The following is a 266,318-nucleotide window of genomic DNA, read 5'->3' as shown; positions in this document are numbered from 1 at the left end:
AAAATGTTTTGTCCTGCGGTGCACTGTTTTTCCCAGTTAAAAGTTATGAGAATGAGTTTCAGTAATGTCTGTCTGTCTCTCACCTTTCTCTGATTGCTATGCTTCTTTCACTTATTGTATGTAAGTTTCTCTGTTCCATCCTGATTCCCACTTGAGCATCATTTCAAGTCTGGAATAGAGAAGCAGTGACATGAGTTCTGTTTCTAAAAGGCTGACAGGACCCCAGCATGGATGTGAAGCATCACCGTGCTGCTTTCCTGCATCTAAAAGTGACAGCTGTGAACCGTGCTTGGATGGATTGGCAGTAAAACAAAATTGTTTGAGAAAATGGATACAGTGTGAGAGAACACAAAGAAAGGTAGAACTAAACTGGTTAGAAAGGTTGTAGTGGGAAAATCACATCACTGACAAAGAACCTGAGATTTGTTCGGGTTTAATTTAGGAAGTAGCTATATGAGCAGGGGGCTGGTATTTGTAAAATGGATGTCTTTTTAAGAAAAAAAAACTAGAAGGATTTTCTCATATTTGGGTATATATTAAATATCTGGAATTGTTTTCTGATTTATAACATCTCTATAATGAAGTAAAGAGTGATTCCTTCTGTGTGCCTTAAGTCTGACTTCTGTAATCTCTCTCTCTCTCTCTCTCTCTCTCTCTCTCTCTCTCTCTCTCTCTCTCTCTCTCTCTCTCTCTCTCTCTCTCTCTCTCTCTCTCCTTTTGCTACCTCCTGCTAATCATCCTACTGCAGGGTTGGAATACTGGGCAGATTCAAAATCAGATCATAATGTTAAGCTGGGCCTTTTTATTTCTGCAGTTATGCAGAAATTTAAGATGGCTGTTAATTTGGAGACATTAGTATTAAATACAATACTAATTTCAATCTTTTCATTCTTTTGACCCCGCTTTAATCTAAACATGAGTGAGGGTGTCTACTAATTAACTTTTATCAAGTAGATAAATAGTAGAAATATTACTATTGTCACGATCCAGCTTAGATCAGCTGTGATTCAGAAGTAGCTTCCAATGATGAGATCCCAGAATTTAAGGTTGTGAAGAAAGAGCTAAGATTTCCCTCCAAACTTGATATAAATTATAATTTGCGGGGAGGATTTTCAAGGTAACAAATCAGCATGGAAGTTACATCTGATCTAATCTATTCTCTGGAAGAATAAGGACTTAAATTTTGTTTCATTTTCTGTGTATCTAACCTATGTCTCTGGTAATTATTGTCTTGCAGCATGCTCAGTCTTTGTGGATTTAATATAGACTGGCATCTCTTTAGATCAAAGTTGCTATGTCATATTGAGATCTGCTCAGAACCTTTGGTTTCCTTGTATATTTTTATATTGGAAATTTATCTAATTCTGTCTAATTTGAGCAGCCTGATATTTTTATTCCCTCAACTATTGATTGTTTTCCATCTAACTATTTAAAATTAAAAGCAATGTTTTAAAATATTTTTCTTTTCTTTTTAAAAATAAAGTTTGTATGAGATTGGTCTTTCTTCGCACAAAGGAGGAGAAAGAAGAGCTAATTTTTCTAGCTCTTAGCTCCTACATTAAAGGGCAAAGAGTAGCTATAAAATTTATTTCCCCTTAATCATTTTTCCCCTTTTATTTTCAGGAAGGTGCACTCATTGTGGGAGCCCTCCCTCTGAAATGATGGGTTATTTATTTAGTATTATTTCAGCTTATATGGCTCTTTTTGAAGATTCTGAATCACTTTAAATTAACAGAAAATTAAAACAGAAAATCAATACTGTAACCACAGTTAAACCCATTGCCCTGGAAGATAAGGAGTGGCAGCAAGAACTGTCAGGCCACTTTGCTAATGTAGCAGATACATATAAGGTTTGTAGACCCACACAATTTCTGTAAGAGGAAGTTTGAAACCTCTAGTCCAGATGTTATGGACGTAGCTATGCTGCTATAGATTGAAGATGCAACATTGGTCATGTAAACTGGAAATTTTGAGAAGTTAGCCTCAACGTATCTGGAGACACTAAATTGGAGAAACCAAATTCTGTAAAGTTACAAGAACAAGGCTGGGGTTTTTTGTTGTTGCTGAGGATTGTCTTTATAACTTAATGAATCAAATTGCCCCAAGATGTTTTACAGGCCATTTTCCCCCTAGCGTGTTTCGATTAATTTTCAAGAGATGACCTTATGTGTATTACAAGCAACTAGATTTTGCTGTATGCAGCAGAGTTCACTTTGCTGAAACAACTGCCTCAGAGAGAGCTTTGATGAGACCCAAGAGGAGGGAACTGGGATGAGGTGGAATTTTTGGTCCCTTGGGAATATCTTTGCCTTGTTTGATTTATAAATAACATTCTCAGTACCTTGGTTGTTAATTGTTCATTAAGTATTTCTAGTAAGAACGATCTAATGTCCAAGAAGATACCTTAATGGCGAGGGAAATAGTTACCTACAGAAGGCCTCTTCAGTTATATGTGTTTATCCTCTTATTATCTCCTCTTTTTTGTTTTTGTTTTTTTTTTCATTTTTTAAAATTTTGAATCATGTGCAAGAGTTTTTCCTTGATTTGGACCCAGAAAAGTCAATAACTTTTGGTAAACTTGAATGAGAGTATGAGAAACATATAACTACGTGTACTAAAATGTTATATATTATGAGCATTGTAGGAAAAAAGTTGTGTCAGTCCATGGTGGCAAAAAATAAGGTGTGTGGTAGCAGCCTTTTCAACTAACACATTTTATTTCAAAGCATAAGCTCCTGTGAGTTTTAGCTCCTCTCATCCGATGCACAGAGTGGTTAGAACAATATTTCTTTTATCACCAAGACCTGGCTGGGCCTGGAAGGAGGGGTTGCTCTCTCAGAAATATGCCCAGCTGATTATCGAGTATGGCACCAGTCTAGACTACAGGGCCAGGGAGGGGGCATGGCTGTTGTCATCAGATAACCTTTGGCAGCCTCCAGGGGCATAGGTACACAAGTACCTGGTTGTGAGACCCTTTTCCTTATGTTGGGCTTGAGGGATCAGTGGCAGCTTCCTACCTGGGCTCACTGCAGAATTGATAGTGAGTTTCCCATGCTTATTGTTCTGTGGGCCTCCAGTCTTCTATCCCTGGGGGTGGGGGGAAGGTAGGTCAGGATTTCATGGAAACCATGACTTCTATGGGCCTGTCCATGATCTGACTAGGAATAGTGGTCACATACCTAATTTGGTGTTCTTGTCAGAGCAGTGACAATGTACATGGAATTGATGAACCTATCTTTGGTGCCCCTATCATGGTCAGATTACAGGAGCAGGTGGCAGTCATGGCCAGGAGGGCCTTTGCACAACTACAGGTTGTGCAACAGTTACACTTTTTCCTGGACCACCAATTCCTGCTCAGATTGTCCTGGACCACCAATTCCTGCTCAGGACCCAGATTGTTGGGGGCAATAAGCTGACTTTGTAATAATGCCACTTGGGGTGTGTGTGAAAGCCCTAATAAGCAGGCATATACATAGAATGAAGGCTACTGCTAAGCTTGTAAGCCACCCTGAGTCTTCGGAGAAGGGCGGGATATAAATGGAATTAAAATAAAATAAAAAAATAAAAAAATACCTACCCACACCCTAGTCAGCTCCCATTTTGATTATTGCAATGCTTTTTACATGGGGCTGTCCTTGAAAAGTAATTGGAGGTGGCTTCCGGTTTTGCGTAGTTAGTGCGACAGCCGAGGGATCACGGGGCTCCATGCCGTAGAGCTGATTTCTGTCTGTTTGGGGACCCTAAATAGGCCAAAAGCCACCCCAGAGAGGTGGCAAAGAAGGAGGGAAGCCCTGCTGATCCTGGGGGGAGACAGCAGTTGATCCGGACATCTGGGGAAAGCTCTCCAGAAACCAACAGAAGAAAGGCTAGTCTCATCCATAAGTTTAGCCCAAGCTACATGCAGCCAAAGCCAAAAAGCACTGAATTAAGCAATTGTAAACAGCTGATTGAACTGGGTAACAATATTGATTCTCTCTCTTCTACCTGACTGATTTCCTGAAAAAAAAAGAAAAAAAACCCAGAAATAAAAATCCTCAGAAAGTGAAAGGGGTGTGTGTCTTTGCTCCACCCTCCTCTAAATGGAAGTGGCGAATTAAATTTATGGGGAATAAAAATACACAGAAATAAAATTAATATAAGATTTAAACTTGGAAAAGGTGAAATTGATGGAATTTATTAAGAGTTTCCTGGCAAAGGATTATTGACGGAGATAAATGGCTTATTTGTTTTGAAAATTGAAAGATGGACTGGAGCTGACATCTAGTGGTGGATGAAAATACTGCCCTAAATATACAGCCCAGAAAAAAAACTTGTTATTGTGACCTTCAAAGCTTTAACCAAACAAGGAAGAGCTGTAATAAAAGAAAAGAAAACATTGTGGATTATCTCTATAAAATTTAGAAAAAAATCCACATTCCTGGACTATAAATATTTTTAAACTGTAACTTTAAAGCGATTGGCAGAGAAAGGATTTTTGGTCATTATGGAGCATCAGAGGTCTACAGAAAGAATATATCAAAAAAAAAATACTTTCCAGGAGGAAATGTATGTTATGTTACAACAAATACAAATGACATTAATTTCAAACCACGAGGAAATTAAAAATGAATTTGAAAATTAAATGAATGCGTTCTCAACTTAATGTCACAATCAATAAATGATCAGAAAAAAAAGAGATCGTGTAAAGCAGACAACTGAATATAAACTAGTGGAAAGAAACTTTGACATGGAATTTAATAATAGAAGGATTCAGATGGACAAAAGCTTCCAGGAAATACTGGACACGGAAAAGACAACCTATACATCAAGAATTCAAGAATTTGAGAGAAAAAAGGTGATGGGAGAAACTAAGAAAAGAAAAAAAAGATTTCTGGGGAATATTTTCACAAAAACATTTTAATTGACTTAGCTTTTGTACTGACAACAACATCTACAAAACCATGGGAAGATCTTGGGGTTCAATGGAACATACTGACTAGGAAAAATGGCAAAAAAAACGGGCTAAAGCAGACATGTCAAACACAAGGCCCGGGGGCCGGATCCGGCCCACAAAGTGGTTTCATGTGGCCTGCAAAGCGATCCTGGAAACAGTGAGGGAACGGCCCCCACTGCCTTGGCCCTGGCCCAGAGACCCTCGTTCTGCCAGAGACCCTCAGATCTGTCCCACTCCTGCCCAGGCCCCCATAGGCACCCTGGATGCGAACGATGTAGAGCTGGCCATGCCCACCCAGTAGGCCATATGCACTCTAGCCACACCCACCCAGTAGGCCACGCCCACCCTGGCCATACCCACCCGGCCCCCTGAGGGCAACCGCAATGCTGATGCGGCCCTCAATGAAATTGAGTTTGACACCCCTGGGCTAAAGAATTAAGAAGTTAGATGATGGGATTCATTTGATGGAATATTTAAAGATTAAACACTTGTTTGAATAGGGTTAGAGAAATAAAATTTTGAATACAAATGAATCTCAGCTTAGGAGGGATAGGCTCCTTAAGCAATATAGTATTTTTTGCCTATGATATGAGAAATATAAAAATGTGTGGGAAGATTTATATGAGGGAAATGTATTAAATATTTAATAATGGATTTTGAAGATTTGAATATGTTTTAAAAAAATGAAACATTGATTATTAAGGTATTTTAGTTTAAGAGGGATATGTTTTTTTAGATAGTATATTATTTCTGTCCTTTCTATTTCAAGATACGAAAAATGTAAATGTTGGGATGGTTCATATCAGGAAAAAGATTTCAATATATAAGTGTAATTAACACTAAGAAAATTTTAACAAGTAAAAATGCTTTCTTTTGAATATTGTGGGGAAAATAAATTTAAATGAGAATTCTAAAAACAGGATCTATGACAAGGTGATCTAGATCAGTGTTTTTCAACCACTGTTCCGCGGCACACTAGTGTGCCGCGAGATGTTGCCTGGTGTGCCGTGGGAAAAATTGAAAAGTAATTATAAAATACTTTCTTTGTGTTTATTTGATTCCTATTCAAGAGAATTACTTTATATATAGTCAATATAGGCACAGAGTTAAATTTTTTAACATTTTCTAATGGTGGAGTGCCTCGTGATTTTTTTCATGAAACAAGTGTGCCTTTGCCCAAAAAAGGTTGAAAAACACTGATCTAGATTATTAATTAGAAAAGAAGCTTAATAATGAAGTAGAAGATATTTGTAGACATTCAGTTGTTATTTTTCAAAAAAAATTACCAAGAAATGTTCTAAATTAAGGTTGATAAAAGAGAATATTATTGGAAGAAGAGAAAATCAAGGAAAATTACTATGTGGAATATGGAACCATAAAAATTAAATATTGATTATTTGTAAATACAGACCTAGACAACACACTGTTTAGCAAATATTAATGGTGATATTAAAAAAAACCAATAAAGTATATTTAAAAAAAGAAAAGTAACTGGAGGCTTCAATTGGTTCAAAATGAGGCAGATGGCTGATTTTGTGGAGACCTAAGTTTGCTGATGTGTTAACTCTCTTGTGGGAATTGCATTGGCTGCTGACTTGCTTCCAGGTCCAATTCAAGGTGCTGGTTATTACTTTCAAAGCCCTTCATTGCTTGGCACCAGGCTATTTGAACGACTGTCTTTTCCTAATTAAACCCAGCCCACAAGAACAGAGAGGCAGGGAATGCTACAGATCCCCTATCCTAAGCAAGAGCAGACAAGTTGATAAGGCTGAGTTAGATGAACCAAACAAGTTGCACTATAGCTAAGCTGGATTGCTGCCTTAGGTTCCATGGAAGACATTGTCTCATAACCTGTAGAAGAGTGGTTTTCATAAGCCCTGGTCCTTGGATGAACCCATACTAGGGTCTAACATAAAACTTTATAAATAAAGCCATTTGAAATAGGAAAAAAAATTAAACCACATTTTTAATGGAAAGGACAAGCTGTTTTATTTCTGCATTTCATTTGAAAGACACCTTATTCATTAAAGTCAGAGGAAAAGAAAAACAGCAAAGGTTGTCCTTTATCTGCTTTTCTTAAACTGCTGCAGCTTGCAAAACTGTAGCAGGCTGCACATATATATTAATTATGCTTTCAGAACTGCAGAAAAATATCTTTAATACCATGAAGAGATTGTGATAACTTCCTTTCATTCAGGGGTTCACTGAAGCATGCAATTTGAGCACGCTAATCTAAACTTTTGCATGAAACTGAATTTACTGATTTGGTTTTGCTTTTTCTGCAAAACTAAAGGGGGTGGAGGAGATAAACCAAGTTTCTAGTTTATATTAATAAACTACCTAGATTACAGTGTATACGAACATGTAACACACATAAAATGTCTGGGATAGGTTGAAAAGTAAGAAAGCTATTAATATGCTGAACTTAGAACTATGGTATGTCATCAATTGGAAGAAAAAATAGAAAATTCTGGTCCCATCAGTCAATTTTACTAAGGCAAAAATCCCTTCCCCTTCCTGCCTATGGAATTGTATCAGACTACAATATGAAAACAAAAATTAACCTCAACTGGCCTCATTACAAATACAGGAAATCTTTAGATGCCCTTAATCCATAACTAACTGAAGACTTCCCAAGCTATTTATTTCACTACTCCCATCTTATATCCTAGGTCAGAAAGCTTCTGGATCTGCATTTCTTAACAATCAGATTGTGACTAATTGCAGTTTCATACTAGTTTGCATTCAGAATGCACACTTTTGGATCTACTTTCTGTTCCCTATATGGGTTTCTTTAACAGGAATATACTTCAGATTATATTTGTGAAGGAAGGCTTTCACAATCAGCATCAATGCAGTGCAATATGGAGTGATGAGCTTCTGGGCTAATAGGCCGCATTCTCTTTATCCTGACATTTTGCCAGGAACTGTGGCTGGCAACTGCTGAAGATTCTACATGGTGTTTTGTTAAGGGTTGTTTTATTTTAATGTCAGATAGAGCTGAAAACTAGGCTTTGTTAACCTTCAGACTATCTTCCTTGTTAAAATTACTAGATTGTTTATAAATATCAGTAGCCTCTTTATGGAGTCATTCCATTTAGAATCTTCAGCAGATGCACTTGAAAAATAATAAACAGCAGTATGCTTCAAAGAAAGACCAGTAAAAAAATCAGCTGTTGAAAGAAAGGATGAAGACTTCTCCTTCTCTTCTTACATGCAGCTCAGGACTCTGCCTGCTGCAGATTCTGGAGACTAGCAGAGAATTAAGGAGTTGAAGTGTGACGTCAAGCAGGCCAAAATAGAGGATTCTATTTATAGGTCTGTTCCAAATAGAAGCTGCACAAAGTGGCTGTCACTTGTGCTTGCAGAATTTACTCTGTTTTTAATGGGGCAAGTAACTGTCTCACCAGTGGACCCAGCTCACCCATTCCCTCAGCTTTTCCCCTAGATATCTTTTCTGAATGGCACACCTTCCTCTGTAAGCCATCCTTGGTACCAATATAGTTTCTTTATTGCATAGTACAGGTACTCCAGAATATTAGAAAGCCCATTATGTAGCTTCATACTATGTTATTAATTTATAAAATGATGTCCAATTCCAAAGCCTTAACCCTCAATTCCAAGTCAGCAAGAAGGGAATGGCACTTTGCTTATGTTCCAGGCTGTGGTACAGGGCTTAAAACAAATTCTGAGTGGGATCTCATCTAGTTTACAGTCAGATCAGGATATGCGCATAAACAGAAAAATACTTTCTGGTTTTGATGTTGTGTGTTCTTTCTGTTACCACAAACTCTGGAAACGTTTTTGGAAACAAAGAAGGATGACACTAGAAACAGTTTCTGTGCATCTATGATCCTTCACTCAAAATTACATAATTTGTGGAAAAGCAAAACTGCCTCTAATATCACATTGCCATTGCTTATCTTAGTTAACAATTCAATCCTTTGAAAGACATCAGCAAATGTCCTTTCAGAATTCTAATTTTCTGTTGGTGTTGATGGTTGTCAGTCATAATATTATCGAGGTGGAACTACAAGGATTATCTAGCTCTTCCCTCTGGAATATGAAGGAAAACTTTTAAATTATCCATGACAGGTGGCTGTCAGTCTTTTCTTAAAAATGTCCAGGAATAGAGAAACCACAGCCTCTATAAGTTGACTGTTGTACTAAGATAGAAAAATATGGGTTAAATAGCATCACCACCAGATGGATTCATAATTAGCTAACCAACCACACACAACATGTAGTCCTTACTGGAACTGCATCTACATGGAGGGAAGTATGCAGTAGAGTACCTTAAGGTTCTGTTTTAGGTCCAATAGTCTTTAATGTCTTCATAATTTATTTAGATGAGGGGATAGAAAGAGTTGGAGACAACACCAAGCTGGCAAGAATAGCCATCAGTCCAGAAGATAGGCTCAAGATCCAGAAGGATATCGGCTTCCGGTTCCGGATCTCAATGTGGCCAGACATGCGAGGGAATCGTTCCTCACATTGCCTGGATTTCTTCATTGGGGAGCCCCTGTAAAGGGGTCGAAAGTCGCCCTGGAGGGGCGACGAGCTGGGGAGAGATCTCTCCAGTCAGCGGTAGAAGGTGTTCTGTTCCAGCTTACAACCGGCCCTTTTTGTGTGTAAGGGACAAGCCCTTTTTCCTTTTTACAGTCAATAGGCTGGAAAAAGCCAACCCAAATTTATTTACAGTTCAAACAAAAAAGCAACAGAATATTTCCTTCAATAAATGAATCAAAATATCAAACAAGAGTCAACAAACAAGAGTTAAACAGAAGTAGCAAGAACAGACCAGGATTCTCTTAGAATGTCTTCAAACGGTTGCCTTCAGCAACCAGCCCTGCCCACACCTTCCCCTTTTATTATCAGTCCCAAGGCGTGGCTTCTCACTGCCTTCTCCTCTCACTGAGTTGCCTCATTGATTTTCTCTGCTTTGCTCTGCTGGATTGCCTTCTGCTTCTAGCATCTCTGAACAGATTCAGCTGTGACTCTTCTGAGTCCGGCACCTCGTACTCACACAGCTGAGCCTCATGAGGAACATGACTGGAGGGGCCAGGCTGAGAGTCCTGCGGTGCATCAGAGCCTCCCTTTGACACCAAAGGCTCTCCCAACCCCTCCTCCTCCTCAGATTCATCGGACTCATCTGCTGGGAGCACAGGCTGACATTGAATCACAACAGAAGGGCGGTGGCCCTCCTGTCAGCTTGGAGCTACTCTCCGAACCGAAGAAGAAGGGATCGGCCACTCCCATGGCCCATCGTTTAGCTGTTTCTTGCCGAAGCCAAAAGCACAACAAAGCACTTGAAAGCACTTGAAAACTTGGTGAGAATTGCCTTCTTCTTTTCCTAATCATCTACCTTTCCTGTCAAAAGCTTTTTGAATTTGCTTCTGATTGAGAGGAGAGAGAGAAGGGATTTTTGTTTTTTTCCCCACCCTCCTTAATGGCGTCCTTTGTCTACATTGGGAGAGAAAAGAAAAAGCCCTGTACTAAATGATACTGATTAATTGGACTTACTGCCTTTTTACTTTTGGTCCAAAGTTTCTATATTTACAGAAATGGACTATTCTACCTATTAGTCTAAAAAGGGAATAAAAAAAGAAACAAATAAAAAGACTCCATCTGAAAAGGATTTGAAGGACTCTGGGGACATCTAGTGGCTAAGTCTGTTACAACAAGTGAATACTACTGGCAAACATGCTTGCTTACATTTTGGACTAACCTTGGCATTGAGATAAAAACCTGAAACAGCTGGGTATGAATTTGGCTTAGACTTGTGTAGGTGGACACTTACTGATTTTTGTTTGAAAAATAGCCTCCACTAAGGACTATTTATAAATACTACAAAATGGAGAAGGATCAGCCACAAACCTTGCTTGATTATAACCTTATACTTGAAACAATCTATAGAGTCACTGAGATGTCTGTCTCCAGATTTAATAATTTACATTTTATGACTGGTGGACTTCAACTCCCAGAATTCCTGAGCCAGCATAGCAATCATTCCTTATATGTTTTAGCCTCCTAATCATCTTTGTTGCTCTTCTCTGTACTCTTTCTAGAGTCTCAATATCTTTTTTACATCATGGTGACAAAAACTGGATGCAGTATTTCAAGTATGGCCTTACCAAGGCATTATAGTGTGGTATTAACGCTTCACATGATCTTGATTCTATCCCTCTGTTAATGCAGCCTAGCACTGTGTTGGCTTTTTTGGCAGCTGCAGTACACTGCTGGCTCATATTTAAGTGATTGTCTACTAGGACTCTGAGTTCCCTCTCACAACTGCTACTATTGAGCAAGGTACCACCTATACTATACCTGTGTATTTGGGTTTTTTTGCCTAAATGCAGAACCTTACTTTTTTCACCATTGAATTTCATTTTATTAGCACCCAATGTTCAAGTCTGTCAAGATCCTTCTTTATCTTAAGTCTATCTTCTGGAGTATTGGCTATTCCTGCCAGCTTGGTGTCATCTGCAAATTTGATGAGTTCCCCATCTATCCTCTCATCCAAATCATTGATGAAGATGTTGAAGAGCATTGGGCCCAGAACAGAGTGCTGGGGCACTCCACTACACACTGCCCTCCATGTAGATGCAGTTCCATTGAGGACCACACGCTGAGTACGGCCAGTCAGTCAGCTACGAATCCATCTGGTGGTGCTGCTATCTAACCCACATTTTTCTATCTTATTAAATAGTAGGTTGTGGTCTACTTTATTAAATGCCTTACTGAGGTCCAAGTAAATTATATCCACAGCATTCCTCTGGTCCACTAATTTTGTTACCTGGTCAAACAACGCAATAAGATTTGTCTGGCATGATCTGTTTTTGACAAACCCATGCTGGCATTTGATAATGACTTTGTTTGCCTCTAGGTGTTCACTGATTCGTTGCTTGATTATCTTTTCCAGAATCTTCCCAGGTATTGAGGTCAGGCTGATAGGTCTGTAGTTTTCTGGATCCATTTTTTTCCTTTTTTGAAGATGGGAACTACATCAGCTCTTTTCCAGTCCTCTGGTAGTTCCCCAGTGCTCCAGAATCTTTGAAAGATATAGTTCAGAGGTTCTGAGATCATATCTGCCAGTTCCTTGAGAAACTTGGGGTGTAATCCATCTGGTCCTGGTGATTTGAACTCATCTAGGCTGGACAGGTGCTCTCTTAACATTTTCTTGCCTATTTTAATTTGTGTTTCTAATCTTTTTTATGGTACTGTTTTTGATAGGTTGGACTGTTTTTTCTCTTTGTTGTAAAGACGGATGCAAAAAAACAAGTTGATTTCTCCCTGTTGCTTGTCACCGTCTTGCCACTTTCTCCCACTAATGGACCAATCATTTTCTTACGTTTTCTTGTTTTTTACATGTTGAAAGAAGCTTTTTTTGTTATTTTTCACTTTTATCTCAAGCCTTAGTTCATTTTGAGCCTTAGCTTTCTTCACTTCATCTTTGCAGGCTCAGGCTATTTGCTGATATTCTGCCTTAGTTATGTGCCCCCTTTTCCACTTTTTAAACTTGTCCTTTTTGTCTTTCAGTTTATCAGAGATTTCTTTATGCAGCCAGGCTGGTTTCTTTTGAGAGCTGTTATTTTTCTTCTTTATTGGTATTGTACTAGATTGGGCTTTTATAATCTCACTTTCCAAAATTTTCAAAGCTTCTTGAGTTGTCTTCCCCTTGAGGAGTCTCATCCATGGAATACTTCCCAAGCTCGCTCTAAGTTTATTAAAATTAGCTCTCTTAAAATCCAAGACTCTAGTTAATTGCTTGCATAATGTTGCATAATGTTATGAAGAACAGTTACAGGAACTGGGTGTATCTAGTCTAATGAAAGAAGAACTAGGGGTGGCATGATAGCAGTCTTCCAATATCTAAGGAGTTGCTGCAAAGAAGAGGGGGTCAACCTATTCTCCAAAGCACTTGAAGGCAAGACAAAAAGCAATGGATGGAAACTAATCAAGGAGAGATCTAACCTAGAAATGAGAAGTTTCCCGACAGAACAATCAAGCAGTGGAATGGCTTGCCTTCAGAAGTTGTGGGGGCTCCATCACTGGAGATTTTTAAGAAGACATTGGACAGCCATTTGTTTGAAATGGAATAGGATCTCCTGCTTGAACAGGGGGTTGGACTAGAAGACCTCCAAGATTCCTTCCAACTCTGTTATTCTGAATCTGGTTAATACTTAGATGGAAAACCACAAGATATTCCAAAGCTTGACTGGCATTTCAAGTCATCTTTCATTTTTATCATAGTTTGTTGAGTATGCTATGTTTGATATACAAGTTAAAAATCAAAAGAATAAATTACAATGACTACGTTCTAACATATGTAAACCCAATCAAGACCTGAAAAGGTCTTCTGTCCAGTCACCACCTATTTTCCTCATAAAGAAAAAAAAAACACTGCAGTTGGCTGACAAATGAAGGAGCATCTTATGGAGGAGACATAAAAATACTATTGTCCTCTGGATTACAAGTAAGAAGTACAAAATAAACCTAATTTGGAGAATAAACAACTTAAAAACATTTTCCCAAATGTTTCCCAAAGCCTGTATATCCCAATATTTGTTTTGTATCATAGTACTTCCTTAATTTTTATCTGCGCTATTTGCACAATTTCCTTTCTGCAAGACACATATTTGTGATAATATAAATATTTGGGGTCATTAGGCTTAAGGCTATTCTTCTACAATGGGCTAAATATCAAATAAAATCCAGCAGTAACATGGTATCTGTCCCATAAAACAGTGATCTAAACACAATTCACTATTTGCATTTAGTAAGATTAACTTAGATATTTGACTAGGCAACTAAGTCAAATGTTTAAGGCTGAAAACATAATTAGTAAAAATGTTATCTACTGGACTTAGGCTACCTCTGCTTAGTGGAGTGAAGCCATGGTGGGGGAGATCATACATAGGTATAATACCAAAGAGGTATTCTTTTCCTTCCTTTCATTTCAATATGCACATAATTAAGGATTTATATATCTATATGTGTGAGCTTGAATATACCTATGCTGAGATATTACTATGTTATATTCAGATATTATAGAATTTATATTGTTTGGATAAGCACATTTTGCACAATGGTTTTGTCACTAACGTCCTTGACGATGAAACACAAACACAGCTAAGGAACGAGTGACGAGGTTTATTCTTCTGACACACAGCAAACCGCAATAAAGTCAGCGTTGGCAGCATCCTGCTCCAACGCTCTTTTATCGTGTGGACACGCCCCAACCCCACCCTTCCAGCACAAACCGGCATCCGCCCGCAACTCCATAAAGACACCGCCCACCTCCCTGCGCACTGGTCTCCCTCTGTGCACAACGCCGGCAACCCGTAGAGCCATCTGCCAGATAACCCTCGACCTACCCCCTCCCTGTGCAACCCCAGCCATCCTCTCCCAGACCCCACCACCCGCACCGTGCAGCCCTTTCACCACGTTCACGCCCCCGCCACCAGCCCGTCCTACCCCCATCGCCCAAAACGTCCCCACCACTGGTCCGCCCGAGGGTCCGGCTGAAGAAGGGGACAGCGCAGGCATGGCCACCAACTGGCTGGCGGCTGCCTGCGGCGGTCCAGTCCATCCGGCTGCCACTCTATCATCCTGTACTGGCCGGAGGGAGGTCTGAGGGCTCTGCAGGACTGCGGTGCCGAAAGGACATGGCGCAGGCACAGCCGACCTCTGGCTGGTGGTCGCCCGCACCGGTCCCAGATGTCCAAGCGCCACACGACCTTCCTGTGCAGGTGCGGCCATCGGCCGGTCGGCGGTCACCTGCAGAAGCTTGTGCCGTTCGGGCGCAGGCAAAGCCGGCGGCACTGGTGCCGGCCGCTCAGGCGCCGCGCAGCCATTCAGTGCAGGCGCGGGTGTCAGCTGGCTGGCGGCAGGCTGCCTCGGCTCCTGATGTTCGGACACTGTACCCCAAAGTTCAGCCCCGACCGGCCGGCAGCGAAGGTGGAGAGCCACTCCTCTGTGCTGCTGCGGGGAACGGCTTCCAGAGACGCAGAGGGGCCACCGGAGTCCGGCTGGCACATCGGAGACAGATGGGCTGGTGTGACGAGGTGTCCCCGACGAGTGGCAAGCCGGTAGGGCTTGACAGGCGGCTTCCCCTACCAAAGACCCACCTGAAAGGGAAGGACAGGAAAATGGATGTCCGCTGACCCAGGCCACTGAGTCTCCGGCGCCACCCCCCGGCTTGTTCGGATGTTTGTGATGGAAAGCCATGACCAAGCGGGCCGCCTGGACGTCCCCTTTCCCTACCCAAGAGGCCTCCGTTATCGGGTATCCCTTCCACAGCACTAGGTACTGTAACCGCCCCCTCCATATCCTCAAGTCGAGGATCGCCTGTATTTCATAATGGTCCCCATGGACAGGGCCCAGTGCTTCTCTACCAACCTCCCCAGGCAGCCCCGGGTGGGCTTCAGCAGGCTGCTGTGGAAGACCAGGTGGACTTTCCCCAGGAACTTTGGTAACCGTAACTGCACCGTCATGGGGTTAACCACCCGGACCACCTGGAACGGGCCAAGAAACTTGGGTCCCAACTTTCTGCTGGGTATCCGCAACTGCAGGTACTTAGCCGAGAGATACACCCAATCCCCCAGCTTGGGGGTTACAAACGGCTCTCGCTTCTTATGTGCTTGTTCCTTTGCTCTTGCCAAGGCCTTTGTCATCGCCTCCTTGGCGACCGCCCAGACCCCCTCCATCTGGCGTACCCACTCCCTGGACCCAGAAGGTACTGACGTCTCCTGACTGCACTCAGGGATAGGTACGAAGTCGTAACCCGCCACCACCCGAAACGGCGTCAAACCCGTGCTGCTATGCACGGCGTTGTTGTGAGTGACTTCAGCGAACACCAGGAGGTCTACCCAGTCTGTCGATACGTTACGTAACTCATGAGGAGCCTCTCCACCATGGCGTTGGCCCTCTCAGCCGCTCCGTTGGTGCTTGGGTGGTAACCGGAGCTCAGCCCTTGGGTGGATCCAATATTTTCACAGGAACTCCCTCCAAAACCGTGCCGTAAACTGTACTCCGCGATCGGAGATTATCCGTCGGGGAACTCCGTGCAGTCAGTACACGTGAGAGAGGAACATCCAAGCCAACCTTTTGGCCAATGGTAGTCCTTTACAGGGGATGAAGTGCGCTTGCCTGGAGAAGAGGTCCATGACCGTCCAGATCACATTATAGCCCCATGCTCTCTGGTAACCCGACGATAAAATCCATGGCAATATCTTACCATGGTCGTACAGGGTCAGACACCATCTGCAGTAATCCCAATGGCATTCCAGTGTGAGGTGGGCATTCGGCATTTGGCAGCCCAGTGTCCTGGCTGATCACACCGAAAGCACCTGATGGCCGGTCTCGATGGTGGGAAGCCGCTCCTCTGTGCTGCTGCGGGGAACGGCTTCCAGAGACGTGGAGGGGACACCGGAGTCCGGCCGGCACGTCGGAGACAGATGGGCTGGCGTGACGAGGTGTCCCGGACGAGTGGCAAGCCGGTAGGGCTTGACAGGTTTAATATGAAAAATGTAAGTCACAGATGGGAGCACCTTTAAGATATGCAGGAAAGTATAGATAGTAACCTTAAGAAATCCATGATGCAGATAACATGCTGTTATAAATTGTACTGAGCTGCATCAATCTGTCCCCATTTGATTATACTACTGAACAGGCAATGGAGACCAATGGTTTTGCTTATTAAGATTGCCACTATTGACAGTATGTATATCTAACATCATGTAAATATTTTCATCTTCAGTGATTTAAGGCCTTCTGCTTCAAAACTATAATAATGATTGAGTTTAACAAAGCTATCTGCTGAAATTATTCTGAAATGCTCTCTATTCCCAAAACAACCATATGCAAGCAACCCCCCCCCCAAACTACCCATTGAGCCAGCCCAGAACTGGTGATGCTACACTCCCATGTTCAAAACTAAGTAGATCAAAACAAAACCTGTTTTAACTGTGTTACATCAATAGTGTAATTAGATGCAAAGTTTCCATGTGTGTTCAGTTTCTCTTCATCCATAACTCTGAAATATTGTAGAACAAATTATTTTAGCCAAAGAATACAATGGTCTGCTTTCCAACTACTCTGATCCTTTTAAAATCAGTGACCTCTGCAGATGAAAAAACAGCATTTTTAGTACTAATACACTAAGTAATCCTAGACCTATGATTAATTGTATATGCCTTATAAATTGTTCTGGGTTTTTTTTGTTAGAACTAATGTTATACAGTTATTACATTCCTACATTATTATAGTAGTGTGGAAAAGACAACTAAAAACATTTTTAATCACTGAATTCTTGAGGCACACCTTTTAATGAGGTGGGGAGAGAATAGCATTCCTGCAAGTCTGCTGATGAAAAGTCAAGATGAGCATGATCCATTTATTATGTATGCTGGAACACAGCTGAAAAAATAGAGCACACAAAAGTACTACACAATGATTTCAGCCTCACTTTTGGCTCATAGTTCTCATTTGTTTTTGTGAACCTGCATTGTAAAAAATATTAAGGAATGAAATAGTAGGAGCAGAACTTTTAAGTGACTGATGCAGGCCAGCCACCTTATATAGGACAGCAAAAAAGAGCAATTAAATATTTCAACCTGCAACCCTGTTGACTAACACTCCCCACACCATACTACTCTGTATCCAATGTAGCAGCAAAGTCCATCCACAAAGATTCAGTGATGCACCTCTTGGAAGCTATTTCTGATTTCAGATATGTTGCATATGCTGTTTTAGAAAGCAAGAAACTGTGATCTGGTATGACTCTCAAGTGATTTTCAGTAGATTGGTAAGGGCTACAGCTTAATATTCTTCTACCTAAAGTAGCTTGCAGAAATAAAAACTTGAGTAATCAGATGTGAATTTGTATGCAGAAAGGCTGAGAGCTCAGCTCAGTTTCCTCAAGATAAATGCTTAATTCAGAAAGTGCAGATAAAACATTTTTTCTCTAATACTAGGTTCATCAGTCTCACACATCTTACTGACTGGGCTTGCACAGCATGTTAGGCTAAAACTTTATTATTTCTTGTTTAGTATGTTACACAAGGCTGATCAGTGCAATAGGTTAATGGTTCAGTGTGTTTTGTGGTAAGGATTATGTGAGTTTAAGTGGAAAGCCCTGTTAGTGTATATGGCAACCCAACACATTTTATTAAAAGGAATAAGGTTATATGAATTATAGTTGTGGCTTAGCATGTGTATGCTTTTTAATAAAATGTGTTGATCTGAAAAAGTCCTATCAGACTCCTTAAGCTTTTATAAATCATGGTTTATTGCTTAGCACTCTATATAGTGTAGACATTGGAGAGATGCTAGTTCAGATATGGGTGACAGAGCACAATACCTAGTTATGTATTTAAGCAAAATAGTAATAAAGATTTTCCTTGGACAATTCCTGAAAACAAATGTTTACATTCTGAAGGACATCATTACTTGCAGTGCTAGTGATGCAACACTGAAAAAATTGGATGTGCTGGAGTCAGATATTGCAAGAGCATTACTTTGTAATATAGAGCCAAACTATATTCAGAAGATAGTTTGAAAGCTAGGACTGAAAAAAATTGAAACTTGATGGTAGGGGAATTGTTCTGTTTTCCCTTATTCTTAAAGTGTAGTCTGTTATGTTTTGTTTGCTAAGATTCAAAAAAGCCACCCCTAATTTTACGCAGTAAGCAAATCCTTTTTTCTCCCTGGGTTTTGTAAGTGTTGGTGGTGGAGTTTTAGCATAGGGGAGAAAACATGCCCAGAGTCAGGTATGAAAGAGTTAATCTAGAGAGAACATACAATGAAGAAAACCCAGAAACTCAAACTCTAAACAGCCATCCCAAGTAGACAGCTTTTCTGACACTTAGAGAAAATTTAAAAAGGCAGCTTGTTTTGCTTTTATTCCGTATCTTCCATCACAGCAGGGGGGGAATTCATTCCTGATTGGTTTCTGCCATGTTAGGACCAAAACCAGCCACCCCACACCTGGAACGTAGATTGGATGGAGTTAAGAGAAATATGAAGCTAGATGAGACTTGTATAAACTGCTCTGTGTCCTTGGGACTCTTTTATTTATTTACATGTATCTCTGTGTGTATGTGTGCACACACATGGAGCAGCTTACTGTGTGGGAGAGATTGCTGTAGAAAATGATTTCAATATAAAAAGCAAGCCTAGATGTTAAGGATTTTTCTTTCTTGCCGGGTAAGTTTTCTAATACCTCTTTCTTTAAAGTTGCAAGTGGGAAGAGTTTTTTCTCCCAAGTAGAATAAAAAAAGAGAAAAGAAAGGACCAGAGCCAGTTCTCCATTTTTTCTTCATTCTTTTAACTTGTGAACAATGGATAGGGTAAAGTTAAGGCAGAAGAAAATGAGCTACACCTTAGAGAAGTTACAGAATGTAGATACTGCAGAAGTCAGAATGTCAACTCAATCTCTGCTCCCCATGAAAGGCATAAAGTCCAGCATAGAAGCCAGAAACTTACTTGTCCAATTATAAACAATGTGAGGGATTTGGTATTTGTTTCCCTATGTGGGAAATGCAACCTCTGCTAAACCTGTTAATTAAAAATTGAAACTGACATTTTCAGCAATCCACCTATTTCAATTATCTGATATTTTTACAGGCTAAATGCTGCCACATCAATCACTTTCCTTTTTTGATTGACTAAAGACACAATGATATTGACTTGATTATATCTATTCCAGTAGCAATCTTTGAAAGTCCTTACTAAGAGCATTCACTGGAATTGATCTCTATACCTTCCATAACCTGTTTTGGGAGAAAGGAATTCCCAAAGCATATTAGAATGTATTTTTGGAGATAATTCAGAAATCACAACTGGTCAAGAGCCAGATTGCTGGTGGGACAACCCTGCCAAATTTCCAGGCTGAATTTAAAATGTGGGTTATTACTTAGAAAGCTCCAGATTATGTAGCATCAGGCTACACCAGGCATCGCTTTGCTGTAGCTGAATCTGCCCAGTCCAGCATCTCCTGCTGATAGTCCTACCTCCCACAGAAATATAGGGGCCTTTCCTTTAGCTACCTCCCAGCTTTTCCTGGCCATATGTAGCACCCTCTTACCTTTTGTTTGCAATATGAACGTATTGTTCCATCATGTATTTGGTCCTGGCTGTTTGAATGTGTTTGAATTTTGTTTTCTTCTATTTTTGTTTGGGACAGTTTACACACACTGTAAACATATCTATAAAATTTGAATAGTATTTGTAATTTCCCTTTTTTTTGTTTTATAAGTAAGTCAAGGCGGTGAACATACATAGTAAACTTCTTGTAGGTTGTGGTTTGGACTAAGAGTGAATGACTGGCCCAAAGTCACCTAGCTGGCTTTCATAAGTCTCCTGGTTTCTAGTCTGGAACTTTAACCTCTAGACCAAACTGGCTGTCAATAATAAAAGTAATAAAATGGAGTAACCAAAGTAGGATAAACTTTAATTGAATACATTTATAATGTATTTCTGTATTGATGTAAAAAATTATATTCCTGCTTCACATTTCAGTTTCATCTCTGCACTAGGCCAACTGCTTGACCATCAAGAGTCTGCTATTAGGAACTAGCATGCCTTCAAATTCTAAGAAATGAAGTTGGTCAATTCTAAGCAATTTCTGAACATTGGAGACTACAAAACTCACATCTAGGATCAAAAGAGTTATCTAGACTCTAAACAATATATAGTAGCTTGTGGCCAGTGCGCAATTTCATTAACTTTTTCTGCCAAAACACAAATTTCAATTAGTAAGAAGACCTATTCAGTAAGTTATGTAACCAGTAAGTACTGAATCTATCCTCTTCAATAACCTGCTGCATGGGAGAAGACTGTCAAGAAGAAAAAAGTATTTGTTAAAGCCAGGAAAGATATCCCCATGTGTTTTGGGCTCTACTCATGCCCACTAGTCATCTCCTAGTGGTCCTCCATAGGAGGGAAAAAAAGCTATACATCCTGACATAGACATAGAATTCAGATTTTCATTCTATTCTCATTACAGTATAGTTTGGCAAGTAAAAATATCACAATTTTATGTGGAGAAATTAAAAAAGAAAAATCTAGTCCAAAGAGCAAAGGTTTCAACAACATAATCAACTCTTTATAAAAGATCACTGTCTCACATGAAAACACACAGATGTGAATTTTTACTCTGATGAACTTGGTGGAAAGTAATTGTATATAAACAAAAACCTGCCCTGTTAAAAACACATATTTGAGACAAATATAGGGTATGTACACAATGTTTGACGTTTAAACTGTGCTATTGCAAAACTTTGAATTGTCATAAATTAGATTCACTTCAGACCAATTGTGGCGTCTCAGGGGGTTGGGAGTGGGAGGCACTGTTTTGCGGTGGTTCTCCTCCTATCTCCTGGGCCGCTCGGTGTTGACGGGAGGGCAGAGGTCCGCCCCGAGGCTTCTCGTTTGTGGAGTTCCTCAGGGGTCGGTTCTCTCGCCCCTCCTGTTCAACATCTATATGAAGCCGCTGGGCGAGATCATTCGTGGTTTCGGGGTGGGGTATCATCAGTACGCTGATGATACCCAACTTTTTTTCTCCACCCCAAACCAACCCAGCGATGCCCTCGCCGTGATGTCCCGTTGCCTGGAAGCGGTCCGGGTCTGGATGGGGAGAAACAGGCTTCGTCTCAATCCTGCCAAGACTGAGTGGCTGTGCATACCGGCATCTCGGGTCAACCAGACTATTCCATCTCTAACAATGGGGGGTGAGGTGTTACCCCCCCGTTGATAGGGCTCGCAACTTGGGCGTCCTCCTGGATTCGCGGCTCAATTTTGAAGATCACATAGGAGCCGTGACCAGGGGGGGCTTTTGCCCAGGTTCACCTGGTGCGCCAGTTGCGACCCTACCTGGACCGAGATGCCCTACGCACAGTCACTCATGTGCTCGTGACCTCCCGTTTAGACTACTGCAACGCTCTCTACATGGGGCTGCCCTTGAGGACCACCCGGAGGCTTCAGCTGGTGCAGAATGCGGCTGCGCGAGTCGTGATGGGGGCCTCCCGATACTCCCATGTAACACCTCTACTCCACGAGCTGCATTGGCTTCCGGTTGCCCTTCGGGTGAGTTTCAAGGTGCTGGTGATGACCTATAAAGCCCTAAATGGCGAAGGTCCGGGATATTTGAGGGAACACCTGCTGCCAGCATCAAGCTCCCTTCGTCCAGTGCGCTCCCACAGGGTCTTCTCAGGGTGCCGCCGGTTAAAGATTGCCGGCGGGTAACACCCAAGGGTAGGGCCTTCTCAGTGGGCATGCCTGCCCTTTGGAACCAGCTGCCCGCGGAGCTTAGGACTGCCCCCAACCTCCATTCATTCCGCCGGGACCTGAAGACCTGGCTCTTCGAGCTCTCTGGCCCAGGCTGAGAATTTTTTAATTTTAACTGGGTTTTTATTTTTCTCAGGCTCTCATTTAATCTTTTTTAATTTGTTTTTAACTTTTGTATTGATTTTCTTTTAAATATCCTGTAAACCGCCCTGAGTCCTTCGGGAAAGGGCGGTATATAAATCTAAATAAATAAATAAATAAATTTTAGCCTAATTAACAGAAATATGTCCAACTTGGGGATATTAAAACTAGACCTCATTTATTCTGGGGAATATCTCAGAAAAAAGAGCCAGGTTTCCCCCCCCCAGCTTCCCACCATCCTGTATACCACAGCACTATGTGGAACCATGTCTATTTTCAAATCCAAAAAGAAATTCTTGTTCTTCATCCTTAAAACATTATGAGCTTGTACAAACAACAGGACAAGAAGCTATTATGTATCATGCTTTTAATACAAACTTAAAAAAATCTGGAACAATAGAAACTGTACAATTTGATCAACCTTTGTTGTTTTTAACTAAATCTTTAGACATGCCAATGTCCTGTTCCAAAATATTGCACAACATTCTGAATACAAAACGCTGATTGTATTCCTCCTTTGCTAGAGAAAAAAAAGAAAAAAGAAACCCACCCCCTCTGAATCCCTACTCAATGGCCCTCTGCCTGTAAAAAACAGAACAAAAACAAGAAAACCAAAGAGACGAACAAGAACAGCATGGACCTCTGCATTAAAAAACATACATAATTATGTCCTCTTTGTGTTCATCCGTCCACTTTAGATCACGTTATTGATTCACTCTTCAAAAAGGGTCAGGAAGGAGGGAAGCAATGGAAAAAGGAGCTTTCACTGCTGCTTTTTTAAAATTTTCCTGAAAAAATATTTTTCTCTCCTCTAAGAAAAATTTTTGAAAAGAAAAGTTTCATTTTTGTACGTTAGAAATATACATATATTATATATACCTCTTACATTTTACAAATGTAGCAAATTATTCAATATAAACAGACAACAAAAAATTAACACAAACCCATAAAAATAAAAGTTAAAAAAAATTATTTTTTTCTTCCTATGAAACCAGGTAAATTAGTGCAGGTCTTAAAAATAAAATTGAAGCCAAACATCCAACTCTTGAGACAAGAAGACCAAAAAAGAGGCCGCGAGTTTCATTGTTGTCAGCACTGGAAATGCTTCTGAAGCACAGTTATGTGTTCCTTTAGGAAATAGAGGTTGGTCCCTCCCGCTTTCTTCCTTTGTGCATGTAGACTTCTTTTCCAAAAGCGAGTATAATAAAGCAGTGTCAAACATTGCAGTGTCAAACATCACAAATTGCAGGTGCTAGTGAGACTTCCTCCCTATTTATTCTAAACCTTAGAAGGGTATGCATATAATCCCTAAAAGCAGGTTTGTGGCATCTTTCTCTGCTACAGGAATAAACAGAGGAGATTACGCTAGGTGGATAGTCTCTACCAGGGAGGAAGATGTGGTTCAAGTCCAGTGTAATAACTAAGCAGTCTACATTACAATACATTCCACAGGGGCAAGTGGGTGGCAGTGGTACTTTTAGGGGAAAGCATGAACAAGCATAAAGCTGAACAATCTGTAATAGTCTTGTTCAGGTTTTAAGTTTCAGCCCTGTGTAGTTTCACCTTTTCATTACTGTGCACTTTCCCTCTTCATCCACTGAGTGCATGAAAAAACAGGCAGAGTGTTCAATATACTTTTAGAGTCCTCTTTCCTTGTCCCACGAAAGGGGAGGAAGCAAAGAAAGGACTCACTTTAGGGGCATGTTAAAATATCTTACAGATCAATCCCACAATATGCCTAGGCAGGAAACATTTCCCATAACTAAACCCATGATATTTACCACATTAAAAATAGTTACCCTTCTCTGGAGGATAGGTGCAACTGGAAGTTAAGGCTCATATGTATTCTAGCAAGGAATCCTTAATGTAGGTTCAGGGAGTGGGGAGGGGAACTTAAAAGGTCAAGCTGTAGAAGAACATATTTTATCTTATCTATTTGACAAGACTTTGCCAGAGAAGTTGCAGAAGCAAGATTTAATGCAACCCAAACTGAGCTGTAGAAGTGAGCACAGAGGATGTAAAGCTGTCTAACTAGGATACACAATCAGTTTCCTCTTCCTATCTTCACTGCTCCCTCAGTTAACTACTTAAAGAGATTGCTTACTTATTACCATAGTTAAGTAAATTCTGGGACTCATAATCATTCCATAAGGCATAGATGGGGAAGGTTTCCTATCTAAGGCAAATTTTGTCAATTGGTTTGCAAAAAAAACTGAACATTAGAAGGCCACTATTGTCTATTTCTTCCTGGAATCCTCTCCAGCTGAAAAAAAGGAGAAACACAGAATACTATTGGGATTCCTAGCTCTCCAACAATAATAAGGAAACGACAGTATATTTCTATCAATGAACACTTTCTTCACATTCAGTTCACTTGGATATTCTATGGCAAGCCCACTTCATCCCTGATGCAGAGCCTTGAGATGGAACAACTTTAAGCTGGAACAGGTATGCAAGGTGCTCTTCCACACAAGAACACCTGATTCCAATGAAAAAATGTAATATTTTTGGTCAAAAGTCCTAGGAAATGTGAAATTCAAAGTGCAAACTCTCTTACCATCCATTCAGAGAGTAGCCTACACACTTAACTCCTTCATCCCTGTCAAAAGTAGTGCTTATAATATTTGAAAGTAGGAGAACCATCTTTTCCATGAGAACTAGTAACCAAATGGTCAGCTATCAATCAGAAGAGCTCAGAACCTGGAAAAATTTCCAACTGATTAATCCAGAGAAACATCAACAGATGTTGCTCAGGCACAAAACACCAGAAAACCAACATTCACACGTACTCTTGAATGAGTGCAATATACAAGGATAATTTTTTTTCACAGGTTCACATAGAGTTCTATTTATGTCATATTATTAGCAAATGGGACTGAGCTTTCCTAAAATCCACCACAGTCTAGCTTTTAAGACTAGAGAAGAAAAGAGGCTTGTAGGAAGCCTGTGGCAAAATACTGTCCCAGATGTTACATTATCCTCTACATAGAGGAATTTCCAGGGAAACAATATTTTCACTTCAAGACCCTGTCATCACCAGTTAGCATAAGATAAACTTTGTTTTCTGTTCTAGGATTATAAAATCTGAGTTCTAAGAAATTTTAACTAATTTATCCCACCATCTATGCCGCTCATATGAAAACAAACGTTAAGTCTCCTCGGGAAGTGCTTGAGATGTTTACATGACCAGAGGTATTCAATCATTTCCCATCCCTACCATAGGCCACTTGAAAAACTGAGAAAATTCAAGACATCTGGGTATGATGAACATGACAGCACCTGAACAAGGCCACCCTTACAGCAAGCATACTTGAGGACCAGTTCCAATGAGCAGCATGGGAGATTAAATAAAGTAACTCTGGTTCCAACCACTGCTGGGCCAAGGATAGCCTCTTTCATTAAACATACAACAATGGGTAGGAAAGAGCATAGAATATAAGTTTTAAAAAGAATCAGTGCTTCAGCAGCGCTCCCTGGCATGACAGAATAGGTTAGGGTTCATCTCTTTCCAAGAAGTTATATTTATAAGATTTCAAATATTTCTTAATTTTTTTTCTCTCAGGGTTTTTTTTTTTTGGAAGTGGTTTTCCCCAGAATACTCGTATGGTGGTCAGTTGGCCAAAACCACTGGCTGGAACGACTGACTGGGATACTGCATGGCATTCAGATTGTAGCTGAGTCCTTCCACAAAGGGTGTCTTCTCCAGAAAAAGGCTGTTGGTGCTTCCACCAAAAACCTGAGCCATGTCAAAGCTGCTGCCATTACTGCCACTGAACTGTGATGCAGGAGGAATGCCACCAGCCTGGTTTTCAGTGGCTACGCTATCAAAGAAGAGGCTGCTGGTTCCTGGTGATCCACCATTGTAAACAAACTCCTTGGCATTGGGGGAGAGTTGAGACTGGGGGGCTGGGCTGCCCCCGATGAAGTTCAGAGAATGCATAGACAGGGAAAGGCCTTTGTGCTTCAGCAGACTATTGGTGGGTGAACGGACCGAACGTTGTGGCTGCTGTGGAACACCTGTACCATTGGTGCTTGCTCCAGCTCCTCCACCTTTCTTCATCTTAGTTGAGCCAAACTTTGTGGCAGCAAATGTAGCAGTGGTAAAAGTAATTGGCTGAGCAGATCGTGGGATGAACGTAGGGCTAGGTGACTGACCAAAAGATGGAGATGGAGAATTAGACAAGGAATTGTCCTGGCTTCCAATAGGTACAAACACCTGTGCATCAGGATTGAAACTGCTCTTGATCTCCTTGTCCAACTCAACTGCACTGCAGCCCTCACTGTCATCCAGATAGAGGACCTTGACTGACCCTTTCTCACCAATTTGGTAAGAGACCTCAAAGGGATCAATCCAAACACTGAGTTCTTCAGGGACATTGGCTCGCACATCCTCTACAGCAAGTCCACTCCTCTTAGCTGCCATTTCCACTACGGGGTCCACAGTTTCTCCAATGTGAACACAACGGTAGCCAGAACCTTTCAGAGGTTTCTCTGGATACCAGTGACCTTCATATTTCTTTTTTAGCAGCCTCTCTAGCTCTTCACCAAACAAGTCAGCTCGCCTCCGTGGAAGCTTGTTGTACAGATATGAGATGATGAAGTTCTGAGCAACTCTGATCTCTAGATGCATACTCCCTTTACAGCAAGCAAATTAGGGCAGTATATTAAAAATAGACAAAGGATACAACCATAAATGGATTTTGGCTCCAAACAATCCTGAAAAAAGAGAAAAGGAAGGAAAGGAATAAATATGGTATATTTAATATTATGGCAGAGCAATAGTTCTGTTTTAAAACAGTTCAAAAATTAACTAAAGCAATTGCTACATATTAAATAGTATGTAATTTCAGAGCGATTGTTATGGTGGACAAATCAAGTTCTACATGGGATTTTAAAATACTAAGGAATTCCACTGTTTATTTTTGAATCAAATGTACAGATTTGTTAAATAAATTTTACAGATTTTCTGATCTGGGACATAAAGTGATTTGGAAACCAGAAAGTACATACTATTGTCTTGAGTGTATAAACTGGCACTACAATTTCTTTTTTCTATTGGGCTGTCTCCAACGTTAAGTTAACAAAAAAATTCAAGTCACATTTTCTCATGTGCCAAGTTTTATTTATTTGAGATTTTGAAAACCAGGGCATCTGTAAAAGAAAATGAGTTGATTATAATATACAATATTGCCATGTCCTCTAATAGAAATTTAACATAGCACAGCATACTGAGTAAAGTTTTAGAGTGCCTACACATTATGTATATGCAAATCTATATATTTATATATGCATGTGTGAATATATAGCATTACTATACTGAAAAGAGCCTTTAAAGTGATTTAGTTCAAATCTACGATCCACACTGGCTATGCATCCGCCATATTTTTGATGACTTGTTTTCCACAACATTAATTGCATTGTTTTACCTCATTTGAACACATTCCAGTTTACTTGTATACTTCTTAAAATGCAGTTCCGAGAAATATATGCAAGTCTTGCAGGTAAGAGTTGATTTGCACAGAAAAGAATTGGGAAATGCTGTTTCTCATGATTTGAAAACTATAGCTCTAGTCATGTAATCACTATTATTTGTAAGCCGCCCAGAGTCACTGAGTGAGTGGGCAGCCATATAAATCTTCTCAATAAATAACTCAATCTGGATTTGAGTACAATATCAAAATCCTTTTCACAACTATTGCTTCCAAGAAATCTCATAACTATTGCTTCCAAGAAATATGTATCTTAGCCTATATACATGCTATATTTGATCTGCATTTATTACACTGTACACTGCCCAGAGCACTTCTGAGAGAGATGAGCAGTTAAGAAATAAGAAATATAAATACTGAATTGCTTAATTTCATTTTGTAAGTTTTTGCCAGATTTCTCTTTTTCTTCAAAATAGCGTAGAAACATCAAGTTTTATATTATAATAACAATAAAATGTTAAACTTGTATGTCACATGACACCCAATGACTCTACTGTGATCTATCTATTTAGATATTTGGTATCTTCAGACACTCACAGTATTTAAGATTGGAACAGTCTGTTCTATACAGATGTAAATGATATAAATAAGCACATTTACCACAACCACCCAATTTATGATGTTGATAGACCTGCCTCCTGAGTTTCTGACACTAAATGTAACAGTCGAAAGTTACATTTAAATTTCATTTTAAGCTACTAGATATAGCAGTTCAATACATTTAAGGAGATAAACTGAGAAACAAATTGTGATATCTTCCATCCCTGTTGTTCTAATAGCAAACAATTAAATATTTGAAACTTTCTTTCCTTAGCATCATTTCATATGAACAAAAAATATTGGAGAGGAATTAACAAGTATCTTCTGGCCCCAGGAATGTTCAATTAAACTGTCATTTTTAAAGATGCAAGTATCTAATGTTTTTAATGGTTTCTGTGTGGCATGCGGACCAGTTTAAAAATTTCTTTAAACCAAACTTCTCCTTTATAGGGGGCTTACACTACCAAATGATTTGCTGTGTCTCTCAATAATACTTCAATCGACATTGTTTTACTCTACCCAATTATACTCTTAAGTGCCTAGAAAAGGTCTGTAAGATTATTTAAATTGAGGATTGTAAGTATCACCAATTTACCTGCAATGTAACAGATCTAGTTTTTAATTGGCATCTTAGTCAGCAGCCTGTTTTGGATCCATAAAATATTCAAAAAATGATATTAGAGTTGAAGTTCAATGATGCGCTACAAAATATGGTGCTTTATGGCAAGTATTTTTTCTGATATACTATTTGATATTCAGAAGCTAGGAGCCCACTGGAAACCTGGGACTAGAATAGCATTCAATTGAGGAATAGGAAGAAAAATTACGGTATAATCTTTTTTCAGTCACAGCCTCATTCTTAGACATCTGTGCCAGCATACCTGCCATTTCTAATTGCAAGTGCATTTGTGTTCCAATACTTGAAAGCATATTGTGTGGCAAAAGGACATAAGGTGATATATTTAATAAACCATCATCTCTTACAGTAATTAAACTATGGAATTTCCCACAAAATAGTAATCTGAGACAGCACCTTTCAAATGTCAGTTCAATTTGTGAAAAATAGATAAGGATGCATGTTCCAGTGTCATTCCTTTCATTTTGACCTTCTGGTATTTATGGAGCAGATATGTATGGGAACTGTACATTTGTTGGAAAGAGATAGAAAGACTGGCAATATATCCTCCTCTTCCAATAATTAAAGGATTAAAACCTAGAGATCATCAAAGGGAATATAAAATGATAAATGGCTATTAAATTGAGGTTACTTTGCTATCTCCAGGTTAACATGAAGCATACCTCTGATTATCAGCTGCTGTGAACCAATGAGAAGAGGGCCGCCCTCATGTCCTGTTTGTGGACTTTCCATAGGTATCTAGTTAAGTCATTGTGGGAAATTAAGATATTAGAAAAAACAGGTCTTTGTTTTAACCCAGCAAATCTCTTAAAATATAAAGCAGAGCTTTGCATCAAAATGTAAATGGGAGCATATATACAAGATTTTAAAAATTCTATTCAAGCGTACAGGTAACCCTTGACTTATGACTACAATTGACCCCAAAATTTCCACTTTTAAGCAAGACAGTTAAGTGAATTTTGCCCCATTTTTTGATCATGTGACCACTGGAGGCTATAACAGTCTAAGTATGAAAAATGGTCATGTCAACTTTTTCAGTGCCGTTGTAATTTTAGTCACTAAGTGGACGGTTGTAAGTTGAGGACTACCTGTATTGTTACTGCAACCAATACAGAAGCTTCTTCTAAAATAATTCCAACTGAATGGGGATAGCCATGAAATTATTTCTGATAGCAGAACCCAAGATCTTAGAGTTTGTACTTCAGGAGCAACTAGACTATGATAAGCTGTACCAAAGCTAATTGAATATGCCTATTAAACTTGGGAGGCAAGATCAACTAACACACCAGCTGAAGTATACAAAATGGTTTGAATCTGTGTCCTGTGAAATTGTTTTGAGAAACCAGAACATTTAGGAAAGTAACTTATGACTGTAAACGTTTTTTTATTTTTAGGCCACAATTTATGACTAAAGATTTATCCTGTCTATCATCCTAAAGAAACATACAAAAAGAAAAAGATTATTCAGAAAATACTATTATTTGCCACTTTCTCAAGGACAGGATGCAAAGCACCGTGAGTTCACATCTGAATAAATAGGTCCTCCATATTCAAAAGGGCTTACTGCTAAATAAATATAATGACACAACAACATTTGGATCTACTGCTAAGCTTGTAAGCCGCCCTGAGTCTTCGGAGAAGGGCGAGATATAAATGTAATAAAAATAAATAATAAATAATAAATAAAATAAAAAAATCTGTTTTATTCTAATGTGGACATGTTATGTGTCTTTTTTAAAAAAGTATATATTCTTTTAAAAACTGTAAACTGCTCAGTCTTTTTCAATCTGACGGTTTTCAAACCCAAGAAATAATAATGACCTACACAATGATCTATTAATAGTAATTAGATCAAGTAACAGAAAGACAGCCAGTCAGATCAGCCCAAGTCACTTGGCATTATGTTTCTATTCAAAAATGTTTTATTTTGCTTTGGATTTTCTTGTATAGAATGTAGTTTCTCATCAGACTAAAAGTACCAAGAAATATTTTAAAGGATCCCCCACATTATATATTTTAGTATATTCAAATTATAGAATCAGAACAAAAAAAATTAAATGCAAAAGAACCCTCCAAATTTGGTACAGCAAGTTGAGAGAGTATTGAAAAATTAGCAAAGTAAATTTGCATTCATTAGAATTCCTTAATTCTTAAAGACTGTTAATTTGGAGACAAGTGAGACTTCAGAGACTAATAAAAGAATTAAATTTTTGGGTTTTTTCTATAGAGCTTCAGTAATAAGATCCAAGTTATTTCAGAATAGCCAATTATCTTGAGAATATAAAAGATAATTGCAATTTATGCTGCATGTGGCAATTATATCCATGAGACAACAAATTAAATAACAATCTCCATGTTATTACTCAATGATTTTGCATATAAACAGTTAAAACTATAGCTATTTCTTTGGGAGGAGTGCATTATTGCCTAGTCATAGAGTATTGACTAAAATACTTTAAACACAGAATATTAGACAACTTTTTAAAAAAGTTCTTAGATGATCAGAAATACTTTCAAAAAATAAAAGCTATACTAACCAATTAAAAAAATCAGAATTTCTGATTAATAACCTGTTACATATACTTACAGGAGACAGACATCTAAACACAACAGAGCATTAGTTCAACCGACTCCTCACACCAATCCGCTGTTTACAGAAACTCAAGTATCCTGCTTTAAAGACTAAGAACAGAGGGGCGAATCCTAGAAACGTTCTCGCCCAACCTAGTATTTCTTTTGCCGAAATTCGTTGCCCCCGTAGGGTTATATAGACAAATCACCTCGTTCCTAAGCCTCCGCACATGTGCAAAGTTGGTACTGTTTTCTCCGGAGGGAGCCTCCTCTCCCGAAAGGTCTCTGGCGGCTTGCCTGCAGACCCTCCCCCGACCTCCTTCAGCGCAGTTGCCAACATTCGCTCATGAAGCCTCCCTAAAGACCCTACCTCTGCGAACAGTTCCTTGGCCTCCTCCCAATTCGGGCGTCTCCGAAGCCGTCCTACCTCATGAATTCAGCATCTGTCACAAAATGGAACGCCCGAGTAAGTGACCTACTTTGTCTTTTAGCTACCCTTCTCCATTTGCTTTGCGCCAAAGCTGGCCCAGACGAGCGCCTGCTCAGCTAAGCCGTGTAAAATTTTCCATGGCGCATGCGCTCTTTGCGCTCTATTGCTCAACCCCCCCCTCCCCCTTTCCGTTTCGCATTTCAGCTAAAATCACCGATTTCTTCTCGCCCTCTTTCTCTACTGTGTGCGGAAAAGCATACGGAGCAGGAGGAGGCCGTCTGAGGAAATATCAAGCACTTGGCAAAGCACTCCCCCGACCCTAACCTTTCATTCCTCCTTTGCTGGAGACCTGTAAGAGATCTACCCAACACCCAGCGTAATCCTGCCTACCTGGAAGTAAGCCTCAGGAGGGACCCTTTTCCTAAGACACCCCTCTCCCCCCAAGCTTTTACATGCGGAGGGAGGGTAAGTCTTGAGATCTAGCCTTCCCAAAATGCCGTCCTCGGGGAAGAGAAGCCACCACAGAGCAAAAGAGCTATTTTTGCCGGGCCCTCTCGGCGGAGGCTTTCATTTCGCCCATGGAAGTGTCGAGGTACACTTGTGGCCCTAATCCCTCTCGTGCTCGTTAAGGAGAATCGTATAAACAGGCCTTCAAAGCCCACCGAAGGGGAAAAAAAGTCTTTAACAGAGAACGAACCTGAGTGAAGGTTATTGAGTCCTGACCTTTGCCTGGAAGAAACCCGGGACATCCCAACTCGTTTCGGAAGACTGGCCGAGTTTTCTTTGCCAGCCTGCTCAACCGGCTACCCTCTAGCTCCCTCCGGGGCTTGAGAAGGTCATCCCCGCTTCTCTCGGGTTGCGCGGCTTCCGAGGCGCTGATTAGGCCGCAGGATCTCTTTGTGGCCCAAAAGAAAATGCCGAGTCTAATTTACCTCACGAACAGGGAATCGATGGAAGCCAGAAAGTGCGTTTTTGATATCCATTAAGTATTGTTGCGGGGACTATTACAGCTATTTCATTTGACTGAGCCTCCCCGGCTCGCCTTTTTGAAAAACTACTGAGAAGGGAGAATTACCCCTCTTAAGCCTTCGGACGGAGGTAGAGGGTGGGGAACCGGCATCTTTATTTTTTTTCCATTAGGTCTGTGTCTGTGACATACGAAATCATGAGGCGGGGGGGGGGGAAGAGAAAATTCGAGTATAAAAGGGATGGAACCACTTTTCAGACAAAGCCGCCTTGGCTACTTGATCCGGATTAAGCTAAATGGAACGAAATAAAACTCCCTACCTCGACCCCCCCCGACTTTCCATTGTACCCCCTTCGCTCTACCCCCTCCATTCTTTGCTACTACCATTTTTATCTCCTTAGAAGAAAAAGCGAAGAATACAGGCTCGTCCGCAGTATTTTCTTTCAACCAAAATCCGTTTTACAGGGATTTCTTTTAATAGTCGGATCACGATTCCAATAAAATGAACGAAGACAAAATGGTGAACTGGAGTATTTTCAATCGTTCAAGCCAAACGGCTTTCAGACTTCGTCCTTCAAACTAATACTATCAGCAATGTTGCCGGTTCTAAGGGAAACAATATTACCAGAAGGAAAGGTTTCCTTGTAAAGGCAGAGCCCGTTCTCCCCCAGGGAAGGGGGGGGCGGAGAAGGAACCCCCGATATGACTTCTCAGAACCCGACTTGGAAGAGCGGCGTTTTCTGAAGGAGGCTCCGATTAAATCGTCCTTTAAAGGAGCAGCAGAGAAAAGCAAGCTTGAATAGGAAAGGGAGACGGCTAACTTGATCAAAAAGGCATTCTTCACACAGAAATGTAAATAGTATAACTAGGGAGACAGTTCCATTATGCCCACCCTGTCCCTGTCTAGCCATAAGCATTTACTTACTTTTTTCCTTTTTCCTTTTTTTTTCTCAGCACCAGGAAAGGTGGTTTGGTGGCTTCTTTTTCTTTCCAGATATTTTTTAGGGAGTTTCTTTTTCACAAAGCGCTGATGTGGTATATTTGATATGTATTTTTAAGCTGTACGGATGCTATTTCGATAACTTCTCCCCCCTCTATAGGCCAAATTAGAAGTGGGGTGAGAGGATATTGATTGGGGAGCCCCCTTCTTCCTTACTTTCCTCCCTCCGCGGGAAGCCTGAAGCCACCCTCTCCCTGGCCCAAAGTGAGCAAAGTAAATGAAAAGTTTCACCCTTAGCAACCCTGCGCAAGGATATTCTTCTCCACACCCATGGTGATGCGTCTTGCAAAGGACAAGGAAGGGGAGGAGAGGGCGGGCAAACCGGAACTACTTCCCCAACGTCGGTTTCTACTTAACTCGCGATGTGCCGTGTTCTTGTGAATGTTTGTAAGTCGATCTATCGCTACAGCAATTTTCTTGTACTATATATGTGTAATTGAATTAACCTCCCTTCATACTATAATTCAGTAGTCATTTTTGGTATTAATTAATAAGAGTATTAATCATTTAATATAGATTAGATTCCATTATTACGGTACTAATAACTTAAGAATAGTTGGACCACCTGTAAGAGCTCTCAACCCTTTACCTATGTTATTTCATCAGAAGTAACCACCATCTTCTGATTCTGTGTTAGTCTCAAATGAAAAGACTTTACCATTCACCTTTAATGAAAACACATTAATTAGCATCACAGAAACTTTCCTTATTTTCCATTTTTCTGTAATGAAACAAATGGACAGTTGGTAGCTTAAAATTTAGTAAATGTGAGAATAGTAGACTCCTGATGGGTTAAGGTAAAGGTTCCCCCACACATGTGTGCTAGTCTTTCCAACTCTAGGGGCTGGTGCTCCTCATCTCCGTTTCAAAGCCGAAGAGCCAGCGCTTGTCCATGATCATGTGGCCGGCATGACTAGACGCCAAAGGCGCAGGGAACACTGTTACCTTCCCACCGTAGTGGTCCCTATTTTTCTACTTGCATTTTTATGTGCTTTCGAACTGCTAGGTTGGCAGAAGCTGGGACGAGTAACAGGCACTCACTCTGTTACCCGGCACTCGGAATTCAACCCGCCAAACTGCCGACCTGATCGACAAGCTCAGCGTCCTAACCCCCTGAGCCACCGCTAGAATCGGTCAAAAAACAACCCTACATCAAACACACAAATACTATAAATGGGTTTATGGTAACTTCCCACTGCCTTGCATATAAAATACAATCCTCTGAAGGCTGATCTTAATATATAAGTGCATTTGAATGAAAACTTTGCAGAAGCCTGCCTCATTAATAAACTGCAGTTTTAAATACAAAACACATATTCTTTCAGCTACTCATTATCCATTCATATTTAGATCCTTCAATCTCAGAACTATAAGCAATAATGCTAAAAGATGCCATGCTAAATATATTCAAGATAGATTACAATGATGTACATACTAGAATTGCAATTACAAATATTACTATTTGCAATTTATTCAACAAGTTCTTAAAACAGGTTATTCCTAAATGTAATTTACTCATGCTAATTTCCAAAAATATTTTTGTCCCATTTCTCTAATATATTAGTATTAAGATTATTTTAAACGGTAAAATAAGACTATGCAAGCAGAAGTAAGTAGCTTAATTCAGTCATAACGAAGGGTCCTTGATGCTGTGTGAGTTTGGCTGTTTTCTTGCAGACCGTTCATTACCCAATGAAATACGGGTCACATGATATTATCTAGTTGGGGTAATGAACGGTCAACAAGAAAACAACCAGGCTCATAGAGCACAAGGTAAAAGGTAAAGTTTCCCCCACACATGTGTGCTAGTCATTTCCGACTCTAGGGGCCGGTGCTCATCTCCGTTTCAAAGCCGAAGAGCCAGCGTTTGTCCGAGGACGTCTCCATGGTCATGTGGCCGGCATGACTAGACACCAAAGGCGCACGGACCGCTGTTACCTTCCCACTGTAGTAGTCCTTATTTTTCTACTTGCATTTTTACATGCTTTCAAACTGCTAGGTTGGCAGAAGCTGGGACGAGTAACAGGCGCTCACTCTGCTACACGGCACTCAGGATTTGACCTGCCAAACTGCCGACCTTCTGATCGACAAGCTCAGCATCCTAACCCACTGAGCCACCGCGTCCCTTTATAGAGCACAAAGGACCCCTCATTTCAATCCTGAGCTACAAATATTCTTTTATCAGTCATAATGGTCAGTGTTCTCATGTATTCCTTTAGGTATCGCTGCCTATTTCTATTAGTTACCTGTCTAAAGGAACATTACATGTATGGTTTTGTTATTTTATGCCTTTTAATAATGTGTAAGTCAGTTTTTGTTACTATAAACTACACATAACTCTCCTCTTACAATTTAGCCAATAGTGTTTAGAATTTCAAACTTTTCCAAAACCTTCCTCAGTTTTTGATATTTGTATGACAAATGCCTATAAACAAACCTTACTTTTACCCTATTTTTGAGAAAGTTCTGCAGAAAAGGACACCTCTTTGAACAATATATACGTACATATCAAACAATGTATAGAGGTAATCTTCTACTTGCAACCATAACCAAGCCCAAAACTTCCATTGGTAAGCAAGACAGTTGTTAAGTGAATTTTGCCCCATTACATGATCTTTTTTGCCACAATTGTTAAGAGAATCAGTGCAATTGTTAAGTCAGTAAAACAGTTGAGTGAATCTGGCTTCCCCATTGACTTTGCTTCTCAGGAGATCACAAAAGGTGTTCACATGACCCCAGAACACTGCAACCATCATAAATACGAATGAGCCAGTTGCCCAACATCTGAATTTTGATGTGACCGTGAGGTTGCTGCAACCAGAGTATGAAAAATGGTCATAAGTCATTGTTTTATCAATTGTCAAATTGTCACTAAACGTAAACCTGTATATATACATATCAGAGAAAAAAATGTCTGTTTTACCCCTGCTTGAAGTCAGTCACAACAGACCTTCCTAAACGCCCATTGTTAATTTCACAAACAGACAAGGCAAAATCCAAGGGTACTATTATAGTAACTACTGGCTGCTAGCTGTTTGATGGTAAAACATCTCTGAAGTCTACTTGTTGTGAGCAGGCCTGAACTTTCTTAGTAAAGACCTGGTGAAGCAGACTTTGAACCTTCCCTTAAAGAGGGGTTGTTGTTGGTGTGTACGTGGGGAGGGTGTTCAACTTTTGCCTCCTCCACGGCTGGAGGGCCATCTCACATGGCACTGAGAGTGGGACTGATCCAGTCTTCGTCCACAAAAACTAGCTGCTTTTGAGGAAGCGTTTCCCACTCGATTTAATTTTAAGGCAGTTAATTATGCGTCTTCGTTTCGATTATGCCTCAACTTCGTCGTTTGCGCTTCTGTCGCTCGCGGACCTGTTAAAAACAATACATTGTCGTAGCATAAAGGTTGCGCTCCGATCTCTCTTACTCCTCCGCTTAAATCATGCAGCCCGCATATTTAACCTCAGCACATATTTCGCTGCTTATTTTCGTCTCTCAAATGCTGAAGGATATGCAAATCAACTCACATCCCCTAAACAAAACCTCACAAGACACGGCTGTCAGATGGCATTTTAACTATTCATAGAGTATGTTCCCCTTGGCTGAACTGTGAATGCGCATGATTAGGGACTATTTTCTCACCAATACGCCGGTGCATCATCCTCGTCAACGTAAGACACAAGGAGGGAACCGGGAAGAACAGCCTGCAAGGCGTAGAAGCTCACGCAGTTCTAAAAATAACAGCACCATGATAGCAACAGCCTTCCGATTGGCCAGAGGCATGAAGGGTTCTGCAGATTGGCCACTTGATTTAACCAGTGGCTAAAAGATTTTCCTATGTGAGCAAGAAAAATTCGGACGGTTCGAAGGAGGTTCATGGGAAGTGTAGTTTTTATTAAAAAGCGGCCTCGGAATTCTCAAAAAGCATCTGGATAAAAAGGTGAAGCTCCGCTGTTCAAAAAGAAGGCAACACGGTGTTTTATCAGCTTGCTGACTGACGTCTATATTTTTCTTCAAAGATATTTTCATATTAGAGCATTTGTGAGATGGTTTCAGAAGTCTTAATTCACATTTTCTAATGCTAAAGAACATGGAGCTCAGTTCAGTTAATCCTATTTGTTGGCATAGTAACATAGTTCATACATTAAGGGCGTTTAGTTGAATAACCTAGCTATTATACCTGGTACAAAATTCTTCAATTATATTGTATTATTTGTGTTAATTACGGGCATGGAATAAAATGACCCAGATATCACATCTGGTATTTAAAGTAAAGTTACCGGTAGGTTGTTTTCCCAAAGTAGGCCTAAATCTAGGGGAAAAAGGTATTTTTGAACATTTACATTTAATTGAAACCTTAAATATTGAAAAGTAATCTCTACTGAAAATTCCAAGATCTACAAAAGCACTTAACATTTTCTCCAATTCCCAAGAATCAATGTCATAGTAATATATTAATCAGTATTCAATTAGGGGGATATGTTTATATGTGTTTGAGGTTTTTTGATGCGCCACTTTTTTAATGTCTTGATTGTTTTGTGCAGGTTTTTGTCCTTTTTTGGATTTTTTGGAGTTTTGGATTTTAGCCTTGTTCTTGAATAAAATAGACACAGTAAAAATATTTTCTCCGATTGCATTAAGAATTGAATCTTTAACCATCCTTCCTTTGAAGCCCAAATCAAAAACAATATAGTAGTATTGTACAATACAGTAGTTAACTGAAAGTTGTAATCCTAAATATACATATTGTTGTTAAACACTGAAATACCTATAGATTGCTGAATACTGGACAACAGGTTAATTAAAATGAATTGAATTCATAACTATAGATAGGGCAGTGTCCAATAGTCTTAAAATGACATTTTAAAGACAATGTGACTGGCCACTAAAAGACATAAAATAATTTTAGTAAAATAAGAGGTCCTCATTGAAGGAGATGGGCAGTTCAGAAATGCAAAAAAGGTAAAATTTATTTTGTTTTTCTGTGCTCAGCAGCTGTATTTGATGAATAGTGAAGTTCAATTGATTAAAAAAGGGCATTTGTTCATGATAAGAATATTTATGTTTCTAGACATAGAAAAGTAATGTAATTAAAATTGCAATCCATAATTACTTTCCTAAATTAATGGAGACCAGATAGCATTTCTTATCCTTAAAGACGCATCCAAATCCCATTTTTAAATCCAGCTATCACAGTATTTGAGACCAAAATTAATCATCTGTTCATGTGAAACAAGCCATAGATTCTTATTTGAAGGAGAATGCAGATCAATCATTTAAGAATGCAGATTTCTTTTTTCCAGGTAGATAACTCATCACTATGTAATAATGCCCCATACGTATTTGTATTTACAGTAGAACTAGTTAAGGATAATTAGGGCAGATAATAAATTCATAAGCAATTGTATATTAATAAATCCACTAATTCTTTTTTATTGGAAGCAAACTGCTAATAAAATTCCAATATAATTAGTCCTGAAATTTCCAGATATTTCAGTATAGTCATTTCTAAATAGTATGAAACAATAGGAATTTATTAATAAGATGTAAACCTTTATTATTTTAATAGTTACTTGTATTTAACAGCAACACAGACTCGCTATTGTTTTCTTAAAAATTCCAGCCCAAAATGGAAGTCTGATAAAAGCAGTCTAGAAAATTCAATAATCACATCAAATGGCATGTACTGAACAATTAGAAGAAAAATGTGAAAGAAAACAATAACAAACACCCTTCCATCATAGTAGTTTTAATACCAGGAAAGATTAGTCAGTCTATAATTAGCTGTAATTAGCACTCATTCATCATCCATCATTCTTCTCATCAGCTGACATTTAAACCCAAAGGAAATGAGTTTTTTCCTGTCTGTCAAATGAAAGGTGCAAGAAGCACATTAAGTCACTTTGAGATGCAAAATACAACATAACAGAAGTATGTTTTTAATTGCAGAAGATCTTGCAATTTATACATTTGTAGTCCTATGGAGGTATGGCCAATTGTAACAGAAGAAGCACCAGTTGTTACCACTAGGACAAGAAATTATTCCAATCAGTACATTAGGTTTTATGTTCATCTAGTTCAGGTGATTCAGTGCTTCATGTCTTCCTTCCCTTGTTAGAAAGATTTAATTGATTAGACAATTGTTGTTCTGAAATGCTTTGTAGGGCAAGATTTCAGAAACAAGTGAGACAAGGCATCTGAATTTAAGCTAACCATATAACCATTATATACAGTATTCAGAAAGATTAGACACATGATTAAGTGATTCAGATAATTACTAATAGGTCTTTTTATGTCTGCTCTCATGATCTAGCCCCAGCTTAATAGTTATGATTCCATCCTGGTTTGGACAAATGCTGCAATTTTCAGGCAGTTGTACACACTTTTATATAGAACCACTATATGTACAAGCATATATTGATAAGGGAACCCAATGTATACAAAATACATCTTGCATATTCCCACTGCAATGAATGAGAACTGCAGAAAAAGCAAACTGTTGTTTTGCAAACACCCATTAATTATAGTAGACACCTGACAAGACTGTTTTTTTACAGATCACTTCTTTCCACATATTTTAACATGTTCCCCTTGGTACTTCCTTTCAAATTATGACTAAAGCCCTACAAAGAAACATGGGGGTCCTTAATGTGTGTTTTATAATACCTAATATCTAAGCTCATTGCACTGTATTCTAGCTGTCTAAACCTTTTGCAGAATTTTTAGGTATTAGTTCACCATAAGATGATAATAGTTTCTAAATACCTCTACTTTTTTAAAAAGGAATCTTTTATCATTTGCCTGATTTAAAGCCCAAAGAAACTGGGGCCATTTCTAAAGGTAGTCCTGGTGCATAAAGTGATGAATGAGAGTTCCAAAATTTCCACACAGTCTGATAACAGGTGCTTGTTTAATATTTTTATGTATTTCTATTTACTGCATGATCACAAAATACATGCAAGAGAAATACAATTTTTTTAGAATAGATCATCTATTTCACAGCTACTCCACAAAATTATTATATTCTAATGTGAACATAAAAAGGAATGAAGATAAACAGATATAAACGGAAGGCAGGGGAAGGAGAGGGAGTTAACAGATACAAATGGGCTTAAGATATCATGGTTCAGGTTGTATAGGGTACAAATTAATTTGGCTTACTTTGTAACGTATTCCTGCTTTTTATAGTTATGTAGTATCACAGAGATTACTGATAATTATTCACTCATTTGGACTGAAACAAAACAGTCCATTAGGGAATATTGTGATAATGATAAAATTTACCCTCTGTAAAGAAGATACACCCCTTGAGAGATCCTTGCACTGTACACGTTCCTCCATTTATATCCCTATGAATAAAATCATATCCAATTATAATGATGAACTTTTTCCTAGAATAATAGTGTTAAAAATACCAAATAGGTTGCAATTGCTTATTTAAGAACCAAAAGATTATTTAAAATAATTTATGATCTCCAAACCCCAACACTCTCTTTACTATTGCCTATACAGTTATCTTAAAATATTTGTTTTGAGGGAGGCTGAAATACTGTGAAGATTCATTGTTACATTACACCGTAATCATGTGGTTGTTAAGCAAATCACATGGCTATATCCTATTCCAAAACACCATTTGAATAACAAGTCTGCAGTATGAGTTTATATGCTTTAAGTCATTAAATACATTGGAAGTGAATAAAATCATTTGAAAATTATGTCTTTCTAAAAACCTTAAAAATGCCTGAGAACAGGATTAGGAGGATGTGAGAAGGTCATTTCCTTTCCTAAACCTGATTTGTGGATATGTGTTTTATTACCCTTGTGTTTAAAGTCTCTATAATTACCATATTCTTTTTTCTAAATGGACTACAACATATGTAAAATTTGACTGTGATTTGGTAGCTGATAATCAGAGATGACATTTTGGATCTGTGGATGATTTTGTAAACAGGATGGCTATTGTACAATAAAAAGATGCACACCCAACTTTTTAAATCCCACTTCTCATGGTTTGCATCAGGAATTTCAGGTACTATATTATTTCCCCATTGCCAAACAATAAGCAAGTAAATAATCGGAGTATGTCTCAAAGGGCACATAGGCTTTCTTAGAAAAAAATATTGCTTTATGGTATAACCATATTGTACTGATGTTAGAAACACAAGTTAGGGCAATACCAAATGTTGTTCTTATTCATTTATTCAGCTTGTATGCTGCCTGAGTCGCTCGGCAATTCTAGATTACTGTTTATAGACCCTTTATTGCTATGGATGTTAAGCTACTACTACCAATTTATGCCTGAATTTATCTCCCCGATAAACTAACTAGTAAGTCACACACACCCAACCCAAGATCAAGAAGTATAGATATGAGTTTCCATTAGAAGACTACTATAAAACTTTATTGGGGCATAATCCACCATAACATTGAAAGAACAGGTAGTCAAATTCTTGAGAAAACCTTGGGTTTGATCTAATATACAGTGAAAGAATTCTGTCAGAAACAAAGGTCTATGTCTGTCAAGATCCATAGTTTAAATTTCAATTTACTTACTTAGTGATTCTAATTAAAATATTTACCTCAATATTTGTTTTCACTGACAAATGACAATATTTTTAGTAAGCAATATTTTCCATCAAATTATTAGAATTGAAACAAAATACATTTAATTGCTTTCCTATAAAAATGAAGTCCAACATTTTTTAGAAGTACTTCCATGGTGGAGATGGGATCATCTTTTCTTGAAGCCATATTTCTTTCGCTCATAAAAGAGATCTGTTTTTGAACTACCCAAATTGACAATCTTGGGACAGCCATCTCGCTGAAATGGTGCAAAAAACAAACAGTTATACAAGCTAAACCTAATAGATTACAAAATGAATAATCATAGTATCTGTATATCACAATTCAAATAGAGAAATATGTGTGACTGTATATTTGTGTGTTTGTGCGAGAGATTTTCTGTAACCCACATACTCCCTATAGATAATTATGACGTCCTATTCCTAATATCACATAAGAGATAGTACTTTACATTCCAGAATGCAGTCTTACACTTACTTAAAAGCAATCTCCCACTAAATTTGATGAGCCTAGCATAGAAATACAAAAGGATAGGATTTGCTTCAATGCAATTTCTCCATAAAATTCTACAATCAGTTGTAATTGCACAAAAGTGCATTATTTGAATAGTACTATCCTGAAACTCAGGAATGCAAAATTTGAAATAACAGCAAACAAATAAAAACAATGAAGCAAGCAGAGTAGACCACAAAAAGGGGGCAAAAATCTAGTAAGGATATAAATGGACGGTTATAATATTCAAAGTACAGCTTTTTTAAAAAAAAAGTAGACACAGTGTATGGCAGATGTATTAAGTTTCTAAAAAATCCCATTCATGATGCTTGTGGAATAATACTGTGCCTTATGAAATACTTTGTTTCATCTGAATGACTTTTCAAAGGCTTTGGCTAAAATGGGAAAGTTTTTTTTTTACAGATTTCTTATCTTTCCAACTTTTTTTTTCCTTCCTAGCATTTCCCCTAAAAGTGCAGGATCTGCTTTTTTTCTTCCAACCAAGTACTGATCCATTAGTCGTGACAGGAACTGACTAACCAGTTTGGTACCTGAGCCAGACATCATGGGCTGAAAAAGAGTGACAGGCTGTCAGTGGTCACCCAGCTAGCTTTTGCAGAATTCAAGTCTTCTGGTTTTCAGCCTGGTGCCTTAATCGCTAAACCAAACTGGCTCTCCAATTATTTTTTCAACTACTGTATACTTATTAAATTGTTACCCTAATGTTCAACTCATCATCATCATCATTTTAGCTATTGTCTATTACAGGATGAAGGTCTCTTCTGTATGTTTTCAACCAATATGGTCCTAAGCTATCTTTTGCCAATTGGGCCCACAATACTTGCTGATGTCGTCGAGCCATCTTGTTTTAGGTCTCTTCTGTGGATGCTTTTTATCAAGTGGAATCCATTCTATGACTGCCTTGGTCCACCTGCCATCAGTGACAGCCATTTCAATTCTTTTACTCTCTTGATGATATTGTATATTATAATACTCGAAGTTTCTTTAAACAATTACCGGTAGTTCTAATCTTCTATAATCTAAATCATAAATAAGATTTAGAATTATGGCCAAAAATTAATTTGCGAAAATCTGAATAAGAGGCATTTTCATTTAGGTAGTTTAACATGAAAAGGGCACATACTGTATTAGTTAAAATATTACAAAAATATTAAAAAATAGATATTTAAATTCAAATGCCCAAAGTTTACATAGTTTATTGAACAATAATTTAAGAATACACTATACACACACACACACATTCAGAAAGTATTCAGTCCCCATTTACTTTTGTCAATTTGTTATGCTTCAGCCTGATTCTACAGTTGTTGAAATTCATTTTTTTCTCATTAATCTACACTCAGTATCCCATAATGACAAAGTGAAAACAGAATTTTAGAAATGTCTATAAATGTATTAAAAAGAAAAAACTGAACTACCACATTGGCATAAATATTCAGACCCTTTGCAACAACACTTGAAATTTAGCTCCAGTGTCCCCCATTTCTCTTGAGTGTTGCTGACATGTTTCTATACCTTGATTGGAATCAACTTGTGGTAAATTGATTGCACATGATTTGGAAATGCACACACCTCCCTACAGAAGGCTTCACAGCTGACAATGCATACTGTAGCAGAGCAAAAGCCATGAGGTCAAAGGAACTGCCTGCAGAGCTCAGAGACAGGGTTATTGTAAGGCACAGATCTGGGGAAGGTTACAATAAAATTTCTGCTGCAATGAAGGTTCTAAGAGCACAGTGGCCTCTGTAATTCTTAAATGGAAGACGTTTGGCACAACCAGGATTCTTTCAAGAGCTGGTTGGCCAGTCAAACTAAGCAATTGGGGGAAAAGGGCCTTAGTAAGAGAGGTGACCAAGAACCTGATGGGTCACTCTGACAGAGCGCCAGAGAACCTGTGTGGAGATGGGACAGAGTTCCAGAAGGACAACCATCACTACAGCCCTCCACCGATCTGGGCTTTATGGCAGATGGAAGCCTTTCCTCAGTGCAAAACACACGAAAGACTGCTTGGAGTTTGTAAAAAAGCACCTGACGGACTCTCAGATTGTGAGAAACAAGATTCTCTGGTCTGATGAAACCAAGATTGAAATGTTTGGCCTCTAAGCGTTATGTCTGGAGAAAAACAGGCACCGCTCACCACCTGCCCAGTATCATCCCAACAATGAAGCTTGATGGCAGCATCATGCTGTGGGAGTGTTTTTCAGCAGGAAGGATTGGGAAACTGGTCAGGGTTGAGGTAAAGTGAATGGAGCAAAGTACAGGGATATCCTTAATGAAAACCTGTTCCACAGTGCTTAGGACCTCAGATTGGGCCAAAGGTTCACTTTCCAACATGACAACAATCCTAAACACACAGCCAAGACAACACGGGAGTGGCTTAGGACAATTCTGTGAATGTCCTAGGGTAGTCCAACCAGAGCCCTGACTTGATCCCTATTGAACATCTCTGGATGGACCTGAAAATGGCTGTCCAGTGACAGTCACCATCCAACCTGAGCTTGAGAGGATTTGCAAGAAAGAATGGCAGAAAATCCTCCAATCCAGGTGTGTAAAGCTTGTGTCATACCCCGAAAGACTTGAGGGTATAATTGCTGCCAAAGGTGTTTCAACAAAGTACTGTGAAGGGTCTGAATATTTATTCCAATGTGATATTTTTTTCTTTTTAATAAATTTACAGACATTTCTAAATGCTGTTTTCACTTTGTCATTATGTGGTATTAAGTGTAGATTAATGAGGAAAAAAAATCAGAAACTGTAGAATCAGGCTGAAGGAGGTCTGAATACTTTCTGAATGCACTGTATGTATTTATGTATATATGTATTTAAAAGGATAAAAATAAAATGTAAAAAACTTACATCCTTTTCTTGAATAGTACATTCCTTGCAATAATAAGCATCAGAGACTCCAGGACCCCCACATATCACACAACGTCCTTGATAAGAGCCATAGTTGCACTCATCACAAATGCGCACCAGTGTACAAGGCCGTACATAAGAGTCGCAGATAACACATTTGCCATCACCTGAAAACAAAAGTTTACATTTCACTTATGATAAGATATACAGAAGATAACATTCAAACAAAACAAAGCGGTAGTCCAATTGATTACATAGGGAATGTATTTGAAAGATAGTCACTGAACCTTTTTCTTACACCTTACATGTTTGCAGTGGATTTTTAACATCCAAAATATATCACCTTACATTATTTGCAGACTGCAGTTAGAAATTGCAAAAGGCAACTGGCATATGAGTGACGTTCACCATATTTTAATCAAACTACCATTTTGTATTGTATGGGGAAAAACCCTTTTCAACCAACTAACCTTTTTCTTTCTTTTAGAAAGTACTATCAAATTTGGGCATAAACAAATGAATCAATCCAAAATAATTTTTTGTCAATAAGGTAAAGGTAAAGGTTCCCCCGCACATGCATGCTAGTCGTTTCCGACTCTAGGGGACGGTGCTCATCTCCTTTTCAAAGCCGAAGAGCCAGCCCTTGTCCGAGGAGGTCTCCGTGGTCATGTGGCCGGCATGACTAGACGCCAAAGGCGCACGGAACGCTGTTACCTTCCCACCATAGTGGTCCCTATTTTTCTACTTGCATTTTTACGTGCTTTCGAACTGCTAGGTTGGCAGAAGCTGGGACCAGTAACGCACTCACTCTGTTACGCGGCACTTGAGATTTGACCCGCCAAACTGCCGACCTTCTGATCGACAAGCTCAGCATCCTAACCCACTGAGCCACAATACAAGCTTACAATTTTTCTTAGGATGGGAAAACTCAAGACTTTATAAATCATTTATTCACTTACACAAAGAAATGCTGAAAAGACAAGTGCTATTTAGGCAGGGCTAACAAAGCAATTTAGAAACAGAGTGTAGGGGGTGGAATCTCACAGAATGAAAAGAAGTCAATGAAATATTGGCAGTGAAGGTATTGAAGTGATAGCTTCTGCCTTTTAGAATCAACAAGTAATTGTAAGGAACAAGCAGTCAAAAAACATACCGCAACTAGCACTTGGTAGAGTAGACATGAAGTCCTTGGAAAAGGGATGCACATGCTATAATATCTCTATAACTATAAAGATCAGTACTGGGCAAGCCATGTAAATAAATTCCAAGTGACTCATTATGGAAGTGAAATGTTGAATGTTGAAGTAGTGGGATAGGAGGGGCACTGACACTTTTGAACTTTGGTGTTGAAAAAGATTCCTGAGAATACTATGGATAGCCAAGAAAACAAATGGATCATGAAACAAATCAACCCAGAGTTCTCACTCAAGGCACAAAACGACCTGGCTCAAATTATCTTACTCTGGCCACATTATGCAAAGACCTAGCTCCCTAGAGAATGACCTGATGTTGAAAAAAGGTGAAAGGAAAGAAGAGCATGACCAACGGCAAGGTGAAGAGACTCAGTTGTAATGGTGATGAGTGCAGTTAGAAAACCTGAAACATCAGGTTAGGAACAGATTGTCATGGAGAAAATCTATATGGTGATAAGGAGTTGAAAATGAACTTGATGACACACATCAATGAATGCAGTAAAATATAAATAAGACAATGACAAGCACTGGGTCTAAATAGATTTAGAAATTTAGAAGACATTCACATTCATTATCTGTGCCCTAATTCTTGTAAGTTTTTCCTACTGAAAGAACAAACAAGTGACTTCTTGCAGTTCAGTTCCATTTTTATTGGATGGAAAAAACTATAATTACTCTCCTCAAAATCTTGCCACCAGCATTCAATTTCTAGTTTCCAGAAGGAATAAAATTATTGGTTTACATTAATATGGCATGAAGCAATTGATCATGAGGAAGTATAACAACTACTGTACATTTCTCTATCCATAGACAAAAAATACTATATTTTCCTAGTCTATACTAACTTGCACTATTGCTTCTGCTTCATAATGGCAAGTATTCAGCATTCTGTATACAGCATGCAGACCTCAGATCCCTTTTTGAAGTCATTTGGTACCCAGAATTTCTCTATCAATATTTGCCAGCAACAACTAAAAAATAAAGATGGTTGAAATAGATATATTACTTTTGAGAATAGTTTAACACCTAAAAACAAACCACCACAGACATAGCAGAGCCATCCGTCAGTGTGTCATGATGATGCCTTTATCTACCAATTTTCCTTTGCAGAGGGGTCTTTCCATGGTTGTTTTCAGGTAAGTATGTTGCATATATTCCGGCTTGGCTGAAGGGACCAGCAATATATTTGATGTTGTATACAGTATTAAGTCTGACACTTGTGGGCTGATTCAGCTAAAAATTCCTAAGCTATCATTTGGTGCTTTAAAATAGCTTTCATAGAAGTTACAGACATTTTTGTTACTTCTCATATTTGTAGACCCAGATTTGCTATTTTTTATCTTTTAGTCATATTATGGTTTTTCAGCAGCCTATCTTTGAAAAAACAATTCAGAAACATCAGCTGATTTAAAATACGATAGGAAGTTATCAACTGGAAATGGCAGACATATTCATTTAATGTTATTGTTTTCTATACCATTTTCAGGCTCAATTCAAAGAGCTACTAAAGCCCTCAATATTTGGTGACAGGTTATCTAAAGAATCATATTCCCCCTTCTAATATTTTATTTTCAAACTATAAAATGTTTTGGCTACTCTCATATTTTAACTATCTAGTTTTTTAGAAACACAATACCAAATCAACAAAGTTTCCTAATTTAGGTCGAAGGAGGAGCTGGTCAGGCACGTTGCAAGGCTATTCAAAGTGTAATAATACAGCTACATATATGAAATTTAGTTCCAAAGAGTATCTACATATAGGACTCTACTTGCACATGAAAATAGAGCTTTAGACAACTGGACCTCTTGCAGATGCCATATGATCCAATAATTGTTTTCAAAATTTGCATAGGTTTTAACTGCACCTCTGCATGCATCAAACAGCTTTTGGAAATGAAATTCAAACCTTTAACAACACTAATAATTTTATCTTAAACTATTCCAACAAATTCATTATATTCACAAAATAAAGATGTAGATATTTTAGTAGTCAATTAGTGAAAGATTCTGGCATGAATTCACAACAAATGTCATATGTATGAAGCTATACTTACATTTTTCACATAGTCTCCCAATAGCTGCAATAGCAAATAAGAAAGTCATATTGATTTCAGAGTTCAAAACAAAACAGCAAGTTAAATATTATTTATTTCCTTTATTATGCTAATATTCATGCATATGTGAAGTGAGATAATCATGGTTTTTAAAGACAATAGCGAAGGTTTATGTTCCACTATGTCAGACATTGGCAGTGAAATACAGGTAATCCTGAATTATGATCACAATTGAGCCCAAAATTTCCCTTGTTAAGAAAGACAAGTGATATTTCAGTTAACGCTCTTTATGATCTTTCTTGCTACAGCTGCAGCTGTTAAGTTAGTTAACATGGTTGTTGAGTGAATCTGGCTTCCTTATTGACTTTGCTGACACAAAAGGTGATCGTGTGACACAGGGACACTGCAGCCATCATAAATACATGCCAATTGCAAAGTTTGTGGTCTGAGACAAACATCTACCTCTACTACCTAAGATTGAACTCTCAAACCTTCCAAGTGGGAGACAAGTGACCACTAGGCCACCACACTGCTCACATGTATATGTTACTGTCAATGTATGAAATTAGGTGTTTTATAGAATTCCTAGGAAAGCTGTAGAATGCTAAAAATGGAATGTCGAAGTATGAAGCACTTAGTACTGTATTCCACACATTTCCTAAGCATTCTATGCAATGCCAAAAGGGGACCCTGCAAAGTATAAAATACTCCCACTAAAATGCCATTCTAGCTTTCATTGGTGCAACAAGTAATTCACACATTCTATAGATTTCCTAGGGATTCTATACAGTGCCAGCTTTTCACACATCGCCAGTAACATATAGACACATAAACCTATTGCTCAGCTTCCAAACAAAAAAGCCAGGATTTCACAGCTGTAGACTGGATGACAAAACAGCAAAGATTTTACTACTTTCTTGCAACCAGTGGTTAGACTTTAATTTTGTTGGATTGACTTGCCAGAAGTTAGAGAATCTCTTGATATATGCTTTTTGGAAAAGAATAAATGTTTAAAAAAGAATGGGCATCTAGCCTAGGTTATTAAGATATAATAATGATATAAAAATAAAAGGGGAACTCTCCATAACCCTCTACTTATTTCAATGTCCAACCCAGTCATTGCTTATCAACCTTCCAGTCCATTCTGAAAAAGGAAAGCAGACAAGGAAGTTTCCCAAGTGCCAGTAAAAAAGAAAAAGTATTTTTCTGGCTCAACTCATTTTCCTGCTCCTCTTGGTTCATTTCAGTGCCTGCCATTCTCTTTCATCACCATTCCTCAAGAAATCCTAGATATTTGATTGCAAAAGACTTCAAGGAGAATTCTAAGGTAATGGAACAATTTCCGAATGCTTTAATTTCAGACATTGTCTTTTATCATTATACTGCAACCTTGCCCAGCCTTACTACTCTCAAATCCTTCACTTTGCCCATTTTGGGCGCTAAACCTTTACTTGATGGAGCAATTATCTTGAAAATGAGTGATGGTTTTTTCATCCCATCTTTATTACTTTATAAGTATCTCAAGGCAGCGAACATACATAATAATTCCTCCTCCTATTTTCCCCACAACCACCACCCTGTGAGGTTGGCTGAGGTGAGAGAGCGATTGGCCTTAAGTCACCCATTTTATCTTAATATTAAACATAATTTTTTATTAATCAATTTTACAGCCGCCCGACTTACAAAAGGCTTTTAGTTATAGCACATGCCATTAAACATAGCAGAATTGCCCAACCAGAAACTACGACGCTGAGAATGCCCAGCATGCTGGTTGGGAATGAGTAGCTAGCTGAAAACTACTTGAATGGCTACCATGCATAGTTTATAAATTAATCTTCTTCGACCCGCCCGCCATCTTTTAAACGAAAATCTCATTCAGGTATGGGCCGCTCTCTCTGTAACCAACTACTTACCCACTCCAGCCTGTTTGCGGCAGAAGATTAAATCTGGATGATGTTTAGCCATCACCTCAGGTTCTCGTCTCGCGCCGTTGTTAACGACGTTTTACCCGTGACCTTTACTCTTTAGGTCCTTGGGACGATAGAAGTCCTGCGAATTAATCAGAGGACTATACCTCTCTTAGCGAAAGAAAAGTACGTCTTCTTGCTTTAACCTTTAAAAAACTGTAGAACTAACAATTTAGATGAAGAAGGAGAATATAAAAATTTGACTTATTATTAAATTGTACGTCTCTCTTCTAGGACCCGAAAAAGCCCGCTCCTTATATCTACGGTCATTGGTCGTATAGGTTACCCTGTATTGGAGATGGATTCATATAAAAGATTCAAAAGAGGTAGTCTAAAGAAAGAGCTTTTTAAAATTTATATGAATTATAAGATGCAGATGATATTAAGTGCAGGTAATTGTGCATCTAAACAAGCATTTTTAAGTGTTTAAATATTTGAAAAGAATAATGTAATTCATAATTTTAGGAGCCAGTGTGCAGTTAAATGCCAGGTTTGCCGTAAAAAGAGTAAGTGAATTACTTATTTAATCGTAAAAACGCTTGGGTGACGAGGGGGAATCGGATTCTGTAGCAGCCCCACGTCTAACGTGCTTAATTGCACCCTTCACATTTTGCTCATTTTGCAGAGGCATTCACAAAAATTGTGCCATTCCAGATTATATTACATACTTTTATGACTTTAACGTCATAACACAAACTGTTGCCAAATTCTGCACAATCACTTTCACTTCCAACTAGAATAATCAGGCTGATCACATCCAACGTGTCCTATTATATTGCTGTTTCTAATCTCCATCTAATTGTATAACCGATATTGTTGCAGCATATAATTTTACTCATCACTCTGAATTTTATTTAAAGGTTAATCTTAGTTAACCTATCACTTTTCCCGTTTTTAGTTTTCTAGCAATTTTATAGCTTTTACTTAACCATCTTATATAGTGTCTGTTCTCACATGTACCACTCTTGATTAATTGCAGTCGATGTATTTTTTACTTAATGCACTTAACATAAATTGCAAATTGTATTTAAATCAGTTGGTCTTTAAGAATACACTTATTAGGGAATACACTGAACCGAAGGCAAGGTATTTCTATGTATAAATTGAAACTACTTTCCTAGTGGTATAATTAAGTAATTCTAGATTTTCATTTATCCTATCCTCTCTCCCACATTACGTGAAAAGGTATTTAATTTCACTTTAGAATCTGGTCAGTATTGCTATGTTTTCGGGGCAGATTTTCATTCTGCTGATCTGCAAATTTTGCTTTGGCTACGCACTTTCAAAGATTAACATATCTGGTCCTTTCATGATAAAGCTGCTTCACCCGTTCATGTGCAATCGGAGGCAAATAGAATGAATTTAAAATAACGCTTGAATGTTTTTATTTTATGTAGGCAACTTCAGCCACCAAAGCAGAAATAAATACAAAATTTTCAAGGTAAAACTCCAGTGTATTAGCCCTGTCCAACCAGGCAGATGAGTTCCTCTACATTTTTCAGGTCTCTATGTTTTGTACGATAATTGACAATTGCGGGATTTTTTTTAACTGTTTCCTGTTGATCTTTCAGTCCTCCGGAACTACATATATTCCAGCGCCAAGGAGACTGTCTCCGAGTTCTTGGAAAGCGTGATGATGGCCCTAAAAAAGCCCCGCCTATAAATACGTTTTTACAAAACGTCGGTGCGTGACGCTATTGTCAGGCGACTTCATCTTTGTCAGTGAACAAAATGGCGCCGTATTATGTCCTAGTCGGTCGGTTACAGGTGAGCAAAGTGGTGGTAGAACGGGTTGATAAGAGATCCGCGGTAAAAACCGAGCGCCTCCCATCTAACTGATGGCGAGGAGGGCAGCCCAAGTGGGTCTACCTGTTCTGTTCTTGGTTCTTGGCATTCTCCTTCCTCGCTGTAGGTCAGCATGTTCCTCCTGCTTATAGTTCTTTGGAGCGCATGGAGTAATATTTGCTCGGTAGCAAGGTGGCAAACCGACTTCTCGGTATATGCATTAATAGATTTTGCTCTCTTTTTTGCACTGCTAGGCTGCCTGGGAGTTCTCTGCCCTTGCAGCCAAGGTGAGGGCAAGGTGATTGGCATCCTGCCCTGCTTTTTGAGGCAATTTAGGTCATTGTCAGAGTGATAGGTATTCCAGACATCAATATACTGAATATTGCTTTGCTATCATGTATTAAGTCCTGAAATAATTAGACCATCTAGATTCATCTCCTTCCCTATTCAGATGATTCTGTTCTGAACTCCTAATAAATTGCAGTTCTTATAGTAAAAGTGCAGATGTTAGTGTGCCATATTGCTTTGTTCTGTGCAACAAAATTCCCATTTTTAAAGCACATTATTTTAGAGCAGGGATCATTAGTATGACTTGATATGCATGGAGTCACAGCCTTTTCAAACATACTTAGGAATACAAGCATAAATTTTCTACTAAGGAGATGCAATAAGAGTATACTTTAGCAGGAATTTCTCAAGAAGTCTAATTCATATAATCATTGAGTCCATCATTTTGCTTATGCAAGCTTTATTAGGTCATCACTGATAATGATCATCTAGCTGTTTTGTGTTTGTTTTTATCCTACCTTTATTTTTATAAATAACTCAAGGTGGTGAACATACCTAATGCTCTTCCCTCCTTCCCCCCCCCCCCACAACAATAGCCCTATGAGGTGGGTTGGGCTGAGAGAGAGTGACAGGCCCAATGTCACTCAGTTGGCTTTCATGCTTAAGGCAGGATTAAAACTCATGGTTTCCTGTTTTCTAGCCTGATACCTTAACCACCAGACCAATCGAGTGTACAATATATAGAGTATATGTAGAATTTGGAACAAATTTGTACAAAATTCTTACATTTTTTAATAATCTCCCACTAAGGCATGCTTATTTAATCATCTTGGGAAACCATGGCTTCAGAATATTTATTATGTAAATATACAACCCTGTACTTTTATATCTCTGTGGGAATAAATACCTCTGAATTATCTCTGAATTTGGCAGAACTTGCTACTAATGGATAAACAGGATTAAAATATTAATGGCATTTTCATATTGGACTTGAATTAAATGGCATCAGAACAATAAACTCTTTTCACTGACATTTTGTTCCTATCTCCTAAGCATAAAAAGAGATTTTTCAAGTTGTACAGTTACCAAAAAAACCCTGAAAAGAGCTACTATCCTATATTAATGTTGCAGTAGAGGGTCAATGTTCTTTTGTCACTTACAAAAATGATATGATAATACTCCTTTCTTCCTTCCTCCCCCGTGTGGGTATATTTATTATTTATTTATAATTAATAATTTATTTAATAAGCAGGCATATACATAGAATGAAGTCTACTGCTAAGTTTGTAAAGCCGCCCTGAGTCTTCGGAGAAGGGCGGGATATAAATGGAATTAAAATAAATAAAATAAATAAAAATATCCTGCCCTTAGAATTTTTTACAAATACCTCAAGGTGGCAAACATACCCAACATACGTTCCTCCTATTTTCCGCACAACAAGAATCCTGTGAGGTAGGTTGGGCTGAAAGAGAGTGATTGGCTCAAAGTCATTCAACTCCCTTTAAAGGCTGAGGTGGGACCTGAACTCAGTTTCCCTCTTTCTACCCTGGTGCCTTAACCACTAGACCAGGGGTAGGCAACCTCGGCTCTTTTATGACTCATGGACTTCAACTCCCACTATTCCTGGAATTGAAGTCCATGAGTCATAAAAGAGCCGAGGTTGCCTACCCCTGCACTAGACCAAACCGGTGCTTTATGTTGCTCTTGTTGTTCTTTTGTCTTGTGCTGTTTTTGTGTATCTGGTTTTTTTTGTTTTGTTTTAAATATTTTAATAATTTTGAGCCATCTAGAATTGTTTGGAGTTGGGCAGCATATACATTTAACAAATTGTTATTGTATGGTTCATCACACAGTCAGCCAGATGTTTGGACTAGATTTTGCATTTTTTCTACTTATTGAGTCCTTCCCAAGGACCTGAGATAGTCAAATATTGTCTAAATTACTATTATTATTAAATAGTGTATTGTGCATCACTAAAAATAGAAATCTGGTGATTTAAATATTAATATTGCTTCCTAAATGTGCCTTATCTGCTATAGTTAATCGAAACTGACATATAGGAAAGTAATCTTTGCAAGCTGTATTAAAATGAGTACAAGGTCATTTTTAGTTGGTTTTAGATAGTCATCTCTGTGCCTATAATCAGAATTACTAGTTCTTAGGTTTTAGGTTTAGGTTTTATTTAATTTGTATACCGCCCTTCTCCCTAGGGACTCAGGGCGGTTCACAGGGCATATATAAATAACAATACAAAAGTTAAAAAAGATTAAACCAATGCCCAGTTAAAAACAATAATACAATTCTAAAACAACAATTTAAAAACCCATAATCCCCCATCAGGCCAGACCAGCTAATTCAAATAAGTGGGTCTTCAGACCGCGACGGAAGGTTCGGAGGTCTGATGCCATCCGGAGCTCCACCGGCAGTTGGTTCCATAATGCCAGAGCTCCCACAGAGAAGGCTCTCCCCCTGGGGGCCACCAGTTGGCATTCCCTGACTGGAGGCACCCTGAGGAGGCCCTCTCTGTGGGAACGCACAGGGCGGAGGGGAGTTGACGCCGGCAGCAGGTGGTCCCTGAGGTAACCCGGACCCATGCCATGTAAGGACTTAAAGATCATAACCAAGACCTTGAACCTCACCCGGAAGACAACTGGTAACCAATGCAGCTCGCGGAGCAAAGGTGTAACATGGGAGTACCGGGAAACTCCCAAGACAACTCTCGCGGCCGCATTCTGTACCAGTTGGAGCCTCCGAGTGGTCTTCAAGGGAAGCCCCATGTAGAGAGCATTACAGTAGTCAAGGCGAGAGGTCACGAGCGCATGAGTGACCGTACACAGGGCATCCCGGTCCAGATAGGGCCGCAACTGGCGCACCAGGCGAACCTGGGCGAAAGCCCCCCTAGTCACGGCCACTATATGATCTTCCAGGGTGAGCCGTGAATCTAGGAGGACTCCCAAGTTGCGAGCCCTATCCACGGGGGGTAAGAGCTCACCCCCCATAGAAAGAGATGGAACATTTTGAATGTCCCGGGATGCCGGAATGTACAGCCACTCAGTCTTGTCAGGGTTGAGTTGAAGTCTGTTCCTCCCCATCCAGACCCGAACCGCCTCCAGGCAACGGGACATCACAGCGAGGGCATCACTGGGGTGGTTTGGGGTCGAAAAGAAAAGTTGGGTATCATCGGCATATTGATGATACCCAACTCCAAAACCACGAATGATCTCACCCAGCGGTTTCATGTAGATGTTGAACAGGAGAGGCGAGAGAACCGACCCCTGAGGAACTCCACAAACGAGAGACCTAGGGGCCGATCTCTGCCCCCCTGCCAACACCGACTGCGAGCGTCCCAGGAGATAGGAGGAGAACCACTGAAGAACTGTGCCTCCCACTCCCAATCCCCTGAGACGCCGCAGCAAGATACCATGGTCGATGGTATCGAAAGCCGCCGAGAGGTCTAATAGGACTAGGACAGAGGAATATCCCCTGTCCCGAGCCCTCCAGAGATCATTCACCAGAGCGACCAATGCCGTCTCTGTGCTGTACCCGGGCCTGAAACCCGATTGGTAGGGGTCCAAATAATCCGCTTCATCCAGGACCAGAGGGAGCTGATGCGCCACCACACTCTCAACAACCTTCGCAAGAAAGCGAAGGTTGGAGACTGGACGAAAGTTGTTCAATACAGCTGGGTCCAAGGCAGGCTTCTTGAGGAGAGGTCTCACCACCGCCTCCTTCAAGACGGTGGGGAAATAACCCTCACTCAAGGAAGCAGATATAACCGCCTGGAGCCAGCCTCGTGTCCTCTCCCTAGCTGCATAAACCAGCCAGGAAGGGCACGGGTCCAACAAACATGTGGAGGAGCTCAGCCTCCCCATAATCCTGTCCACTTCATCAGGGGTCACAGAATCAAACTCTTCCCAGGTAACATTGACAAGACCGCCCGTGTCCTGATCGCCTGACTCTGCCCAGTTGGAGTCCAAACCGGTCCGAATCCGAGCGATTTTATCCGACAGATGTTGACTAAATTCCTCGGCACGACCCTGCAAGGGATCCTCCCTCACCTCCTGATTAAGAAGTGAGCGAGTCACCCTAAACAGGGCGGTCGGGCGATTATCTGCGGACGCGATGAGGGTGGAGAAGTAATTACACCTCGCCACCCTCATCGCTGCGAGATAAGACCTAATATAGGTTCTTAACCGCAACCGGTCGGGTTCGGATCGGCTAGACCTCCAACAGCTCTCTAGGCCCCGTTTCCGACGCTTCATCTCCCGGAGCTCCGCGGAGAACCATTTGGTTTGTGAATTTGGTTTTGCTTTTAATTTTTACTTTCTCTAGTGACTTTGGTGCACAGGTGCACAGATAAGTATACTTAATAAATGTAAAATGGAAGTTAATTTTGTTAATCTAAAATACCAACTGTCAGAGATTGGGAGTGAGTGACTGGCTAAGTCAGACCTGAGGTGGAACTAAAACTCATGGTCTCCCTGTTTTAGTCTGGTGCTTTCACCATTAAATCAAATTGGCTCCAATTTCTCTCAGCTGTTCATTTAATTGTAATTATGTTTCATTGCTTCAGAGCAATAGGAGAAACCCAATCCAGTACATGATTTGATCCAATTTTCCAATGTTTTTGGTGGGAAATAGATCAAGAGTGACATTAGATGACATCAAGAGTCTGATTTTAGATACCCTTCTCTTAGTTATAAATCTCATATTTTAGCATGGGCCCTATCTTTAAATGATTAGGTTAGAATTTTGTTTCAGGTGAGATATTTTAGCAAATGCTAACATTATATTGTTGGATATTGAATGGAAAAATAAACCATCTTAGTGAAGTGTTACAAGCATAAAAAAGTAACATTATAAATACAATGTTCAAAAAAATGGTACTTCCAGTTTTCTGTCCTCTGCAGAGACCTTTTTAATTCATAAAAATGTCCTGATGAAATTTTAATTATATATTTATATACAGAAGGTATAAATTTAATTGTCAGGGATATTACCTAACTGCTTTCTTATCTGTTTTGTTTAGCAACTGTTAAGTAAAGGAGTTCGAAGGTACCATGTATCCACACTCTTATGCCAGCGGTCCAAAGTGGCCATGAGCCAGTTTGAGCCTAATGAATATATACAGTATGGACAGCTTGAAAAAAACATCAACATTGTTCGGAAAAGGTAAGAATGAAGAAGATTTAACTGTTATTACAGTTAAATTATGTGATTTTTTTTAAAGGAGTCATTGTGTAATTTATCTGCTTGACTTCAATTCCAAAGGATTGAAATATGCCAGTTGTTTTCAGGAAAGTACAGGCCAATTTCCTTATCATCATATAAGATAATTTGTGAAAAGTGCTGTTAAAGATTATCGTGTATAGGATAAACCGTATAGCATTGGAATCAAGTTCCTTGCTAAGATTTTACTTTCAGAATGCTTATTATACCAAGCTTATAAATAAAATTAAATTTGAGGAAAAGTTAAAACAAAATGGTTAATGCAGTTTAGAGTAATCAGTTATAAAGTGCATTGATATTTATTGAACAGGCCTAGGAAGTAATAAGTGACCAGGAAAGGGATTCTGGAATTGTGGGCAGTGAAAATAGTAGATCATTCAGTAGTTATTGTGAAAAGGGCAAATATTATTGTGGGATGTTAGACAATCTAAAATAACTGTCAGAATGATAATGTCACCGTACAGCTTTATGATATGACAGTGCTTAGAAAATAATATACTGTTCTGCTTATTGTAGCCCAAAAGGGTATTATAGAATGGAAAGGAAATAGGTGCAGGAAAAGTCTGAAACAATATTTTGTTTAGGAAAAATGCAACCGAAAATAGATATGGTACAAATGTTTATAGTTAGGCAGAAATAAGACTGGTTAATAAAACCCGAGTCATTTAGTGAAGTTGAACAATGGAAGATTCAGAAGAAGTAGAATTCTATAATGTGATAAGAGGCTGAGTGAAGGATTGGGGAATGTTAATAATAGGGTTTTACTGGTATCCTGGTTTGGGGCTTCTCTTAGCTGTGATGAAGGGGGAGAGAAGGAAAGCAACATATAAGCAACTTTCCCTCAAATCTGTACATTTTGCTTGTCTTTCACAATTAACTGGCAGCCATTCCACCCAGCTAAACCAAAGAGAAATGCCGAGCTCAGTGAAATATTAAGAACTGGTATCCCAAGTTTTCTTATTCTTGTCCTAACCCCCTCTTTAATTTATATGTATTTCTTTTCAATTATAACCCTGAGGACAGCCTATTTTTTAAAAAAAAACATGTAAGTTGCACTGGGAAACTTTCCAGCTGAAGTATAGTTCATAAATACTCTAAATAAATACTTATTTGACATAACTGAAACAGAATGCTGAACCTTTAATCTGATCTATCATGGTTTTTTGAGTATTCTTATAATCTAAATTGAAGATACTTCGGGTCAAAACTTTGTAGAGATAATTAGAGAGTGTTGAAAATTTCTTCTGTATGGATAACTGCTTTGTATTTTCTTTAAACTGGCTGTTGTTGATAGCAAATCTGGGCATGAGAATATTTGCATTAACTGGCTTATTTGTAATTCTAAGGGAAAAATAAAAAGTACATCTTACATTTATATGTACTTTAGAGATTTTTTTCTCTGTGGGTCCCTTAATAAAATACTTATTAACATAATAAGAGGCTGCTTATCAGAAATTAAGACATCAGAAAGTCAAATATTTTTAGGAGCCATTACAGACACAACAAGTTTATGATCAGGCAAGCAGGAGTGAAGTGTAGGATTTTGACATTCCTCTCCTGCCATTTCCCATTTGGATAACTACAACTATTATGTTCCCAAGCTATTGTTATGCTGACATAGAACAGCTTGGGTGTTGGGAGTTCATGACAATCTTTTCTTTAAGTAGTGCCTATAGGTGTATGTATACCTAAATAAATATTACAAGAAATAGTAGCTGAAACTGTGAAATAGTATAAACCATATACAGATGTTGAGTTTCCCATTTAATCAGAGTAGAATCTAAGGAATAGTACATAACATTAACAGCAGCTGAAATGAAAAAATAGGCTGACAAATAACATTAGACTGTATCAGTATAAGCACTGTCTATTTGTGCCTTTGTCTCCTGTGGGGATCATTTAGCCAGATATTGCTGTACAGTTACAAGAAGGATTTTTAGGATTCTCATTAAAACTCTTTTATCTGAAATATGTGATATGATTAACATGTATGCATTGAAATATATGTTCCTTGCCTTTTCCTCCCAACAGACTGGACCGTCCCCTTACATTGTCAGAAAAGATTGTATATGGCCATTTAGATGACCCTGTCAATCAGGCTATTGAGAGGGGCAAGACATATCTGCGTCTGCGACCGGATCGTGTAGCTATGCAGGATGCCACCGCCCAGATGGCCATGCTGCAGTTCATCAGTAGTGGGTTGCCTAAGGTGGCAGTTCCCTCAACTATCCACTGTGATCATCTTATTGAAGCTCAACTAGGTGGTGAAAAAGATCTCCAAAGAGCTAAGGTCAATATTATTTAGCCTAGGGTGAAATCATTGGTTCAAATTTAACATGAAATGTAGCCCACCTTACATTTGACTCCTGCACTATAGGATAATAAGTACTCTTACAAGAGTTTTTTTTTTGAGAAGTGTGGCTTGAAAGATGAACTTGTAGCCTATCCTGTCTCAGGCTCTGGGTTCAAGAATTATCTTGTAGAAGGCCAATGAGAGACATACAAAATTGATCCTCTTGTGGGAGTTACCATTAAAGTAAGTAAGATTGGCTCCAAATCTCACCTCGCCTTCAGAGGTATTATCCTTTTTTCCTCTTAATCTTGCATATTAGCTCTTCACTCATTATTTTTGTTTTTCAAATTGGCTTTATACTTAAAGTTTTCTGTGACAAAAGCAAACATTCATGTGTTCTCTCCTATGTTGCAATTGCATCTTAATTGACCATGTGCCTTGAGCATAACCATATGTATCTGAGTGGAAGCTGACTTGAATTGAAGATTGCCCCATCCCAACCCTGAGAGGAGGTGTAGAGGGAGAAAAAGTGCCCAAATTTCAAAATCCTCTCTTAACAGTGGTCTCCAATCTCGCTCTGGACCAGCAGGGGTGGGAAAGGGGATGGTGATATGCTTATGCCTGTTGCTTCCGCAAGTGGAGCTTTGTGTGCTTATGCACTCACCTGCCGCTTCAGCAGCTTGGTTCCCAACAGGCTTGAGGCCCAGTACTGGGCCACATATTGGGGGTTGGGGACCCCTGCTCTATAATGCTTAGTTTTGCCACTTGGAGAACCTAAGGTTACCAAATCCAATGAAACCAATGCTATCAATCCCCCTGATAAATGCATGCATGCATAACACTTGTGCCTTTGTGTATGTATATATATGATGGAGATCACTTCAGAACGAAGACATACCATTCTGGGAGTTGAATGTTTTGGAGAACTGTTGAGCTACTATTTCTTCTATGGATCATATTAATCTGAATTAATTTGATTTTTGGAAAATTACTGGACCATCTCTAGATTTGTTGATTAGTGTGATTTGGAAGAGTAATGGAATGTTCTCGGGTTTTCTGGGATGACAGGTTTTTGCAGATACCTAATAAATAATAACTGATTTGTGGACAGGTTCAGAAGCTTTAAGGAGTTGGTCTTATATGTGTTCTGCAAATACAGAATGGAAAAGAGTGGAAAGAAATTCAGGATCTGGGATGCTGTAGGCTCCATCATGTATATGTATGCAAATAAAAATTAAAGAATTACCTATCTAGTCCTAAATTCTGTGAAGTTAGAATCGAGGGAACAACACTCCAAACCCTGAGCATCAGATATTTTTCCAAGCTATAGTGGGCTACGAATTTTATAGCTTACACAACAACCAGCATAACGTTCTTCAGAGGAAATAGCAAAATAGACAAATGTACTTTAGATTACAAGTCATAAAGTTCAGCCACAATTCCCAATCTTATAAAGATCAGAACTGCTTGAGTGAGGAATTTCATCTTCATTCATTAGCAATAAAATCCTTACCTTGTATTTTCTATTCAATTGCTGTTCAAGAATTGTCTATTTTGCATGGTTTTGGTAGTTAATTTCCATTTTTTTATTATATTCCTCTCTATGAACTTACTCATTGAATTCTAATGCTAGTCATTTGAACTTACTTGAAAGTTTTGAAACTCTTCCCCCTTTTTTGTCTGTTCCATGGCAATAGAATAAAAATTGCAGCTGCACTTTTAAGGTAGCTATTTGGCACCTAATAAATTGAGATGAATGAACAATGACACTGCATCTAATCATACCCTGTGATGTACTCTATTCTGGTTAAGTCCCTTGGGTTGTTGTAAATATCAGTTAAAAACTTCAGCTAGTTTATTGTAGAGGAAAAGCCTTTCATATCCCAATTCTGTCTCAATAGAAGTCCCTTGGGAGAAGGGCGGTATAGAAATCAAATAAACATAAACATTTAACAGATTTGTTTATCTTTGCTTATTCCCTAAGAACACACATCTCCTCCCTTTTATTGTATTTAATAAGAAAATATTTTGATGAGTATTCATCAGTTCATTACAGGAGGAGAAAACTTTATTCTTGGATGGGAAATCTGCACTATGGATTAGGCTGGAAAGTTGAAAAAAAATCATCCTGAAGGAAGTAGTGGCAGACCACTTTTGTAATCAAGAAAACCACACAATCAGTAGACCTTTGCCTTTTGATCAGGTGTTCTGAGAATTTGAAAACCCTTGATGTATCCTCTCCAAAATGCTTGCCAGTGCAGCATTCCAGTATCATTTTGTTGTCTTATTTAAAGAATTCTGACGTGAAACTCTTGAAATACTAATGAAACTGCAAGCAATTGAAACTGTCACTTGGATTTTACTAAATAGTTAAGCCAGTACTGCTCAAATGAATATATTTAATGAACATGCTTTAATTTTGTACACATAAACAGGATATTAATCAAGAAGTATACAACTTCCTAGCCACAGCAGGTGCCAAATATGGAGTGGGTTTCTGGAAACCAGGATCAGGAATTATTCATCAGGTAAACTTTTCTTTGTTAAGGGAAAACTAGGCAAGGTTAGAGACAGGGAGTTAATTTGTGCTAAACTGGATACTCACTGTTCTGAATATTGATTGACAGTAACTGTTGGGACTTCAGCCCCAACTTCAGAAAATTCCCTAGCTGCTGTTCAAAGGGATAAAAAAGTCAGGAAAGTAACTAATTACATAGACTTTCATTATAATTCTGTGAGTGGTACCAATCTCTTAAAATATAGTGCTGTCTTTTTTATCTTTCAAATCTAATTCACTTATCGGGAACTTGCTAATTTCTTTGCATGTTTTCTTCCTACTGAGATGAATTATTGAAAGCCAATATTTTGAAGGATGGTAGTTTTTTCTTCTCCACAAATTAAAATGATATTTTTCTGAATTAGAGCTTGTTATAATAAGTGTTTCTTGGATACAGTGTGATTTTTCTTGTTTTTTTAACAACTCCTTGGTTTTTCAAGGCCCCTAGGGAAATGAAGTGACTTGGAGTGCTAGTGGAAGAAAACCTAAAACTATCTCCATGGTGATAAAGCAGTAGAAGCTTAACTACTTTTCCCCTATTGTATCAGCAGATTGTGCATTGTTTAGAGGGCAAATTCCCTCAATAATAATAATAATAATAATAATAATAATAATAATAATAATAATAATAATAATAAGGAGGAGGAGGAGAAGGAGTTGCTAAACTAATCCACTGGGCATTGTGTAAAAAAATATGATTTGCCTGTGTCTGAAAAGTCGTGGGAACATAGGGTGGAAAAAGTTGTTGAGGATGAGAGGGTGAAGATCTTGTGGGACTTCCGAATACAGACAGATCACCATTTGGAACAGAACACGCCAGATATCGCAGTCATAGAGAACCGAAGCGTACAGTTGATTGATATCGCTGTATCAAGAGATGCCAGAGTCGAAGAAAAAGAACTGAAAAAAATTATGAAATACTGCGACCTGGCCATTGAAACTGCGCAATTATGGATGAAACGTGTAACAGTGATACCCATTGTCACCAGGGCACTGGGAACTATGTCCAAAACTTTGCAAAATGCATCAAGAAATTGCAGCTTTCTGCAATAACTACAGCAAAGCTACAAAAAACTACGCTACTCGGAACATCTTACATTTTAAGGAGATACCTGGTTGATACCTAGGATGCTGGCAACAACCCGTGTCAACCATTAGTGCCAGTCAATTTGAGTGTTCAGTTGACTGAGTTTCATGTTTTATGAATAAAAGTTTTAATACAACAACAAACTGACTACAAGCAGCAGCATGACAAAGTAGCAACAATATTGCATTGGAAGATCTGCAAGAAATATCATTTGCCTGCAAGCAAGAACTGGTAGGACCAAAAGTTAAATTGCTTTGGGACTTTAAAATTCAAACAGAAGCACCTCCCACATAACACATGGACTTATCAATTGTCGATAAGACAGACAAAAAAGTCTGGATAGTGGATGTGGACACAGCAGAATAGAGAAGGAACTGGAGAAGATAACAAAATGCAAAGATCTACAAATAGAAATAGAACAACTGTGGCAAATGCAAGCAAGGGTAGTACCAATAGTAATAGGTGCTTTGGGTGCAATCCCAAAACAACTGGAGCACCACTTGAACACCATTGGCATTGACAAATTCGCCATCAGTCAATTGCAAAAGGTGGCCTTACTAGGAACAGCTTCCATCCTGTGACAATATCTGTAATACTATCAAACATCCACATCTGCCTATGCCAGGTCCTTGGTAAGGACTCGATAGGTAGACAAAAATGCCAAATCCAGTCTGAACATCTGGCTGACTGTGAGATGATCAATTGTTCAGACTGGGTTTGGCATTTTTGTCTACCTATCGAGTCCTTACCAAGGACCTGGGATAGGCAGATATGAATGTTTGCTGTTGTTACAGATATCGTTGCAGGATGGAAGCTGTTCCCAATAAGGCCTCGTTTTGCAATTTGTCATGCCACTGCTTGTAGTCAGTCTGTGCAATCGTCTTGCAGCAGCTTACCAGGTCGTCTCCTTTTTCTTCAGCTTCTTTGCATAGACGGCACTTACTGTCTGTTGCTGTCTTCTCAGTTTGGCTTTGTATACATTTGTCCTTAAGGCGTGGTCTTGTGCAGCAAGAATTAGTCTCTCGGTCTCTTTCTTCAATTTTCCTGCTCTTAGCCATTGTCAGGTCTTGTTATTTGCTTTCCCAGCTATTTTTTTTAATGTACTGGTCATGTAGTGCTTTGCCTTCCCATGCCTCTATTCTGTTCTTCATTTGGTCTTTCTTTTAGGCCAGTTTGATTTCTCCAGTAGTCAGTAAGCCTTCCTGATATACTAATTTCAGTGCATCTTCATCATTGTCCTTCAGATATTCTTCCAAAGCCATTTTTACTTCTTCAACTATCTGATGTACTTGCAGCATTCCACTCCCACCTATTTGCCTTGACAGATAGAGTCTGTCAATGTCACTGCGTGGATGAAGGGCATTGTCGTTATTTTTCGGGTTTTCCTATCCATTGCTTTTAGTTCTGCTGGAGTCCATTCCACTTTCCCAGCTGTGTATCTAATGACTGGAATTGCTCAGGTGTTGATTGCCTTCATGGTATTTCCTCCATTGAGTTTGGACTTTACAATCTTCTTCACTCTCTTGATGTATTCATCTCTAATCTTTTTCTTGACTTCAGTGTGCTTGATGTTGTCAGCTTGAAGGATACGCAAGTATTTGTAGTAATCTTCCTCATCCAGACTCTCTATTTTCCTGGGGCATCTTGATTCCTTCAGTTTTCACTATTTTTCCTTGTTTGATAGTAAGTGTGGCACATTTGTCCAAGCCAAACGCCATTGCAGTATTTTGGCTACATATATGGACAATGTTGAACAGCGATTCTATTTCAGATGATGTTTTTTCCATACAGCTTCAGATCATCCATGTAAAGGAGGTAGGATAGTCTGGCAGATGTTTTTGATGTTTGATAGCCATGTCCTGAGTTATTCAGTATTGTTGACAGAGGAAACAGTACAATAACAAATAGTAGTGGTGATAATGAATCTCCTTGAAATATTCCTCTCTTGATATTAACCTCTCCTAGTCTCTCACCATTGACCTGCAACTGTGTCTTCCATTGTGCCATCGATCTTTGCACAAATTTTCTGATGTTTCTACTGACTCCTGTTATTTCTAGGCACTTGATTATCCAGTCATGTGGCAGAGAGTCATGCCTTTTTGTAGTCAATCCATGCCAAATTCAGGTTGGTCTTCCTTTTCTTGCAGTTTTCCAAGATCATTTTGTCTATTTGGAGTTGATCTTTTGTTCCTTTGCTATTGGGGCGGTTTCCTTTCTGCTCAGGTGGAAAGAGGTTGTTTTCAACTAGATGCTGTTGTACTGCATCAGCTACCACACCAGTTAGCAATTTGAAAGTTGTTGGTAAGCAGGTAATTGGCCTGTAGTTGCCTGGTGTTGCCTCTTTTGCTAGATTTTTCATGATTGGGTAGGTTTTCCCAGTTGTTAGCCACTTTTCAATTTCTCCTCCTTGTAGTATATATTGTTGAGCTGCTTGGCAATGAGTGGGTATATAACAGATGTTTCAACCAAAACCCATGCAGTTCATCTTCACTTGGTGTTGACCAATTTTTGATCTTCCTTGCTCTTTTTTCCACCACTTTTGTTGTTATTACTAGTTCTTTCATTTCAACTTCTGTTTTATTTGCATCCACCTCTGTTAACCAAGCCGCATCCTTGTTGTATTTCTCTGGGTTATCCCATATCTGCTTCCAGAACTGCACTGTTTCTTCCTTGTCAGGTACTGGCTGATTCATTGCAGTTTCTCCATTGATGGATTGGTAGAAACGTTTCTGATTGGATTGAAATTGGAGGCTCTGCCTATAATTTGCCATTCGAGCTTTGTATCTACTGATTTTCCTGGCTATAGCTGTTATTTGCTGCTTTATTATTTCCAGTGCTTCCTTGATCTTCCTTGTTTCTAAGTGGTATTTCTTGATTAGGTATTCTTTGGTCTTGTTCTTCAGCTTCTTTTCTTTCATCTGTTCTAACTTGCTTGCCTGTGATCTTAACTTGCTGATCTTATTTTCCAGTCTAACCTTCCATTTTTGTGGTGCACTGTTTGTTCTTCTTCATCGACTTTGCATCCCAGATTATAACTGCAGCTGTGCTGTACATTAGTTGGTTTGTTTCTTTCAGTGAATTGGTGCTTATACTTGATATTGTAGTATTTGCATCTTTTAATGCTTGTGCTAGCTTTCTCTTTGGAACAAGCTTCAATGCAGGCAACCTTATTCTGTTGTTTTTGTGCTGTTCTAGATTCTCAGTTAAATTCTTTGTTTCAATTCTTTTATTTCTTTAGTTAGAGGGTTTTGCTGTTCCTGGGGAAGAGGTGCATGGTTTCCAAATGAGAACAGTGGTATATCTCTGCCAGATTCCTTCACTGCCAACTCCCCCTGGTTTGCCTCTATATTCTGAATTACTTTTGGCAAGGCTTTGATTTCTTTGCCCTGGGTAAACCTTTGCAGTTTGTCCAATTCTGTTTCTGTGAATACTTTATTTCGTATTATAAATCAGCGTTGACCTGCTAGTCTCTGTTCTGTTATTTCTGATTCTGGATGTTGTTCTTTCCAGAACTGGTGCATTCATTTTAAATATCCTCTTCTTGTTGGACTTGATCTGTAATAACAGATCATTGTTTCTTGTTTTCAATTACTTGTGTATTTGCGATGGGTGAACACCTTTTCTTCCAGTAGTTTTGCAGCTGCTGGCCCTGGTTGCTCAACCAACAGTCCTGAGTCCTGTAACTCATTTTTCACCAGATATCCAGGAACCCCAACATCTAGCATGGAACTTGTTAACCTAGGTGACATCTGAGCCGGTATGGCTTTCTGAAATTTACGTCTCACCATATTTTTTATGGGAGAGACACTCTTTATCTGACTCCTCTGATGAGACCTGTCCAGTATGGTTGAACCTCTGGCATAGCTCTCATTTTCCTCAGAGTACACAAGCCCCACAACCATGTCAAGGTACTGCCTCACTGGGGGATTATCATCATCATCTCCTGGCTGCCTTGACAATGCAACATGGCATTTTGCTGACAAAATTGTTCAGAGTCAGCAAAATCGTGCTTCACGTGGGTTAAGTCCATTGTGGTGTTTGGAGCCATTTCTGGACGTATAGTCTGAAATCAGTTTTGTCTTGTAAACTCTGATTAAATTGATAAGTTCTTGAGATTTTCCCTGGCCATTTGTGGGTTTTATTCCTACCCCTTCTGGCTCTTTAAGAGAACAGGGTGACACATTGTTTCTGAGAGGTAGTTCACACTGTGGAAAAAGGTAACATCGGTATCCATTAGGAAGCAGATTATCTGGATCTTTCCAGTGAGGCCAAGGCATGGGACTGAGATAGTATTAGTTACTCTAATATATATTATCTCTGTTGTGACCTTGATGGGAGGAGGATGAGCACCCCCTGGTCCTATTGGACCTTTCAGCAGCCTTCAGTATCCTCAACATGATACTCTTTTGGACTGCGAGAAGGGGCTGTCACTCTGAGGAGCCATGTTGTAGTAGTTCTGCTCCTTCCTCAATAGATAAGTTATTTGGTTGTGGGGATGAGAGTTCTGCCAAGCAGCCTCTCCTTTATGGGGTACTACAAAGATTAATACCCTTTCTCCCTGACTTCTGTATGAAGTCATTGGGAGAGGTCATCGAATGACTTGGAGTTTGGTATCATCAATATGCTGATGGTGCTCAATCATATAAAGCCACCCTGGATGTACAAGTAATGCTATGTATGTGTTGACCCAGTGTCTCTGTTGCAAGAGTATGAATGGGGTAGAACAGGCTGAGACTGAATGTTAGCAAGATGAAGTTACTGTTCATTGTGTCTTCGGTGGTATCTCTTGCTTGTTTGGCATTACTCTGTAGGAACAGATTTGTGATCAGCAAAATGTCAGGTAAATAAATCTTTACTGAAATCCACTTTTAAATTAGTTATTTTTTTTACCATACTGGTTTTTTTTGAAGATCATTATAATTAAAGAATAATTTAAGATTGCAAGAAATTAGGAAAAGTAGAGTCCTTCCAATGACTGGATGCCTTCCAGATACATGACCTTTAATTCCCAAGCTTTCATCATGCTAGGTGGAGAATTTGGAAGTCCCAATATCTGGAGGAAGCCCAGATTGGAAAGAGGTGGTGTAATCTTATTTATTGCAGTGCTAACTTTATCCTGTGATTAACTTAGTTTTAATGTTTTTGAAAGATTATAACAAACTCTGTAGTTTTGGTCCTGCTTTTGTACTAGAAGTTGAAAGCTTTTTTTAAAAGTTGGCTTATCTTTGCTTAAATACATTGTACTGTTTGTCTCAGATTATTCTGGAGAACTACGCCTATCCTGGTGTTATGCTTATTGGCACTGATTCCCATACCCCCAATGGTGGTGGATTGGGTGGAATCTGTATTGGAGTTGGTGGTGCTGATGCAGTGGATGTCATGGCAGGAATTCCCTGGGAGCTTAAATGTCCAAAGGTAAATTAGAGAAGAATAAAAATGTTTCTTCATCCAGCAAATGAGACTATATGAACAAGAAAGTATTTTTTAAAAGTGAAGATGCTACAGTGCTAAATATGCTGCTGTGATGGGGCAATTCTGAAGTTTTGGTCATTTCCCTATTCTTACTGACCACTGTGCTAAACGTATGAGAGCCTTAACAGCAATTGATTTTTTTTTAATCCCAAGAGTAACTTATTTATGCATTTCAAATTACTGTAAAATATTACACAAAAGATTTGAGGCACTTAATATTTACTTAAATCTAAGTGATGTAATCTATTTTCATTGGTGGTCTTCAGGTGATTGGAGTAAAATTAACTGGTAATCTGTCAGGATGGAGTTCTGCAAAAGATGTAATCCTTAAAGTGGCTGGTATACTTACTGTGAAAGGTGGCACAGGAGCCATCATAGAATATCATGGGCCTGGTGTGGATTCCATCTCTTGTACAGGTGAGGAACAACCATTTTATATCTGAAAATGAATGTTTGATCATTGATGATAGACTGTTATGGGTATTACAGTGTTGCTATTTCACTGGACTAAAATACATAATTTTTGTAATCTATAGAAGGAAATACTTGGCAGCCATTAAGCCATGAAGATCAGCATTGTTATTTTTATTTTTTTATTTTTTTTATCGTTATGAGAAGTGCTGCTGTATGCTGGTCCTTTTTTCATGTCTGTTAGAAAATAATTATAAAGCTGAGTTGCATCAAACTTGAATCGCGCAAGAACAGTTCAGTACTGTCATTGAACTACTTACTTGAGAAAATCTAATACGTTCGGAGAACATCAATGGTATTTTGGTTTCATTTGTTAGCAGTTTGGGGCATTCTGTCCAGGAAAATAAATGTTTTATAATACTTAAATATAAATTTAGTCCTGGGGGACCAGTCATGACTAGGGAGAGAAATGGCTATAAAGAATCAGAGATGGAATTCAACTATTTTTGGCCTTAAAGAGTTAATGCTTTTAATTAAAATACATAAAATGCTATTTACCTCCTATCTTTATGTAAAACATTTTTTGCGAGTAAACTAATTTGTGAGTGGAATTTACTTTGTGTTCAAATTTGGACCCAGATTGTTGGGGGCAATAAGCTGACTTTGTAATAATGCCGCTTGGGGGGGGGCGGGCGAAAGCCCTAATAAGCAGGCATATACATAGAATGAAGGCTATTGCTAAGCACATTGATTTGTGCTTAGATTGTAAGCCGCCCTGAGTCTTCGGAGAAGGGCAGGATATAAATGGGATAAAAAAAAATTACTTGTTTGAATTTCTTTCAACTCCAGGCATGGCGACTATCTGTAATATGGGAGCAGAGATTGGTGCAACTACTTCAGTCTTCCCTTACAATCACCGTATGAAGAAATATTTATCCAAGACTGGACGTGCTGGTAAGACCTTTGATGAGTGGTCAGATTTTATTGAAGGTCCTTGTTTGTTTCCACTCTTCTCCCTTCTGGGAAACAGAGATAAAGTTAGATTTAACAATTGCTTCATAGAGACGATGGTGATGAAAACTAAATATTCAGCAGTTTGAATAGTGGTATAATAATGCATACATATAGTCCTCATTTAGCAAGTACTACTGGAAACTGCAACTCAGTTGTTAAGCAGAATGGTTGCCAAGTGAAACAGGGACTATGCTTGTGAGCTTAATTCAGCTTTTCTTTGCTTTACAGACACGCGAAGGTCATAAATGTGAGGTTGCAAAGTTACTGTTTCATTACCATTGTAACTGCAAATGGTCACTTATACAAGGCAGTTGTTAAACAAGAATTACTTATATTTTTGTGTATAAATGTAGAAAGACTGAAAAACATTTGAAGAGTTTGGAAAGTGCTAAGACAGTTCAATTTTCAGACTTGCATTTATTATGTGATTATCCTTTATATTAATTCAATTTATTTAATTCGGTTAAGATTTCGATTACCCCTACAGAGTCCTCAACTTTCAGCTATTCATTTAACAACCCTCTGAAGTTAGAACACCCTTGGAAAGGATGCTTTATGGCTCATAAAGCACTTCTGGCCCTCATAAAATGTCACCTCCCCCAACGGTCCCATGACTGCATTTTGGGTGTTTGGAAACTGTCTCACATTTATGACTGGTTGCAGTGTCACACAGTCAGGTAACCATGGTTTGTGGGGGGGGGGGTTTGCCCATTTTTGGCAAAAAAACACCCATTCGGGAGAATGGACTTGGACTTGTTATCCTGTGATTTGCTAAATGATTTGCTAAATAGTAAAAAAAAATGTATCCAAATATGTTGGTGCCTCAACATTCAACCGTCACAACTTATGATTGAAATCCTGGTCCCAGTTGCTGTTGTAAGTCAAGAACTATCTATATTAGTGTACTTTGTATTAGCTTGCATGTTTTGGTACAAACATATTTTGGGTGAGACAGAGACCTGTCTGGTAATTTTAGAAAAATTAATTGTTCATTCTTCACAGGTGATCGTAATCAATTCTTCTCTTTCTAATCTGTCCTCTTCTTTCTCTGTTTTCAGAAATTGCTAATGTGGCAGATGAATTCCAAGAGCATTTGAAACCTGATCCTGGCTGTTCCTATGATCAGCTAATTGAAATTAATCTCAGTGAGGTAAGTCATTCTTGTAGCTTCTGAGGAAAGCTAGAGAAATAACAGAGGTTTAGAAGGAGATCTCTGCTATGTGTGTTCGTTTTTTCCTTATTTTTGTTGCTGAGAAGGCTGTGTAAGAACATTTTTAAAATATGCCATATCTGATGCAATTCATGCATTGATGTATTACAAAAAACAATTGTGTTCTTATAATGGTCTTTAGAGTGTTCTCAAATATTTGCTTGATTTTTTTCTTTCTTAAAGCTGAAACCCCTTATCAACGGACCTTTTACACCAGATCTGGCACACACAATAGAAGAAATTGGCTCTGTGGCAGAAAAAAAGGGATGGCCAGTGGATATTCGAGTTGGTGAGTAGGATTTATCTGGCTGACTCTTCTGTTTTTAAGGTAGTTTTCTTCTCCACCTTGACAGTCAAATAACATTTCTTTTACATTTAAACATTCTTTGCATATTGTATTTTATTCTGCCATGCCAATATCTGGGAAAAATAATATTGGCTTACTGTAATATGTTGGAAGCAATATTCTCATCTATTTTGCACTATTTATTATAGGGTTAATGGTCCTGTTGTGTTTATATATTCCAAGTGATTTAAAATTATTTAACTAAACTGTTTGGAAAATGAAACTCTTCACTACAAGTTTTCATCCTATTCTTAAGAAGTAGCTTGTGCCATTTAATTCAAATTGACATGATGGAATACTGGCTGTTTCCCCCTAATCTCACTCTAAAATGCTAAAGCCATGCAAAAGTTATGGATTCAGATAACTCTTCTAGTGGAAGAAAAAGAATTTTCAGTAAAGTTTAAAACAGGGGTGTCAAACTCAATTTCATTGAGGGCCGCATTAGCATTGCGGTTGCCCTCAAGGGGCCGGGTGGGTATGGCCAGGGTGGGCGTGGCCTACTGGGTGGGCATGGCTAGAGTGCGTATGGCCTACTGGGTGGGCATGGCCAGCTCTACATTGTTCGCATCAAGGGTGCCTATGGGGGCCTGGGTAGGAGTGGGACAGATCTGAGGGTCTCTGGCAGAAGGAGGGTCTCTGGGCCAGGGCCAAGGCAGTGGGGGCCGTTCCCTCACTGTTTCCAGGATGGCTTCGCGGGCCACATGAAACCACTTTGCGGGCCAGATCCGGCCCCCGGGCCTTGTGTTTGACATGTCTAGTTTAAAAGATTCTGATAGTGATATTCTCTGTTCCGTCTTTACAGGTCTGATTGGCAGCTGCACTAATTCAAGCTATGAGGATATGGGGCGCTCTGCAGCAGTGGCAAAACAAGCACTAAGTCATGGTGTTAAGTGCAAGTCTCAATTTACTATTACACCTGGTTCAGAGCAGATACGGGCCACAATTGAAAGAGACGGATATGTAAGTATTCTTTTTCCTCTTTGCAGTTGGAATATGCTTTTTTTAAAAATCAGGTTGAAGACCAGCACCTCATCTGCTGTTTAATTCTGTTTTCTATCTTCTTCAGTCAAAAATCTTGCGTGATGTTGGTGGAATAGTTCTTGCTAATGCATGCGGGCCATGCATAGGCCAATGGGACAGGTAAGATGTTATATATGTGGGAAAGCTATGTTGATTTCCCATAAGAAAGAAGTATTTTATTTTTTTATTAGACAAACTAAAGAAAATACATAAACAGAAATAAAACAAAGGAATAAATAAAATTGAATAAAAAAGAAACTTATAAAAATTACAGGCAATCCTTGTTTGGCAACTGACTTGTTAAGTGACTATTCACAATTACAACTATAATAAATAGTAGTAAAAAATATTTTCCAATCAATGTACACACTTACAACCAAATGTCTGTGCCTGATAGCAACATATATTGGAATGAGTAATAAGGGTGTTACTGCATAATAGAACTTTATCTAAATGAAGCAGCAGCAACCAGAGATCTTTGCAACCTCCCCTCTCTCTGTCATGTGCTTTGCTTATTGACTGTTTTGCTGGAACCAATTGCAGTTACTAAGTGAGGACAGTTGCTGTTGCTAAACTATAAATTTTCAGTATATCATTAGTTAATTATGAATAACTTTAAAAGTTGCCATTGAGCCAAATATCCTAGTGTAAATAATCAAATAAGATGATATCCTACATTAAATTCAATATCTGTTGTTAAAAATGTATTCTAATTTAGATATCCTGTAAAACTAAAGTACTTTAAGAATAGAGAAACCCAATTTTGGATGTGATAGAAATCCATGTATGAAGTTATATAAGTAATCCTCAATTTAAAACCGTAATGGAGCCTGTCTATTACAATAATGGTGGTCATTAAGTGAATCTGTGGTCATTAAATAAATCCATTGTTCACTATGGGGCATTTTTTCAAAAACGGAGGTAAATGCTGGGTTTTGGCAAAAATGTCATGAATTGCATGGGTGTAAATGCCTACTGCCTGCTGGTTACCAAACACCCAAAAGACATGACCCTGGGTGGAGAGAGTGGGGTGAGCAAAGGAACTTTGGAACTGGTCATAAGTAACTTGGGGGGAGGGGTCAGTAGCAACTTTGAACAATTGCTAAGCAACCAGTCATAAGTTGAGGACTGCTTATAGTTGAGGGATGATTTTTAGCTTGAACTCTATACAGGTAGTCCTCAACTTACAACCATTCATTCAGCAACCATTCAGAGTTACAAAGCACTGAAAAAAATGACTTACAGATGTTCCTCTCACTACGATCATAGCACCCCCATGGTCATGTGATCAAAATTCATGCACTTGGCCTGTATTTATGACAGTTGCATGATCATCACCTGAAACCTTACTAGCTGGCTTCTGACTAGCGAAATCAATGGGGGAAGTCAGACTCTCTTAACAATGACCTGATTCACTTAACAATGGCAGTGATTTGCTTAACTGTGCCAAAAATGGTCGTAAAAACAAGCATGCTTCACTTACCAATCACCTTGGTTAGCAACAGAAATTCTGATCCCAATTATCACATTTATGTCTATAGAGGTTCTCAGTCAATGTATCACATTTACATTTAAGTTATGGAGTTATTCTAGGCATCCAAACATACGCCTACTGCTTAGTCATTTTCCAAGTGAAAAGTTCAAACATCCTTTCCAGTAAAAAGCATATAATGTCTGTGCAGCAGTTAGTATATACCAAGCTAATTCAATATATTTTGAAGGAACATACAGTTTGTAAAGTTCAATAAGAATACAGTATCGCAGGCTGAAATGAGAATTCAATTTTGAAAATGTATTTCATTGTAATATGGATCATTTTCCAAAATGGTTGGGCAATGTTATAATATTACCACAAATATGAAAGAATGATCTGCTTATTACATTTTCAGCAATTTTTAGAGAATAGTTCATTTTAGCAAAAGAAACATGTTTTAAATGATTATACACTATTTAAATATTAGAAATGGTTGTTGTTGTTGTTGTTAGTTGCGAAGTCGTGTCTGACCCATCGCGACCCTATGGACAATGTTCCTCCAGGCCTTCCTGTCCTCTACCATCTTCTGGAGTCCATCTAAGCTCACGCCTACTGCTTCAGTGACTCCATCCAGCCACCTCATTCTCTGTCGTCCCCTTCTTCTAGTGCCCTCAATCTTTCCCAGCATTAGGCTCTTCTCCAGTGAGTCCTTCCTCCTCATTAGGTGGCCAAAGTATTTGAGTTTTAGCTTCAGGATCTGGCCTTCTAAAGAGCAGTCAGGGTTGATCTCCTCTAGGACTGACTGGTTTGATCGCTTTGCAGTCCAAGGGACTCGCAGGAGTCTTCTCCAGCACCAGAGTTCAAAGGCCTCAATTCTTTGGCGCTCAGCCTTTCTTATGGTCCAACTTTCACTGCCATACATTACAATCACTGCCATACATTGCAAATAGAAATGGTTGTAAGGAATAATAATTATTTAGTACAGGTAGTCCTCAGCTTACAACCACAATTAAGCCCAACATTTCCATTATTAAGCAAGACAGTGGTGAGTTTTGCCCTATTTTACAAAATTTTGCCACTGGTGTTAAGTGAATCACTGCAATTACTAAGTGAATCATGGTTGTTGAATGAATCTAATTCCCCTATTGTAAACCCTTCAGAGAGTGCTGTAAAATACTATGGAGCAGTATATAAGTCCAAGTGCTATTGCTATTACTATTGACTTTGCTTGTCAGAAGCTGGTTGGGAAAGTTACAAATGGTGATCACATAACCCTGGGACAGTGCAACTGTCATAAATGTATGCCAGTTGCCAAGTGCCCAAATTTTGATCATGTGACTGTGGGATGCTGCAGTGACCTTAAGTTGAAAACTGGTCAAAAGTCATTTTTTTCAGTGCTGTTGTAACTTCAAACAGTTGCTAAGTGAATTGTTGTTAAGTCAAGAATTACCTGTATTTCAAATTAGTTGGTATTTGTGTGTACATCTGTCTTGTTCCTGAATAGCCACCTTCTCAAAGTCGTTTGCAGCTAACTAAACTCATCATTTCTTTTTTAATTATGGCTGTTACTAATTGATTCTGTATGCAGTTTTGATAGGTACAACCCATACTATGTTGCACTTTCTACTTTATGAATACTTTCATCTCAATTTCATGATACCTTAATTATGAGCAGAAGAGTTTAGATTGCTAACAAAATTATGTATTTTCTAATATAAGCTAACATGAAAAGATATGAGTTGATGACATAACATTCCTTTGATTTTGGATATGAGGATTTCCTATGAGTTTTGTGTGGGGTCTTGTTTATTTACATCATTCTATAGACAACGTGTTATTTGAGTAGATTATTTCTTGTCTTAATTACTCAGCTTTTATATCCAATAGGATTTTTTTCTATGCATCTTTAGGAGCATTAGCTTGATTTGCTCATACCCTTATAGCAGAATAAACTTTTTAATTATGGGACAAACTTTTTTCCTTTGCAGAAAAGATACCAAAAAAGGTGAAAGGAATACAATTGTTACATCCTATAACAGAAATTTCACTGGTCGTAATGATGCCAACCCTGAAACACATGCATTTGTAACGTCTCCAGAGGTATAGTATATGACAGGTGTATGAAAGTAAACACAAATTGCTTAGCCTAGTTTCACACATCATATTAAGCTAAAACCATACAAAGCCATTGTGTATACAAGTAGTCCTTTACTTACGGCAGCAGTTGGGACCAGAATTTCTGTTGATAAGCAATGCAGTCATAAAGCCCAAGTGCATCATTTAGTGATGGCAATCCCTGCAGTCTCAGTTGCTGTAGTTAATTGAATTCCATGGGCATTAGGCAAAACAATTTCCTGCTGGCTTCCACAACCAAAGTCAGTGGGGAAGCCAGCAAGAAGTTGCAAGTCCCAGGCCCACAGAAGCACAGCAAGGGGAAGACGCAAGGGAGGGTTGGAGAGGATGCACAAGAAATGCTGGGAGAGTCAGAATGTCTGTGTTGGTGGGGGTATACAAGGGTGTGAGCGAGTGCATGAGAGGCATTGCGTGGACGGAGAGGCTGCACATGTGCTGTGCAGGTCAGGAGAGTTATGGAGATGCACACGGTTGGGAAAGGTGCATGGTCCTATGCATGTTGGGAAGGATGTGAGTAGATGCTGAAAAGCACCTTCTGGGTTGGGAAGGGAGCAAGGTGCGCACAAGAAATGTTACATGAATTGGGGAGCGTGCAAGTGGGTGCATGTAATAGGCTGTGGCAATGACCTTCAGAGATGGAAGATATGCTGTCCAGGAAAAGGTCAGATAAAAGGTCATAACCTGCAGCTGCAAGATGGTAGGAGAAAGAGGCTCAGAAGGGACCTCGTTCCTTAAGTTCTCAGGCTATAAAAAACAGTGGGAGATTTGTACTTTCAGACTTGCAAGATTCTGAGAATATAGCCTTTCAATAAAGTAGTAGCATCTTATCTGATTATATTTTCTATCTGGCCTGCTTGGGAGGACTGACTGTGTGAGAACTGTCCAATGGGTTAGGAAGGATATGTGAAAAGCTCTGCATGAGTCAGGGAGGATGTGCAAGTGGCTTGTGTGATATTGCACTCATCTCACACCATGGGGTTGGGGCGGATGGATGAAGTGCCGTGTGGGTCAGGGAACCTGTGCCAGGAAGGATGCATGAGGGTATGCAAGTGGCTGGTGTTGGTGCAGAGGGGCTGGTGAGGTGCGCAAAGGAAGTGAGATTTACACCAGTGACTTGCAACCTTTCCTGCTGGCTTTCCCCTTGATTTTCTGGGGAAGCCAGCAGGGAAGGTTGCAGATGGTGATCATACAATCGCAGGGCACTTGACAACTGGCTCTAAGTACGAACTGATTGCTAGGCACACAGATTAAGATCATGTGACCGACCGCCAAGGGTGCTTGGAAAGTTGAATTCTGACAACTGGTCATAACCATGATTTGTTCAGCACTGTTGTAATTTGGAATGATAGTTGACTGAATGGACTACTGAGGATTACCTGTATTAGAGAAAGAATGTATTTCAATTGCCTCATTTTCTCAGAGGCCTTTACTTAATTAAGATTATTTATTCAACTCTGGACCTGTATTCCAATTTTTACTCATCTATACTTGAACTTCATGCTACAAGTAGTTTTTCCCAATCAGGTATTTTTCTTCATACAATGCCAGGGTTTTAGTTGGATTAGTGGATGATGATTACAAAAATACTTAGCATGCTATTAAAACTGAAGTGAAACAACCTTTTTTTTAACTCATAACGGATTGCCTTTTTCAGATAGTAACAGCCCTGGCACTTGCTGGCACTTTGAAGTTTAATCCGGAGCTTGACTCCCTGACAGGAGCAGATGGAAAGAAGTTTAAACTTGAACCACCTGATGCTGATGAGTTGCCAAAACTGGTACTTATCTTTTCTTAATCTTCATTCCTTCTCTTCATCCCAGATTGGTAGGGGTATCATCAATGAAACTGCCCTGGATGAGTTTTTCTGTCACCAGGGGATCACGTGTCATTAATACGAGTTATGATTTCTACTCCAGGCTATCAAATGATGCCCAGGTTACTTGTGGGATCATCTGTTCCAAATTTCTTTGTTTGCCCCACTAGATACGGGTTTCCTTGGTGAAGCAGTATCACCTGGTAGATTCTAGGAAGCATGTCTTCTCTGTCATGGTGCCTCCCTAATGAACAACCTCATTCCAGTGATTTGGATGGCTATGACCCTGTTGGCCTTTGGAAAAGCTTATAAACCTGGCTTTTCTCCCAGGCATAAGGATGAGGACATTAATGGAACTGTGTCTATGTGGGTGGGTGTACACGTACGTGTGTGTGTTGGGGGGGAGGTATTGGCAAGGAACTTTTTTTAACAGCCTCACTTTGATTCTTTTTAATGTAGCTTGATTGTGTATTATGTTTTTACTTTCTGGCTACCCTACAGAGTTCCATTGACTTCATGTGTTGCAATATATAATTTTGTTTGTTTGGTAGATATAGACTAACTATGTAGTAAGTACAGCTGTATAAAACACAAAATACTCCATAGATACCTTATAGGTTGTAATTCCCATGAGCCATGGTATTACATTGAAGTGAGATAGATTAGGAGTAGTAATTTAAGCTTTCAATATAGGGAGGGAGAAAGAAAAATTATTTGAGCCAAACTACTTGAGGATGCTAGAGCAAAATGGTTCAAGTGATTAAAGTCTTATCTTTATTTGGCCCATTGATATACACAAGATGCAGTGTGCAATCCAACGTTTAGTGTTTGCCTTTCCTTTCTAAATAATAGTGAAGTACTAATACCACTTTACAATGCTTTGGTAAGGCCACACCTGGAATACTGCATCCAGTTTTGGTCACCACGATGTAAAAAAGATGTCGAGACTCTAGAAAGGGTACAGAGAAGAGCAACAAAGATGATTAGGGGGCTGGAGGCTAAAACATATAGGGAACGGTTGCTGGGTATGTGTAGTTTAATGAAGAAAAGGGTGAGGGGTGACATGATAGCAGTGTTCCAATATCTCAGGGGCTACCACAAAGAAGAGGGAGTCAAGCTATTCTCCAAAGCACCTGAAAGCAGGACAAGAAGCAACGGATGGAAACTAGTCAAGGAGAGAAGCAACCTAGAACTAAGGAGAAACTTCCTGACAGTTAGAACAATTAACCAGTGGAACAACCTGCCTCCAGAGGTGGTGAATGCTCCAACACTGGAGGTTTTTAAGAAGAGACTGGACAGCCATTTGCCTGAAATGGTATAAGGTTTCCTGCCTGAGCAGGGGGTTGGACTAGATGACCTCCAAGGTCCCTTCCAACTTTTTTATTATTATTATTATTATTATTCCTTTCCTCCTTGCAGTCACTTTTTCCTACTTTCTGTTAGGAATTTGATCCAGGCCAAGATACCTATCAGTATCCCCCAAAGGATGGTAGCAGCCAACATGTGGATGTGAGCCCCACTAGCCAGCGTTTGCAACTACTTGAGCCCTTTGACAAGTGGGATGGAAAGGACCTGGAAGACATGCTGATCCTCATAAAGGTAAGAACTGGCAGCAAACAGATAAATCTGAAAAGTTTTGTGATATTATTTGGTAATACCTAAACATTCTGTTTCATATAGGCTCTTATAAAGCATTTCTAATGCAAGGAACAAAAGTAACTGAAGTGTATTGGTCCAGTTACGTAGTGAACAGCATACATAGGATGCTCTTCTTCCCAATTTTGAATCATATAGTTTCTCTATATTTCTTTCAAACAGTTGCTTCTGTGTCATAACACAAATTCTTTAAGAGGCAGATGAGGTGGCCTGATACAGCCAAGGCCATCCGCAATTTGTTCTGGACTACATATAATCAATGAAGAAAAATCTTTTTTTTTTTAAGTTTCTTGCCTTTTCCATTATCTGCAGAATTTTTGTAATGAGATCTTGAGCGCTCCTTTCTCTTCCGAATCTACCTTGTATATCTGGCACTTCTTATTCCAGTCTGAATTGTAAAATCTTGAGCATTATCTTACTGGGATAAGTATGGTTGTTTGGTAGTTGGAACATGTCTTAGCATTGCACTTTTCTGGGATTGAAATACAAAATTTATCCTTTCCAGTGCCTTGCTGCTGCTATGTTTTCCATATTTACTTGCAGATTGCAGGTAGCACTTGGATTGCAGTATCTTGCAGAGTTTTAAGCAATTCAGCTGGATGCTCAGTAACGATTGAAGTTCTGTGTATAGTGATATTTTCAGAGCCACTTATCTTCATTTTCCACCCTTTTAACTAATTGAAATAAGTCTTTGCGTCATCAATTTGGGGATTTTGTTTACAGTTTTTCCATATATTTGTGCCATCTCTTGTTTTTTCAGCCAAGCTTTGTTTTTCCTAATCACTAATTATTTCATAAAAGGTTCTGTAATTTTCTTAAATCACTTGTCTTTCCCATTTGATTATTATCCTCAGTTTCAGTGCATAACTTCTTGTTTATTGCTGTTTTCTGGAATTTATTTGGACAAATTTTCTTCTATTTCTGTTGTCTTTTGCTTTCTGTCTTTCCTCAGCACTGAAAGTATGTCCTGTTTGCAATATGTCAGCAGACAGCAATTTCACTTTCTTTTATTGCACTATTTTTGTTTGCTTCATCTTTATTGATACCACAATTTCAATCTAGTGTTCTTCAGGGATTTTTATTTATCAAATCTAATCATTTGAATCTATTCTATTTTCACCCTACAATCATATTGGATATTACTTAGGCCTTATCTCATTAGTATGACTACTTTTGTTTTCGTTAATTTAAGTTGTAATTTTGCAAATGGAAGTTTACAGTCTTAAGACACAGCATATCTTTTTTTTCCTGATTGAATACAGTTGTATTTGCAGATTATGTATTTGTTTTTATCCCATTTATTATTTTTATAAATAATACAAGGCAACGAACATACCTAATATTCCTTTCTCCTCCTGTTTCCCCACAACAACAACTCTGTGAGATGGATTTGGCTGAGAGAGAGACTGGCTCAAATTCACTCACCTGGCTTTCACACCTAAGTTGGTACTAGAACTCAGAATCTCGCATTTTCTATAGTCTGGTGCCTTACATAGTCAATTTGATGTAAGCATGTTTCATCCAATGGTATCCATATGTAAAGCTGTATTTTACTTTCTTGAAAGAAGGCCTATGCTATAAATTTCTAATTGTCTTGAAAAATATCTATTAGTACGTTTCCTGCTTCAGTTTGTGTACAAAGACCACATTTTCCCATTATTCCAAGTGCTATTTCATTCCCAACTTTAGTATTCCAGTATACCTGTAATCAATGTCCATTACGATGTTGTTTCAACAAAGCATTGCAAGTTACCGTAAAATCATTCAGCATTTACTTCCTCAGCATATGTGGTCGGAATAGAGATTTGATTCACTATAATGTTGGTTGGCTTGCCTTGGATGTAAACCGATCCTGTTTTGTCATTTTGTGGGGGTTGTATATGAGCACTGACTCTGACAACCTTTTATTAATAACAGTAGCTACTCCATTTCTTCGTTTTTTTTCTTTGTCCATTGTAGAAGAAATGGTGTTCTAATATGAAATGACCCATTCCCATTTACTTCAGTTTGCTGAGTCCCTGAATATCAATGTGGAATCTTGAGTTTCTGCTTTGACATCATGTTTGTTCACAGTTCTACATTCTGCATACCGCATTCCGTGTTATTTATTTATTTATATTTTATTTATATATATTTACACCAAACAACTTTCTTTTTGTCTCTGAGTACATTAGGAACTACACATTCTTTTGGCTTTAATAATTGCTGTTCATACTTGCCCTCTGGTCTTCCTCAGTAGCTTGTTGGATACCATCTGATCTTGGGGACTCATCTTCCATATCATGTTTACATTGTCTTGGTTGTGAATATCCATTTGGTTTTCTTGGCAGAATACTGGAGGGGGTTGCATTTCCTTCTCCAGTGGATCATATTTAGTTTGATCCCTTGTCTATGACCTGGCTGTCATGGATGAATGGATGACCCTTCTGGAAATGTATACTCCCAATAGTATAGCTCAGAGCTTCATTGGGATGCGCAAGCTGCTTCACACTACAAGGTAATGATCCATAGGGTAAATAAATGTTGGGGTACTAAAAATTGCTTGATGCTGTCAAAATACTCTTTTTATGGAGACTGAATGTCTGTAATTATCTTGCATTCAGGTAAAAGGGAAATGTACAACTGACCACATTTCAGCAGCCGGCCCCTGGCTCAAATTCCGTGGGCACCTGGACAACATTTCAAACAATCTATTGATTGGAGCTATAAATATTGAAAATGACAAGGCCAACTCAGTCAGAAATGCATTAACACAGGAGTTTGGACCTGTTCCTGACACAGCCCGTTACTACAAGGTAAGGCTATGAAATTTTATTGTATTTTAGGCATATTGTGTATATGCAGCAGCAAAAAGAGACTTGTTTTTCTTTACAGTCATTAGATGCTGTGGGGAGCCAAAAACCATCAGAAGCCCAGAACTGAAAATTGTGAAAGTTCTAGGTAGATCTGAGATTTTGAAAGTTATTAGAATTTCTCATTTTTAGGTGGCTCTTGAAAACACTGGAAAAGATCTGTGTCAGGAAACCTAGAATAACTGTCACTTAAAATAGAGAATATTAAATTGGGTCTAAGTAACTCAGTATGAGAATCTTTCTGCCCTTTCTTTTTGCTGTGAACACTTTGTTATTGTATTTATATTTTCCTTAGTTAAACTTGTGTTCACCTCAGTAGAGTAATTGACACAAGATAACAGGCCTAAACATTTAAATGCATTCAAACTTGAGGGTGAAAATGTCTTTCCTTGGTGTTTACATTAAATAAATCATTGCCACTACTTATTTATTCTTGGGATGCTAGGAAGCTGAAAACAAAATCTGACATGAGGGCCTTACGGGTTTTTGGAAATTTACGTTACTAGTCTCCCTCCAATATTATACAACTTTATGTTTTTTTCCATTTTCATAGCTCTCAAGTAAGTTTTCAGATGCCACCATTCATTATTCTTACCATTTTTTTTCACAGAACAAGGGAGTAACAGATTTAGCTTTTGCTTTGCTTCCTGACATAATTTATATATTTATTCTATTGAATAAATGGTTTTTTTGTTTTGTTTCAGAAACATAATGTTAAATGGGTTGTTGTTGGAGATGAAAATTACGGGGAAGGCTCAAGTCGAGAACATGCAGCTTTGGAGCCACGACATCTAGGAGGAAGAGCTATTATTGTCAAGAGCTTTGCCAGGATTCATGGTAAGACCTCCACTTTCTGCAAAACTACTGCTGCTAGAAGGCTACTAGATGTATAATATATTTTGCTTACCAAAATAATAGAACTCATAATTAGTTTGACTTTCTTGTATATCTTCAGGCAATTGGTGGAAAGAAAAAGCAATGTTAATAAAACCTAATAAGTAAGGAGTAAGAATCATGTTATCTCTTTATTAATTGCAGTATAAATTTAAAACAGTTTAAATATGGTAAAAATTGTTTAGGAGTAATATTGTTACAATCAATAAGTATTGAATTGCTGTCAATACTTATACCTGCTGTGTAGTTTAGCCCAGTTCATTGCAGCCCCACTGGAGCTGAGCAATCAATTTTATATCTTCCTCCTGGAAGAAAGCATGCAGACGCCTCAAGAAGGGACATCTAGTGTTCCTGTGACAGGTAGGTAGACTTTCCCAAGAAAAAAAAGACAAGTGTTGGAAATAGGAAATTCACTTTTCAGGGAAATGGAATCAGCAGTCTATAGATTTGTCAATTAGTCTAAGGAGGTATGTTGTTTCCTTGGAGCAAAATCAAAAGATGTGGCTGAGAGCCTTACTAAAATAATCAAGCCCACAGATTACTGTCCTTTTCTGCTCTTTCATGTGGGGATGAATTACATGACAATGAATCTGAAAACAATTATCAAAAATGCTAAGATGAATTAAGAGTTAGGAGCAGAGGTGATGTTTTCATCTGTACTTCTAACAAAATTCAACATCCAGTGAGGGAACAAAGGATAAACCACTGGCTTAAGAGATGGTGCCATCAAGAGAACTTCGGATTCTTAGACCACGGTCTGCATTACCTACATGAAGGGCTTCTGGTAAGGGATGGGTTGCACCTCACAAGAACTGGGAAGAATGTATTTGGAAGGGCTTTAAACTAAAACTGAGGGGGGGGGGGATGATCAGTCTTTAGGTTCTAATCCCAAGTGTAATCACCAAGACAACCAATCAAACGATGTAGGAAGAGATGGAAAGGAAGAAAAGCTCAGATATAAAGCAGGAGATGTAGAAAGCATACCTAGGATCAGCCATAAGGGACTCTGGTCACATCATCCAGTTTCATTTGTATATCCAGTATAGTATGTCCTTCTGTATCATTCCAAATGGAGTCTGTCCATAATGTCAGACATTTTTAAAATTAGTTTATGGGTCCATTGTTCACAATTATTCTTCAATACGTTAAAGTATTTTGTTCCACACTATATTAGTAAGTTCAAATGTTCTTCTTTCATTGTGATCTTTAATTCCTTTTGGTTCCCTCAACCATGCAGCCTTTAAAATTTTTAAAAGTACCTCAGTAAAGTACACAGCCCGTTAACAGTTCAGTTGAGGGCAGTCATTTGATAGTGCAAGTGCTGGTTTAAGACAGTTAGGGAACCAAGAATCTATATGTATTGTTCCAAAGCTAGCTGGTGGTAAAATGGGATTTCTGCTTTCATGCCCAAGAATTATAGGTTTGACCAAACACAAATGATTATTTTCCCTAGTTTCTTCTCAGATTCTTCTCACCCCAGAGAACAAACCTGGCATAAGATAAATGTGCACAGGGCACAAAAGTATATCTCAAAATACTTTAGAGGCGTGGAGATTACCTGATTGTGTTTATTGTTACATTTTCCTATGTTTTCTTGCTGGAGGCAAACTCTGTTTATTTTGAATTATGCAATAAAGAAATTGAGCAAAAGTCAGTGCATACAACTGAAAGAATAGTTTTCTGCATATGGCAGGAAAAAGATCTTAAGCACTGCCATTGAAGAGATGGAGTTAGTTTCCTATCCATTTCATCTTTCAGTGACCTAAAAGTACAACTACCATTCCTATCAGCTGCACAAAACTGGATACATATGCAAGGCTGAAGGAATATAGACAAGGTGATAAACAATTGATTTCATAAATATTTGAAAGTACTTATGACGAGGTGCAAGGCATATTGCAAAATGCACAAATAGTATTGAGGTTTTGCTCTTTGCAATAGTCTACTAGAATGTACATTCTAATATATTAAATTCAAATCCTTTTAACAGAAACTAATTTGAAGAAGCAAGGACTCTTGCCACTAACATTTGCAGATCCAGCTGATTACGACAAGATCCATCCTGTGGACAAGCTAAGCATTGTGGATCTAAATGATTTTGCCCCCGGAAAGGTAATGGTCCCAGATCTCAGCCCTACTCCTTCCCTATCTCATTTTCTTATGCCTTCTTTATCATGAACTACTGTAGTTTAGGGTTCTGATATATGCAACAATGTATTTGAAAATACATTAATACATTTTGATGAACTTTACATATTAAAAATACAATGTATATCAAATTAAATTGAGTACTTTATTTGGCCAAGTGTGATTAGACAAACATGGAATTTGTCTCTGGTGCAGAAGCTGTCAGTGTACATGCAAAGCAACAGAATAATGATAAGCATAATACCAATAAGAGGGAGAATATAGAAGATAATAAGGATAAATAATAATATTACAACCAAACTGTCATGGTTCTGATAGATGAAACCTATTAAAGAACTTCAAAGCAAGAATTCTTCCTTACAGAACATTTTATTCAGGTAACAAAGTATCGGCACTATATAATTGAACCCAAAACTAGAGTCCCTTCCCCCAGATACAAAGTAACAAATTGCAAGTCCCAGCGGCACAAAGCACTCATAAATCACATTTTCCAATTAACCAGGAGCGTGGGCTCTCTCCCCAGCTCCTCAGCCCACCAAAAACGTTATTGGTTTGTGTCCTTGAGTTCCCACGGAGCTGCATTGTTATGGCTAGCTGAGCTCAAGCATTCACCCCATCCCCCCTTCAACACCTAATTTCTAAACAAGAAAAATCATCTTAAAACCAAAGTAAAAATGGCTGCAATTTCCATCAGTTGTCAGAGCAGGAACATCCAATGTTACAGCGTTGACACAAACTGCATGGGTAAATACACTTGAATTCTTGGAAATGTTCAAATCTACAGGAAATTAAGAGTGCACAAAACATTTCTAATATAAAATTTTATTGTTTGGAGTAGAAAACTAGTGTTTTGAGTTCAAGACAAGCTATTCCATGCATTTTGGAAGTACTTCAGGCATGGAACAGAGTTTGAGTCATTGGGGCTTGAAACACCTCAGAAGCTGTTTTATATTCAAAATAGAACATTTTGAAATTTCATGAAATTTCATGTTTGAAATTTAAGTGCTTTGTACACTCCTCATATATTTAGAAATAGACAAAATGTACAGGTTGCTTTATCATATATGGTGTCTTATGTTTTTTTCCTCTTTCCTACTACAGAATATTTTGTTGCACATGAATTTAAAGAATACATACTGTATTTTGGGAAGAATTTAAATATGTTTTTCAAATCCAGTGTTAAGAGTAGAAACTGAATACTTGCCAGTGCTTCATGTGCTCAAGAAGCTATAACCACTTGGAGGTGGTACTTCTCTAAGCTTCTCCAGCCTTGATGCAGGAACTTTCCAGAATACTGTTGAGATTTGAAGCATTGCAGGGATGTTAAAATGGGGGAGAGCAGCATTTCTTAGCTGGTGCATCTTAACGTTACTGAGTTAAAGTAAAATATTGAATTTAAGAGACCAATCTAGGGGAAATGCTTATGGTCTGCCAAGTCTAGAACAGCTCCTGGTTCCTTGCATATTTGGGGTTCAATATTTGTTAAGATTTGCTAAATGACCAAATGAGGGAATAAATCATGGCATATTATAGGTAAAGGTAAAGGTTCCCCCGCACATGCGTGCTAGTCGTTTCCGACTCTAGGGGCCGGTGCTCATCTCCGTTTCAAAGCCGAAGAGCCAGCACTTGTCCGAGGACGTCTCCGTGGTCATGTGGCCGGCATGACTAGACGCCAAAGGCGCACGGAACGCTGTTACCTTCCCACCGGAGTGGTCCCTATTTTTCTACTTGCATTTTTACGTGCTTTCGAACTGCTAGGTTGGCAGAAGCTGGGACGAGTAACAGGCGCTCACTCTGTTACGCGGCACTCGGGATTCGACCCGCCAAACTGCCAACCTTCAGATCGACAAGCTCAGCGTCCTAACCCACTGAGCCACCGCGTCCCTGGCATATTATATGGACTCCTAATTTCCAAAACTAAATGTTCCCAAGTTCTTGTGCTAAATGTTTTAGAGGATATTTTTAATTCCTACTCAGTGATTTTCCCTTCCACAAGAATCAGATGTCTAAAAACCATCAGAGTTAATGGTGATTTAACAAAATGCATGCTTATGATAGGAAGTCCAAGTATATATATTTCTCAAATTTCTCCACCAGCCTCTGAAATGCATCATCAAACATCCTAATGGGAGCCAGGAAACAATAATGCTGAACCACACCTTCAATGAGACTCAGATTGAGTGGTTCCAAGCTGGTAGTGCACTCAACAGAATGAAAGAGCTACAGAAGCACTGAATCTACGCACATTATGCATCCAGTGGACTTGATGAATAATCTCCATTAAAGTGCAATTCCACAACAATTCTTGAGAATAAATGTATGTGATCAAATGTAACTTTAGCTTCCTACTCATTTCAATTTTCACTTGCCTACACCAATAAAAGTATTTTCTTTTCTTTTTCCATTATACAGTTTAAACTTTCATGGCTGCCTATTTTTCATGCATTTCAATTGTCTAATATTGCTTCATATTTATTTTTCAATTATTTTCTTGCCCAATAATTTCAGTGATGACAAAAGAATGCAAAATTAGGAGAGTATTGCTCTTGTGGAAAATAAAATTGTAACTGACATATCTGCTTGTGAGTTTTCCTAATAGTACTTTGTTCAGGTTTGTGATGAATGGAGCATGAAGAGTGTGCAAAAATTGAGAACGGATTGTTTGGAAACTTGGAAATACAAGTACCATAAATAATAGGTACACACCTTGAATCATGAAAATTTGAATTTTGATTACAACCTTATTTTTCTTAGAGTTTCAGTAAACATCCTGATCTATAAATAATTTCTGCTGCAATATGAAACTTGACATCATATTGGTATTTCCATATATGAAGTAGATATGTTCCCATTTGACAGAAATTTATACCTGTGACTCAGCTCTAAATACCTCATTTCTCTTTTATAATGTTCCTACCCATTCTATGCCTACTTTTAAAAGAAGTAGGAAAAATTGAAAATAATTTTAGTTGTGAAGTTATGCTCTTATTTATGACACAACTTGGAACTCAGTAATTATATATTTACATAGTATAGCTCTATTGTGGTTAATGCAGTTTTCTGTTCCCTACTGAGAAACAGATTAGTTCACAAAAAGATTTTTTATTGATGCGATGAGCCTGTCAGCTCTCAGTGCTTCCTGATTGTGTTTAAGTAACTGTCTTAAAATACATAGTGTGAATTTTTTCATATTAAAACACTGTCACGTAGTAGTATTCCCTTAGTGTCTTTGGGATATCTTCCAGCCATGATGATATCTGTCTTCATGGTGGATGATAGAGATTATCAATCAAATATAAACAGAGTGTCAAGGTTTCTGACTGATAGAACCATCAAATAAATCAGAACTCCGAGGCATGAGATTTCCTCAAAGAACAAGTTTATGTCGGCATGGTCAAGCTGACAAGCATGATGTCAGCATGGTCAAAGGTGAAACCAAATCTAAAATCCCCGCCAAAGGTTCAGAGTAATTCAGTGTAATAGTTGCCACCCTCCTATTTAGCCATAAATCACATTCTCCAATAGAACTACTTGGTGGACATTTTGGCAGGATGTCCCTCCTTCTCCACTACGATGTGGGAATGACCTGGGTTCCCACGGGATCCCTTCATGTTTAGACTAACAAAAATACCTCGTTCCCCCTCCCCCTCTTGTGGCAACCTAAAATGACAAAGATGGCTGCAGCCAGGTTTGTTGTAGAGTTGACAGTTGTACCCCCTAAGAAGAAAGCAATTCCTGTGAAAGAAACAAACGCAGATTAGGAATACTCCCTAAGCTTTTGGGGGAGTTGTAGAATTGACTTCAGAGTTTATAAGATGATTAGTATATAGTCAGAACTCTAAAAAATATTTCCAAAATATCAGTGGCATTGATTCAGAGTTCAGCTGCTGATCCTTTTTGTATCTTATTTTCTATACGACAAATATTAAATGTTTCGGGGTCATTCTGGAATGACCTATATGTGTCACAGAATAGTTCTAGGGCAGTTATTTTTATTGAATCCGCATGTCTCAGTTGCCAGCACTTTCCTATTTTTACATCAAAATAAGTGTTTTCAGAGAATATTCCCAAAGCTAATTTTTAACATAGAATACCTAATTATGTAATCAAAGCGGCCTATATTTCTCAGTATTGAGCCATGTTATGAATATTAATTAGAATATTCCTGAAATCTCTTGTGTCCTGTTCTATGATCCCGTTCACTGTAGTACTTAGTAAGTTATTGAAAATTACAGCTTTTCAAGTGATCAAAATTATTAAACATAATCATCCCCTAACTTCCTATAGAGGCCTGGAATACCTATCCAAGCTGATGAATTATGGATAAGCTACACAACGTATTTTATTATATTTATGCAGGGAAAGATGACATCACTGTAACTGACAAACCATATGAAAAAGTCAAAGCCAGATTGAAAATAGTTAGGTATTTTTACCCCCCTTTTATTATTTTTATAAATAATTCAAGGCAGCAGACATACCTAATAATCCTTCCTATTTTCTCCATAGCAACAAAGAGATGAGTTGGGTTATGAGAAAGTGATTGACTGAAAATCCCTCAACTGGCTTTGATGCCTAATGCAGGACTAGAACTCACAGTCTCATGGTTTCTAGTCTGCGGCCTTAATAACCAAAATTTGCTCTCATAATACTTGTATCAATGTTATAAATTAGTGCTATTTCCTGCCTCGCAATATTGTGCATGGGACTTTTTTCCCCCCCTGAAAAATTGAGCCTACTGAGATGAGCACTGAATACAAATAAGTTCATCTTAAAAAAACAAATGAAGAGTACCCCTGAACAGAAGTATTTGGGCATTTATGAAACTACTTCCCATTTTCCCCTAAATGTATCTCTGCCTTTGCTTGAAAGATGCTAGTCTTTTTAAGTGGGATATAAGAATTGCAGTCTCTTAACTATGCTTATCAATAAGCTAAGAGCTTGCTATTGGACATGGACCTGCTTCATTAGCTATTGATAATGGGATAAATTAATTTTGAGCAATGTTGAACTGCTTAGTGTAGTAGATTTAGAATCTATCTCTTGCACTAATTCTGTATAAGAAGTATGAATTACAAGTTGTGTAGTGAAAAACTATTCCACACCATATACATCTAATAGCGCTAACTACAGATGCAATACTGTAGTCATAAACCAGATTATAAACAAGATTATTTTTGAAATAGATGTCAGTATTTTGCTTCATTGCTATTTCATATTTGTTCTTTAAAAGGCAAGAAACGCTATTACTTAAAGGCAGATGCAATGTCCAGGGAGGAGGCAAGGTTTCTCTATATAGGCACATAGGAACAGCTGCTTCCAAATACAGAAACTTGTTGAGAAAGCTGGATTTTTAAATATTTATCTAACTCATGGACACTTTGCATTCTGAACCAGACTAAAAATATAGCTGTTATCCGTCGGTAGTTTCCAATAAAACTTGGCCTTTTTTGCACAGTAAAAAAAGGCCACCCACCTAAACAAACTAAATACAATGCTGTAGTCATTTGCTTAGAGGAACATAACAAGACATGAAGACAGGGCAGCTGAATGTATTCTACTTGTACTGTTAACTTTTCCAGCTTCTTTGCAAATTTGTAGTCTGGAAACTATATTGCCAGTAGAAGCTCATTCATTTTTGGTTTTATGCCACTTGCACACTGATGAGACTCAGGCTAGTCCAAAATGAGATTAGCAGCAATACAGGGAACACTCTTCTTGTCATAGCTTTTCTTGCTGAAAGTCCAAGACTAAAAAGCCAGCACATTGGTACCTCATCTGTTAGTCCCCTTAGTGTGTGTCATAATTGCTTTTGATACTTGCTACTGTGAAGAAATGGCTGTTTACTTTCATATTGCTTGCTTCTATATCTCTTCCCTCAAGAAATGTTTTCGTTTTCCTAACAACAAAACAAAATGCATATGCTGTGATGTCAGAAAAGAATTACTATCACTGTCTCTCTTGAGTCAGCAAAAGAAATCCCATTTTTATATGATTTTTACATGCATGACATTACGTTGTGTGCTACATGTGAACATTGACTAGCTGGTCCACTTGACATGGATCTATAGTGAAGACACTGGGATGTTAATTGGACTACATAAGTGTGGCCAGATGACACTCAAGAGAGGGAAGGTAGTTAAGATTGATGGGCTGGAACTACCAGCAGTACTGCTACCAATTCCCAAGGTCTGTATACCAGCCAGAAAGAGGGTAGGCAGAGTCTGGTGAGTGTCAAAGTCACTGTCCTAGACAAAACCCAGAGTATCCAGGAATATATAAGTAAAATGAGCTGCTGAGAGAATGAGGAAGATAAAACAGACAAAGCATCATGGTGAGACAAGACCCTGTATAGCAGGGGTCCCCAATCCCTGGGCTGCAGTCCGCTACCTGGCCACCACCTATTGAGCACCAGGCCACACAAGTGGCAGACGAGCATATGAAGCTTCATTTGCGCATGCACAGGATTAGGTTGAGCACATGAATCCATTCCCTCCCCCCTGCCACCACTATGCACCGCTGCTGGTCCATGCAGCCAAAAAGGTTGGGGATCCCTGCTGTGTGTGCTGTACCATTCATAAGCTAAGGTAGCAGACTGGGAAATTCTATGAGCAGCTGGAAAGAGTTTGACTAATAGACAGCACTGAGGCACTGATCATAGCAGCATAAGAACAGGCACTAAGGACTTGATTCACAGAAGCAGGGTTCTACCGCACTAGACAAGACCCAAGATGCAGATTATGCAGAGGCCTGAGAGGGAGTCTAACACATAATAGGGAATAAGATTCAGGCAAGAACAGCATACACCGAACAGCCAAGTAGCTGGCAATGTGTACAGGAACATCTGCGCAGTGTATGGACTAGACTTTCCCAAGTCAAGATGGGAGATTCCATAGAAGGTTGTGGAGAATAAGAACTAACCTTCTATGGGACTTCCAGATCCATACAGACAGGCAAGTACTGGACAACCAGACATCATGATAGTGGACAATAGACAATGGGGGTGATTGACATAACGGTGCCAGATAATAGCAACATCAGGAAGAAAGAGTATGAGAAGCTGTAGAATACCAGGGTCTTGACACAGGGCCTGAAGGAAGAACTAGAGAGGATGTGGAAAATAAAATTCAAAGTAGTCCCAGTGGAGGTAGGAGCACTGTAACTTTAGGCTGTGACTCTTAAACTGGGAAAGTGGCTCCAAGAGATCCCAGGAATAATATTAGCTCTCTATCCAGAAGTGAACAATGATAGTAACAGCTAAGATACTGCTCAGAACCCTCAAACTCCCAGGCCTCTAGTAGGGAACCCAAGTTTAATGAAGACATATACCCAGTGGTGGGATTCAGCCGGTTCGCACCACTTCAGCAGAACCGGTAGGTGATTTTTTGTTGCCCAGGCCCAGAATGGACTTCCGGAAGCAGCATCCACACAGAGAACCAGTTGTTCACATATTTGAATCCCACCACTGCATATACCACCCACTCACATAAAGGTGAGAAGGGATATAGAGAGAGATATAATCAATGCCATGCTATATCTCTATATTTTTACATCAACAGATTTGCACAGATACAATCCAATCCAAGAATGTCTTCACACTTTCATTCCATGTAAGGCCTCAGTTAAACCACACACCAGTCTCAGGAACAATCCAAGCTCCCTTTGAAATCCAACAGAGTCCATCAAACTGCTTTGAATGGACTAAAATAATGAGATGGGGGGCAGTTGTGAAGATCTCCAAACAGTCTAAGAATGGTCTGACTATGGCAAGGGATTGTTAACACATCTCCCTACCCCCATCCAGATCATATTGCCACTGCTCTGAAACAAAAAAGATAAGTAGAGTGTGATTTCTGCTCTGTGTCAGGCTCTAAGTGACCAGGATCAGGCCCATGATTGATGCTTCATCAGCTGCTGAGTCACCTTCAAGGAAGGCAGGTTGAAATCTCCCAGCATTATAAGTCTGGGAGACCCCACTGTCAACTTGATCAGAGTTAAGCAGCTGATGGGGAGAAGCTCCTATGCAGCATAGAGATAATACCAATAACAGCCTTTGATCCCATCTTCACCAGCAGGGTCTCCATTCGGGTAACTAGAAACTTGTGCCTCTGAAAGCCACAAGAGTCTCCCTTATAGCCAATTGATAGTGTCTACTGGTTTGGGGCTCATGCATAAATTTATGAGAGCAACTCTGTATCCTGTTCTCAATTACCACACGATGAAAAAAATGCATATTTACCCAAATATAACTCTTTTACATCAGTTTTACCTCATTTAAATCTGTTTTTTATACTTTATGCTTTTTGTTTTTCTCGTGTTTTTAATATAGCTTTATATTTTTATATGCTTTCATTATTTTCACTATTACCCAATTTAGGAACCCATTAGGAGTAGAATAAGTAACAAGCAAATGATAAATGTTTTTAAAATTATTTTGTACCATTTCCCTCCCCTGCTTTTTAAATTACACTACTTATCAAAACTGAGATTGTCTGGCTATTTAAATGCTGTGGCACATATTCGTATTTTTCTTTTGTTGGTTATTCTAGTAAAAAAAAACCAGAACAGAGTAAAAATTGTCTAAACAATGAAGCAAATTAGAAATTTTCTGACCTCTCTAGTAATAACACCATTATTAGATAGGATTTGACATTCACCCAGGATAAAAAGATGTTTTTGATTATAATACATAGATTTCTATGAGCATTCATATGTATTTGTTTATGCAATACTTAAAGAACTATTTTGAACAAAAAACTATTTCCATTAGTGGAAGATATTTATATTCAGGTCTCAGATACAATCTGTTGTGAATGAAAGCATCTTGGCACACGGAATAGTCTTCTTTTGTGTATGCAGAGCCCAGCAATCTTCTCTAGCTGAAGCCATGGAAAGAAATGTTAATAACAGATGTGAAAAAAATACTGATCTGTACAAGCAATTGTCTAGATATGCTGAAGCCTAGGAGATCATCAATTTCATTCTGAAAACATTTGTTCTTCTAAGATAATAGAGAACTGACCCCACATGGAATTTTAAAGTTCTAGTCTAGATGTTTCTGTAGTTTGAATGCTTCAAAGATGAACCAAAAGAGTTTCCCACAGTTCTTTCCCCCATTATCTATAGAGGGCATAACAAAAAACATGCTTTGCATGCAGAAAAAGCTAACTTTGCTACTACCAGTATTTCCATTTAGGACAGGTGGCGAACCTGCAATCCTTGGGCTACATGTCATTTTGTACTCATTTGTTGTTCCCTGATCACTCAGGTTTACATACCTGAATTTTGATGGCAAAAGCAATGATTTATAACCTTTTCCTACTTTGGGGGTAAGACTCTGTGCCTGATACTATAAAAATGCAAAACACTGTAGTTCCACTAAGCTTTTGCAAGGTTTAATCACAAATGTATTTCTATGTTAACCGCTGCTGCTAGAAGCCTGTAAAAAGGAAAAAAAATAGGCTGGAAAAGTTTGATATCACCCCTTGCAAAGGTCATTACCTCATCAGACTTGCCTCACCAGGCCCCATCCCCCCCCAAAAGTTAAGGTAGTAAAAGAGAATTGTCCTATTACCTTGGTAGTTATTGCCAAGGTAGCCAGATTCCTTTAAATCTGGGTACTCTACCACAGTACCATCCAGCTAGCATAGTCAGAGGGATGATGCAAATTAGTTTCCCAACAAACCTGGAATGTGCTGTAAGAGGTGAGTTTGGAGAAGATTGCAGAAAATCATACTGGGTTAGACAGGCAAATGCATATGAAGTCCCAATTTTAGAAAGGCCTCATCCTCAATAAATGAGAATAGACTTCAATATTGTAGCAGGTACTTGTTTAACCAGGTTTTTAGTATGTTGGGCAAACAGAGCCACATGATAGCTTTGTGGACATTGTTTTGTTTAGTGTACACTGAACATGCATAATTGCATGCATTAAGAAGAAATCTTAATGTAGAAATAATAAGCAGACATGGCTGGAATTGGGCCTATTGACCAGCCAGAAAAAGCACAGGATCTATGTGCATTTTTAAGTTGTGTAGCAAAGGCAATGTCAGCACCTGGATGGTTCTTACCTTTATATAGTATGTACTTCTTAATAAAGCCATATTCTCTTCTATAGAACTGTTAGCGAATGTGTGAGATGAACTTCCACTTTCCTACCCAGTAAAAAATAGTCCTGAGGCATGGGTTGCTGGTACCGTATATACTGGATGTGTTCACTGTCCCTGACTTGCCTGGAACTCCATCGGTCAGACTCGTCCCAATATACTTTGTTGCCTTAAGGCAAAGGTGATTTCCCTCCCCACACCCCACTAGCTAGGATACTCATTTAACCAGACTGGTAGATGAATCTCATTGCAGAAGAAAGGATGGGAGAATAGTATCTTCCACTACGCCAGGGGTAGGCAACGGCTCTTTTATGACTCATGGACTTCAACTCCCAGAATTCCTGAGTCAGCTATGCTGACTCAGGAATTCTGGGAGTTGAAGTCCATGAGTCATAAAAGAGCCGAGGTTGCCTACCCCTGCACTACGCTAAGGTAAAGCTTCGAGCCCCAGCGAAAGCTGCACACCAGGCTCCTTTTTACAAAATTTGCTTCCTTTTCCGAGCCAGGTTTTCTTTCTACAGACCCTTTTAGAGATTGATCCTTTGCATTTGGTAAGCTCTCGCAAAAAAGGCTTTGTTTCTCTGTTGTTGTTGTTAGTTGCGAAGTCGTGTCCGACCCATCGCGACCCTATGGACAACGTGCCTCCAGGCTTTCCTGTCCTCTACCATCTTCTGGAGTCCATTTAAGCTCACGCCTACTGCTTCAGTGACTCCATCCAGCCACCTCATTCTCTGTCGTCCCCTTCTTCTCTTGCCCTCAATCTTTCCCAGCATTAGGCTCTTCTCCAGTGAGTCCTTCCTTCTCATTAGGTGGCCAAAGTGTTTGAGTTTTAGCTTCAGGATCTGGCCTTCTAAAGAGCCGTCAGGGTTGATCATCTCTAGGACTGACCGGTTTGATCGCTTTGATTGATTGTTTCTCTACGCGACTTAAAGCAACTCGCAGGACGCAGCCTTTCTTTTCCCTTCTCCCCCACGCCGGCAAAGCCAGGTCTCTTTAAAATCTGGAACACAAAATCGCCCTCCAAAGCCCGCCCACCTTCCTTCCCCTCCCACTCTGCCGACGTCGGGAGGAAGGAGGGGAGGAAAATCATAATCAAAACGGGCGAGGAAGCGCAAAGGCGAAGCCCAGAAGTAAAAGCGTCGTGTGAGAGAACCACGGCTCGGGCGAAGGTAATTGATACTTTCTCTGGGAAAGGAGGAAGGATGCTTTGCAAATTGCAGCTAGCCAGCTTTAGGAGGAAAACGGGAGCTGAACTAGGGGAGAAAGGCGCTACATTGAGAGTGAGAGAGAGAGAGAGAGAGAGAGAGAGAGAGAGAGAGAGAGAGAGAGAAAGACCCTCAGAGGTGCTGGAGCTGAATGCGTGGGATTCGTGTTTATTTTAACATTACGCTGGGACGAACAATTCCGCGTGAGGGATAACAGCCGAGTGAGATTTCGGACGTGCTCGAAGGGTCGCATTGGATCCCCCCCCCTCCCCGATTTGTCTGTGTGCACGTATTGTGCCTTTGAACAGCCTGCTGTTTGTCGCTTTTTCTTTGAAGCTAGAATCGGCTGGGACGCCTTTCTTGCCTCTTATTCCGAAGGGAAAGGAGCCTCTGACTCCAGAGTAAAAGCCAGGAGGCATTTTCCCCAATATGTAGTCAGCTTTTGGTAGCCCCCTAATAGAGTATACAATTTGACAGGGGAGCAAGCAACAAGGGGCCAGGATTTGAGGGCGGGGCGGGGCGGGGGCGGAGGAAGTGATGCGAAAACCGTAATTGGAGATTTGTGTGTTTGCCTTAGAAAAAACATAAAAGGCCGCCTGTAGGATTTCTGAGATAATTCAGTCCCCCACCCCTTTTGGTCTTCCTTGCGTCTCCCCTCACTTCCCTCCTAATGCCTGGTTTCCTAGTACTGAGGAGGTTTCCCTTATTCAGTTCATAAAATGGCATTCATCTCTCCTTAGATTAAATAGTGGTTGCAAATGTGCCTGTTTAACTATGGCTCCTCCATAAGGGTGCGACTGATTGTTCTATGTAGGGGAGTGGTAGCCCTTGAAGGAAACCCAGTTATTGGTGGGTGGGTTTTAAACATTGTTTACTTTCAGAGATGCCTTTTGTATAGAAGTTCCCTTTTTTTTTTTGAAGGAGTGCTGAGTCCTGCTACAAATTTATAACATGGAAGTGAAAGTGATTTGTGTTTTCCTTTGCATGACCCTCTACCAGTTTTAGGAAAGGAATGAATAATCTGTAGCTGTTTGGTGGCATTTATATAGTTTCAAACATTTAAAGAAGGAAGTACTGTATAAGTGAGGGACTGTAAGTAATCTATGACCCACAGCAAAATAAAAGTGTGACATTTAATCACATGTTTATGGCTTTTTTCTTTAAAGTTTATTACCTACCATGTTTTATGGCAAGATTTTAGAACAGGTTGGAGATTAAGAGGAGAAATCTAACATATCTGAGGCACTAGATTTGGAGAGGCTGTTTTGTGGCATTCGTAAATTATACACGCAGGTGTGTGTGAGTGTGTATATCTGCATCTAAAATAGGCCACCAAAAGGGTAACTGTTGCAGTAAAAATAAGATGTGTCATTTTTAAGATTGAACATGGCCTTTTACTTCTGTGGACCAAAAGTAATTTTAGCTGATAATGTATGGAACATTACCCGGAACTGGATTTATATTTCAGTCTTTTAATCAGTTTGTTGTACCCACTCTGCCTGTTGTTTAAATTGTCGATCTGCTTGAAGAGGGATCTTGCTGTTTTTAAGCAAGGCAACATTATATGGCTAGATATAGTTGGAACCAAAAATCTGTTTTCTGATTCATTCCTGGCACTCTAAGATGAAGTGGGGGAAGGCTATAGTTAAGTGTGCATCTTTAATTGATGGAGCCATTTGATAAAAGAGGACAGGTTTGTTAGCATTGCATGAATTAAAAATATTTTTTCTCTTCATAAAACTACCAATGTTTCTCTTTCTTGAAATAAATAAATAAAAATAAACCTTTATTGTCAAAGTACAACATGTGTACATTGAGATTAGCTGAGCCTCCCCCCTCCTGCTCTCTCCCCCCAACACACAGTGACAACAAACCCTCCATCCTACCACACCATGTGAACCAACTACACCACACACCGGCCTCCCAAATCAATTCTGCATAAGATTATGTCCCATTTAAAAGCCTAACAGCCCACGGATAAAAGCTATTTTTCAGCCTGTTGGTACGGCTGGCTATATTCCTATATCTCCTACCGGATGGTAGGAGAGTAAAGAGATACCGTCCAGGGTGTGAGTCATCCCTGAGAATCTTCCTCACTCTTCCAAGGCAACGAGCCCTGGCGATGTCATCCAGTGGTGTCAGGGAACAGCCCACAATGTCTTGTGCTGTGCTCACTACCCTCTGCAATACTTTCCTGTCCGCGGCTGTCAGACCAGCATACCAAACCACAATACCATATGAGAGGACGCTCTCTATAGTAGACCGGTAAAAGAGGGTCATTAGCTGTTGTTCTACCCTGTTCTTCCGCAAGACCCTAAGAAAGTGAAGCCTCTGTTGGGCCTTTCTAGCCACCTGGGTTGTGTTGACTTTCCAGGTCAGATCTTCACAGAGGCAGACTCCCAGAAATTTAAAGGAGGAAACTCTCTCTACACAGTCCTCCCCAATGTAAAGTGGGGCAGGTTCCTCCTTTTTTCTCCAGAAGTCTAACACCATCTCTTTCGTCTGTATATATATGTATTATATATATGTATGTATTATATGTATATATAATAATTTGCTTAAAAAATAAGGATCTAATAAAAGGGCCAGACAGTGGAAACCAATTACTACTTGGAAATCCAGTTAAGAGTGACTACTTTTCTTTTTGGGTGAAAGCTTCCATTTAGTATCATATCTATATACTTCCTGCATTGGAAGACCAATGTATTTAATTAAACTTTTTGGGGGGCAGTTTCCCCTTGGTATGACAATATTTAAGGTACATGAAAGAGTGATAGGATTTAAAAATGAAGCAACTGGTTTGTGGGATTGGTTATGGCTATGTGTGCATGTGCACAAAAATGCTATTGAGGGATTTATTTTACCAGCTTAAATGGTGTCGGGTAAAGAATTTGAGACTACAAGGATTTTCACAATATTGAAACAACACTTATACATTATAATCCCTGCTCAATAACTAATGTGATTTCACACGATTCATTGTAAGAAAAATAGAGAAAAACCTTATTAAATTAATATTGCCTATCCAAGCAATTCATCCTGATATAGTTTGACACCAGGAAATTAGAATGAGAAGTTGATGGGCCATAATCTAACTTTGGTTTGAAATTGGAATGTGAATAAGGCAAGCACAGCAAATTGAATTCTGGAGTAAGCTTCATTTACTGATTGTGTTCTGTGAATTATGAATTCAAGTTTCTCAGTCTGGCATAAAATCCATATTTTTTTGTATTGATATACAGCTAAAAATAAGCCTGAATAATCCAAGTACAGGTAGCCTCAACTTTCAATAATTTGTTTAGTGACTGAAGTTACAATGGCATTGAAAAAACTGACTGACATCCTCACACTTATAACCATTGCTGCATACCCATTGTCACATGATCAGAATTTGGGTGCTTAGCAACCAACAGGTATTTAGGATGGTCATGTGATCACCATTTGTAAGCTTCCCAGCTGGCTTCCAACAAACGAAGTTAATGAGGGAAGCCAGAGTCACTTAATGTCTGATTCACTTAACAACTGCAGTGATATGCTTAACCATGGCAAAATTAATAAGATTGGGCACAATTCACTTAACCACCTTCCTTAGACACAGAAATTACAGTTGTAGCTGTAGTTTGATTACCTGTACATACATAGTGTCAAGTTAGAGTTTTTTGTATCATCTGTAATGTCTATATTAAGATTTCTGCAATTGTCTTTGATTTTTATAAAAGATTTCAAATGCGCTTATTTTGTGTGCTATGCATTTTTACATATGCATTTTTACAAAGTGGTCTGCATTATTAAGCTCAGTCAAGCAATTGTTTTATTGTAGTTCTTTACATAAATGGGCAATTTCTTTTTACTACAGAGAAGTAACACAGTACAATTAACCAAAGTAAGCTTACCTGGAACAGTTTGGTCAACTGTATTGACTTTCTTCTTTGTAGACACCCTGCTCTAAATGGTCATTCCTTTCTTAGTTAAGAAAACTTGTTATTGGTGCTCTCAAAAGAAGCTTTAAAAACACCAAAAGCAGCTTATACATGGGTCATCAAATATTCTCCAGAGGGACTGGACGTCAACTCTCATACTGTAAATGTTAGCTAGTATATAGCAAAAGTGAGAGCCAGTTTGATGTAATGGTTAAGGTACTAGGCTAGAAACCAGAGATTGTGAGATCTAGTCCTGCCTAAAGCCAGCTGGGTAAATTTACACCAGTTATAGTACTCTTTTAGTTTAGGAAGAAAGTAATGCAAACTACTTTAGGAAAAAAATGCCAAGAAAACTGCAGAGACTAGTTCAGGCAGTTGCCAGGAGTCAGCTCAAAGACACAAACATATATCACAAAAGATCATGCTGGTTGAGAATAAATTATAATTTACTTAGATTGATGATGCTTAGGACATTGCTACTTTGAAATTTGTTCTATTTTACCCATTGATAATCTCTGTGCTTCATGGAAATTAAATGCTTGGACTCATTAAATTGCATTGAAAAATAAGCTTAACATGATACAAGTGCTATCAATCTCATTCTATAAACTGTTGGGAGGAATACTGAGATTACTATAATCTATTGTGTTCTTGGGAACCTTTTTGGCCTAAAATATAAATTCAGATGGCAATGAGCAACCACTGTTTTCTGTTAAATGGAGTAGAGTTAATATTCATATGCTTATGTAGTCCCTAGCCCAAAGCAATATCTTTCCATTCTTTCAAAATGGCTAACAAGCAGACCCAGGACTACTTTCTGAAACTGGAGATAAAATGCTGCTTCTAAAGTTGACTGGTAGCATTATGTGATGGAAAGTAGGAATTTGAATAGTATTTTATTCTGTGTGCATATTGTCTTATCTCCAGTGGTAGATATTCTTATTTGAGGCCAAATAAGAAAAGGTACCGGTAGTTTGTTTTCAGCTGCATTTCCTCAAGGTTAATGTGCCCAACCCCCAAATGAATGAAAGTTCTCACTCTTTGGTGTAGCTAATACCAGACAAGATCCAGTTCTTGCTTCAGTGGCTGCTCAGCTGAGTGGGGCTATACAGAAGACTGAACAACTACCCTGTAGACCTGCTTGTCAAGAGTCCTTTCCCCCAAAATACTTAATTCACAACTGGGGAAATGGATTAGTTGTACATGATTAGAGAGATTATTTTCTTACCTTTATTTAAAGGAGTAAATCACAATGTATTGCAAATAAAATTATATTTAGTTGGTATATGTAGTATATTCAGTGGTGGGATTCAAATATATGAACAACCGGTTCTCTGTATGGATGCCACTTCCGGAAGTCCATTCTGGGCCAGGGCAACAAAAAATTAGCTACCGCTTCTGCCAAAGTGGTGCGAACTGGCCCAATCCCACCACTGAGTATATTTAATGCAATGGGTGAAGAGAGATCAATATATCTATATCTTAGAGAGAGAGAGAGATAATGGGAGTAATTGCTGGGGGGTTTTCCCTTGAAAAGAGCAAGGTACGGAGTATAGAGCATTGTAAAACAAAAAGGGAAGATGCAATCATCTTTCTTGTCCAAAGAACAATATTTCAGCAGAAAAGTCTCTTGCCGTGCTGCCTAAAGACCTCGTTATTTTCTACTGTAATGAACTATTAGTTTTTACCTTAGTCCAGTGTTTCCAAACCTTGCCAAATTTAGGATGTGTGGATTTCTGGGAGCTGAAGTCTACATATTGTAAAGTCATCAAGGTTGAGAAACACTGCTTTAGTGTATTGTGTGAATCCATTAATTATTATTCGAGTAATATAGTTTATGGCTTAGTGTTATAGTAATTCTGTGACTCATTTCCCCTACTCTGCCAAGGGTTAATTTGGCTTGTTTTCCATGGTAGCCTTGGAGAGAGGCTTACTTTACACTCTGGTTTGTCTGAGATTTTCCCAGTTTTGCACTTCAGACTTTATGTAAAGAATTTCTGAAAAGTAGAATGGCATAGCTTCATAAAAGAGGAGCATGAGCCTAGCTTTTCTGTCACGACTCACTCTCCTTTGTCTGGCAAAAGAACAAGTTGAAACGGTAGGGTCTGTGTCCTCACTTTATCTTGGAAGCCTTGGTTTAACCACTGAAACTCAGCAGGGAAAATACACTCTTAATAGGACAAAGGACAAGTGTTTATCTACCTATAAAATAAAATCATATCAAATATGGCTGAGTTCATACAACAACCAGCCCAAACAAACCAACTAAATCATGGCTTTGCATGATGCCTTGTCTAATTTCCAGACATCAGACTGTGAATGGTGAGGATGAAGATAGTTGCTAGATATGAAAGTAAAAATAATTTAAAAGAACTCATTGCTTTTAATTACTGTGGCTATATCTTAGAATGCAAAGTAAAGATATGCCTAATTGGGAAGGAGATGGTTTAGGATATAAGAGCAACCAGATTAGGGTGAAGGTGTGCTAAGTAATTGAGAGTCAAGCTGCATACAAGTTTAATAAATTATGGCTGGTAGTACAGTCAGCCAGATGTTTAGACTAGATTTGGCATTTTTGTCCACCATCTGAGTCTTTCCCAAGACCTGGGATAGGCAGATGTTTTTTGATAGCATTAAAAGATGTGTTTCAAAGTAAAGCTGCCTTTTGTAGCTGACTAATAGTGGTTTTAGCAATGCCAATGGTGTTCAAGTGGTACAGTAGATGTTTTAGAATTGCACCCAAGGTGCCTATTATTATTATTACAGTATGATTATTCCCTGACAACAGAGAGAGGGGGAAAGATGGAGAAGGGAACTTTAGGGTCTATTGGAACAGTCTTCCCCAGCCTGTTGTCTTTCAGGTGTTTTGGGTCTGGAATTCCCAGAGTTTGTAACCAACATTAAATGGGATACATTGTAAACACACATTGTATAGCTCTCTAGTGTTCTCACAGCCTGGCTCATCCCTTACTGTTTTAGAGTGATTCTTCCTTTGTACTATTAATATAGTAATGATGAATGATAATAAATGTGTGTGTGTATACACTATGAATTATTTCAGGAATTACATTAATGTTGTAGCTTCTTATAAAAATTACCATGCTCTTTAAAAAAAATCCTTAGGCAACTTATTCCTTTGCCTGTGTCTTGCACTGCAAATCAAAGTTAAAAGCTGAGCACTGCTGTTCATTTAATTTTCCACTGACACCAATTCTCTCATTCCAGGAAACAGACCCCCCCACACACACACCATGTCATCTGACCAGACCTCTCAATCTACAGTACCACCTCTCCACTCTCCAAAGTCACCTGTGTGGCCTATTTTCCCATTCAACAGAGAGGGAAGCCGGATTTGTGAGAGGGGAAGTCATCTTCTTCGGGACTTACCCAGCCCTCTTCCCACAAAAAGAACGAGGACTTATTCTGCGTAAGTATTCAAAATTGACCAGAAGTATGGATTTTTACCTTAGAATTTGATGACATGGAGCCTATTAGCTGAGGCCGGAAAAAGTGAGGAATTGCAGTCAGGTCTGCAAGCATCTCTGTCCTTGTTCCCTGGTGAATGTAGTTCTGATCCATTTCTCCCTGATTCTCTACACATTATGATCCTAGAGAAAGAGTTGGACACTGCTTTTTTTGATAACTTTAATTATTCAGTTCCCCACACAGTGACAATACCAAATTTCACCCATATTTCACAAAAGTTATCATAAGAGCCAGGTCATAGTCCTGTTTAATCCATGATTTTGTTTTATACAATTGCCATTTCAGTGTATTTAATCCTGGAAGTTCACATACGGGAGCAGGTTATACATGAGAAATCAGACTACTACATTCCATTAGAGAAGGAAATGGCAACCCACTTCAATATTCTTTCAAGAAAACCAAATGGATATTCCCAATCAAGACAATATCAACATGATACTGGAAGCTGAATGTCTCAGTTTAGAAGGTATCATATACAGTAAGCTATTGGGGAAGAATAGAGGGCAAGTAGTAATAATACTGGTGCAGCTGCTGTAGATTAAGGCTGAAAGAACATCCAGTCACTTAGATGTCCAGAGATACAATGCAAGTTTGATACTATTGTTACATACATCATTAGTATGTGGACCATCAGAACCATAAATCAAGATACACTTGATGTTGTCAACAAAGAATATTAACCTTGTGGGAATCAACAAACTGAAATGTACTGGAATAGATCACTTTCCATCAGAGGAGTATTAGAATGAATGTGGATGAGAAATCACAGAAGTGGGGTAGCCATTATTATTCATATAAAAGTCAATATTGTGGTGATCCAATACCACAGGTGTAGAGGAAGTAGAAGTTGAATAGTTCTATGATAATGTACAGTGCTTTATTGATGTAACATCCTCCAAAATGTCATTCTTTTTATAGGTGATTGCAGGGCTAAAACTGAAATAACATCTGGAATAATGGAAAAGTTGGCTTTAGTATGGAAAGGAAGCAGGAGACAAACTAAAAGAGCTGCTGAAGCAATTTAACATTTATAACAGTTTCCTTCTTTTAGTCACCTAAAAGATTTTAGATTAATTTGTAATCTAAAATATGGCTTTACATATAACTGAATCAGACTGAAAATATATGCTGTAATTTCAGCCAGCAAAAACAAGACCTGGTGTGACTGCAGCTCAGTTCATGAATCCTTTATAAATTACAGTTTAAATTAAAGAAAAAAAACATTCATCATACAATTTCAGCAGCTCTCGGATTATACAATGATGATGAATAAAATATTTTGTGTAGTAGATATGATGAATGAAAATTCTGAACTGATGTTTGTAACATGTGCTATAACATTTGTAAAGCTAGAATAAAATAGAAATATCCTGATATGCAGAAAGAACAAAAGAAGGTGAAACAACTGTCTGTAATATATTGAAAGTAGTTGAAAAGAATGGAAAACAAGAGGCAACAGAAATGTATTTGGCCAACTAAACATCAAGTTCTAGAGAAGAGCAAGAAGACACGAGTTTTTTTTTGAATTGCATATTTAGATATAACAATCAAAAGGGAAAAATAAGAGATTTGTTTAAGGAGATCTTGGAAGTTAAGAAAATCTATTACACAAAGGTAGACTCCATAAAAGACAACAAACACAAAGATGTATTGGTGAAAAATATGATATGAGTAAATGGAATATCTGTCTAATTGAAAAAAAAGGTGATACAGCCAAAGAGGTGACATAGTTGAATGGGTTCTAGAAAATATTGCTAACAAAAATGTGTAAAAGTTTATGAACTACTAGCCATACTATCCAAAACCTTTCAAATTGATGCAATTGAAGTACAAATAGTCCTCAACTTATGACCATTCATTAAACAACCATTCAGAATTACAATGGCTCTGAATAAGAATGACTTACGGTATGATGGGTGCTTGGAGTTTCAGTTATCACAGCATCCAAACAGTCATGTGATTACTAAGTTCTGACATTCCTTACCAGGTTTACACAAGCAATATCAGTGGGGAAACTGGCAGGATGTCAGAAGTTACTGTCACATGAGGTCCTTGCTTAATGGTCCGCATAGTCATGTTTAATTTCAGCAACTGAGACTACCAGGATTGCTATTGCTAAGTGACACAGTCACAGGAAATTCCATTTCACAACTGTCATTTATCTGTTGTAAGCCAATTGCTGTTGTAAGCCAAGGACCACCTGTACCATTAACAGTTTGTAATCGGTAGGAACCAAGGTAGTGAATTAGATCAGTTAAGGAAACTTTTTAATTTTAATTTCCAGTACAATAGTAAAAGCAAATATAAAGAAAACAAAATACAAAGAGAAAAAAAAGTACAAAGAATGAAAAAGAAAACTAGAACAAAAAGAGGGAAGAAGTAGAATCGAAAGAAAAGAAATATGTAAAGAAATGGCTTCCAGTCTTCATCACAAGTAAAAAAAAAGCTAACTCATCCCCTATAAGCTTAGATATCTCTTTTTTCCCCATCCCAGGGGTAGGCAACCTCGGCTCTTTTATTTCCTAATATGATGCTTATCTGAGTTTATTTCCTAATATGATGCTTATTTATTTCCTAATATGCTTACCCTGACAAAATACACAGCCAAACACAACACAAAAACAAGTCCTGCCTTACATCAAAGGAACGTTCGAAATGGCTGCCAGAATACTGCAACCCCTAGGAATAATGATAGCTCACAAACCCACATTTACACTCAGCAAAGAGCTATCTAAATCAGGGGTAGGCAACCTCGGCTCTTTTATGACTCATGGACTTCAACTCCCAGAATTCCTGAGTCAGCTATGCTATGCTGACTCAGGAATTCTGGGAGTTGAAGTCCATGAGTCATAAAAGAGCCAAGGTTGCCTACCCCTGCCCCAGCCTATTCCTTCTATATGCAAAACTATAAATCATCCATTTTTCAGTGCTGATATTAACAAAATGTCTGTAAAGAGTTACCAGAGCTTTACAAAAACATGTCTTATTTTAATATTGATCACACAAACTAATCTTATATTCCTTTTTTTTACTTCTAACAATCTCAATCTTAATTCATTTAGATGTCTTTTTCCATTACAGAGGCTTCTTTTTGGCTTTAGCACAGGGGTCTCCAACCCCCGGGCCATGCAAGTGGCAGGCAAGTGCAAGTGCACAGTGCTCCATTTATGCAACTGCCGGGTATGAGCGCCTGCCCCTTGGACAAATGGAGCTGCTTGTGCATATGTGCATGCTTGCCTGCTGCTCCCACAGAGCCATACCTTCTCCCTTCCCATTGCTGCCGCCACCAATCTGCAAGGCTAGATCTGCTTTAGCAGATCTTTTTTGTAAATTCAGTGGAAAGTCCTTATTCAGGTCAACCGAAGGCTTTGAAGATTAATTTTACTTTTGGGGTTACCTGTTGGCTGCTGTTTGTTTTTTTTAGCAAACAGTAGGTCAATTTGAATGATAAATTTCCACATCAGGGACATATTTTTGAGGATTGTAACATAGTATTAAATATAGATGATAGGAAAGTTATAATTATTTGTGCACCTATTATGTAAGGGGAAAAGAATATATCAGATATTTTTTATGTATTTTTCAGCATTCAACCAGGGTTAAGATTTTATATTTAATGTCAGTGTGAATTATTCATCATTGGTTATTTTTTGTGCACATTTTTTAATTTTGTATTGTTAATGTTAGTTTGATGGGTTTTTTTTCTTTTCTTCATTTTGTATTTTAATATTAGCAATAAGATGAAAAAATGTGAGAAGTGTTAAGTATTGTGGGCAGACCGGTGAGACAGATGACGAGACGTCGAGGTTTCAACTGAGCTTTATTGTGGTTGAACTGAGGAGCCTTGACAACCTGTCTCCTTTAAATACTGTTGCCAACAAACCAATAACCAATCCACATCCTTAAATGGTCCCGCCAGAACGGGCGGTCCAATGAGACGGGAGTTAGGACGCCACCTGTTGTTGCTGGGCACCTCACAGCTGATCTTCAGCTGGCTGTCATCTTAACTAAGCTTTAATTCATCTTAATATATAACATTCCCTTCCCCCCCCAACATGAGAACAAATAACAACAATAAAATCCTTAAACAGATGACCTATGACCTTACAAAACCCTGCAGGTATGCTGGGGGCCTGCGGATCCTGTTGGAACGTCGCAATGGTGGTTCTGCCCTTCCAGGAGATTGGCTTAGGTCTTCCCTGATAGCCACTGGGGTGGGATTGGGGTCCCCCATTTGTTCCCCCTGGTCTTGGGATGCCTGACTAGCGTCATGACTGTCCCAGGTGTGTGTGTTTGGCATGTAGTCGAGAGAGGGCCCTTCAGGTGTTAGAAGGGTTGCTGGGTCAGATGTTGCTTCTCTAGTGTAAGTCTCACCCTCTGGCTGGTTCTCAGGGGCTCTCTTCCGCAACTGATCTAAGTGTCTTCTAAATTGTTGCCCCCCTTCCCCCTCAATAACATAAGATACAGGACCGGTTTTAGCAATCACCACCCCTGGAACCCAAAAGTCCCCTGATGTGTAATTTCTGGCCCAGACAAGGTCCCCCACTGTCAATTCTTTTACGGTGGGGTGATGTTCTGGTTCCGTCGCCACACGATCAGGGTGTAGTCTGTCCAGCTTTGTCTTGAGACGACGGCCCCACCGCAGTTCCGCTGGGCTTTTGCTGGTGGTGGTGGACGGGGTGGTGTGTTGGCTCAGAAGGTATTGTGCCAGCCTTTGATGCCAGTCTCCGGTGATGATGCGTTTTAGGGCGTCTTTTGTTGACCTTACCATGCGTTCTGCAAGGCCGTTAGTCTCCGGGTGGAAGGGGGCTGATGTGATGTGTCTAATCGAGTTGGATCTGTTGAAGGCCTGAAAATCAGCAGACGTAAATTGTGGGCCATTGTCAGACACAATGACATCAGGTAGGCCGTGAGTGGCAAAAAGACCCTGCAGCACCTGTATGGTTTTGGATGAGGTCATGCTGGATACTGGAATTACCTCCAGCCACTTTGAGTAACTGTCCACCACTATGAGGAAAAGGCGGCCTTGAAAGGGGCCTGCATAGTCAATGTGGATTCTTGACCATGGTGTAGAAGTTGGTTCCCATTTATACGCTGGGTGGTGTGGTTGATTGGGCCTGGATTTTTGGCACTGATACCCTGTAACCTGGAGTTCGATGTCTTTGTCCAGGCCAGGCCACCAAACATAACTACGGGCCAGGGCCTTCATCCTGACAATTCCAGGGTGCCCTTCATGTAGTGCTTGTAATACCTTGTTCCTTAGTTTATCGGGGACTATGACCCTGCTACCCCAAAGCAGGCATCCTTTATGTGATGAAATCTCATTTCTACGGTTAAAGTATTGTTGGAAGTCTTTGTCGGGGTTATGTGCCTGCCAACCTGTGGCTACCCAGGCTGATACTCTGCTTAAGATTCTGTCCCTAGCTGTGCTGTTGGCTATGTCTTTGGCTTGGATGGGTGAATCAGGGAGGTCCTGAATGGTCATGATATTACAAGCTGGGGCTGGGTCTGGCTCAATAATAGACAGGGGTAGCCTGCTTAGTGCGTCAGCGTGTCCCATGTCTTTCCCTGGTTTGTATTTTAAGTCATAAGAGTAAGCTGACAGGAAGACAGACCAACGTAAAACCCTGGGGGAGAGTATTTGAGGTGTTATTTTGTTGGTTGTGAATAACCCCAACAGAGGTTTGTGGTCGGTGTAAATGACAAATTTCCTACCATACAGATAGTCGTGGAATTTTTTAACCCCTGCCACGAGAGCTAATGCTTCTTTATCTATCTGTGCATAGTTCCTTTCTGCAGGGGTAAGTGTCCTTGAGTAAAAAGCAATTGGCTTTTGTTCCCCTGTATCTTCTAGGTGACTGAGTACTGCGCCCACACCATATGGGGAGGCATCACACGCTAGGCAGACAGGCTTCCCTTCGATAAAATGAGTGACAGCTGAGTTTCTTGAGAGCAAGTGTTTTAAGGTCTGGAAGCTGTTGTCATGTTTTGTGGACCATTTCCACGGGGCATTTTTGTCCAGCAACCTATGCAGAGGCTCTGCAATGGTTGCTTTGTTGGGTAGGAATGAATGATAAAAATTGATTAACCCCAAGAAAGCCTGTAGTTCTGCCTTATTCCTAGGGGTTGGGGCTAGCTTAATAGCTTTTATTTTAGAGTCAGTGGGGTGGATGCCATGAGCATCAATCCTAAATCCTAGAAAGTCTGTTGATTTTACTCCTATGTGACATTTTTCCCTTTGAAGTTTAAGCCCGGCAGACCTAAATCTGCCTAGCACGGCTCTAAGCCTGTCAGCTAGCTGATCCTCCGATTCCCCGGCGATCAGCACGTCGTCAAAATAAGGGCACACACCAGGGATGCCTTTCAGCGTTTTTTCCATGATTTCCTGGAAAATTCCAGGAGCTGCGGCAATTCCGAATTGCAAACGATTTACGCGAAAGGCTCCCTTGTGTGTGACAATTGTTTGAATTTCAGCTGTTTCGCGGGAAACCGGAAGCTGGTGATACGCCTGCGCCAAGTCAAGCTTGGCAAAGATGGCACCAGACTGTATCGCTGCGAGGACGTGCTTTACCGAGGGGACTGGGTAAGCATGCGGATTCAAGGCCCGGTTAACGGAAGCCTTATAATCCGCGCAAATTCTTATTTTACCATTTGCTTTTAGGGGGGTTACAATAGGCGTTTCCCATTCTCCCCCCTCTATGGGTTCTAGAATTCCCTGCCCCACTAATTTGTCTAATTCTTTTTCTACCTTTTCCTTCAAAGCGAACGGAACCCGTCTCGCTTTGATTCTAACGGGTAGAACTTCTGGGTTAAGTTTTAATTTTACTGGGGCCCCGGTGTATTTTCCCAAACCCCCCCCCCCAAACACGTCTGTAAACTCGTTACAGACGGAGTCTAGGCTATTGGGTTGTACGTTATTTATTCCCCCTAGCCAGATGCCCAGGGCTGGGAACCAGTCTAATCCTATCAAATTTGTTCTTTTGCCCTCGGTTATTAGAATTTTTAAGGGACCCTGGTATTGTTTAAATTTGACTTGAACCGTGGCCTGTCCCTTTAATTTAATTGGGGAACATTGGAAATCTGTTAATTTGATTTTTGTGGGAACTATCCCTATTTTCTGTCTGTTCTTTGAACAGATGAGGGAAAGGGTCTCTGCAGAAATTAAAGAGACCGGTGAGCCTGAATCCACCTCCATTAAACACGGGATTCCCTCTATACTGACAGTAATTTTGATCTTAGGTTCTAGTGGGGGGTGGATTGCTGACTGGCAAACCACTTCCAAATTCTCTATAATCTGAGGTGCCCTGGTCCCTGGGTTTTTTTGGGGGGAAATGGTACCTGCGGATTGCTCTTCAACGTCGTTAATGTTGTCGCGGTTTCGGGCTCGGCAGACAGATTGAATGTGGCTGGTCTTGCCACAGGCATGGCATTTGGCCCCACGGAAGCGGCAGGTCGCCCTGGGGTGATTGCCCCCACAGCTGGCGCAATTTCGGCTATTGCTGCCGGTGTTGCGGTTGGTGGCTGAGGCATATCTGCTGGCCCCGGTCGGTTTCTTTTGGTTTACGTTTTGCTCACGGCGGTTCTTGAACTTCTCCAGCCTTTGTAGAATAGCGTTGATTTCGGCTTCGCTGGCTTGTTCGCCTTCTCCGCTGTCAGTAGCGTTTTCTTGATGCATGGAGCCGTTCGGGTTGCTGTTCGGTTTGAAAGAGTTCTTTTCGTTAATGGCTTCTCGAGCCATTATTTCGTTGATCACTTCGGACAGGCTCAGGGTAGGTTTGGCTATTATTTTCTGCTGGAGGTGTTCGTCGCTCAGGCCGAACACAATTCGATCCCGGATCCGATCTTCCAGGTCCGGGAACCTACACATTCAGGCGGCTTGTCGCACGGCGGCCACGAAGTCCATAGCCGATTCGCCTGGCAGCTGGTTTCTCTGGATGAAACGCAGCCGCCAGTGGATTTCAGACTTCTTTGGCATGAAGTGTTGGCTCAGTTTGCTGACGAGGTCGGCGTATGGTAGTGTTGAGACAGGATCTGGGATACACAGCCCGACAGCTACATCATACACAGCCGGCCCGCTGATGCACAGCAACGCCGCTGCCTTCTCCTTGTCTTCAGTGATTTTATTCACGAAGAGATATCCCTCGACTTGTCCCAAGTGGGACTCCCATTGTCCAGGGTGGCGGACATCGAACTCACGGATGTGTCTGATTTGCGTCATTCTGTCCGGGTCTGGCTGCTGCTTTCCGGGAAGGAATTTATTGGGAGAGTTTTCTCTTCCCTCCTTTCCCGCGAGTGCTAGTGCTTCAGCTCTAGTGACTCAGCTGGTGCTTCAGCTCAGCAGCAGTATCCCATCCTCGTCGCCACTGTTAAGTATTGTGGGCAGACCGGTGAGACAGATGACGAGACGTCGAGGTTTCAACTGAGCTTTATTGTGGTTGAACTGAGGAGCCTTCACAACCTGGCTCCTTTAAATACTGTTGCCAACAAACCAATAACCAATCCACATCCTTAAATGGTCCCGCCAGAACGGGCGGTCCAATGAGACGGGAGTTAGGACGCCACCTGTTGTTGCTGGGCGCCTCACAGCTGATCTTCAGCTGGCTGTCATCTTAACTAAGCTTTAATTCATCTTAATATATAACAAGAAGGAAAGTCCTTATCTAGGTCAATGTTTTACTTGTCTATTATATTTTCCCTTTGATTTTCAAAACCTTAACCAGCTTCTTTTCTGAATGCAGTAAAATGTTCTCAACATTTGTCTCTTCTCTGTTTTGTAATTCACACTTTTCCCTTTCATTTGTTGTTTTCAGTTTGAATGCTTCGTCTGTTTTATAATCCACACATTTTAAAAATTCAGTTTTTCTGATTCCATTATTTTTGTATCAGCAAAATTTGCTTCACCTCTGTCAGTCCTTCATTAGTCCATCCATAGTCTATCCATAAAAGCAGACATTACTATTGTGGCTACTAATTTCAGGCCCCCATTCTTTGAAGATCTCTTTTATACCCACATGGAGAGAAATAAGCAGTGGAGTACCACAAGGCTCCGTCTTAGGCCCGGTACTCTTCAATATCTTCATCAATGACTTAGATGAGGAAATAGAAGGGGAACTCATCAAATATGCAGATGACACTAAACTGGGAGGAATAGCCAACACCCCAGAAGACAAGCTCAGGATTCAAAAAGATCTTGACAAACTTGAACAATGGGCCCTATCCAACAAAATGAGTTTAATGCGGAGAAATTACATTAGGCATGAAAAATCAATGATATAAGTACTGATTAGGTGAGACCTGGCTCAAAAACAGTAACTGTGAGAGGGACCTTGGAGTCCTAGTGGACGATCACTTGACCATGAGCCAGCAATGTGCAACAGCAGCCAAAAAAGCTAATATACAGTCCTGGGTTGTATAAACAGAGGGATAGAATCAAGATCACACGAAGTATTAGTACCGCTTTATAAAACCCTAGTGAGACCATACCTGGAATACAGCAACCAATTTTGGTCACCATGCTATAAAAAAGATGAGACTTTCAGAGAAGAGCAACTAAGATGATCAAAGGCCTGGAGACTAAAACATATGAAGAACAGCTGCAAGACTTGGGTTTGGCTAGTCTAAAGAAAATAAGAAATAGGGGTGACATGATAGCAGTGTTCCAATATCTCAGGGGCTGCCACAAAGAAGAGGGGGTCAAATTATTCTCCAACGCACCAGAGGGCAGGACAAGAAACAATGGTTGGAAACCGATCAAAGAGAGAAGCAACCTGGAATTAAGGAGAAAGTTCCTAACAGTGACGACAATTAACCAGTGGAACAGCTTGCCTTCAGAAATCGTGGGCGCTCCATTACTGGAGGTTTTTAAAAAGAGACTGGACAGTGACTTGTCTGAGATGATATAGGTTCTCCTGCTTGAGCAGGGGGCTGGACTAGAAGACCTCCAAGGTCCCTTCCAGCTCTATACTGTTCTGTTCTATTAATATTTCCGTTGTTACAGTATTTTTGTGTCATTTTGTAAATCCCAGTCCTAAAGGCAAGTGATTTTTTCTTTTTTGCCTGGACGTTAGTCCCCTCTAGTGTCTAATTTAAATTATAAGGTCTCTTATCTGTTTTATGGCTTGCGGTATTCAAAATAATTCTGGTTCTCACCAAAAGCTGTTTATTTTATATAATTAAAAACAAAAACAAAACAGGAATGAAGAAAATTGGATGCCTTTGAATTGTGGTGCTTGAAACAATGGTTAGAATACTTTGGTCTGCAAGAGGAACACGTTATTCAATAGTAGGAGTAAAAATAGAATTAATATTAATAATGAATGAAGCTTACATTTTGGACACAGAATGTGAAAGCATCCATCATTGGATAAATCCTAATGCCTGGAAAAATCAAAGACAATTGAAAAAGAAGACTACTAATATTGAAGATACAAACATTAAAAGAATTCAAAGTAGTAGCTGGCAACACATAATCCTGGTGTAGCCTGCTCTACTGGCAGCGTTTCCTGGTTAGCTGACTGGTTGGGGCCTCTCCTGCCGGAATTGGAACTGGGACAAGAAAGATCCCTGGGAAGGGTGGCTTGGAGATGTAGTCCCCAGCAGGGGAAAAGGACAAAATGGAGGAGCTGAGGAAAAAAGGATTGAGAGGGAGAGAAAAGAATAAACCTGCTATGAGGAAAAGAGGCTGCACTCCTTTGAAAGGAGAGAGATTGCCACCCCAAGGAAGAGAGGACAAGTATATCTTGGCCTAGAGACTGGATCCTGGCTGCCACAAGAGGGAGGCTCCTTAGGCCTCTGGGCCCACAGAGGACATGTTTTTAAGGCAACAGGATTGGTGAGGGAGCATTTGGCCAAAAAGGACAGTCTTTGGGACTTCTTTAGTTGAGCAACATTGTCCACCACAAGGTTTAATATTATTGTGTTATTTTAGCTTGATTTTTATCTTAACTGCTATTATTTTTAATTAAAAGTCAGTAACTCCAAGTGTATTGGTCTACCTGGCCATGTCAGGCTGTCACCTGGGAAAAGGATAATGGCTCTTTTTGGGGAAGCGCTACACTGGCAAAATGATGTCCATCAGCTCATGAAAAATACAAAATGACAATGACAATAGTGAATCCTGGAGAATCTAATGTATACAAAAATATTGCATTGTTGAAATAGTATAAACAGACTGAGATTAGAAACATGTAGACATGTGAATCTCCAGATGTTGAATTCCAGATACATCTCCCATGAGCCATAGACATCATGGCCAATGGTGAAAGGTAGTAATAGCTTAAACTGCACAAAACCTGGAAGGCGCCATGGTTTCTATTCTTGTATATATACTCAATATCAGAAGTAGATAAATAAAAAAATCTAGGGTAACATGTTAGCTGGTCTTATGAGAGGTACAAATGTGTTTTTCAGTGTTTCCTATTATAACACAATTACTCTTTGTTTATATTTTACTCACTTTAAGCATCCTCACAAAGAAGCAGGACTACATATTGTTAATGAAGGTAATACTTCATAAGCAAGAATGGAGGCTTTAAGAAGAGATTGGACAACCATTTGTCTGAAATGGTATAGGCTTTCCTACTTGAGCTGGTGGTTGGACTTGAAGATCCCCAAAGTCCCTTTCAACTTTGTTATTCTGAATACCATAGTAGCTCAGATTGATTTTCATTTTTCTTTTTCCCCCCCTCTCTTTTTCCTAGGACGGCTCGTGCCTCTGCTGGTCCCATCTACAAAGGTGTATGTAAGCAGTTTTCACGCTCCCAGGGCCATGGTTTCATCACCCCAGAGAATGGCAAAGAAGACATATTTGTGCATATTTCTGAGTGAGTTCTATGGGGAATGCAACATAGATGTCTTTAGTGGCTTATGTGTTTGTAAGTCAGGATCCCTATTTTCTCTCTGCATCCCAACTTCCATTATTGACCTTATTGTATTCTTATGCACTACAGTACATGTTATTTCACATATGGATACTTACAGAAAAAAAGATGAACCTGCTTTCTATTCTTCCTGCTTTTCTACATACTCTAATTTATTTATTTATTTATTTATTATTGGGACTTATATGCCGCCCTATCTCCCGAAGGACTCAGGGCGGCTAACAACAATAAAATACAATAATACAAAAGTTAAAAAGAAATTAAATTAATAGACCCAGTAGAATAAATTAAAATTAAAATTAAGTTAAAAATTAAAAACATAATTAAAATCCCTGTCAGTCCAGGCCAGCCTGATGGAAAAGGAGTGTTTTGAGGCCGCAGCGAAAGGACCAGAGATCCGGGGCCATCCGAAGCTCAAGGGCGAGTTGGTTCCATAGGGCTGGCGCTCCCACAGAGAAGGCCCTCCCCCTGGGGGTTGCCAGCCGACATTGTCTAGCCGACGGCACCCTGAGGAGGCCCTCTCTGTGTGAGCGCACTGGGCGATGGGAAGTCGTTCCCGGCAGCAGATGGTCCTGCAAGTATCCTGGGCCTAAGCCATGTAGGGCTTTAAAGGTAAGTACCAGCACCTTAAATCTCATCCGGAAGACAACCGGTAACCAATGTAGCTCACGCAGGAGGGGTGTAATATGGGAGTATATGTATATAATCACTTATATACATCTGTGTTGCAGTCTTTCCATTTCAATTTCTATAAGGTATTACTGTTCTCCAGAAACTTTCTGTTGAGTCAGTTATGGCAGGATAAAGGTCTACAAGCACGTGTACATATTTGTGGTGTGCAGAACAGTCAATTTGTCCCCTTATTTTGAGAATTTGTAAGGAAGTTCAATCACTGCATTAGTAAAGAATACCAGTCGTAGAGCTATTCAAGTGATCCAATGCCCGTCTAGTGGGATAGACTTCCCAAATTAAAAAAAAGTCAGTGCAAGGATCATGATCCCATTGCAAATGGTCCCATTAACATTCTCTATCAATCAACTTGAGGAAATGTATGATTGGTTCTGAAGGCACTTTCACAGCAAATGAATGTGTGGCACCTAGTGGTGTGGACAAACAATATTCTGACCAAAACTTATGTAAATAGATCAAATTGAAAGTACGCTTCAGAAAAAAGCCACATGATTAATAATGTGAATATAGACATTCTTATTTTCTATATCAGCCAAGTACATAAGGGGAACAGCTAACAGGGTGAATTATTAATGCTTTCTCTCAGGAAAGAGCAGAGGTTTCTTGTGATACCTCAGGAAGATGGGGACCCCTGCCCATCAATTGGCCAGTCCATGAGTGTGAACCACATTATGTTCCAGAAGACTGGTTCTTCAAATTTGCCTTAGTGGAGATGAGGAAGAAGCCCTTGTGCCATTTCCTAAAATGCCCAGACATAATCTCTTCTAGCCTCACTGATTACTTGGAATCAGAAGGCTGCAACTTTATGCTTGAAAAATGAATGGTAATATCTCCTGCATTCTAGTTTTCTAGCCGCCATAGTGGAAACCATTTTGGCTTACAGACCTACCATGTCCTTAAACAATAATACAAATTAGTCTTGTGGCATCTGGAAGATTGAGGTTCTTATAAGAGGACTTGGCGAAAAAAGACTTAGCAGCTAATACATAGGCAGCTGATGTTGATGAGCAGCTAGTACATAGGCAGCTGATGTTGATGAGGAACATCTTTATGTGGTCACTCTTACGTATGCTGCTTCTGCAGAGCTGCAAGATTTCTCATTGATCATTCACCATTTTCTTTTATCAGTTTTTTGAACTCGAATAATTGCTCCCTTTAGACTCATCAAATCCCATTAACCTCATCTTAACCAGAAAGACAGCCTTTCTGGTAGTCTTAGCTTCAGCTAGGTGGGTTGGGGAACTAGGTCCTTTTCTGAAACAGGGAAATCTATGTGCATTCCATCAAGATAAGGTGATACTATGAGCAGAGCCCTGCTCCATATCCCAAGTCCCAGGAACACAAAGAAATCATCATTTCCCATTGTTCTGTACCAGCCTGCTACCAGCCCTGCAGAAAAGGCAGGGACAACCCCTTTACAAACGGCAAGAGGCTGGCATTAAGCCTGCCAAATTTATTAAGATAAAACAGAGCAAAACAAGACACCAACCATGAAACAGGAGCTATGAAACAGGAACTAATCAAGCAGTTGCCTTCAGCAAACCAGCCCTCCCATGCATTCCCCTTTTATACAGTTCAGGGCGTGGCTTCTCTCTGCCTCCTTCCAAGGTGCCCCATTGCCTTCCTCTGTTTACTCCTGATTGACTGCCTCCTGCGGCAGGCGTCCTTGAACAGGGCCAGCTGTGGGTCATCTTCATCCACGCTGTCAGGCTCACACAGCTGGGTCTCCGTGGTGACCAGATGGGAGGGGCCTGGCTGAGGGCTCTCATCAGCAAGATCTTCAACCCCCTCACCAAGCTCTTCAACACCCCCCTCCTCCTCTGAGTCATCTGACCCAACTGCCGAACCCACAGGCTGACCCTGAATCACAACACCCATTCTACTGAAAGGAGATAAATTCAGAGTCAGTTCAAGAGACTAAAGGTCAAATTATTAAGTATTGTCCTGTGTTTGCTAACTCATACATTATTCTTTCATTTTTGAGAGTATGTTAGCATCAAGAATTTTTTTGTTGATACAGTGAATTATTAACAAAGAAATTGAATTACACTCAGGTCAGTTAGTATACTCAGAAATCAGTGTACATAATTGAAAATAGAACAGGAAGAAATCTTACTGTAATTTTCTAATTGAAGATAGTTGAATTAACCATTTTGTCTTATCATCTTTGGCTGGCTAAAAGGTGTTTCATAGTAAATGCAATAGAAAATGTTAGTAAAAATAAATTTGGGCTAATATTCCAAACCCTAATGTTTTAATTCTGCTATGATGGCAGAATTCTTCCTAAATTAGAGTGCTACAAAATGCATCGTGTTTGGAGGAATGTAATTCACATCCTGTTATGATGTTAAATTTTACACAGTTTTCTTTGATAGTTCTATATGTTAGATTTTTTTAGCAATTGCTTATTTAGATAATGATGCATTGAAGCTTCCTAAAGTGAATGCAGTTGTTTTAAAATTTGTTGTGCCTTGTCTGATAGTTTAATTACATCAATTACTTTCTCCATATTTTTATTCAGAGCTCTGAAATACTCCTTCCTCTTTTTCTTTTTCAGCATTGAGGGGGAATATGTCCCTGTAGAAGGAGATGAGGTCACATATAAAATCTGTCCCATCCCACCAAAGAATCAGAAGTTCCAGGCTGTGGAGGTGGTGCTCACTCATTTAGCACCACATACAAAACATGAAACATGGTCAGGCCAAATAATTGGCTCATAAACTACTTCTTGAGCCTGCAGGAAGTGGAGTTGAATGATATGGTGGGTGGTGGAACTACTGGAGCAATGAAAGAACCAGGCTGGCAATTTTTGTTTGCTGTGTGACATGTTTGCAAATTTTTCTTGTCTTTTCTAAGATCTAATCTTAGTTTGTAAATGTGCTTTTTTGTTATAGAAGGGCAAGCAAGAAGTGGAAAAGTGTTGCTGGATAGATTTACACTTAAGTCACGAATTCCTGACTGTACCCAATAGGACAAAAGTAATGTACTGTCAAAGTAGTATATATTGGCCACACTGATGTTTACCTGGTTCTATTCTAAATTATTTAGAAATGAAATTGGCTATTATCCTATCCCTTTAACAAAATTTTCCCTTCCATCTTCAGCAGAGGCTGTTGCATTGTTGTTAAGCACCCTTCTCTGGCAGAACTGGCATTCAGTGAGATAGTATTTTTCAGGGCACAATTCTGTATGGTCCAAACATGGTGAAGCTGTCATTCTTCCAGAGTTTTCTAAATCACCTGCAGGAATGCTTGAAGTTTTTTTGGTGGGTATGTGTGTGTGTGTGTGTGTGTGTTGTATTTCTTACATGTATAATCATATGCAAAGAAAGAGCCTATAGGCTTGCTCCTGCATTTGGATTGCACTTCTCTACATTTGTATTTATCTTTGGCTGAGTTTGAGATCAATGGCTTGGTTACCACTGTTGTGTATATAATTATTGCTATAGCTTCAAGTCTTCTTTCAAAAACACCTCATGCGCAGTGTCTCAAGTAATTTTGCAGTAATCCAGTAGAATATAACACTAAGGAAGGAACATTTCTAAACACAAATTAATAACTCACTGTGAAGTTTTGTTCAAATATGTGTAAAATGGGTGGAGGGATTTTTTTGGTCTTATAAAAGATGATATTACCAAAATCAGGATCTTTTGTTTGTTATTATGCAAGGGAGTCAGTAAAATTTTGCAGGTAGTTGAAGAAACTTTTCTAAATGTATTAATCTCAAACTGACTTTATTTTTTTCCATATGCACCACAGTGGTTTGTCCCAGTTAGCCTGAACTGTAGCAGTATCTTGCTTGCAGACTGTTGTGATATACATTCATATTATACTTAACCAATAATTTTTCTTATTTTTTCTCTTAATTGTTAACTAAATTGCATCTGTTTTTTAAAGGGTAGCAAAATATAATACAGGAATGGTAATACATGATCTTCCATTAATTGCAATTAAAAGTATGTGTCCAAGGGTATTCTTAGAATTCAGCCTCTACTGAAATGTGTTATTTTGCTGACATTGTACTTTTCATATACAATGTTAAGTATTGCCCATGATTGCATTTGTGTCTACTAAAAGTAATACATAATAATAAAATCCCCTGCAGATGAAGCTTTGTTATAAGTTTATATTATTATTAACATTCAAATGGACTAGAATGGTCTTCTTAACATAATGTCTCCAATGTTACTGGGAGCTGCAATTCCAACTCATTTGGTCTATATCATGCTAGGAAAAACTGAAATAAAATCACCAGGAAGCATCTGTTTTATCCTTTATATTATGAATTATAGTTTCTGGCCACGAAGATCTGCTTGAAGAATAGCATCTTTGTTTATTACGCTTTCACAGATGTAGGTTTCAGTATTATCTGCATGTAATTGCACTTCTGAATATTTTTCACAACACATTTGCTCAGAATGGATGTTTAGGCTAATTCTCCCATTCTCCCTTCTGTTGTTCAAACTTCAACATTTTAATGATTATCCTCTGTGTGACTAGACATTGAGGATTATGTGGAGAAGAGATAAAGAAAAGTTCAGCAGAGGTAAGATTAATGGGTAGTATTAAATAATGGTATCTAGTAGTATTGTCCTTTAGTTGTTCCAATTCTATCCAGTCTTTTCCCCAACATCTTAATTCCTCAGGATATACAGGGTCTTGTTTAAAAGCACAATATTGATTTAGATGCATTAAGAAGAATTTCCCAGGATGCCATGTACATGCTCAGAACTTGCATGGAATTGTCAGGCAATCTAAACTGTATCATCTGCTGAGTTGAAAGCATAAGGGCAGTGCCACACTGAAGTTGCATGATCTTGAAGAGAAAAGATGTACATGGCTAGTAAGTTTTTAAATTAATGCATGAAAGCAAGCACTATATTTCTAGGAATTAGTGAGTTTGTTTAAATAAATGAAGTAAGAATGTGAGAGCTGAGGATTTAGTGAGGCTTTCTTGAATGAGATGAGGAAGTCTGAAAGTAGAGGTATAGCATAATGGTACTGCAGTATGCTGATGTCTATAAAAGATATGCTTTTTGTATTTGGGATGTATTTCCAGTGTCCTTAATGAGGTGGTATGTGTGTGTGAATGTCTGTCCAGCATACCTTTACTGTTTCTATTTGTGGGATTTCAGCCCCTTTGATCTTTTACAAACTTAGATGTGAGGTGAGACGGAGGGTTCAGGATAGGCTGTTGCTCTGTAGAAATAGACATTTGACAACAGCCTGATTGTCAAAACTCGTCCTGCAACAAGCAGGGCAGGTGCCGAAACAGGAACGAGAGACCGAGGCCCGACACTGATGTTCATATTTAGTTTTCAAGGGGGACACCCCACACATAGTTTAGTCCTACAGTATACTGCCAACCTAGAATCATGGGAAATTTTATGAAAGGTGGCCAGAAGGTGTTGAGTTCCTCTCTGTTTATATTTCAACCCAAAAGATTAAAAAGAAAGCCCTCATAGCTAAAAGGATTTGGGGACTTCCAAATGATACCAGAATTAGCTTTAAAGATGCCAGTCTAATACAGTGTTTTTCAAACTTGGCAACTCTAACATGTAATTCATACCCCAAATTTCCATAGCCAGTCTGAGGAATTCTGGGAGCTGAAGTCCTTATATTAAAATTGTCAAGTTTGAAGAACATTGGTATAACACAACCTTTCCCAACTTAGTTCTCGTCTGATTTGCTAGGACTACAACTGAAAAGCCACATTGTGTGGAAATTCTGGGATTTGCCATTTCAATACACTTGGAATGGTGTATGTATGAAAGGCTTTCATACAATTCTTTCTTGGATGGATGTTACACTACGGCCAGGTTTTTTAAAATATTCCCCCATAAACCAATGTGGGTAGAACTGGAGTACAGCTTTAAGAAATGTTCTAGCCTACTTCTTCCTCATGAGTTTGTTTCTTCATATAGGGAACGAAAAATAGAACGGTCCCTACATTCTCCCTCTGTTCCCAATATACTGTTAATTAACATATTCCAAGAAGCCTCTGTGTGGAATTATTACAGTTGTGTTTGTGATAAGAAATGAGTTCTTTCCAAGCAAAGCTATAAAAAAGTTGGTTAAGCTCATTCAGTGGGACATTACTGTTCCCTTCTTCATGAAATGTCCTCATTATGCCAGTGATGAATGATGTGAGTATTCTGCCTCCTTCAATTAAAATTCCAAATAAAACATTCTCAACTGTCTATTTTGAAAGGAAAGTCCATACATGCAAGAGAAAATGGAGCATAGTGATTTTGAAAGAAATTATCATTCATCTGTGTATAGATATAGAGGGAGAATTGTTTTGGACTTTTCCTTGAGATGCAACAGCTGCTCTTCAGTCCAGTGAAGTGAGGATCTGAAGGCAGCTCTTTTCCTTTTGCTGTGTGAGACAGGCTTCCTGTGACAGCCGGAGGAACCTCCTGCACACATGTAACACCAGCAGCTTATAGCCTATCTCCCTCCTTGATGGTGCAATACCAGTGGGAGTGCCACAAAACTGTGACTTCTCTCTTGAGAATGCTTTTTAATTCTTTCCGAAATAACCTTGTTATCTATAATGTGTCTGTGTTCTGACAACTTTTTGTGTGGCACTTGCCTCTTTAATCCCATGTTGATCTTTGTAACATTGGCAATAAATCATTAAAATAACTTTCCAAGAGTCTTCCCTCTTCTGAAATTTTTTGGTTTGACAATGGTCTTTTGACATGACAGTGTCTTAAGGATATTGGGTAAAGGGAACAGGGTAGCTGTTCCTAGAATTTGTGATGCAGAGATGAAGGACACTTAATTTTATATCAAGTTACAGATGTGAACTACAAAACAGACACTTGACAATAGTAGGTTCTCATGTTTAACTCAATTTTATTAATGTCATACTTTTATAATGATATAAAAGCTGCCTGTCAACAAAGCCCCACAAATCTGTAGCTACAGAAAAATAGTTGGATTTATTTAACATACATGGCATCAAAATAAACACTCCTGCTTAGTAAAGTGTGGGGTCTGTTTTTTGATCCATCTGAGAAATAGACCACTTTGTGGCTTTCACAGTAATAAACAGATCCCTGTATTAAGTACTTCATAACCCACTTGCTGGAAAAGGAATGGAAACTAACCTAAGAAGAGCTGGCAATATTTATTTTAAAGCAAAAGCCACAGCACCTCAGAAAAGAATGGGCCAATTTCATTACATTAATAATACCGTGTTTCCCCAAAAGTAAGACCCAGCCCGATAGTAAGCCCTAGCTTGATTTTTGGGGGGTGGGTCTAATATAAGCCCCACTCCAAAACTAAGCCCTAGTTTTGGGGTGAGACGCATCCCCTCAAAATCAAGCTAGGGCGGGGCTAGGGGTGGTGAAGCTGCCCTTTGCACCCCACATCTGCTTACCTTACCAATAGAAGCACCACAGCCAGGCCTCCCACACCCTGACACTTGTGCTGCTGCTTGACTACTTCTGCAGCCACTTGCTGCCACTTGCCGCTGGACGCCATGTGGCGCATTGTGCCATTGCTGCTGCTCGTGGCAGGATGCCACATGGTGCTTCGGCCACTTCTGCTCCTCGCACGCTTTGGGCAGCTTCTGCTTGCTCACACAGCGCTTCAGGCTGCTTCCACTCCTTGCACACTTTGGGCCGCTTCTGCTTGCTCGTGCAGTGCTTTGGGCTGCTTCTGCTTGCTCACGCAGCACTTCAGGCTGAAGCACGTGTCCTGCTGCGACCAGCAATGGCGCAATGCGCCAAATAGCGTCTGGCAGCAAGCGTCCGCAGAAGAAATCAAGCAGCGGCGCAACAGGTGTTGGGGTGTGGGAAACCTGGCTGTGATGGTCCTAAGGTAAGACACTCCACGAAGACCTGGTGCCTCTTTTGGAGGCAAAAATAAAAGACCAGGTCTTACTTTCAGGGAAACATGGTACCAGTTTCTTCTCATCATCCTTTTATTACTTTATATGCCCTAATTGCTTCCCAGTACAATTTATGAAGAAGGGAGCAAGTGATGAAATGCCTGCTCTCAACCCTCTGAATTGGTGCCATGGCTTTAAGAAAGTACTATAGTTAAAGGCATCCATTTTATAGCTTTATTGCATGACTACCACAAATGAAAAAAATGACTTTTTTAACACCTCCAAAATTTGGAAGAATATTTTTGATATATCCAGTATATGCAGCCTAACAGGAATAAAGTACCGAGAGGGTTATGTTTTGTTTTATTTATCAGCCAATCTATCAAATTTTGATGTCACCTATCTCATGGAAAATGACTCTGGGCATTGTACAATAATCCAATCATCTTCCATTGCATTTCTTGCATTGAAGCCAAATTCTGCCTCTTTCCGTAACTTCTGCCAATTTATTTCCTGTATAGGATTACTAAGATCAAGTACCCCAAGCTTCCTTTAAAATATATAGTGGATCCTCTATTTCTGATTGCAATCACAACCAATAAAATTTTGAAATTGTTTTTTGGTTGTTTTAAATTAAATTCTCAAAATTGGTATAGGGTCATGCTGCTGAATAATATTTCTATTGCCCAAAAGAAATTTAAGTTGATATCAGAAAAGCTTGGTAAGTTGTTACCTATTTGTTACTCAATTTGATCTTTATTGAAAGGTTACCTATTACTATAAAAATCTATAAATACATTTTCTCAAAGATTTCATTTTAGCCAAACCATAATAATCATCCTGATCTATTTATGTTGATAGAAGTGTTTAAAGGGGGAATGAGCTTTATCAAAACTGCATATCTACTCTTTCAAATTAGAAGCATTGTTTTAGTAAAAACATTTTCAATCTGTTTTATTCTAGAAAAATATTTTGCATAAAAAGTCAGTGATTTATAAACTTAGCTGATTCTAACATACCATGTTTCCCCAAAAGCAAGACCCAGTCTTATATTATTTTTGCCTCCAAAAGAGGCATTAGGTCTTACTTTCAGGTGGTGTCTTATATTTTCCATGACACCTGCCTCGCCTTGTGGTGGCAGCACCAACAGCCCCATCCAGCAGGAGCCCGCATGGCTGCAGGCCCACTTCTGCTGTGGCCGCTTGCGGCAGGAGGCTGCATGGCACATCGCAGCACTGCCACCATAAGGTAAGGCAGTTGAAGCTGCCCCACGCATCCTGCACCCGCTTCCTTCAGCCCCACCCCCAGCCAGACCATTCCTTGCTCCCTTTCACTCTCCTTCCGAGCCGAACTGCCATTCTACCGTATGGAGGATGGGCGGAGTAGGCCTGGTCGCCCTCTGCCGTTTCGGAACCAGGCAGAAGTGACAGCGAAAGGCTCTACAGCCGTTGTGTGCTGCTAGAGGGGCTTTCTTTGCGCTTCACAGATTATCTACCCGGCAGCATCCTCTTCCTCCTCCACCAACTCTCCCATGGCTTGCGCCGTAACAGGGCAGTGCAAGCCTCCCCTGCCGCCTCCTTCCGCCAGTCCTCCTTGCAAAAAAAAAAAAAATCTTGCAAAGTTGGAAGGTCTGACTGAACTTTTTTTAGTCTCACAAACTCTGTTTCCCTTCAGCAGAAGAGAAACATGTCAGAGCTGGAAAGCAGGCTAGTGTTGAATTTTTTGCTTTCGGGGAGGAGCTGGAGCTCTATAGCAGCACCAGGAGAAGTGGCAGGAAATGGGGCTGCCATTTCCAGAATAGAGAAGGGAGACATGGGGCGATGCAGGATGGCAAGCAAGTGCTCTTCTGTGCTCTGCATCGCTGTGTAGAGCTGTTCCCCTCCCCATTCTCTCCAGTGGCGACAACAGAGGGCTGACAGAAGGAGGCGGCAGGGGAAAGTTGGTGGAGAAGAAGGTGGTGGCTGCCACCAGGCAGTTAATCTGTGGGGTAAAGTGCAAAGAAAGCCCCTCCACTCCCACCTGGCTCCGAAACGGTGGAAGGCAACTAGGCCTACCCTGCCCATCCTCCGTATAGCAGCATGTCAGTCCGGCTCAGGAGGGGAATGAAAGGGAGCAAGGAATGGCTTGGCTTGGGGGGGGGGGCTGAAGGAAGCAGGTACGGGGCGCGTGGGGCAGCTCCACCCCCTCATCTTCCTCACCTTGTGGCGGCAGCAGCGCGATGTGCCGCATGGCCTCCTGCCCCATTGCAGCAGCCAAGTGGGACGGAGTGGGCGGGGTCCTAACTAGGGCTTATTTTTGGAGTAGGGCTTATATTAGGTCCACCCCACAAATCAGGGTAGGACTTTTTTTTCGGGGTGGGGTTTATTTTCGGGGAAAGACCTAGTTTAAAAATGAATTCATTGTTGAGACAACTTTCCCAGGATAAATAGAATCATATGCCCAATGCTTGATAATGTATTAACAAATTGGGCATGATCCAACCTCCCTGTTTTTGAGATCTATATAAATCCTTTAATTTACTCTGTTTTTGTGCACTGAAATACTATATAGAAGCTTTCTACTTATTTTTTGCCAATACCTTAAAGCCTATTTAGGAGTTACCACTAGGAGGCACTGAAATAAAAAAGCTGTGCAAGAATGTTCATTTTAACCACTGCAATTCATCCTAAAATACTGAAGTGTTTTGAAGCCCAGTTTTTAATTTCTTTATTTCATTTCTTTCAAGTTGTTACATAACTATTTGTAAAGATTTTATTACTATTTTAGTTATAATGCTATTGCCAGTACTTCTACAGTTAGGTTGGATAATTAAAGTGATAAAGTACAACCCTGCTTGAAGATTCAGACTGACTGGGCAATGGGAAGAAAGTGCAAGCAAACAATATTTTAACAACAGAAGCTAAAGCAAGGGCTGCTCCTCACACCTAGTTGTGGGAAGGTGCAGTTGCAATATGCAAGGCTACTAAGATGTGTTGACCTCAACACACAAACTGTACTTTTATTGGACCAAAAATATATTATCTATGATAAAATAAACCTGAGCACCAAAGTCATACTTTAAACAGATGATTTCACATATTAGATCAGAAACCACAGAATAATATTCTAATGGATACTGAAAGCTGAGAATGGTGATGTCTATGATTAATCACTTTCAATAGGATCTGTATTTCAAAATTTACTTTCTACCTCCCTCTGCATTCTGCATGGCTAGTAATGCATTTAGGGGTGTTTTCCCTATTCATTATTAGCTTGAAAAAAGACCTGATTCCAATTTTTTAAAAAAATGGCAGGCCATTTTAGGGGTTCAAGAATATGAAAATACTTTGAAAGATAAGGTTGTTTTCTCTTTAATAGCAATAGCACTTAGACTTATATGCTGCTTCACAGTGCTTTACAGCCCTCTTAAGCGGTTTATAGAGTCAGCATATTGCCCCTAACAAGCTGGGTCCTCATTTTACCGACCTCAGAAGGATGAAGGCTGAGTCAACCTTGAGCCAGTGAAAACTGAACTGCCGGACTGCTGGCAGCCAGCAGAAGTAGCCTACTACTTAACCTACCAATATTAATCTCCGAAATTGATTTGGGTGAATATATGAAGAGATTACCAGCTTTCTATTTATCTCCTACTCTCACACAGTTTTAGAAAAAGGACACAGTTTCCTTAAAACAAATCTTTTTGTTTTAGGGGCTGGGAGGATGAAATATGGCAGTCACAGTTCTGCAGATTCTTACTACTACAAACTGGTGATGGCACTTTAACTCTTTTTCCCTTTTCACACTTCACCTCCATTTCCAAAGTGCATTTCAGCCTTGGGCTTTGGCAAGCCTTGATTATAATTCAAAAGGTGCTTTTATGAAGTGAACAAGAAGAATAGCAGCAGAAGATCCAAGAGTCAAGATCTGTTCACTGTCTCTGAAAAGAATATCTCTCGACATCGCCGAACTGTGTCCTGGGGAGAGTGGATACTATGTCCTACTGTCCGAGGATCATCATAGATTTCATAATCATTCCCACCCTAAAGATATAAAGAATATTATTCCATCTGCTTTATACTTTTGAAGTTCATGAGGCTGGAAGTGCTGTGACAGCAATTATGGAAAAAAACATATATCCAATCCTCCTGCCTCCACTGAAACAGGGTACCTGGCTCCACTTAGATTAGCCCATGCCAATCTGGATGTGCCAGTTCCCTGAGAAATTATAGCCCATTTAAAAATCAATAATTGAGAAAGGATACAAAGGGTCTTAGGAACTGGTTTAGAAAGAATAAAATTTAAACAGAATAAAAGTCTTAATCTTCACAGATGGAAAAAGGGTCTTACTCACATCCAAAAGTTAATGACTCTTTTTAAAAATGCCTACAGATGGTCTTCAATATATGATTGGTCACCTAACATCTGTTTGAAGTTATGACAGACTCCCCCCCCCCAAAAAAAAGCTACATACAGCCCAGTTTTTAAGTTATGGCAGCTGCAGCATCCCCATGTAATTTGCTCTGAGATCAACTAAGGTACACTGCAGTACCTCCCCATCTCCCCCCCCCCCGTGATGCCACCCCACCAGGAGCCTGCAGCAGTTGGGCTTGCTCCCCACGCATCCTGGAAGAGCTGCTATTTTCAGCAAATCAATTCCTTGCAGAAATGGCAGCTGCTTTCAGAACTTTCTGCCCAAACAGCTGGCCGTTAGGAGAGTGCAAATCTCTCTTGGCTCTTGCTAGGCTTTTGGGAAATCAGCTGCCTACATGCAAAGGTAGCAGCTTCAGGACAAACCTTCTGCCCCAGTCAGAAGACTGCAAACCTTTCCTTGCTCCTGCAAGGCTTTAGGGAAGGCAACTGCCTGCACGTGGCTAGCTTCCTCAAAGCGTAGCAAGAGCTAGGAAAGATTTGCTGTCTCCTAATGGGCAGCTCTTCTGTTTCCATTTCATGCAAGCCCATGGAAGAACTGACAAAAATGGGGGGGGGGACTACTGAAGAAGCCTTTTTACAGCAACTAATCCGTTCTCCAAAAAAAGCAGTTTAGTCTCTAAATTCTCCCTTTCATGTGTGGATGAAACAGTCCATGGAAAAGAATGACCCGATTGCCAGAAGATATCATGGGCTGTGGATCTGCATGACTTGCAAAATCTTGATACAAGCTGGCTTTGTTGTACAAACAAGGCCTTCATCACTGGAAATTCTGATGAGAGAAGCATTTGTGAGACCCTTCAATTTGTAAACAGGCAATATTTGAGGCTCCCAGGTATGGCTACTGATATTTTCAAACATTGAAATTACACTTTGAAGATCACAGAGAAGACATTTTTGAGCCATAGTGGTAACTGGGCTCTGAGAAGAACTTATTCTGATAAGAACAAAGGAAGCATTCTCCTTGGTCCTATACATGTTGGGCTCTTGTCAAAAAGAAGGTTTCTTATCATATACTTACAGGGGTCGTCTCATTTCCAAAGAAATGTATGACATCAAATTTCTCATCCTCAAGGATGTTGAGGCAATAGCGTTTGTCCCAGCCCTCCGGAAAAACGTCAAAACTAATCATACCACCTGTCAGATTTAGAGAAAATTAAGTGAAAATGAGATGAGTTGGGTTTTTGTTTTGTTTTTTTTTGGGAGGGGCTGGTGGGAAAATTTTCCTTTGCTATCTATGGCATAATACACTGTGCCTTTGTGCAAATAATTTTTTTACATGACACATGGATCTGCACTGCTGTGTTGTCCTGATTCCAGACACATTAATGTTAGAGTTGATGTTTCCATAGCAATGAGATTAAATGGCATTAGTGGTGGGCCCTCAACTGAAGACACAAACAGGAAACAGTTGGTTTGAGTACACATGATGTACAGAGTTCAAGTAGAAAAATATGTGAAAATGTGCTTAACAATATGCCTAATGGGGGAAAGGATTCTTTTATCATGCTCTCATGTAGCTGGACTACAAGAGACACTCATGTTTATCATAAACCCATGTTTATCATTTATCTGTAAAATTTATTAGCCACCTATCTCACCACATGGTAACTCTGGGTGGCTTGAGGTTAATTAACCTCATGAGGTTAATTAACATGGATGGACTTAGCATATGCCTCATGTAATTCAGTTTAACCCTAATACTGCAGGGGCCTTCTTTATGAGTGCTTAGAATATCATCTCTGCTACATTGGTAGCCCAATACTTCTACCTAAATAAGTCTGCCATGTTGGCAGCATCCATTACCACAAGGAACAGTGTGTCCTGCTAGCACCATAGGAAGAAATTTTGCCAAGTGAAGAACTGATATACAGTGGGTCAGGCTGTGCAAAGCTCCATTTGCATGAGATACCTACCTGAATATAACCTTCCTTCATTCCAAGAATGCCTTGGCATTCTTTTGATATCCTTTCAGCTTTTTGAAGAGTGGTCTCCTTCTCTGCTTAAGGCTATATACTGTATGTCCTACTACTTCAATCTCTCTTCATATGGCTCAATGTCCGTCATCTCATTTATCAATTATCTCCATTGGACTTCAACATCTCCATTGCCCTTCTCTAAAGTATTCTTAAAATGTGTGCCAAAGCAATAGAGAAATGGAGTCTGAACAAAGTAAAAGCATTATTTCCTGTGATTTGGAAACTTCAGTTGATACAAACTAAAATTGTACTTACCTTTCCTGCAGTCACACATCACTTTATATTCACCACAGGCCTCCTTTAAATAGAATTGGATTTTTATTTTCCAAATCCCACTCAAAATGAAATGCACTAAAAAGCATCCAAAATGACTGTGAGAAATTTCTTACAGTATACTCACCTCGGGAAAATCGCAGTCCCTTGCCTGCAAACTCCCTCTGCAGAGCTGCTACAAATTTCTCTCGTATCTTTTCTTTCTATAGTGGAGGCAATCAGAAGTGTGAAAAGAGACATTTCAGTTATTTTTATTTATCAAATTCCACTTTTTTCTCCACAGAAACCAGTGCAAAGAGATCTTCCAGCAACCTGTTAGATTAAGCTTCTTGTACAATTTCAGCAAAAGTGCGTATAGTCAAGGCTATGGTCTTCCCAGTTGCAATGTATGGCAGTGAAAGCTGGACCATAAGAAAGGCTGAGTGCCAAAGAATTGAAGCCTTTGAACTATGGTGCTGGAGAAGACTCCTGCGAGTCCCTTGGACTGCAAGGCGATCAAATCGGTCAGTCCTAGAGGAGATCAACCCTGACTGCTCTTTAGAAGGCCAGATCCTGAAGCTAAAACTCAAATACTTTGGCCACCTAATGAGAAGGAAGGACTTACTGGAGAAGAGCCTAATGCTGGGAAAGATTGAGGGCAAGAGAAGAAGGGGACGACAGAGAATGAGGTGGCTGGATGGAGTCACTGAAGCAGTACGCGTGAGCTTAAATGGACTCCAGAAGATGGTAGAGGACAGGAAGGCCTGGAGGAACATTGTCCATAGGGTCGCGATGGGTTGGACACGACTTTGCAACTAACAACAACAACAATTTCAGCTTCTGCGCATAGTTACATCCTGTTCATAAAAACTAAAAAAAAGATTTACATACACCTTTACCTAAAATATCACAGGAATCCTAAAGCAGTTGTACATCATACTGGTAATAAAAACATCCCCACTGATAATACATTGGGCAGCCTAATACTTGTATTTACCTTGTCCAGTTCAGAAAATTCTATTCGTTCTTCCAAGCTGCAGCTTCGACCAATGGGAGAGATGTTCAACATTCCATTGCGAAATTCTATGAATGTTCCCCTTTGTATATTTGAAGGAGAAAGAAGAATATAAGGTATGAAGGCAGCACTGTACTGTTACAGAGGCTCAAAATCTCTTTGGGTTGAAGCAAAAGTGTGCAACTTCTGTCTTAAAGAAGGCATGCAGCCTCTACAAGCACCCTCAGACAATCCATAGTATTTCAATTTTGGGTTACTGTAATTCAGTGTTAAAACAGTTCCATTTCACTGATACTGAATTTTTGAGTGATGTTATTTCAGTGATACTGAATTTTTAAGACAAATTAAGCATAGGAATAGGAGCAGGAAATTTCTGGAAGGCTAACTATTCCTATTTCTATTGTCATTCCGTGATCTTCCCATGACAAGTAACTATTGGAAAAGTGAGAATGACAGTTAAACTACTTCAAATTTACTCTTAATGACAACTGCCAATCTCAGACACCATTCAAAGGACTCAGGCAAATTGCAGGGTCTTCTGTTCCTATTCCCACACTTAAAAAGCAATTGCCTATCAATGTAGACTGAAATATCTCAACAGCTACCTTTAAGATCATGCCTCCATGTTTCTTAACAGCCTCCTGTAGAAGGCTGAATATGACACTTACACCCCAAATAATTAACTGAAATTGCTTAATTTTGAGAAAATATTCTTTCAAAATAGGGTGGAAGGTTAAAGAATTTCTTCCCAATATATAATCTAATTAGTTACAAATGCTAACAAAATGGTTAAATAATCAGAAAATGGGGAAAAATTATTCTTGGATAAAATTGTTCCTTTTTGGTTTTGGCTGTGGTTTGATCTCCAAGCTTGTTTTAATTTAATTTCTGAACATTTCATTACCAAACTAGGTAACATCAGCAGCAGGATTTTCTTGTCCTATTCTCCTTAGCTTATAAATGTCTTGTGTGCCAGTGTGGTCAGTTGGTCATGCGATTAGTTGTTTGGAGCTCTATTCAATGGCAAAATCTATCAACAAGTACAAGGCACACCTATGGGATCACCTATATCTGGCCTAATAGCAGAAGCAGTAATGCAGACACTTGAACGCAGTCCTGCCAACCATCCAGCCAAAATTTTGGGTATCTTACATGGACAACACTTTTATCATCATCAAACACACCAGACTAGAAGAAACACACCATCTACTCAACAACGTATTCACTGGGATCAGTTTTACACGTGAGGAAGAAAAACAGCAATGACTCCCCTTCCTAGATATTGACAAGCAAACACCCCGCTGCACACAAGAGGAGCTGCATCCAGACTCTTTTCAAAAGAGCCAAAACACATTGCAGCACCAAGTTAAGAAAAGCAGACAAGAAATACCTTTTTGATGTTTTTTCTCCACAATGGCTATCCCCAAAATTTCCTAATATGATGCTTATCATCCAACCCTGACAAAATACACAGCCAAACACAACACAAAAACAAGTCCTGCCTTACATCAAAGGAACGTTCAAAATGGCTGCCAGAATACTGCAACCCCTAGGAATAATGATAGCTCACAAACCCACATTTACACTCAGCAAAGAGCTATCTAAATCAGGGGTAGGCAACCTCGGCTCTTTTATTACTCATGGACTTCAACTCCCAGACTCAGGAATTCTGGGAGTTGAAGTCCATGAGTCATAAAAGAGCCGAGGTTGCCTACCCCTGATCTAAATCAAAGACAAAATTCAGAAGGAAGACAACAGCAACATAGTATACAAAATCAATTGCAACAATTGTAAGCAAACAGGAAGGCAATTGAAAACAAGGGTTCATGAACAGCAACTAGCAGTTAAACGGCATGACCAAAAATCCCTCATCTTAAACCACATTGATGATAAACACCAATTCAATTGGGGAGAAACAAATATTATTGGGCATGCCAACACCCACCACACACGTGAATTTATTGAGGCCTGGTATTCCACCAAAGGAGCAATTAACAAGCATATTGATCTAGACCTAACATATGAATATGTAAGAAACCAGATCATTCAAGTGCCAATCAGGAGAACCAATCAGCTGCTCAGAATTCAAATATACCCCCAAACAAACAACCAATCACATGACCAACTAACTACACTGGCACATAAGACATTGATAAGCTAAGGATAATAGGACAAATGCTGATGATGTTACCAAGTTTGGTAATGAAATGTTCAGAAATTATATTAAAATAAGCTTGGAGTACAAACCACAGCCAAAATCTAAAACCTAAGCTTCAAGTATTTTCTATTATTTCCAAATTGTTCCTTGTCTAGAAAAAGAAAGCTGGGTATTTCTTTCTTTTCCTGTGATCCAAATTCCACATATTATATGGTAAAATGAAATCCTCATATACCCATATAAGAAAAGTGCATTACCGTTTCTTGGGCAACTTTAGAAGAGCCATGTAATTAAGGCAGAAGTTGATCAGCTCTTGCAAAAGTTCCTCTCCAAGATGGTTCTGGATAGCCTATGAACAAAGGATACAATGGATAAAAATATCCTTGATATGGATAGCAGAAGACAGCAGATAGTTTCACTATACATGATGTTAGAAACAAGGGAGGCTTTTGCCAAAAGGAGTAGAAGTCAAGGTAGGTGACATTTTAAAATATTGTTCAGCAACTTTTAAGATGCAAAAAACATTTTCACCTTCTGCAGTAGTACTAAAATCAATGACATTTATAGATTGTCATATCTGGATGAAGAGGATTGGAAGGAAAATAATAATCCTTTGACTTGGTGTCCTCAAAATCCAATTAGGGCTGTAATTTTCAATAAGTCCAGCCATTTCTGAGTGTTATAGCACATTTAGCGGATGATGGATCAGAAAATGTTGTCTTATTAAATATAATTTTAATGTCTCTATTATCTCGCATTTTGTATCAGAAATAAAATAATTTATAACCTTCAAACATATATCTGGTATACTACATTATGAAATAATATTTTTCAGGCATCATTCATTGAGATTTTGCTTTCCCTTTGGAGGTTTATTAAAATGGTATGCAATACTCTTTTAATAGTCATCCAGAGATAACTGAGTTGCAGTTCCCGGCAAACTAAGTCACTATATGCACCAGTGAGGGTTGGTGGAAATAGTAGTTCGGCAACAAAAATTATCCATCCCCTTTTTAAAAATAAGGTTATTCTTTATTTCAGATTCCTATGTGAAGCCAGATGAGTTGAAAGGGTTTTGAATATAATCTCCCTATGAGTGATTTCATGTGAAAAGAAATGGCAGGAAAATATTTGTAATATCAATGGAGAAACAAAGAGGTTAGCCCTACCTGCTTTGAGACTAGTTGCCCATTCTTGTATTGCACAGTGCCATTTTCTGCAAAGACGTAATCAAACTTGTTTATGACTATTGGGAGAGTAAAGATATTGAGGGGAAAAAAATCAATGGAAGAGAAATCAGTCAAATATTAATGCAACTCTTTTCAGCATTCAAATGGCTAGAGGCCAAGATGGAGGAATTAGTTGAATTCTATTTGCACTGCTTTTCTAAAAAAGCTGTGTAAACAGTGATGCTCATTAATAATTTTAGGAGTGCTAAACTGGCAGAGAGCAGTATATCCCTTTAAACTCTGAGTTCTCGCCTTTCCTTTGAAGGAAGGATTCAGAATCTGATATTGTACTGTTTTTGTTACTGACAACATGATAACTAAGTGGAACACAGGAACACATAATAACTGTTCCATTTTTTTTATTCCATTGGATCTAGCTTAAACTGAATGCATATAGTGAAATTCCACTAATTTAATGGTGTATCTGGAAACTTGGACTGGAAAGCAATATAGCCCTTTCATGGAAATGTATGTAAGCATGGAATATTAACATTTTCCAACCGTAGTTAGATTGTTGCAGGCTACAGGTGGGGGACTGATTGCTTGTTACAAAAAATAAAACTCATGATTTCTTTTTCTGTTCTAAAAGTTACTTTAGTCTGTTAAAATTTACATTGTAAGTTTCTGTTGTTTCCTACATCCCTGCATTCTGGAGTGTTTCTATCCTTGATTTTTTTCACCTGAGTTTTCTGGTTAGGTATGCAGAACTGTATATTTAAACTTAAAGTTTACCACATACCGGTAAGTTCAAGAAAAGAGTACAGGAAGACCTCTTGCAAAGCTGCTCCTGTGCCCAATAGCCTTAAAACTCAATTTTGCTGCTTTGTTCTATGACTTTAAAGCATTTGCATAGGAAGGAATGCCCAGTCTCTTGGTTGAAACCCTTAATAATCTTTACATTAAAAGTAATAACTTGTCCAGGATACTTAGAGCAACCTTGCTATAGGAGAATTCGACACAAGTTTACATTTTGTTTGAATTATGGTTCACTAACATGAGTTGACACTAATATGCAGCCACTCTACCAATGTCCAAACAATAATAAAAATTCTGTAATATAAAAATTAAGTGAGATAAAAGAAATATGCCTTACTTACCTTCATCCCCTTCTCCAAGCTGTTCTGCTATTTTGGAGTAGTCTGAGCCTCCAACCACCCCAATCATCACTCTTTTACGCAGCTCTTGAAGAAATTCTGCTATTTCAGGCTCAATTTTCTGATGGAAACAGAAAAAGAGAGATTCTTATGGAAAACCTATGGATAGCAACATGCTGAAATTATGAAACAGACACATGCACAAAATTTTGGATCCTGTGTTAAAATCAAATAAGTCTATCATGTTGGAATAAGCATTCTTAAGCCAGGGCAACTGATGTTTAAAATCACCAGATAAATTGTAATCAGTAGGCTAGAAAACCCTTATCTAGAAATGGTGGAAGAACAATAAAATGTAAGAACTTTGGACAATCTAGGGAAGGGAGATTGGAAATGTATGGCCAATTTTTCCTTCTATCTCATTCTTAACTACTGTTCTTTTATAAACAACAGACACTGCTGTATTACCTAGGTCACATTTTCTATTCTGTCATGGTTTTTGTTGCTTCAGGGCAATGATTTTGGCTTTCTGGACTTTAGAGGGATTAGGGAATAATAAGTTAGTGCTGAGCATACGGTATATTCTTTCTAAATGATGGTTGGGGGTAATGATGTGCTGATCGCCTTGATAAAGGGCAGGATACTACTGTATTTGTCCAAGTGTTTTGTTTTTCAGAATTTGACCTAAATGTAACTGAAAGTTGGAAGGGACCATCAAGACTTATTCTGTGCATGATTCTTCCCTCATCCATTTCTTTGCTGGATTGATATCCTGATTAAAATACCAAGAAGGTCATTTTGTTGTGTGAGAAGTCAGCTCCCCAGAGAGGGAAATATTGAAAGGGCAGAAAAATATATTTCCTCAAAGAGGCAGGAAAACATGCCCAGTTTTTCTTGATAGCCCCAGGTCTCCCTCCCCAAAGCTGAAACCAGTTCTGTACAAATGCAGACGTAAATCCAGGAAGGTTGCAGACCCCCAGCTGGGAGATTAAGAAGACAGACACCTAAAATCTACATACCCCAGCCCCAGGGAAGCAGGACATGACCTTTGGACATAATAGGATTAACCCATCACCATCAGAATACCAGAAGGTCAAAAGTTCATGACACAGGAAATAGCCTCAAACAGGAACAGGAAGCAGCTCCAAACAAAAAGGCCCCAGAGGGTATAAAAACCAACTCCCTACATGTGTTCAGTCCTTTTTTCTGCCAGACCATCTTCCTGTCTGGATCACCTCTTCAATAAACTACAACCTTCTTCCCAAAGCAATTGCCATGTTTATTCCCAGCTTGGATCAACCACAATGAAGATTTTCTTCCAACAGTTGCATTTTGTTGGAAATGCACCGAATAAGGCTTGATAGTCCCTTCCAATTTTCAATCATTATACTAAAATTGGTTGCCGGTACTGCTAGCTCTGCCATACAGGTGAATGGATTAAAATTCTAACTAATATATTTGAAGAAAAAAAGTCACTGCAGGAATGGTATTTGCAATAGCCTCAAAACAGACAAACAGAATTAAACTTTCATACAGTGCAGATTTATATGGTACTCAGCAGTCCAGCCATCAGGAAGTAGAGAAGAACAGAGATGAAGGAATACAAGAGGAGGAAAGGAGGGAATAAAGGAAGAGAGAGAGGAAGGAAAAGGGGAAGGAAGTAAGGAACAGGGAGAGAGGGAGAAGGAAGATTTCCAATGCTCATTGCAAGCTTCCCACAGGAAGCTCAATAGGGAAGCCGACAGGAAGTTGCAATTTGCTCACACTCCCACTGATATTTTGCCTGCATGTTTTGCCATTTGGTTTCTCTGTTTAGGTAAGGAAATATCTGAAACAATGACCCAACAGTTTTGGGTTGTCTAGTAACAGATATAAATCTCCAAGCAATACTTAGAATGAATGTACCTAAGTATTAAATAGTCAGCCCATTATAGTACCTCCAGATGTGCTGCACTTGCACTACAGGTAGTCCTCGACTTACAACCTTTTGTTGAGTGTATGAAATTACAGTGGCACAGAAAAAAGTGACTTATGATCATTTTCACACAACTGTTGCAGCATCCTCACGATCATAATTTGGATGCTTGGCAACTGGTTCATTGCAGTGTTCTGAGGTCATGTGATCACCTTTTCTGACCTTCTGATAAGCAGTCGATGGGGAAGACAGATTCACTAAACAACTGTGTTACTAATTTAACAAATGCAGTAATTCACTTAACAATTGTAGCAAAAAAGGTCGTAAAGTGGGGCAAAACTCACTTAACTGTCCTGCTTAGCAACCAAAATGTTAGGCTCAATTGCAGTTTTAAATTGAGGACTACAATTATATCCTAGATCTAGGCTACGTTGCTCCTAGATAACACTGGATTGATAGGGGCACTTCTGGATACATTTGGTTGATCGTATTAAACCTATATACGCCACTCTCTAGGCTTAGTGGGGGCTTGAGTTCGCTTCAAATGAAAATTACTCTCTACCGTAGTACTGTAAAACATTCCGGATTTAATCTCTCCAATCTGAGTCGCTCACCCTCTTTACATTTCTTACATAATCGGCGCCGAATGGAAATCTTTTGAAAAACCTACCCCGGGCAATCTGCAGCTTCCCCCCCGCATGAAGGCAACTGAGCTCCTACATCGGGTCTCTCGCAACCGCCTCCCATCAGGGCGGGAACGAGACAGAAGAGGAGAAGCGTCACTTTTTCCCGTTGGGCTCGCCTTGTGCTCCCAGGTTCAGGTTCGGATTCAGGCGGCGCCACTGCTCTGCGGTACGCTTCAGGGTCCCGCCCGACCGCCCAGGCTCCCGGGATCCCCCGGTCCCCATTCATTCCGCAAAGATGTTCAAGGACGAGCTGAGGACGATCGCGAAAGTGGGAGGGATGAAGGCGACGGTTCCCGATCGAGTTACCTGCCGAGCCGGGGTAAGGGTCCCATCCACGTCAAAGAGGCAGAGAATGCGCGGCGGACTCCCGGAGCTATCGGCCATTTGCACGTCGACCCCGTTTTCCTTACTCGGCGGCCGTAACTCCTCAGCAGCGAGAAGGCTACGATCCGCCGGAGGTGTCGGCCCTCGAAGGAACCAATTAGGAAGATGAGAGCTGCTCATGTGATCCTTGGAAAGCGGGCTGGCAACACGTCTGGCCCTGCCTGAGGGCTCCGGAGGATTGGCCGCGATTTCTTGCGCTAAAACTCCCACGGCAGCTTGGCTGATCCGGACTCTTACGAAATCTTAGGCCGGATTGTCAAAACCGGAGAGGAATGAGTGATGCAAACCAAGATTCTTCCGGTCTTTGCAGGCGTAGAAAGGGGTTGGCCACTCTCTCCATACGATCTCTCCCTTAACGTGTTCTTGAATGAGTGGCCACATCTATATGCATGGGATAGTCACGTGCGAGTTTACATGAAGGGTTGTTTACAAATATGTACGCCCTCGTGCAAATGAATGAAAGGCCATACCTGAGATTAATGAGGTGCGGGGGGGAGGGGCAACAGCTTGACTACGCCTACTGCGATCTACAGGTCCTGCCCAGTTTCGGCTCTAGCCAAGTCTATTACCGATACCCCACAGCGACATGCAGTTATTCAGTGTAATCTAATATAAATAAATAATGGACTACATAAAAATTGTTGGAATGCGTAGGGCTTTAAGAATTTACAAGAATATTCCATTTATGCTGATTTAATTAATGAACTACTAGAGCATTTCATTTTCAGTTACTAATTAAATCACTGATAAACGTCTATGGAGATTCTCAGTCATCCAGGTCACAGTTGTCCCAAAGATGCTTTTTCATGAGGCAACTGGACTTTCTTGTTTTTCTTTGAAGACCTTTCTATTCTCTGGAGAAGCTCCTTGGATGAGAAGTGAAAGTCTTCAAAGAAAAACAAAGTCCAGTTGCCTCATGAAAAGTATCTTTGGGATCACTGATACTTACAAGCTGCACAACATCATTGTAGATCAAAGCCCTGAAATTGTCAGATAGGAATATTTGGCACAAATGCTGCTCTTGCGGAACCATTGCACATACATCTGCATCTTTCAATATACAAAATAAAAACATAACTTTGTTGATCCATGGAAGAAAAATCCAAACTATACAGAGGGATAATATCTTTGTGTATGATCCACCAAAAAGTGACAAAAATGTGTTACATCCTTATTGGTCCCACTATATATGTTTGGGGGGCGTTCTTCCAATATTTTAATTCTTTTTGGCAAAATGTTACACTGTAGAAGGTAGAAGACAATAAAGGTAAAGGTAAAGGTTCCCCCGCACATGTGTGCTAGTCATTTCCAACTCTAGGGGCCGGTGCTCATCTCCGTTTCAAAGCCGAAGAGCCAGCGCTTGTCCGAGGACGTCTCCGTGGTCATGTGGCCAGCATGACTAGACGCCAAAGGCGCACGGAACACTGTTATCTTCCCACCGTAATGGTCCCTATTTTTCTACTTGCATTTTTACATGCTTTCGAACTGCTAGGTTGGCAGAAGCTGGGACGAGTAACAGGCGCTCACTCTGCTACGCGGCACTCGGGATTCGACCCGTCAAACTGCTGACCTTCTGATCGACAAGCTCAGCATCCTAACCCACTGAGCCACCGCGTCCCTTTGAAGACAATAGTGGTGCCTTAGAATTAAAATTCCAATTTTAAAAAGCATTTGTCAAGGACGTTCATTAATATTCCATATTACAATATGTTCTTTTAAGAACTTTCTCTACATAGTCTTGAGAAATGGTGAACCGCAGGAAGTTTTTTTAAAAAATGAAACAAATTCACGGATAGTATACTGAAACATAGATAAAGCTCAAGACACAAAGTTGAACTCAGATCGTGGTAAATGGATTGTTGATCAATGCAATTGCTTTGCTTTCAATATCAGGCAAGATCGATGACATCTGGAACATAGGAAGTCTTCACATTAAATTTCCTGTTTAATCATATCTCTGAGCAAAGGCAGAAGATCAGCCTATACCACTTAATTATCTTTGATGAAAATAATATTAGGAAGTTCTAACTTTTTATTTAAAATATCAGTTCATCAAGTCTGGAAACATCTTAAAATCTGGAGCTTTAATTTTTTCTGGCTGACCCTTAAAAAACAAGCATAAGCTACTATCTATAGCAAGGATGCATTATAACTATTTTAAACCTTATAGTTAATATTTATTCCACTTTAATAAAGATGTGTTTGATAGTCCCCATGAATCTGATTGCGTGTGGCAACCAGCAGCTTAATGACACACCCTAATCCCTTTGCTCCTCTGTAACCTAGGAGAAACAAACAACACACCACTTTTATCACTTTAATGTGGAAGACCCAAGATTATATAAAGATCTATTTCCTAGCTTTATTCCCAGCTACCATATCTTGGGCTACAGCTATCATTTAATGATGCAAATGAAAGAACAGAATCTGAAAGGTAAGTTTAATATGCGTTCACTAGCTGTGAAAGCAGAAGATGGGATGAAATTATTAAAAGGAACAGTACATTGGGAACTTCAGAGAAGATGTAACACTCTCTGGTTTCTGAAACAAATCTTTAATTTCTAGATACATTTCTATGGAATTTCTGATCCAGTTTTGATATCGAAATTCCCCTTATGTAAGATGGGAAAAACTGACATTGTTTCTGAGACAACTGACTGCAATGTTCTGAGCACAACCTTGCATTTATTGCCCAGTTCCAGATTGAGCAGGAAGATGAGATGAACTTAATTTATTTCTATGCATTAGGGTTCTTGATTAATCCCTGTAGGTTATAAAGCAGGATTATAATTTTATTCATTTATTGCATTAATATCCTACTGCAAATGAATAGGAGGAAAAACAACAGTGGGCTACAAAGCCAGGCATACTAGCATCTCTTTGCCTGAGCTTACAGGTTTGGCTGGTTTCCATAATAAACTTTATCCTTCTTAAATGAGATATCCTTTGAGATCACAATCACAACATGATGAATTGTGATAGGCAGGAGAAATGTGATCTGTTTAAGGAAGAACTGGTTCTGTTCATTGGGATTTATCAATGCTGCTACCTTATACCTAGAGCTCATGTAAGGTGGCTGCCTGCATAGCTGCTGCTGTATTTAGTTTACCTATTGACTGCTAGATTGTCTCTATGCAGCTGCACATAGGTGTGCATGTTTGCAAGCTTACACATGTGGGGCACCTCTGCCTACCAAATGGCAAATGATAAAACCTTTTGCTTGTTCTGAGGGGTTTCTGTTTGAATGATCCAACTACAGAAATTGAGAAATAAAAATAGATTACAAGTAGCTTTGCTTGAAGTTTTGGTCAATGTCCAGATGGATAATCAACTGGAAACTGGACAAATTTATTGCTCCCAAACATTTTCCTGGCAAATGTAGCTGCTGCAGCTACCCAGATTTTAGGTCAGTTGTGGATGAATGGACAAGGTGGTATCTCAGACATTGGTAAAAGAAAGCCTAATTTGACTGAACACATTAGATTTTTAAACCCTGCTTTTCTTACTTTTATAAATAATTTAAGGTGAAAAACATACAAATAATCCTTTCTCCTCTTATTTTCCCACCACTCTGTTGAGTTGAGAGTGACTGTCCCAAAATCATCCTTCCAGCTTTTATGCCTAAAGTGGGACTAGATTTTATAATTTCCTGACCATAAAATACTTTCCAGCTGAGCTATTCCAAGTTAGGAGTACCTTTGATATTCTGGTCTTTAAATGGATTTGCTGATCATGGGAATTATATAGGTATACATGATTCAGTTCTGAGCATTAGATAATTACAGAATTCTGGGTGACTGTAGCTTCCATTTGTTGTATAGCATCGTGAAAATATGTCAAGGTAAATTTAGAAGCCAACCAGCTGATGTAAGATGTATGATCTAATGTTGGGAATGACTCAGCAGGGTCTATGTCCCTTTAAGAGCAAGCAGGGTCTGTATCTCTTTAAGATCCTTAAAGGGAAGGCTCTGCAGATGTGTGCTTTCTCTTTCGTTTCCTGCTGTAACTGGTGTGTGTTGGAGACTGCTGTATTAACACGTATATGTATATTGTTCCTGGTGTATGATATAGTACATAATGTAAGATAAACCACCATTTACATCACTGTTTACCGTGCTTACTCCTGGGTTATCTCAGCGCAATAAGACTGTGCATGCACTGACAAAATATTTTCCCCCACTGAATGTAGTATGTATATTCTGAAACTGCTCTAAATAGTTTCAGTTACTACTGTTCTGGAACATCTCTCCTGATACATGTACTAATATAAATAATATAAACCATATTTATCATTCAGCAGCTAAGCACTGCTGGCATGATCCTAAGGCTTATGTGAAGAGGTGCATCTTGAGTAATTAAAAAGGGAGGCACGGTTCTGCGGTGGTTCTCCTCCTTTCTCCTGGGACGCTCGCAGTCGGTGTTGGCAGGAGGACAGAGGTCGACTCTGAGGCCTCTCGTTTGTGGAGTCCCTCAGGGGTTGGTTCTCTCGCCTCTCCTGTTCAACATCTACATGAAACCACTAGGTGAGATCATTCGTGGTTTTGGAGTAGGGTACCATCAGTATGCTGATGACACCCAGCTTTTCATCTCAACCCCAAACAACATCAGTGATGCCCTCGACGTGATGTCCCGTTGCCTGGAAGCGGTACGTACAGTCACCCATGCACTTGTGACCTCTCGCCTTGACTACTGCAACGCTCTCTACATGGGGCTGCCCTTGAGAGCCACTCGGAAGCTTCAACTGGTGCAGAGTGCAGCTGCACGAACACTTTTGGGGGCCTCCCGATACTCCCATATCACACCTCTCCTCTGTGAGCTGCACTGGCTTCCAGTTGCCTTCCGAGTGAAATTCAAGGTGCTAATGATGACATACAAAGCCCTACATGGCATGGGTCCGGATTACCTACGGGAGCACCTTCTGCCAACGTCAACACCCCTCCGTCCTGTACGCTCCCACAGAGAGGGCCTCCTCAGGGTGCCACCGGTCAAAGAATGCCGGCTGGTGGCCCCCAGGGGGAGGGCATTCTCAGTGGGTGCGCCAACCCTCTGGAACTGCTTGCCTACCGAAATCCGGATGGCCCCCGACCTTCGCACCTTCCGGCGCGACTTAAAAACTTACTTGTTCCAGCAGTCCGGCCTGGCCTGATAGCTCTTGGGCTTTCATTTGTTTTTACTATTGTTTAATTGTATACCTACCTTGCTCTGTACACCGCCCCGAGTCCCTCGGGAGAAGGGCGGTATATAAAAATAAATAAATAAATAAATAAATAAATAAATAAATAAATAAAATAAAAAACTTGTACTGAAGATGCCAAGCATGCTTTCAGAGACAGGAAAATCCAGAGCCAGAGCCATTCATCTGACCTTGGTTTAGGTCGTAACCTTGATTTAGGTCATAACCATCTCACTCATAATGCATAAGGGGCATTTCCCCACCCAACCCCTGCAAGATACCTTAAAGGTGGATTAGTAGTCTAATACAAATTAGAGCCCTGAATAGAAAAGGAAATGCTAGATGTTCAAGCTTGCTTTGAAAAAGCTGAAGAACATGAAACATTATTACTGATGCATACTGGATAATTAAGAAAGCCAAAGACTATCAAAAGAAGTCACTATGTGCTTCACTGATTATAGAAAGGCCTTTTATTGTATCAATATAATACAATAGTTATAATCTAAAATATAACTATCAAGATAAATAGGAAGGCAAAAATGCCAAAATAAAACAAGCAAACTCAAGTGAGTTCTGACAAAGGTTTATTTTAATTATAAAACAAGAACAATAAGGAATTCCTGGAAATGACAGACCCGTTAATTAAGCCAGTTCTTTGCTGTCATATACAGGCTGCTCAGCTTTCCATGCCCTTTGACAGGTTAAAAGTATATCAATTTAAATACATGCACGTTTCATACTTTATGTAGATTTATAAATATAAGGATGGAAAAAATGTTAGATATGAATACAGCTATATTTTTGCACAAATATAAACCAGGTCTACTGTCTCTGAACTGACCTTAGTCAATAGTGTCACCTGTTGTGGAACATAACATACAGTACAAATAATTCATATCCTAGAATTGAGACACCAGTTTGAAATGCAGTCTCTTTTAGGTCTCTGTTCAGTGAAGTTCTAAGTATTATTGCACACCACTGAAAATAGACCCTACAGTGTATTCCAGAAAGCAAAAGAATAATTTCTTTACTGGAAGTAATAGAGAGGACAACATGATCATAATGCAAAAAGTAGAATATTCCTTTTACTGTTAGAGAAGACAACTACCTTGGGTTGCAAACTTGCTTGGGAATAAATCCTGTAGGAAAAAATGGTACCATTTCTGAGTAAACATGAGTTTACTTTGCATTTGCTAAAGTTATAGGAAGGAAAGTTCCGAAAATATGATTAAGTAACTATCAGGAATTTCTCCATTTCCTCATATGCACTAATTAAATGGAGAAATGTACATTAAAATTGACAGAAGGAATGATACAAAATTACACATGAAAAAGCAATCAATTAGATTATTAAAACTACAATTCAAAACAGGTTTACTAGAAAGCATGACATTTTGGAGCTCACAAGGAAGTATGTGTGTTTTGGATGTAGTTTTTAAGAAAACAAGTTATTCTAATCAGCCAATGTTTCCAATATGTTATGGAATAAAATTTTAGAACGGTTATATTTTATATCAGCAGTTCTTCTCTACCACACATCCACAATAACTGTGATAGAGATGTGGTTCTTAAAGCAGGTACAGTTATATAGAAAGAACATTCAGAACTATATTCACTGTCATTCCAATTCTTTCTGTGTTGCAATAATCAATATAGGTAGCAAATACTTGTGTAATAGAAAAATACTTTGTTATCAGAGTGCAATCTGAAAATTCAACACAAAAGTTCTGAGGCATTTCAAAAGCATGCAATTAATGAAGCATTCTTTCTCATTTCTCTACTGTTCTATTCACTCAGAATCTTCTATTTTTCCAAAGGAAGGAAATCTTATTTTCCCTATCAAGAATTTTTCTGAGTTTAAATAGCCTTTCTCATCTGGCACCACCAGTACGGCATCTTTGAGCAACAAATTCCAACAAGCTGTCCTGTAATGTTTATAGATAACGAGGCTTGTGGTCCGTCACATAATCTTTCAAACGTTTGTATTTTAAAAAGGGGACTAAAATATTTGGACTACAATCTACTGTAGTTACTTTATTAGGTTTGTATTTTATAGTCGATATATTGTACAAGTGAATATTATCTCTGAGTATTAGCAGATTTTCTAATGTTCTTACCAAGTATTAGAAGAAAGTAGAGACAAATTAATAGCTTCTCAAAGGAAAAGTTCACAGATCTTCTAGTTTCCTAAAAAAATCCAATTTAATAAAAAATTGATATAATGAAAGCCTGACATTGAGGGAAAGGTATGTGTATGTGTTTTCTCAGAGAGTAGTTGTCATTGCCATATAATGCTTTCTTAAAATGCTCCTCAAACTGGTTCTAGTGTTCTGTTACAAGTATTTAACCTGGTTAAATAAATAATTTTTGTTGTTGTAAAAAACAACAACTAAAAGATGCTCCTCATTCAAACTGGATGTTAGCATATGGAGAAGAAGGTGTTTATAGCAATGGATATAATCAATATAACTATATTTATAGATTTAAATCTCAGACTTAAATAATAGGTCTTAACACTGATTTTGGATGTACTTCCAGAATTGAAAATTACTTCTCTATACTCTTATTTGAAAGTTGTACATTGCATAGGTTTTTTGAAAATTATGTAAGTTATTTGTTGTATTAGCCAAATTCATTTCGCCTTCCTTAAAATATGGTGTTACTGCTTACAGGAAGACTTTCGTTTCTACCCATTGTACATTTTTTTTAACATACAAAAGATTAACATAGCACAAGGGTTAAGGCTATTCTATTTGGTATTGAAAAGATCAGATTTTCAAAAAAAGCAATAGAGGGTTATTTTGGCATCAACAATCCGCACTTAGAAATCTATTACTGTGTATATTTATTTCTACTGCAGACTGGCTTATATTTTCTGTTTAAGAAGTATGACTCAAAATAATTTCTCAGTGAATGTTTTCAGTTTTTTTCTCCTATAAAAAATTTAAAGCATGTTCAAGCTTATTGTTTAATATTGTTAAATTTACAACTTTAAGGTTAGAAAATATTGCAACAATGGTAATGAAATTAGTACATTTGGGAAGAGATGGCTAAGATATCCTTGTTACCTTAGTTTGTGCAGGTGGATTTCCTAATTTGCACTTTTTCAGTGGGGACAGTAGAAAAAGTGAACCAAGACAAAAACAAATTTAATAAGTAAATACATTATTTGATTTTATGACCATATGTCTTCTGATATCACCACATGACATGCAATTCAATAAATATTCTCCCTAACAAGTCCGAAATGCCACTTTTGAACCATGGCATGAAGTTATAAGATAGGTATCTAATACAGTTGAGTTTTAAAAGGAAATGCCCTTGTGAATTGAGATATTTTTCACTGTGTTTGCTAGCTCTGTCCATTATGTCTGCCAAAAGTATTTCCTCCAGGTGGCTGGATCTGGATAGAGTCAAGAAGTGGTCGTAATGCTTGTCCAAATGGTCTGTGACAGTAAGAAGCATAGAAGAGTATGTTTAAGTTTTCAAAATACTCTGTAAGTAAAAATATTAAACTTAAAAATAAGACACCTAAGAACCTTGGCGAGAAACTGACTCTTCATAGTCAGTACAATCCTTAAGAGACATTTGGGGAAATGAACCTATATAAGCAGGATGAAGAAAAGGGAAGCCAACCCAAAACCTTCTCTATAATAGCACAGAACCTAGACATAGAATTTTGTCTTCTTTTTTTCGGAGGGCTTTGTGTTTTTTTGCTTCATAGCTCCACAGCATTAGATACCGAATTGCTCTGCAATTAATTCTATAATTTGACAGTGAACTGCTAAGCACATTGAAGAGGTGTGCCCTAAGAATATAATGTATTAGGGGAAGAGGTGGGCAGTCCACAGATTCTTTTTTTTTGCATACAGGTGGCCTGTGGTTAATAATAATAATTGGGACCAGAATTTGTGAAACTAACCAATATGGTTGTAAAGCATGACATGACATGACCACATTGTTTTGCAATGGAAATTCCGGTGCCATCATGAATTGAATCCCACCAGTTGTTAGATGAGGAGCAGTGGCAGAACTGGTGGTGCTCGTAATGAAGTAGAGGCCCAGGGATGACTGTGATAAGCTAAAACTGTTGGAGCTCCCTAGGCCTCTACTTCAGTGGCTACCGCCATCCTCAAGAAGTGCTGCCAGGCAAGGTGTCCAGAAGGAAGAGTTGGGGAAGCGGCTGATACCTCCCTGTGGTTGTAAGTGTGGGTGGATTGCCAAATGTGACTGCAATGGCACTGCAACAGCTGTACCTTGGGGGACTGGGTGTAGAATTCATTCAGTGCTGCCATAACTTCAAATGGTTGTTAAATGAGGACTATCTGGACCCCGTTTTTTTGCAGATTGCTGATTTTGATGGCACTTCACTGAAAAATGAAACTACACTTTCCTGCAGCTTCTAAACAAAAACAAAACAATTGAAACAAGCCTTCTTTTAAATTTAGTATCAAAGAAGTCAATTTTACTCCTGGAAATTACTATCCTGTCTACGATCTTGGGACTCAAATATTAATGCTGCAACTAGTACTGTACTTCTAGGAATAGTAGGAAGTCATAGACAATGCAAGGTTCCCTCTCCATCTTGGTGAATGGTGATGAACACACATTGTATGCTGCTTTAATAGCAGTTATCTACAGTCCACAGCATGACCCCTATCTACCTGGCAAAGGGTGGAGTTACTACACTTTTATTTCTGTCACAATACAGTGTATAATGACATTAAAATGTTTCTTGCCACTTTACACTGCATGCTATAGCTGATTTAATCTGAGGTGTTTTTTTAACCTCCAAATCATATACTTCAGCTCTTTTTTGTCTGTAAAAGTTATCGTATATTGAATTAGCACCAGTAATTGGAAAAAAAATTCAGAAGGAAGTTAATGTAGTTCCTGATATAAATTGGGAGCATATTCTGTAGTTGGGACTTCTCTGTTTTCTTCAACAAAAGAGTGGCCAATTTAAGAATACTTTTGGTTTTTATTTTTTAATATATTTGATATAGTTTGGACTTGTGTCATTTGCTTGTAGGTGAGCCTATGAGGCAGATCACTGGCCCAAGCTGTCTTGCCCTTAAAAATTCTGAGAAGGCATGGTTGTTAAAGTTAGCATGCAATGTGGCAGTATAAATATGGTATACTATATAAAAAAAGATTGCACTTACGTTGCAAGGACTTCAGATGGAAGATCTGTAATGTAGGAAGGGATCTTTCTCCCTGTCAAGAATTGTGCCACTTCATTGCTGAATGTATTACAATTATGATCAAAAAGATTATAGGAGTCTCCTCTGTGATCCACCAAAAAATCAAAGTGAATGAACATGAGTCAGATGTAATGCAGAAAAAGTCTCGAGAGTTCAAGCATATAAAAACAATTCATAATTACAACATTCAGATCAAAAGCTAACTGAATCAATGACTGAATAAACAGTCTTCTGTATTTCTATTTAACTATATTTTGTTTCATATAAACCTTCTGTTCTACATCAATCCAGAAATGACATCATTACAACCATCAACTGTAATCAGCATAGTATACCGACTCTTCCTAGATTATTCTTATATTCTAATATCTTAGGTGATTTCAAATCTAGAGTGTCTATATAATTTCAGAATTTTACATAAAATTTATACAAAATGTTAAAATAATTCTAATAAATTATTCCCTTCACAGAATATTAGAATAGAAACTAAACACCAGAGTCTCACCGGAATATAGATTCCCCCAATGAGGACAAATATTCTAAGAAGAGGTCTTCTGAAACTTCAGTATATCCCAGATCTACAATAGAATCTGGAGGCCCAAGCAGTGTTCCGCCCTACAAAATTTGCATTCATTGGGTTACTAAGTCATTACAAAAATTTCTCAGTATCTTTTATAGAATAATTTAAGCTGAAAACTTTCTGCAAACTTTCACAATTTGCTCACATCAACTGAAAACTTCCAGAAGTTACTCACGTCTGCTATCACTGCTGGTAGAAAACTGACAGTAATATTTCAAAGGATCCTCATGTAATCTCTTAATCTGGAGACTTGGACTAGCAGGAAAACACATTTGCTTTTGATAGAGATGTGAGTCCCCCCCACATCTTGCTTTACGGAAGAGAAATATAGTGGCTTTAGAAGAGGGACCAGGAATGCAGTTTCTCAGTTAAGGTAAGTCAGATAAGTCTCTTAAATTTTTTCCAGTAGATTAAAAACCCATTGTATATGGCTAAATTAAAATCAGCACTGCCTGACTCATAATTGCATTAAGAAATCAGATTCAGAAAGAAATATCTTTGATTAAAACAAAGTTTTGCAGAGTTGAAAAGATTAATATTCAAAGCAACAATTATTGTATAAAACGCAGAGCCAGGTAACGTGAGACAATCATCCAGACAATAGAAGCTTGGGGAGGGGGGAAGGGTTGGCTGTCTCTAGGTGTTTTTCATGTAGACCTATCCCAGGGTTAGGCAACCTTGGCTCTTTTATGATTCATGGACTTCAACTCCCAGAATTCCTGAGTCAGCAGAAGTCCATGAGTCATAAAAGAGCCGAGGTTGCCTACCCCTGACCTATCTGTTCTTCTCAAGTTTAGGGAGGCAGAACGACTTGACTTGTTTCTGCAAACTAATTTGCTGTCCTCAATTCTGATGGAGGCCCCGTCTCATTGCCATCGTTACTAGCACTGCAAAACTAGTTAATTTGTCTTTTATATCAATCAGCAAGACATTTGGGTAATCCCTAATATTTTTTTATAATATCTTATTGTATTTATTTTTTAAAATGTCCTCTTGATAGAAAGCCAGTATAATAATAATAATCTCCTGTTTTTTGCTTTAAAATTTCATTTATCATCTACTCTTACACATTTTGGTCAAAATGTTGTTCAGTTATTTCATTTCTAAGTTCTTGTGATTTTACAGGTGATGCTAAAGTTTATAATTTCCCTATGTAAGAATGGTAATACTAATTTAAAAAAATACAAAATGAATTGAAATCAACTGAGTAAAAGAAAAAAACCCTGAAATAACTTCTCAAATGCCTGTAAACTTACAGGTGGACAATATCAATCAGCAAGACATTTGGGTAATCCCTAATATTTTTTTTATAATATCTTATTGTATTTATTTTTTTAAAATGTCCTCTTGATAGAAAGCCAGTATAATAATAATAATCTCCTGTTTTTTGCTTTAAAATTTCATTTATCATCTACTCTTACACATTTTGGTCAAAATGTTGTTCAGTTATTTCATTTCTAAGTTCTTGTGATTTTACAGGTGATGCTAAAGTTTATAATTTCCCTATGTAAGAATGGTAATACTAATTTAAAAAAACACAAAATGAATTGAAATCAACTGAGTAAAAGAAAAAAACCCTGAAATAACTTCTCAAATGCCTGTAAACTTACAGGTGGACAACTTGAAATTCCCCCACCACCATAGAAGAATTCATCCCTGTGGGCAACTATGGAGGTGTGCCTGAGAATAAAGAAACATCAGGTTAAAAGAAAGAGTAAATCTCTACCCAGTATGTTGCCTAACAGTATCAAGAGTAATACAAATGCAAACAGAGTATTTAGTCTCATCTGCCTTTAGACAAAATGTTTTGTCTTACCTATATAACACTGCAGAATGTTCAGAATTTCAGACATTCCCAATTCATTCTTCTTCCTTTAACTTTTACCTCTTGCCTCCAGCAGTCAATCAGCATTTTATGACAAATGCTTGCTCCTATTAATGTGTTTGGAGGAGGGGTGTATTTATTTATTTAGCCACCCATCTCATATCAAATTGATTCTGGGCAGGTTACAATATTAAAACCAATTAAAATAATAAAAAATAAATATTTTTAAAACAATAAACATGGAAATGACAATAAAAATATTTATAGTTAAACTTATAGTTAAAAGATGGGGAGGGAGGGAACAGGGTGCACCAAGAGGAGGTGAGATTGCTTCTTAATTCATCAAACACCTCCGGTGTGATGCTCTCCTATTGGGATCCCAAGCCATCTGGCAAAGCCAGGTCTTCAGGCCCTTATGGAAGGTCAGAGGGTTAGGTGGGAGCCAATCTCACCTCAGGGGTAAGATGTTCCAAAGGGCAGGAGCCATGGCACAGAAGGCCCTTCTCCTGGAGCCCACCAGCTAGAATTCCTTGATTGTTGAGGCCCACAGCAGGTGGGATGGGCCAAACCTAAGGGGTGAGACAGTTCCTCAAGTAACATGGACCCATGCTATGCAGGGCTTTAAATGTGATAACACCTTGAACTGTACCCAGAATCAAACTGGCAGCCAGAGCAGCTCATGGAGCAATGGTGTAACATGGGCCATCCTAGGGCCCCAAGAACTGCCTGTACCGCCGCACTCTGCACCAGTTGATGATTCTAAATTGTCTTCAAGGATACACCCATGTGGAGTGCATTACAGTAGCCCAGACGTGAGATGACCAGGGCTTGAATAACTGAGTTCAGGGACTTTTTTTGTTCCCCCACTGGGTCTACATCTTTCTGTTTATTATTTTTTGCATTGACTGTAACTACATCAAAATAATTAGATATCTCTGTTATTTTTTAATCCCTTGACCACACTATTTAAATTATGTAGAGCGTAACAGTAGGGATCCCCCATAGTACAAACATTCCAATTAATTTTGACTAGTAACTTACCAGATGCCCTCTAGTTGCTTACCTGTATACAAAAGAAGAAAGTAGTATCAGCAACTTCTATTGTGACCACTTACTTATCATAATTCACATTTTCTTACATAATTTCATTTAGTCTTAAACTTTCTAAACCAATAAAAGAGAAACTATATTTGCTATCTTCAGTCAAGTTGACATGTGTACTCAAGCTTTATGCTGATAAAGAACTATATATTAAATCTTCATGAAGAATACACCATTTTTGAGTAACACATACCTTTTCTAAATTAGTTTTCTTAGAAAGAGCTCAGAAGATTAACTACCTCATTTTCTTAAAAACCTGTGAGAACACCTTTTTCCTTTTTCTTGAAGATTCTTAAAGTATGGCAGGCATATAAAGAATTTCTGATGTAATATGTAAAGTTGATTCATAATATCTATATTAATAAAATTCAGAGTATTTTTTCTATTAGATCAAATAAAACATATTGATGAATTACTTTTTATTTACATGTGATCTAATGTTAGAAATGATGTATCACCAGTGCAACATATTGCATCAATTCTTAGTATATCTGAACATTTCAATACTATCTCTACAGAACTAGAAGCAGATTTTATTGGATATATTGGTATGTACTTTTGATGAGGTATATATGAAATTGGATTTTACAGATTCTTCATAAATCTAAGCAGTATTTGAATTTTCTGTTTAGTGGCTTTTAAGTGAAGATGATTTTTAAAATTCTACTTTCCCCATTCAACCCCATCTGGAAATTAAAACTCTTGGGATAAACTTGCCAGAGCATGCCCAATAAAAGTAAAACTTAGCTTTAACTAGTACTGTGGAGTCCTTGGTGTACTCTGAGCTTGGTTGTTTTCTTGCAGATGTTTTATTTCCAAACTAGGTAACATCATCAGTGCTAGTAGGGAATGGAGTTTGCTCTCATTTTATAAACTACTGGCTTGCCCTATCTCTATTGGTGGGAATGGTCTTGGTTGTTTATTTATTTATTTATTTATTTTTGGGACTTATATGCCGCCCTATCTCCCAAAGGACTCGGGGCGGCTAACAACAATAAAAATACAATAATATAAAAGTTAAAAAAGAATTAAACTAGCAGCCCCAATAATAAGTTAAAAACATTTTTAAAATCCCTGTCAGTCCAGGTCAGCCTGATGGAAAAGGAATGTTTTAAGGCCGCGGCGAAAGGACCGAAGATCCGGGGCCATTCGGAGCTCAAGGGGAAGTTGGTTCCACAGGGCTTGATTGGACTAATATTTATTGTTAGCTTCTTGACTGTTAGCCTAAAGTTAATCTTGGTGTTAATCTCTGCCCATCTGGGTGCTGATGAGTTGTATTGGACTTTTTGTTTCCTTGTTGGCTTTTTGATTGGCATGCAGAAGTTGTTTATGTGTCTGCTGGTGGTTGATTTGTCTGAGTGTCAGGCTTCCAGGAATTCTCTAGCATTTTTGGACTTGGTTTAGGATATTCAGTTTCCCAGTTGAAACTATGTTTAAGCCTATCCATGTGTTGTGAAATTAAGCAGTTTTAATCATGTCTTCTGACAGTTGTGAATTAGTACAGAGTTCAATGTGGGAGGTACTTGCAATTCTGTTGAAATTCAAATGAGTTGCTTATAGTTACACTTTTCTTCATCACAATGACAGTGCAAGTTCAACACATCATTGATTGAATCTTTCTTTCAAAAACAGAAATACAGCACTTTGATAAACAGTAAATTATTTTGTAGTATTTTTAAGAAAAAATATCCTTTTTGGACTTCAGTATTGTGGAATCCCTCAACGGCTAACCATTTACTTTGCAAATGCACATTTACATGCTGAGGATACATAAAAACTCAACATGAATATCTAAGCTTTGCAGATACAGGGAATGGATATGTATTATGGATTAAAAATAATCTTCAATCAGTAATGTGGAAATAGTATTAATATGATTTAGTTTGCTTCTTCTCAGTTCCATGATTTTATTCTGACAGTGATATAAAATCATTTTATATGATCATATAAAATCATATGCTGCTCTGGTTACCACTTTTACTGATCAGAAATTAATTTTAAGAATAAAAGATCTACTATGCTACATCCAAAAGAAAGTTATTGATTATAGGCCAGTAGTTAAAGTAGCTAGTTTGATTAAATCTTATGTATTTAAAATACATATATGAAATTAAATGATTTAACCCTTCAAAGATCATCACTCTGTAGCAGTAAATGAGGTTGTCCATTCCAGTTATGACATGAACTATACAGTTGGGAGTGGATACTCCCAGAAGGGGACTTGTAACAGTCAGTAGATCACAGCTGAGTGATCAGATTAACACAATCCACTGGAGAAAAAAATGGCAACTCACTCCACTATTCTACTAAGAAAACAAAGTGAAATTCACAACTAGGACAATAGCAGTAGAGGAACAGTAGAGGACAATTATGTGTATAATACAAAAAATGTTAGAATCATGAACAAAAGCATCTGGATGTTATCAGAGCAGAAGCACCAAGTCTATACACAAACATTCTGGGACTTAGAAAACTGTAAAGTTGGAATAAGTCATTTCCCATAAAAAAAACACCAGATATTCTACAGTGAACAAGAACTTCAGACAAGAAATGAAATAGTTATAATTATTAGCAAAAAAGTGTTAAACCCAGTGCAAACAAAATTCAAGTTACAGCTCAAAAAATGAAAGGAGGATTTCAATTCAAGTTCCAATTAAGAAGTTCAATGATTCCTGTATCCCATAGGTGAAGAGGAGGCTGATAATGAATAGTTGTATCCTGACATGCAATAACTTGTCAATACAATAAAAAAGATGTGATCTCTTCAAAGGCTACTGGAATAGTAAAGCCCAGTCATTTGGGAAATTAAAAGGTAAAGGTAAAGGTTCCCCCGCACATGCGTGCTAGTCGTTTCCGACTCTAGGGGCCGGTGCTCATCTCCGTTTCATAGCCGAAGAGCCAGCGTTTGTCCAAGGACGTCTCCGTGGTCATGTGGCCGGCATGACTAGACGCCAAAGGCGCACGGAATGCTGTTACCTTCCCACCGTAGTGGTCCCTATTTTTCTACTTGCATTTTTACGTGCTTTCGAACTGCTAGGTGGGCAGAAGCTGGGACGAGTAACAGGCGCTCACTCTGTTACGCGGCACTCGGGATTCGACCCGCCAAACTGCCGACCTTCTGATCGACAAGCTCAGCGTCCTAACCCACTGAGCCACCGCTTTGGTAAATATAAAATGAGCCAGATGACAGACTAACAGAATTCTGCCATGATAATTTGATGTTCATAAGAAATACTTTTTTTACCAATCTAAACAACTGTACACACAAATGTTACCAAATGGAATAAACTGACTGCATATTTTGCAAGTACAGATGAAGTTCTGTTCAGCCAGTAAAAAGAAGATATGATGCTGACTATGGCTCAGATCATGAACTTCCAACTTCAGCTAAGAAAGGAGACAAATGACCAAGTCAAGAAGATGAATCTCAACAAAAAGCCATTGGAATGGTCTGTGATGATCAAAAAAGAGATTCATATGAGAATCTGTGTATTTACGGATTAAGGTGTTGAATTAGAAATAGAGGCACCCTGGTTTTAGTATACCTGTCACTGAAGCACACTGAGTGACTTAAGGTCACTCACTTTCTCTTAGCCCAATTTATCTCATAAGGTTGTTATAGAAAAAAGATGAGTAAGGTGCATTATATAGGCTGCCTTTGGAAAAGGTGGGTGGGATATAAATTGAGTACATATATATATATTAATGAACTAAATTCAACAGAATCCCTGAAGAATCCTAATAGAAATCTGCCATATTGTTAATTATTCCATTCTGTCAGAAGCAAAAGATGTCTATTTATAGACTGAAAATAGGTGAAAAATGGCAAAAGGAAAAGGCCACAGCAACAGAAAAAAATTACCTACCTAAACACCGAATTCCTGAGAAGGGCAAGAAGTTATATCTAAATAAGTGAAGCAAACAAATGAAGGATAATAATCAAATGAGAAAAAAGAGACTTAAAAAATTAGAGAAATCAAGCAGAGCTTTTACAAAAAGATAGTCATAATAAAAACTAAAAAGGCAAACATCTAGTGAAAAAGGAAGAGATAAAGGTAAGCGTAATTACAGAAAGATCCCCATATCATCAATACATATATGGACATCATCAATGAACGTTACTAGAGCCACATCTTCAAAAATTTAAATAGTAAATGAAAAATGCCAACAACGGGAGTTGATGAAATAGTAGCTTGATTGATGAGTGCAAATGTTAGTTTTTATGTTTGATCTGTTTTATATTGATGTTTTATTTATTGTTATTGTTGAGTCCCCTTTGGGAAGAGATGGACATCTATATATAAATTTGATTAATAAAATAAGTGTCTTATTCAATTGTCACTTTCAATGGTTTAGGGACATCATTATTCAGCAGTGACTATAGTGTTTTATCTGGAGGTAATTGTTTCTGTCATCTCTGTAACTTGCCTATAAAGGCCAAAGTGTGAGGTTTCACTTTCACACCCCTTCTAACCTTGTGTCTGTTAGCTTTTTGAACTCCCACCTTAAGCACCTTAAAATGACTCTGGGAAACGACTGGTTTCGAGTTTCGGCCTTAGCATTTCTCCCTCTCCCTTTGTGTCGGCGGGAAAAGTTGTGACTCTAAGCTAGGCAGAGGCATCTGGCCTCTTAAAGTCGCCCTTTACATAGCCCTGGGCTGGGGGGTGGGGGTGGGAGAGACCGGGCACGGTAAAGACCCGCGCATCTCCTGGATCAGGCGGGCGAAGGGAAGGGAAATAGCAACTCCGCATCTTCTCACCCGCTACTCTCTAAGTCAGGGGTCTTCAAACTTGGCCCTTTTATGACCTGTGGACTTCAACTCCCAGAATTCCTCAGCTCGCGTGCCTGGCTGAGGAATTCTGGGAGCTGAAGTCCACAGGTCATAAAAGGGCCAAGTTTGAAGACCCCTGCTCTAAGTCCTAGGAGTCTAGGAGGCTGGAGAGAGACGGAAGAGCTCGTTTGTTCCCGCAGACCTGCATATCTGGAGTGGCCGCTTCTTCCCCCGTTAAGTTAGTAAGCCATCCGCGTCCACTTTCCCCTCAGCCTATCACACAAATTGAGGAGGCGGCGGGTTTCCGTGTCTTACTTGCTGCTCTTACCGAGCATGATAGGACTGAGGCGACGAGCCATGCCCTTGGACAGGTCGTACACGTAGAGCTTCACCGAGTGCAGCATCGGAGGCGAGTCCATGACATTGGCCGAGGAAACAGGAAGGGGAGCTTGCAAAAAAAAAAAACAGCACTTCGAAACCAATTCGACCTTCTCTGGCGAGGCCGCTGGAGCAAAGAAAAGAGAGAAGCAGAGCTGGCCTAGTCGGTGCGCCTCCCGGCTGCGGCTGCTATTGCGGGACTAACCAAGTGAGAGAAGGTGACTGAAAAGGGGCGGAGGGAGGGCGGCGAGGGGAACGCTCGTTTCACGCACGCGTCGCCCCATCAGGTGAGATAAACTGCTTGTCACTGGGTCTCTTGTGAGGGAGCCGCGCTGAACAGTAGAAAGGCGGGACCAAAGAGTTTACGCAATTGTTCCACGTGAACGGCATCGTTGAGGACAATGCGAGCCTGTCTTTGTCGCATGCTATTGGTTAGAGCGTGCGGAAGGGGTGGGACATCGAGACGTTAACAAGGAATAACGGTTTAGGAAGTTGGTGGGTGGTGTGTACGGGAATTACATTTCTTACGGAGATTAGCGCGCGGTGGAAGGCTTCGGAATGAAATCAATATCAGACTTCCATTACCTTTCAATATAAATAGATAAGAGTAACGCGTTCAGTTTGCTAGGTGAGTTATGTTTCGTTTTAGACCTTGAGTCCTCTTGCCCGCTAAAATCTGCCCGTGCAAAACGATAAAATTTCTTCAAGTCGAATTCGACTCTCGGTATCTTTAGGCTCCGGAATGCATCGATCATATTGGGAAAAGTTCTTTCGATTTTCCTATCTATTATTAGGATTTCCTAGCGGTGTACTTTCCATGTACTAATTGAGCATAACCTTACTCGGCTTTTTAGCTTAGGTGGGCCAGGTGCTTGCTATCTTATAAAGCAGTAAATTGGTAAAAAGGCTTTTTAGAAAAACTATTATTGTATATGTTATTCTCTCAATTTCTCAACAGAGGTTGGCACCAAACATAGCGTATGCTCTTTTAATTAAATATCCCCAAGAAAATGTGTTTTTTGTGTGCAGTGTTTTAAATTCTCGGAATTTAAATACAAGCAGTTGTTTTCGCCCTTAAACCATCTATCCAAGACACTTTCCAGATTGCAGGGGCGAAAAAAAGTACTCTTACAACTGCATCACATCATCTCCCCTCACTGACCTCCTTCAAGACTTCTCGGGCTTCTTTGATTTCTCTGCAGTCGCATCGAGACTTTAAAAATGATTTTGCATTGCTGTACTACTAAATTACAGCAAGTGAGGCAAAAATAAGGATTCAGCTTAAACAACGGAAGGCAAACTCTCTTACAGTACAGGCAATCGGAATTTCGGAATCTGCGATTCTTCATTTTATATCTACGATTAATCGGAATACAAGGATTACTGTACTGAGGCATTTGGAACTTGTCTGTGTACGGCCATTCCTGCTTTTCTCTCGCTACTGGAGTTGCTTTATTATCTTTTTTTCCCAAGGGGCGGAGATCCGTTGTGACTGACAGATTCCAATGCTGGAATCCATCAAAGAGGAACCCAAAGAATAACCCGGATGGGTTGGGGACTTCCTTCAAAGGCCCGTTCGTGAACGCCGGCTTTTTATCGGCTGTAGGTTCGAATCGGGAATGGGGCGGGTGGGGTGTCGTGGGATTGGGACTACAATTGGAAGATATTCGGTGGACTGATTCTGCCCGCCTTGGTAGCAAATGAAGTAGGGACTGAAACGACGGAAGGGAAGTTGTAAATAGTTGAGACGTCGCTGTTTCTGTTTATTCCTTGATGCAGTGTTGTAATAGCGGTTTATAGTTTGAAAATATTAAGACAAAGCAATTCTACCAGCATTGAAGTAAATAAGTAAGAAAATAAAGGCAGGTCTTTCACGTAGAGAAGAAGAGTTCGGGAGCAGCGAATGCCAGCTCTCGTCCCTTGCCGCCTCGGCGCTTCCGTTTTCAGGCACACAAAGATGCGCCCGAGGAATTGTTGAGGGCGCTTGGAAGAACGAGTTAATCTCTTCCACGTGGTCCTTCTCAGAAAGAGAAATTTTGGGAGTTGAAGGATGGCAGGGCATCACGCGCTTCTGGAAGTCACGTTTTTGTGCAGTTTCTTAAGTGGATGGACATACTGAATTCAAGAATTCCTCTTTAGCAAAGATGTACAATACAGGCTCACAATCCTATATACAAAAAAAAGCTTTGCAAATTATTTCAAAATATTCATGCATAAGGTCCCTTCCAACTCTGTTATTCTGTAAGATTGAATCATACAGTTGGAATGTAGTTTCAAACAATGGCTTGGCCCATAATAGTGCTAAGTCATGGTGGCTAAGCCACCAGACTAGAAAGGGGGAGACTGTTAAGTTCTAGTTCTGCTTTATCCAGCTGCATGACCTTGGACTAGTTTCTCTTGGCCTAAGTCACCTCACAAGATTGCTGTTGTGAGGAAAATAGGAGGAAGGTGTGTGGGATATGTTTGCTGCCTTGAGTTATTTGTAATAATAATAATAAAAATATACAAAATAACTTGATATGATAGGAAGATTTAATAGCTTCAAGGGCCTGAGAGCCTCTGACAGATTCAACCTTGTGGAACTACTGTAGTGAAAAAAGAAAGGAAAAAGCTAAGAATAATCCATATTGTGTTGAAAGTAGATGTAAAGATACTTATGAGGAACTTCAAAATCAAATATCAAAAGAATGTCAGATGAATCTTGTACAGTTGTCAAGAAATGTGTGGTTATAGTTGAAACATTTGCTCAAACTAGTATGCTGGATGATGAGAATACTGACAGAAGGCTCTCCTCTACAGCAGGTTTTTTCATACTTTTTCAAGCTGCAGAATCTGTTAATTAATCTTTAAAATTCCTGGCACCCCTAATCATGAGGCAAACTTTTAGTAATAGAAAATTGGTACTGAAACACACACACACACAGACACACACACACACACACACAGAGAGAGAAATATATATATGTATGTTATGGAACCTCATCAGATTCTTACATTGAAGTTTAAAAAAACCCTGCTTAGAGCATGAAATTTTCCCATATAGATCTGTAGTTGATTATGTGACCGTACCAAAGCCACAAAGAAATATTTATTGCTAATGTGTTACTACAGTATTCCTGTTCAAATGCTTTGGAAACAGCTGGATAAAATACCTGCTGTATTATCTAAGATATATACTATTGAATATATTGATTTTGTCAATGTACTTTATCCTTCAGTAGTTCAGTTTTAGATTAGATTAGATTCCAATTTGTTAGTCTCTGTTTTCTTGTCTAATAGTTTTTGCTTTTGAAAGCTCTGCAAGTTAATGTGAAAACAACAACTAATCTTGATTATAGATGAATGTAAAGCAGAATAGTTGCTTCTTCACAGAACATCTTGCCCCTAAGATGAGGTTGGCTCCCATTCCTCTGGCCTTCAAGAAAAGCCTTAAGACCTGATTCTTCCAAATGATATGGGGGTCTAAGAGTGGCATCCAATCCTCTAGGTCAGTGATAGTGAACCTTTTAGAGACCAAGTGCCAACTGCAACCCAAAATTCACTTATGTATCGTTGGGTGCCGGGTGGGTGTGGCCAACTGGCTGGGTGTGGCCAACTGGGTGGGCATGTCCCATTGGGTGGGGGTGGCTGCAGTGGTAACGGCAGACTGGGTAGGACTAAAAAGTTCAGTCAATCAATTCCAACTTTGCAAGATCTTTTTTTTCCTGCAAGAAGTTGAAATTGATTGAACCTTTTTTTTGCACATGGCAGCAGAGGCCTAAAGTGAAAAGGTTTTATAAAACCCAGCTGAAGGCCTAGGACTGGGGCAACAGCGTGCGTACCCACAGAGAGGGCTCTACGTGCCACCTGTGGCAAGCATGCCATAGGTTCGCCACCACGGCTCTAGGTAGCTGGTGGCTTGAAGGAGCTCCCTCTGCTTTTTTAACCTTTTCACTGTTTAATTTTTTAATTTTTGTTTTAATTCCATTTTTAACTCTATTTTTAAGTGTCTTTTTTATATGATTGTTTGTTTTTATATGTAAACCATCCTGAATCATGCAGTTCAGATGGGTGATGTAGAAATTTAATAAAAATAAAATTGGATAAAAATAAAATTAAAAAATAACATAAATAATCCAATTTATTTTTCAAGGCATGCTATCATAAAATTTAACAACAGTTTGCAGACTGGATAAGCATTTAAATTGCTTGAATTTTCTCTATTAAGCTTATTGGTAGATACCGTTAGCTCATTCCAAGTTTGTAAAATACTATTTTACGGTAACCAGTATGGATGCTAGGAATTGTAATTATAACATGTAGTAGTAATATGATAGATTTATTATTGTCTTATTTTACTTATTGTCCCTCTAACAATATTCTATGGGATATTTTGTTTACAGAAATTCAGAGTTTGACAAAGTTATTAATCTCTTTGGTGCAGGAGACTGAGCACCTCTTTTCAAAAGTGAAATTAGAGAGATGACTAAAGATGTTGTCAGACTGTGGCTATTTTATTATTGTTATTTATTTTTAAAACTTGATATTTCAGGGGCCTTGTATATGGTTATTATGTCATCTATTTCTGCTGTCCATGTAATGTGTTTAGAAAATTGTGCAATGTGTTGCTGCTTACTGAAACAATATTGAACTGATGGATAAATTTAAGAGCTGGGAGACTGAACTGAAGCAAAAGTAGGATGTGTGACCATCTTCATGTTTGCATCTGTGGAAAGACTTCTGTCTGTGGAAACCAGTCTGAGTATAGGAACAGTTTCCCCATTTCTCTTTCTTATAAGTTATTTATCTGTATCACTCATTTTTTGTAGTTAATACAAGGGAACCATGTCAGACTGGGTATCTTACTACAGAAATGAGGGAGAGGAGGAAGAAGAGGAAGAAGAAGCAGCTGAAAACGCTGGTAACACTCATTTTCAAGGCGTGCATATGCTGTTAATTTGCCAGATAGAAATTTGCAACTAAATTACAATGGTATGGGGGAACCAGACATCTTTTTATGTGAAATGTAATGTGGCATAAGAAAAATTTTGTCTCTTTTTTATTGAAAAGTTTTGCAATACATTTTTGAATACAACCCCCCCCTCTCCCCAACTCTCCCCAACCCTCCCCTCCCCTCCCCCCACTCCGACTTCCCAGAGCTAAATACAGGGTATAGAAATACAAACAAACATAATCTAAAATATGGAAACAACAATAAAATATTAAATTCTATCGCACTTTAACTCTTAATAAAATAACTACAAGCTAATTATACATCATATAAATCCGCTACTTATTCAAATGCTAAGTGAAACTTTTTAGTCCCATATTTATGCTGAATATAATCAATCCATCTCTTCCACTCCACAGTGTATCTCTGTTGCGATTGATCTTTCAAATACGTTGAAATCTTTGCCATCTCCGCCAAGTTAGAAACTTTTAAAGTCCATTCTTCTATAGTCGGCAGTTCTTCCTTTTTCCAATATTGCAATTTTGTCTCTTTAATGTGAAAATTGGTGCAGTGTCCTGAAAAACTAAAACATACACTGGTGCATTCTGGATAAAACAAGGCTTTTCCACAGTAGGTACCCTAATGCCTACAGGAAGCACACAAGCACATTGTGAATTGTACACTTTCCTGTATAGGTGTGATATAGGTCCTTGGTAACTTTTTACCTACTATAATTATAGTAGATATATAGATCCTCAACCACGTCAACCAAGAAGTGCGTGTCATGGAGAACTTACTGAAACTCAAAGATTACCAGCGGCGTTTGGACCTGTCCAACCTTAAACAAAGCACTGATCCTCTGCTGAGTGAATTTCGGAACACGGATATCACCAAGCGCAACCTTGTGTACGAGGGACCCCTGACGTGGCGTGTTACCAAGGATAAATCAGTTGATGTTCACGTCCTCTTGCTGGATGACATCTTGGTTCTTCTCCAGAAGCAGGAAGAACGCCTGGTGCTCAAGTGTCATAGTCGCACCATCACCCCAGCCCCCGATGGGAAACAAATGCTGTCCCCCATCATCAAGCTCAATTCTGCCATGACCCGTGAAGTGGCCACAGATATCAAGGCTTTCTACGTGATCTTCAGCTGGGAGAACGGGGCTCAGATCTACGAACTGGTGGCTCAGACAGTGTCGGAAAGGAAGAACTGGTGCAACTTAATTAGCGATACTGCTGGTTCACTGAAGCTGCCCACTTCCAATAACAAACCTCGGCTTTCGGTCACAAACCGAACTTCACCACATAGTCCCAGCTACTACTCAGAGACCCTTTCGGGTGGAGCAGAAAATGGCAACCCCCTTAAGGAGGCACTCCAGTCAGAGGAACAAGAAAAAGATGGGATGCTGGAAGGCACAGAGTTTGAGGAACGGAATCCTGCTGGTGGAGCAAAGGTGGACAAGGCGGTGGAGGCCTTCATGGCTGACCTACAGACTTTCTGCAGATCTGAACCTCCTAGCCAGGTCTCTCTAGCTTCTGCTGCCCAGGACCGAGTTTTGGCCCTGAAGAGGCTACTTCAGATACCAGACGAAGGAGAGGCCCTCTTTCCCGCAGAACCTACAGATCTTTCTCCTGAGAATGGAGACCCCCAGGAGGGCGAAGGGGAATGGGACGGGAGTTTCAGGATTGAAGTAGAGAACAAGCGAGGAGGAATAGGTCCTATGTTTAAGGTTGGGTGAGAAGTTGGCGTGGTCCTAGAATTGAAGGCAGTGCCTTTAGAAGTCTTGAGAACTTCCCACTGGGAAAAAGGTAACAACCAACATGCTTCCCAGAAGCCTAGTTTGCTTCATGCTGCCGCTTCCCTTTTTCTGCCTCCCAATTAATTGGGCCTTTAGTTCAATCAGGATTGAGGGATTGGCCTGTTGTTAAGCAATCGCAGAGTGCTTCCTTCTTCTCTTGGGGGGGAAAAAAAGCCTTGCGGTGACCGCCACCACCATCGCCCACTGTGATGGATAGGCATGGGCATACCCGTCCAGATGGTTAATCACCTGCCCTAGAAACATGGCCAGGCGGTCGGGATGCCCGTCATAGGTTGTGGTAAGCGGTGGGGGTCCCCACACCACACCCGGACCCCAATGTCCAACAGGTGGACGGGTCTGAGCCTGGGACACCCCCACCGATCTGGGTGCCGGACGGCCAGGGCCTCGATCAGGCGTTGGCCAGACATCACGCCCTCCTTGTGCTCGTGTGGATGGGGCCCGAACGCCACCCTCCCCAGGCACCTTGAACTTTGGGCTGGCCAGTCGGAAACGGGACGTTGCTGGCTGACTGGGAGCCCCCCCAAGAGACCACTGTCCCGTGTCATCGTCGGGGCCCATGGCCACCCAGGAACCGCCGTCACGAGCCCCGACTTCTCCGAACCTATCGCGCAGCATGTCCATGGTTTGGCTCCCGGGTGCGGTTGAATAACTGTAATCCTCTCCGTCTTCGTCAGTCAGCCGACGCTCCCTCCAGCCCAGTGGAGCCCCACTGGGCCGGCCCGTTCGTCCTTGCTCGACCCCTGTGCGCCCCAGGATCGAGCTCAGCCACCACTCCCCCCCCTGGGACTGGCTACCAGCACCCTGGGATTCCACCACGGGGTCTGCTGGTGGTACATCCCGCACTTTAGGCCTCACAGCAGGCTGGACGTCCTCCACGCCCCTCTCCGCAGGGGCTGTCGCCTCCGCCCCGGCCACGCCAGCCTCCTCCGATACAGTCTCCAAAGCAGCCCCTTGCGTGCCCTCTGCCATGGCGCATTAACGGAACACAGCAGAAGGGCAGTCAGGCCACGATGCTAAGGGGAAAACGCTGGCTTTCTGTCAAAACCCGTCCTGCAGCAAGCAGGGCAGTATGCTGAACACAGGAACGGGAGACAACCGATGCGATCTGCAAACACTTTATTCTTCAAGGCAGCAGCCACAACAGGGAACAAAGCCAGCGTTGGCCGCTACTTGCAGCCAACGCTACTATATACACACCCAAAAACCCCACCCATACTCCACCCAAACACGCCCCCGCCCTCCCACTCTCTATATCTTCCCCACCCCTCCCCTACAAGGCCTTTCGCCCGTCGGCCTGACAGGTAAGCCCCCTCCCGTGTGTTTCCGCCACCGTGCTCCTCCCCCTCACCCACTCCCTGCCGCGCCCAACTCCGTGCCCCCCTGTCGTTGTTCACGCCCGAGGCCCCCAGCCACCCGGTCACCGCAGCGGGGAAGGTCCCATCCCCTAATGGCAGCGCCGGCTCCCAATCCACACAGTCCCGTGCAGGCATGACGTCGGCCAGAGAAGGCGACTGCAACGGCGGAGCCTCTGTAACAATCCGCCGCGAGGCCGAGGCTCCCGAAGCCTCCCAGGCCGCTGGGACGCTGAGCCAGCCCGAGCCTCCACCGGGCAGGCCGCAGGCCAGGGAACCCTGCGCCGACGCGCCGCCGGGCGAGGGCAGCAGCCGCGGCGCGTCCGGAGGCGGTAGATGAGGCGGCGCGGGCCCCGGAGCCTCCGAAGCCGGGGAACCCTGCGCCGACGCGCCGCCGAGCGAAGCCAGCAGCCGCGGCGCGTCCGGAGGCGGCAGAAGAGGCGGCGCGGATCTCGGAGCCCTCCAAGCCGGGGAGCCGTGAGCTGACGCGCCGCCGGGCGAGGCCAGCAGCCGCGGCGCGTCCGGAGGCGGCGGGAGTGGCGGCGTGGATCCCGGGGCCTTCCGAGCCGTTTTGGTGCCGGGTAGGATCGGCGGGAGGGAGGCAGGGTGTGCCGAGGGGGTGGAGGGACCCCCCTTTGAGTGTCGGGCTCCCGAGGCCCGACATATTGCTGAGAAATGAAAACAAATAGAACAGGATGCTTTAAATTACTTTTAAATAAAACGAATGCTGTTAGTCTTATGGTGAGTTGCAACATGAGCAAACTGTTGAGCTAACCCCCCCCAAAAAAAGCTACATTAAATTTCTGTGCTGTATAGGAATGTATATCCTTTGTCCCAGAATCACAATGATGATTATGTGATTGTTATAATTAAAGAATATACAATAGTTGGACTGGATAAATAGGATGACATACATTAAATGCAACATTTTCTACCTTTGTAGGAGTATATAAATATGGAGGTCGAGACGCTTTGCTCTTCTTGGTGGATGGCTCAAGAACCATGTTTGAGTCTTTTGATGATAGTAATTTCACACCTTTTGATATGACAATTCAGGTAAGATGACTTTTTCTACATCCGTAAACTTGAAAGATTCTGAAATGCATTGTAGTGATAGCACTGTAACATGGAGTAAGACAGAATTCTTTATTGAGAGGGCAGAAACGGGGTTTCAGTTCAGTATTTCCTTAATTTCTTGATTAGTGTATTATTCAGAAACGGAGCATATGCTTCATATGCTAAAGGTCTGTGAAAGGTCCTCTAATAACTATGAGGAGCATTCCTGTTTGAAACATTGGGAACCAAAGACATGGAAACTTGTTCACCAATCTGAACTAGATGGAGCAGTAGTTTCTAAGATTTTTTTCAGCTATAAATGTTCTGAAGATCAAGTGTTAGAAAATGTGGCCATACTTAGAAGTATTTATACTATAGAGCTTTATAACCCCACATCTGTCAAAAGGATTAGATATACTTATGTTTTATTCTCCCATCCCTACATATTTGTATTTTCCTACTAGTGCATTCAGAATGTATACAAAAACAAAATCATCAGCCATGAGAGGGACCTTGTTGGTGTTGTGTTTTATGGAACAGAGCAGCATAAAAATTCAGTGAATTGTAAACACATATATGTTCTCCAGGATTTGCACAATCCAGGTAAAACGGGAACTATGTGGAATGTATCTGTGATGAAAGAATGCAGGGATACATAATGCAGGAATCTTCAAATTGCGAGTGAGGATATCTGGGAAGCCATAAGAAACTCAGACTTGCATTAAAAACACTAATTAAAGTGGGAGTACTATCAAAACTCATTCTGGCTTTGCTCCCTATTTTGCCTGCAAAATCCTGCAGTGGGCAATTGGTGTGATATAATTCAGAGTGTGAGAATCTCTGTTATACATAAATTAATTGATTATTAAAAATAAATGGTATATTTATTATTTAGCCAACCATAATATCAATAAAAACTTTTTGTTTATTCATGAGAATGTGTGGTTCACACAAATTTATTATATGGGAGGGTATGGTAATACAAAGTTTGAGAATCATTAACTGGGTTCTCCACCAGAATGCCACAAGGCTTAGTTCTGCGTCTTCTATTCCTTTGCATTTTCTATTAATGATTTGCATGAAAAAGTGAAAGAATACTTATCAGATGACACAAAACTGGATAGAATAGTTGACAGAAATGCAATTCCAGACATTCTTAATAGGTTAAAGAAGGAGGCTGACAACTAAGTTATACAATTTAATGTCAAAATTAATTAAAACAGTATTTAGGTAAGCAGTGTAAATGTAAAACTAATTAGATTACCCAGTTAGATAATGCTATTTTCCTCCCAAATTGCTGTTCTCTATTTAAAGCCTCCTACTTAGGTTATGTTATTAATCCGTAAATAATATTTTCAGCCTTTTTCCTATTTTCAAGTAAACGTATTTAGCAACTAAAAAAATAAAATAATTATTAATGATCTAACAATCCTGCCTTGTTGAGCAATATTATTTTCCTGAATTGGAAATGAAACACAATGGATAAACTATTGAATGATTTGCAAATACTGGGGTATCATTTCTTGAGCCGTAACACTATCAACTAACTCTTTCATTGCTTTGGTTTTATGAGAACTGAGTTTTGTTTTGTTTTCCCTACCAGGGGCAAAACGGATATTAGAGCTGGCCAGCTATGAAGGAGAACAGGGAAAAGCTCTCTTCCAAAAGTCCTTTGGCCATAGTGATAACTATTCCTTAGGAGAGGCACTCTGGGTTTGTTCTAATCTCTTCAGTGTTGTCCATTTCAAGATGAGCCACAAGAGAATCATGCTGTTCACCAACGAAGATGACCCTCATGGTCAAGATAGTACTAGAACCAAATTTGCTAGGACTAAAGCTGCTGACCTACGAGAAACAGGTTAGTATTTTAAATGATAGGTAAAGCATAATTTAGAGTAAATGTGATACCTCTTTTCTGAAAAGCAAACAACATTTCCTCAATTTTATCTCTACGAGGAAGCATATGTGAGTTGAGAGATTATCAGTAACTCAAAATAATTTAGGAAAACTTTTGTGGTTGAAGAGTTGAATGCATGTTACTTAAGTCCTAGAGTAACTTATGTCCATATGATTAGATTACTTTGCTGGTGGACTGAACTTTAGTCACCAAGTCTATTAAATGCTTCTGTTTTCTATAGTCCAAAAATGTGAAGTATTTCAATATGTCCTGGGTATTGCAGCAAAAGGAGGGTAAAACCAACTAACACCTGACTTCCTAAATGTACAGGAAACTACTAGAGAACACCAGTTCTGAACACTAAACTTGAAAGATTTTAATGTTATGATCTGCTCATCTTGCAGCTTTTGGTTTCTGATGCCTCCCCTGCTCTCATTTAGGTGCTTTTTTTAAAAAGCTTCTTTTCTTGTTTAGTTCTTGGAGGTTTCTTTACCTAGTAAATGCTATCTTGCGCATACCTGGAGATCACCATAAGAAATGATATCTATGTTTTCATAAAGGAAACAACCTCTCCCCCCCCCACAATTCTGTTATTTCAGGAATTAACCTTGACTTAATGAACCTAAAGAAGCCTGGAGGGTTTGATATTTCCTTATTCTACAGAGACATCATTAATACAGCAGATGATGAGGACTTAGGAATCCAGTTTGAAGAGTCTTGCAAATTGGAGGATCTTATGAAGAAAGTACGAGCAAAAGAAACAAGGAAGCGAGCTTTAAGTCGGTGAGTATCAAGAAACATCCTCTTCCTCTGGCAGGGTAATCTGGGAGGCTTTGGAGATATCATGATAACAGAGAATTACATTAAATAGTACATAATATTAAATTGTGGAAAGTTTCTTTACTGTCTTTTCAGATGAAAAATTGTAATGTGTGTTCATCTCTTTAAAATGGAAATTGAAATATTGTACAAGGTTTCAAAGACTTAAATTTGTATTTATTGATTTTTTAGGCTGAATTTATATTTGGGAAAAGATGTAATTCTTACTGTTGGCATTTTCAACTTAGTCCAGAAGGCTGTCAAGCAGCCTCCAGTGAAACTTTATAGAGAAACTAATGAGCCACTGAAAACAAAAACACGTACCTTTAATCGAGAGACAGGTAGTTTGCTTCTTCCCAGTGACACCAAGAGGGCTCAGGTAAAGTTTTAAACTTTTTTATTTTCCATGTTAAAAAAATTTGAGGGACAGAAATGTGTAGAAGCCATTATATCATGACTTACGTATCTGAGTTTCCTTGCTTTGCAAAAGGTGATGAATTCATGCCTTAGCATCTCTTGGTTCATAGAGTATCAAATACTGGAATTTGTATTATGTGTTTTTTTCCTTGCACATCATAAAACTGCTAGGAGTCAGATACCTTCTGTCGCTAAGGCAAGTTTACATGTAGGAAGCTAGGGCTAGTATAGATGGATCTTACTAAATAATTGGCAATCATTAATTTTAGTTTAATTGAGATTTTTTTAATGCATTGTTTTTTGTGGCAATATTTTTGTTTATGGCTTAGATGAAAATTGAGTGAATATGATATTTTATTGTTTATCATTATTTCAATGTTGAGACTGCAATTCTAAGTGACTGCAACTTACAAGTAAAAAAAAAAGAAATACATCAAGAGGAAAAAAAAAGACAGCTAATGAAACCATTACCCAAAAAACCAAAAACCAAGTAACCTGTTAAAAGGGTTGGAACCCATTCTAGTTCAGAGTCTATATATTTTAAATAAAAACATTCTTGTATGTGTGGTTCTAAAGGCTGGGACAAAATAGGAATTCTTTAGTATACTCTTGTTGCAGTATTCACTAAGACTGTTCAGTGCTTCAGAAATAATTCAGAAATATGCAGTATGCAGGAAATTTGCAGTATGCAGGAATATGAACATAGCACCTTTCTGCATTGCTTCAGAGTAGTTGCAGCTCTTCCTAGAATTCTGTGGTAGACACCAGCTTAAAAAATTGCAGAGAAATGCTGGGCTTGTACCACTGTATGCTCTAATTAATCCTTTTGAGGGGATGTAATCCCACCCAGAAAATCTGACTGTCCAAAAGTATACATACTCAGTCTGGTTATTGTTGTTGTTTTATTTATTTTATTTATCACATATCATGCTTGTGTGCCTTTGGGTAGTTTACGGAGAAAACAATACCAGTGATATTGATGATCTCCCTCAAATGTAGACAAATTGAAAGTTTTTAAATTGTTATGTAACTGGTGATATTCCCATGTTAGAATTCTTTACAGAAAAGGTAGGATATAAAGAAACTCAAGGAACATAGAAAAATCTGGTAACAATAAATGTATTTATTTTGTTAGAGAATCAGCCCCAGTCCCATTCTGTGCTTAAAGCTAAGGAGAAATGGATGATTTGAATGAATTTGTAACCTTCAGGAGTAGAGTATGAACTCAGGGGAAATATTTGCTCTTCTTTGCTTTATTTCTTAACACAGTCAGTATGGAATTTGATTTTTGTGGTGTTATCTTGTTATGAGGATTCTAATGGGCTTTATTTACAACTAGGATAATTTTTGTTATATTTTTTCAGCAGCTGCTTTTTCCTTATTTCCTCTCTTAGGTTTATGGGAATCGTCAGATTGTGCTAGAGAAAGAAGAGACAGAAGAAATAAAAAGATTTGATTCACCAGGCTTGTATCTGATTGGTTTTAAACCCTTGGTAATGCTGAAACCATATTACTATATCAGGCCTGCACAGTTTATCTATCCTGATGAGTTCTTAATGAATGGTAATTATAACTGAAGATTATATTCTTTTTATCTTGAGTTGCTAACTTCCAGAATATACTAGCAGCAACAATATCAACAGCAATGGAATTCCTGAATGAGATAAATGTTATTGTCAAAATCAGAAAGGATTAATTTCTAGGCTTTGGAAAGGAATCCAGAATAAATTTCATTAGCAAAACAGGTTTTTAATTTTACTTTTTTTCAGTATTACATGCTGCAAAATGATTTAACCTAGGTCATAAGATTAACATACAATGTAATAAAACAGAAGAAACCCATGTTAATAGTAATCATAAACAAAACCAGTCAAATAACAGTGATGTTTAAGTAACATATAACACAGGTATCATGTTTAGCAGAACAATCAATCTCAATAGCATATGAAAAATAAAATAGGGCCATCCAAATGCTGGGGTGTAACTTGTTCCATAATATTGGATTGATGCAGTGATAGAAGAACCTTATTCCTATGGCAGTCCAACCCTCTCCTCCCCATCTTCCTGTTGTGGACCTACTCATTTGGAGTGAGTGGTATCCCATCCCAGCCAGCAGGAGGGCATCAGACATGCAATTGCTGAACAAGCAGCCATTTAGTTCCGCTACATTCATACTGAATTGTTTTGTCCTATCCTGATCCTCATAGCCTTTAGATGCTGGGTAAGGTTCTCTGGAATATTTCTTCTTAAACTCCGAGTACAGATATATCGCTGTGTATCATCACCGTATTGATCATAAATTATTCTGAATCCATTGATGATCTCCCCCACTAGATTCATGTAAATATTAAATAGAATGGGGGAGAGTGACAAATATTGTGGGACTCCATATAAAAAGTGTTTGACCTTTTATCTCTACAATTGTTGACTGATTCTGCCTATAGCAGAAATGATACTACTGCAATGCAGTATTTCAACTAGACCAGAAGGTAACATGACTGATAGTATTAAATACAACTGAGAGATCTAACAGGATGAAAAGAATTGCACTCCCACCATCCGAATTCTGATATAATTCATCAGAAGGCCAGTTTAATATTGGTGATGAAGTTCTACATGATGGAGATTTGTAAAAGGAAGTGTGGGAAAAGACTGTTGACATCCACATGTAAAAAAAAGTCCCAGGTCAAATAAAAAAATTGGGCAACAAATCTCTTGGGAGTTAAAGAGAGATTATCAGATTGCCTAGATGTGCTCCGTAAAACTGCTTTTTTGAGAGCAGACAGCAGGAACTATGTTTTTGTGGTCAGTTTGCATTCAGTTGGGAGTCGTAAGGTTCCATCCTGCTCATAGCTGCTAATAGCTATATGGATTCTAAATTCAACTAGTTTGGACTTTATGTATTTATTTATTTGGTTTTCTTTAAAAACTTTCGGACTAGCAAGTTTTATTAAAATCAGTGAGTGCCCAATCCTTTTTTAAAAAAACAAAACAATTTAATTATAAGTTTAAACATTTGTATTCTTTGGAATATATAGCAAGAGGGATGATTATTTTTTGGTTTTGGAAAATTTTACATGGATTAGTTTAATAGGGAGGAGTGAGGTTTTAGAGATGGGTTTATAGAAAGTGAGGGAAGATGTGGAATGAAGACATGTTGATTTTAAGTGACACATTCTTGATATTGATTGTACTTATTTTTTGACTTTCCTATTTTTTTCTTTTCTACACATTTTTTATTTAATGTATCTCTTTATTTTATAGTTCTATATGCTTTACTTGTATAATATAATCCCTAATAAAATTATTAGGGGGAAATAATAATTTAACCAAAAATGGACTTTTATTTAAAGGAAGTACTACTCTGTTTAATGCCTTGTTAACAAAATGTTTGGAGAAAGGAGTGATGGCCATATGTAGATACATACCACGTCAAAACAACCCTCCCAGGTTTATAGCTCTGGTCCCACAAGAAGAAGAACTGGATGAGCAGAATGTACAGATAGTCCCTGCAGGTAATATTTTTATTGTTTTATTTTAGTTTTGTGATTGGCTTAGTGATGTTGCTCTGATTTTTTTTTTCCAAAACAGTATCAAAATAAGATATTTTGTTTATACCATTATAAGCAGCATGGAGCAAGTATAACGTGAAAGATACTTATTCTTTAATAATACTGGAAAAAAGATATTTGGTATATCCAACAATAATAGGACAGTGTGGTGAAATAATTTATGTGCAGGTATTTCTCCTCCTGAATTTTATTCCTTTCCTGTTTTTGTATTACTGGTAAAAAGATTTGTAAAACCTCCAGAAAAAGTAGGATATTCAAGTTCCATATTTGGCATTATTTGTAATAAAACCAATGAATGTGGCTCATAAATAATTTAATAAAATTATTAAAATACATAATAAACTGTTTTGTGTGTGTGTACATGTGTGTAATATAAAATTATGTGCAGGCACATGTATATGTGTAATCAAGTTAAAGTTTGAATGCTGCCTCCAACTAAATGTTTTTTAAATTCTTGAAAATAAAAGCTAGTATGTTATGTACATTAATTGAATGTGGACATATGTAGGCCACCTCTGATTATAATAAACTGTATATTTCATTAACAATTGTTCTTTGATTGCCTGTCAGTTCTTCTCTACCTCTTTCTGAGCTTATTGCTCCAACTATGGACGGTGTTTACAGTTAGATATATGTTCCCTTCTGAATTATTTCTAATAAAATTAATGAAAACATGAATAAATTATTTCTACTCTGTCTTTTTAATTATGTATCTACATTGATTATCTCTTCAAAAGCAATCACTCTTATTGGCACTTGAACAATTTCAGTAATGAATTGATATTTTAATAATTTAATATTTCAAGCAGTTTAATACAATTGAAGCATTCAGGCAATTTGAATGCTTAGATTATTTATCTTAGATTATTTATCAAAATACTGTGTATTTGGAGATTACATTGACAGAATAAATGTCAAATTGTCCTTTCAAATGACTTGGCTTTCTATTGTATCTTTTTCCTTTCCTTCTGCTTAGGTTTTCATCTCATTTTTCTACCTTATGCTGATGACAAACGGCATATTGACTTTACTGAGAAGATATCAGCTAATCAACAACAAGTGAACAAAATGAAGGAAATAATCCAAAAGCTTCGATTCAAATACAGGTGAATATAAAGATAAAAATTAAGATATATGCCTAGCAAATAATAACTAGAAAACCCTTCAAACTTCAGTGTCTTTTTCAATGTCCTATTTTGCCCATGTACTGTAGAAGTTAACCATACTGTTCATGGTGTGACTTCGGAGCAGTCTGTTTCCTTTCTGTCTGAATATGTCATTTTTGCTCAGTTTTAATGCAGGATGCAGAACTTGGACTGAGCCTAGCTTTCCAAACAAGTCAACTTTTTAATGAATTAAATCTTAATTTGGTATCCAATATATCTAAGATGAATATATACAAGAAATCCTTTTTGCACTATTACAATGTCCTACTTTTGAATAGAAAATCAAATTGCTTCTGCAGAGAAGGGACAAATTTAAGCTTACTCTATAATACTTAAATATTCATCCTAGAGGGGGAAAATATGAATTGAAATATATTATATTTAAAGTAACCTTATATATATTATATTTAAAGTAACCTTCAGGTTTTCATTAAACAATATTTCTTTTGGCAATGTTAACTGATGTCTGTTGTTTCATAAGACAAGGAAAAACCAAATATTTCTCTATAAGAGCACCAAACATTACACAACTATGTGTTATGTTCTGTTGAGTGGTAATAGCAAAACATTCTGCCATTTCTCTTTTTTGAAATCTATATAGCAAAATTATTCTATTTTATGACAGACACATTTACATTCAGAACTGGATAATCTCCCACAGAAAGATATTATGCTTGAAGAATAATTTATTATTCTTTATTAATATAAGTTGGGGGTTTAAATTGTCAATGTGTGTTTGAATCTTCATTTCTGTATTATGATGACATTCTTGGCATTTTTTGCTGGATTTTGACAGAAGTGAGAGCTTTGAAAATCCAGTACTTCAACAACATTATATGAATTTGGAAGCACTGGCACTAGATTTGATGGAGCCTGAAAAAGCTGAGGATCTGACAGGCAAGAATAATTTAGTATAATATAGTTTGCTTTTAATATGGTCTTTGATATGTCATAAGCATTTAAGAATACAATAAGCAATTGTTATAGAACTGTATTTTTTTACAGAAGTAGTAAAAATATTTGATAGAGTTGTACATTTGTAATGCTTAAATGCTTACCTGACAGTTGAAAGTCATCCCTGAATGTAGGGATTGTTTTTAAAATGAATAAAGTATAAATATAAAAATAGAGCTCATTTTTCAGTGTCTCCCTCAGTAGTTGGAATCTTTTTTTTAAAAGATCCTAGATTACAATTTCCAATCTGTACTATGAGGGTTTTTTGAGGCACGTTTGTTTAACAGTTGATGTATTTAAGTTAGCCAAATATTCTTACCTTCTGTTTCCTGCCTAGTATCCATATTATCTTATCATTTCTGTTAGCTAATGAAGGCTGAGGCAAAAAAACCACTGAGTTATAATTACTAGCTATTGTCTAATTCTTTAAAATAGTTATTTCCTTTGTTTTCAATATGTCATTTTACAAAGCAAAATATTTCAGTAATTAGCATTAATAATTGGTGCTTGTTTCTGTTCAGTCAGATTTTATAGATCGGTTCACGGCCTCTGCTGCTTTAAAGCTCAAAAATATATTATGTATATTGAATATCCATTATTTCTGTGTTTTTAAATACCAGTTCTAAAGTAGTCTTCCTTCCTTTCCAGTGCCCAAGGTTGAGCTAATGGATGGCCGACTGGGTAGCCTTGCAGAGGAATTTAAACAACTCGTTTATCCACCAGGCTATGATCCTGATGGGAAAACTATAAAACGAAAACAAGGTGGGATGAAAGAATACAGAGAGAAGAAGATAATTGTGTCCTTAAATGCATATGCCCTTTTTAAATTTGCCAACATTCTAATGTGGGATCCAAGTATATATTTTTCTCAGAATATAAGTATGTTCTTGACCCAGGGTGCAATTAAGCATAGCAATTATCAGGTACATACTTAGCAGCTTACCTGCCATCTAATACTAATTATGAATTAGAATATAGTTTTTTAAATAAATATTTTATTAATTTTCTAGTTTTGCAATTATAAGTACTTAACAAACAACATGTTGTCTGGGTCCATTAGTAATTCAGTGGTACATATTAACTTCCTCAATCTAGATCCAATACTACACCATCCAGTGCTTCCTCTCTTCTGATGGTATACATTTTTCCACACTAGTCAAATATAATTCTTATTGCTGTTAATACATATACAATTGAATATCAACATCTTTATCACATTTTTCTAATATTATACATAATATCAACAGTGTTCGTTTAAAATATCTTTTCTAACCCAGACATACCTCAATTGCATTTGCACTTAAAATCCATTTGTTCAATCAGTATCCTGTTTTTCTTGCTTTTTTTTAAAAAAAAAATTGATTTCCCATCAGTGTTCAAAGTGTCTCTATTACTTATAGTTTTCTCATAATTATATTTGGGTAACCGAAAGCTTCCCTTATTCATACCCTCTTAGCATTTTCATATTTCCCTTCTCATACTAAAATATAGTATTCTAGCTGCAGATCCTATCTTTTTAGTTATAATAATACTTTTATTTCTAACAATGATCTATTCTCTTAGCCATGTTCAAACATCTATTTAATAATATAATATCCCATCTAATGGGTCAAAATCTCATTTTTCTTCAGTCTTACTCTAGCTTTCTTCCTTTGCCAACTAACTTTCCAAGTCAATGCATTTGAATCATCAAGTAGTTCTTCCTCTATTTTTGTGTATATTGTTTGGAATAAGAAAGACAATTTGATTAAAGTAATTTTGAAAGAACACTCAGCCCATTTATATTCATTAAACAGCCTCCCTCCTTCTCCAGTTTTCCACAATTCTCCTAACAGCTTTATCTTCCATTTTATCAGCTCTTCTTCCTTATCCTCAAATGTGTTTTGAGATCTTGACAAGTAAGATATCATTTCCATTTCCGGTATTATCGCTACATCTTCTAATTCTTCATTTGTCTGAGTCTGTTGATTCCTTCCTTTAGGTCCTCCATCTTTGCATCTGCTTCCTCTAATTTTCCTTCTATTTTCTGGGTTACTAGTTCCTTCTTTGTAGTCATTTTCTGAATTTGTAGGTTTAGTTTAGAAAATTGTTCTTTTATCTCCTTTGTGTTATTTTTAGTCTCATCATGAGCTAAGGCAATTGTCTCTTGTATTGATTTCAACATAGAATTTCTTTCGAGATTCATCAACATTTTCTTGTTGGTATATCAAGCTGGGGATAAAGACAACTGTTAGGGATGGTTTTTTACCATTTAAGACTAAGTATGGAACATCCATTTTGTTTTTGTATGTGGTCTTTATAGTCCAATCTATCTAGGGATTTAAATGTTTCAGGCAATTGTCATTTAAACTCCAAATTATCCAGCCAGCCTATCAGTCTGTCCTTAAGCCTCCCCTAAACAAGTATAAGCAAAATTCAAGTTTTTCTGTCCAATGAAAAACATATCCTTTCTGTCCAGAGGGAAAAAAGCAATTAAAAGTCATTCATCAATCAAAGGTTTATAATCCAAAGTATTCCATCATCTCAGTCAGTAATGCATGTTTCTTCTACAGGGAAATAGCTCCACAACACAGCTCTAAAAGCCAGTTTCAAAATAGTTTATTGTCTCTGCCACACAGATAAGCAGCCCTAGAGATTTTTTCCCCCCTTTTCCCAGCTGCAGTCTTCAAAAGTGAAAGTTTCCAAAAATAACAAGTCTTATCTGAGTCTGGGCTTCAAGCCAATTTTCCTTTAAGCATAATAGATTGTAGTGCTGTGGTTCACCACTAGATGTTGTTGACACAGTCTTCCAGCTTTTTAAATCCAAACTTATATTGCAAGCTTTTCAATTCTCTTTTCTAAAAAAGTCTCAAAAGAACTTTTAGTTCCCAAATTTCAAAGCAATATATCTGTATTGATTCCAAATTAATCTTGTAATTTTCTCTGTTTTCCCCAAATCAATTAGTTCGTGCTTTTCTTTTCCTGAGGGGAAATTCCACTTCCCTCTCTCATTGGGGAGGATTCTTTGCTTTGGGCAGTTTTTTCCAGGAAAAAGTTTTAAAGTCATGAAGACAGGATAAAGTCTCACCCAGTTCCATCCACGTTGCTCAAAAGTTGCTCGTTAGTACTTACTTTCTTCGGTTGTCAGCAGCTTCTGACTGGCCATATGAATGTGGCCAGTCTTTCCCCCGCCGGTTTGGAGGGTTTCCTCAGATCAAATGGAAGGGCCATTGCCTCTCTGCAATCAATGAGGGTCCCCTCCTTCGTCGGCTCTCTGGGGCAACTTTCAAGCCTTTTTAAGGTCCCCAGCAGGGCAAAATTGAACGTGGAAAACAGAGCCCTTTCTTCCTGCATCCTTCACGCCATGACGCCGAACCAGAAGCTTGAATTAGAATATAGTTTGATGGTGATCTGAGAACCCATTTTCAGAAACAAATTACAATAGATCAAAACATTTATGGATTTAATTAAATGCAGTTAACAATTTATTGCTTGTGACCAGCATCTGTCTCATAGGTGGCATTTCCTAGTTGACTGTGTTCAGAAGCTAAGCAAAATCAAGCCTGTTTAGTATTTTAATTTATGTCACAAAATTAAAGCAACAACAAATTGGAGACCCGCAGAAATACCAGAGCTGTAGATTAGATTTAAGAAAATGAAATAAAGTAGGTAATCCTCGACTTACATTAACAATTGAGACCAGAATTTCCATCTCTAAATAATTGGTTGATAAAATGCAACTCCATTACTTAGCCAGGGCAATCCCTGCAGTCCTTGTTGCCATAGTTTATTTAATCCCATGGGAGTTAATGAGAGGCAACCTCCTGCTGGCTTCCCACAACCAAAGTCAGTGGGGAAGCTAGCAGGAAGTTGCAAGTTCCAGGCTGGCAGGCAGTTATGAAGGTGCTGAAGATGGGGGAGGAAGGAAAGGTGTGTGTGACAATGTGAAGAGAGGTTGTGTGAGAAGTGTCTTGTGGGTTTTGGTCCAGTTTTAGTCATCACATTACAAAAAAGATGTTGAGACTTTGGAAAAAGTGCAAATTAGAGCAACTAAGATGATTAAAGGCCTGGAGCTGAAGAATGGTTGCAGGATTGGGAATGGGCAGTCTAGAGAAAAGAAGGACTAGGGGGGGACATGATAGCAGTATTCCAATATTTGAGAGGCCACAAGGAAGAGGGGGTCAATTTATTTTCCAAAGCACCAGAAGGCAAGACAAGAAACAGTGGATGGAAATTAATCAAGGAGAGAAACTTCCTAACAGTGAGGACAATCAACCAGTGGAACAGTCACCTTCAGATGTTGTGGGTGCTTCATCACTCAAGATTTTTAAGAAGAGACTGGACAACCACTTGTCTGAAATGATATAGGAGCTCCTGCTTGACCAGGGGGCTGGACTAGAAGACCTCCAAGGTCCCTTCTAGCTCTATTCTGATTGGGATTGGGTTGGAAGGGTGCAGGTGGTTTGTGAGAGGCACTGCATGGTTCAGGGAGTGGAGTGTACAGGGATGCAGTGCAAGTTGGAAAAAGTCCACAAGATGGTGTGAGAAGCACTGTGGGTTTGGGAAAGTATGAGGATATGTGAATGGCTAGTGCAGCACATGCAGAGGGGCTGGATAAGGTGTGCAGGCAGATTTACCCCAGCAACATGACTTTCCCTGACAGCTTCCCCACTGATTTTCTGGGGAAGGTTGCAAATGGCAATGACATGATAGTGCAGTGCTTGGCAACCAGTTATAAGTGCAAATGGATTGTCAAATATCCAGATAGTAATCCTGTGGGGATGCTAAATGACTATAAATGGGAACTGGTCATATCTCCCTTTGTTCAGTGCCATAGTAACTTCAAAAAGCTGCTGAATGAATTGTCATAAATCAATAACAACCTGTATCCTGGAATGAGGTAATGGCAAACCATTTCAAGAAAGCTACATGGACATCTCTATGAAATCACCAACACTTGAGCTTGATTTGAAGGAGACTCAAAATCTTTTAAAGAAATCAAAATGTGAAGCTTTGTAGGATTTTGTGCCATGATGTATATATACATGAAACATTTCAAAGATAGCAAATAAGTGACAAATAACTATGCCCAATTTATTTCTCCAGCAGGTAGTGGTAATGAACAACCAGAAAAGAAAGCAAGGATAGAACTGTCTGAAGAGGAGCTGAGGAGTCATGTTGATAAAGGCACTTTGGGTAAACTTACTGTGCCAGTTCTAAAGGATATATGCAGGGTTTATAAGCTAACAGGTGGTGGAAAGAAGCAAGAACTTTTAGATGTGATAACTGCACATTTCAATAAGCACTGAGTTTACACTCCCAACTGCTTCTAACATTTTAATGTTGAAAATCTCCTAAATGTTGAGATTTTTGACAAGAAAAATTGGGAATATGTTTGCATAGGCATTTGATAAAAGGGAGTGGAATCAGGTTTTTCTCTTTGTGAAATTAATAGTAAAAGCCCCTTTCCACTTCTGGGTCTAGATTTGATTGTGCTACTTTCATCTTGTCTTTAATAAATGAGCTTGGTTTGGCTGTCAGCTTTTTCGTTCCCACTATTTCACATATAACATAATGCACAAAGTATTATTTAGGAAAAATAGCTTATTTTTGGAAGGATAGTACTATATAAATTTGATTTTTACACTTGCCTTAAATATATAGCAAACCTGCCCTGGCTTTTTTTTCCGGTCATGTTACTTCTTCCAAGCATGATAGAAACAATGTACTATTCAGATTTTATAGTAGTTTTTTTCTCTTCAGGAGGCAACCTGTACTTAATTTTTTTTTAAAGCTGAATGCAATTTGCCTACTAATCTGTGATAGACAGTGACCCAAAGGGGATCCACAATGACCCACAGGCCAGCATTCATTACTAGACTGGTGTCCTCTCTTGTGAATTAGAACATTCTTAGCTGCCATCTTCTTTCCATTTGATGGAACAGCTAATTGGAAGCTGGATGAATTGCAGAGTAATGTGGGAAAGCTGGTTTTTTGGGGGGAAGAGAGAAACCTTACTACCATATACTTTAGGACACAGCTCATTCAGTTGCCAGTAAGTTGTTCACTAAACTGATTGAAAAAGTGCTGTCCATATGCAGAAAAGTTGGAATCTTGCAGAAAAGCATGGTTTTAAAGGCACTTTTTTTTACCAAACCATGTTCTTTTATGGCTAGTCTATTTCAACTGAGTGGCTGAAGTTTACTAAATTTACTTCCAATGTAGGTGGGGTAATCTGATCTAAATTGTGAAGAAAAAAGTTTTCTGCATCTTTGTTACCATTTAGCGTCACTAGGATTTTTGTAGCCCAAGCCTGGTGGCACAGGCAGGGATTAAGATAATCTGTGGTAGTCAGCTGAGTTTGCTTTACTGTGGCTTGGCAGCAATGCTGACATATGGCTGAACCTAGCTAGAGATTAAAATATTGGGAAGCTCTGACTCAAATCTATCTTTGATAATGAAAACTCACTAGCTAACTTGACGTTTGGATCACTCATACTTTTTCAGTCCATTATTTCAATTATTACTGTGAGGTAAATTACTAAGGGAAAAGGGATTCCTATACATGTCATCTTTAGCTTCTGGAATAAATTTGCAAGACACATCTTACAAATGAGTTATAAAAATAAAATGCAGAAAAAACTATTAACAGCGCCCAGTCAACCTATTGAGTGTGACAGGCATTCTTGCATAGTTGAGCACATTTAACACATGCAAACTACATATTACTAAAACTTCTATGTACGTTTGTAATCTTCACTGGGGCAAAATGGTACATCAGAAAGCAACAACTTTGGAATCAACATACTTCAAAAGAGTTAACTTACAGAATGCACCCAAATCTGGTAACTATGATTCCTGTAGGAATGAAATTTGGTAAAGGTATAGGTGTTTCAATGCTGCTGCACTGCTGCAGACAAGTCATAGTTTTCAAAAGGCAATAAGAAAGCTGGCAGTCAATCTTAAGTTTATTGGGGAGGGAGGGAGGGAGGGTTTTTCCCCCTCAGTGCTCCCTTGTCAAGCTTTCCACAAGGAAACTCAAGCTGACAGAAAATAAGTCCCACTAATTTTTTTTGCTGTCCATGGTTATTCTGTTTCTTCATTTAGGTAGGGAAATATCTGTGAAATGATGACCCCAAACTGGTTACCTGTTGTCTTGTTCCTTTGTATAATTCCATTTATGCATCTGAAAACTTTATATCATACTAAATGTCTTTGTTCTCTTCTATCTGGAAAAAGACAATGTTTTAAAGTTTTGCTAATAAAATAGTGCCAACAGCTTGCTGTTATCTCATCCTTGTGCAGCTGGTTAGAGGCCAGCATCCCAACACATCTAACTTTCTAGAAAGCAGCATTGATTAGGTAAAATTTGGAAGAGTATGCCTATCAGAATCAGTGGTTTATCTCAGTTTCAGACAAGATACTGGGCATGTTACTTATTTCTGGGGAAAAAGCCTCTGGCTATATAGCAACAAAAAGCAAATGAAAAAAAAATCATATATTGCTGTCCTATCAAACTATCAGATTAGGGAGGAAACGTTGATCTCTTTCTAGGGTAGCTCCATAAACCAAATAACCTTCAACAGGAGATTTGTTATTGAATAGAATAATATGTACTTTGTTTTATTTAAAACCTAACATATACACAAACTCATCTTCAAATGAAGCTAGTTATTATCAAAGAATTAGTTTAAATCCCATTGAAGATTTGTTTTGCAGCAGACAGACTTAAAGCAAGGATATGCAACATTCAAGTAGAGGTGAACAATATGAAGTCCCTATTTGGATCCCAAGCATCCTGAGGTCATGTCACTGAAATTCACTGGTAAACTTGCTGAATTCTGATAGAGCAAGTTCAGCCCATTTCCTGAACATTTGGTGGTTTTAGGATAGAAATTCAGGCAGGTTCTGTGGGAAGCCTCCAATTCCCACCCTCAAAATCCATAAAAAAGGAAGTTGAAAACATTTGACCATGCTACAGGGTTTCCAGGTAGTCCCCATCCTTAAAGTCAGCAAGCTGCTCACCAACTTCAGCAATTTGGGATTAGAACTCTTTCTAACTCAAACTTTCACAAATCTTTACCTCTTGTCATTACTGCCTAGTAACTGCAAATTATTGTCCTAAATATTATGAGCATGAATTTGTCTCGACTTAAAAGAACACAATCTCTAATTATGGTCCTAAACAGCAACCCATGACTGAAGAAAGTAATCCACTAGATTTAAAAACCTAATAAAATTTATTAATCATTTATATGGCCATCCATCTTACAAGAGCATGACTTACATTGTAAAACAATAGCTGTTAAAATATTCATATAAAGTCTTGGTTTTTTGAGTTACTTCTCTCAGATTTAGACCAATAGTCTTTCAATAGATTGTTGGACAGAATTAATTTGAGGTTTGAGTTGTGAGCCTTCTTTGATAGTAATGGAACAGGCAATAACAGGCCGAGAAACACCACATGCCCGTCCTAAGGCTTGCTTGGAACGCACAAACACATAGGGCACATTCTTGTCTTCACAAAGTAGTGGGAGATGAAGGATAATTTCAAGAGGTTCAGCATCTGCAGCCATCACAATGAATTCTGCAATTCCTCTATTCAAAGTTTTAGTGGCTGTGGAAAGGGAAATCAATATTAATTACTATCAGGCACTCATGCAATAGTATTCTATAGTTCATTCTGCTCTTTTGCTCCAAGATTTGTGTTCATCTTAATCAAGTATACTTTCAAGTATCTTTTCACATTGTGGGATTTGCCTAGTGGTTATTATCACTGAAGAAATAGCTTAATGCTTGCAAATCAATAAATTGAATATCTGGCTGCATCTTTCTGAGGGCTTCATTGTATGAGTACAAGTTCTCACCCAAACACATGGCAAGTTAAATGCCTTTGGGGAACTGACCTATCTTAGAAAGGGCATAATACAAACCAGTATATTATGCAGCATTCCAAATATTTCCCATATGGGGACTTCTTTTAACAATGAAAGCAAACACTCAAAAAAGTTTTATTTTTATTCATTTTATTTTTATTTTCAGTGCTATCTGATGCCAATTATTTGTGTTCAGCACATTTGAGGAAATACCAGTAATAGGCTACCACTAAGGAGAAGTATCAATATGTTTAAGGATATATTTAATTAAGGGTCAGGACTTCCTGTAATCATCATCTCGACCATCTGGTAATAACTGGTAGATCTGTTCCTCTTTATTTCCTTTCCACTTACTAAGTGCAATACATTATCTAATGCAGTGGTGGCGAACCTATGGCATGCGTGCCAGAGGGGGGCACTTGGACCCCTCTCTGTAGGCATGCGCACCTTGCTCTTTGGCTAAGTTCGCAGGAAAAAGCCATTTCTCAAGTCCCTTCCTAGCCAAAACAAGCCTCCGGGGCGAGCGCGCTATTTTCAGCTTTGAATTATATCAAATCTGACACCAGAAATAGACTAACCGATGACCTGAGTGCTGCATGTGTTGCTCTCAAACTTACAAAGTATAAGCCAAGATTAGACAAATTATCAGCGTGCATACAACAGCAAAAATCACATTAATTGTTCAAAAGCATGCCAAATGCAAACTTTTACCTTTCAGTAAAAAGTTGTATCATTGAAAGCTTTGTTATTGTGTTTTTCTTTTAAGACAAAAGATGTTAACGTATGAGTTATTTTTTCTAAACTAAAAACTTAGCATTCAGATTAAATTGCCATGTTGGCACTTTGCGATAAATAAGTGGGTTTTGGGTTGCAGTTTGGGCACTCAGTCTCTAAAAGGTTCGCCATCACTGATCTAATCCATCATTTGTCAACTTTTATTTGGTTTAGCTGTTAAATTCTTGTAGTTTGCTGAGTTCTTATGACTATCTTCAAACATACTGAATTCTGAATTAAGTTTCTCTTAGTTTCTTGCCCTTGAGTAATGTATTTAAAATGTTTTTGATTACTTTGGGCAAAGTATTTAAAAGGAGACACCACCCCCCCCCAAACATCCATATAATAACATTTTGATAAAGGCACATTTTTAAAGGCAGATTTCACCTTCGTTGGCTCCTTTGCGTAACTGTTTGTAGTTACAAGACTGCTGTACAAGATCCAGTAGTGTCTTGGTGAGCTGAGCATCTGCAAGAGGATAAGCTTTTGGATTTACTTCTGCCTCAGTCTGTAGAAAAATATCAGAATTTGAGCTACAGAAAACAGCATTTCTTCCTCAACTGCCTATCTTAACTATTCTAAAGAACATAACTGTATTTGTGCCAGGTGAATCTTCCATTATCAGAATTGTTGTATTTGCTAATTCCCTTTCATAAGCAATCTCCAAAAGTCACTTCGAAAAACTTTCTATTTTTTTACTATAACATATTCAAGAGCAGGTAGAGACAATGGCAAGGGTTTTTTTCCTAGACTTTCTGATGAAATGCCAACTGCAGCTTTATCTGAAACAGGATATCCTGAAAATAGTCACTCATGTTTTAGACCACTACTGGTATTCACTGAATATGGGATGCTCTTTAAGATCTCCCCAAACTTCAGCTTGTCAGAATGATATTGGTCAATGATCAGTCATGAGTGTCATGTTACACCTTGGTATAGAAACTGCACTTATTACTAAATGTTTTCAAATGCAATATAAGGCAGCAGTTATGATCCACAAAGTCCTACAGCTTTGGGCTTTAGGGATCACCTTTTCCCACAGATTCTTCTGATTCTATCAGAATCACTAGGGATGACCTAGTAAAAGTCCCTGCCCCCCTCAGGAGAGGGGCCAGCAGCATTTTTCATCACACCTCACCTTGAGAAAGGGAAGACACCTTCCCTCCCCATCTTCATGGTTTTCTGAAAGCAAGTGGAAACAGCTGGTTCAGATCTTCAAGGATTAATTGTACCAGTGGCACTTTTATTTAATGTTTAACATACTACTTTTAACAAAAAAATTAAATCAAGCCTTAATTGGATTGCCATTTTAATATATTGACTTGCATTTATATTTAAGTTCTGCAAGCTCCCTTATTTCAAGCAGTTGACAACTCTCATAAATATGAATAAATACTACCAAAAGGTGCTAGCTCCCATTCTTGAGTACAGAGTTTGATCTAGCATCTACAGATAGACAAAAAAACACGGTTCTGGACTGAAAAAGGCTGAATTTGTATTTATGCAGCCATGAAGGAAACGGATTCATACGAATCCTGCTACAAATACTTGGGTATTTCCAGAGAAAGCTGTTAGGACAGACATGTCAAACACAAGGCCCGGGGGCCGGATCCGGCCCGCGAAGTGGTTTCATGTGGCCCGCGAAGCCATCCTGGAAACAGTGAGGGAACAGCCCCCACTGCCTTGGCCCTGGCCCAGAGACCCTCCTCCTGCCAGAGACCCTCAGATCTGTCCCACTCCTGCTCAGGCCCCCATAGGCACCCTTGATGCGAACGATGTAGAGCTGGCCACGCCCACCCAGTAGGCCATATGCACTCTAGCCACGCCCACCCAGTAGGCCACGCCCACCCTGGCCATACCCACCCGGCCCCCTGAGGGCAACTGCAATGCTGATGTGGCCCTCAATGAAATTGAGTTTGGCACCCCTGTGTTAGGAGAACAAAGTAGGCTATCCCATTATGCATTTCATATTCAATACCACAATGATAAAAATAAAAGGGATCCATCGCAAAAGCACCGATTCTTGTGGCATGAGATTTAATATTCCAACCTCAGCATAATAGTAAAAACAGACTGGGATTATTCCAGTGAGCACGATAATTAAAAAATAACAGAGGAAGGCGCCGGGTGCTGCATGCAAGGAGTCTTGATTAGCACGTGATTTCATTGGTGCATGTATGGAAACGGAGGCTGAGCGTGCCCGGCTAAGCGTCCTCCGCGTGGTCTCCTGGGCTCGCGCTCTCCTCCACGCTGCACAAGTGCTGTCAAGTTTCGGCATTTTCACCCTCAACTAGCGCCTTCGCTTTCCGCAATGTCTGGATTTGGCCCACTCACCATTTCTGCTAAGTAGAAGTTTCACCCGAAGATTCTGCGCTGGATCCCCTCGGCCCGAAAGCTTCACGGAGGAAAAACGTGAAATACGCGGATACATAAGATAGACGCGCTCCAGGAAGTGACGTTGGAAAAGAGCGGCCGTCCGCAGGAAATAGGATGCAGACCTCAAAGATTTCTCAGCTCCTGCAAGTGCGACCTCTACCTTTGGCTGATTGTTTTACAGAAAACTCGCGTAGAGAAGTGGCTTCGACCTAAAATATTGATCGTATTCAGATTCCCTAACGGTGACATTTACAGAACCTAATGGGCCGTGTTTCCACGTTCACTCATTAGCAATTGTCATTTATACACAACTGTTAATTACATTTACAAGTACATGATATGATTGATATAGCATCTAGTTTCAGCAACAATAAAAACATTATGTCGTGTTTTTTTTAATAGGTTAAAGATGACGCGCTTAGCAGTTCTTCCCTGCTGGGGAAGGCTGAACTTAAAAAGTCTATGGAGATTCTCAGTCTCCATTAGAGAATTGAAGCGTCTTCAAAGAAAAATAAAGTCCAGCTGCCTCTTGAAAAACCACCTTTGGGACTGGACTTAAAAAGAAACTGGGTGAATGGGGGCTTGAACAGCGTTTCTGTAGCTTGAATTGAGAGATTAACCACTGTATCAAATGAATCAAAACACTGCTAACAAATAATTGTCCCTTCCATGTCCAAATGTTATCTTGTATAGATGTTAGAATAACTGTCTAGTGCTGAATGCTAGATCTAAATCCATTCATCAAAATTTTGTGTATGTGACAAACTGAGAAATTTTCCATAACAGTGTGATAGCAATTATATTGTTTTTTAATCTCTCAGTTTTTAAGCAACTGGCAGAAATTAAACAGGTACAATGTACTTGGGGTAACTCATTAAATACTTGAAACAATTAAAAAGCATATGTCCCATATTGTGATATCTCTACCATCTGATTATACAAGTAGCATAATCTTTAGTTCTTTGACAACGTAGTTTTGTGCATGGTTTATACAGTACATGAGTCCTGGAGAATGTGGTATTGTTGCCTAAGGGTATATTGGACCACCTGGAAATTGAAGTTCCACATACTTGGAAATTACCAAAGCAATGAAACCTGGCATGAGATTTTAATTTATAGCACACTTTTCTTCCCTCTACAAAGAGTGCTTATTGTTTGAAACAAACAAGAATATTTGATAATAATAATAGTCAAGTTATACAAATGTAAATAACTCGTTATTAGAATGCAGCACAAGGCATTTAGAGATGCTTGTTGAACAAGTGATGCACAATGCATTTCTGAGTAAATATGCTTTAGAGTATGCTATATTATAATCCTTTAGTATTTATTTAATGCATATATTGAACAATAAAAACATGAAACATATATTTCTTAAATGAAATCCTATATATTAGGTTAAAATGAAGCTTTTAATTATAGTCCTGTTGTGTCTTTGTACCTGAAGTACAAATATGCTCTGTTACCATTTTTTTCCTGCTATGGCCCCCATGGTGTTACCTTCATCTTGTCCTCAGCTTATTAGGGAGACATGCTTAAGTCATTAAAGTAGTATTTCCCTGCCTAGTCTAACCCAGGTCAAAAGCATCCTGAATGTGTATTTAGGCTTTATTATCACTCATCTTGAAATCAGGTATGACTGTTGTGACTTGAAACAGAAGCAATAGAAGGATTCGCAATATGACAAAAAAATTCATAATTCATGCTGCATTTTTTTACGGATTCAAGGATTGATGGATAATAGTATCATTTCGTACAGGGGGAAGACCCTTAACATCTAAGAGATCAACACAAACCAGATCAAACATCAGGGTAATCTACTAATGGAGAAACAGCCACCTTAATAAAGAGCTAGTGCTGAAAGCACGATTCCCCTTGTGCGCGAGCCCTTCGGGCGCTGTCATCGCAATCACCATAGCAATTGATGGTGATTTTGAAGCGCGCTTGCGTTAAACTATCCCGCCAAATTTATACCATCTTGTCTACAGTTGCCACTGTGCGTGGAAGAGCGCGTGAGGCGGCGAGATGGCAGGCTTCGCCCCAGAGCCTTTAGTCTGCGAGCGATTCCACTCGCGGCACGACCTTCACTGGCTGCTGGAGTTTTTGCCTTCGCCGCTCTGCTTGGCCTGCGCCATTGAGACGCTGAAGGAGGACGGGATCTCGGTATGTGCGCCAGCGTGCTGGCTTTGAGACTGAACGACATTCCCTATTTTCCTCTTCGTGTTCTCACTCTTCATTGCCCCGCGTTAGTTCACAATTCTTCCTGTTCTAAGCTCAAAGAATCAGCTTCATAAGGAAGCAATGGGAGGGGTGTGTGTTTGTGTGTGTGTATGGTCATTTTTTTTAGTCGGACGTGTGTGTTTTTTAGTTATGAAGTCCGTTAGGGAACAAATACATTGTCTTTAGAATAGCAATATTATAAACTGTAAAAAGAAAATGCATACATAAAACCAGAATTTGTAACTATTTATTTGCTCACTCTACTAACCCTGGACTATAAAATGTTTCTTTTTAAATGGGATGAGAGAAAAAACACTGTAATAGTAACATAAACCTGGCAGGTCCTGGCATATGGAAATCATTCTGCCTCTATGGATTGTTTATTTCTGAGTTCTAGCTCAGGGCCCCTTCATGGATTACTGCCTTGTCGTGGCGAAGGGGCTTGCGTAATTCAATGAAGCTATGAGCTATGCCGTGCAGGGCCACCCAAGATGGACAGGCCATAGCAGAGAGTTCTGACAAAACGTGATCCACTGGAGAAGGAAATGGCAACCCACTCCAGTATCTTTGCCATGAAAACCCCATGGACAGTAATAATAATAATAATAATAATAATAATAATAATAATAATAATAATAATAATAATAATAATAATAATTATAAAGTTTGAAGGGATCTTGGAGGTCATCTAGTCCAACCCCCTGCTCAGGCAGGAAACCTTATACCAAAAGGAAAAAAGATATGAAGCTGAAGATGAGTCCCTCAGGTCGGAAAGCGTCCAATATGTTACTGGGGAAGAGCAGAGGGCTAGTAGTGCCAGAAAGAATGAAGCTACTGGCCAAAGCCGATAGGACGCTCAGCTGTGGATGTATCTGGTGGTGAAAGGAAAGTTCGATGCTGTAAAGATTTTTTCTCCATAGGAACCTGGAATGTAAGACCCATGAATCAAGGCAAGCTGGACGTGGTCAAACAAGAGATGACAAGATTGAATATCAACATCTTAGGAATCAGCGAATTAAAATGGACAGGAATGGGTGAATTTAATTCAGATGACCATCACGTATACTACTGTGGGCAAGAATCCCTCAGAAGAAATGGAGTAGCCTTCATAGTCAATAAAAGAGTAGGAAAAGCAATACTGCGATACAATCCCCAAAATGACAGAATGATCTCAGTTTGAATCAGTCTATGCCCCAACCACCGGTGCTGAAGAGGATGAAATTGACTGGTTCTATGAAGCCCAACAGTACCTTATAGAACTAATAGCAAAAAATGATGTCCTTATCATCATGGGAGATTGGAATGCTAAAGTAGGAAGCCAAAAGATAACCGGAATAACAGGCAAGTTTGGCCTTGGAGTACAAAATGAAGCAGGGCACAGGCTGATAGAATTTTGTCAAGAGAATATGATGGTCATAGCAAACACTCTTTTCCAACAACCCAAGAGATGGCTCTACACATGGACATCACCAGATGGTCAACACAGAAATCAGATTGACTATGTGCTCTGCAGCCAAAGATGGAGAAGCTCTATACAGTCAGTAAAAACAAGACCAGGAGCTGACTGTGGCTCAGACCATGAGCTGCTCGTGCAAAATTTAGGCTTAAACTGAAGAAAGTAGGGAAAAGCACTAGGCCACTCAGGTATGAACTAAATCATATCCCTGATGAATATACAGTAGAGGTGACAAATAGATTTAAGGAATTAGATCTGATAGACAGAGTGCCTGAAGAACTATGGACAGAGGTTCGCAACATTGTACAAGAAGTAGCAACTAAAACCATCCCAAAGAAAAAGAAATGCAAGAAAGCAAAATGGCTGTCTGAGGAAGCTTTGCAAATAGCTGAGGACAGGAGGGAAGCGAAAGGCAAGGGAGAAAAAGAAAGATACACCAATTGAATGCAGAATTCCAGAGAATAGGTAGAAGAGATAATGCCTTCTTAAATGAACAGTGCAAAGAAATAGAAGAAAACAATAGAATAAGGAGGACTAGAGATCTCTTCAAGAAAATTGGAGAGATGAAGGGAACGTTTCATGCAAAAATAGGCATGATAAAGGACCAAAATGGCAGGGACCTAACAGAGGCAGAAGAGATTAAGAAGAGGTGGCATAATTACACAGAAGAACTATACAAGAACGAGCTTAACATCCCAGATAACCACGATGAGGTGGTCACTGACCTCGAGCCAGACATCCTAGAATGTGAAGTGAAATGGGCCTTAGGAAAGCTGAGCAACAACAAAGCTAGTGGAGGTGACAGTATTCCAGCTGAGCTATTCAAAATCTTAAAAGACGGAGTAAAAGTGTTACACTCAATTTGCCAGCAAATTTGGAAAACTCAACAGTGGCCACAGGATTGGAAAAGATCAGTTTACATTCCAATTCCAAAGAAAGGCAGTACCAAAGAATGTTCAAACTATTGCACCATTGCACTCATTTCACATGCTAGGAAAGTTATGCTTAAAATCCTACAAGCTAGACTCCAGCAGTATGTGGATCGAGAACTGCCAGAAGTACAGGCAGGATTTCGAAGAGGCAGAGGAATTAGAGATCAAATTGCCAACATACGCTGGATCATGGAGAAAGCTAGGGAGTTCCAGAAAAACATCTACTTCTGCTTCATTGACTATGCTAAAGCATTTGATTGTGTGGATCACAACAAACTGTGGCAAGCTCTTAAAGAGATGGGAGTGCCAGACCATCTTATTTGTCTCTTAAAAAATCTATATGCTGGTCAAGAAGCAACAGTGAGAACTGGACATGGAACCACTGACTGGTTCAAAATTGGGAAAGGAGTCCGGCAAGGCTGTATACTGTCACCCTGCCTGTTTAACTTATATGCAGAGCACATCATGAGAAAGGCAGGGCTAGATGAATCAAAAGTTGGAATTAAGATTGCCGGGAGAAATATCAACAACCTAAGATATGCAGATGATACCACTCTAATGGCAGAAAGTGAAGAGGAACTAAAGAGCCTCTTGTTGCGAGTGAAGAAGGAGAGTACAAAAGTTGGGTTGAAACTGAACATTAAGAAAACCAAGATCATGGCATCTGGCCCTCTCAATTACTGGCAAATAGATGGGGAAGAAATGGAGGTAGTGACAGATTTTATTTTCCTGGGCTCCAAGATCACGGCAGACGGGGACTGCAGCCAAGAAATTAAATGACGTTTGCTCCTGGGGAGGAAAGCCATGGCAAACCTAGACAGCACACTAAAAAGCAGAGACATCACCCTGCCAACAAAAGTCCGTATAGTCAAAGCTATGGTCTTCCCAGTTGCAATGTATGGCTGTGAAAGTTGGACCATCAGAAAGGTTGAGCGCCAAAGAATTGAGGCCTTTGAACTACGGTGCTGGAGAAGACTCCTGTGAGTGCCTTGGACTGCAAGGCGATCAAACCAGTCAGTCCTAGAGGAGATCAACCCTGACTGCTCTTTAGAAGGCCAGATCCTGAAGTTGAAACTCAAATACTTTGGCCAACTAATGAGAAGGAAGGACTCACTGGAGAAGAGCCTAACGCTGGGAAAGGTTGAGGGCAAGAGAAGAAGGGGACGACAGAGAATGAAGTGGCTGGATGGAGTCACTGAAGCAGTAGGCATGAGCCTAAATGGACTCCAGAAGATGGTAGAGGACAGGAAAGCCTGGAGGAACGTTGTCCATGGGGTCGTGATGAGTCAGACACGACTTCACAACTAACAACAACAAAACTAGCTCAGGGAGAAATAGCAGATAATGATAATATACTTTTCTGTATGAGAAATAAAAAAGGCCAAATTATTCTCAGATATACAGATACATTTTACAGCACAGTCCTAATCATGTTTACTTAAGTACTACTATTTTCCTTGGGATTTACTTCTTGCATTAAATATGAAAATGTGTTATATTTTGCATTATATGTGCCAGCTTTAGGTTTGTATGCTCTGTTCCTTAATAAACTTGCCTGAATCTGCTACTGTGTTTAATACAAATAGTAAACAAAGTTTAATAAATAATAAACAGTTAATAATAACTAACAGTTTATAAATAATAATGTTATTATAGCAATTAATATAGAAGGTTGCAAAAGGAGATCATATGACCTCAGGACACTAATCGTCATAAATATAAGCCAGTTGCCAAGTGTCTGAATTTTGATCATGTGATCATGGGGATGCTGCTACAGTCATAAATGTGAAAATGGTCAAAAGTCATTATTTTCAGTGGCAGAAATATATACACACACACATTCATGACATGAGGAACGGAATTGTGTTATGTTCTTTTATATACTGGTTTATCAAACTGTACTACTGTAATTCTTGATCTAATCTTTATTTCTTTTGAGTTTAATGTACATTTAGTATTCAGGGAAATGGGTTCCTGATACACCCTTAGGATAAGACTATTTGTTTTCAAATGTAACTTTATTTTTTGCTTTTTATGACATTCATTGAGACTTTCCCCAGTTAAAACTATCATGGTACAAATTTGACTTGACAATATCTTTTTTCTGCCATGTCTCCATGACTTTGTCTTCATTTTAGCCCTAGGCCTTGTGAGAGACGTTTAGGACATCCTTTATCAAATGCCCATCTAAAGTATATAAAATCTTTTCAGTTGAGATTACTAGATTATATAATTGATTGTTATGTGCAAGGATATGTTGCTTATAAAATGGATAAGTAAGGGACTTCCGGTGGCGGCGCGGCGCCGAAGATAGCCGTTTCGGGCTGTCCGCTTCGCAGCTGTGTTTTTCCACCGAAAACAGCGCCGATCAGCTGTTTAGGTGGATTGGAAGCCCCCTCCTCGGGAGAAGAGGAGGGGGTGAGGCCCCAGGTAGGGGTTGAGTTCTCCGGGGCCGCCTGAGCTGAAAGCTTGGGCGGCTGAAGGATTGAGCTCCCCCGCAGCCTGGGTTGCTCCGAGCTGCTTAGCGTCTCTGTTCCGGGATTTTTGGAGCAGAGCCAGGCATTTGCGACCACCCCTGACAGAAGGAAAGACTTTGGAGTAAAAAGGAGCAGGCAGAGCGGTACAGGAGGTTAAGGTGAAGAGGATTTTTATTCTTACTCCCTAGCTCAATGGACTTTATAAACTTAAAGTGAAAGTACGCAACAAGTGAAAGTGGGGAAAGATGGCGGCTAAATCTTCCTCTAAAGTTCTTCGGAGTGCGGGAACTTCCCCGGTGCAACAGACATCGCTGCAAGCTTTGCTTCCTCCTGCACCTCCTGTGGCATTGACGCTTAAGGACTTACAAGATGCCTTTGCAAAGCAATCCCAGGTAATGTCAGAAATGATGGGTGATAAGATGGCAAAGTTGGAGGAGAAACTGGAGAAAATGGAGGAGAGGATGGAAGAGAAGTTTAATGTAATGGAGGAGAGGATGGAAGAGAAGTTTAGTGCAATGAGGGTAGACATCTTGTCTACAGTGGAAAGCGTGGCTGAATGTGTGCAACGTTTGGATGAAAAAGTGGAGGATCTTAGTCAAAAGAACTCTATATTAGAAGTAAAGGTACTGGAGAATGAAAATTTAAGGGATAAAATGGACGGAGAATTGAGCCTTGTTCAGTATCACCAGATGCAGTATGCTATTAGAATCAGGGGCTTAAAAGAGAATCCTAAAGAAGACTTAAAGCAGCTGATTTCTGAGGCTTTGGAAGCAGTATTGGGCCAGCCAGCATCTGAAATAGAGGGATGCATGGATAAAGTTTTTCGTGTAAATTCATGGATTGCAAGGCAGAGGAAGCTACCTAGAGATGTGGTGGTTTATTTTACAAAGAGAGCAACTAGAGATGAAGTTATTCAAGCTGCTTATGATACTAAAGTTGTGGTCGCTGAGCAAGAAGTCCTGGTTCTAAAAGAGATTCCTCCAAAGATTTTAAGGAGAAGGAAAGATTTTGCATTTCTCGTACAGGAACTTAAGCAACGTGATATTAAGTTCAGATGGGAGATTCCAGTCGGATTGGTGGTGATGCACGAAGGTAAAAGATATCGTCTGGTTACTGTGACTCAGGCGCGTGATTTCTACAGCAATGTTTTAAAAGCAACCCCTCTATCACTCCTGGAAGTTGCAAAGGGATCTGGAGAGGGAAAACCTCAAGAGGCTGAAGGTGGACAGACAGAGGAGAATGGTGCTGGAGGGGATCAAATTATAGCTTCATCGACTGCTGCTGGAGAGCAGAGGTTGACGCGTGCCGCTTTAAAACGAGCAAGACAAGTACAAGAGCAAGACCAGCAGAAGTTTATGGAACTTTCAAAGCGTACTTACAGTGAAGCTGTGGGAGGAGCGCGGCCCAAAGAAAATACAGGGGCTATTGAAGACGTGCTCCAAAAGCTTTGGGGCGCCACGCATGGTGACTAAATTTCTAACCTGTAATGTTAATGGATTAAACTCACCACAGAAGAGAAAGAAAGTTTTTCAATATTTAAAACAATTTAAGATTGATGTTATATGTTTGCAAGAAACGCATATTAGGGTTATGGACCAAAAGTATTTATTGAACTCAAGGTTGGGCACGCAATTTGTTGCTTCTGCGATGAATAAGAAAAATGGAGTGGTCTACGTTAAAAGTACTCTAACAGCGGAATTAATTGAAGCAGATAAGCAAGGAAGATATGTTATGATAGATTTGCTGTTAGAAGGTAAAAAAACGCTTCTAGTTGGACTGTATGCTCCTAATCAACAACAAGCTGATTTTTTTAGTTTACTTCATACAAAGCTTACTCAATTGGATTACAAATCGTTTATTTTTATGGGGGACTGGAATGGTGTTTTGGACGTACAGATGGATAAGGCTGGTTCTTTTAAGCATGTTCCAAGTCATGCCAGATTGCCTAAATCTTTTTTTGAAATGAAGGACGATTTGGAACTGCGAGATATTTGGCGTGACATACACCTACATGAAAAGGATTATACTTTTTTTTCTGACAGACATCAATCTTTTTTCAGGATTGATTTTATTTTGCTGACTAATGATTTTTTTTCTAGGATTAAGAAGGTAAAGATCTGTGCAAGAACTATTTTGGACCATAGTCCAGTTTGGTTAGAGATCAATAAGGACAATAGGGATAGGTGCTCGTGGCGCGTAAATGAGAATTTGTTTAGAAATCAGAGAAATGTGGAAGAATGTAAACAGCAGATGAAGGATTTTTTTGAAATTAATATGAATAAGGATACCTCTATGGACATGGTTTGGGATGCTAGCAAGGCCTACATGAGAGGGGTGTTGATATATATGAATAATAAATACAGACGTACTTTGGAAGCCAGAAGGAAAGAATTGGAGAATGAAATTAGGGAAAAAGAAAAGGCCTTAATTTTGAACCCATTGGATGTGAAGACTAAGGAGGTTATTAAGCTATTAAGAGGACAATTTGATAAATTGATGGCTGATCAAGTGGCAACCAATTTGCGGTTTGCTAGGCATAATACTTTTTGCAATGCTAATAAGCCAGGTAGATGGCTAGCTTACAGACTAAAGAAAAAGCAAAGGGCTTCTAATATAGATAAAATTGAACATAAGGGAAAGGTTGTGTTTCAACAGGATCTTATTAAGGAAGCCTTTGTGGATTTTTATTCTAAATTATACGCTAAGGAGAAGATTAATGAAAAAGACATTGATGTATATTTGGAGAATGCTAGCATCCCGGTTCTTACGCAAGCACAAAAAGAGGAGATTAACCAATTGATAACAGAAGAAGAAATTCTTATAGCAATTAAGGAATTGAAGATGGATAAAGCGCCAGGTACGGATGGTCTGACTGCGGTTTACTACAAAAATTTACAAATGGAGTTGATAATGCCGTTAAAGGAACTGTTCCAGACAATTCAGAGAGGGGGAAAGGTGCCTCCGTCTTGGAGAACTGCTTTTATCTCTTTGATTCCGAAGGAAGATCAAGATGTTACTCAAGTAAAAAACTATAGACCGATATCACTTTTAAATACAGATTACAAGATATTTGCTAAGGTGTTGGCTAACAGATTGATGAGGGTTTTGCAACAGGTGATTCATGGGGATCAAACTGGGTTTATTAGTGGTAGGCAAATGAAAAATAATGTGAGGCATATAGTTGATGTGTTAGAGTTTTTGGAAAGGAACAACCAGATCCCTGCGGCGCTAATTTTTTTAGATGCTGAAAAAGCTTTTGATCAATTGAATTGGCAATTTTTGATGAAAGTTTTAGATAAAATGAATTTTGGGGATAAATTTTTGCAACCAATTAGGGCATTATATCAAAAACAAACTGCCCGAATAATAGTTAACAATAGTTTGACTGAAGCATGTAATATTGAGAAGGGCACAAGGCAAGGGTGTCCGTTATCGCCTTTACTATTTGTGTTAACATTGGAGATATTACTGGTAAAAATACGGAATTCGGAAAGAATTAAGGGTATTCAAATTAGAGATCAGGATTATAGATTGAGAGCATTCGCAGATGATCTGGTTGTTACGGTGACCCAGCCGGAGAACTCTGTTGTGGACCTGATGGAGATAATAATGCAATATGGGAGGGTTTCTGGATTTAAAGTTAATGCACAAAAAACTAAAATTCTGGCCAAAAATATGACAGTATCGCAAAAGGCTCTTTTAGAAGGATTAACTGGATTTGAGATTGCTAAAAGGGTCAAATATTTGGGGGTGTTTTTGTCACCCTCTAATACAAAGTTATATAAAAATAACTATGAAAAATTATGGGGAAAAATTCAAAAAGAAATGGAGAGTTGGGAAAAATTGCAATTGTCTTTGCTGGGAAGAATCGCAGCAGTGAAAATGAATGTCCTGCCTAAATTTTTATTCTTATTTCAAATGATACCGGTTCTTAAGAAAGATTCTAATTTGGAAGAATGGCAACGGGGTATCAATAAATTTGTTTGGGCAGGGAAAAGGCCACGAGTTAAACTTAAGATTATGCAGGATACTCGTGAAAGAGGTGGTCTCAAAATGCCCAATCTTAAATTATATTATGAAGCTGCTGCGTTAGCAGGAATAAGTGATTGGATTAATTTGACACAAGAGATATTATTAAATCTTGAGGGCCATGACTTGTTATTTGGCTGGCATGCATATTTGTTGTATGATAAGAAGGTAGATAATGTGTTTAAAGTGCATATTTTAAGACAGGCATTGTTGAGAGTTTGGAAGAAGTATAGACATAAGTTAGACTGTAAGATGCCATTGTGGGCAATTCCAAAACACGCAATAGAAAACATAAATGTTGGCTTCAAACATGACGTGACTACGTATAAGGAGATCTTAAGCTTGGAAAGAAGTGTATGGTGTTTAAAATCGTATAACCTCTTGCGAGATGAGAAGATTGTTCAAACCTGGTTTCAATATACTCAGTTACGGGCCAGGTGGAAAGAAGATCAGAAAACTGGTTTTGCAATGACTGATGAAAATTTGATAAAGCAAATTAGAAATCAGGGTCCAGCACATATTAAACGGATATATCTTGCATTGATAGAAATCGACTCAGAAACAGAACTTGTTAAAGATTGTATGATAAAATGGGCCCAGAATATCCAAGAAGTTATTACAATGGACACGTGGGAAAAGATCTGGGTGAGGAACGTAAAATTTACACAAGCTCAAAATCTAAGAGAGAACTTTTATAAAATGTTTTATAGATGGCATTTAGATCCTAAAAAGCTTGCAAGTATGTATCCGAATTATCAGCCAAAATGCTGGAGGTGTGGTGGCGAAGATGCAACATATTTTCACATATGGTGGACCTGTAAAAAGGTCAAGGCTTTTTGGATAAAAATTTGGTGGAATATGCAGAAGATCTTTAAGCAAAGGATAAAGTTTTGTCCGCAATTGTTTTTGTTGGGTATAATTACAGATGCTACTGTTGTGGACACTAAGTTGATGTTGAATTTAATTACAGCAGCAAGACTTTTAATAGGTCAATATTGGAAGAAGGAGGAACTGCCGACTATAGAAGAATGGACTTTAAAGGTTTCTGACCTGGCAGAAATGGCAAAGATCTCGGCTTATTTGAAAGATCATTCGCAAGAACGTTATATTATGGAGTGGAAAAAGTGGATTGAATATATCCAGAACAAATATGGGACTAAAAAGTTTCATTTAGCATTTGAATAAGTCTTCCTTTCTATTTTCTTTTTTTTCTATATGAAATATTAGTATTGCTTGTAGTTATCTTATATGAGCTAGAGAGTGATAGATTTAAGAATTTATTGTTGGTAGCATATGGATGCTTATGATTGTTCTTTGTTTTTTATACCCTGTACTTAGCTCTGGGAAGTCGGGGGGGGGGGGGAGGGGGGAAAGGGGGGGGGAGGGGTAGGGAGGGATAGGTAGGGGAGGGGGAGGGGGGATTGTTAAAGATAAAATGTATTTTAAAACTTTTCAATAAAAAAAAATGGATAAGTAAGGCAGAAGATAGGGGGAAAATTCTGAAGTTTTCACTTCTTCGATCCTTTCAAAGGAAATTAACAGTTTTGGGCTCAAAAAGTATGAATATAGGCTTACAGGAGAATTAAGGTGTTCTTATATTTCCTCTTAACAATTTTTGTACTTTTCCCTTGCTAATATTTAGGTAATACGCAAGAAGCACGTGGTGTCTTGTCTCCGAGATGTTCTGACTCAACATGCAACAAAAGTCATCCCCCTGCTCGTTCAGAATGAAAGAATATGTGCTTATTTTATAGCAACTTTGTTTGGTAAGAGAACATCAAACACATTCAACATGTTCTTCTGCAAAAATATTTTAATTTTTTTCAGCACAATTTATTTTGTGAATCAGAGTGACTAAGATGAGTTTTTCGCCAAAACAGACATATTAAATAGCTAATTTGATATTAAATAATTAGGTTTTTTTTCTTCTTCAATGAAAAATACCACAAGGAAAAGAATAAGGATGTGGCCTTTGAGGAGATTGTATTAATTAAGAGCTGTGGTGGCACAGTGGTTAAAATGCAGTATTGTAAGCTAATTCTACAGTTGCCAGAGTTCGATTTCCACCAGCTCAAGGTTGACTCAGCCTTCAGCCCTTCCTATGTTGGTAAAATGAGGACTCATTGGGGGCAATATGCTGACTGTAAACTGCTTAGAGAGGGCTGTAAATCATTGTGAAGCAGTATATAAAATTAATTGCTATTAATAATGTAGGCTTAATTTTTAGGAACATTATAAATATTTTAAATTTATGTTAAATCATTTGAATCATTAGAATGAACTAAATATATCCTGCTACATGTATATGTATTTACTTTTAGTAAACCACAATCAATGTATTTACTTCTGTTGTGGTGTTATTAAATATTTTAAACATATGAAGTGTGTTTAACATTTGATTTAAAGGACACCTCTCCCACATATTATAATTAGTAGGTTACAGTTCTATAAGAAACAATGCAAGATGTTTCCTGAATCTGGTGTTAAATCATATGTGACAAATCTTTATTTTAGCATGTTGTAAAGATGGTAAATTGGATCTAAGGATCCTCATACCTTCTGCTATTCAAAAACATCCAAGCTAATAGGCCTCTAGTTTCCTTTATTCTTCATTCATCCCTTTCTAAACATTATTATTAGGGTATTCAGCAAGACTTTGTTCTTTAGCAGGTTATTGAAAAATATATAAATGTAGGAAAGAAAGCTAATTGTAAATGTGCTGATTCAGAGAAAGTGTAACATAAAGTGAATAGTCTTGATTTATGGAATGTTAAGACTGCTTGCTAAATGAGATAAAAGTGACATAAGATGGAAGTAATCATGCATGGTGGTTTTTCAATGTGTTTATGGAGATAGAATATATAGCAACATGAATATAACATGATAGTAACTGAGAATGTGAATTACTAACAGCAAAGATTAGATAAATTACATGATGCAATGACGAGAATGGATCTGAAAATTAAAGTACCAAAGAACAGAAAGAAGTAATAAATGATTGTAAATAACAATTTACAATTTAAAATCTCCTAAAAAGTGAGATGTTGACAAGTTTTTTTTAAAAAAGCTATGTTTATTAGTGCATGGCTATGACAGAAGCTGAAGTGGTTTTCATGGATTAAAAGGTATGGAGAGAGATAGTAAATTAGGTTGATGCAATGCAAATTAGATTTAGCTACCTTTCCCTTTTTGGGTGTGTGTGTGTGTGTGTGTGTAGTGTATATATTGATTTACTATTTCTTGCTCCTTTTCTTTATTCTGCATAAAGCTGCTTACCCTAAAACAATAGCATCATGCTATGTATATTTCCTCATTAGTAAGTGCAGTGAAGATTGCAGCCCAAGTATTTGTTTAAAAACATGATCATTATTTTTCCAAAAGATGATTCTCACTCTATATACTTCTACAGGGATCTTACAAATTGTAGAAGACAGCAGTATCCTGGATTTAATTATTGAAGGTATATATAAAATGAGGAGCTTGAATTACTTTATTGTCTGTGTGATGGTAGGAGAAGCAATCAATGTTCAGTGTTGTATCAGGAGGTGCTATGCAAATGCCAGTAAATTTCTTTTGAGGTTTAGATTTGGATTACATTTTGTTTTTCAACACAACATTCAGCTTAAATTATATAAAGACATTTCTAAGGAGTATTCTCAATAACCTATAATCCTAGCATTTTAATCATGCTTTATGAAAGTATCTTATTTTGAAATTCCTCATTTGTAGAATAATTTGTAATTTATAGTATCTAGTACTATAGTATAGGTATTTAGCTTCCTAACAATCTTCTCAGGACTATTTGAGAATGCACTATTAGAATCATACTGTCAGTTTATAAAAGAATATTAATACATTTATCAAGGATCTTTGGCATGTGAGTGTCTGGAGCATACAAGAATCCTGGAATATTGTTGATATAGAGCTTAAAAAGCATTGGGGCTAGAATTCAACCCCCCTGTCTAATACTTTTATGGGTAATACTTGGATGTCTGAAAATAGCCCAGTCTTGTTTTTTGTAACACATACATAGCCTAAAACACTGCTAGCTTTTCCTGAATGATATGTAAAAGGATACATAAAACCAAAATCTTTATCTTGTGAAATGTGATTATTACATTTATACATCAAGGAGGTAAGTTGTGAGCTTGCCATATTTCTTTTGAGGTCTCTAGAAAATTGAATAGAACTGAACCAAATCTAATATGCAAGGAGAAACCAGCAAAACAAAACAAAAGAGTTAAAAATGAGCAACATAATGCTGTGGGCTATGGAGAAAAACTTGCCAGAAAAAATCCTATACTGCATCCCTGTGGGAGACGCAGTTGGGCAGTGGCTAATAAATTCGTGTATAAACCCCTATTCTTATCTCTGGTCATGTAACACAGATTGGAATGTATGCAGATGCTCTGTTCTTCCTAGGGCACAAATGCACACAGATGTGAGGGAAGAACAGAAACACAAAAACAGATTACAGAGATGCATTATATCAAAAAAAAAATTGTCCCTCTCAGACATTGCTGGTAAGGCAGTTAAGAATTCTGAAAGTCATGCTCTATATATATTTTCTGGAAAAACTACAATAAAATTAAATGTTCAATGTAAAATTTAGCAAAATTGATTGTGATATATGTGATATATGTGTCAAAAACAGTGAATAAACAGTATTTTTTTCTTGCTGTGAACAGTATTAGTACAGTTGGTAGTAGAGCTGAAATTGGAGAGGTATCTGCATTATCTATTGGATGAATGTCAGAAAGAGGTTTGTATCTTCCATTTTGGAGTAATGTGCTTTTCGGTAACAAGTAAATTGAAAAATGGTGATTTTTCTAGGTTATAAAAATATTGATTTCTATGAAGGCTGGATGAATGGATGATGAATGACACTGAAGATAAATCAATAGCATTGTGATATTAACTCGTTCATTTATTGATTGAATTTATATGCACCCTTTTCATCGTTCGAGCGAATCTGGGTGGCTTATAATGCAATAAAACATACATATATTAAAAACAATTATAAATATAAAAACAGATTAAAATTACAAAAGATTAAGAATGAAAAAATCACAGATTTGAGGCAGGGAATTGGTGATGTCTTCTCTGTCACTGCACTGCATCAACCACCTCCACCTACAGTTTCTCCTTCAGGGCCCCACACCAACCAACATAGCCAGGTTTTGAAGCTCTTCCTGAAGACCAGAAGAGTGTGGCTGGATCTCTCCTCTCGCAGCAAGATGTTCCAAAGAGTGGGGGTTGTGGCACAAAGTTCCTTGGCTAATGGGGTCCGTAGTAGGCCCCTTCTGCCAGAATAAATGGGGTAGGCCAATTTCATTGGGGCAAGACAGTTCCTCAGATATTCTGGACCCATGCCATACAGAGCTTTAAAGGTAATGACCAACACCTTGAATTGGACTGGGAAGCAAATTTGCAGTTCACATAAAATGTGCTACCCTAAGGGCCTCCAGAACTATCCCTGTTGCTGCATTTATTTATGAATGGAAATACATATAAATGTCATTTATGTAGCTGTCCTGACACCACTTAGGAGTTTGTGCCTTCTGGAACCTGCTGCATCCCAGGATCATGTGACCACAAATTTGCAACTTTTTTGTCATTTGCAAGCAGAACTTTCCTCAATTTGTCTTAAGAGGGATGATCTAGGGCAGTGGTCTCCAAACTTGGCAACTTTAACACTTGTGGACTTCAACTCCCAGAATTGTCCAGCTAGCTTGAAGTCCACAAATCTTAAAGTTGTCAAATTTGGAGACCCTAGTTTAGGGTTAAATGAGCTTAAAAGCTTACTTAGGATTGTGGGAATGTATCTGTGGAACGCTTGTTGACACAATATGTCTTTATATTCTGATCAAAAGAATTGCAACGAGGATGATTGTGTGTGTCAAGTAGCCCTTTAGAAGAATGGCAGCAAAGGAAAATAGTTGATTACAGAGAAAGAAGCAAATTGCAATGATTTCCGTACTGTAGCTAGTCTTCTAAATTGTCTGATTTGCTTCCCTCAACTCAAATAGTTATGCAAGATAGCCACAACAAGAAACAGTTTGCCTGTATTTATTCTTCTTGGAAAGTTGGCAGATGTTATTCCATTGTTTGCTAATACTTTAGTGATGGAACATAGTAAGTATTACAGGTGAATTTCAACTATACAATGATTATATTATGAACTTAATGAATAATAAAAATATTTTTTCTTGATATCCCACAGAATAATTTTAGCAGTAAAAAAAAGAGAATTAAAACAAAATTTCAACCTCTGAGAAACTATTAGCAAGATAACTTGCTCTTGATAACTTGGTAATCAGCTGGTGGTGAATGTCCCCGTAGAAGTGGAATAAATGAAAACATTGGCTGTGGTTTTTCTCATATCCATACGAAAGGGCAGAATTGGGTTTCATACGGGATTTTCCTATATTTCCCTTCCAGCTGTGGGAAGCATATTAAACTGAGCTAAAGATAAGGCTGTCCTAAATTGAGGAACTGTGATATGATATGAATAGGAGGCTAGATTAAATGCTAACATTTGGTTATTTGCAGTTGTGATCGGAACTTTGCCTTAGTATTATTGTAGCTTGATCTGATTCTAAAGTTAAGACTGCATCACTGGAGAAACCGTAGAGGCTCAGTTTCTTTTGGACCAATATTTCCCAAGAAGATTCATTGTCTGCCAATAGATTCAGCTGTATTTCACACTATCTGTATTATTAGTATATTTTCTAAGAAACTTTGTTGAAAGCAACAGGTTCTCATCTTGAAGATCTTTTATCCGCCAAATAATTGTTGAAAGAGAACCAGTGTTCTTTCTTGAGATTAGAGACTTGCACAATATGTGAAATCATGTGACTTTTCAGAACTTGGTTTCAATGATTATTTTTTTCTGAACTTTTCTAACAATACTTCTGTTTTCTCATTACACTTACTTTTCTATTTTCTTTAACATGTAACCTGATTGAGCATCTGGCTGCAGGCTTGATGTACCCCAATGAGAGGATAAAAGCTGCTGTGTGTTATCTTTATGGCAAACTGTATACTGTCCCCAGTGCTGCAGAGCAGTTGTCTATTCATTTCACAGATAAACTTAATAGCCTCGTTCTGACTACTTTGAAGAATGCTCAGACCATGGAACTGCAACTTAACTCTGTGGGTAAGAGTTAGAAGGTTACAAGAAGGATTTTTCATAATTGTTAAGGATGATTTTTATGTACAACAACAATCCTATTTTGGAGAATGCTGAATGTTTTTAAAATACAGCATAAATTATTGTCAGTGTAAGGATTTTGGTTTTTTGAATATTGAGCACATACCAACTATCACCTGAGCTGCAGATAAGGAATTTTACTTGAAAAACTGGGCTAGTGTTACATGCATCCAGATTAAGTTCAGGCATATGACAAAAAGCTACAATAACTTTCACAGAAAGCAGCTTGATTTTAATTTCCCAGATGAAAATATATTTTAAAATAACAATATTATGAAGTATTGTGTTGTTAGCTGCAGAGAATAAATATTAAATTGACTAGCTAAGACAAGAGACTCTAGATGTTTGTTGATGGCCAACTTGAGTGCCAGGCTTCCAAGAATTCTATGTTTTTGTACTTGACTTGGTAGAATACTCAGTTTGCCAGTTGAAACTATGGCTAAATCTTAAGAAAAATTAGTCATCAACAGGCACATAAAGATAAATAACATCTGCATGCCATTCAAAAGAGATCAAAAAGTAAAAAAATAAAAAGAACAAAGCACCTCCTCACGAGCGATCAACATCAAGATGAGCAAAGATTAACATCTTTTAACATTAACATTAGACCAGACATGTCAAACACAAGGCCCGGGGGCCGGATCTGGCCTGTGAAGTGGTTTCATGTGGCCCGCGAAGCCATCCTGGAAACAGTGAGGGAACGGCCCCCACTGCCTTGGCCCTGGCCCAGAGACCCTCCTTCTGCCAGAGACCCTCAGATCTGTCCCACTCCTGCCCAGGCCCCCATAGGCACCCTTGATGTGAACGATGTAGAGCTGGCCACGCCCACCCAGCAGGCCATACGCAGTCTAGCCACGCCCACCCATTAGGCCACGCCTACCCTGGCCATACCCACCCGGCCCCCTGAGGGCAACCGCAATGCTGATGCGGCCCTCAATGAAATTGAGTTTGACACCCCTGCATTAGACCAATAAAGGAAACAAAACTCCCATCTACCAATTCAGAAAAACAAACAGTTAACAATAGCTCAATAAAGGAATCACCAAGATCACTCCCACCAACACTGATAGGCCAAGCTACTAGTATATAAACTGAGTATATAAAATCCCACTCCCTACTAGCATTGCTGTTAACTAGTTTGTAATGAAACATCTGCAAGAAAACAACCATGCTCAGAAACAACCAAAGACCCAACAGTTCAACCTTGAGCTATAAATATTGTCTTATTTTGGTAGAACTTTATTCCCCAGGTGTATTTTTAAAATGTTTTTTATTTTGTTCTAAAATGCACTGAATTGTTTGCTTTCTAAAACTGTCTCAGTTTGGGTTTGCTAAACCTACAGGCCAGATATGTTTAAAATGTCATCAGCCAGATCTTTAATATTAATGTAAAAATGGATTGTGCACCCAGTTGTATTTTGTCACAAGATAAAATCATCTGGGATCTAGGTGAAGATATAGTTCAGCTTCAGTGACAAATTTTTAACATTAACATTTTTATCTCCAGAAGTATGTTTAAGGTCAAAGTAGAAATCTAGTTTTCTTCTGTTTTCCTCTTCCACAATTCTGCTGCAAACATATTCCTACACTTTTATCCTTTGTTTTATATCTGTACACTAAATGATTTACAACTAAGTTAATAAAATCTGAAAACTGATGCATTGTTCACTGTTGCTCGTAGCGATAACCTGGAACAGGACAGCTTGCCTATTCATTTGACATCAAACTCAATCTTTACTCTTCATTGAAACTATTTAGTATAGTCAAAACAGCTCATTTTGATTCATCATATTATCTCCATGCTGTAACATGCTTATGCAGAAGAAATTCAACTTATCAACAGGACCATGACAATTCATACTAAAACACATGGTGATCCATTTTTGGCTAAAACCTACAGGTTAAGAATCAATGGCATAAGTAAAGTAGCATAATGGTTAAAAATGTGAATTATGAAAGAGAAATAGTTTTTTAAATCTCAATTCAGCTATGAATTTGCTGGGGTATCTCAAGCATATTATTTCAAAGGAAATAATAATAGCCAGGGGCACAATCAGCAAACCTGTATTTGAGACCCAAGCAATTTGAAAGTGTGTAATAGCAAGTAGACAGATATGTACCATTTTGGTTGGCACATTAATGGGGATATAAAAGGAGCCCCCAACCAGGCATTCCTTGGGCAACAGTCATGTCACTAGCTAATCCTTTCAACCCAGAAGTAATTTAGATGTTTCCGCCATGAACCCGAGTGAATAATAATAGCTCTTATCACATTATGATAATTATATGAATGTAGAAATATATTATGTAATCTAATGTTGACATAGTTCAATATTGTACAATTTCCTATTATCCATTTTCTTTCTCTTCCGCAGGTTTATTAAAGCAACTGCTGAAATATGATAATTTTGTTTTGGTTATTATGAGTTTTACAGGAAAAGGAGCAAATTCTGCAAGTCCTGAGTTATTTGAAGGAGACAGTCTATTACCTTTAATTCTCAAGAAGGTAACTTTATAAAAATGTACTTAACACTAATATAAGTTGATGAAAGCAACATAAATTTGTCAATATTATAAATGTAATTGTCAAGATTAATAACAACCCTATTTAGTTCATTGATTTTATATCATTTTAGGCTACTTCATTCCCATTAGAAACAATTAAAATTACAGTTAAATAACTAATACAATAAAATTCCAAATGAAGAAAAGTTCGTATCACTTCACCTTTGTTCATCTTGTGCCAAAGACACAATGGAATAATGCAATTTTAAAGTGTTTATCAAAAGCTAGGAGCACTGAAATGTTTCCAGTGGAGGGGAAAGAATTTCATAAAGTGGGAAGTATTACTGAGAAGGCCTAATGCCTTGTCCACATTCCATATATCTCAAAATGAGGGAGTATCAGTTGGATGGGCAGATTATTTTATGATAGGGTACTACCTAATGTATAGAACTTTAAAGGTGATAACAGCACCTTAAGCTGGACTTTTTCTTAAGGAAATCAAGGAACTGCTCATGACTGGCAATTGTACAGAGATCTTGCTGGAACAACCTCATCTGACTCCTTGGCCATCCCTGTATACCAGACCAATGAAAGAAGAGATATAATTGCCTGCCAATGAATTGGGAAGACACCCCAATCCTTCTGGAAACTTGGGTCCGTTTGGTATTAGGGATTGATGGTTCTAATTCGTCCTGTGCTGCATGTCCTCAGTTTAACAAGGAAATGATCTGACCAGAACAAATTGACAAATCCTCCCTCTTCACAACACATCTCATTTTTTCAAAAATAAAGATCAAATCAAATATGTGTCCTACCATGTGAATTGAGGTTGCAGTCATAAAGATCATGAAGTCAAATTTCCCTTTCCAAGGCATTAAGATTAATCTCTGAAGAGTTACAACTTCTGGAATCTAAACAGCAGCCCCAGATGAGATTAAGGAACTTCTGGAGGGCCACTGCTGGGCAACTGGGTGGTCAGTACACTAGCAGCAGCCTAAGCTTGATAAGGTATCTCAGTGTTACATAAGAATATTTGCAGTCCTTCATTTCCAAAGCAATGCTCTGCATCACCATGAGAGTCTTAAGCACAATCACAGCAACTCCTCTTCCCTAATATTGATGTAGCAGCTGATGCAAGACCAGATATCCAACTAAGCCAATTACAGATGGGGCTACATCCACATTTTATCCAGCCAGGTTTTAATAATACACAGTTGGCCACTTTATTCGTACATTTGATTTAGCATTTTCTAACAGCAACTGGATGCCAAGGCACCCAATAGTTTAGATACCGGAAACTAGGACATGACTATCTCAGATGAGGAGATCTGATACAATAAAAGGCAGCCCGCTTTCTGAAATAATCCACCCAGTGTTCTACTTCGGTTTGCTTTTATTTAGGTTTCTAATTTAATTATAGGAATAATTAAATTAATATTTTGGGCTAGAAAAGAAATTAATAGCTTCTGTATTATGTTTACCTATAGCAGTGATGGCAAACCTTTTAGAGACTGAGTGCCCAAACTGCAACCCAAAACCCACTTATTTATTGCTGGGTGCCAGGTGGGCGTGGCCTACTGGGTGGGTGTGGCTGTGGTGGTCATGGAAGATTGGGTGGTTGTGGCCAAGGTGGATGTGGTCACCTCAATGTCACTCGTGTGGAGAGACACCTGTGGGGGGTGGGCAGGGTTGGGGGAGATCAGGGGGTCTCTGGTAGGTGTGGTAGGCAGGAGGCTCATCCTGTGGGATAAGGTGAGGCAGGGTGGGGATGCCATTGCCATGGGGCAAGGCAAGGGCTGGGGCGGGTGCTGCCTGACACCATCGGCTCTCGAAGGTTGTTGAGAGTGTGGTGGCGCATCAGCTCCCTCTGTTCCTGGAGGAAACTGATTATCTGGACCCGTACCAATCGGGCTTCAGGCCCGGACACAGCACGGAGACGGCATTGGTCGCGCTGGTGAATGATCTCTGGAGGGCTAGGGACAGGGGTTGCTCCTCTGTCCTGGTCCTATTAGATCTCTCAGCGGCTTTCGATACCATCGACCATGGTATCCTGCTGCGGCGTCTCAGGGGGTTGGGAGTGGGAGGCACCGTTCTACGGTGGTTCTCCTCCTACCTCCAGGGCCGCTCGCAGTCGGTGTTGACAGGAGGGCAGAGATCCGCCCCGAGGTCTCTCATTTGTGGAGTTCCTCAGGGGTCGGTCCTCTCGCCTCTCCTGTTCAACATCTATATGAAGCCGCTGGGCGAGATCATTCGTGGTTTCGGGGTGGGGTATCACCAGTACGCTGATGATACCCAACTTTTTCTTTCCACCCCGAACCAACCCAGCGATGCCCTCTCCGTGATGTCCCGGTGCCTGGAGGCGGTTCAGGTCTGGATGGGGAGAAACAGGCTTCGTCTCAATCCCGCCAAGACTGAGTGGCTGTGCATATCGGCATCTCGGGTTAACCAACTTATTCCACCTCTAACGATGGGGGGTGAGGTGTTACCCCCCGTTGATAGGGCTCGCAACTTGGGCGTCCTCCTGGACTCACGGCTCAATTTTGAAGACCACATAGGAGCCGTGACCAGGGGGGCTTTTGCACAGGTTCGCCTGGTGCGCCAGTTGCGTCCCTATCTGGACCGAGACGCCCTACGCACAGTTACTCATGCGCTTGTTACCTCCCGTCTGGACTACTGTAACGCTCTCTACATGGGGCTGCCCTTGAAGACCACTCGGAGGCTTCAACTGGTGCAGAATGCGGCCGCGCGAGTTGTAATGGGGGTCTCCCGATACTCCCATGTAACACCTCTACTCCGTGAGCTGCATTGGCTTCCGGTTGCCCTCCGGGTGAAATTCAAGGTGCTGGTTATTACCTATAAAGCCCTACATGGCCTGGGTCCGGGCTATTTGAGGGAACACCTGCTGCCGGCATCAAACGCCCTTCGCCCAGTGCGCTCCCACAGGGAGGGTCTGCTCAGGGTGCCGCCGGTGAGAGATTGCCGGCGGGTGACACCCAGGGATAGGGCCTTCTCAGTGGGAGCGCCTGCCCTCTGGAACCAGCTGCCGGTGGAGCTGAGGACTGCCCCCGACCTCCGATCATTCCGCCGGGGCCTGAAGACCTGGCTCTTTGAGCTCTCGGGCCCAGGCTGAGGAGAAATTTTAATTGGGGTTTTAAGTATACAGGGTCAATTTAATATTTTTTAATTTGGTTTTTTAACTTTTGTATGGTGGATTTTTTAATTTCCTGTAAACCGCCCTGAGTCCTCAGGGAATAGGGCGGTATATAAATGTGAATAAATAAATAAATAAATAAATAAATGGGGGCCGACAGTGTCTGCCAATAGCCACAGCCTGTCAGCCCCTCGACCAGTGCACTCGGGCTCCACAGTCCATCGCCAGCAGTTCAGTGAAGCCGCCTCCGAGATGGATGGTCAGCCGACAGCGGAGGAGGCAATGCATTGGGTCGTGCCTGGGAAAAGGAGAGCATGAGAGGCCAGGAGGGACAGGGTAGGGGGGAAGGAAATCAGCCATGCTGGGATGCATCCGGCCATGTGGGACTTTGGCAAGTTAGCATGCAGCTGGTTGAAGAGGGACAGTTGCCATCTCTGAGGCATGGTGCGGGTGCCCACAGAGAGGGCTCTGAGTGCCGCCTCTGGCACCCATGCCATAAGTTCGCCACCACTGACCTATAGTGTGTCTGTATTAACTAAATATAATGAGAAGAATGATATGAATTTTGTTTTCATATTGTATGTAGTATTTTTTAATGCAGGTAATTATGTCAATGCACTTCCTGTAGTATAGCTTGTTTATAGGTTTAGTGAACTTTTAGTAATATTGCATTGTTCAGCCTTGAAATAAAATTACTATAAACTCCAAACATTTTTTAAAATAGTTAAATATTGTTCTTATTCAATAAATGTATTTCCTAATGAACTCACGGTAATTAGCATAAAAATGATCCTTTAATACAAATTCTGATGTTTTCTGCAGTTGCTATTGTCAAGAGATGAGATATTACAGGTAGCAAGTACACAGTGTATGGCTGCTGTATTGGTGCATTCTCCAGCTAAATATGCTCCTGCTTTTATCCATGCAGATATTCCAGGTAACAAGACATTCTATTTGACTGATACTCTGGAATGCCATGGTATTTGATTTCAAAGCTATATTTCAAAGAACTTTTGCTGCATCACTATTAATGAATGAAATCTTAATGATAGTATAAAGGTTAATATCTAATTTCAGACACCTGAAGATTGACTATAATTCTGAGCTCATAGTGGACTGTACAATAAAAATGTTTAAGGTTATGGCAGTTGTGAAAAAGCAAATTCCATGCAAGGGATCATTTAAAAAGAGATGAAATATAAAACTGAGAACACTGTAATGCTATTAGAAGAATATATGGTGCATCAACATTTGAAATATGTTCAGGTAGTCCTTGACTTAAGACCTTAATTGAGCCTAAAGTTTCTGTTCCTAACTGAGACATTTGTTAAGTGAGTTTTTCCCCATTTATGATCTTTCTTGCCACAGTGTTAAGTGAATTATTGGAGTTGTTAAATTAGTAATATAGTTGTTAAGTAAATTTGGCTTCCTCATTGTCTTTGTCAGAAGGTCGCAAATGGTATCATGTACTCTGGCCTTGTTGGCCAATCCCATCTCTTAGTTTTATTGGTTCATCTGGTAATATTTTTTTTTGCTTGCAGAATTTCTATTTGAGTGTCTCTTCTGCATGAGTGAAAGTCTCATCTGGTCAGTTTATTGCTGCCTATTGCTCCTTACTGAGGAACAGCTTTTCTTCTCCAAATGCCACACTGTTTATGGTAAATAATCACTCTTTGTATAGGATAAAACTGCTGTAATGTTAGGCAGTATTTCCTATGCATATAAACCATCTTCACCAATCTTTTAATATCTTCTTTATCCTAGGCATAGAACCTCTTGTAAAGAGCTTGAAAGAAACTTTGCATCTTAATAATATAGAATTGCAAAAACAAGGACTTCTACTTTTTACTGAAATTTTGAAAAAGTAAGAGATATCGACTTCCATTTGGCTTTAGTTTGGAAAATTAGAGCAGAGGAAGCAGCTTTCATCAAAGTTATATCTGAAGGATAAATATTTCGGGGCAAAATATGTATATATAATCATGATTTAATATAATAGTGTTTTCGCCAGTTTTCTATGAGCCCGAAATCTAAAAAAACTGTTTTTACTTATTTTTTTAAGTCATGAAAAATAATTTATATAATATTTTAGGGGGGATGATGGGGAATCTTGCATATTATATGAAATTCTTCTAGCTTTTTATTTGTCAGTATATGGAATGTTTATATTTTATAGTTACAAATTTATTTTTTCAATAGATTTCCGTGAAGAACCTTAATATTGGTATATTTAGTATATATACATAGGTTTTATAGGTAGATTGCTAATTTTTAATTTAATATAATCACTGTTTAGAGTCCTTCAAGACTGAAGTGGTTTATACATTTCATAAATAAACTGTAAAACCTAAGTAATTATGTTTAATAATTTTAGATTGGGGATTTGTATATTTCAGTTTGAAATAGCTTGAGTCCAAATGGGCTTAAAAAAGAGTTACAATCCATACTGAAAGTGTTTTAAGTTTGGAGAATTTCTGGTTCTGTTGAAACAGCCTGCGTTGAACTTGAATTTGAAAATACCATATTGTACTTTATGAAAATGTTAAGGTGTTAGCTTTTAATTTCTGTTATGCTGAAGTTCAAAGTGATATATACTGTTATAGAAATTCTTCTGTTGGGTAAACATTTTGAATATTTTATTTAATTTCAGGCAACCAGAAGAAATTAAATTATTTACAAATATTGCTACATTTAAAGATGCTGTTAGTGTTCTAATGGAAGCTGTGAAATGCCCTGTAATTGAAGTAGCATCTGAAGCGGTGAAAGCTGTGACTGCAATTTTGAGGTAAATGAAAAATGTTTAGTTTAGTTTAGTTTAATTTAATTTAATTTAATTTAATTTAATTTAATTTAATTTAATTTAATTTAATTTAATTTAATTTAATTATTTAATTTAATTTATTACCTGGAACATATAAATAGTTCCCTTACCTCTGCATCTTTTATAACTTTCTGCCAATTTGTCCCTTACTGGTAAAATTCTTTAAGCATTAGTTTATTAGTATCTGGATATTCTATAACATGCATGCTGTTATAGAGAATATGCCAAAATGTTCATTTGGATAAGAGAAATGATTAAAATGTGATTTTAGTAGAAAACAGGTATGTAAATATCCTCTCTCTATTCATAACTAACTTGTTCTTTTACCACGATATTCACATTGACTCTCATCTATGCTATTATCTTTCCTTAACATTTTCCTGTTTTTCTCAGCACAGAAAGGATCATGTGAGCCTTCCACCTATACAATATGGGGAACTACAGAAATTGATTGAAACTATATTAATGCGATGTAATGATCTCCCACTGGCACCTTTTAGTAAGAGGCTGATGGTTAGTCCCTCATAGCTCCTTTTTTGTTCTGATTTAAGACCAGTAATATGTAATATATATGATAAATACAAACTGTTCTTTTTTTTTAAATTTAACAGAACATTTGCTGAAAGTGCTCCTATCTCCCTATATTGAAGATTGAGTCCTCCTTTCTTTTAAAGACAATTATTTGCCTCTGTTAAATGTGTTTTGGACCATATTTGCATACTATTATTTTATTAAAGTAATTATTAATCTAAATATTGGGCTCTGGCAGCATAAAAATATTCTTACTGATTTCTCTTCTTTCAATATCACAGGATCATCAAGGGGAGAGATGTAAGAGCAGAGCAATTTCGCAACAGGCACAATTCTTGCAGAGTGCCTTAGAAAGTTTCAGAAATGCTTGTAGGTAAGAAAGGTTGTTGCTTAACTTTATTGATGCTAGAAGTGGTTAGAAAAATCCATTGGAAACTGACATATACTAAATATATAAATATAATATTTAATACACAATTCATATTTATATGAATTTACAGCAGAAAAATACTGGGCTCATGTTTATATCTGAACATGACCCTCAATCAAACTTGTTCTTTGATGACATAATGCATGTGGTTTTGTTAGCAACAATACAGAAATGTTTTGCCATTGACTTCTGGGATTTTTGTTTAGATCTTGCCAATCCTCTTTATAGGTGTGGTACTCCCTAGAGGTCTGTTATCCAAGTACTCACTTTTGAAAATTGGCTAAGTACTGCTTTGACTGAGATGAGTAAGAGAGTTACCACAAGAGTTACTTTGTGGCAAGATGGGCGGTCAATAAATTTAATAAAATCAATCAATTAATAAAATGATTGAAGGGATTTCAATTAGAATTACTATTTTATGCACATACTTTAGTTCAGGGGTCCCCAACCCCTGGTCTGTGGACCGGTACTGGGCCACAGCATGCCAGCAACTGGTCCTCACAAACAAACAAAGCCCCATCTGTGGGATACAGGTAGCACACAAAATGATGCACCCTCCAGTCCACAAAAAAACTTTTCTCCACGGAACCGGTCCCTGGTGCCCAAAAGGTTGGGGAACTCTGATTTAGTTGATATAATAGCACTCTATCAAGACCGCCCATCTTGCCACAAAGTAACTCTTTTTTTTTAAAAAAAGAACAATCTGATAATATGATTAGATTTATTTGTGCTATATCTAGTTGTCATATAATACCAAGAAATGAAGCTTATTTTATTTAGCTATCCTTAATCTTGCCAGGTATGAATGAAGTCTTATTCATTTATTTGTCCTGCTATGTTTGTACCCTGCCTTTCTTCCTGGAAGTCCAATTTAGGTCATATTATGCTGACATATACCTTGTAAAATAGACTGGACTAACAGTTTAAATTCTGTCCACATTTTCAAAATAGAAATAGGGTCATACCTCCTGATTTCTGTTGCAGAGAAAGTGAATAGACCTATGTCTATGTATAGCTCTAAGTCTTAGCAAAGTTAGTGTTTGCATGAAAAAGTAATTTTATGTATAAAATTCTATTGACATTTCAGCTGAATATATCTAATTGGATCTGACCTTGTCTCATACTATATAATTAAATATTTTGAAGTGGTAAGTTGATTAATATATGACAATGCAGTTAATTTTTTCATTCCAAAAAATGTGTGGATGCACGTGCGCGTGGACACACACACACACACACACACACACACACACAGACACACACACACCAAATCCTGTGCTCCAGCTACATTAGAATCAGGTTCTTTAGGATTAAGCAGAGCTAGATTTCAGCATGCTGAAGATTAGAAAGCTACATCATAGTTTCTTCATAGTCTGAATGGGCCCCTCAAAACTTCAGAATTTTTATAATATGTTACAGTTTCATTATAATTTTATACGTGAAAGTGTTAATGAATTAAGTCTCCTATATTGCTCATATGAATCTCATTAATTGATTAATATTTAAGTTATTTATTGCTGCATGCATTCACACCAGTTCATAGAAGGTCTTTCCTCACCCCATCCTGTGTTCTTATTCATCTTTCACTATTACCCCTGCCCAATAAAGCCTTGATGGTTTTCCGTAACTTAGGACCTCACAACGTCTAAATATGATACTGGGTTAAGAGAAGATATAGAAACCTGATGTAATAGTATAGGTTGTATCTTATATGTTTTATAACTTTTTAGTTTAGCTGTGCAATACCAGAAGGATCCTCTGGCTCAGAAGAACACTTTTACAGCTCCAAATTCAGACAATATTGATATATTGAAAAGATTTTCGGAATTTCTTCTAAGGATATCTGATTCTCTTTGCATTCCCATGGTCATGGTAATTATTTTCGCTATGTCCTTAGCATCAAACATCAAATAAGTCATATAAATGTACAGGAAAGCAAAAGAGAAAGAAAAAGAAAATAGTTATATCTATATATCATAGACAAGAAATTGTAGCAAAGTTTAGTCAATAGAGGCAAAGTTGCAATGTCCTCTGCTTCTGATTTTTATTAAATGAGTAAAAATGAGGCACCTTTACAAGTTAACTTTATTATACAATATTTGACATCTCAAGTGTTATTAACAAAATAAGTTGTTTTAGGAAAAGAGTTTTTAACTCCAATATATTATATTATGCAGCACAGAGTTATAAGTCTTCTAGGTCCATACTGCTTTGCATTTCTGAATTGCATTTCATTTACTTTTTATAATAGGGAGAATAGTACTGTATATATTTTCTTGCAGAAATATTCTGAAAGGGCTGTCCGCCCAGGCATCATGGAAGTCTTCATCTCAACACTTAGCATCCTGTTCAATGTTATGCCAGATATGCATAAGAGATTATCCATTAAGATGGGTAAGGATAGCTAAAGGAAACTACTTTTGGACGTATGATTAAAATATGTATTTTTATTGCTGAACTTTAATGATGCCAGAAATGCAATAAAAATCCTAAATAAATATGTTCTAATTGATTTAGTACATAAACTGACTTAAAAAAATTGGTGTCACCTATGGCTGCCAAGCTTTGTTTTTCTGCTGTAACTACTGGCAGAACATCAAGTGACTTTCTACAGTTTGGAGAAGATAGCATTTCTTTTTCCAGAGAGTTATGTTTGTTACCACAGTGAACTTAGAAAGAAAGACAACACCAATATATAGGTAGGCTTTATTGATAGCTTGCAAGTTACATCAGGAGTAAATAGTTTCCAACACATGCATAGCCTCCTCATTTTACCACTCCTTATATTCTCCCACAAGTAATACATTACTTTACAACACTTAAGAGTGAGAACATGTTCTGCTTACCAGCCATCCATTTTCAAATGTGTTGCAGAGGTTCATAGGCAAGTCATGGTAATTTACTTGGGCACACCATTTATTTTTTATTATTTAGTAAATATTTTCCTATCATTTATTACATAAATTATTGCATTTGTTCTAAGACACTGTTTACATGCACATTTTTAGAAAAATTAAAACTTTGCTTACCAAAATATTAGGAAAATGGTTTTGAAATGATGACAAGAACAATACTTTATTGATCATAAAAAGATGTGCCAAGAAGTAAGCACAATGATAAGCATAATACACTTATTTTAATTCAAACATTTTGCATGAATAGAATTATCTTTCTCTTTAGCATCTTCTTCTTTCATCCAACTAAACCTTGAATTGAAAGGCAAATTCTGCACTGGACAAAGGTATTACATTTGACACTAAAATTATGTCATGCTTTGTTTTATTCAAACATTATTTTTACTTAAATAGATCTATCTCCATAAATTCCTAGGGATGTTGTTATTTTGTATCCACATTTAGATAACAAAGAAATGTTTATAATTTTTAAAAGCAGCTGGTTAATGTTGAATGTTTTAAAGATGCCAAAACTTTATGAGTTAATGCAATTATGTATTTCAAAATGTAGCTCTTCCTACCTTTATAGAATACCATATGACTAAACATAGACAGAAGCTTTGATCATAGGTGTTCTGACAAATTTTCATTTTGCATGATTTCTTTTTCTTTAAAGTAATGCTGCATTGAATCAAGCTTGTTCTAGTTTTCTTCATAGCATGTGCCTCAGTCTTCATTTGTCTTCTGAGAAAATGGTGGATTTCTCAAAACAAAGTAAGTTTGATAAAAGAACTGTTTGTGAAGTTCTTTGAACTGCAGCATACAATTAAAGTCTGAAAATAAAGATTGTGGCAGAAATTGGAAAAAATACGCCCAATCTGTAGAGATTGATATGAACTTATGGGTTCTGTAAGTAATAAATTTAAAATATAGAGTTTTCTGTTTATGAACTAGGCCCTTCAATGTCTAAATTATATGAATTTGCCATGCTCATTATAAGGGCTTGTGGCATCATACGATTATCTAGCAACTTTAACTAAGAAGAAAAAGAGAAAACTGTTCTCTTTTGTAGGCTAAAACAATAATGTGACCATTGTTACCATATTAGGAGTAAGGATCAGGATTCTAAGCCAGAAATTATGTTTATTTTCGGTCCAGGCTTTTCTGACATTTTTGGTTGTTAATGTTTTTTCCTCATAGAGCAAGAAATATCTGAACTCCTGTGGAAGACTCTGCCCCAGTTAAACTTCAGTGCAGTGGAAAGTCTCAGACTCTTATCTGAAACCCCAGATCCCTTATGTTTAAATGAAACACTTCGTAATCAGCAATATAGCCTTCTGTTTCTTTTCTACCTTGCTTTTAGTCATGAAGACAGGTAGGTGATATGGCATGAATAGGAAGAGCAGTCAATAAGCAAGATGGATCAACTTAAGCATTTTTAAATCTTTTTTTTCAGAATTGTTCCAGAAGCAGAACTATTCTCAGCTATATCAAGTTTTCTTCTATCAGTTGAGGACCAGGGAGATTGTCCACCTGCATATATTGTTAAAGCTATTTTGTATCTTCTGGCAATTTGTCAGCACAAAAGTAAAGCTTTAGACTTGGTAAATACCCGCTTAATCATTATATACTGGCTTAATGATATACAGGAGCAGCTTTTAAAATTTAACACATCACATTGAAGGTCTTTTTTTATTAAAGGAATTGTTCAGCAATTAAGAACCAATATTTTGTTGTTTCAAGCAGCAACTTAGTAACCCATCCTTGTCTGAAAAAGGTTTTGAGAGTATAAGGGTATTCTCCTTTGAACTGGCTTAACATTTGGGATCTTAATGGAAATGCCCATGATGTTTTTATGGAAATTGTGTGAAACAGATGCTATTGTCTTCTGTGATGTTTTTACAACTTTCCAGTCTAGTCTATAGCAATGGCATTTCCTGGTGGCCTTCCATCAAAGCACTTACCGTGCTTAGCTTTTCAAGATCAACCATGGTCATCTAATTAATCTTGCAATCATTTTATTTGGATTTATTTAACTAAGGTTTAATGAATAAATGTTTTATATTTTGCACAGTAGTTCGGTGATCATGTAACAAAGTTCAAACTCCCCAAAAAAGAATTTGAATAGTGAGGTAGTGCAGGACAACAAAATTATAGATGTCGTGTTCAAATAGCATGTTTTGGGAATGGCCAGGCATGCTAAAAATATCCAAATATCTTAACCCCATCCCCAAAGAATGACAGTAACCCTTTGCAAAAGAATACTGACATGAAAAAGAAAAATAATTATTTCCACATTGACTACTTTTAAATTATTCAAAAATAATTGCCATCTTTCCTTCTAGTTTTTTTCTCATTGTAAGAAAAAATATATAGAAGTGATAGAAGGACATGGTGGGACTATGGAAGTTGGTATTACCTGAACCTTTCTTTCATGAAGAGTTTCTTGAATGAGGCAGAACAGTTCCACAATAAAATACTTGTTGGAAAAATCTAGAATTTATTATCATTTGTGATAATCTTGCATACACTATCTAAAAATACTCAAGTGTAGATATATACGTGTACAATAACAAACCACTTTCAGCAGCAAATATGATAGTATGTTGTTTCATGTTACTGAAGCTACTAAAGATGGTTTCATATTACGGTATTTAGTTTTGATATCTAAAAGAAGCCTTTAGAAGCTAACTAGTATAATGAGAATGATTTGAATCTAATGTTACTATTTTTTAATTCAACAAGGAATTACAAATATGATTGCCCCAAAATATGATATTGACTTTATATTGACCTTTTTTTTATTCCCCTCTCCCTCCATTTTCCATACCCAGGCATGCCTTTCTGCTATAAGAAAAATCCTGGATGTTATATCTGATTTCAGTCTAGTATATGTTCATCATCCTCTGCTGCTTAAGTTCTTTTTACAATATCCTGATCTTATGGGAAGATTTGGTTACAGCATCCTTCAACTCTGGTTTTCCTGTGAAGATTTCTCCCAAACTGAATATGAAGATGCTGCCACAAGAGGGCCTGGTGGCTTTTCTGACTCTTCAAACAACTTTAATAGTTTGATTTGCATGCTAAAAGCCAATCCCAGTGCTATACTTGTATTACTGGTAAGTGATTTTACAAAATGAACCAAATCATAATATTATTTAAAGTACATTATAGATAGGTTTCCAGGATATAAAACAAAACATAATTTATATCATACATAAAGCCACTATTCTCTGTTAACCATTTTTTTGTAAAAATCGAAAAACAATAAGAAAGACTTAAAATGAGGGAAATGTTTTTCAATGTTTCTTATTTTGTTACATTTAACAATAGTGTTTTCTATTTTTCCCAGCATTTTGTTTTTGGTTTCTTATTAAATGTTCATATTAATGTCTGTAGCGCAAATGTAAATAATGTTATCCACATAAATGAAATCTGAGTTGTTTTTCCACTTAGGATCTAGTCTGCTTTGGCACCAATGAAGTGGCTCAAAAAGTCTTAATTTCACTGAAAATTTTCTTAAGAATAGCTGAGGATATCCATGTCTGTGACCTTCTTCGAAGCCAGTTTCTACAGATTTTGCAACAACTTTTAGTAGAAAATAATTCCAGTATTTCACAAGGTGAATAAACAGATAAGTAATTAATTAGCAACTACTCTAGGGAAATTTGTTAGTGAAATGCTATTGGATGTATTGATTTATGGAATTCTGCATAGATATGTACTTGAGCAAGATGACGTTTTTAGTGTGCATCTGACTTCTGTAGTTAGCAATGCACTTCTACATTTATGAGTTTCGTTTTCAGCACACATAGAAGAAACAGACTAGTGATTCTTCCCTTCTGCTTAGGAGAGGAATGGTCTGGCACAGCTTGATTATCACTGAGACAGCTTTCATTACACTGATATAACCTACCTCATTGGGTTGTTGTGGGGGAAAATAAAAGGACAAAATGTTATATATATATATACTGCCTTGAGCTTCTGAATGAAAAGATGGGACATAAATCAATAAATCTGGGATCCTATATTAAATAGTACAGCTATATAATATATTGCATAGGCTGCCATTTCAGATATAAAACGAGGCAATACTTTGCATTAATGCAATACAGATTTGATTGCTTTTGAATAACAAACTGAAATATTTAAAATTTAGGGAAACCTACAATATTGCTGTTTTTTGCGTCGAATGATATCAAACCTAAATTGAAAAGATAAATGTATGCCCATTTATAAAAATGATGCTTAATTCAACTAGAGCCACTTTGTAGCTTTTATTTAGCTTTCTGGGTCAATACCTTGTAACAAAGGGGCTTAATGGAGATAATAATCTAGTTGAATTCTGTCCTCAAATGGCTATACACTTATACTAAATTAATTTGAGTGAAAAAAGCTCACCACCATCTGAAAGTTTGGTTCACTATGAATACCTTGTACAAGTTGGATTTTTTTTCAAAAATGCCATTAAAATACAGGTAGTCCTCAAATTACAACAGTTTCTTTAGTGATCGTTTGAAGTTACAATGGCACTGAAAAAAGTGACATGACTATTTTTCACACTGATGACTGTTGCAGCATCTCCATGGTCACATGATCAAAATTCAGACAACTAACTCATATTTATGATGGTTGCAGTGTCCCAGAGTGATGTGATTACTTTTTGTAACCTTTTGACAAGCAAAGTAAATGAGGAAGTCACAGTCACTTAACAGTTGTGTTACTAACTGAACAACTGGAGTGATTCACTTAGCTGTAGCAAGAAAGATTGTAAAATCTCAATTAAAAATGTCTCGCTTAGCAACAGAAATTTTGGACTCAATTGTAGATGTAAGTCAAGAACTAACTGCATGCTTTCCTGCATTTTCCAACTATTGCTTCATGATCTTTTGTTATAGTAAGCCAGAATGTACCGCTTTTGTTAAATCTCCTTTTTCTGGTTCAGCTGAGATATGCAACAGAACGAGAGTTGGATAATACAGATTTCAGACTGCTTCGCTTAGGTGAGTGTTTAAATTTGTTTTGGATGTTTGGATTAGGGATAACAAGAATGTAGGATTTGGAAGGTAAAGTAGAACCAACCTTCCTTCCTTCCTTCCTTCCTTCCTTCCTTCCTTCCTTCCTTCCTTCCTTCCTTCCTTCCTTCCTTCCTTCCTTCCTTCCTTCCTTCCTTCCTTCCTATTCTTGCAAAGTATCTTTGCCTTTTTTCCCTTTAAATTCTTCGTCTATCTCTTTTTCAGGATCTGATTTAGTCCATCTGGCCACTATTCCTTTGCTCTTCCACTTCTTTTGTTGACTATTCACGGTAACACATTTGCACAGATAACTAATTACAGGTAGTCCTTCACTTACAACCATTCATTCAGCAATCTTTCAAAGTTACAATGGCACTGAAAAACTGATTCACAGCCTATCCTTGCTGAAATTTGGATGCTTGGCAACTGGCATATATTTGCAACAGTTGTAGTATCCAATGGTCACATGATTGCCATATGCAGCCTTCCCAACCAGTTTCCAGCAAGCCAAGTCAATGCAGGAGGCTGGATTCGCTTAATGACCACATGATTTACTTAACAACTGCAGGGATTTGCTGCCGGCATCAATCTCCCTGCGCCCTGTGCGTTCCCACAGAGAGGGTCTCCTCAGGGTGCCACCGATCAGAGAGTGTCGATTGGTGGCCCCCAAGGGGAGATCCTTCTCTGTGAGCGCTCCGGAACTATGGAATCAGTTACCGGTAGAGCTCCGGATGGCGCCCGATCTTCGCTCCTTTCGTCGCGATCTCAAGACGTTTTTGTTTGTACAAGCCGGCCTAGCCTGATGGGGGATTGGTGGGGTTTTTTATTCTTGTATTCTTAATATTATCTTTGGGGTTTTATAATTGTAATATATCAATTGTTTTAAAATCGGGCAATTATTTAATTTCTTTTTAATATTTGTAACTTTGTATTTTATTCTTGCCCTGTGAACCGCCCTGAGTCCTCAGGGAGAAGGGCGGTATAGAAATATTATTAAAATTAAAATTAAAAAATTTACATCCATGGTAAAAAAGATCATAAAATCAGCCATTACTTACTTAACAATTGCCATGCTTAGTAATAGAAATTCCGGCCTCAATTGTGATTGCATGTTGATTACCTGTAACTGCAGATACAGATAAAAAACCTGACTTTTTATTGGAAAGTTGAAAGGGGTTGTGAAATTTCTGTCATTTTGAGTGATACACTAGGCTATAGTGATTCAAATCTGTTTTCCAATAGTGGCAGTGTCTTTGGAATGCATTTTCCCTTTGGGATTTGGTGGGCTAGTTTAGCTTATATTCTGGGCAAGAGAGATGCACCTGCATATATCACAAGACAACACACTAAGGTAGTAATGATGAAAATTGTGGTTTCTGAAATAAGTATTTAGGCAACAAGAACAAGTGACAACTTTTTGTTCTAGCTCAGGGGTGTCAAACTCAATTTTATTGAGGGCCGCATCAGCATTGCGGTTGCCCTCAGGGGGCCAGGTGGGTATGGCCAGGGTGGGCGTGGCCTACTGGGTGGGCGTGGCTAGAGTGCGTATGGCCTACTGGGTGGGCGTGGCCAGCTCTACATCGTTCGCATCAAGGGTGCCTATGGGGGCCTGGGCAGGAGTGGGACAGATCTGAGGGTCTCTGGCAGAAGGAGGGTCTCTGGGCCAGGGGGCCGTTCTCTCACTGTTTCCAGGATGGCTTCGTGGGCCACATGAAACCACTTCGCGGGCCGCATCCAGCCCCCAGGCCTTGTGTTTGACATGTCTGTTCTAGCTTGTGTCAGGCTTTTGTTTGTTTAGCTTCAAAGCAGAGCTTGGACCAGATTGTCAATATTCCTCTGTAATGTTTTTTCTGAGGATAACTACAGCAGTCTAAACCGAATGATAGTGAAAAATGGCCATAAAGGTGCTAATTAGTAAGCACAGCTGTGACTATATTCACTATGGGATTTCTCTTGTTTTTTTGAAGCAAATGGTCTTGTTCGTGACTATGACGACACTTAAACTTAACCAATTGATAGTCTGAGTTGGTGTAATTATCCCCAAAGATTTCACATACGTACTAAAATCTGTAAGAGATTATTGTTATACTGAGCACAGTATTTCTGTTATACAGTTATCAGTTTGTGTGGGAAATGTAGACCAACAGACTCTGAAATTCTTCAGCCATCCCTGAACTTTCTTTATTGGAACCTTCAGCAGACAATTCCTTCCAGCCAACAAATAGGTAAAAAGTAAAACAATTGCTTTGTTGATAGAATGAAAACTTTTCCCCAGTAAGGACTTAGGGTCATAAGTTATTTTCAGGATGGGTGTCTCAAAGTTGCTTTTTTTTTCAAAAGGCAACTAGACTGTTTTTTATTTGAGGAAAAAGAAGAGGTTTTGCTTCTTATCCAGTGAATCTTCACGGATGAAAAGTGAAACATCTTCTTCTTCCTCAAATAAAAAACAACCCAGCTCCCTTTTGAAAAAAGCAACTTTGAGACAACTATGACCTGGATGACTGAAAATCTCCATAGACTTTCAGGATGGATGTTAGGAAAAAATCCTCAAACTCAAGTATGGGCAAACATTCAATTGTAGAAATGATGTAATTTCACCATTTGGATGCAATGAATTCTTGAGTTTCATTGAAAATATTTGTTTGAAGATATGGAATATGTGGTTAGACTTCCTGATTTTATCATGATTTCTTTAATGCATGATTATCCAAATGCCATTATGTAACAGCTATCATTTAATTTTCTAAAGATAGACTGGTAAGGGTGAATCTATGAATCTAAATGTCTTTCATGAAACTTTAAATGATAGTTTAGCATTATATCCCAACAGAATCAGGCAATATTTCAGGATTTAAACAACAAAGATCTCTCTCTGTACATAAGAAAAATTGTGAGGTAGATGTCTTATTATTAATGTTCCTCTGCCTACTATTTTCTTTTTTCTTTTAGTTTTGCTTTTATAGTTCTAAACACTTTTAAAACACTGTTATATAATAGTTTTATATAATGACTTATATTTTTACTGGATTGTTGTATGCTGCATAGGGTTGCTTTCTTGAGATGGGCAGCTAGATAGCAGCTAGACAGACAGATGTGTTGTATACAGCAAAGACCCTATCTAGTTGTAGTTTTCTTTTTTATTATTAATGCTTCTATAAAAATTGTATATATTTTTATATTGTTGATGAGATTCAGATGATCAACTATTGTATATTTTCAGCTCCGTGAGTTGCGAGTAGAAGTCTAGTTTTGATATTAAAACAAGTATGCAAAGTTTCCTCATCCATAGCAACTCTTTTAGTAGAAACTAGTAACTTGTGCACTTGAGCCAATTATTGAGCCAGAGTTATTTCACTCTACTGTGTACTAGAATGACATCATAGTTAAATCTTTTTTTAAAAAAATCTGTTATGTAATGGATAAAATAAAATACATTCAGAGACTTTTTTTCTTGCTGTTAAAGATATGTATCAATATAGAACTGTTTGGAAATGGGATTGCTATTTATTATTTCTATGCAAATATCTACTGGTGGTGACAGCTGTCTTACTGAAAACAATGTGTTTCTAAAAATATGCATTATTATTTGTTTTATAATCATCTGTGAAAACTCTTTCCATACCACCCAAAAGTATACTGCTCAAAAAAATAAAGGGAACACTTAAACAACACAATGTACTGTATTTAATAGTAGGATGTCTTATCTTGTGTTCCCTTTATTTTTTTGAGCAGTATATTTTAAAAACTAGTGTTCTCTTTTTGTGCATAATCTCCAGAGACAAAAATATACAATTTACTGAGATTTGTTAGGATTTTTGAAATAGATCAAGAGCTTTAAACCCGTGGTATTTTGTTCCTTTTGATTTCAGTACTAATTTGTAATTGTATCTGGTTGCTACTGACTTAAGTTATAATTGTTACACATATAGTTTGTTGAATCCTTTCTTCTTTTACAGTGGTAGCATTGTTACTTTCCAATAAATCTTTGATAGAGCTCCTTGAGAAAGTTCTCCACGGTACCTGGATGGCAACCTCTTTCTCTGAACCTGTCTTCTCCTCATCCATTGAATCACTTGTTTGTTCTTCTTGGCTTTTGATTGCTTCACTCTTGATTCAACAAAATATTTACAATACAGAGGTTAGAAACACTGATAAATCTGTGTAAAGCCAGTTAATTTTTCTTTATAAACACTCAATTCACTAATAAGGGCATTAATTAACTATATTAAGCATTATTAACTTGATGTAGATAATATGTGGAAAAAATAACATTGGGTGTGATATTTTATGGATCGGCCGTGCAGCTTATTAATGTACTGTATGTGTGAAGACTGTATCCGTACCTGCCAATTGGAAGAATGCCATTACTGTATCCTTATAAAGAGAAAAAGATTGCAAGAGTATATGTGAATTCATTTGTTTAATGTTCCTGGGAAGTTGACAGTATTCTGACTGAAAATGTACAAGATATAACAATAAACGAAACCAGAGAAATGCAGTGTGACTTTATGCCTGATAGGATATATGCACAGTTAACTTTGCCCTTCAGCAGATAATTGAGAAATATATGAAAAGTTTAATGCATGTAATAAAGTGCATAGGCTTCAGTTATAAAATATTTTTCAGGATTCAGAAATACTGAATACAGTAAGAGCATTATATAATAGAAGTATATAAGGTTTAAGAATAAATGTAACATTTAGTGTTTAGTTCAACAATGAGCAGAGAGTAAGACAGAAATGTGAAGCTGTTTTGGTTGTAGTATTGTGTATTGTGGGATAAATGTAAGGTTGCAAATTATAGTGTCAGAAAACAGAGCAAGTAAATGAATGTATCTTAGCAGAATATTTAGTAACTAGATGGGAAAATGGATGATGACATTGTTAGATGTTCAAATGTGTCTTTTGTGCAGAATGAATGCTTGTTGATAGAAGTGAAAACTGTTATATATATATAAATATATTTATATATTATAATATATAAATATATATGATATATATAAACATATTGTACTGTATACCACACAGTGCTGCCTATTTTGTTAATATGGAAATGAGAGTTTGATAAATCAGGAAAAGCATAAAAATGCTGTAGGAATGAGTTATTTAAAAAGTGTTAAAAAAAGAAGAAACTGTGTGCAGAAAGGATGAATAATGTGCATTAACCGTAGTGATAACCATAAACAGTATACGCTGAGATGATTTGGTTCATATAGAGAAGTTCTTTTTTGAGTGGGAAGATACTGAACAGAGAAAATATATCTCCTTTTGTGCATCTGTTCTTCTCAGCCAATTAATTTGATTCTTTTCTGAAAGGTTCATCACATGATCTCCTTAGATGTGGACAAGGTCTTCAATGCAGTTGCATACAGAAAGAAGAGCATATTATTCTTTGGTAGGTAACATCACAAAAAATAAATATGTGAACACAAAGTAGTGTAGCTGCTAAGGATTTTCTTAACAATAAAAAATAGAAGAACTTGGGAGTTCTCCAACAATATTACACATGTAATATTATTAATACTACTACTAATAATTTAATAATAATACCCAATATTTATCAATATCATAGTTTCCCATTTTCATACCTCATATGGATTTAATGCAATTTCTTCATCATGCTCCACTTATCACATGAATTAAATATACTTTATTTTCATTGGTAGGATGAATTTTCTAATGTGCATATATTCAATACCTAAAAATCCAATAGGAAGAATTAAAACTTGAACAAGACAGAACATAAATTCAAGTCCCTGCTTCTAGCTGTTGTTTTGAACTGAATATCCTTATGTCTAATCATAACTATACTAAAATTTTGGTTTTCTCAATTTTTGTGGCAGCAGTCATATATCGAAAACAGATAAACAGATAAAAATTAAGCAGGAAATCTCTTCTTCAGAAAAATTGTCCATACTGTTCTTATCACCATGACTGGAGTTTTTGCAATGTTTTAGTTGAATTTTTCTTATTTACTGATTACTTTGAAACCTAGTAGCATATCATTTTTTTCATATTTAGCCATATGCACACACATAACAGATTACAACAAACACATACAAAGGTACATATGGTTGTTCAAGAGCTAGAGATTTTAATTATGGTGGTTAATGACCACAATAAAATAATTTACTACCTTTTAAAACTGAAAACTAGGAATTTGGGCTAGTTGGCATATTTTATACTAATAGATGGTTTTATATCCAGTTAGCATCCTTCAGTTTTTGAGAGCCTTCTTTAAGCAGAACCTCTGTTCATCCTTTGTGAAGTTTACTGTCCAGTCCACAGATGAACAGGAAAAGGAACTGCCACAGTCAAAAGAAAATATTTCCTTGTTTCCACTGGCTATGTGGCATGTACTGTCCTTGGTTGCTCGATTACAAAACCTACTTGTCCAGGTAAATTTTACTGTTAATATGGAATTGCAATATTAATTGTAGGACTCAGGAAAGCTGATTTATTTCAAATGAATGGAGAAGTATAAAGAAAATACATTCAAGTATACTTTTTCTCACTTTTGAACTATCTAATGATGTGAAAACTACTACTATTAGTAGTATTAGTAGTAGCAGTACCAAAGACACTTATTCATAAAAGTATAGATTTATTCTCAATGTAGTAAAGCCACTGTCTATTGCATCTACCCCCTATTTGTAAGTAGAAATTTGGAACATTCTGCAGGATCCGTAGGTACATGTATTTCCTCCAGTCCCTTGACCAAGCCAATATTAATTCTAGCTGCCAATGGGAAAACACTAAAAGCATCACTTCTCCACTTTCTTGGTATTCCTTTGCTATGTTTTCTTTTCTGTGGCAAGGGAAAACTGTTTTTAAAAGATTACTGTGCAATGATATGGTAATGTCATCCCTGAGAACAACCAAAAAGCAACAGATTGTGACATGGTATTGCTTTAAGTTCATGAAGGGCGAGGAATCCCAGGAGCTGGGATAAGTAAATTCCCACTTCTCTTCTGTTAAATAGAAAATTGATTGGCATGGTGCTACAAAAGAAGCACAGCAAAACTGTTTTTGCTGTATTTCCTTTGGAGTAGGAACAGACTTAATATATTTCTAAAATTGTTTCTGCATATTAGACAATCCATGGTACTGGAGATGAGGCAAATTCTTTTGGCTTGTAAAGGACTTCCTAAATGCTAGAGCATTTTCAAATATTTATATCCTATGAGTCTCAAGACACCTTAAGTTCATGAATTATCTTTTTATTCACTTGTTAGTGAATTCCTTTTAGATGAATTTGATAATAAACAGTATTCTCTTTTTTATGTTTACAGAAGGACTTTTTGTTATCACAGACTGTTATTGGGTGTCTTGAGGTTTTGTTGGAATATCTGCATCTGAAAACTCCGAGCACTGGTACAGCTTTCAATATCTTTCTCTGTGTATTCTTTATTAGTAAAAAATGCTTTACATTGAAATTATTTTGCTTTGCCTAGATGACTTGCAATCATTGGCACCTCATCACTAAAGCAGATATAAACCTAATGGTATCAAATATTTTGTTACTAAAATAGAAGTTTACAGTACTTCAGATATTTAATAGTTGCCAAGAAAATAATATGAAAAAGCTTTATATATATGGATGGGTGATACTATGAAGATAATATAAGTCTCTAGTGCAGAAATGAATGCATACCATCCTAAACCCCATATTGTTCAAGCTATCTCACGTTTACTGGGCTGTTAGTCTTTTGGGAAACGGACTGGTTACAGAAGGTTTTCATGGAAAATATAAAATCATAGATAAGGACAGTTTATTAAAGTTTTTAATTTCCAGTGAGATAAAAGCAGAATTAGCTTGACTGAACTATGTTTTATATTTTATACATGGCAGAAAATGATATCTTAATAATCTATTTTCATTATTGAATAATATAGCAACTCTCCTAGATTTTATATTGTCTGAATGGCTCTTTTCTTCTAATATTATATTTTTGCTTTGAATGAATTACAGGTAGTCCTTGACTTATGACCACAATTGGGACCAGAATTTCCATTGCTAAGCAAGGCAGTTGTTAAGTGAGTCATGTCAAATTTTACAACCTTTTTTACCATGGTTGTTAAGTAAATCACTACAGTTGTTAAATGAATCATGCAGTCATTAAGTGAATCTGGCTTCCCCCATCAACATAGCTCATAACAAGACAGGAAGGTCACAAATGGAGGTCAGCTGACCCTGGGTTACTGCACCCTTTATAAATAGATGCCAATTGTCAAGCACCCAAATTTTGAATATGTGACCATGAAGATGCTACAGCAGTCGTAAGTGGAAGAACCAATCATAAACCTTGTTTTTCAGTGCTGTTGTAACTTTGATGGTAACTGATTGATTTTAAGTCAAGGACTACCTGTAGACTGTTTATAATGTGGGTAGCATATAGAGTACTTTTTGAGAGAAACTAATTTTGACTTATGTTGTTTTTCCTCTATTATTATTTTTAAAATCTTGTTTGACGGGATAAAAAAGTACAGAATGAATAATATATTTATTTTGAGACTATTTTCTTAGATTTCTTTCTAAGCTATTTGTGGTAATTTTTTCCACTTCTAGCATGTCATATTGCCTCACACCCATGGAATAAATTTCTGTTGACCACACTTTTAGATGGCAATGAAAATTCCTTCCTTAACTCAGAAATTCTTAGACTCGTTAGTTTGGTGAGTATAATGGCTGTTAACCGTTAATTTCTATTTTGTTATTATTACATTGCATTATGACTATTTTAACTGAATTGTTTCATTCAGCTATCACTGGCAAAATATGAGTGAAGACACCATTTATAACACAGTGATGATTGGATTATGCTGTAAATTTGGGAAAGCCTTAAATATGTAGATGTTTATATCATTTTTGTTAAGATAAGCTTCAGTCAAAATCTGACAGCCATGGATGATTTTCAATAAACCCTCCCCCCAAAGATTAAAACTATTTGGGAAATCTGTTCATTCATATTCATCAGTTTCAGCTGTTTAGTTGTTCGACAGTAAAAAAAAAACATTCTTAGGGTTCAGGAACATCCTAACTTCCCTGGCATGAGGATAATCATTACAGTAACCATTTATTTAGCCTAGGAATATACATTATCTCATCTCGCCATGAGCCTACATGTAGGCAATCTACATTTGTCTTTTCTTGCTCTGTGTGAAAAGTTATGTTTCTTGACTTCCACTGACACAAGCAGTGCTATATAGTCTGCTGCACTTCATTTTTCGTAGGTAAATGGCTCCACTCCAATTGGCTACTTTGTACAGTGGCAGGAACGGCCCCTCTGCTTCTGCCACCGATTGCTGCTCTACATTACTATTTTGTCTGGGTTACGGGAATGCCTGCTGCCTTTTGAAGAGGCCTTCCCAAAGTGAATTAGTGAAAAGGTTCAGGTGAAAAGCTGGACTTTTTCTTTTTTAATAGGCTTACTGGTAAACTAGTGAAAGGCGCATTTTTAAAAAAGCAACATTTTTTTTTAAAAAAGAGTTCTGTTAATTTCTCCTAGTAGCTGAAGTGACAGTAAGGAAGATTCAACTGTTTTTCCTCCTGCAATCCAGTGGTGGATGCAATGGATGGAAGGTGTGAAATAACAGAGGAAGCAGCATATGAGAACTTGTATAAAAGACCTATCAATGAAAATATGTCATCAAAAAGACATGAGTGGGAGGGGTAAAGAAGGAAGGAAGCCAGCAATCAATGGCTATAATTATTAACACTCATGAACACCAAAACTGAAATCTAGAGAGCAACTTCTTAAGCCAGCTTCATTTATTGGGGAAGACAAGCAGTGTAAAGCTGCCTTGTGTCCTTTGACTGATAAATCTTCCTCTGCTTGTTTGTTAAACTTACTGCATAATTCTATATACATCTACTTAGAATACCATATATTCCAAAACTTCAAATGTAAACACTTCTGTGTTTGATAATTGCACAATCATAAAGTTTGGAAATTCTGAAATATTTCAAAATTATCATTACATGGAAAAATATTAATTTGGCTCATTATCTAGCAATTTGCTACTACTGAGGGAAGACTTATACAAACTTTTAAAATTTGATTATTACTAACATCCATTTTTAAGTATTGTTTAAGAATCGGTTTCAATAAAGCTTGTGGCAGTTAATGGTTGTGTTTTTGCTGGATAATAATAATTTAGATCCACTAAAACTCAAATACAACTTTTCCAAGTTTATGAAATATCAGGACATAAAGACTATTTACGAAATTGAAATTAGCCATATTCTTGAAGAAGCAGCCCATACCAACTTGCTAGAACTTTCTAATGACACAGTCAGTGCTCTTCGCTTGTTTCTTCTTCAGGTAAGAATTCCTTCTTCAATTCCTTGAAGAAGTCCTTCAAGACTTTCTGATTTATTGCAGTTATAGTAATTGGAGGAAATTAAATACTGAAATTCTGTAATTTTTCTTCTTTTTTATGTCAGCTTCAAAAAATAAATTATCAAGTGGATTCAAGTAAAACAGCTGTGATCCAAACATTGTTGGAGAACCTCCCACCCATAAACAGGCATCAATGGTCCCATCAAGGCATAGTGTATCTTTTTTTGGAGGATATGTATAGAGGTATTAGAGTGAAGTACAGTCTGTTTTGTACTTGAATGTGAAGCCTTGCAGTTTTGTGACTAATCTACCAAGAAGAGACAGTTTATTATCTTGAAAAAAAAAGAGACAGTTTATTATCTTGCTTTTGACCTCTTTATCATTTAAGATGTGACGTAAAATATCAGCATTAGATATAAATGAATATACGGGTAGTCCTCAACTTACGAACACAATTGAGCCCAAAATTTTTGTTGTTAAGCAAGACAGTTAAGTGAATTTTGCTCCATTTTATGACTTTTCTTGCCACAGTTGAATCACTGTGAATCACTGAAGTTAGTAACCCCGTTGTTAAGTGAATCTGGCTTCCCCATTGATTTTGCTTGTCAAGGTCACAGAAGGTGATCAAATGCCTGGGATATTGCAGTTGTCATAAATATGAGCCAGTTGCCAAATGCCTGAATTTTTATTAAGTGACTGTGAGGATGCTGCAACAGTTATAAGTATGAAAAATGATCATAGGTCACTTTTTCAGTACCATTGTAACTTTGAACAATCACTAAATGAACTATTGTAAGTTGAGGATTATCTGCACTTATGCACGATGTTGGATGCAAGATAGTACCAGTATTTTGGTTATCTATATGCACAGAGTAGTAAATCCAATTTTAATTTTCTCTGCTGAAAAGTGTCTTTGTTTTTAGTGCTAAGTTGACAGAAAAATTAGAAAATAAGAAAAATGAAAATCAATTTTTAGATTTGTCATGCCTGTCCTTTACTACTTCCATTGTAACTATGTAAATTTTATGAAGAACAAGGAAAGCTGTAAATTCTAAAGTTTATAGTAATACTTATATCCTAAATTCATACTATTAATTTAGAAGAATATTATTTAAAAAAAATAAAAGTGATAGTCTGTGATTCTTCAATGTGCCATTAACATTCATTGAAGATAGATTATAATCAAACCAGGGATCACTTTAATAGTTAATAATAATTCTTTTAACAGTGCTTTTAAGCATTTGTATAAGAATTCCCTTTTGGGGCCAAAAGGGAAAACTTACTTGAAAGAAGAAATAGGGATTTCTTCTTGTCATTTTCCCTCACTTGTTCATGCTGAAGTTGCCTGTGGGGGAGATGCAGTCTGAGACTCCTTATTTAAACTTTTAACATTTATTCAAGTAGTTCTGAGTAAACTTGTAGTTTAAAAGGACAGAACTTAGGCACCAAAGTAGATTTAGAAATTGACAAGAGTTCTAGACTACTTGATAAAAGAATGCATATATTTTGTCAGTAATGTATAATTCTTCCAACTTTGTTTTTCTTAATTCAAGTTTGACTTCAGATATCTTGGAAATGTGGCAATATCTACCTCACATATTACAGACTGAAATGAGAAAAGAAAAATTAATGAACAGAACATAGTATTATAAATTGATAAATCAACTTGCATTTAAATTTTCTTAGCAGTTATAGACATACAGAAAAAATAATACAGGTTATTTCTTTTTCCTGCAGAAAGATTTAGACATTTCCTAGATGTTGAAATATAAATTCATAAATAAAAAACTTTAAAATCTGTTTATCATTGTTCTGGAAATGGCGTAAGTAAAATTATGCACTTCAAGGCTATTTTCTATGCTGTTATGAATTTGGAAGTAGTACATTTTTATATATACAAGTTTATTAATTTTTAAATAAGGTAAAGGTTCCCCCGCACATGCGTGCTAGTCGTTTCCGACTCTAGGGGCCGGTGCTCATCTCCGTTTCAAAGCCGAAGAGCCAGCGCTTGTCTGAGGACATCTCCGTGGTCATATGGCCGGCATGACTAAACGCCAAAGGCGCACGGAGCGCTGTTACCTTCCCACCGTCGTGGTCCCTATTTTTCTACTTGCATTTTGACGTGCTTTCGAACTGCTAGGTTGGCAGAAGCTGGGACGAGTAACAGGTGCTCACTCTGCTACGCGGCACTTGGGATTCGACCCGCCAAACTGCCGACCTTCTGATCGACAAGCTCAGCGTCCTAACCCACTGAGCCACCGCGTCCCTTAATTTTTAAATATTTACATTCAAATATTTGTGAAGCAATACGGTGGTTGGGTAATCAAGAGTAAACAATATCAAATAACAAGTTATTTGTAGATAGCTCAGGTTACATCAACAAGGATTCCCTCTCCGATTCCCTTAGTTATAACATAGTCAAATTAATCAAATTAATACATTTCTAATTGTGACCTAGTCAATTAAAAGAATTTTCAATATATTTTCACTAATACATATCAATATCCTGCTTTTATGTTTTACCTAATTGCAATAAAGTAATCTAGGTTAGCCTATGATAAATAGAAGAAAGCTTACTTTTTGGGTAACCCACATTTCCCTATTTCAATAGAGAGTAATTATCCTGTCTATAAAACTTACATTGTTCATTTCAAAACATTCTTATTTTTTACCAGTAATGTCTATTTATTTTTATTTATTTATTTTATTTTAATTCCATTTATATCCCGCCCTTCTCCGAAGACTCAGGGCGGCTTACAAGCTTAACAATTCACCAATTATAGCAAAATATCTTATATTATACCTTTCCAAATTCTATAATATATATCTATTCTAATAACCAACTTTCCTTTAAAAGTTGAATATAAGATGAGTTTCTGTCTATATCATTACAACTAATATATTCTATGTCATTCCAGATTCTATAATATAGTTCAGAGTTATATTCTAAAAGCTTAATTTTGTTTTCCTGTACAGATCTAAAACCTAAGTATAAAATCAGTTTATATTTTTTAGAGATTCCCCTTAATCCATTAAAAGATATTTTTAGACTCTATCCTTAGGAATCCCAAAAAAGAGACAAATTCAATTTTTTAAATCTAACTCTTGCCTTCCTTTTGCAGTGCATTCTTGATTATTCTCTTAAGTGCTTGATCTCTGTAAACAAAGTGTTGTATAGCTTTCATAATGATTTTTTTTGGTTAATATAGAAGTACTGTTTTTTGTAGCTAAGCAATCACTTGTAGTTCAAGGACTTTAACAAGGAAAGGGGTTCATAAAACTACTGAAAACAAGGAGTAAGAGTAATGCCTTATCCATATAAGGCAGGTGTTAAATAGCGGGTTCTTTGGCGCAGGAATGAAGACGAGGTAGCTGAGTACAGGGAAACTCATATTTTATTTCGTGCAGAATCTGTACTGAGCAAATGGCTGCAACTAGCCGCAATATATACTCTAGCCCCTAGGTGGCAGCCAATAGGTTTGAAACAACCATTGCCACCTAGGGATAGCCAATTGTAGCGCTGGAGACTTGTAGTTTGGGTTGCTGGAGAGCCGTTAGCTGCTCCAGCAACCCACGTGGTATTACTATGAGCCCAGTACATAACAGCAGGGGTGACAAATTGCCGGCCCGTGGGCCGTTTGTATCATGCGGAGGCCGCGCCAGCTCCAGCAATGCGAAAAGAGTCACAATACGTTGTGACAGGTCATGTGATGTGGCGACTTTGATACCTATGATATAAGATATGAACATTTTAAGAGGGAAAGAAGATAAAGTTATTATCTGGAAGGGCAACTAAAAGTCTGTGAGGGGAAAAAAGATCAATACTAGGGCTAACGTATCTAGCGTACCACTACTTCAAGAAGTCTGCTCCTAAAGTTTGTGTGTCTATTAAAGGTTTAGCATATTTTCAAGATGTGATGGAAACCTGGAAAAATAGGTTTCTTAATGAGTAGCAGTGTGGTACTCTGCTTGCATGATGTCAAAAATTTCCAAATAATTTTCAGAACATTTACAGTGTTGAGCTCAGTTCCTGGTACTACATGGTCATGGCAGTTTTCTTGGCAGTACAGATATGTTTTTTAATTGCCTTCCAGCTTTTTTAAAAAAAATCCCAGCCTAACCTATAGCGCAGGGATTTCCTAGGATCTCTAAGTAATGACCTGATCTGTTCCTGCTTAATAGTTTTTGAATTAAATCCAAGTTGTCTAAGATGCTTATTTGCCTTTAATCACTTTCATTCTCATCAGAATCTGCAACAAACTATGATTGTCTAAATGAGGATGCACAAATGATAATGTTAGGATAGAAACTGTCTTTATACTTTTGTCTTATAGGCTAATGCAAGTATATAAGCTGCAGTTTGCATCTTGATGCATTTTTGGTGCTTGTCCCCTAATTCTCAACTTCCTGGCGCAGCAACATGAAAAAAATATCCTGAGCCAATGAATAACTTTATCTTTAACTCTAGCTCAATGATTAGTATTTAAACTGATTGTAATTAAATTTTTAGTTCTCCTTTTTTAACAATTATAATTTTTGCATACAAGATAAATGTTGATTACAATATGCCATTTCTGTTATGCAGATCAAAAGCTCAATCTCTAAGATAGGAAAAAAACCAAAATATAGATATAATGGGCTGAGTCATCTGTATGATGTCTAGTCCACTAGTTTTGAAAGTTGCTCAGCCATTCTCCACAATCCAAGATTCTATGGATGCGTTTGTGAAATGGTAAATAATTTCCATTTTATTACTTAGAAAATATGATTAGGCTGGGATAATAGCTGCCATTTAGGTGCAGAGAATAACTGCACTTTATAACATCGCTGGAAATATCTCAAGGTGCAATCTCCTATTTTTCTGCATATAAATATTTGATCATGAGGGTCCTAAAGATTTGCTCTTCCTGCAACAGAGCTGTCGAATTCAAATCACTAGAAGTAACAGACAGCATCGTTATCAAGAATATTAATTTTTACTGAAATAATATTAGACACCAAACACGTTTTCATTAATATTTCTATTCCTCCTTCCTCAATTATCAACTCCTCACACTCAGTCTAATTGTGCCAAATACCTTTGCTGCTTTAATGTACAAGCTTTCCAAAATAGTTTAGTGTGTTTCAGTTCACGTTCCTGATTCACTTCCGTAATTCAGAAAAGTGCTTTAACAACTGTAAATCAAAAATCCGCAATGCCAACGAACCAATGACTATATAATAAAGAAAAAAGAAAGGAACCGGCAAAATTACAGACGGAACTACAATACAGGGGACTTTGGGAAGCCGGTCGAGGAAGTGACGTATTCGTGTAGGGTATGTGGTTTGCTAACAGTAGGAGCAGTCAGCCGAAAAAAGGTACTGGGAAAAGGAAGCGATGTTGCAGCATGACAGTCTCGTTGGAGTAAAGTCCTGCTGTGGTGAATGGTTGATTGAGACAGCTGGTAAGGATTTTTGTTAGGCGTCTAGTAGTGATTAGATAACAAGCATTTATCCCGGTCTGACGCGGGAAAAATATTCAGGGTATATTGCTGTTGAGCTGCAGATTTTGAGAGGTGATCTTGAACTGCAGGGCAAGCGGGAAAATACATAGTTTACCCAGCGCCGCGACTCAAATGCTATAGAGAAGATTGCACGTAGAAAAGGACAGTGCTAGGAAAGAGAGGCCTAAATGAGGTATTAATATTGTGAAGTCTAATGAATCTCTTAGGAGCGGCAAATAGAAGACAGAAGGTCGCCCTCTCTTCACTCTGGTGATAGGTCTCTTCTCTCACTTTAGTAGATGGTTAAGCAGTTTCGAAGCACGTGCCAAAATCCCGATTCTTTTATATTCCTTTCCGTTTTTAATCGAGGACCTCGACTCCCGTAATTCAATCGGCATGTTTTAGACTCGCCACACCACTCGCGGGAAAACAGCAAGCCCATTAAATGGTCTGAAGTGGGATTTTGAAAAGCGAAGATTCCGCCACGTTAATAAAACTACTTTCGAGGCAAGCTTGACTACTGATGGCTTCACAGACATGTCGATGTCGCGATTTTGGCAACAAGCTCGATAAAAGTTTATTTTTTGTTATATGAACATATTTTGTAAGGCAGTATTATAAATAAATAAAATAAGCTACCTACATATTTAACTTTGATCACCTAAAATGCTTGATTGCATGGTGGAAAAAGCTTTAGGTAATTACTTCCAAGTACACTTTTTATATTCAGTTGGCTGTTGTTAGTTGCGAAGTCTGCCCATCGTGACCCCATGGACAACGTTCCTCAGTTGGCTAGCCTCCTCTTAAATCTATAAAATAATTCTCAGGCAATTACTGGTATTCAGGTTAATTTGTTTTATCAGTTTAGAGTTTAGCTTCAGGATGGGCCTTTTACCTCCACACTGAAATAACAATCTTTAGAGGGAATAGAGTGGTTATTATATTGACTTCCATGCTGAGGACCTGTAAGTGCACTATTGAATCCAGAGCTTCCCCCTCTTTCTGAAGCTACAGCCCTACCATTGACAAATTTCACTTTTCTACCTCATGAGAAACCTACATTGGGTTTTGTGCAGTGACTGATTCTTGTTCTTTCATCCAAGACTAAATTAAAGATCAGGTGTATTGGAGAAGCAGATTCAGAAAAGATAGATTGTGTTGATTTTGTATATCTGAAATGTCTTATATCCACCACAAATTAAAAATGTTGGGCTATCAGTCATTCATGCTATTACTGTAAATCCTTTTGTCTTGGATAACTTGCTGAAACTCAAATCTGTACAGCTTTTGAAAGGAAGCTTTTATTTATATAAATATGAAAATGATTCATAAAAGTGACTTATGACTATTTTTCACACTTACCACTGTTGCAGCATTCCCATGGTCACCTGATCAAAATTCAGACTCTTGGCAACTGGCTCATATTTATAATGGTTGCAATGTCCTGGGCTTATGTGATCATCTTTTGGGACCTTCTGACAGTCAGTGGGGAAGCCAAATTCACTTAACAACTGTATTACTAACATAACAACTGCAATGATTTACTTAACAACTGTGGCAAGAAAGTTTGTATTATATAATTCACTTAATTATCTTCCTTAGGAACATAAATTTTGGGCTCACTTCTGGTCATAAATCAAGGACTGCCTGTATCAGTTGTCCATGTGTTCTGATCCTATGATCATTTTTTGTGTGTGTCTATTTCTGCAGCTTTTCAAGTTTGATTATATCCTTTTTCAGAAGGGCAGTCAGAATGGTTTTATATATAGCAAGAAAAAGATCTGATACCATGAGCCTGTTTTCCAAAGTTGATCCCATAGAAAAACAATTCTAGTATGGGTGTTCAGATTTGAGGACCTAGGTAAAAGTATGACTATTACATAGCAGTGGGGCTTCTGGTTAAAAAAATAAATCAAGACCTGATTATCATTTGTTGGTGTGTTTCTGACAAGATTTCAGTTTGCATCACTTTGATTCATCAGAATGTTCAACATGTGAAACAACAAAAACACTATACAGTACATCTCTGTAACTTGTATCCTTTATTGTGTTAAGAAGCAGAGCATTTGCAGTGTAAGTAATTTCTATTAGTTGTGTTCCAGATGATATTTACTTGTGTGTTTTTTATGGCACAAAGAAATTTATTAAACACACATTTCCTCCTCAACAGATTACTTTGCAGTCTCTCCTTGCTTTTCCACGGTTCATGACTAAATTGAGTCAGTTACGGCATGTTTAAAGTTTATCCTTTCTAGCTATTTGATGGTATATTTGAAATTATAGTACAGTACTATATAATGATTCAATGTTTAAAGATGCACAAAGTTAAAGTTGTGTTAATGTTTAGTTTAAACATCCAAGTTGCTGTTTCACTTTTCAGTAAAATGAAAAATACAGTTTTGCTAATAAGACTATTGTGTACTTTGACCAATGGGTATTCAGGAATGCTACCAACAAAGGAGAATATTTATAGCTCAGAGTTGAAATGAATAGTCCTTGATGCTCTCTGAGCTCAGTTGTTTTCTTGTAGATGTTTCATCACCCAAACTACGTAACATCATCGGTACTAGCACCTAGTTTGGGTAATGAAACGTCTGCAAGAAAACAACCAAGCTCAGAGAACATAGACTCCTTATTCAGGAATTATTAAAGACCTTTCTGTTTCTTTGCAATTTCTTTGGATAGATCATGTACACCATATGAGTAATGTTCTTTTTAAGGATTTTTGGCATTTTGCTTTTTTTCAGCAGCTGTTTCCAAGATAGCAGATTGGTTAATGTTTTTTCTAGAAATAGATGCCATGGACAATAACAGTGTGGGAAGAATGATATTGTGAAATATCAGGATTTCTATTCCAGAATTTACTAATAAATTCTGGTTTCTCATTTATGGGTTGTCCAAAATATTTTTATTGTTTTTTACTCCCAATCTAGTATCCTTAGCAAGCTTTCTCTTTTTCAGTGCCTTGGAAAGTTTGTTCCTGCAGCTGTTAAGATATATCTTAGTATTTTGTGATTTTTTCTTATTTATGTTTTCTGGAATTATACTTAATTGGTTTCAGTTCATATTTTATTTTAAGGATTTTCTAAATAAATTGATTTATTACTCTCCAGTACTTTTCTGAGGTTTTTTTTAAATATAACCATCACATGTGCTATATATTGAAGAGATACTGAATGCCTTAAGTATGTGTTGACTAATGCCCTTTACCAGAGATATGTGTATAGTACTGTAGCTACTAAAATCACAGCAGGAATAAACAAACACAGTTCCTGCTTTACTGTAGCGAACTCATAGACTGAATATCCTGAATCCATTTTAGTAACTTGAATTGATTTTGTATATATATATATATATTGCCAAATTAGACATGAGTGACATTCAGATTGTCTCTGAGGCAGGTAAAGAAATGATTGGAGAGGAGTTTATGGCTAAAATTTGGAACATATTTATTTATTTAAATCCCAGCTTTATTGTCCTTATAAATAACTCAATATGGCAAACATACCTAATGCTCCTTTCTCCTCCTACTTTTCCCACTACAACAACAAACCTGTGAGGTGAGTTGGACTGAGAGAACGTGACTGGTCCAAAGTCACCTAGCTGGGTTTTATGCCTAAGGCAGAACTAGAATTCACAGTCTCCTGATTTCTAGCCTGGTGTCTTAATGCTAGACCAAACTGTTTCTTGTTCCTGATGTACTACTATTCACAGGTATAATTATAATGAGACCTAACTGGATTGACACCATGTAACCATTGTCTGTTATGGTGTATGCTTTTATATGTTTTTAATTTGAATCATGTAACATTGTTATTTCCCTGTCACTATCTTTTTCCCTCTAATATAGGTTTTTAAGAATGGATTATTTTGTGGCCTGCACATTTCTCTTTACACTGATATTACCAAGAGGTATGACTACTGACACAGAGAAGAAAACCTCAGATTCGGGATTGGAAATCTGTATCCTTCTTCCAGTTTTGGGTCTTGGATTTGAAATTGGCCACCTCTGTATTTTATAGATTGACTAGGAGCAAGATGGAACTGCCTACTAAATTGGGACAATCTTGAGGCATCATGTGGAATCCCTCTGGATTCATTAAAAACTCTTTTGAAGGGCCCACAGTGTTGCAGAATTCCAGGGTTGCTATAATGTGCAGTTTGACAAAGAATGATCTGGCCATACTCATATCCTACCCAATGTGTTCCAAAATGAAGACCAAATCAAGTGTGTGCTCATCCATGTATTTTGGAGCCACAATTATTTCTGACAATCCCATGGTTGCCATAGAACACATCAGCACTGGAAAACCTGTCCCATCTCCCGGTCATGGAGGTTGAAGTCATCCCAAATTGAAAGTCTCAGGAACTCCAATACCAACCTGAGATGAGTTTCAGGTGCTCATGGAGGCCCCCTTCTAAGCAGCTAGGACGGTGATCAGCACTTTAGCCCATTTCAACATGCAGGCACTCACAACCAATCAGTAACCTTGTTACTTCAAGGTTTTCACGGACAGTCACAAAACAACTTTGGTTTTGATGTTGTAACTGTAGTAGGATTGGAAATCATCTGGAAAATTTCCAATGTACCCATTTTTGTACAGCCTGGTCTCAGTAATATGTATTGGGTTCATGTGTTTGTCTCCCATCTTGTCATAGATGGGTGCAGTCTTATTCTGCATGGGTCTGGTATTTACCAATAAGACCTAAAGACAGAGGTACCTGATAATTCAGTCACCTGAGTTTGGGTGACTAGTAGATTTCAAGTTGGCATTTGTAGATTTCTGTTAGGTTATGTACTTAGATACTGTAGTTAAAATAAACAACTACTTGGTGAAATGTTTATCTTTGAAGAGATATAATCAAAGGCAAAAAGATAAGATTGGAGGATTATGCTATGTATTGTTATGTGGATAAGGTCATAGAACAAAATATGGGACTTTGTATGGTACGCTTGACCAAGACACAGATAAGAAATTGTTTGAAGTAAAGCGCAAAGACCAAATGAATGCACTGAAGAACCTGATTGAACTCAATGATGTCAACCAGCAGTACAAGATTATAGACATCATGCTCAAGGGTCTTTTCAAAGTAAGCCTTGCTTAACTGATCCTTATTTTTTTTTCTTGAATACTCTTAAAGCAGTATTAGGAAAATAATGGAAAGTATAATCCCCATGTCATTAGCTAATTGGACTGTGAGCTAATTCAACAGGGGGAGGAAGCACATTCACCATCCCACAAAGTAGATTGCTGAAAAAATTAGCAGTGGCCATTCTCAGCAGTTCTCATTTATGATTTGGCAGCCAAGTGTTTGGGAAGAGAAGATGGCATCCTCGACCTATGACCGCAATTTAGCCCAAAATTTCTGTTGCTAAGCAAGACAGTTAAATGAATTTTGCCCCAGTTTATGACCTTTCTTGCCATAGATGTTAAGTGAATCACTGCATTTGTTAAATTAGTAACATGGTTGTTAAGAGAATCTGGCTGTCCCATTGACTTTGCTTTTCAGAAGGTCAAAAAAGGTGATCATATGACATCAAGACATTGCAACAGTCATATAATATATGCAAGTTGCCAAGCATCCAAATTTGGATCATGTGACCATGGGGATGCTGCAACGGTTGTAAGTGTGAAAAAGGGTCATAAATCACTTCTTTCAATGCCGTTGTAACTTCAAATGTTCACTAAATGAATGGTTGTAATTTCTTAGGGATAGCTTGGAGTTTGCAGTAGTTACCTGTAAATGTTTTTATCAGCTACTTTTTCATGGGTTTTATCTCCATGGCAAAGCTTAATACAGGAAGACATTTTCAACAGCTATTTCAACAATATATCTTGGCTACATTCACTTAATTCTTTCCTATGTCCTAATATGGAGCATCAAGACCTATTTCTTTCTTAGTATAAAAATATAGCGTCCTGATGTTTTGGATAATGATTTTTTTGGTCGTAGTTGAGAAACTTTAGTCTTAATCTCCTGGCAAAATGTACGTGGTACATGTACTTCAGATACTAGGGCAGCCTTTAACCTGATGCCCATCAGATATCTTATAATACAAGTTCCATAATTCTTACCCAGAGTACACTGAATTTGGGTTAGCTGGGTAAGATATTTATTTTATTATTCTGCAAATTGTAATATTATTCTGCCATGGCATCTTTTCTAAATTCTCTAGCCTGTTAAAGTTACACCAGCTAGGTATCTTCATCCAATAGATTAGAAGAAAAGATTGGGCAAGGAGGATTTTAGGAGGGATTTATTGGTACACATGTCCTTGTTGGGGCAGAATTGGCATAAATTGACATGAATTTCTGTTATGATGTGCAGGTTCTTGAAGATTCACGAGCAGTACTCATAGCAGCAGACGTTTCACCAGATGGGCCATTTTCTCATGATGAGAAGATAAAGGATGGTACAAACATTTTGCTTTCTAATCACAGTTTCTTTGTCCATTATCTTTTATCCATTAAATGTACAGCTTTGAGTTGTTAAGCAATACAGTTCTGACACATTGGCTACTCTTTCTTAGTCACTTCTGTTTTTGTGCATTGTTATTTATAATAGTCATAAGATCATCATAAGTTGTGAATAGAACCACATGCATGATGTATGAAACTTGAAACAGACCAGACTCTTGCTATTTTATTTTAGTATTTGAAGGGAAAATAACATTTTGAGGGATGACATGATTGATACTTTGATTTTGGATTTCCTCAATTAAGTATCCATTTAATTCCAGTTGTAGATATAAATAAATAGGTATCTAGGTATTCATATAGAAATGTCTGCATTAAAGAAGTTAACTTATGTTCTAAGCTAGAGATCAGTGCTCTTTTTTAAGCACATAGGTAACATTTAAATTTCCAAACGCTGCACTTTATTAGTCTGGATTAATGATATGCCCTTATTTTTATACTTAATCACTAATATAGATGAGAATTCTTACTCTTCTGTCTTCCCTTTCTTTCCCTTGATAAACGTAGATTAGGAAAAATGTTTTGTTTTAATTAATACTTAATCCAAAGCAATGGTTCAAGTGTGTTGAATAATTAGATTGTTCCCAAAAACCTGGAATTGGTCTCAGTTTTTCATTGTAACTCTTTTTTTCTTAGCCTATTCCCATGTGGTGGAGAATACTGCTTTTTTTGGGGATGTAGTCCTACGTTTCCCCAAAATAGTGCATCACTACTTTGATCACAATTCCAATTGGAACAACCTTATTCGCTGGGGGATCAGCTTCTGCAACCAGACAGGCGTATTTGATCAAGGTCCCCACTCACAAGTATTAGGATTGGTAAGACAGTATTTATTTATTTATTTATTTGTTTGTTTGTTTGTTTTTATATACCGCCCTTCTCCCGAGGGACTCGGGGCGGTGTACAGAGCAAGGTAAGTATACAGTTAACAATAGTAAAAAACAAATGAAACCCCAAGATCTATCAGGCCAGGCCGGCCTGCTGGAACAGGTAGGTTTTTAAGTCACGCCGGAAGGTGCGAAGGTCGGGGGCCATCCGGATTTCGGTAGGCAAGCAGTTCCAGAGGGTTGGCGCACCCACTGAGAATGCTCTCCCCCTGGGGGCCACCAGCCGGCATTCTCTGACCGGTGGCACCCTGAGGAGGCCTTCTCTGTGGGAGCGCACAGGACGGAGGGGTGTTGACGCTGGCAGTAGGTGCTCCCGTAGGTAATCCGGACCCATGCCATGTAGGGCTTTGTATGTCATCACTAGCACCTTGAATTTCACTCGGAAGGCAACTGGAAGCCAGTGCAGCTCACGGAGGAGAGGTGTGATATGGGAGTATCGGGAAGCCCCCAAAAGTGTTCGTGCAGCTGCACTCTGCACCAGCTGAAGCTTCCGAGTGGCTCTCAAGGGCAGCCCCATGTAGAGAGCGTTGCAGTAGTCAAGGCGAGAGGTCACAAGTGCATGGGTGACTGTACGTAAGGCATCCAGGTCCAGATAGGGTCGTATGCCTGCTTGGCACTTCCTCTCAGTTTGTTTAAACATTTAGAATTGGGTAGTAATTCATACAAATTGGGTTAATGTTTGAGGGAAAAAATATTTGCTTGAAATGCTTCAGGATGCTCATATAGAAAAAAAAATGTGGAGGAACTTCATGAATCTGCACACAGTTAAGTGTTAATGTTAGATATAGGTATATTCTAATATAAATGATGTTAAGTTCTTAGCAAATATTTTAAATAGTCTTTTATATGCTGTGTTCATCTGTTCATTGCTCAGAGTTTCTTCTGATTGATGGGCAGCTATATAAGTTTGTTTAATAATAAATGATTGTATAGGCATTTTCCATATTTTACTTAGATCAAACTTCCCCAACATTTCCAGCTTTGCAGACCCGTGAGGAAGGGGAGGGGGGAAGGCTCCGCGCGAGTGGCTGGCAAGCGTGTGTGTGCACACGCAGCTCCATTTGTATGAGCAGCGTGCATGCATGCCTCTGGCTCACACAGATGGAGCACATGAGCACACACTCACCTGCTGCTCGCACAAGTGAGGATGCTCGCCGGCCATTTCTGTGGCCCGGTTGCAATTCCCTCACAGCACACTAGTGAGCCGCGGCCCACAGATTGGGGACCCATGACTTAGATGACTGGTTTACTCAAAAGTTGCATACTTATTATCACAGATAATTTGTATTTTGTAGTATATACATAGACATACAGAAATGTACTGATACCATCTTAATAGCATATCTGCATTCTCTTGTATCCATTATTTTGATCTTCTAATTTCCCACATGTGTACTTTCTAAGCTGGGAAGTTGAAAAAGCGGTCAGGACAAAGACCACAATCAACAACTTTGGTATTGTTATGCAAAAAGATTTCTTGGATATGTCTATAAAATCACCAGGAATTGAGCTCAATTAGGAGACTGGTTTTTCCTCTTCACATTATAATACACAATGTCTATTTAAAATCTTTATAATTTGCATAGCTGAGTTATGGTGGTTATAGAATTAATAGGTCAGCTCAAAAGTTCCATTCAAAAGTTGGTATCATGCAGGATGCTTTAGTTTACTGCTTTCAGAGAATTTGCTTTTAAAATACCAAATGAGAAAAGTAGGAGATGTATTTTTATTTAACAATTAATTTAACTTTTATGAAGTCAATTAACTTTTATGGATTTGCCTATGGTGGTCCTGGGGGGATTAAAATCACATAAAAACAAGTGCAAAAAACTGCTGGATTCTGTCACAGATAATTTCTTCAAGGGCACGTAAGGGCCAGGACTAAGAGGTTGGCAAGAAGGAGGGACAATAATATACAATAGATGAGAATTATTTTAATATATTTTCTTCCACAGATGGCTCAAGAGCTAGGAATTAGTGAGAGATCTCCAGACTACCAGAATCCTTTTAAAGCAGACAATTCTGAAGTAAGAGTCCACCTTATCTATTATTCCTCTCTTTTTTCTCTCTGGTTATTCACAATTTGCTTATGAAGGAAAGAAAGGAGCAACACTTGCTTGATGGCAGTAATACCCAATGATTAGGTGATAATTCCTAATCATTAAGCGTCATAATAACTTTTTTTCTTGATCGCTCTAAATCAGAAAATTTCTCTGTGGTGATCCTATAAAGGCAATCAAATGCATGTTTGTTTATATTACCTATAAGTAATATAGGTGATATATACTGCTCAAAAAATAAAGGGAACACTTAAACAACACAGTGTACTGTATTTAATAGTAGGATGTCTTATTTTCTGTTCCCTTTATTTTTTTGAGCAGTATATTAAGTAGGATAGATGATTGACCCCATACAGCTTCTGCTTCAGATATTAGTTTGTCACAAAAGTTGGCAATAATGGTATGGTCACCTTGGAAACACATCTAGAGCTGGTCAATTTAGCACATGGGAATGTATGGATTCCCTTCAATATTGTTCTAAGCCACTTACTCATTTACTGCAGAGATATGCAGGATGACTCTTCCATGCTGTTCCTTTCGTCATCCATTATGTGGAAGGGGATACTATTACCTTGGAACTGGGAATTCTAATTAATCTTGTGGATTTTTCCCCCCTTTCTTATATAAGAGTTCCAAATGTTTGGGGCAAAAGTACAGGGAGCCTGGTGTTCTGATTAGTAACTAGCTATTATCCCCTGAAAATCACTGAAATGTCAGAGAGAAAAAGCTGGTGCCCCTAAAAGGAAGAGTTAGCAACCAAAAAAGTGTTATCCGTATTTTTGAGGCCAGAATCCCTAAACTCATTGTGTTTACTTTTTAGTTTTTCCCTGGTGCTAACACATTCCAGAAGGCTCTTCGGGAGGAAGAGAAGCGAAGAAAGAAAGAGGAGAAACGAAAGGAAATTCGCAAGGGGCCTCGCATCTCACGCTCACAGTCTGAGTTGTAATTCTAATGTCATTTGCCCTATCACTGAAACTTTGGGAGTTAAAACAACTGAAAAGGAATGCCTCTTTGTGACCTCAGGAAAATGACAAGCTGTTGAAAGGGCAGGGCTTAGAAGTGATGTTCTTTCAACAGGACATTGGCATCTACTAAATATCTAGATAGAGACCACAAGGTTTCAGTGCATATTTCCTTATGGGAAGAAAGACTTTTCCAAGTATCTGGAATGTATAGAGTATGTCAGGGACTGTTCTTCATGTGTATTTTTATCTCTTGTGGCTTTGCCAGTTTGTAATGCTTTTAGGAAAATGGGGCAAGAAGAAAGGGAATTCTGTATGCCATGTCTGCCATTTATGACATGTAATACTATGTATCATTATGCAATCAGAAAAGTAATATATTATTGCTGCAAACTGCTGCTGATTTTGTTCCTGGGCAGCAAACAAATTTCTTCAAGAAAGTTTTAAATTCTGTTAGAAATGCACAAACTTGGAAATATTAGATAAAGTACTCTTTGAACACTTATTCTTTAAATTGTATGAAATGTGACTGGGAGCTGGGATACATCAAAATATATGGTTCCTTAAAATGTCATAATAATAATTCAGAGTCCCTGTAGTAATATCAAGTTTTATCTGGTTGTCAAGCTTTTTTTCATTTCTTAAGGCTGTTAAAGTATTTTCTCCTAAAAGGAAAAGAAAAGCTTTTGGTTGAGAAGACAGCCAATAAGGGTGTGCTCCACAAAATAATACCTTTACTCAACAAGAGAATAAAGTATCAAGGTAAAGTGAATTTGTGTGATAATTTCATAATGCAGTATTACTACCACTACTTGAATGAAAATTACCAAAAAGCTTACAGAGTTCCAGTGCCAGTTTTTAGTTACTACCTTGTGGTTTGCCAAGACTATTTTTGAATTTCATTTGTAGTACTGTATATGTAGATCAAGTTGTAAACCATATACATTTACCTTTATTGTTTGGTAATCAGCTTGATCTTGATTATTATAAGATACCTATTTAGGTATAAAAAAGCAAAGGCTAACCATATGGCTTTTGTTCTTTTTTGTTTGTTTATGCCACAAAAAATGACCAGTAGTAAGTTTAACATATGGGTAGTGAAATTCTGGAAGCATATTTTTTGCTACCCCTACTGCCTGATTATTTCACAGGAGGAAGTTGCCTTTTTTCTCAACATTTTCAAGTGTTCTATTGTAAACCATCCAGACAGTGCTATAAAACACTATGGGGTTGTATATAAGTCTAATTGCTATTGCTATTGTTATTCTATGAAGGCTTACACTTGAAGCAGAGTTCAGATTAACAGTTAATTTTACACTAGAAATCAGCTGGTTTGGGGTCAAAATATGATTAGCATTTTTTCCCAATCTGCAGTTCTTCATTGGTGAGTTAAACTATGGATTTGCACATAGCCACACACAATCAAGCTGTGTGCATTTGGCATGGAACCTTTACAGCATTTTGCAGAATGGGTAGTTTTTGCTAAGGTCTGACGCTGAGTGAAACTAGGAGGTCTCTCTGTAGATTAAGAGAACTGGAATATTGTACACCCCACACTTCTGGTGGCATTGCCTAAAAGGTGGTTTGCTCTTGGCAGGGGAGTATTTTGTACAGAAGGAGGGTTTCAGGGGATACTGCATTTTGAGAAGGCTGGAAATTTATTTTCTAAACAGAACCAGCTATGCTTGGTTTGGGGAAGGATATGTATTTAAATTAGAAATTAACTTTGCTTTTCTTGAATAAAACTGAAGTTTAAAAAACTGCTTCAACATGTTCTTGTGAGCTATTTCAGTGTGTCACAGAAAGAGGAGAGGGATTTATCATTTTTAGGGTGGACAGTTCTTAAATTCAGAAAAGGCTGTTTTAATATTAACTTAGCTGATGAGGTAACATCATTTTTTAATCAATTACATCTAAGTGTATTAAAGTTTTTTCTAATTGTCTTTGCAGTTGAAAACTGTTGCAGTCAGTAGCCATGCTAATCATTTTTAATTTAAAAGCCTAAGAGTATACTTTCATCCATGTTTGCAAATTGTGCTTGAACCTAAGGCAGACAATTTCTTGCCAAGGAATAATAAATCTAATACCAGAATCTGATGCCCAGGATTGCTCACTATTGTTCTATAATATAAGAGGCACTTTAGCTGCATGAACCAAGATTTTGGAATTTTACTATTGGGGAATATAGGCATTGTTTACAATCTCAATGGTTACAGCTATGAATTATATTTTATTTTTTTTAAATGACCTTAAATTGAGAATTGAATTAAAATAATTAGTTTTGATAGTTTTTCTTTACTGTTTATCTTCAACACTTACACATGTTGCTTCAACATATAACTGAAAGAGCCTTGGTGGAGCAGTGGGCTAATGCCTCCTTAAGTAACACCAGCTGCCTGCAATTATTGCAGGTTCGCATCCCACCAGGCTCAAGGTTGACTCAGCCTTCCATCCTTCCGAGGTAGGTAAAATGAGGACCCAGATTGTTGGGGGCAATAAGCTGACTTTGTAATAATGCCGCTTGGGGTGTGTGTGAAAGCCCTAATAAGCAGGCATATACATAGAATGAAGGCTACTGCTAAGTTTGTAAGCCGCCCTGAGTCTTCGGAGAAGGGCAGGATATAAATGGAATTAAAATAATAAATAATAAAATAATAATATAAATTAACTGATTATCTTGAAAGCTGTTCTTTGTTGCCAAAATGTCAGTATACAACAAATGAAAGTATGATTTTTCAGTTTTCCCCTTCCCCTAAATAATAGAATTAAAAAAAATAAAATGTATTGTAAAACTTTTCAATAAAAAAAATAGAATTATGAGGATTTTTCTGCCCAATTTCTGGAAGGGCAAAATCATATTTTTTGTGGGGTTTTTTTGGTATTTCACAAAAATATAAAATTGGATCCAATTATTTAGGCCATGTAGTCCAACCCCATGTTCAGTGCAAAGATCCAAATTAAAGCACCTTCAACAAATGGCTGTGATTAAATACATCCAGTGAAAAGCCAATGGTCAATGGATGGTTAATATCGGACCAGGACCAGGGATATTCAGGTTAAAGTTCATCTTAATTCATGATACATTTTTCCTCCATGGATTTATCCAAACCCTTTTTAAAGCCATCCAGGTTAATGGCCATCACCACATTCTATGGAGATGAGTTGCACAGATTGGGAAATATAGATATGTTGTTAGTTGCGAAGTCGTGTCTGACCCATCGCGACCCCATGGACAACGTTGCTCCAGGCCTTCCTATCCTCAATATAGATGTATAGACATTATTAAACTACATCATTAATGACAGTATCCCAAACATTATACAATTTTTTCACAGGAATTTGTTTAAGGCCTTGAATCATATACAAGATGCAAGCTCAAACACAACTGATGAATAAAATGAGAAAAAAGTAAAATATTTTGGTGGTAATTCGAGAAATATGAATTGTATGATATTTCAAAATAATTATATTAAGACATGAAATAAAGTTAAAAAAGATATGCTAAGATGGGAAGAAATTACAGTTTTTATTGTTGGGGACAATCTGATTAAGATGAACATTTTACCTTGAATGTTATTTTTGTCTCAAACATTGCCTCTTTTCACAAGGTACTGTTAAAAATAGCAGAAAGATATATCTATGTTTGTGTGGAGGGTAAAAAAAACATGAGTTAAGTACAAGGTATTACAAGTTCCTAAAGAAAGAGGAGATTTGAAATTATATTTTGCAGCTTGTTTATAGTATAGATGGAAGATTGTGTGATGCTGAGAAATAGAAGGCTATTGAAGTTAGAAACACATGATTTGAGGTTTGGGTGGCATGATGATTTATGGTTTTGAAAGGAATAAAAGTATTATTCAGAAATTTCTAATGAGTCTAAAGTTGAAGCAGAAGCCAACTGAAGATCAGAAATAATATTTTATCTAAGTATTGACAAGTACAAATGTGAAAAGCAGAAGTTACAAATTGTAAGAGGAAATATTGAAACAACTATAGGAGATGGACTGTGGTAACATAAAATTAGATGGTGAAAGATAGGATATGGACAAAGGGGCTTCCTGGAACATGGGAAAGACTGGTTTTAGGCGGTCCGGAAAGTTTATCGGATGTTTAGGGAAGGGGCGTTGAGTGCGATGGAGTGGGAATCTGTGTCGGGGATAGGATATAAAAATGTGTCAAACAGCTCTGTAAGGTGTGGCTGAACTCCTGTGTATGTTTCAGTCCACCAAGCCTTTGCAAACGCTTCTTTTGAAATAAACTTTGTTGCTGGAATTCCAAGTGAGTTTGTTTGTTTTGGGATATTAAGCCACATTCCAAACAACTTGTGGGCTCGTCTGGGATATCCAAATGGTCCCTAGATCCCAGGGAGTGGCCACCCCTAAGGGGACAGGCGCCATGTCGATTTTGACACTTTCCTGAAAGGTGACCACCCACGGACCGGTACCCGTGAAGAACCAGACACTAAATAGTGGATTCCAGGAACAAAGGATGTCAGGTCAAATTTTTTGGGGGGTGTCCTGGAAGACTGGCAAGACATACATACACTAGGTGAGAATGTCCCGAGGGTCTGAAGGACTGGCAAGGCAAGGAGGTGGGTCAAGTACCAACTGCTGGGAAACTGCACAGACCCAGGTAAGAAAATCAGGCCATTACCTGTGCGGCTGGGTGGGTAGGCTGGTGTGAATCTGAGACCTGTGAGAGTGTGACTGAGACACCCCAAGAGCCATAAGGGCTGGCAAGGTGAAATGAATGTGGACTCTTGAGTACCTGATTTCCATACCTCCGCGAGGAGATTGTTGGGGAAAAAGAGGAAGTGACTTGGTGAAGCATAAGGTGGTCTCATTACGTTGGTAAGGATAAGAGAACCAGATGGTAACCACTGATGGGTAATAGATTTTCCAAGAAGCTACAAAAGAATCAAAGAGGGGACTCCCAAGATGAGGGAAAGGGAGAGAATGTTTTCATCCCTCCTAACAGTCCCCTGGGAAAGATCCTGGCTGGATGGAATCATCCTCCTTATAGTAGAATGGCAAAAGATTTAGATAAAGACCTGATGATTAAATACTGTTATTTTATTTGGGGACAAAAACAAATAGATGAGGGAACTCAGTGGCCACAGTTAGGTAGTTTTAATTACTTCATTTGAAGGCAAGGTTGGCAGAATAAACTACTCGAGGTAAAAGTATTATGATAAAGTATTGCTGTTTTAAATGCTAGCAGGATGTGATGGAGTCATCTGGAAAATACACCTGGGATAAGAGTAAAGGTACCATGACTCAATATTGTTATTCTGAGTGGCCAAGAAATCCTATTAAAAGCACTAGTGCATTTTGCTCAAAATATGGAAGTTTTAAAAATTGGCTATGTCAAGCACTAAACATATAGGTTAATAAAAGAAGTTTATTTTGCATTTCTTGTACAGGAACTTAAGAAACGTGATATTAAGTTTAGATGGGAGATTCCAGTTGGACTGGTGGTGACGCATGAAGGTAAAAGACATTGTCTGGTTACTGTGGCCCAGGCACGTGATTTTTATAGCAATGTGTTAAAAGCAACCCCCCTATCATTTTTGGAAGCTGTAAAGGGATACGGCGAGGGAAAGCTTCAAGATGTTGCAGATAGACAGATAGAGGACAATGGTGTTGGAGGGGATCAAGATACAGTTTCATCGGATGGTGCAGGAGGCCAGAGGATGACGCGTGCCGCCCTAAGAAGAGCGAGACGAGAGCAAGAGCAAGACCAGCAGAAAGTTATGGAATCTCCAAAGTGTACTTACAGTGAAGCTGTGGGAGGGGTGCGGTCCAAAGAAGTTTTGGGGGTCATGACAGATGTGCTCCAAAAGCTTTGGGGCGTTAAGATTGCTGATTAAATTTTTAAATTAGAATGTTAATGGATTAAATTTATCATAGAGGAGAAAGAAAGTTTTTTTTAATATTTTACACAATTTAAGATTGATGTTATTTGCTTGTTAGAAAAGTATATTAGGGTTATGGACTAAAAGTATGTGTTGAACTAAGAATGGGTATGCAAGCTCCTAATTAACAACAAGTTGTCTTACAGACTGCTTAAACCTTTTTTTTTACTCTTTTTATTTGAACTCAAGGATGATTTGGAACTGCGAGACATTTGGCGTGATACATGCAAGAATTATTTTTGATTATGGTTTAGTTTGGTTGGAGATTATTAAGGTTAATGGAGATAGGCGCTTTTGGCGCGTAACTGAGAATTTGTTTACAAATTAGAGAAAGGTTGGAGAATGTAAATAGTAGGTGAAAGTTTTTTTTTCTTCTTTTTTTTGAAATTAATATGAATAAGGACTGGGATTAAGAAAATCTATTCTGAGTAAAGCTTTTTTCTGTTTTCCTCTTTTTCTTTTTTACTTTATTTGTAATATTAATATTGTTTGTATTCATTTTACATGAGCTAGAGGGAGATAGAATTAATAGTTTATTGCTGATAACATAGGGGTGCTTATGTTTGTTTTTTGATTTTATACCCTGTATTTAGCTCTGGGAAGTTGGGGGAGGGGAGGAGGGAATGGGGGAAAGGGATAGGGAGGGTTGGGTGGGGGTGGGGGAGGGGGGGATTAAAGTCAAAATGTATTGTAAAACTTTTTAAATAAAAAAATAAAAAAAATAAAAGAAGTTTATATGCTTGTTGGATCTGAGGCAATATATCAGGGGTGTCGAACTCAATTTCATTGAGGGCCGCATCAGCATTGCGGTTGCCCTCAGGGGGCCGGGTGGGCGTGGCCTGGGTGGGCGTGGCCTACTGGGTGGGCGTGGCTAGAGTGCGTATGGCCTACTGGGTGGGCGTGGCCAGCTCTACATAGTTCGCATCAAGGGTGCCTATGGGGGCCTGGGCAGGAGAGGGACAGATCTGAGGGTCTCTGACAGAAGGAGGGTCTCTGGGCCAGGGCCAAGGCAGTGGGGGCCGTTCCCTCACTGTTTCCAGGATGGCTTCGTGGGCCGCATGAAACCACTTTGCGGGCCAGATCCGGCCCCCGGGCCTTGTGTTTGACATGTCTGCAATATATAGTGCATTTTTTTAGAGGAGTGTGGAGGTAGTGTATGTGTGTCTGTGTTGTGTCTAATAATAATAATTAATAAAAAGGCCTTATTTACAAAGAAAGATTAAAAAAACCAAAGGAGCTCATTGGCTTGTGAACAGCTCCTTGTAATTATAATAATAGTTATTGATTTGTCAGAAGAAAGTATGAAATAAAATATCTGTATGTGAAATTGTTTATGCAAGCAGTTTGAATGGAAGTGAATGTGTGGATATGCTGATCCTCTGTGTGTGTATGAGAGAGAGAGAGTTTCTCCCCCATCACAGACTCTGAAAGAAACAGAAAACTGCAAAAAAAATGTTTGTTTATTGTTGCTGTAAAAGTGAAATGAAAAAGCAATATAAGCGTTTGCATGAGAAGAGTCTCATGGAAGATGTGTGAGAGAATTCATGGAAATGCATGTGAAGAAGAGAAAACTATTTTGTTAGTGGTGAGATTTTTGAGTATTTTTTCTTTTTCTCTCTCCTCCCCCCTTGCTGGTTGTGTTGCTTTAAGAGAGAGAGAGAGAGAGAGAGAGAGAGAGAGAGAGAGAGAGAGAGAGAGAGAGAGAGAGAGAGAGAGAGAGAGAGGTCTGATCTTTTTAACTATTTTTTTTCTGCTTAGAATTCTGGTTTGAGGAAGCTGGGGTGGATGTGAAATTTACTGTTTTAACCTACTTAATGGAAATTTGTTTCCATCTGAATGGAATCTGATTAAATTGGAATTTGACTAAATTTATATTAAAAGCAGAGAGTTGATACTAGTTTGATACAAAACTATTCAGTAACTCAGAATATCTTATTAAGCTTGTATATTTATTTTTTGTGTAGTTGCTTTTTGTTTTATTTTTTTAAAATGTTTTTATGTCTGTGTGCAGGACACACTGATAGAAAATAATACCTAAGAGGAATTGTAATTCAACCCTTGTTTAAAATGAAGGAGTTGAGAAAGTTTTGGGGATTATATATGAACTATGTTGTTTTGAGTAAAGATTTGTGTGCAAACAAACTCAAGCAGGGTTTGATGAGCGCTCCTATGTTGGCTCTTTACTAAGCAATTTGTTTGTAAATACGGACAAAGGAATGGCTAGAGGAAGGGGGTTTTACCCAGAAGTGGAGGAAAAGAGGCAGCCAGTGGCGTTTTTGTCTAAAATTGACATTTGGGGAAGTCTTGATGGTTAGCATTGTTGAATAAAAGCAATAACTTGGACACAGAAGCAGTCACTGAAGGAGGGATGGTTGATACTTTTCTATGGTTAATATATGGTTGATTATATGATAAGTATGATATGTAAACAAATACATAAAGTGTTCTATAATATCTAGTGGTGATGCTATTTCAATGCATTCAAGTTGATTTTAAATTACCTCAAGTGGGAAATTCCACAATATGAAACTAATGACATGTTTATAAAGAATTAGATACTGGGGCTGTTTTCTGCTTTGTCTCTTCTCAGCAAGCAAGGATTGTTAGCCCAGACACCTCCGTTGGAGTTTGCTGTCCACAAGTTTCAGATTGGTGATTGGGTCCTGATAGAAAGCTGGTGTGAAGAAAAACTTATTTCAGCCTGGGGTGGTCCCTACCAAGTCCTCCTAACAACTGAAACAGCAGTTCGAAAGAAAAGAAAGGGTGGAGCCAAAAGAGTGGAAAATAATTCCTGGAGAAGACCCACTCTGAATAAAAATTTACAAAAACTGATGTGGTCATTGTGGGGTGAAGAAATAATAGCCTGGGTTTGTTTGTGATTTTTCTCATTGCAGGAGTAGCAGCTTTCTGGCTTTTTCAATCTGAATGGTGGCCTATGCTATTCCATCCAAGGATTCCAGAAGAAGCTGTGGACCTCTGCATTCTACAAACTTCTTCATAATGTATAGGTTCTGTGATTGCAATTGTGTCACTGAATGTTGTTCTAATCACTGTTGGGATTGTGGACCAGTCTGTCCCTGTGAAGAAATTTGTGACATAGTAATAGTGGAGGATTGGTTAAAAATATGTAAAGGTCTGGCATCAACAGACTCTTTAGCTCAAATACCCAATTATAGGAGAAATTGAAATTTAGGCAGCAGAAACAAAACCTAACTTAGATTCAGTTATATTGGGAGATAGTGATATTCAAATTCCACGGGATATAGAATGGATAGATTTAAGGTGTATACAAGCTAATCAAACATACAAGTCGATTGATACAGAGATTAATAGAAACTGCCATTACTAAAAGAATGTCTTTAGGAGAAACCCCCCTACACCATATAAAAATGAGGAAATGTGTTTGAGGGATAACGAGGAGGAAGAACAACATCCCAGACCCTTTTATAACTGGGATCATCATGTCAACATATAAGTATATAACGTAGCTCATATATGCAAAGTGTATTTTTTTGTTTGTTTATAAATTTCTGAAAGGATAAAGAAAAGAAAGGGTGGATTGAAAGGAATAAAAGTATTATTCAGAAATTTCTAATGAGTCTAAAGGTTGAAGCAGAAGCCAACTGAAGATCAGAAAATATTTTATCTAAGTATTGACAAATACAAATGTGAAAATCAGAAGTTACAAATTGTAAGAGGAAATATTGAAACAACTATAGGAGACGGACTGTGGTAACAGAAAATTAGATGGTGAAAGATAGGATATGGACAAAGGGGCTTCCTGGAACATGGGAAGGACAGTGGTTTTAGGCGGTCTGGAAAGGTTATCGGATGATTAGGGAAGGGGCGTTGAGTGCGATAGGGGAGTGGGAATCTGTGTCGGGGATAGGATATAAAAATGTGTCAAACAGCTCTGTAAGGTGTGGCTGAACTCCTGTGTGTGTTTCAGTCCACCAAGCCTTTGCAAACTGTTCTTGTTATGTATTGGGCTTGTGGTATTACACCACGTGTGTTGCTGAAGGAGCTAACGGCTCTCCAGCAACCCAGACAGGCTGTCTCCGGTCCTGCAATTGGTCAGCCCCAGGCGGCAAGCGTGGGCTCAAACCTATTGGCTGCCACCTAGGGGCTAGGCTATATATTCTAGCTGGGTGCAGCCCAAGCCCCAATACAGTTCCAGCAAGAATAAAAGAATGAGTTTCCCTGTACTCCGTCTTGTGTCATCATTCCTGCTCACCAGAGCCCATGACTTAACAGTGGCGACGAGGGTGGGATCCTGCTTTGACATTTAAAGGGCTGAAGTCAACGAGGGGTCGGCAGTACCCGCTGGAGGGAAGAGGCATTTCCCCCTCTCTAGGCCAGCTAGTAAGCCACGCTAGCGGCCGTGTGCTCAGTGGACGTACTCCCTGAGCCTAAGAAGCAGGATCCAAGAGCGCAGGAATCTAAGGAAGATGCCGAAGGTCGGCAAGCTTAGAAGAGTTTGATGTGAAGCATCCAGAAGAACGGCTATCTTACCTCTCGCAAGTAGAGAACTATCTACGAGCAAATAAAATTGCAGAGGAAGGCCTAAAGGCCGCCACGTTCCTGTGCGTGTGTGGCCCAGCGACTTTTGACCTAGCAGAGAATCTTTTCGCGCCGACGCCCATCTAAGCAGTATCCTATGCAGACCTTAAGAAGAAGCTGACCGGGCACTTCCAGCCCAAGATGTCGGAGATGGCGTGGCGTTTTAAATTCGACCAAAGAGTGTAGCTACCTGGGGAGACAGCTTCAGAGTTTATCGCAGGCCTAAGGCAGGCCGCATGACTTTGCAAGTTCTCGAACTTAGAAGAATGACTAAGAGACCAACTCGTCTGTGGCCTTTGGGACTGAACCCTGCAGCAGAGACTGTTTGCTAGACCCAATCTCACGTTCTCCGAGGCACAGGACGAGGTCATGGCCAACAAAGCCACCGGGGGTGCAGTGCAGACAGTTCAGCCCACCAAACCTTCAAAGGTTGAAGATTCCGTCCATCTTGAGGTCGCCAAATGCTTCGGAGAATCGTCAGAAGACCAAACGTGCAAAACTGCAGCAACCATCAGCGAGAGAATGATTACAAGGCAGTTCTCTTACCTAGATGTAAGGGGTGCGGAGGCAACCATCTTCGCACCAATTGCAGATTTCGCTCGGCCACGTGTAGAGCTTGTGGAAGGACCGGCCACATCACGGTGGTGTGCAGAGTCCACCAGAGAGACAGGACACCAAAACACCAGTGGGAGGAACCGACTAGGAGAGGTACTAGGGCCCAGGGTCCAGTTAGTGTGAGGTTCTTCAGAAGCTGGAGAAGCGTTTGCCACACGGGCTCGTCGCCCCCTCAAGCCTAAACTTAAGCTCTTGGTAGAGCTACAAGGAGTTCCATGTAAGATAGAGTTGGACTCCGGCTCGGCAGTATCGATCATTTCTCAAAACACATTTAACTTTGTTTGTAGGCGCAATAACAATTGGGCTAAAGTAAGACTCAGATATCATTTTAACAGATTTTCAGAATGCTCATGTTAAAGTTAAGGGTGAAGCCACATTATTGGTAAAATTTAAAGGGTTTTTGGGACACCTGGATATAATAGTAGTAGGGGGCCAAAGAACGAGTCTTATTGGACTTGATTGGTTTGATGCTTTAGGTATTCAGATTACTGGCATTAACCGGACACAAACTGCAGACCTCATGACTGTTTGCGAAGAATATGCGGATGTTTTTGATTCAACCCTGGGGACTTACACTGGCCCGCCAATTTCTTTTAAGTTAGATCCTAACGTTGTTCCAATTAGGATTAAGCCTCACAGGGTTCCTTTTGCCCTAAAGCACAAAATTGATTCCGAAATCGATAAGCTTGTAGAACAGGGTGTGTTACAGCCTGTTGATGGGGGGGAGTGGGAAACTCCTTTTGTCACCCCACTGAAGTCCAATGGAGAAGTGCACATTTGTGCTGATTATAAAGGCACATTAAATAAGGCCCTCAAACAACATGCTTACCCGGTTCCTGCAGTCAACCATATTTTAGCCTCCTTGCAAGGGGGAACCATTTTGCTAAACTTGATTTAGTGCAGGCGTAACAGCAATTGCTGGTTGATGAGGCCACAGCTGCAGCTCAAACAATAGTAACTCACAGAGGGGCATTCAAAGTCAAACACTTACAGTTTGGAGTCAGTGTTGCACCGGGTATTTTCCAAGGGATTATGGAGCGTACAATCAAGGGTATTCAGGGCGTCTGCCCTTATTTTGATGATGTTCTCATTGCCAGGGAATCCCCAGAAGTATTGGCCAGAAGGCTCAGGGCTGTTTTGCAGAGGCTTCACAATGCGGGCCTCAAATTGAAGAAGAACAAATGTAGTATTGGGGTCTCATCAACAGAATTCTTGGGGTTTGGCATCGATGCTAATGGTATTCACCCCGCTGATTCTAAAGTGAAGGCCATCAAAATGGTCCCAAGGCCAAAATCAAAAGGAGAGCTGCAAGCATTTTTGGGCCTCCTAAATTTTTATGACACATTCCTACCTCATAAGGCAGCAATAGCAGAGCCCCTCCACAGGCTGCTTGATAAAAAAGCCTCTTGGAAATGGACTAGCTTATACGAAAAAAGCTTCCAGGATTTGAAAGCCCTTTTATCAGAAAAGTCCACTGTAACTCATTATATAGAGTCTAAACCTGTATGTCTTGCATGTGATGCATCTCCCTATGGGGTGGGGGCAGTCTTAAGCCACATAGAGAAAAATGGAAAACAGGTTCCTATTGCATTTTACTCTAGGACCTTATCTTCTGCTGAGCGCAACTATGCTCAAATAGATAAAGAAGCTTTGGCCATAGTGGCTGGAGTTAAGAAATTTCATGATTATTTATATGGCAGGGATTTCACTGTCTACACTGATCACAAACCTCTGTTGGGATTGTTCACAACAGACAAACAAACCCTTCACATACTGTCTCCAAGAATGTTGAGATGGTCTTTTTTTTGTCTGCATACAATTTTAAATTAGTTCATAAACCAGGGAAGGAAATGGGCCATGAGGATGGCCTCAGTAGACTATCACTGCCACTAATGGATCCTGATCCAGCTCCTGCTGCTAGAATATTGTCCATACAGGACTTACCTGAGTTTCCCTTCCATGCAGGGGATATTGCTGCTGAAACTGCCACAGATAAAATTCTGAGTAGAGTGTTATCATGGGTATACACGGGCTGGTTGGAAAAAAGTCCAGGCTCTGAATTTCGAAGTTATTTTGTCAGGAGACATGAGTTGTCTGCACACAAGGGCTGTATTTTATGGGGCAACAGGGTCATAATTCCCACTTCATTGAGGGACAGAGTCTTACATTCCTTACATGAAGGCCATCCAGGCATTGTCAGAATGAAAGCTTTAGCTAGAAGCTACCTTTGGTGGCCTGGCCTTGATAAGGCTGTAGAGGATCAAGTTCAATGTTGCTATACATGTCAGCAATCTAGGCCTGAAATGCCTCAGGCCCCAGTTCACAGGTGGGAGGAAACGCGTACCCCCTGGTCTAGGATTCACATAGACTACGCTGGGCCCTTTTAGGGGCAGCTTTTCCTGGTATTAGTGGATAGCCACTCAAAATGGCTGGAAGTAATTCCAGTTCCTAATATGACTACTGCTAGGACCATTCAGGTGCTGAGAAAACTTTGCAACACATGGGTTGCCTGACGTTTTAGTTTCTGATAATGGGGCCCAATTCACTGCTGCTGAGTTTCAGGCTTTTCTTAGAGCTAACCTCATCAGGCATGCTACGTCTGCACAGTTTCATCCTTCTTCGAATGGACAAGCCGAATGCATGGTGAGGACAACAAAGGAGGCACTCAAGCGTATTGTCACACATGACTGGCATCACAGATTGGCAGATTTTTTGCTCTGCCAGCATTATACGCCCTGCAGTGCTACAGGTAAAAGTCCTGCTGAGCTACGTTGGGGGAGGTGTTTGATCACTAAACTGGACAGGTTGCATCCACACAGAGTGGTGTCAGAAGCCTCTTGACCAAAACCCCTGAGGGGGCTGCACATGGGCGATTGGGTTTGGTCCAGAAACTATGGGCCAGGGAATTTATGGGTTCCTGGTCAAGTAACCAAGGCATCCGGACCTCTATCTTATGAAGTGCGGTTGGAGGGAGGGCGACTGGTCAGAAGACACATTGACTAATTCAGGAAAAGGTTTCCTGAATGGACAGTAAGCGAGGACTGCGGCATAAGTCCCTCCCAAGGTCCTCAAACTGGTAGCCAAGCCAGCCCACACTGGAACCACCAGGGTTTCCCCTTCTCAGCAGAAGTAGAGTCTGAGGAAGAACCAGGAAGCTTGGAAGTGCAACATGGAACCCGACCAGGCGAGCCAGCCGAATCTCAGCAACCGCTGTGCCTACTCTGCAGAACAGACTGACTCTG

At 38.6% G+C, this 266,318-nt stretch overlaps 10 protein-coding genes and 1 long non-coding RNA gene across 23 annotated transcripts; 6 read left to right on the top strand and 5 right to left on the bottom strand.

The window, feature by feature from the left end:
- Positions 1-22,713: 22,713 nt before the first annotated feature.
- Positions 22,714-34,288, bottom strand: TOB2 (transducer of ERBB2, 2). 6 transcript variants are annotated; one of them, XM_081331997.1, is made up of 4 exons: positions 33,923-34,288; positions 31,810-32,043; positions 29,692-29,767; positions 22,714-27,079 (listed from the first exon to the last, which is right to left on the bottom strand). In XM_081331997.1, exon 4 carries the CDS (start codon positions 26,991-26,993, stop codon positions 25,974-25,976), a length of 1,020 nt encoding a protein of 339 aa, XP_081188123.1. In that variant the 5' UTR covers positions 26,994-27,079; positions 29,692-29,767; positions 31,810-32,043; positions 33,923-34,288; the 3' UTR covers positions 22,714-25,973. The 6 variants fall into 6 exon arrangements, with proteins under 6 accessions (XP_081188123.1, XP_081188121.1, XP_081188126.1 ...); XM_081331995.1 differs by having other exon boundaries at positions 31,971-32,043; positions 33,923-34,287; XM_081332000.1 differs by lacking the exon at positions 29,692-29,767 and having other exon boundaries at positions 31,971-32,043.
- Positions 29,685-31,707, top strand: LOC308670477. The gene is made up of 3 exons (XR_014027017.1): positions 29,685-29,763; positions 30,424-30,544; positions 31,619-31,707. It is a non-coding gene; the product is annotated as an uncharacterized lncRNA (long non-coding RNA).
- Positions 34,289-39,905: 5,617 nt separating the features above from the next.
- PHF5A (PHD finger protein 5A) lies at positions 39,906-51,201 on the bottom strand. 2 transcript variants are annotated; one of them, XR_014026778.1, is made up of 5 exons: positions 51,102-51,201; positions 49,189-49,212; positions 45,942-46,108; positions 42,671-42,810; positions 39,906-41,342 (listed from the first exon to the last, which is right to left on the bottom strand). XR_014026778.1 is itself a non-coding variant. In XM_081330273.1 (4 exons), exons 1-4 carry the CDS (start codon positions 51,151-51,153, stop codon positions 42,721-42,723), a joined length of 333 nt encoding a protein of 110 aa, XP_081186399.1. In that variant the 5' UTR covers positions 51,154-51,201; the 3' UTR covers positions 41,365-42,720. The 2 variants fall into 2 exon arrangements, 1 of the variants encoding a protein (XP_081186399.1); XM_081330273.1 differs by lacking the exon at positions 39,906-41,342 and having other exon boundaries at positions 41,365-42,810.
- Positions 51,202-52,761: 1,560 nt separating this feature from the next.
- On the top strand, positions 52,762-89,412 carry ACO2 (aconitase 2). Of its 3 annotated transcripts, none has more exons than XR_014026818.1 (19): positions 52,762-52,922; positions 58,258-58,400; positions 60,489-60,747; positions 63,186-63,278; positions 69,651-69,809; positions 70,133-70,283; positions 71,127-71,231; positions 72,350-72,441; positions 72,685-72,790; positions 73,650-73,807; positions 73,914-73,987; positions 77,330-77,441; positions 79,129-79,251; positions 80,731-80,886; positions 83,547-83,738; positions 84,500-84,632; positions 85,307-85,473; positions 86,680-86,801; positions 88,935-89,412. XR_014026818.1 is itself a non-coding variant. In XM_081330481.1 (18 exons), the coding sequence occupies exons 1-18, from the start codon at positions 52,887-52,889 to the stop codon at positions 89,070-89,072; spliced, it is 2,352 nt and encodes a 783-aa protein (XP_081186607.1). In that variant the 5' UTR covers positions 52,773-52,886; the 3' UTR covers positions 89,073-89,412. The 3 variants fall into 3 exon arrangements, 1 of the variants encoding a protein (XP_081186607.1); XR_014026819.1 differs by having other exon boundaries at positions 52,763-52,922; positions 85,373-85,473; XM_081330481.1 differs by lacking the exon at positions 85,307-85,473 and having other exon boundaries at positions 52,773-52,922.
- A 15,896-nt stretch (positions 89,413-105,308) lies between these two features.
- On the top strand, positions 105,309-124,773 carry CSDC2 (cold shock domain containing C2). Its single transcript, XM_081331577.1, has 3 exons — positions 105,309-105,495; positions 117,254-117,376; positions 120,681-124,773. Exons 1-3 carry the CDS (start codon positions 105,320-105,322, stop codon positions 120,841-120,843), a joined length of 462 nt encoding a protein of 153 aa, XP_081187703.1. The 5' UTR covers positions 105,309-105,319; the 3' UTR covers positions 120,844-124,773.
- Positions 124,774-129,398: 4,625 nt separating this feature from the next.
- Positions 129,399-141,090, bottom strand: PMM1 (phosphomannomutase 1). Its single transcript, XM_081331576.1, has 8 exons — positions 141,004-141,090; positions 138,100-138,217; positions 136,943-137,019; positions 136,031-136,122; positions 133,598-133,697; positions 132,749-132,824; positions 131,391-131,506; positions 129,399-129,981 (listed from the first exon to the last, which is right to left on the bottom strand). The coding sequence occupies exons 1-8, from the start codon at positions 141,079-141,081 to the stop codon at positions 129,859-129,861; spliced, it is 780 nt and encodes a 259-aa protein (XP_081187702.1). The 5' UTR covers positions 141,082-141,090; the 3' UTR covers positions 129,399-129,858.
- A 5,735-nt stretch (positions 141,091-146,825) lies between these two features.
- Positions 146,826-160,307, bottom strand: DESI1 (desumoylating isopeptidase 1). Of its 2 annotated transcripts, XM_081331994.1 has the most exons (7): positions 160,064-160,129; positions 154,905-154,926; positions 154,316-154,432; positions 153,649-153,718; positions 151,964-152,073; positions 151,420-151,542; positions 146,826-149,700 (listed from the first exon to the last, which is right to left on the bottom strand). In XM_081331994.1, the coding sequence occupies exons 3-7, from the start codon at positions 154,348-154,350 to the stop codon at positions 149,607-149,609; spliced, it is 432 nt and encodes a 143-aa protein (XP_081188120.1). In that variant the 5' UTR covers positions 154,351-154,432; positions 154,905-154,926; positions 160,064-160,129; the 3' UTR covers positions 146,826-149,606. The 2 variants fall into 2 exon arrangements, with proteins under 2 accessions (XP_081188120.1, XP_081188119.1); XM_081331993.1 differs by lacking the exon at positions 154,316-154,432 and having other exon boundaries at positions 160,064-160,307.
- A 136-nt stretch (positions 160,308-160,443) lies between these two features.
- On the top strand, positions 160,444-185,346 carry XRCC6 (X-ray repair cross complementing 6). Of its 3 annotated transcripts, none has more exons than XM_081331989.1 (13): positions 160,444-160,544; positions 164,922-165,013; positions 169,158-169,270; positions 169,735-169,873; positions 170,874-171,128; positions 171,767-171,950; positions 172,179-172,365; positions 173,798-173,966; positions 175,757-175,918; positions 176,952-177,081; positions 177,938-178,038; positions 178,744-178,857; positions 183,181-185,346. In XM_081331989.1, exons 2-13 carry the CDS (start codon positions 164,938-164,940, stop codon positions 183,381-183,383), a joined length of 1,833 nt encoding a protein of 610 aa, XP_081188115.1. In that variant the 5' UTR covers positions 160,444-160,544; positions 164,922-164,937; the 3' UTR covers positions 183,384-185,346. The 3 variants fall into 3 exon arrangements, with proteins under 3 accessions (XP_081188115.1, XP_081188116.1, XP_081188114.1); XM_081331990.1 differs by lacking the exon at positions 160,444-160,544 and adding an exon at positions 161,585-161,719; XM_081331988.1 differs by lacking the exon at positions 160,444-160,544 and adding an exon at positions 161,633-161,715.
- A 475-nt stretch (positions 185,347-185,821) lies between these two features.
- On the bottom strand, positions 185,822-190,172 carry SNU13 (small nuclear ribonucleoprotein 13). Its single transcript, XM_081332019.1, has 3 exons — positions 190,059-190,172; positions 188,112-188,232; positions 185,822-186,691 (listed from the first exon to the last, which is right to left on the bottom strand). The coding sequence occupies exons 1-3, from the start codon at positions 190,059-190,061 to the stop codon at positions 186,429-186,431; spliced, it is 387 nt and encodes a 128-aa protein (XP_081188145.1). The 5' UTR covers positions 190,062-190,172; the 3' UTR covers positions 185,822-186,428.
- A 1,953-nt stretch (positions 190,173-192,125) lies between these two features.
- Positions 192,126-237,782, top strand: MEI1 (meiotic double-stranded break formation protein 1; the record flags this gene model as incomplete). The annotated part of the gene is made up of 30 exons (XM_081330637.1): positions 192,126-192,263; positions 202,857-202,980; positions 204,624-204,674; positions 205,903-205,976; positions 207,244-207,349; positions 208,170-208,373; positions 210,803-210,933; positions 214,906-215,020; positions 215,625-215,741; positions 215,848-215,947; positions 216,734-216,868; positions 217,303-217,417; positions 217,717-217,808; positions 219,596-219,737; positions 220,148-220,259; positions 221,046-221,106; positions 221,436-221,533; positions 221,960-222,134; positions 222,216-222,363; positions 223,594-223,878; positions 224,216-224,381; positions 225,658-225,762; positions 227,889-227,999; positions 229,731-229,912; positions 231,090-231,168; positions 231,981-232,171; positions 233,066-233,147; positions 234,343-234,449; positions 236,221-236,330; positions 237,681-237,782. 30 exons carry the CDS (start codon positions 192,126-192,128, stop codon positions 237,724-237,726), a joined length of 3,702 nt encoding a protein of 1,233 aa, XP_081186763.1. The 3' UTR covers positions 237,727-237,782.
- Positions 237,783-241,455: 3,673 nt separating this feature from the next.
- CCDC134 (coiled-coil domain containing 134) lies at positions 241,456-254,804 on the top strand. 2 transcript variants are annotated; one of them, XM_081331992.1, is made up of 7 exons: positions 241,456-241,560; positions 245,450-245,562; positions 246,569-246,690; positions 247,930-248,014; positions 248,715-248,896; positions 250,921-250,992; positions 251,846-254,804. In XM_081331992.1, exons 2-7 carry the CDS (start codon positions 245,460-245,462, stop codon positions 251,969-251,971), a joined length of 690 nt encoding a protein of 229 aa, XP_081188118.1. In that variant the 5' UTR covers positions 241,456-241,560; positions 245,450-245,459; the 3' UTR covers positions 251,972-254,804. The 2 variants fall into 2 exon arrangements, with proteins under 2 accessions (XP_081188118.1, XP_081188117.1); XM_081331991.1 differs by lacking the exon at positions 241,456-241,560 and adding an exon at positions 244,224-245,159.
- The last annotated feature ends 11,514 nt before the right edge of the window (positions 254,805-266,318 follow it).

The sequence above is a fragment of the Vipera berus genome (genome assembly GCF_964194415.1).
Source record: "Vipera berus genome assembly, chromosome: 6".
NCBI classification, from domain to species: Eukaryota; Metazoa; Chordata; class Lepidosauria; order Squamata; family Viperidae; genus Vipera; species Vipera berus.
Note: the sequence above shows the minus strand (reverse complement) of the source record. Positions and strands in the feature narration are given on the sequence as shown.

Excerpts from the sequence above, each read along its gene's own strand:
- TOB2 (XM_081331997.1), bottom strand. The coding sequence starts at position 26,993 with ATGCATCTAGAGATCAGAGTTGCTCAGAACTTCATCATCTCATATCTG.
- PHF5A (XM_081330273.1), bottom strand. The coding sequence starts at position 51,153 with ATGGCTAAACATCATCCAGATTTAATCTTCTGCCGCAAACAGGCTGGA. Across the intron at positions 49,213-51,101 it reads CCGCAAACAGGCTGGAGTGG|CTATTGGGAGACTATGTGAA; the intron begins GTAAGTAGTTGG and ends TTGCTATTGCAG. Across the intron at positions 42,811-45,941 it reads GTACTATTCAAGAAAAGGAT|CGAGATGGCTGTCCCAAGAT; the intron begins GTAAGTTTTTTA and ends GCACCATTTCAG.
- ACO2 (XM_081330481.1), top strand. The coding sequence starts at position 52,887 with ATGGCGCCGTATTATGTCCTAGTCGGTCGGTTACAG. Across the intron at positions 72,442-72,684 it reads TTGAAATTAATCTCAGTGAG|CTGAAACCCCTTATCAACGG; the intron begins GTAAGTCATTCT and ends TCTTTCTTAAAG. Across the intron at positions 79,252-80,730 it reads CTGATGAGTTGCCAAAACTG|GAATTTGATCCAGGCCAAGA; the intron begins GTACTTATCTTT and ends ACTTTCTGTTAG.
- CSDC2 (XM_081331577.1), top strand. The coding sequence starts at position 105,320 with ATGTCATCTGACCAGACCTCTCAATCTACAGTACCACCTCTCCACTCT. Across the intron at positions 105,496-117,253 it reads AGAACGAGGACTTATTCTGC|GACGGCTCGTGCCTCTGCTG; the intron begins GTAAGTATTCAA and ends TCTTTTTCCTAG. Across the intron at positions 117,377-120,680 it reads ATATTTGTGCATATTTCTGA|CATTGAGGGGGAATATGTCC; the intron begins GTGAGTTCTATG and ends TTTCTTTTTCAG.
- PMM1 (XM_081331576.1), bottom strand. The coding sequence starts at position 141,081 with ATGGCCGATAGCTCCGGGAGTCCGCCGCGCATTCTCTGCCTCTTTGAC. Across the intron at positions 131,507-132,748 it reads GGGACTGCGATTTTCCCGAG|GTGGTATGATTAGTTTTGAC; the intron begins GTGAGTATACTG and ends TAAATCTGACAG. Across the intron at positions 129,982-131,390 it reads TTGGAAATGAGACGACCCCT|GGTGGGAATGATTATGAAAT; the intron begins GTAAGTATATGA and ends TTATATCTTTAG.
- DESI1 (XM_081331993.1), bottom strand. The coding sequence starts at position 160,154 with ATGGACTCGCCTCCGATGCTGCACTCGGTGAAGCTCTACGTGTACGAC. Across the intron at positions 153,719-154,904 it reads AAGCAACTAGAGGGCATCTG|GCACACCTCCATAGTTGCCC; the intron begins GTAAGTTACTAG and ends CTTTATTCTCAG. Across the intron at positions 151,543-151,963 it reads TTGGGGGAATCTATATTCCG|AGGAGACTCCTATAATCTTT; the intron begins GTGAGACTCTGG and ends GGTGGATCACAG.
- XRCC6 (XM_081331989.1), top strand. The coding sequence starts at position 164,938 with ATGTCAGACTGGGTATCTTACTACAGAAATGAGGGAGAGGAGGAAGAA. Across the intron at positions 173,967-175,756 it reads TGATGAGTTCTTAATGAATG|GAAGTACTACTCTGTTTAAT; the intron begins GTAATTATAACT and ends TTTTATTTAAAG. Across the intron at positions 175,919-176,951 it reads TGTACAGATAGTCCCTGCAG|GTTTTCATCTCATTTTTCTA; the intron begins GTAATATTTTTA and ends CCTTCTGCTTAG.
- SNU13 (XM_081332019.1), bottom strand. Across the intron at positions 186,692-188,111 it reads ACGCAAAGGAGCCAACGAAG|CCACTAAAACTTTGAATAGA; the intron begins GTGAAATCTGCC and ends CCCTTTCCACAG.
- CCDC134 (XM_081331991.1), top strand. The coding sequence starts at position 245,095 with ATGGCAAACATACCTAATGCTCCTTTCTCCTCCTACTTTTCCCACTAC. Across the intron at positions 245,563-246,568 it reads AGATTCGGGATTGGAAATCT|ATAAGAAATTGTTTGAAGTA; the intron begins GTATCCTTCTTC and ends ACCAAGACACAG. Across the intron at positions 248,015-248,714 it reads TGATGAGAAGATAAAGGATG|CCTATTCCCATGTGGTGGAG; the intron begins GTACAAACATTT and ends TTTTTTTCTTAG.